This window comes from Malaclemys terrapin, chromosome 10 (genome assembly GCF_027887155.1).
Source record: "Malaclemys terrapin pileata isolate rMalTer1 chromosome 10, rMalTer1.hap1, whole genome shotgun sequence".
Taxonomy (NCBI): Eukaryota; Metazoa; Chordata; order Testudines; family Emydidae; genus Malaclemys; species Malaclemys terrapin.
The window spans coordinates 11,325,101-11,613,458 of NC_071514.1; the positions used below are offsets into that span (position 1 = coordinate 11,325,101).

The 288,358-nt window shown below is 42.6% G+C and overlaps 1 protein-coding gene across 4 annotated transcripts; it reads right to left on the reverse strand.

Moving 5' to 3' along the window:
* Positions 1-54,416: 54,416 nt before the first annotated feature.
* MCTP2 (multiple C2 and transmembrane domain containing 2) lies at positions 54,417-224,855 on the reverse strand. 4 transcript variants are annotated; one of them, XM_054042595.1, is made up of 23 exons: positions 224,643-224,727; positions 192,106-192,647; positions 176,275-176,337; positions 174,058-174,166; positions 158,151-158,293; positions 157,251-157,327; positions 156,360-156,471; positions 154,002-154,037; positions 147,566-147,730; positions 144,803-144,933; positions 135,555-135,741; positions 133,992-134,085; positions 129,166-129,268; positions 125,947-126,049; positions 113,334-113,435; positions 111,708-111,782; positions 110,780-110,899; positions 81,444-81,566; positions 78,541-78,582; positions 64,647-64,756; positions 62,407-62,516; positions 59,263-59,360; positions 54,417-57,002 (listed from the first exon to the last, which is right to left on the reverse strand). In XM_054042595.1, the coding sequence occupies exons 2-23, from the start codon at positions 192,574-192,576 to the stop codon at positions 56,934-56,936; spliced, it is 2,643 nt and encodes an 880-aa protein (XP_053898570.1). In that variant the 5' UTR covers positions 192,577-192,647; positions 224,643-224,727; the 3' UTR covers positions 54,417-56,933. The 4 variants fall into 4 exon arrangements, with proteins under 4 accessions (XP_053898570.1, XP_053898572.1, XP_053898573.1 ...); XM_054042597.1 differs by lacking the exon at positions 192,106-192,647 and having other exon boundaries at positions 224,643-224,855; XM_054042598.1 differs by lacking the exons at positions 192,106-192,647; positions 224,643-224,727 and adding an exon at positions 187,678-187,738.
* Between the last annotated feature and the right edge of the window lie 63,503 nt (positions 224,856-288,358).

The window sequence follows — 288,358 nt, forward strand, 5'->3', positions numbered from 1 at the left end:
AACAATTTTTCCCCCCAGAATCTTTCTTTGCAGAGAATTTAAAAACTCTCGGTCTTCAGCCCTATTTGGAATGAAGCCAAAATCAAAATCTTTCATGATACAGAAATTCCATCCTCTGCATTACTGTCGTATTTTTATGTTTAGCAAACGAGTTACTGATCCAAAGCTGGATCGTCCTTGTCCTGCGCTTTAAATCAGGGTAATGTGTGTGCGCGCACATCTCCACACATGCATGCGAACACCAAGTGAGCAGAGAGGGACTTACCTTTGGGGATAGAAAGTGGAAATATTTTCATGGTAAGGTATTTGGGGGTGGGTTGGGGTTTTTTTTTCTGTTCTTTAAAAAAAGATAATGGTCACCTGAAACTGTTCTAGGGCATGGAAAATTAGAATAAATCCCAACCAGGCAGGCAGGTGTTTCTCATAGGTATGGGACAAATTTATCCCATGCCTTCCCAATGTATAACACTGAGATCATCTCCATACAGAAGAGGGCATTTTGAACTGCACCTCATAACCTTTAGGATTTCAGTCATCTCCAAGGCTGCTCCCTGACTCTTTATTTTCTATTACATTTCTTCAGGGGAATGGGATTCATCAGCACACAAATAGCCTTTATTTCTAGCTGTTCAAAAACCTGATGATGAGCAAGATTTCCAAGGAAGAAATAGAAGTCAATTTCCTAACCATGTGCAGAGTTAATGTCTACGGTAATTGCGACTAAGTACAGTAGAGCAGAGATGCGTTGCCAGCTGGGGCCAGGGATTAAAAAGGAAACATCTGTGCTGAGATTATAGGAATAGAGGAAGTTTTAGGGAGGGAGGAAGCTAAAATGCCCATATAGGTCTGCCTGCCTCATCTGAGATTCTCTTCTTCACAGCACACTGGTTTCCTCTAGGTAATTCTATATATTAACCACTCTGTGGATAAAGAAATGCCTTCTAAATTCCCATACTACCTGGCCATTTGTCTTGCTTAACTTTGTGCCCACACTGTTTTCACCAAAGCAGCTGCTTAACTTTAAGCACATGAGTAAATCCATCCCTATTCAGCAAAGCATTGATTTCAATGGGACTTGGATTCCATGAGGTATGAGCACTGTCGTCAATGGGACTACTCACATACTTAAAGCTAAGCACATGCTTAAGTATTTTACTGGATCGGGGCCCTAATAAACAGCTGGAAGGCTTTCAGATACCATGGTGATGGGCACAGCCTAGGAACCCCAACAGAATATTATATAGCCTCATCTCTGAAAATCTATTCTTTATTCTCCATTGTGAGGGACAGACACAGAACATACTGCAGCCATGAATTGCTTTACGCTCTAATGAAAATTTTATTCATTAAAGAAACAGCAACTGAAAATATCCCCTCCCTATAGGCATTTATATGCTTTCTTTTCACTTGCACCCACTGAAATACTAGAATAAAGATACAAAAGAACTTAATAATAAAATCAAATCCTTGATGGTGAACTAATATATTGAGTGGGATGTAGCAGTGTGCGAAATTAAAGGCATCCTTTAAAGAAAAGTCTCCTTCAAAATAGTAAGCCAGCAAAAAAAATAAAATAAAATAACAAAAATAAAATATATTCAATTTTTTCTTTTTAGCTTAAATTCTCCCAAAACGTGTGTTGCTTTTATACTTCCCTCCCAGCTCTGAAGATTTATACATTTGTGTTAGATTTGCAGAAATCTCCAGTTGTACAGGACAGGTCAGGAAGAGATTAGAGAGCTCTTTGCATTTGCAATATTTCCAATTGTTTTTATTCCTGTTTCCCTTTGAATGCTTGTTCTCTGGCGGCTCCATGAAGTGAGAAAGCAAGGTTGGGCATGGGGTGGGGGGGTGGAGAGAAGGGGCAGAGGTGCACGAGAAGCTGGGAAGGGAATTACTTCCTTCAAAAATAAATAAATCAATAAAAAAGCACAAAGTATTACTTGGGGGGGAGGCATCCAGAGAGAGCGCACACACTCCATTCCTGCTAATCGGATTGTGATGTGTTTGACTTTAATATGTGCAGCCAGCCCCTATGCCCTGCCTTGTGCACATGTCATGTCCTTTTAACATCAGCAGCCATTGGCCTGATTCTTAGTCTTTGATAACATGTTCCCAAGTAGTATCGAGTAACTGGCAAGGAGAGGGGGGTGGAATCATAGTCTTCTGCTGGCAAAAGCCAAATGGTGGCTTTGCTGAAACATTACAGACAATTTGGATATTCTCTTCAGCCCTTCTCATTTGATTTCAATTCCTTGTTTGTTGTTGATACATCAGACAGAAGCTACATTGATCATAAAACAAAAGGATGGATTCAAACCAGGATTTGCCCTTAATCCTCTCTCCTCCACTCCCCCTTTCGACAGATTTTCAACATCATTAGTTTCCCTGAGTTGGTGCAGTTTCTTTCTCGTTTGGAAAGGGAAGAGCGGTCAGGCTCAGGCAACTGATGCTGTGAAAAACTTTAATGGGTTTCAGAATGGAGAGAGAATTCTGAAACATTTTAACGGACGAGATCAAATTATAATAAGGCACGCAGGAACCGACAAGCCAACAGTCAGCAACGAGAATGCACTGGCTTACTCAGTCCTCACTCAGACAAAGTTTGGCTTCAGGATTGGGCACTGTACTTTCAGTCAGAATCAGCCTTTATTTTGGAAATAGGTAATAACAAAACAAAAAAGAGAGACAATGAATTGTGAGAGAGCAAAGTGTGTTCAATTCTTTTCTAGGATCGGTCTGCATTGAACTGAACACAAAATGGCATCCTATCTCTGCCGACAGCAAAGTGCACTTTACAGCTGATCACTGTATAGACCCAGCAAAGAGAGAACTGAGGCATAACAATTGCATTGCAAAAGAGAGGCACAAGCTTCCTAAAAAGCAGAGAAACTTAACAGTTGAGCAGGTTCAGTGATATTCCTTCTGCATGGTGTCTTAGGCCTGGTCTACACTGGGGGGGTGTCATTCTAAGTTACGCAACTTCCGCTACGTGAATAACATAGCTGAAGTCGACGTACTCACCACAGTGTCTTCTGCTGGAGTACCAGAGTCGACGGGAGAGCAGTCAATTTATTGCATCTAGACTAGAAGCGATAAATCGACCCCCACTGAATCGATCACGGCCTGTCGATCCTGCGGGTAATGTAGACAAGCCCTCAGTTATATAGTACCCTTCATCTAAAGGCAGCCCAAAAGGCTTTATAGTGACTGTACCAACTCTGGCCCCCTTGCTCCCCTCCATATGTGGACACAGAAAGGAGCCTATACTTACCAAGGCCAGCTCAGGGGACATGGAATTACCCATTCTGTGACATGCCCCTTCACCTTCCTCAGGAGAACTCCATGGGCTCCAGGTGCATGGGCTTGGCGCATGAAGCACATGGAGTATGAAGAATTGAGGGTGGCAGGTCTCCACTAGACTATCCTCACAAAAACAAAACCAAACCACCACAGCCAGTTCAAGTGACTTCAATCTCCACAATGTGATATCTTGCAGAAGCCGTGTTCTCCAAAGGAATCAAGGAACTGGGGTGGGGCAAATTGAGTTAGAGGCAAGTGAATATGCCTCTAGAACAATGTTTCCCAAACTTGGACCGCCACTTGTGTAGGGAAAGCCCCTGGTGGGCCGGGTCGGTTTGTTTACCTGCCGCGTCCGCAGATCCGGCCGATTGCGGCTCCCACTGGCCAGAGTTCGCCGCTGCAGACCAATGGAAGCTGCTGGAAGCAGCGGCCAGTACGTCCCTCAGCCCACGTCGCTTCCAGCAGCTCCCATTGGCCTGTAGCGGCAAACCGCGGCCAATGGGAGCCGCGATCGGCCGGACCTGCGGACGCAGCAGGTAAACAAACCGACCCGGCCCGCCAGTGGTTTTCCCTACACAAGCAGCGTCCTGAGATTGGGAAACACTGCTCTAGAAGATGACAAGGGATCCATCCGTGGCTAAATCCCTGGGTGTTGAAACCTGCCACCTACTGCCCCAATGGAAGAATTGGAAGGAAATTTTATGAGCGGACAGTCACAGCATTTTCACTTCCTGACACGGATTATTCCCATAAAAGAAGGCAGGTGGGCTTATATACTTTGACCATCAGTGACAGGCAGCCACCGCTCGTGTGAAAAGGATTAGCTGCTTTAAACAGAACATTCTATTAAAATAATCATTGTTGTTTGTTGTTGCTTTTTTTAAACATAGCAAATGTGAAGATTTTGAAAATGACTAATTTATTACATCAGCAGCAATTAAACACACCTGAATATTTACCTAATTTATTTTAGATAGATGTCTCTCAGCATGCTAATTACAAAGGGGAAAATGTACAATGACTTACTGAGCCAAATATGGACAACAAGGAAATGAGTGGGGGACATTATTGAAGATTCTACAACACCTACTACCTGGGGGACATTTTTTAACTGCCAGGAAGCCTGTTTGGATATTTGCATTTGATTTGTATAAAGGGTGCAGCGAAGTGTGATCAGGACTCCCAACTCCATTCAGAATATCCATTAGGTTTGGATATTTAGGTTTGATTTGATAGCTTTGGAATCTCTGATTCTCCAGAGCTTATCAGAACAAAGTGAACCTCTTGAGTTTGCCAGATTGGACTAGAACCCTCATGCTAATCTGCTTTCTCACAAGATTTCTGGCCCTTCCCCCACTGTAAAAGTCCCCTGTAGTTCTGGAAGCAAAATAACTTTCAGTATCTAAAGATCTTAGAACCTCCAAAAAGGGCTTAGTTCAACTTTGGTATTAAAAATGAGCAAAGATTCACACTACATCTTGTATATCGGAACCCCCACCTATTCTGCAATGGCTTTACTCAGATATCAGAGCCTTAGCAGAGGGACAGTTTTCTTAGGGACCAATTTGGAACATGCTAATAAAGTCCAAGTGAAGGAACATTGCCCTATAGAGGAGGTCAAAGGGGAGACCAGATTCCTCACCCCTAAACTGGAAAATGGAGCCTGGAGACCCCATAAGAGAAGAGAAGAAGTTATATATATCTCCCACCCAGAATGTCTGTGGCCATGTCGATCCACTCTGTGAGACAGTCCACAGCGCATGGCCCTCCAAACACCCACATTAGCATCCCCCTATAGAGAGCCATCAAAGCAGTTTTCTCCAGCACCCTTGGGGAAGGGTGCCACTGATTGGGGTCATCACTGCTGTCTAGTCTCTTTCTCTAGTCACTCAGACACCAAAGAACCTAGATAGCTAGTTCAGGTAACAGGTAGACATGCAAATCTGTTTCTAGTGTCAGTAATCATGCTATTTATGAGAGTTCAGCCATTGACTTCAGTGAGGCCAGCAGTTCATCCCATATATCTTTTACCATGTTATGCTGCAGACCCCAAGGTTTTAAGCTGCTTTTGACACCTCCAAGGGCAGTGTAAGGTAGCTCAAGACTTGTAGCTAGATAACAGTTAAGACCTAGTATATGTTGTATGCTTACAATCTATTTTTTTTTAGATGCAAGACTATAAGTATCACCAGCAAAAAACAAAAATCAGAGCTCCTATATAAGATTTCCAAGCACCATATTTGCTTTCTACATAGAAGATAATAATAAAAATATCAAACCAGTAGAGCCAGTACAAAAACCTCTTTGAATCTTTAAAACAGTGGGGATTAAGTCCGAGAGTTCAATTAGCTCCATCCCCAACCTGGGTTTGACTGGCAGATGTGCACATCCTGAACTCTTAAACTTTGTCTTGTAATCATCATCGTGTGGCCCTCACTGATACATGTAAGTTCTGCTACAGTAGGTTTAAGGGGCGTCTTCACAAACCATTTCTAATCACTGTACAGGCAAGTTTAGCCTGCGTAGTGCTGAGTACTAGTCAGACGTGCAAGCTACCAGTGCGTAACTGCTAGCAAAGCCCTGTAGTGTAGCAAACTGGCAAGGGAATAGTTTCCCTTTTATCTCTGATTAAAGGGGATCAGGTGTTTGCCCATCAGAACTGTACTCTGAGCTATATGTATTTTTTTTCCTGAATATGCCCATAAACTAGAAATGTGTCTGTTTAAATAAGCATAAAATTATTAGTCTCCTGCAGCAAAATGAGACAGTGGAGTTCAGGAGTAATGTGGCTGGAAAAGCTCGTTCTTTTCCCTTTCGTGACTAAACGGGTGAACTTTGGGCCTAGCCATAATTTTCAAGGACACAGAAGAGCGGGGCCAGCGGTTGCCAGAGCTTTACTGGAGTCATTGTGTAGGATTTTCAGGTTGCATTTTGCTAAAAAGGTCCATAAAAAAGTGGAATTTATACAGAAACATGCATTATATTGATATATATATATATATATACACACACATAATATATTACACACACAAATATAATGAATGATTGCTGCTGGGTTGACATTACAGCAAAGTATCTGTGTCCAAACTTGTTTGTAACAATTTGTTCTGTACTTTTCCATACGAGAATAGTATTTTCATGTTCTCCAAGCGGATACTGGATGGTATTATTAGTTGCATTGGCCACAGGATTCTTCTGTTCTTGAATCTACTTATTTTAAAGTCTTTCATTTCCCTGGCAGCTGCAAGATGTCCCTTCAAGGATTTTTGCTTTTTTGATTTATACTTTTATATGCTCGAATCTCAATTGAGATATCCCAGCTTCATTCTGTTTATGACCTTACACTATCAAACTGGAGTGACCCTCTATCTTGTAGGACTGGGCTAGACTCCAATCCAGGTTATGCAAGTGCAAGGACAGAGTATCAAAGCAACCCATCAACTGAATCCCAAGGAAACACTTTATGTAAAGCCTTGGTGAAGGCCAGCCAATCACCAGACCTCATTTATAAGCCCATCTGAGTTACTCAACTCCCCGCCCTTCGAACTTCTGACAGGACTTGTGTGTGTGTGTGTGCGTGTGTACCCGTGCACGCGTGCAGGTCCTGTTTACACAAAACACAGAAACCCTACAGATGGCATGGAAGCAGCTTCATGGAGGTCTGCAATTTTTTTTTCCTGATGAGCCTGAACTGCAGTGGCAATGAGCCTGAGTTCCTGACATTACTCCCAGAATGCAATGCACCTGTTTCTGGTCATTGTTCTCACCATGACACTCCTGTCATCACAATAAGGATATCCAGGTATTCGATACCCCCAAAACCCAGCCAAATGGTGACAATCACCAGTGAGGCAACACCCAAGCGTGGACACCTTGTGCTAACTAATCTGGAAATGAAACATGCACAAATAAAATCATCGTTGTTACCATCATCCCGGCTGAGAAGGACACTTTACTCGGCATTGCCTTACTGTCTAATCGGACAGAAAAAAATGTAGCTGTTATGTAAACTTCCCAGCAAAAATCCTTTCATGGTCAGAAAACCCTTGTTCAAATGCACACACGCTACTATGCAGACCTTTTGAAGAGACCATCTTCGAAGTGATTGGAAATAAGATAACGGCGACCGCCATGGAGGGGGAGAGACTACAGCAATTTGAGACAATATAGGCTAGATTACCTGCAAGCTTTGAAGCAAGTTAAATAAACCCTAAACGATCCCTAGAAGTTGCTTAAATAAAAAAAATCCAGTTTTTTGAGACAGGTTCTGTCTAAAACTTCTATTCCTCTGCTATTCAAGTGCCATCCCTTAGCTGAAGCTGATGAGAGCAAAATTGGGAGCAAATAATGCTACCATCCTCTATCTTCAATAACACCTTTAAAACATATAAGTGCCCGCTGAATTAGCCTATTTATAAGGCCTCTTTTTGCCCCCTTACAGTAAACTCCTAATGACACTCCGCTACACAATGCAATTCAATATGACTCAAGCTTCCAGGGGTCTTGATCCCCTCTAGATAGTCCACCACAAGAGTGATTTATAAACTACAGCCCGAGACAGTCACAGAGACTGAAGTGATTTGAGAAAATAGTTCGGGCTTCTAAGTGAATTCAAGTGCTCTGAATTCCAATGACAGAATGACACCAAAAAAAAAAAAAAAAAAAATCCTAGCTTCATTTCCTACCACTGAAAAGAGGGGAAGGAGAAGATAGAAGCTTACTATCCATCGTTCAATTCTCCTATCAGTAATAATGCTGGCACCAAATTAGCTTCTTTTCAACATTAAGGACTTTAATAGGAGCCTGTTTGCATTCCTGACCATATTTGCAAAACTGAACAATTTTTATTTTAATAAGCTGTGTGTTTGGAAGAGGTTGGGGGGAAAAGGGTAGAGGGGATTGATCACCAAAAATGGAATGCAAATCCCACGGTACGTGTGGAGGAGAAAGATACAATTGTGTAACTTTTGGGGGGGTTCAATTTACAAGTGGTCAGTAAAGAAGAAATGTTATTAATGTGTCCCCCCTCTGCCCCTTTCAGAAAGGGCTCTACTTCTTGAAAGTTATTTCTGAGCCGAAAATAGTCAAGAGCAAAACAAGGACTGGAAATACATAATTACCCAAATTCCCTTTTTCAAAGATTTTCCCATGCAAATCTGAATATGGGGATGAAGGGTTTTTTTCCCCCCTCCAACCCCTATCTTTCACACTCAACTGTTCAGTCTAAAGACAGCCAGGGAGCTAAAAATATATTAATTAGAACTCTTGAGGCTGGCATGAATGAGATATAGTTAGCCCAAACTGATGCTATTACAGCTCTGATAGCTTCATTTAAATTCCTGAATAAAACATGAAATATCTTTAATGAGAAATGAATATAGTTGTCAGGAGGGAGTAGTTGTGATATTGTTACTAGTTGAGATATAGAAGATGAAGACATAATATGAATACCTTCGATTTTATATAAAAATGATGGCTGTTAGGAAAGAAAGATCCCTCTTCAGAGACTTCTTTTAGACTGAATATCAAAAATTATATAAAATAACAGCATAATCTCCTGCAAAGAAACACTTGTATTTGAAGGCTGGCTCATGCTACAGACTACATGCTGACTGTGTCTATTACAAAGTATAACTGTAGCATAAAAAAACACAATGAAGACAAAAGTAAACCAATCATGTTAAGTGCAGCACAAAATTGTAATTGTTTTGTTACTCAAAGGTTGGTCAGGGGTTTCAGCTCTGAAAGGTACCCGGCCAGCACACTCACCCACTCACCCTTTACAGACAAATGTCAACAAGCAAAACAAACTTGGTTCTTTCCTTTTGAAGGCAACAGTGAGACACAAGGCCATGCCAGAAACTAAATAGAAAAAACAACAATACTTTAAATCACGCTGTCAGGAAGATGGGAACGGCAGCACCCCTTCATTCTTCCACGGACCATTCATGGACCATGCTACCAACACTAAAAATTTACTCTTGATCTGGAGTGGAGGTCTCCTCACCTGTTCTTTTACCTGATTTAACCTGCTTGCCCTCTGTTCATATGGCTGTTCCTTATTTATTTTTCTCTCCATTCACAATGATCTCTTACATTTATTTAAGGCTTTTTATCCATCGGGATCCCAAAGCACTTCACAAACAACAGGCAACACTCATTCTACTGTCCTTCTACACCCAGAACTCCCATTGGATTCCATCTGTCTTTTGTGTACAAGAAGAGGGAAAGATAAGGCTCTGAAAATACCTTCCCCCCACTGAAACACAGCCAACTCGGATGTGGAGCTCAGCAGCTATTTAACAGTGTGCAGCATCACTTATACACCAGTTGAGGACAGGAAGTGAAGATAAATATCATACCAATTGAAACTGCAAGGGGAATATTAGAGAAGTAGAATGTAACTATCCAAACTGGAAATTGCCAAATTGGAAATCCCATTTTTGCTTAATCTTTAGCGGCCACAAAGCTCAAGACCTCAACTGCAAGTCATCAGAAGTTTATATCAAGTATTTTACATTACATCAATTTAAAACTAATATTCAGGACATAATCGTATGACACTCACGACGTAGCCACTTATTTTCTTTTACAATGTAGTGAAGAGCTGGTTTCTGTATACTCTCTATTTTAAGAGATAGACCATTATCTCAGGGATACAGTTCCATTTCTCTTCATCAACACCTCTTTGCTTCATTGAGTAGCGTATACTTAATCCATTCAGAGTGGGTTGTCAAGGAATATACATTGGGTAATCAATATTTTCCTGAAGATGTTTGTACATAAAAAAATATCAAGACGGAAAAGTTTCTAAATGTCTTTGATTGTATTTTCAAGTGACTTAGTTGGTCTGGCACAGAGCAAGCATGTTAATGGATTCCACTTCGATTCTTACCTTTCTGCTCCTCCTACAAAATCCCAGCTTCAAGACAAGGCTTAGAAGATGTACAATTCAGTTCTAAATAGGCCTCTTCACTTATAATGAGTGATTTTAATTTTTGTAGAGCATAAAACTCTTATGTGGTGCTATAGTTAGAGCAGGGGTCGGCAACCTCTGGCACACGGCTCACCAGGGTAAGCACCCTGGCGGGCCGGGCCAGTTTATTTACCTGCTAACATGGCAGGTTCGGCCAATCGCGGCTCCCACTGGCCGTGGTTCACCATCCCAGGCTAATAGGGGCGGCGGGAAGCCGCGGCCAGCACATCCTTCGCCCGCACTGCTTCCCTGGGACGGCGAACCACTAGACAAGAGACAACAGATGGATAAGGATACATGGAATGAGACAAAATGGTCGGCATGGTAGACTGTGACCTAACAGTCTGGCCTGCTTCACACTGTCTTGAGTGGTCCCTTCATATCAACCTAGGTATTTATGTGAACCTGAATAGTATCTGAATATCCGACAGCTGCTCCTGGGCTCAGCTGAACAGGGCTTGCAGACAACTCTGCAATCATAGCAATAATGTAAAAAGTGTTTCACTAAAAGGCAACTGTTATAAAACAAATGACAATTTGGGGGTCCCCTGGAGACACCCTAAGCTGCTGATACAAACAGATTCTCCTCTACAGCACAAGTCATCCCTATGCAACAAAATCAGAGACCTACAAACCTGACATTGTAAACATCAAGTGCAATTTACAGCCCTCATATCACTATAACTGGAACTACATTCAATTATAGTCATTTTATTTCTATAGTTTATTCCCCCCCCTCCTCCTCCAAACAAATTTAATGCTCCTAAAAATGTGCCAGATTAATAGCCCTGGAAACTGAAGACATCTATTTATCTCCACAAAAGGTACAGCATGAGCAGAAGCAGTGCACACTCTCTCATCAACCCTCCTATCGTAATGCTATAAGGTGGAAGATCTCCTCTGCTGAGACTGCCTAGGTCTGCGGTGTCAATTGTCTGGGGACCAACCAACTGTGGTGGTGGGCTTTCTGATGTGGACACACATCCACTAGGCAGAAGATGGAGACCACCAATTCATTTCATACAGACCGCAGAATAAATAGCCATTGCATGGTGTCCGTTGTTTGTCACGAACAAAATGGGCTCCAATTAAAAAACAAATAATAAACCGATAACCAAGAGATGAAAGTCTCCCTGTCCCTTTCCTTGGGTTAAAGTTTAGCACTGGTAAAGGTACCTTTAACTTCCAGGAGATTCCTCTCCCTTCACTAGGTTCAGTCCCATCTCCTTTCCCTTCTCCCAGCTCTTACCTGTTCCTGCATTTCCTCATAGCAGCCTGCTTCCATTCCACCCGGAACCCAGCAGGATTTATGCAGGTGCCAGTCCCTCACTGCAAGGACAGCAATGAACTCTGGGGCATATCTAGACCTGGAAATGTCAGGAAAGGGAGGGGCTATGGTGGCCAGAAGGAGAATATAGGTGGGGCAGGGCATTGTGGATAGGAAAGAAGTCATGGAAATATCATTAGATAAGGCATAATCTGGGAGTGCTATGCAGACCGTGACAGTCCTAAGAGTCTGCCTGAGTGTTTACCCACAGCCCTGATTGGGCTTGGTGAAAAGGCTGAGGAAATACATTTGCATAATTTGCATAACAACCAAAAGTGGATGCTCCACTTCACAAATGCTCCAAACCCATCAATCTACCCCCAGCTTCTCCCTTTTCCACCCATCCCCCAAATCCCTCCCCACCTGGCTCCAGTACCTCCTTTTCTCAACAAATTGCAGCTGCCACAACTCTATCAGTGGGTGAGTCTCAGGCTCAGCTTCCCTCTCCTGCTCCTTTTGTGACTCTCACTGAAGGAAGGATCATAGAATCATAGACTATCAGGGTTGGAAGGGACCTCAGGAGGTCATCTAGTCCAACCTCCTGCTCAAAGCAGGACCAATTCCCAACTAAATCATCCCAGCCAGGGCTTTGTCAAGCCTGACCCTTAAAAACCTCTAAGGAAGGAGATTCCACCACCTCCCTAGGGAACCCGTTCCTAGGAGGAGGAGCTTAGGGCAAAGGAGACATTCTGGTTGGCTGGCACGGGAGACAATCTTAGCCATCAACCCCATGCACCTTGCAGCCAGCCAAGTGCCAGAGATGCAGCTGGAGGCGAGAAAGACAGAGCTGGGGCCTGCAAGCCCAAGCCTGGAGCCAAAAGCTGTAGAGAAAGCCAGTCTGCCTAGCCATTATCCATCCCCTGAGCTACTTACAGCCTCCTGCCCCAGATGCTATGTAATTAATGTGCTTTAAGTTCACAGATGTTTACCTGTGCTGCATACAGCTAGGAAACTGGGGGACCTTTTATGTCCTGAGTACTACACATTGGCATTTTGAAGCCCTCTCCCAGCCTGCCCAGTTGAGCAACCATTTTGTTCCCAGAATTCAGTGCAAAATATAAGATGTATGTAACTTGCCATCTCTCACAAACACTTTGCTTTTCTTCCTTCTTCTTTCATGGTTAAAATAAAGGCCATTCTGACTGAAAGTATCTGTTTGCTCTTTGTGTCTGAAAATACCCGACAACAACAAAGATGGAGCCAACTGTCATCTCTTTTGGGGACAGGACCATGTTTTATGTTTATAAAGCACCACATTTGCAGCGCTATCTAAAAATGATTTCAATAATCAGTACCCTGCTTGTGTCTTTCAGCTGGGTGATTAGCCGTTACTTTAATAAATTAATGCTTAGCAGTTGAAAAGCAAATATTGTTATCCTTAATTAGTATTATTATTCAAAATGCTTCACAAATATTAAATAATTGAGCCTCACAAGTAACATCCCTGTGAGTCAGGTTAGAACAAATTATGATCCCAATTTTTACATGAGAAAATTGAGGCAGAGAGGCTAAGTGTCTTGCCAGACCAGGGGTGAGGATTAGAACCCAGGGGCTCCCGACTCCCAGTTTTATGCATGAGCGACACCTCTAATTATCTGGCTGCAGGCCACATCCCCTTCTATTGTCAGTTCAACTGCACTGAGACGACAAATTATTATTTTTTTTTAAAAAGCTGACAATCCCTAACACTGCTGGGACACTCTATTCTCCACAGTTTCACAATCTCCTCTGGCGGTTCCCTCTCCCAAATGGTGTCAATTCCTGAATTCCAAGCACTCACTTTTGGTGCGTGCATCATATACATCTGTATCTTTACAGGTGACAGCTTCTGTCTGTAAGAGCCATCTCCGAGGCCAGGAGAGAGGCATTAAAAATTAAAGAACTGCAGAGTAGATTGGTTCCCAGTCTAGGGTTTATAGACAGGAAAATGTTTGACAGGTGGTCTCTGCGAAAGAAGTGGCCTTGGAGACACATTCCTCTTGATTTTATTTTTAATTAACTTTTATTCTCACTATTTCATTCCTTTTTTTCCCTCTTCCTCCTCCCTACCTGCCCCATCCCCCCCCCCAATACTTTTAAAACAATGTCCGTCTGTCACCACTCCTCTTGCGCAAGTGAAGGTGGCCTTAGCACTGTCCTATGACAGAGAGTTTATAAAGAGCCATTGCTCTCTCTGCACTCCATTGCCACACAAACTGCATTTTCATAACAGGGCATCTGACTGTACCTGTCATCTCAAAGCTAACAAGAGTGGGTTCCTCATAGCTCAGTGCAGTGACATCTTTACAGGGCAGTCCATAACCCCTCAGAGATTCATCCTTCTAAATCAGCGCCTCTGCTGGTTTCTCCAAGGCACGTAGGTGAATCCAGTATATTTCAGTCAGTCTCTAGCTGACAAGCAGTAGCCCGTGGCTTGGGCTGAGTGTGTGTTTGTTAAGCCTTTCCACATGTGTCATTCAGGCCCTTCCTGTTTGGATTTCTTACACCAGTTTTACACCTCTTGCCTTACATAAAAACAAATGACCTTAGAGAGACCGGCTGGACTGTCTCAATTACAGTCTACAGGGAGAGACTTCATCTCCTGCCATAAAAGTGCTTCCTCGCCTTCCCTCCCCTTCGCCCTGTGCATTCCCGCTTTAATGTTAATTGCAATAACACGGCTTCATCCAAACAACAGAAAAAGATACAGCCCATCCCCCGCAATGCCTACCCTGCACAGACCTTGCTTCAGTGACTCCTCCAAAACCACCACAGTTAGAAGAGAGCACTTAACCTTCCTTGGGATATTTTTATGCTCCATTTTCCATTCCATTAGGAAGGAGATGAAAGAAAACGACGGATGCTTTCGTATGGGTTCTGGCATCACCAGCAAATGTGCTCCCTGCTCCCCCCTCCCACCCCGCTGCCCCCAAAAAGAGAGAGAACACAGAATTGAAGATGTGGGGAGGAGCAGGAACGGGAACTAATGCAAAAATAAAGGAAGATTGAACAACGGTGGGTGTGGGGTCCCACCAACCGAGTGCAATTTGTGTTTGTAGTGTCCACCAACTTGTGGCGCTTGTGTGGGCAGTGTACGCCAACCTGTTGCATATGTGTGCCAGTTAAGTCTGCCAACCCACGGCCAATCTATGTAATCTTCCGTTTGTTATATGGCATCTTACATGCTACTGCAAACAGGATTCAAACGGAGATTCACCCTACCAGCTAAGCCAAAAGGAAGCTTCCTAAGCTGGTTAAACTTCTACGTGGTACTGGTTTTCGATGCAATATATGGGCCAAATGTGTGTTTGCCATGCTACTAAGCAGGCTAAAGTCTCTGTATACCGAACCCCGGACATTGTTTAACAGTCAAACATGATTTCAACATAGAAAGAGATCACACTGATATACTTCAAGGCCTGTTTGGACTAATTTAGTCTCTCTGTCTGGTTCTCTTGCAACTGCTTATAACGTTCATTATTGAAAGCAACTTGACCTATTTTCCATCCACGCTTGTTGTTATAGGTCAGGGATCGGCAACCTTTGGCATGTGGCCCATCAGTGAAAGCCGCAGGTGGCCCGGGACAGTTTGTTTACCTGCAGCGTCCTCAGGTTCAGCCAATTGCGGCTCCCACTGGCCGCAGTTTGCCGTCCCAGGCCAATGGGGGCTGCAAGAAGAGGTGGCCCTTGGACACTTCACCTGCCCCCAGAATGCAGGCACCTCTGGAATGAAGCTGACAGCATTTTGCACCAGCAGCAATACACAGTAGTAACAGCAGGAGGAAATGAATAATTTCTCCAGATGAAACTACAGGAGGAACTTTAGGGAGGAAGAATGTAAGTATCCAATTTGAAATATGTCCAGTCACCCCCTTATTCTTGCTTCTAAATTGTGGAAGGATGTTAGCTCCGGACCTTAAACCCCTCCTTCTCCCAGATTCAATTTCCTGCTCTGACACAGACTTGAAATTTGACCTTGGGCAAGTCACTTAGGCCCGGGTTTTTAAAGGTATTTAGGCATTGCTGCACTCAGCATTACAATGCCTAAGGGATTTAGGACCATACATCTCATTGCCAAAAAGAGATTTAGGCACTTAGGAGCCAATTTCCCATTGACAATCAGTGGGATTTAGACTCAAGTATCTAAATCTCTTCTGAAAAGCAGATTTAGGCTCCTAAATCAGTTTGGCATTGCAGCACTGAGCACAACAATGCCTAAATACCTTTAAAAATCTTCGTCTGTCTGTGTCTCAGTTCCCCATCTATAAAACAGGGATAATAGCACTGCCCTACTTCACAGGCATTTTGTGTGGCTAAATATATTAAAGACTGTGCGGTGCTAAGATAGTAGGGAACCAGCTACGTACCTGATGTAGACAGAATCAAAGAGTGGCATCTCCAACAGTAGCAGAGTAAATTGTATCGGTTTAATATGGACTCAGAGGAAAGAGTCAATGTATTGCGTTGTAGTGGTTTACGGAATCCATTGAGCTAAAGTCGACCATGCACTCAGAAATATTTTTAATTGCCACCAAACCAAGGTGGGGGAGATGATGAAGATGGGTTTTACTAATATTAACCAGTAAGCCTTTAAAGTTCATTTTAAAAAAGCTTTAAAAAGTTAAAATGGACCATGGAATTACTGGAGGGGAGCATTTTTTATTCTTGGTTGTGTTCTGAAATAAAGTTACGCAAGCACAAGTCAGTAAGTGGCACTAATGCAGCCATAACCTATTCAAGTATATTTAAGGGGGACATTCCTTTTTAACCCTACAGCCAAATGCCTCTCTGCACCGTGTTAGCTGGGAATGCCAGGGAGGTCAGAGGGGGGCATTTCCGGTGACAAACTCAATGTGCAAACAAACTGCTTTGGTCTCTTGCCCAGATATAAACAACATAAACAACAACAATCAATCACTCTTCTATTTAGTGCCATCAGGATCAAATCAAAACTATCTGATCTGCATCTGTTTCTTCCTGTCCTTTCCCTTATTAGACCAGAAGCTCTAAGAGTCAGGCTTTGGCTTATCAGTCTCATTGTATTAGCTTGATAAACCACCAGTTTACCTATAATACAGCAGACTGAAAAAATCCTTAGGGCTACTGGATAATAAAGAACAAATAAATAATAATGTGCCTTAATATGTATCAGTAGAAAAACCCTGAGTGTGATGGTCCAAAGATAAACAGCATATTTACTTTCTCTGGAATGTAGGTGACTTAATCTCATTTCTTTGGCACATATGAATATACAGTCAATCAGGGACCCACAATGGGTAGTACATGAAATCTATTTCCCCCTCCCCATCTCTTCTAACAAAGAGGGGCATGAAAGGAAAGGACATTAAAACGTATTGTATCTTTGTCTCCCTCTGATAGATTTAATGCCTTGGCATGCTGACAGATAACTGGCAGCTTTCCATTCCTTGGAACTAGGTTACTGGACTGCACAGCCCAGACAGCAGTTTAACCTGAGGGTCAAAGGGCAGTCAGGCGTTATCTACCAACTGGGCACATTTCCTCTGCATCTGTGACTTCAATATCCACATTCAGACACTGACAGGAGGACAAGACCTAGTGGGATCTCCTCCGGTATTTAGAAATTTAAAGGGCCACATTCATTTTAATGGCTTACAAAATGCATTAACCAAAAAAAAAAACAGTTTGAATGAAATTAGCATTATTAAAGAAGAGTATCTATCTAAAGTAATCTCTATCTATCTGTCTATCTATATATCTATCTATCTCATTTTTCTGGGCTTGCTCATCTATTGACAGAAGGAGAAAATAGTTATGCACTTTATTAACCAAAAAATAATAACTACACCAGGGGTCGGCAACGTTCGGCACGCGGCTCGCCAGGGTAAGCACCCTGGCAGGCCGGGCCAGTTTTATTTACCTGCTGATGCGACAGGTTCGGCCGATCGCGGCCCCCACTGGCCGCGGTTCACCGTCCCGGCCAATCGGGGCGGTGAGAAGCCGTGGCCAGCACATCGCTCGCCCGCGCCGCTTCTCGCCGCCCCCATTGGCCCAGGACGGCGAACTGCGGCCAGTGGGGGCCGCGATCGGCTGAACCTGCCGCGTCAGCAGGTAAATAAAACTGGCCCGGTCCGCCAGGGTGCTTACCCTAGTGAGCTCCGTGCCGAACGTTGCCGACCCCTGAACTACACCCTCAAATGAGCTCACACAGGGGAAAAAAATGGACAAAAATGCCATATCACCCATGGCACAAACACTGTTCACAAAATGATCACTTCATATCTGACCTCTTAATCCTCATTCTCAAAGGAAATTTGCACAACACCTTCAAAAGATGACCCTGGAAGCTTAAATTCATAATTTTGGTAGACACTAAAAATCATGGATTCCATAAAGACATTGGATTTATGGCTCATTATAATCTGTAACCCATGGACCCTCCTTTGTCCTCTGGCTGTAGAGATGTTAACTGCCCACTTCACCTTGCAACATGTGTTAACTCCTTATGCTTAACAATCCACCTTGTATTTAGCTGTGACACTCTGAGTACCTTTCCCGGACCTGAAGAGCTCTGTGTAAGCTCAAAAGCTTGTCTCTTCTATCAACAGCAGTTGGTCCAATAAAAGACATTACCTCACCCACCTTTCTCTCTAAAATAAAATTTCCAATTTAACAACTTGACTGAAAATGGATGTCTAGAATTTTGTGTAATATATTTTAAGGCACAGTTACGTGATAGGACAACATAGAATTCCTATTTTATCAAGACCACCACTCCCATCACCTCATCCACACACAACCTAACAAAACATTATTCTGATAAGTGTAAGGTGTGAGTCCAGATCCTGGGTGGTGCTTTAGGACGGCTTGGTGCAGTTCAGAAGGTGGTGGTGTTGGGGGGCATGGGTCTGTAACCACATTTGTGCTCCCACAATCTTGGGACATCTGAGGGATCACTTCAGTTCCAGGTGTATCTTGGAGCAGCTAATCGCATTTATTTCAGCTGCCAAAAATTCCAGGGAGCTGTTCCAGGAGCTAGCAATCAGCCAGGCATAAGGGATCCCTGGTCATGCCATCTGTGCCAGCAGCCAGGAAGGAGGTGACAGCGCTTCTCTTCCCAGCGATTCCTTCTCACTGCAGGGAATCCTGAGCTGTCTAGATGCTGCAGGTTTAGCGCTGCTTGGCATCAGTGAAGATAGCAAAGCAGCCTGAATGTACCAGAGAATCAGGCCCCTGCTCTGTAACAACAGGTAGACTAAAACAATGTAACCTTATGTTATTACATGAGCTCCTTTTATTGGTGACTCTGCTACTCTAGTTGCTGAGTAACACACATGGCCAAATGAAGGGACGGGCCTAACAAAGTTGTGTCCTGAACATGGCACTCAAGTGTTTGAAATAGCTTTATAGGCCGAGTTTGTTTTCATTGCACCTTTCAAAGCTGGAAGACAGAAATCATTAGAGTACTGATCGACTCAGGATTAAGAAAGCATAGCGCTTTTCGCCTTGCATTAACTGGTTCAAAGCCGTCCCAGATCAAAAGGAGTGCCCAAAAGACAGAGCCAGCTGCTGCATGATTGCTGTCCGCTTCCTAGTCCACATCACAAAACCATAATCATGGTTAATATCTTTGCTGGCATTCACTGTAGAGGGAGTCACAGATATTGGCCTACCCTCTGAACCATACAGGTGACTCCTCCAACTCAGGATAGAAACACATTGATCTTTGCCACCTATCTCTAACAAACAATGTCATATTTTCCATCCCCCATCCCTGTCTCCAAACGCAGGGTTGGTCCTTAAGAGAATATCCTCCTGGGTTTTTGTCTAGACTACTCTATAATTGACTTTAGCAACAGGACTTCCGCCATTTCTCTTGGGAGATCATTCCACAGTCTAACAGACCTCACTATCAGGAAATGTTTCCTGATATTCCCCCTACATCATCCTTGCTCAATTTCACCCCAGGCACTGTGGTCAGACAGACAACTGGAGCTTGCAGGGCTGTGTATCTAGCCCCTCTTGCAAACACTGCATGCACAGAAGCCAGCCTTCTCCTGGTTTTGCTCATTTCCATTTGGCAAGCGGTGACCTTTTTTTTTCCTTCCTTTTCGAATGAAGCCTGAAGTTAACTATTATTTTCACTTATTTCCTGTCCATGCACAAGACTCCTCAGCTCACCGAAAAGCATTTTACAGCTGCAGGAGAAGGAGCACAAAATGTTGGAAGGCCTTGTAAAAAAAAATGAGTGACCTGTTTTCAATTTGGAAAGAGGCAATGGGAGAATTTTGGTTTGCCTTTTTTTTTAAATAGATCTGGAAATTCAGAATCTGGAACAATCTCTTCATCACATAATTATTTCAAATTAAATAAATTCAGACACACTCTATATTAAGAGTATGTGTATAAAGAGTTAATAATTAGTTAATTAAGGTTTTAATAAATGGCAAATCAAATGGTACTGTTAGAAAGTCCCACAGGTGGCTGATAGCCATCGACTAATGTGCATCTTATCATCTACAATCCATATTCTTCATGTCTGTAACATGCTGGTAACATCTATTCATAAGTTATTAACCTTTTATAAACTATTTATAAATGGACCCTTTTTATAAAATTGTGATCTGTGATTCAAACGTGGGTGATAGCTTCACCAGCAGAGAGTTTGATCCCAAGTTGATTTACAGCTGTTGAGGATCTGATCTATGGTTTCCACCCAACCCCACAGTTTTGTCTGAAACTTTGTTCAATCTTGTTCCAATGGTTTTGGGCATCTCAGTGACCCTTCCAGCAAACCTGCCACAAAAGCACCACACAGTTCTGTGGTAGAAAACTCCTAGGACTCTAGCAATGCTCCATGGTGGAAAGTCCCTTCCCATCTCCAAATATGGTGCCAGATTGTAACCATACTGTGGATACACAAGTGGGCGGATAAGGCACAAGCATCCTTTCCTTCCTCCTCCTCCACATTATGGCCCCAAGTCAGGGCAAGCTGCGGTTAGAGCCCTTGCACTGCCCTGAGCACAAGGGATGCTGGCGGCTCCTCTAAAAGGGCTGGAGATGCAAAGAAGAGGTGAAGCCCTAACCCTGCACCAAACAGCAGAGGAGAGTGCATTCTGGATCCTCCGTCACGGTGGTTCAGCAGCTTTGCAGGAGGCACAATGAATTCTGGAGGTTCCCTTGAGACAGCACAGCCCCACGCCAACCCATACACTACACTATGCCACATTGGCACAACTTGTCCTTGGAAATCAGTTCACCCTGTGCATGCAAGCAGGAATCAGTGTAGGGGTTCGCATAACATTCCATTTACATACCACAGCTATTCACATTAAATTGCCACTTAATGTAACCCTTCTGCCAGGCCAAGTTGATAACAGGAAGGGCCAGGTTCAGTTCATAGGGGTCCCCTCCCAACAGCATAACACAAAACCAGCTCGAGCCCCCACCCAGTGACCTGGGAAAATCTTACACACACCCCTGGGCGCCTCGAAGAGGCAATACTTCCCCTCTCGCAAGTACAGAGCCTCGGTGTAGCAGAAAATGTTTAATAACATGAGGTAAACGACATAGCATTAAATTGGGAAAACACCACAACTAGAGTTCATAGACCAAACCCCAGCAATTGGGCCGTGTCCTTTCCCGTTGGTTCTTGAACTTTTTGGGACTTTGGTGATTCTTGGATTGCTGGACCCAAGAGACTTTGGGGTTGTTGAAACCAGCAACCCAAGAATCACCAAAGTCCCAAAAGTCCAACAACCCCCCAAAGTCTCTGTCCCTGGTCAGTGCAGCCCCAGAGTTCAAAGGGGGGGCGTGCAGGATGTTAAGGGGCACCTTATGTGATCCGAGGCCGACCCGCCGCCTCTCCGTGGGGTTCCGCCGCAGCCTTCACCATGAGCCGCTCCACTCCGCCGCTGTCCTGTGAGCTGCTCCTGCCGTCCCATGAACTGCTCTGTTCTGCCAGCTGCTCCACTCTGCTCCACTCACCGACCTGTGAGCCACTCGGCTCCGCTCCACGCCAACCATCCCTTGGGCCGCTCCAACCGTCCCCTCAAGGCTCCGCTCTGCTAGCTGCTCCACCAGCCGTTCCCGCAAACTGCTCCGCCAGCCGCTTAGCAATATAGCTTCAGGCTCCCCCACTAGTTAACACAGCCTCATTAATCTCAACTCTTAGTAACTTTAGCTCTTTTGTGATTTCAGCTAGTAGTAGGGGAGCCCCAGTGCTAGTGCACTATTGGCCCAAAGTGAATTCAGCTCAGCAGCCTGTAACTAGACTCCTAATGAAATCAAAGTTAGCTCTGACATTCAACAGTGGAGAGAGGAGGAGTGCAATTGGTGTTTCAAGCGCACAAAAAAGGGCCCACACCACCCCATACAAATACCTGCCCCCAGCCTCTCTCAATTCACTAGGTTTTGTAACCCATACCCCTTTGTCAAGCAAGTGCTACTTAGGTAATGGTGAGTCCTTCTGTCATACAACAGTTCCACTAGCCTTGAGTCACAGAATCAGGGTAACAAAACTTTATTCTTCCTGCCCCAATAACAGAGAAACTGGGGATCCCACACCAGCCAAAGTAACTACTTTCAGTTGTTGTTGTCCCAGGCTAGGCAGGTGGGTGTGCCTATGCAAACAAGATCAGCCCCTGGAGTTCTTTTCCACACTCGCCATAATTCACCACCAGATGTCAGGGTAGAGCTCATCCTGACTCTGCTTACACTTAGCATGATAGATGCCGCTGCTGCTGACATCTCTGGGGCACACAGTGCCAGATCTGGAGGGTAAAGACTCTTGGTGTATTTAACTTAGGGCATGTCTACACTGGAGCCAGAAGATGTAATTTCCAGCTCAAGTAGACATACCCAAGCTAGCTCAGTGGTGCAAGCTTCACAAGGCTCTAGCCCCCAGAGTACAATCCCCTCGGTACGTACTCTGGTAGCTAGTCATTCCTACCGAGGCAACTACCCTTTCATTTTTCACATGCTATCTCAATCAGTATGGCTACTTCCCAGATCCAGTGAAGCCAGACCTTAGAAGCTAACTCCTCCTTATGTCCCATGGCTAAGTCACGTTTCGGTAATTGCTGCTTGGCTCAAATACATCCTTATCCAGTGAGCAATTCACATTGTAATCGTGCTCCCCTTCCCCATTAGCTGGGTTACAGGTGGTTATGGTTAGCAAGAGAGGCTGCGGGGAATGAAAACAAACAAAATGCTCTTTTAGGGTCAGGGCCACCCTCGTTACCAACTCCAGGGGAGGCAGGGGCTGCTGTATGGTGGCTACCTTAACATTTGTGAGATATTTCATTCAGTCAATGTGGGCTTGTTTCATTGGTTGGGACACCCTTGATGTTACAGCATACATTCAAAGTGGGTGATGAGGCAAAGAAGGGTGGAAAGGGGATTTATTTCTTTGGGGATTTGTACTGGCCTGGTTTAGATTCTGAACCACTAATCTATATGTCTGCTTCAGACTTGGTCCATCTTAGCTTGTCTTTGAATCATTGTGAGTATATTGTACTTTACCTGGAGAGGTATGAATTAAAGTTTGGGGTTACAATTACTCCCACTTAGGAAGAAAAATAACTGCAGAAAGGGTTAGCACAGATAAAGGATCTACTACGGTGCTGTAGATTGGGTGATTTATCCAGATCAGAAACAATGACAAATCATTGTATCCTATATCCCAAGGGTGAGGTTGAATATTGGGGGAAATTAGCAAAATTGGTTCGATAATGTTTTTCCATAAATCAGGTTAGCCCCATCATTAAATTATGCTTGGAAAATTTACCTTCTTGACTGAAAAGCACTTTATAACAATACTTATTAATTTAACCAGAGGAGTGGCCCAACTAACCAGCGTGTTCTCCAGTTCGGTCTGCCCACACACCACTCAGTCTTCCTCCCTGTTCACTTAGAAACGTCAGAGTTCTATTCCTTTCTTCTGTGCTATATATGGAGAGAGGAATTGACTTAAAGGGACACTGACAACTGGTTTTAAGCCTCAAGTTAATGTATTGCCATAGCTGGTTTTCAATATTAGTTGAGGGTTTCTTTGAAGTGTTGTCAGGATGAGGCATCTGTTAGGCAAAGGAGAATAATAATATTCTCATCCATTGTTGAGAATCCAAATATAACAGTGTTGTGCTAGTGCATGAGAATCAGATAATGAAACTGACTAGAACAGTGGTTCTCAAACTAGGGCCGCCGGTTGTTCAGGAAAAGCCCCTGGCGGGCCGGGCCGGTTTGTTTACCTGCCACATCCGCAGATTCAGCTGATCGCAGTCCCAGTGGCCGTGGTTCGCCACTCCAGGCCAATGGGAACTGCAGAAAGCGGCGCGGGCCGAGGGACATACTGGCCGCTACTTCCCACAGCCCCCATTGGCCTGGAGCAGTAAACCGCGGCCACTGGGAGCTGTGATCAGCCAAACCTGCAGGCACGGCAAGTAAACAAACCAGTCCGACCCGCCAGGGGCTTTCCCTGAACAACCGGCAGCCCTAGTTTGAGAACCACTGGACTAGAAGACAAAAGTGAAACTGACCAGTGTTGTTTAATTGCCCAGGCTCATGGATATGGAGCCAGAGATTTCTCAAAATCAGGCCTGCAGGATTTGCTTATTTAAATAGGATTAGGTATTAACCTGATCCCTTCTAGAAAGAGTTGCAAGACACCCTTCTGGCCCAAACTTTCACAACTGATTAAATTTGGTTTCGTGACTGGGGAAATGGAAGGGAATGATGGTCTTCAGTTTTACTGAGATCTGAATACCTCAACTTCAACCTTGTAAAGCAGCCATAATGATGGGTGAAAATTATATTAATATACTAAATATAATAAAATAATAAAACCAAATACAAAAACAATTAAAAACAAATAAATGTGGTTATTAAAACAAATTAATGTTATGCTGGAATCTGTAAAATAGCTGTCAGCAACCATGTCTTTACTCTATAGGAAATCACAGACCTCATTAAAGCTGGTGGGCATGCTAGCTACCCTTCATTCAGGCTAAATGGCAGAAGCAATAAAGCTCCTTTATGGTGTAAGATAGCTGAAATAATAGAAGCCATCACCCAAGGCTCTGGGGCAGTCACCTAAAAAAGTGGGAAAGGAGGCAGGAGAAATCAGCATTTTCCTCCAAAGAATTCATCTGAAAAATGGTAGGGGGCTGGGGAGGAGGGAAAATCCATACTATCCTCTTGTTTGCTTGGGGGGATAAAAAAGTGTTTGTGTGTGTGAATATAAAGTGAAATTTCACTCTAGGGATAAAGGAGAGGTACAGCTGCAGAATTTTGCTATTTTCACTGTTATGAGATGGAGTGGAAACAGCCCAATTTTGCACACTGGACATTTTCACACACTGTTTCTTTTCTCCCGCCCTCTGCTCATTTAAGATCTAATCCTGGCCCATTTAAGTTAATGGGAGCCTTGCCCTAGTATTGCTATCCTTTTCAGCCCATGACACTTGACTCTTGGTGCTAGAGCCTCCTTCTCTGCAGCTATTGCCATCAGCAACTGCCTTTTTGACACCTCTCCTACCTATGCCTTTCCCCTTCTGCTATTATACAGTTCCCCTTTTCAGGTAAAAATATTAGGAGTCAGTTTTTATGAAAGCAGCGGTACTAAATCAATTTGCATAAAAAGAAGGAAGCACTAAAAACAAGATAGGATTAGTGACGGAGGGGAGGGTGAGTCATGCTAACTATGTAGAAAAGTGCTGAGCGTTAGCTCTGGAATCTAAATAATTAGTAACACATTTCAAACTCTGTCTCACACCATCCCTAACACAGAGAGAACAGTACAGTGGAATGTAATTAACTCTGCTTCAGCTGTTCTCTGATGATGCTTGTATAGCTGCATTAAGGATCATCTGAAATTAATTTTATATTTAATCTATTAAGGTAGAAAAGATGAGAAATTAAAACCGCTCCTGGTATCTGTTTGCTTTCCCAAACATTTTCATTTAATCCTAGTGCCCTTGACCACTCAGCAGCAAACTCTGCTCATTGGGACATCATCTGGTTGATCACTGTGAAGTGCAAACAGGCCAGATGGGGAAGTGGATGAAAGCAGAAACGGACACCCTATATTGGTGCAAAAAGCATCCAGAAAACTGACTTAACCTGAGAAATCTCCCAGCACAGCAGCTTTTATGCCACCCCTTTCAGATGAGAAATGGCTGGAGAAAAAAGGCTGTATTCAAGGACCATCTGCGAGCAATCCCCACCTAGCAGAATGGTAGTCAGGGCAACAGAAATCTGGGGCTGCTCTAAATTGAGCCTTGGGACCACACCAGAATCTAGCCAGTCCCACAATAAGAGGACGTGAAGGCAGCTTAAAACTACCTTAGCACCCAATCCCTGAGCTGCATCAGGCACAGAGGGTGCCAGATGTAGGGAACTTGTATGATATTTAGTAACAAGTAATGAAGGATGAGAAACACAGATAAAATATTGTGCACAAGCCAAAATGGTTCACTATAGTTGGAATATTTTCAAACCCTTTTCCATGAGGCACCACCCAGCAGCTCTTTAAATATTGAAGAGCAAAAACTGCTGGCTGCTGCACCAGTATTACAACTGGGAGGGAGAGTGGCTTTCCAGTCTCTGCCATTCGGGCCCATAGTGGCAGTGTCATTTATCAGCAGAAATGTGGCTTCCAGTGAGAGGCTCACAGATGTGGATTTTAATTAAAAAAAATTAATTTTCAGCTACGCGTTCCACTCTCTGTACTTGATCATAATGGCTTCTGGTGCCCAACATGGGAACCTTCACAATGCTGCTCTGAGGAAAACTGGAGCAGCTTCTTCCCAATACAACAGCTCTGTTAAACGCCACTGCAGAGGTTTTGATTGTTGCTGTTGAACACAAAACAAAAGGAAGAAAAACATGTATTGCAGATAAGAATCTAGGCCAGCAGTTCTCAGCCACTCCCCCACTGGGACCCCATTACATTTTCCATACCAAGATCCCTCTTCCCATGGTGTCGGGACCTCCAACATTTGGCAATATGGGAAGGGATGGTGATTGCTGCCCCTATCCTCCAACAACAATCTCCCCTGGGGACTGCAAGTAGGAGATCACTATTAAAAGTTCAAAGTGTCAAATTTAGGCTGCTACATAAGAGATTAAAATCCCGAATCTCCAGGGTAGCATTCTCTGAAATGCTTCCAGTTACACAGGTGGGGCCAGTTAGACAGACAGAACCGCAGGGTCTCAATGTATGGATGAGACAATGTGTTCAGAAAAGGGATTTAGGTTTATTAGGAACTGGGGAACTGTTTGAGAAAGGGGGGGGAGAGATAGCTCAGTGGTTTGAGCATTGTCCTACTAAACCCAGGGTTGTGAGTTCAATCCTTCAGGGGGCCACTTAGGGATCTGGGGCAAAATCAGTACTTGGTCCTGCTAGTGAAGGCAGAGGGCTGGACTTGATGACCTTTCAAGGTCCCTTCCCCTTCCAGTTTTAGGAGATAGAACTCCTACATTACTTTTAAAAAAAGATGACCCTATACAGGAAGGATGAGCTCCATCTAAACCAAAATGAAACTGCTCTATGATCTTTTTAATTTTACATGCCAGCAATCCAGATTTTAAACTAAAGGCTGGGGAAAAGCCAACAGGTATGGAGGAGCACACATTTTGGACAGACACATCACTTAGGGGAGGATTTATTAAAGGAAATATTCTATAGCCTAGTAAAGAGGAGAGGATAGAAGTTGATAAAGTACAGATAGGAACTGAAGAGAAACCGTCAAACGAAAAACGAGTCCCATTCAATTACATCACATAAAGACATAAAATTTGTCAATATTTAGTTGTCTAAGTGCTTGTATACGCATGCAATAAGTCTAAATACTAAGATGGGTGAACCTGAGTGCCTGGTATTAATGAGAATATGGATATAATAGGCATCACAGAAACTTAATGGAATGATGATAATCAATGAGACACAGTAATACCAGGATACAAAATATGTAGGAATGATAGAGTAAGCATACTGGTGGGCGAGGGACAATATATGTGAAAGAAAGCAAATATAGTAAAAGTCTTAAATGAATCAAACTTCTCCATAGACTCTCTATGAATAGAAATGTTATTCTTGAATAATAAGAGTATAGCAGCAGGAATATATTACCAATCACCTGACCAGTATGGCAACTGTGATTGTGAAATGCTTGGGTAGATTAGAAAGACTACAAAAGCAGAAAATCCAACAATACAGGGGGGATTTCAACTATCCCTATATTCACAGGGTACATGTCCCCTCAGGATGGGATATAGAGATATAATTTCTAGCCTCCACTGATAACTGCTTCGTAGAGCAGCTAGTCCTGGAACCCACAAAGGGAGAGGCAATTCTTGATTTAGTCCTAAGTATAGTACAAGATCTGGTCCAAGAGGTGAATACAGCAGAACTGCTCAGTAATATCAGTCAATTATAATGTAATTAAATTTAAATAATCAAAGGTAATAATAATGATTAATAACAGTTAGCCCTTTGTAAAGGGGGAAACACTAAAGGAACCCATCACAACAACATATAACTTCAAAAAGTGAAAAATGAGGAAACTACTTAAGAGGAAATTAAGAGGAACGGTCACAAGAGTGAAATGCCTGCAAGGTGCATGGAAACAATTTTAAAACACCATAATAGAAGCTCAAATTAAATGTATGGCCCAAATTTAAAAACAAACAAACAAACAGTAAAAGGTCCAAAAGATGACACCATGGCTATGCCACTGAGTAGTAAGAGAGGTGGTTAGAGAGAAAAAGACATCTTTTAAAAATTGGAAATCAAATCATACTAAGGAAAAGAGAAAGGAGCATAACGCTGGCAAGTCGAGTGTAAAAATGTAATTAGGCAGACCAAAAAAAGAATTTGAAGAGCAACTAGTAAAAGACACAAAAATTAACAGCATTTTTTTGTTAAATACATAAGAAGCAGGAAGCCTGCCAAACAATCAGTGGGGGCACTGGACAATTGGGGAGGTAGAGGAGCACTCAGGGAAGACAAGGCCATTGATGAGAAGCTAAATGTGTTTTTTGCCTCAGTCTTCACCGCAGAGGATATGAGGGAGATTCCCACACCTCAGCCATCCCCTTTTAGGGGACGAATCCGAGGGACTGTTCCAGACTGAGGTGTCAGTAGAGAAGATTTTGGAACAATTTGATAGATTAAACAGTAATAAATCACCAGGACCAGATGGTATTCACCCAAGCGTAGTGAAAGAACTCAAATATAAAACTGCAGAACTATTAACTGTGGTATGTAATCTATTGCTTAAATCAGCCTCTGTACCTGATGACTGGAGGATAGCTAATGTAACACCCATTTTTAAAAACGGCTCCAGAGGTGATCCTGGCAAGTGCAGGTTGGTAAAGCTAACTTCAGTACCGGGCATATTGGCTGAAGAACAGAATTATCAGACACATAGAGGAGCACAATGTGTTAGATTGATGAGGCATGATTTCCCTTTGCAAAGCTGTGTTGACTCTTCCCCATTAGAATTCTTTGAAGCAGTCATGGTATAAGAGGGAAGCTCCTCTCCTGGATCAGTAACTGGTGAAAAGACAGGAAACAAAGGACAGGAATAAATGGTCAGTTTTCACCTTGGAGAGAGATAAATAGCAGGGTCCCTCAAAGATCTGTACTGTGACCAGTGCTATTCAACAGATTCATAAATGGTCTGGAAACGGGGGGAAACAGTGAGGTGGCAACGTTTGCAGATGACACAAAATTACTCAAGATAGTTAAGTCCAAAGCTGAGTGCGAAGAGTTACAAAAGGGATCTCATAAAGGATAAATATCCTAAGGGCTAACTGCTATTAATCATTATTATTACCTTTGATTATTGTTTACAATGGATTCTTAAATTATTCTTATTTATTATTTGTCTCATTGTAATGCTTAGGAGCCCAGTATCCCATGATGCTAAGTGCTTTATGAACACGTAACAAAAAGACAGTCCGTGCCCCCAAAGACCTTATAATCGTGGGGAAAAATGTAATCATTTGGCTCAGTTTTTAGGTCCAGAAACCAATGCTTTACAAAGATAGGTAAATATTATTAACCCATTTTACTGTCAAGGAAACTGAGGCACAGGGCGGTTCAGTGAATGACTCAATGTCACACAGTGGAGCCCAGACCTCCTGACTCCCAGCCTACTGCAAGATCAGAACTACTTAATCCACAGTCTTACCTGCCACTCCTTATATTCTTGTTTTCCACTCCTGGATAGAGTTATATTGACGTTCGGCGAAATAATACTGGGCAATTGCCTAGGCCCTCATGGGAGCAAGCTGTGTAGCTCTACTGGTGAGAAGAGCTTCTTAAAAATCAAATACAATTACATAACTAAATGTTGCATTCTATCGGAATTCCTCTGGAAAGGATCAGCAGGCATTACAGTGTGAAAACTAAATTACCATCCACATCACCTTACAGTACAGGAAATGCTCATCGTGAGGTGCACACCCTGCTCAATGCAAAAAGCATGCAAAGCCCATATTAACCACTGCATTGTTTTCTTTGATTCTGCCTTGGCAAGTCAGCTGTAAGTTCCTGAGACATTGAAGTTGGCTGCGTTGGATAGGCAAAGCTGATTAAGACACACTTTGCTAAACACTGGATAGCCTAATCATCCCAGCTTGGAAGAAATTCTAGGCCGTGCACGCATTCCTAGCAAAGGGTAAATTGCCTGAGTTGCTTATTTACAGGGCAGGCTTCAGCTAATCTAAACCTTGGTTGCGGGGAGAGAGCAGGACAGAATGGTGCCAGATGTCCACAGGCATATTGGAACTGGGAAGGTCCCACTCTCCCTCATATCTTTCTACTCCCACCACATCCGATTGTTTGAACATCTTTCCCTGAACACTGAGCAAAGGAGGGACTGGTGGGAAAAATACCCAGAACGGCTGGAAAAGAGCAGCTGTAAATCACTGTCAGAGTGAGACAGTTTCTCCAGCCCCAGTTAGAACTGACAGGACTTTAGTATGATAATAATTCGCATTAGCTAGTTCCCAAAACAAGGTCCAGTTTGTCACCCAACACAATCGGAAAAGACTCAAGCTTTTCTATTTGCCCCCTCGAATCACAATTCCTCCTTTCAAAAGGCAACAGCGTTGGAGTTGCAGTATGTTTTCCACAAAAATGGGGCCCCCAGATTCCAATACTCTCTCTCTCAGATGGGAACAAGCCCAGCTCTCTGGAGCTTCTGTCCATTCCCCTCCCCAACGCAGCTTCTGCCTTTTGTAACTAAAAACCCGCCGTCTTTTGGAAACTTCTCCGAATATTTTATGCCACTTTTTTTTTTTTCATTCATTCACACGAGGGAAACAACAAGAGGGTCCTCTGATGAATGTTGCGCATCGCCATGGTTACAGCTCAGAGATGCAGCAAAAAGCAATTATGGTGGGACACAGTGGAAAAAAAGACATGCACCTCTTTGTCAGAATTTCAGAACAGCTGTAATAACACGCCAGCATCCGAACCCGTGTAAAATAACTGAAATATTGTGGCATGTTAAATGCCAGCACATTAAAAAAGGGGGGGGGATTTCAATGTCATATAATTTAAAAGGACAGGAAGCATTAATTTCCAGCTGCACTTCCAGCTTGTTAAGGAATCGGGGGAAAATAAGGGAAGGCAAACAAGCAACAGTTCAGGGACTTAAATATGAGGTGTGAAATAAAGCAGTATTCAGAGGCACCGGCCTGCACTTCTCAAAGATTTAAGCTGACAGCAGCAATGGTTTCCTGTCTTTATGCCATGCATGGTTTAATTTGTTCCCTTCAGTGATGGAGGTCCAGCCAAGTGATAGCACTGACACTCTGACCCTCCCCACTCTGAGGATCTCCAAGTGCTTTACCAACCATCATTCGTTTTTCACCACCCCCAGAGGTAGGTTACATGCTATTGTCCACAGCGGACACGAAGAGCTATGGGGCTCACAAGAACCCAAATGAAGCTGAGAAGAGCAACGTCCAGGTAAATCTCGATACCCTGAGAGCCCCTGGTCTAGGATGCTCTCGACACCACCAACCTAGGCTATGTCTACACCGCAATTAAACACCTGCAGCTGGACTGCATTCAGTCTTGGGCTGGACTCTGAGCTCTGGGACTCCTCGAGGGGAGAGGGTCCCAGAAACCAGGCTCCTGCTTGAGCCTGAATGTATACACAGCAATTTTTAGCCCCACAGCCTGAGCCAGCTGACCTAGGCCAGCTGCAACTGTGCCACAGATCATTTATTCATGTGTAGACGTACCCTCAGACTCTGTGTCTTGGCTCCTCTGATGGGGCCTGGACAGCATCTGGGATGGACCTGAAATGGCAGCCTGGGATTGACCTGAGAGTCCCCTGTGTGCCTGTTCCAGCCCCAAATGCAGCCAGTCTCTCACTCCTAGCAGGGATGAGCAAGGTTTCTCCTGAAGTGACCTCTCCTGGCTATCCAGGACTGCTTGAGCCGACCAAGACAAAGACTGTTTCCTCTTCCTCTGCTCTTAGTGCTCCTTCCCCCAAAGATGCCCAGTGGGCCAGCCTGGAACTCCTGGGAAGGGAGGCACAAGGAAAGGAAGAAGCAGCCGACCAGTTGCCTCATTCCCTTTCCAGCAGGGAGGAGAAAGGGTCAGAATGAAGGGCAACAGGCTAATCAGGACAAGGTCCATGTTCCTCTTTGGGCCTCTGGTGGGACTCACATGTCTCTCTCTCCGGTTTCAGTCTTTCCACATCTGGATAAGTCCTTACTATAGAAATAAGCTCCTCCATTTTGCTGAGAGACGTCAGCATGTACGAGTCGCCTATTTCATTAATTGTGGATCTCCAAGAATCTCTAGTGTATGGAAAGCTGTGAACTTACTGCATTTGCTTTGAGAGAAGTAGGACCTGGTTTTGTAAAAAGTTTAAGAACAACTGTCATAATCTGTCTGGTGAACAGTTTGGGCTTTTGTGCGCTTGGGCACAATTTTTATTTTTTTTAAATTATGCCCAGATCATGCGAAAACACAGGCCATTTACCAGACAAGAATGGAGGCCAGAAGCACATATGCTTGGGTAGGGAAATCAGAAGATGGTTTCGGAGGGGTGTGCAATGCGGACAACTCTCATGACTTTATTGAGAGTCTCAATATTTTGAGCTTTTCCTAAAGCCCGAGCTGCTGGAAGCAAGAAACTGGCTTAGAATCTTTGTTTTTTTAAAGAAAGCTAAGTTTCTGTCCCTCATTGGTGCTGGAAAAGCTTGGAAATGTGAAGAAAAATGCCTCACAGAGGCTCAAAACCAGAAGGCAAATTAAAAAAAAATCAAAACACATTTAAAAAACCCTCCAACTCATGATTTTGGGAGGCCTGGCTGGCGATTTTTGTACATTTGGTGTTGGCAATACTGGGTATGCACTGGGGAAGGGACTAGATTTTGGTTTGTAGGAAACTCTATACCAGAGAGGAGGCATGTTCTCTGTGGGCTGAGATCATGATCTAGCATTCCCAAGCTGTTACCCAACTAGTACAAGACCTGACTCAATATAGGAAAGGGAACGCCCACATAAATCCAACAGGTTGGTCACCAAAGCAAGGTCAAGATGCATTGGCAGAGTGTGGTGTGTTGGAAACCTGCACTACCAATGCTGCTACTTCGCTTGATCTCCGGGTAAGTGGTATCCAGGTCCAGTAGTGTAAAGCTGATTGTATGTCTAATGAAGTCAAAGTATTTACTCCAGAATTTACACTGGTGTGAGATCAAAATCCGGCCCTCAGTCCTCAGAGATGATTCCATGGCACTTGACAACAGTATAGATATTTATTTTAGAAATAAAAAGACCCCCAAAATTGTAATTGGAGACTTGTTTTCCAATGTAATTTAAATTAATAACAAGAACAGCTTCTTTTCACTTCGCCTCCAAAGCCATGAGGTGTGGAGAATTTTTGAAGGGAAGTAGTCTCTGTTTGGCTTGCCTTCTATGTCAAGTGAAACTGTGGCAATACTGGTTCCCTTTCATTGTCTCCGCCGCTGACCAGTTCACAAAGCAATGGGATTCTGCTTACTCAGGCAGGGTTATTTTCTTCTCCAGCCTGGGGATTTGCCAAGAGACAGAAACTTGTATCACGTCAGCAAGCACTTGAACTGGAAGTTACTTAAAAGGTGCCAACTGAAGTAGATGGAGATGAAAGCGGCTTCACATCTACATGCAAAGCAGATTTGGTAAAAAGCAGAGGCTATTTATAGAATGTTCCTAAATGATCAGACATGTTTGGATGGAACGAACCTTAAAAGCTGTAAGAAAGATTTCAACCAGACTCACCTAAACAAAATAATAATAATTTGGAAATCTCTGCTCTACCTACCTAATATTTTTAACACAATTCAATGTCATGCAGGTTAGTCCAGTCCAAGTATACTGTGGATGACTCCAGAATGAAAATACCATTCATCTGAGTGAACATCGAGTTGACAACATACGGCCGAGTCCTTTAAGGAGCTGTGCAGATCCTGCTGGGTGCCGGAGTGCTCTCAAATCCCACTGAGGTCAATGGGATTTGACGACATTCAGCGCCTATCCAGATCAAGCCCACAGTGACTGAATGGGTCATTCCTTAGAGAAGGTTCTCCTCTTTCTCTGGCAGGATAGACTGGAGATGAGAAGCAATGTGAACTGAAACTGCCACAAGCTCCTGCAGCCAAGGATAGCATTGTCATGGGGTCCTTTGTGCTATAGGCACTTGGAGTTTAAATGAGGGAGAGATAAAAGAGGGGATTTTAAAACAAAAGTTTCATTGCAGATTACCGGTTTCTCATTGCTTTATTTTGTGCTGTATGCACATGTCAGATAAGTGGACTTGCAAATAACCTTAATTAGAAATGGGGATTACACTAGTCCAGAATACACTGGACACAGTTTCTCTCCAACAATCCTGTTGGGAACACACATGGCCAACTTGCGAAGGAACAGACTGACTTTCAAGTTAGCTTCATTCTCAGTCAGGCCCTGTGTCATACCCAGTTGGTAAAACCCATGTCTATGAATAATTCCTCTTCTTAATCAATTTAGTGGAGGAAATAACTGTATTTCCAGCAAAAAGACCAGCTATTACGGACATCACACTTTTGAATTTGGTCTTGTTAGATCCCCCCAGATAAAGAAGGGTCAGACATGGTCAGGCCGGATGGTACACCTACAAGACAAAGCCAGGATGGTGCGAGTGATTTCATGGGTGGCATTCTTACCTCGGAGTTTGGCATGGAACTCATGGTGAAAGAGGATGCTGTGGTGCACTGGTAGAAGGTGCGGTCTTTTGTAGGAAATGTAAATCTTAAGACCTGACAACATCTGTTCATTCGAAATTCTATAGTATTCCTTTGCAAGAATGAAGCTAAGTCTATGGAGGGGATGGTATGATGGGAAAGCCTAATTTTGACAATTAATTGATCTCTGACTATTAGCGGTAAATATGCCCAATGGTCTGTGATGGGATGCTAGATGGGGTGGGATCTGAGTTACTACAAAGAATTCTTTCCTGGGTGTCTGGCTGGTGAGTCTTGCCCACATGCTCAGGATTTAGCTGATCGCCATATTTGGGGTCGGGAAGGAATTTTCCTCCAGGGAAGATTGGCAGAGGCCCTGCGGTGGGGGGGGGGTCACTTTCCTCTGCAGCGTGGGGCACGGGTCACTTGCTGGAGGATTCTCTGCACCTTGAAGTCTTTAAACTATGATTTGAGGACTTCAATAGCTCAGACATAGATTAGGGCTTTGTTACAGGAGTGGGTGGGTGAGATTCTGTGGCCTGCGTTGTGCAGGAGGTCAGACTAGACAATCATAATGGTCCCTTCTGACATTAAAGTCTATGATTCTATGAAGCTATTGGCCCCAGCATCCCGTCTAAATTCTAGCTGTGTAATTACATTTGGCATGCTTAAACCTCCCTTTGTATTAGATTAGAACCCTTGCCTCCTGGAGCAAGGTTTGGGCCACTATGTGAGGCTGCTCCTTTGCAATCACTGTTAAGATTGTGAAGTTAGTGTAAAGGGGGCACAGTGGGAGGGGGAAAAACTGGAAGGAAATTATTCCCGAGACAAGATTTCTTGTTAATAAATAACTCCCTTTACTTAAACAAAACAATGTAGGATGTTCTGAACTTCATAATATAGGATCCTCCCTTGGCAGAAAAGTAAAAATGGCTCATCCAAACTTGTCACTGAATACCCACGTCAGTCAATTTCAACAGTGTTAACTGGCCAGGTTTTACAGTAAAAGGACGGGGTCAATGTAACACTACGCTACTTTAAAAACAAAGTGATGCTTGTTTTCTAACCTTTGTTACTCTGACATTAAAGATGGCTAAAAACGTACTTTGGGATCACCATTTATATGCTTTTGTTTACATAGCTGCCTTTCAACTCTGCTTATAAAATGGATCTAGACTAGTCAGTTGCACCGTTGATTCTAGTCGGCTTCACTTTTGCATTCTTGTGCACTACCATGGCATGGTTGCAATTTGGGTTCACCACACAACAGGGGAATATTTTGATCCCAGGCAATTCTGGCAGAAGCCTGAACAAAGAGGTTAAACCGGAGTTCTGTGTAAAGCATAAGGTATTTGGGAAGCCTGGTTGGGAATGTGCTTTTTTTCAAACTGTTTGCATATTGTTGTGGCATTGTGCTGTAGTGTCCACTTGTGGTAGCATGTTAATTCTTGATCTTCATGTTGTTAATGGTGCACATTTGTTTAAATGCAAAGGGAATTAATGGATCGGAGTTTTAAATGAAAAAAAATCAAAACAACTTGAAAACAAGTCTCAAGGATGGTCTTGCAGTTAAGGTACTGGGCTAATCTGAAGGGGAGCAGGATTAGTTCCTAGCTATGCCACAGACTTCCTGTGGGACTTTAGACAAGTCACTTAGTTTCTCTATGCTTCATGTCCCCATCTATAATATGGAAATGAAAACACACACTTCCTTTGTATGTCTTTAGCACTGGAATGGGTTACCTAGGGAGGTGGTGGAATCTCCTTCCTTAGAGGTTTTTAAGGTCAGGCTTGACAAAGCCCTGGCTGGGATGATTTAGTTGGGAATTGGTCCTGCTTTGAGCAGGAGGTTGGACTAGATGACCTCCTGAGGTCCCTTCCAACCCTGATAGTCTATGATTCTAAGACCATGTCTTGTCTATTTAGGTCATAAGCTCTTCATTACAGAGGCCATCTCTTGCTATGCGTCTGTACAACAGAGGCCCAGATAGTAATTTTGAGCTTCTAGGTGATACTGAAATTCAAATAATAATAAACATAATGGGCCAGATCCTGATCTAATTCAGCAGTATTAATATGGGGAAACTTCAAATCATAATCTAGGCTTTTAGCCAAAACCTAGTAACAACTTCCCTTTAACCATCTAGCATGGAACAGCAATTGCTGACTCAGCTGCCAGGTATGCAGTGGCGGAGAAGTATCTCATCACTTGGAAAATGTAAATAAACAAGAATCTATTCATGCTAGAAATCAAAGCGGCTTCACTAGTTGGTGCAGTGGTTCCAGAAAACAAGTCAAGATTACCCACTTGAGAAAGCTCAATGAGCCAAAACATTCCCTGCGCCACAATTTATATTTTCTTAAGTGTTTAAAGGAGATTTCTGACTTTATTTAGTTATTACATTCCCGGTCTAGGAAATACCTTTGAGATGCTACATATGGTTTCAAGGGGGTCTGAAAAGAAAACAAAACACTACAGGAGTGGAATGCAATGGGTGCTTGAAATTTGTAGAGACATTACTGAAATTCTGACCGTCAACCAAAAAAACCTCCTTACTTGCTCTTTGCGTTGTGGAAAGGGCATGACTGTTACATATTGGTCTGTGCAGTTGTATTCTCCAAACAATTTCACTGCAACGTCACAGTCTGTGCTAATTCTACCTGGGCATGAGGTTTTCATCCTGTTTCAAACAGTGGACCAGATCTCCAGCTAGTGTAAATCAGCAGAGCTCCTTTGATTTATATCCGCTGCACACTACCCCTCTCTCAGCTGCAACTCAAAGGATGAAATCCTGCCCCCATTGAGGTTAATGGCAAAAGTCCATTTGCTTTCAGTGGGATCAGGATTTCACCAAAATATTTTGTACTGAATCTTGTGCTTCGACGGAGTTTTCTTGGGTTAGAGGGTCAATTGGCGCAATGGTCTAATCGGCAATGCATGATGCTGGTTAATAGTATGAACTAGCCTGTTGTTACCGACCAGCTTTAAAGGTGTGCTAGTAAAACATAGCTGCACATTTACAGCAGATCGCTTCCAAATTATGTCAATTCCATTGCTGAAAATTTAAATAATATGTATGGAATGTGATTAGAACAAAGTTTACACTAATGGCTTGTCAATTTTCATTTTGCAAAAACAAAGTTCTCATTCTTTGACTGTAGACAAACAATTAATACTGGGTTGTGCATTGATTTGTTCCGCTTCAATAACTTAATAGACGTATCTGAACATTTGAAATTGAAAAAACAAAATCTTAGTCAACTGAGACTTCATAGAACAAGGATTAAGCTATTTGTCTGATGCAAATGTGGGCCCTATAGCTGCTATCTATTGGAACCTACACTGATAACTGCTTGTGGCATAAAACTGTAAACCACTGTAACATCCCTGGTTATTGGTTGCTCCTTAAATCAAAACACTGGGACTCAATGGTGAGATATCAGCTTTCTTGATCATGTGTATGCTGCATTAGAATTCACAGAACAGTGATTCTTAGAGCTGGGTTGCTATTTTGTGAATATTTGAATACAACTGAATGGCCTCACATATGGGGCAACTCCAGGCACCAGGGCACCAAGCCGTGGGGGAGACCTGCGGCTTTGTGAGGGCAGCAGTCAGGCTGCCTTCGGCGGCATGCCTGCGGGAGGTCCACCAGTCCCGTGGCTTCGGCGGAAATTCAGCGGCGGGTACGCCGAAGGCACGGGACCGATGGACCTCCCGCAGGCATGCCGCCAAATCCGCGTTACCAGCGGACTGCCCGCAGGCATTCCGCCGAAGGCTGCCTCACTGCCGTGCTTGGGGCAGCAAAATACATAGAGCTGCCCCTGGCTATGGTTCTTGTTTTATATGAGAATTTTAGGGAGATAATTTTCTGTGAGGAACCAAATTAAAGTGGCTTTTAGAGAATATATTGAGACAGCAGGTGCTGAACTCCGGAAGGTGATTATCAGCAACAGAAACCTGACTCCATAGTTGTACTCCACAAGTCAGGAAATAGAAATGTACCATGTGTCATAGTGGAATGGAAATGAACCGACACAGCTTGGATATTGGCTATCTATGTCAATGGAGCTATACCCATTGAGAATCTGGTCCCACAAACTCTCAACTAACGGCTTAGGAACAATCTAGAGATCCATAATTATTCATATAAAAGTTATCCATTGCATAAGGCTGAGAAAATACATTTGATAAAGTTGCAAACTGAACAGAAAATATGGGAACATTCAATAAATAAATCATGTGCTATGAATGACTTATCTCCACAGACTATTAAAGTCACGTCACTAGAACCACGCTTGCCCTAGACAAGCACCAAAGCATTCACCTCTTCCAGCACGCAACGAGCCTCATGCCCTTCCACTACGCATACCTACTCACAGCATGGCCAATCTTCTTCCCGGCCTGGAGCTGCTCAGGGCTCTCAGGTCCATCTCTACCAATGGCTTCCATCCCAGCACCTTCTCCAGGAATTCCCAGCCTGGGTGAGTAGTCAGGAACCTACAGGAACCCACTGTGCAGTAGAGAGAGCTTCTCAGTATAGGACAATGTTGGATTTTAATCTCAGCAGATGGTTCAACCTGGCCCCATCTAAGAGCCAGAAGCTATCCTAATTCCCTTGAATAGGAGCACCTGTTGGCTCCTGTAACTCTCTAAAAATTAGTAAATCCTCACATTCCATCCCTCTAGGGATTAACTAGTTTTCACAACATCTTGGCCACCCTGATCTTATTCCTTCCTTAACATTTAAGTTTCTTCTGGTCTGTTAGTTGGATCCTTAAGTATTTCTACCAGGAGCCTATAAAAAAGAGGAGTTTTTATCAAGCAACATGATTGCATTAACCACCTCAAGAAATGTTACTTTAAAGTGAGATAAAAACGGCTCAGCTGCAAACAGAAAAATGGACAAGCTTTTGTGGTTGCAAAAAGTGGGCCTTCGGTTTTATTCATAGTTTTCTCTTGCCAATTCCTATCTCTTTTCCTAGCCTCTTAACCCAAGATATACTGATGATGGAATTCCAGGGGATATTCAAGTTGTATTTCTGTATAGCTTGACTGATAAAGAAATACTCTAATATACACTACCCAGCAGATTTAAGTTTTCATTTTAATGTGTGAGTTTGGGGTTTAGCAGGCAAATTTGGCCTAGGTCACAGCAAGCTGTACTCACATAGTCAGGGTCATACAATGTTTATGATTGTACTTTCAGAAAGGCAGCCTCACTTCTGAGAGTGTTAGTTTAACCATATCTCTGTGCTTGCAGTGCTCTCGTGGATTTGCTCTAGTGGTTGTACTAAGAGAAACCATCCTTTAAACAACAGCAAACCCTCAAAGGCTTCAGTGGTCTGGTCCAGTTCAGTTGGAATAAGCACCCAAAAGTACAGAGTAGAACCAAAATGCAGGATCCAAATTCCAGACTTAGGTCTCCACTTTATAAAGGGCCAGATCCAAGACCCTGAACATTTAGGAAAGTCTGGATCTGGATCTAGTTTTTGGATCTGGAGTTTTGGGTTAGAGCCATTGAAGTTTGAATATCTTGCATTTGCAAAGTTAAGCTGGAAAAACAGGCTGAAAAAAAACATCTGATTGCTGCTGAAGCTATTTTATCAGCCCATTGGCTCCTCTAACTCCTAAGGACACTAGATTAACTTTCAGCAATGTCGGTCAAGAAGGAGTTTTGTCCCGGGAAGTCTGCCACTGGATTTCCAGACCACAGGCTCCTGTCAGGAGGTCAGTAGCTCATAGAGTTGGTATTTTACCTTGTGAGGGATGGAAAACACAGTATGCAGAGTTTATTTTGGCCCCACAATACAGGACCAGTTCTGCTCCACATTCACCAGAAGACTGTTGTTTCAACAATGGAAAATGAAAAGGGGGAGAAGAGAGGAATTCAGAACACGCAAGGCAGCAAAGCCAAAAAACACATTACAGACATATCTGGTACAGTGGGACACATGGGTTAAGCCAAGTCAGTGCTCTGCAGGTCAATACTCAATCTGGAAAGCACCAACCCACGATGGACTTGAAAGAACAAATGTATATTACTCTAGCAAAGCCAACAGTACAAGGGGAAGCTTTGGATTTTTTAACAGCTGATTCCAAGTAAGATTTTGTATATCACCTTTCCTACAAACTGTACATCCCAGCATGTTCGACAGCATTAAATAGGGTGGGAGAAAAAGGAAGAGACGCGGACAACGGGGAAGTAGAGATGAAATTTGAAATTATATGGAGGGATGTAAGAATGTGTTCCAGACAGCAGGCGATGCAGAGGAGAAGGCTCTCATAACAGGGCCAGGGGTGACATTATGAGAAAGGACAGAGAAGAGACTGGTTCTAGATAAACAGAGGGAAGTGAGTATAGAGAGATGGGGCAAGATTAGCAGCTGGCTTCGGCAGGCATTACTCCTCTGGCTTTGGTGAGGGTTAGGCCTGATTATGGTGCTGATGACTTTGACCCAAAGAGGTCTGGGGCATGTTCATCCTGAAGAAGGCAATTTTAAACTGTCCCATGAAATGTATGGGGAAGCCTCCTGCCTAGCGGAAGAGCCTGGATACAGTTAGGGGTCTGTTTTTTCACAGGGACCTCTCTGTGCCCCATACTCATCACCGTAGTATGCAAGTGCCAAGAGGCAGGGAATGGCTGAATGTCTTGCAGTACGAGGTGAGTTGACGCTCCTGCACTAGACAGGCCGTAACAAACAACAACAACACTTGGCATTTACACGGCGCTTTACCTTTTTAAGCGACGGACAAACAGTAACCAGTAGCTGGAGCTTGCGAGCTATTTTGTCCCCTGTAATTGAAACCCAAGTGGTTTAATTAAAAGCAAACAAACAGGGTTTTTAGTCAAGCCAGAGGGCAGCCTGTGCTAAGTATTAGGGATAGAAACCACCTACTTCTCAAACAGCTCAGCTGACATAGTATCTATGCCATGTGTAAGACAGTTTGGCTTCTGGATGTTAGCATCATTTCCCTCCCCTACTTCTCTGCTCTCTTTTCCCCTAGTGTCACCCTTGAGTTGTGTTTCCTTCTGCCTTCTCCCTATAGGGTGACCAGATGTCCCGATTTTATAGGGACAGTCCCGATTTTTGGGTCTTTTTCTTCTATAAGCTCCTATCTCCCTATTCCATTTTGCATCCCATGTTTTCCTTGGATTTGCTGTCTCCTCGCCAGCTCACCTTCGTCATCTGCTTCTTTTTCCATGCTCTCCAAAAGTGGGAGACAAACCCCATTAGCATTAGAATTTGCACCAAGGTTTGGAAGCCACCACTTTGGATTGGGTTCTAAATTAGGCAAATGGCGTTAGCCCATCGCTAGCGCATACAGCTTGTTCAAACATTCCCTAGGTATTTCCGTCCCTTTTCACGCAGGCCCGTCATCCCCAACTGCTCCCAGCCTCCCGAAAAGCATTTTGAAAAAAAAAAGATCATTTGAAATTATTGTAAAGGCAACACCGCATTATGTCTTTAAAAAATAATAGTCAGATGCTGGCGTCTCTCCAGAGAGGAAGGGAAAGTGTCAGATCTCAGCTGGTAAATAAGATGTTACTGTGAAGCTTGTAAAGCCAAGGTTCTTTCTCCTTTGTAAAGGCTCTACCTGCAAAACATGAAGGGGGCTCAGTGACAGACACATTAAAACACCATTAAACTGTGAAATAGAACACAGTGTGAAAATAGATTTAACCTTCACAGCATATCGATCTCTACCCCGCGCCGTGCCTAAGTTCTTGGACAACTGTTTTATAATAGGTTTTACTTATTTTCCTGTTGCTATTCTGACTTCCTCAGAGGAGGGTGTTATTTCTAAAAGCTCCTGACAGCTCAGGGAAAAGCAGGCTTGTTTCTTAGCCAGGGCTCAGCTCCGGAATGCTGTTGCTGCCAGTCGCTCCATAAACAGAAGTCAGTTTTCGGAGAGTGAAGGATGACTTTGGGCAGCAGAGATGATGGGAGGAGGAGGAAGGGGAACGGAGAGGAACTCTTTGCAAGGACCCTGCTGAACAGGACGCAGAGAAGCAGACCAAGCTGAAATGGCTTTGAAACAGACACTGCCAAGATTTACTTACACACATACAGAGATATATATGCATTTATAATTACATAACAATAATGCACACATACACAGCCACACACAGACAATTGCACATTCAGACGTGACATCCATGTAATACATTAATTTCTTGCATGCCTCTGCAATTCATCATGCTGCTTTCTCTTCTCTTCTGTTTAGGTTCTTAGAGCTTCACTGTGGGAGCTAAGCTCCTTTCAATGATGCAATAAGCAACATGACCTTTGACCCCCTCACCTGCCCTCTGATCATTCATCTATCTCCTCAGGCCTTATTCTAACGATCCAAAACCCTTCAAATAGCCAAGTTGGGTTTTTTTTTGTTCACTCTGCCACAAAAATGTTTTCTCCTTCTCCCCAAATGTGGATGTCCCCTCCTATCCCTTCCAAAGTAGCCTGACCCAATACCCAGGACAGGCAAGGGACAGCAATTGCTCGTAATGGGGAAATGGGTTTTAACAAGGTGACTATTTAGGTATAGTCAAGTTATTTTTGAGGTTTTTAGAGGTTTTTATGGCTCCCTCTCAGCTGTGGAGAAGCAGAATCATGCAGTCACATCCTGACCCCATTGACGTCAATGGGAATTTCCAATCGACTTCAGCGGAGCCAGGATTTTACCCACTGTACTTCAGGCAATTGGCCTTAGAGATGGCAGGATACGAAAAGAGCAGCCCAATTAAAACAAAATCTTTATATAATATTTCTATAACTTATGTGCACCACCACTCCTGCAGTGCAGAACCTCAAACCCATGCCAATAAACTCGTCATAGCACACCCACTTCGGTGCATTTTAGATTATGCCATGTTTTACAGAAGAAAAATAGTGGAGTATTTTAGTCTTTGAACATTGCACTCAAGAGGTTTAAACCATTTCTTTCCATTTCTTGTACCCTTATGGGTGCTCTAATTTGTGCCCCTAGCCAACCCAAGGACTGAAGGGGACAGAAAGCCTTTCCCCTCACTCCCCATCAGAAGATCCTGCCCATTGTGTGAGTTATCTGTAGCCCTTTGATTCATGATGCATCTAATCAACAGTTTCCTTTTAACTAAAGCCTTCTTCAAGTGGGACAGAACACCTCCGCCATCTGTGCTCCCTTTAGTAGCAGAGGTCCAGAGCAAACTATGGATTATCAGGGATTTGAGGGCATAAGGGGATGAAACCCCAACTGTCTTTCTCGGGATGAAGGGAGGTGAAATTCAGAGATTGGGGTAAGTCAGCAATGACTCTACTGAAATCAGTGGGGTTCTGCTGGCATGGTTGGAGAAGAGAACCGTTTGTTTCCAATAATAACATGCAACGGTGCAGTGAGAAAGATGCCACACTTTGGGGGATTAAGGGTACACGTACACAGCAAAACAAACAAACAAAAGCAACCTGTGGCAGCGTGTCTCAGAGCCTGGGTCAACCAGCCTGGGCTTGTGCTACATGGCTAAAACAGCAGTGTCGATGCTTGGGCTGGTGGCAGGGCTTTAAGACAGTCCCCACCTCACCGAGTTTCAGAGCCCGGGCTCCAGCCCAAGCCTGAACATCTACATTGTCATTTTTAGCCCCTCAGTATGAACCCCACGAGCCCATCAGTCAACCCAGTCTCTGAGACCCACTGCTGCAGGTCTTTTGTTTGCAGGGTAGACAAACCCTAATATGTGCTGAGGTTCACTCCCAGCTGATCATTTTAAAATCCATTTGGTGCATTCATGGGACAAGTACAGCAAGTGGAATGTTTGGCTGCTGCCAGCTCCCTCAGGCATTGTGTCACTACATGCAAATATAGGACAGGTAGCTTTTGGCTGGCTGACAGGCGTGTGAATTCCATCATTCTCTGGGGACAGTTGCCTTTTGCCAGCAACTGCACAAAAAATGCCTTCAGTCTATAGCCAGGAGTCCTTTGAGCTCTAAAAACCTACCCTCTCTGCCCCAACACAGAGATGAGCATGAGCTGGGTTTCTTGCTGTGCAAAGCGTATCATCCATAATCAAATTCTGTTCTACACACTTCCGACTAAAGCAAGAGTCAGTCTTTCAAAGCCTGTGGGGTTGACTGAGATTTTCATTCCAGAGCTTATTCAAAAGGACGCACACATATTGCTTCCCACCCCCTTGTTTGACTTGTTTATTGAGGAGGTGAGCCCTGGTGGGCAGGGTCTCTCTTTCACGATGGGTACGTCTTCACCGCAGGGTTAACTCCGGTGATCAGCACCCAGGTCAGCTTAGTCCGGGTATGAGCAGCCACAACTGCACCGCCCTGCTTGAGTTGCTGTGTCCTCCATTGTGCTGTGCTCCCGTGTGTCTCTCTGAGGACATATCGCATGGTGCTTTGTGCTGCAATAGCTAAGCCACTTTACCATTCCTTCCCAGTGAATTGTGGGAGAACTTGACTGTCCCAGGCACGGGGCGGGGGGAACTGTAGGAAGGCACTGGAAGACTGTCAAGCACTTGAGTGATTTAGCTAGTGACCTCACTGCAAACCAGCCTGAGTAAAAGCAGCTAATGACCTCTCACCATTCCTCAGCTGGGCCCACTAGCCCTGGGTTAAAGCACTACCAACCTTAGATGAGGAAGCTGTGGATGAGAGGAGGGTTAATAGCATCACCTGAGTAGAGTCCAGGTTAACTCTGCAATGAAGACCGATCCGGTATGTTTGGACAGTGCCTAGTATAATTCAGCTCCAATTCAGTGGGGCCTTTAGAGGTTACTATAATACAAATAAACAATAGTAAAAACCACATTAGGACAGACCAATGGCCCATACAATCTGATATTTTGACTGACACTGGCCAACCCCAAGTACTTCAGAGAAAGCTATTGTCACTCACTCCATCTAATACAGTTCATTATGCCACACTATAATATGAAGGAAAATTCCCTTGTCCGCAGCTGGATATTAGTTAATGCCCTGAAATGTCGTCCCAAATTCAGACTAAAGGGAGATGCTGGAGTTGGCACATACTAATACCTCAGGCCGATGCTATTCTCAGCCATATACATGTCCCATCACATTTTGCGGCTTACCAGTGTTGTTTCACTCAGTATTAACCTGGGGTAGTGAATGCCACCAGCTAGCTAGATATTGTGGGAAAGCATTTCTCATCTGTTCTAAGTTTATTGCCTCATAGTTTCAAGTGCCCCTTTACCCTTGTTTTACCAGAGGAGGCAAACAACGTACAGCTGGTCTTCTCTACGTCATTCACTGACCTACATTCAGGAGTAATACGGTCCCATAGCATGGACATGTAAGTCAACAGTGAATGTGGGTGAGTTTGTTCTCTGTATTATGGGCTATCCCTTTAATGCCCCTTTTTCCTCACTCAGCTCTTTAGCGCCCTTCACACACTGGGAACACCTCTCACTCAGCTGTCCACAGTAATGTCTAGCTCTCCTTCCTCACGCAACAGTGTGTGAGAGCAGATTAAAAGCATCCCCAATATGCATTTCCTCCACTGTCAAGTTGCTGAGGCCCCCAGTTTTGCTTGCCCTTGTGAAGAATCTCACAAGCCTTTTAGTTTAGACTCATCTAAATTATTTCTCAGTGACACCTTTGGCCAGTATTTATCTCCCTGGTAGGGGGTTAACAAATATAAGGCATGGTCCACAGCTCCAGTGGAATCTTTCGACTGACATCAATAGACTTTAGATTAGGCCCATAAAGAACAGAACCTGTCACCCAACTATTCACTTCCTTTGCATGCTGAGAACTGGCTGTTTATCCCCACAGTAACCCTTAACCTGTTCTAATGCTTCTTCCCCGCGGCTACCAAGGGAGGGACGCCCTCCCCTGCCCGAAATATCAATGGGAAAGGTATTTTTTTCATGCTGTTGGATGTTCAAAGGAAATAGCACTCAGCCCTTAGATCAGTGGACAACCAAGGTGAAGGTCTCTCCCTTGTTTCAAATTGAACTCCACTGTATATTACGCATACCTGAGACCTTCACGACAATGTCTTTCTGCTGCCTCTGTTGATGGAGCTGTAATGTTCATGGCTGAGATCACTGTGCTTATATTGGTTGTGAAGATCAGTACTGTATGGTTATTGCAATAGACTATTTATACATATGTACACACACACACCTGCAGTTTCAATCTCCACTGCTTATCCGATTTGGTCGTCTCTCTCAAATAATTCTAGCAGGCTTGCAATGCATAATTTGCCATTACATATTACACTCCAATTCTGCAGCCTTTACTTACAGTTATTCCCACAGATGTCAGTGGAACTCCAATGGGTGTCCATACAGCACCTACCACAAGGTGGCCCAGATCCTTGATTGATGACCTGGATTTTCCTACTGTAGAAACAACTCTGCATGCAGAAGGGGTGAGCACTAGTTGGTTCTGATGTCCAAGCGAGGTTGATAGAACAGTTTTGGTAGATAAGAGAGATACGAATGGGAAATTTTGAGACACTTCTGATATATAAAAACAAGAAAGTGAAAGGGACTATAAACAAAAGTAAAGCTGGGCATTTTATATTGTTGTCTAGGCTTATGTGAAATGCAAAAAGTTAAACAAGCATCAGTAGTGAAAAGTAAATTAGATTTTGAAACATTCCTTTAATTGACAAACCATACACAGGGAATAAGTTATAGGAGATACACAAAGGACATGCAGAATGCAGTTAAACAAATAGACTATACTCTTTCTCAAAGCTAAAGTTTATTTCAGACTTGGGAGCTTTTCCCCATTAGGAAGAGGGATTAAACAATAATATACAAATTCACAAAACTTCCTGATTCTAAACCAATCTTTTAGAAAATTGCATTCATCCCATTGAAGTCAATAGGCCTGATTCCGACCTCACGCCAATTTTACACGACTGCAATTCCATTGACTGCTCCTGATTTGCACTGTTGTAACTCAGATCAGACTCCTTTAATTGCTCTGTGCATGCACTGAAGACTGCACGACTGGTCCCTTTTTTTCTTTTACTATATCATTCAGAAGAGATGCATTAACCCTCAGCTGGAGAAAAAATCCTAAAGCTATTTTTCCAACAGAATAGGTTTCCACACTCACCTGTACCTAACGGTCTACATTTGTCTGACATATATTGAAAAATAGTGGATAATTTAGAAAAAAAAACACTATACATTGGGAGGTAGACTGCTCTAGTGGAATGGGCTCTGAACTGGGGGACAGGAGACCTGGGATCTGCTCCCTGCTCTGCCACGGACCTGCTGAGTGACTGTGGGCGAGTCACATCACTTCTCAGGGCCTCGGTTTCCCTCATCACCCTTTATCTTGCCTGTTTTAGAATGCAAGTTCTTCAGGGCAGCTGCTGACTCTGTTTCTCCAGGCTGGTCCCCAGGTTCATCCATGAAGAGCTCCTTGGAAAATGAGCACAGAATGTCTGCTACCCGCACCCCGCTGAGTGGGCTGATTCAAAGCCTTCCATGGTCCCATCTGATCTTGCCACCTGCCTCCCCTTCTTCCAGTCTCACAATAAGACCCGCTGGTGTCAGGAGTACATCATGGGAGATGATGGGCTCTATGCTGGAATGGTGCCAACCATCCTATCAGACTCTTTATAGCAGGGGTATGTGCCACACCTGCTGTTCGTGATGCTGGCCTTGTGGTACAGGCACTTCAGATGTTTTATCCATTCCCTGCACTACACCATTGTCTGATGGATGTTCTGCTCCACCAGCCTCCAGGGGATCTCATAAAGGTGAACATTCTGTGAGATTTTGCTGCAGTCATGGTTCTAGGTGTACTCACACGAGAGCCTCTCTGGCCAGCTTGCAGCACACCGGAGAGAGAACATTTTCAAATGGCAGGACAAGCTGAGCTGGAGTGAGTTGTGGAAGTGAAGCAGCCCATGTAGAAAGAGAAGAGATAAATGCTGAACAAAGGTATACAAAATAGCAGATAACTTGTCGTCTATAGAGACCAAGCGGGAGGGACCTGAGGAGGCCGAAAGACTAGAAGATATGGGACAGGGAATTGTGGGAATGATGATGGACTAGGTAGACTCGGGGGCAGTTCACCAAATCATTGTTATGTCCACACCACAAAGTGGGAGGGTAGAGAGGTGGGTCATGTGTCAATGCGTGCTCTCACCCTCCCCCCCACCGGTAGGTACGCAAATGGGATTTCTACACACCACTGGACATATATCTAAGGGCCTTGAGCGTGAATGATAGAGGGGTAGGGGAAAGAACCTGCAGCTTGACATGTGGAAAGCTGGAAGTGTAGACAGACCCTATATGTTTGTACACAATGGGGCCTGGAACATGGCTGGAGACTCAAGGCAAAACTGTAACACATATACGTCAGCATCACTATCTAAAATCCATCACACAGCCTGCAAAGTAAAGTGTTTTAGTCTTAAGAACATTTACTGCTCTTTTGAACCAATAGCTAGCCATGACTATGGAAGGGATGGCAAGAGTGGTGAGGTCGAAGAGGTATTGCCACAAGTGACATGAGGCTCAAAATCCTTGAACAGAAGCATCTGGGCATCAAGGCAGAGTTAAAAACAAGCCCATCGAAAATGAATTAACAATTAAAAATGTATTGAAAGTGGAAAGAAAAAGAGAAATCATTCCTAATTAATTCTGGTGCCCTGCACAACCCCAGACTATTTGTAATCCTACAGGGAACATCTTTATTGATCTGGGGGACGCTGCAGCAGACTTCTGATGCTTATCTCAGCATAAAAATAGGCTCTTGTGATGAGCAGTGATTTAATTACATGACAATCACCGTTAACAATGCATGGCGAATACCAAAAATATGCAGAGCAAGAGTGGCAGTGATAAATGCAAGTGGATGGCATTGACTTTCAGTAAAGTCGTCTATTGCCAGGGATGGAGGGAGACTACACATATATTTTTTCCCTTCTCTTAGGGCAGTGACTCTCTCAAGGGGTCTAAAGACACACACAAGATGGGGGGAGAAATAAAGGATCATGATCAAAGCAACATTTAGCACATAAAGCAGTGGAACTTACAATGCAATTGTTTTGCATGTGGGAAGATGCACTGTTTCCACTGTGCATCTCCACTAAGAAATGAAGGGGAGAAATATTTGCCTTACTTTGGGCATGGGTGATTGGGCAACTTCTTCTAAGGGCACAAATCTGTGTGTGTCACAACCACCCATTATTCTCCAATTTCCTATGTGGCACAGGGATAAGAAAGTTCAGCCCAATCCCATTGGCAACATACAGAAGGTGGACTTGACAGTGGCCACAAGATTGCTCCATGGGAATTTTTTTTAAGCCTGGGTTATTGAGTTCTCCTTGGTGTATATCTAAGCAATCCACTCAAAGGGCCAGATCTTGAGCTGGTGCAAGTGGGATGTGCCGTTGTAACTGAAAAACCCATTTCCATTTATACCAGCAGAGGATCTGGTCCAAAAGATTTAATAGCTACCTTGACCTGAATGTAGCATCATCTACTTCCCAATTGTCAGAAGAGGTTTGCAGTTCGGACCCTTTGCTATGAAATACCAAACCATTTACTCTGAGCTGCAGAAGAATCTAGATGGCTGCATATTTTGGAGCTGAGGGTCCCGAGTCTGGCGACTTGTATCACTTCTTTGAAACTCCACCACCTGGACGGTGACAGTCACCCACACCTGAACAGGTCTGAATTCTATTTGGTAGGAGGCCGTGGTGACACCTATGCAAGCAAGTATGTTACCAGAGGCTTGTCTCTCTTTCTACCCCGGCATTCACCCTAATGTGTGGAGGCGGACACTGGGAAATAGCTTTTCCAGTAGGTGAGAGAAGGAATCAGCAATATTTCGGATGGGGAAAGGAATCTCTATATTAGGGGTCCACAACGCAACACGGGCCACTTTTCTATTTCCATCAATCTCCATGTTATTTGAATGTATTCATCTATTATCTTTTCCCCCCACCCCTCTGTAGACTTGGGGCTGCTCTAACATATGGGAGCCATTCGAGCAGATGGTGATTGCAGTAGTGTAGGGTTAACTTGTACGTGCCTCCTGTTCCCTACTCACTGGATTCCCCAATGCACGGTTAGGGGCTAGTTAGGTGGCTTGAGGGCTGCTTTTCACTGACACAAGGAAGCTGAGGGTCAGAACCTCGGTTCCAATTAAGTCAGCAAATGTTCTACCTCTCTCCTCCCTTCCTCTAATTAAGGCAGGTATCATCTAGTTCAGTCCAACACACTGGGGCCAATTGGAAATATTTGTCTTAGGAGAAAAAGATCTCCAGCCCATTGGCCACTTGCACTCTCAGAATTTCAACTCATACCTTTAGTTTCTACTTCATAAATTATGCTGTGTTAAACATCATGACCAGCTACCACGGCTCCTTGTTGCCTTGGAATAGAAGTTTTAGGCTTAAATATATTAAAGAACCACAAATCAATTTTTCAAAGCTTTCTAAATCCTCCTTGAACACTGCATTCTTTTAAATCAAAACATGGGGGGGAAATAGCGGATTAAAAATTGGTGCAAGCCCATTATGGTGCAGCTGAAATGAATCATTATTCATTTTGTTTGGGTATGTATATGTTAAATAAAACATGTCTTTTTCTCACATTAGATTCCCTTGGTACTATAAGATTTTAGTTGTTGCAGGATTCCCTTCCCCACAATGAATCACCTGACAGAACCTCAACCCAGAAATGATGGAGTTTCAACTGGCTTTACTTTTCCCAATTTGAGAGCGATTAAAACACCCCATCTGCAACACGCCAGATTAACAATCGTTTGTAGTATCTCAGCCTCCCTCTGAGTTGCTAACTTTATGGATTTTAAAGAGCAGATATTCTTATCATGCCGCTGTGTGATTTGAAGGGGTGGATGCACCAGGGCACTGACACATGCAGCTTTACAGATAAAATGCAAGTACAATATTGAATCAGAAGAGGATTCACTTCTAACACGCACCATAGTCTCTAAAGCCAAAGCTAACATTTCTCAGTCTATCAACTTAGTTTAAAGGGCTGGGAATCTAAAGGTTGGAGTTTGGTTAAGAGGCATTTTGTGAATTTTATTTAAAAAAAAAAAAAAAACTTAACAAAAAAACCATCCCCACCCCCCAACTCATTCCTGGTGCATTTCTATTGATGTTAGGGGAAGTCAATGTCAGTTCTGCTTGTGAGGGTGCTTGAAGGATCAGGGTTTCAAAAAAAAAAAAAAAAAAAAAAGTGAATGGCGTAGAACACTGGCAATAGTAAATCTTTCTCCTCTAGACTGTTCAGGCTGGTAGCGACAGATTGGCTCAGGTTGGTAGTGGGCTGTTGCCATCTGTTGGTTAGTGGCCTATATAAAGTGAGTTAGTGGATTTCAGTCTAGGTGCCTATATTGTATGAATTCCCATCACAATTGTTACTCAACTCAATCCCAGTTGAAAAGGCCACTGATTAATGATCTAGATCAGGGGTTCTCAAACCTCATTACACCGCGACCCCCTTCTAACAAAAATTACTACATGACCCTAGGAGGGAGGACTGAAGCCTGAGCCTGCCTGAGCCCCACCGCCCTGGGAAGGGGGGCCAAAGCCAAAGGGCTTCGGCCCCAGGCAGTGGGGCTTGGGCTTCGGCCATTGGCGGCAGGGCTTGGGCTTCGGCCATTGGCCCCGGGCCCAGCAAGTCTAATGCCAGCCCTGGTGACCCACTTTGGGGTCCCAACCTCCCGTTTGAGAACTGCTGATCTAGGAAGCTGAACTGCTCACTGTTCTGTAAGGGTGGTCAGAGTTGAAGAACAATGAAGAAGTGGGGAGGAAACTTTAGTAACATTGAAGCTCTATATCCTAAAAACAGTCCCGTCAAGCACTATTCAAGTCCAGCACCATCAAGCAAGCATAAAAAACTCTTTCAAAGAAAATAAAAAATGGTATTAAGGGAAGGGCATGAAGAATCACAGGACAATTAGTTACTTTTCCTCTGAGCTACATTTGAGCTATCTCTGAGCTATTTTAACAGGAGGTAGAATACACACTGCCCAAGTGTTTTAAAAATGTGTCAAAGGCTAAAGATAAAATATTTCATACGCAGCAAGAAAATGGAAGTTACTAAACGTCTGCATTACCTGAATTACAAAACAGCAGCCATTTAAGGGGACACCATTAACTTGAAATCTAGCAATAAAATTTAAACTTATCGTTGCTATTGAGTAATAAAACTGAAAAGTTCCCATAATTTTACTTCCTATTTCTTGGTTTGTGAGTGCACCAATCCCCCAGTACAGTCAGTTAGGCACCGATCAACATGAATCCAGGTGTAGGATCAGTGCCTTAGCCATCTTCTTTTTGACTGAAAAGACTCTTATAAACATCCTCCTCCTCTTTTAAAGGACTAAACTCTCCCCCCCCCCCCCAAACAAACAAACCAGGACATACTATTTAAAGGATTTTCTATCAGAAAAATGCAATTTTTAAGTCAATCAGTTGAAAAAATAATGAACTGGACAGGGTCCCTTTAAAGCTGCAAAATATGATGGCTTGATTAAAAATACAGTTTCTAACAGAGATGATTTTGTATGTCCGGAGTTAAAAAAAAAAAAAAAAAAAAACAGAAAAAACTCTCCCCCCAAAACCAAACCAAAAAACCCAGCCACCCCTTACAATTCCCACTACTTCCACATTTTATTGATACAATTAAATAGTGGCACAGTGGTAGGAACTGACATCACTTAAGGTTAAAATTAAAGCAAATCCATTTTAAATGTCAAACAAATATTGACAGATTTCTTTTGGGGGGGTTGAGGGGCAGGTATTTGCCATACTTTTTTCAGGCTCAACAACCTCCGTTTGCCTGCTTTCCAGGATATGCATTTTAGTGGTAGAACTTAACTGATATGAATGTTAAAGGAAAAAATTTTACTTGCATGCATTCATGAAAACCAACTTTTCAGAAATGGCTTGTTTGGCCGAATGTATGCAGAAATACTTGATTTGTGGGTTCACCTCAGATCCGATATTTGCACAACTGTCCATGCAGTGTATATGTACATGGGTGCACAGCTAACTTATCTCTAGGCAGTATAAGGATACATAGTCAGGTGTGTGTTTCTGAATGCATGATGATAGTAAGAGAGTTTGGGATGTAAACACTATGATATGTGCATTGACGTTTCCATTATAACAATACCTTACATAATAGAACACCTGCACAAATGGTGACTTGAGTGTGGTTTTTAAAACAAAAACACACTCCGCCATCCTGGACCAAGTGAAGAGTGCTGTGAAGACAGAGATTGGTCATTTGAATGTGGAGCAATCAATCACCCAAGGCCAGGTCCTGTATGTGAGGACTGGAGAACTCCTTAAGTCAAGGAGGGAGTTGGGAACCCCTCCAAACCTGTGGATGGTCTGAGAGCCATAGATAAATCCTGTAGATAACAGGATACTTGTGTTTGGATTTGTGCAGATGGCCACTTCCTCCACGCCAGTACCTACACCACTCTTTGTTCCCCATAGCAGCATGGCTTCCATTCCAAATCCCAATTCTCTGCTGTTATTGTTATACTGCACTTCCTTCCTGACAAGACATGTACTTTAAATATAATGTGCTTACTTTGTATGGTCAGATGTTAAATACTGTACCACAGTAAATGTTCTAATAGCACAAAATCTTGAAATCAAATGTTTATTGCATTTCAAAATATTTATCATAACAAACAGCTCTTTGCAACATATATAGGTACCGGAACATAGCAAAACTCTTACGTTTGTGTGTCACCAGCATAATAATCTAATACAAAATAGTCTGAAATTTAGCATACCTACATTTAAAAAAATAGACATTACCCTGTCTCCTGAATAGAAATCAGTTCATGTGGAAAATTCTATAGAAAAAATACTATTAAAATATTGGTCCCACCTTCTAAACAAATAAGGTATTTTTGCTTCTTTTAAATGTTTTCATTCAAATGAATGAACAGATCTCACAAGTGTGTTTAAAAATGTCTCACTTTGGTCCTTACAAAATGACAGACTACAGTATGATAAACTAGATGATAGTTTAGAGTGAGACAATGAGGCATTGTTTACACAGAAGATTGAGTAACTGGTTTAACAAAAGGGGTCGGTGGATATCTACTGTTTGTACAAATAGGAGATTTACTGGAGCTTTTATAATTTCTACAAGGCTCTTTCCAACCAGCTTCATTAACTTGAAGTAAATCAAATCATGCAGAGATCTGACTCAGCCAGAAAGACATGCCGGGAAAGATACAAAATGAAAAAGAACAGACACAAGATGATAAGCTTTAGAATCTTTGGCAGTTTTCATACACATTTTCTTTGAAGATTTTTAACCTGCCATCTAAATGTGTGTGCACGTGTATATAAGGAGATACACATACACACACACACGACACATATACAGATATACACATAGTATACATATATAGTGTATATGTACATAACACACATTTCCTTTTTAAATGACGCCTAATTTATTTTCTACTCTTTCATATATACCTACAACATGAGATCCCAGTGAAACACCTTGTTTATAACATTAAATCTTGTATGAAAAAACTTCCTCTCCTTCAATGAAGGCATGTAAACGTTGTTAAAACTACTTTGAAAAATAAACTATTAGAAAATTACTGAATTGGAGTAATAATCCATTAGCTGTCACTATCACGGTCCCATTTCTTTTGCTGGTGGCAGTGCTGGATACCATGATATAACTCTGTTCAAGACAGGTCTGCCAATAAAGGTAGGCCTACATTTACAGCCATTGATTAATCAGATTATTTCTAAATAATGCATTTTCAAGTCATCTGTATTCTGTGGTTCTCTAGTTTCTTTATTCTGTGAAGCACTTTAGGGGAGGCCATTGGATGGGAGGCTGAAAGGTGTCACGAGACTTAGGTTCTAGTCAAGTCAACACTACCTCAAGTGATTGAGCAGCATAAGTTTCCTTGAAAATCAGCGGGATTTGTGCTGTCTTTTGCCCCCTGGAGCCTCAGTTTTCCCCATCTGTGAAATGAGTAACAATGGTTACCCAACTTTGTAATGCACTGAGTTCTGTGGACAAGAAATGTTATATAAGGACTTACATTATTGGGAGAATTGAAATTTTCTCAGGGACCCACATCTCCTACCAAAACACCAGTTCTTCATTGCTTGGATCTCATATCATTTCATTCTGCGAGCTACCAGGAAAGACTCCACAGAACATTGGTGGTCAATGAACCAAAGTTTGAGAGCTATTATAGCAAAGCAAAATATTTACAACCACCGCTTTGGGCACAGTGCTCTCTCCTCCTGCCCAAGCTTTTGCATCTTTAAGGCTATAAAGTATTTTTCTTCAAGAGCTGTAGTGTTGACATCTCTAGATTTAGACAAAAGCAACAGCTATGCCGAAAAATCTGATGAGATGGAATTATAAATAAGCAAGTCAAAAATATGGCCTTTTCAGGTCCGCAAATTCTCTTAACTCTTTCACAAAGGTGAATCCTGGTATGTCCATTGCCAGCAATGGACCTCATGCCAGGCAATTCTGGCATCAAGGAGTTAACAGCAGTTTTTAAAAGCACAAGTGCTGGATGAAATTGAGATACTGTGGGAGCTTCTAGCTATTTCTGGTAATTATGATAACAACTTTTTAAAATATACACTGCTTGAACAGAAGCAGGGTATCAAAGATTTGTTAATTCAGAGTTTAAACCCTTCTATGTGCTGTGATTTAACTGAGAAAAGAATAGCTCTTGTATCTTAATGTAAATCTGTTGGATATGTTAAAAACTAGTTCAGAGCATCTCCTCACATCAGCTTAGCTGATCTGCTATACTCGGCAGAATTATATCTTGCTACATACAAACAAGGAGAGCTGCGACATTCGGTTTTAGCCTAATAATCCAAGTTAAAAAAATGGAACATGCACTTGTGCTCTTCTCCACCCACTAATTCGTCCTTGCGTTCCACCCCACTCTGGTTGGGCTAGGCCTCTATGCCAAAAAGAAAGGCAGCCCAGGATAGGTGCACATCAGGAAATGTATGTCTTCCAGAGGAACCATCCTGGGCCCATGGCAGTTATTATAGTGTTCATCTGAACCAAAAAAAGGGTGTGGGGAGAAAAAAATATCTGTGTGTGTGTATATGGAGGGGGATATTGCATTCCAAAATCTGTCTGCATCCTACAGAGTACTCCATTTCTTCCTGAGGGGACTGGAGCTGCTGTATGGTTTCAATTCAGCACGCTGCACCTGTAAAAACAAATAGACATGACGTTTGCAGTTAGGTAACTCTAGCTCACTACAGTGTGTGTTAATGGCTCCCCAAGGACAAACCAAGGGAAACTAAGGAAGGTTCAAAAGTAATGAATCATTTTCTAAACACAGGAACATGGGGGATTAATTGCAGGAAGGATTTGAGAAGTCATGCATCATTTCTTGAAACCAAAATATTAAAAGCAGATTTTTCTAATGAGATGCACGGGGCACTACCTGATCTCAGCATGCCAGATAGACTGCCTCTTTTTTTTTTTTTTTTGCTTGCGTTAACCTACACGTTTAATAAGACTCTCTTGGGAATGCTAAAGCAAGTGGATCCCAATATTCAGTAAGGTCAGAGTGGTCTCAAAACTGTACACAGACATGCTTTATCACTTTAAAGAGGAAAAATATTTTCCCAAATAGAAAGATTTTCCCCTACTTCCTCACAGCAATTTCATTTGCGATATAATGGTTAAAACATCTGTGATAAATCCAAATGTGGTGTAATTCCCAATCGCAAACTGACTGCTGCATAACTGAAAAGTGTCCCCATTGAAATCATGAGACTCTTACACAGAGTAGGCCGCCTTTTCCGTGCTTCTGTCCAGGCCATGTGCTACTGGCATACAGTAACAGGCTACAATACTGGGGTATTTTCTAACTCATAATACTAGCAAAATGAAACAAAGGTACTTTAGCAACATGTTAAGTGGAGCAGGCAGAGGTGGCTTTGATACTGCCTGGGAATGGTTTTAATTAGATTCTTGTATCAGATGCCAAATGTATTCACTTTTTTTTTTTTTTTTTTTTTTTTAAAGCATTTATGGCAAAACTCCCCTAAGATGGTATATCCCTTCATATGTGTTTTACCAATGCTTCCTCATAGAAAATAGCATCCTCTTCCTTACAGAGCTCAGTCAAGCTCCCCAAGGATGACAGAAACCATTCAGGAAAATGTTACAAATGTAAATCTTAAATACAACACAAGTAGAAAAGCAGCTTATCTTTAAATATAAACATTAAAGGACAAGTGCAAACCATCTCTGCAAATCCAGTGCATTCTAGAATAGCAACAACAAAAATACAAATACACTTAAGCTTAATGTCTCTATGATTATTTCTGTTTAGCTTTTTTCCCTAATCTATAGAGATATTTTTCTCTAGCTATAGCACTGCCATCAACCAATCTGGTGATCTCTTGAAACAAATGTCGTTGGAAACCTTTTCCAACTGTGTCTCTACCAGCTGTATTGACACCGCGTGGAGACAATCATTTTCCAATCTCCAACAGAGTAAAATCACTATGGGCTAGATTGTGATCCCCTTATTTGCAGTGAGCAGCACTATACTCTGCAAGTACTACTGCTTGAGGAGTAAAAAGCTATTTCAGTGTGATTCGGGATGGCAGAATCAGGGCCCACAGTCATAAGATTCTGGATGATTATAAAGGATTGTTTCTTTTGTTTTATTTTGTGTGATTTGCCACCCAGTCAGACTATTTTCCTTCCACCGAGAGAAATAAATAGATCTCGACATTCTAAAAGACCCACTGTTCAGATAATTTGCAGCCAGCTGGACAAGATTATTGAATACAGTGCTTTAAAAAAATAGTCATGACTGAAGTGGGGGGAGGGCAATCCTGGCTAGACTGAAAGTTATAATTCCATGCTGGTAGAAGATCAATCTTCTTGATCACAGGTTATTTTATACAGAGCTCAAGTCTTTGCATCATAAAGGTGAGCGTAGCATTGTCCAAGGAACCCTGCGTTCAAGGTGGGTGGGGAAGAAGAAATTAGGATGGCAGCTGGCCCAAAGCAGATCACAGCAAGCACAAAGTCATGGAATAATCCCCCCACTCCTGCATGAGGGGATGGGGAATGCAGTAAAACCCTGTGGATGGTTCTCTCTGTCACTCAGAGAGATTGTATCCTCCCTCCTCTCCCCCCCCCACCCTCCATACAAGTATCAGAGCAAAAAGGTGAACAAACCAATAGTTCAGTAACCATGCTGTGCAAGTTCCAGATCATTTTTAAGTCACTCTCTTCAGGATAAATTTTTCTTCAATCATCTTATGCTTCCGACAAAGGTTTTCAGCTCCCCTCTCCCTCACATTCATTGCCCCCTTTATGGATTTTCCTGATGCCTTATCTCTGTTATTCAAAATGCTCCGGCATTGTATTCCCCAAGCATAGCGCTGCCTGCTCTTAGTGCTGCTTGATGCCCCTGTTGGTGGCAGCCATTCATTACTTACCTTTTGAACATCAGATGGTACCCTGGAGAGGAAATCTAGTAACTCATTACTGTCGATGGCATAGGGATTTCTAAGCTTCTTAGTAAATTTATTTATGCCTGAAAAACAAAAACAAAACAATACAAACCTGCTTTATTTATTTATAATTGCTCAGGCAAGCGGGGGGTGGGGTGGGACAGAAATTCACAAGTAAAAATTAGTGTGAAAACAATGACTAGACTTCAAGTCATGCACATGTTGCTGTCATGTGGAATCATTCACAAAAGCCTCTTGGAAGGAAGGAAGGAAAGGGAATTATTATATAAAGATTCTGCTTTACTTGGGTGGTGAAAATCCCATTACCACACCAGCAGAGAGGCAGTGGCTGAAAAAGCGTAAACTGTGGAACCCATCAGCTTTTTCTTTTCTTTTCTTTTTTTTTCGGGGGGGGGGGGGAGGGGGAGGTGGTAGTGGTGGGGAATACATGGATTAACAGCCCATTCTGCTCTGAAATATAGCATCCCAGCTGGGCACAGGCCTCCATTAGACCAAATGTGGTCCTCTCCTGAAGCTAGAGGGAAAATATAGGAGGTTGGAGGGTGAATAGAGAAATGGGACAAGGGAAGGTTTTTTGTTTTTTTCTTCTTCTTCTTCTGTTTAGTTTGAAAAAGAAAGCGACTGAAGAAATCTACCCCCCTGCCCCACACATGTTTCATAGCTTTTTATCCTCACTGCAGAGCCAGATTTGACACATTGATTGTACTTTGATGCTGTGGGAAACTATGAAAACTTATTAGGATTTTATTTTTTGGTCTAAGGTTGATAACTTGATTTATTAACCGCTGCAATGTCACTCCTAGTTTGCTCCGCAGAGCTAGCCAAACTGTGCTTAGCTGTAGCTGGTCCCAGCAATGGAATCAGGGCTCACCAGAAGCGCTGGGCAGATCACAGTTTTCTTATCCCATAAAAAATTTCAGATATCAAAAATTTTTCCTGGTCTGAATCAGGCCGAAAAGTTAAAACTCTCGACAATGCCTGTGAACCAAACATCTGAAATAAGTTTAATTTGGGTGGATCAAAGCATTTCATTTTGAGAATTCCAAAATGTTTTGCTTCAGTTTTGACCATTTTAATTTTCATATTTATTTTTCCTTAAATTACCTTACATTTCAAAACAAAAAGTTGTTTCTAATCAGAAAATCAGAACTTTGTGTTTCAAAAATGTAAAAAAATAATAACTGATTATAATAATTTGAGTTTAAAAATTACCAAAAAAGACCCTTTTCCATGAACAGTTTAAGTCTGGCAGAAATGGCATTTTCTGACCAGCTCTACTGATGTGGGTAGAAGTTGAAGGTGTGAAGACTCGTTTTACAATCCTAAATCAGAGGGGGAGTGCCATACAACCTTGATCCAGCCCATTCTCTGAGCAATGACATGAACAAGGTCCAGCACTGAGAGTCAGGAGATCTGGGCTCTCTTCCCAGCTCTGCCGTTCTCAATTTAGGTAAGCCACTCAACTTCTCTTTGCCTCAATTTCCTCATTTGGAAACAAGAATTGTAATATGGCTTATCCTCCTGTATAGTAAGGTTTTTAGATGGAAGGCTGAAATGTGCCATAGGAGGGTTAAGTATTATTAGGAAAAGGAGAGCAAATAATAATGCATCTTGAAAATTAAAATATTGGCAACTTATAAGCAAAGAAAGAGGTTATAAGCACCTACTCTAATCACAACCCAAGGTAAAATTTCACAGCAGTTTCTCTGCACATGGTTTCAAATCCAGTGACTTCCACTCTCTCCCTCCCTTGCTCTCTCTTTCAAATGTACCTGCTTCACATATGAATGCAGCTTTTAAGCTATATTCTTGTAGCAAAATGCCAACACAATTTTCTGTGTACCTGATTTTTAAAAACAGAAAATACCATAAGGTCTTTTGAGGCCTTGCCACAGGGTAGTTGTTTAACATGTATCATATTTGAAGGCCCTGTCAGTCTAGATGATGTTGACTGGATGTATAGCTTTGGTGTACTCTGGATGTCTTCCACATTGAGGCAGAAACATATTGTTACTGAACTTTTAGTTCACAGGAATCGCCTCTCTCTTTTCTTTTCGTTCGCTCTTTTGTTGAATTCAATAATTTATTTGTTGGTTTTTCTCCCAGCTCCAGCTGTTGATAGTATCATCGACTCGTTTTCCTCATTTCCATCCCCTAATGTTAGAGTGACATTAGCGGATGCTTCATCACTGTAAAACTAATCAGGACTGACCACTGTCCAGAAGCATACAGTAACATGATGGTGTGACATTGCAAAGTTGTTCAATGAGGCTACCCTGCCCTCTGGTTTTTGTTCTTTCACCCCAACCCAGATTTAGCATTGTAAATAACCAAAGAAACTGATGAAGGGTGACAAAAACATTCTGAGAAAAAAAAATCCAACTTTCTCTTATTACAGACATACATTAAGGGCCTCATTTTCAGACTCTGAGCTCCATTAGTACAGGCATAACTCTGCACACAATGTGGTTTTGCATACAAAAATTCTATTCCCTATTTTGTCTACACCAGGGGTCGGCAACCTCTGGCATGCGGCTCACCAGGGTAAGCACCCTGGCAGGCCAGGCCAGTTCATTTACCTGCTGACACGGCAGGTTCGGCAGATCGCGGCCCCCACTGGCCATGGTTCGCTGTCCCGGGCCAATGGGGGCTGTGGGAAGCGGCGTGGGCGAGGGATGTGCTGGCTGCGGCTTCCTGCCACCCCTATTGGCCCGGGACGGTGAACCACGGCCAGTGGGGGCCGCGATCGGTTGAACCTGCCGCGTCAGCAGGTAAATAAACTGGCCCGGCCCGCCAGGGTGCTTACTCTGGCGAGCAGCGTGCCAGAGGTTGCCGACCCCTGGTCTACACTAAGGCTCCCCTTACGGTAACCATGAGAACATTTTAAGAAAAAGCTCAGAATAGGTAAATCCTTAGTCTACCAGCAGAAAGTCTGATCTCCAGTACAAATGTTCATTTCCACCAAGGTTTATGGAGTGTTTATTATCCTCAGAGGGCTTACCCCAGATATTTGATGCCTGTAACAGCAAGTTTAAAGATTTATTATTCCCCACTTATAAATAAATATTGGATTCTTCCCATGCAAATGCAATATTATGGAGCACTTACCCCAGATTAAAACAATGTACCTCAATGGTATGAAATACAAAATGACTGTCGCTGCTGTCAGTACTAAGCAGGCCAGGACCGACAGGAAAGGCACTGTCCAGTTGAATGTGCTGTAAATAATAATAAGAAAGCCTCTTCAGTGTTACTGATCTTAAATGCTGTCTATAACTTACAGCCCATTAAGAACTCAATGACTCTTTCTGCAATATTCAGTGCATATAAATAAACCGTAAAGTAAAGCACAGAGCCTTTGGAAGACAGATACGTAGACTTCTGCACCTGGGTGCTACAAAGGGAATAGTCTCTGGATTCTACATATCTTGTTTCATGTCTATTATTATTCTTATTTAGGGAACTGTCACAAGTCAGCAGCAGTCCAAGCCTTTTCATGTCACCAATGTGCCTCCGACTTGTTCTAGAGAACCCCAAGCAAAGGTAAAGGAGAGATTCAGTCACCATACTCATTTAGTCTTTGATATCTTCTGAGAATGATAACATCTTAAGTCATGATACTCTCAGGTGAGGTGGACAATAATCCATTAGGAACAAGTCTGAGAAGCACAGTTCATTTCACTCAGGCCACCATATAGCCCAATTACTACTGATCTAGGCCTGTATGGCAGAGCTAGAGGTGAAATAACTGAAAGTTGCTATTAATTGCCTCTTCAGAGTTATCCTGTTGCCCTTGCACTTTGCCTCTCTGATCTCCATCTACTTTCTGGTTGCAGAGGCTAAGCACTGGGCAAACTGGAGTACAAGGCATTTGTTAATGCATGAGTGGATTTACAGATCAGGGTGTTCTTGCATTACATGGATCACCTGCTGGCATCCTCACATCACGATTAAGGTGAAGAGATAGTCAAAGTGGAACACTCAGAACAACATCAGGCTATAAAATAAGATGATTTTCATCTCACATACAAAATTTGTAGGAGGGGGAAAATATTTTTTACTTCCATGGAGGTATTAAAATATTAAGAAAGGATAGGCTGAAAGAACTGCCACAATTATTATACAACGGCATAGCTTAATTTAAAACCAAAAACCAAAACACAAAACAGCTCAATACAGTTAAGCTCTTAAAAATCCCTCGGACAGCATAATTGGAGTGACAGAGCTCTGGCACAAACCAGTCTGTCAGTTTAAAACAAAAACAAAAACAAAAAAACCCCCCCAAAAAACTTTGGTAGCAATTTTTTAATGGTACATCATTTTTGAATTACAATGGAATTCCTTGGAAATTACAAAGGGCACCCACATTAATACCAATGGGTTCTTTAAGATCATTGTTACCAAAATAAATACCAGAATTAATAGTGTTTAAGCACTCAGCCTTCCTGCCATGCAGCTGGACAGAACAGTACTCTGTTCATAGAGTGGAATACATCTCTTGGCCATTTCCACCACAGCTGGGATGGATGGAGTGGAACCACAACACATGGATTTGATATATTTTTAGCCCCGACCCAACTTCTTATTTAAGTGTAGCTCTGTCACAGACAATCACTTTGTGTTAAAAAGAGAAAAAACGTGAGGGTCAGTTACACTCCACTATGGGTGTAATTACAATACACAAATGTGTGTGTGTGGCGGGTGGGCGGGGAGGTTATTAAGAGACACACACACCCCAGGCTCCCATCTCCATGCTTCCTGGTGTGAGGCATAAGTCATGTGCCTTCTGTTGTGACAAATGATAAAGGACCTTCTCAGGTTCCTTCATGGCAGCAGGAAGCCTAAACTGATACATAGACAAGCACTTCACGGCACAGGATGGGGTGACAAGCAACAGATAACCCATATGTCCAGCCTTGGGGGGAATGATGGGAAGGAAACTTCAAGCATTAATCCCCACCTAGTTCAAAGACAGAGGATGAGCCAGAGGAATACCCTCAACTGCACCTCTGTGACTACCTGCTTCCAACAACAGAGTCCCTTGACCCACAGGTCAGAGTCCCCCATTCCCGACCCCCATCCATAGAGGTAGATCAGAAAGGGGGTTGAGGGCAGCACACCAGTGAGAGTTGGGAACAGGCAGGGCTGCTGATTACTTTTGTCCTCTCTACTTTGAGCTGTCATCTGTGATACCACTGCTGGGGAGAAGAAATGGCCAGGCTTGGCCAGGCTCTTACTCTACAATTCCCAGGCACTCTCTGAGGGACGAATTTATTCCCTTAATTACAGCTACGCCCCTTTGCGCTGTCCCAAACATTTCAGAGCCTGGCAACGAAACATTCACTTACTTTTTAATTCTCTCTCCAAACGATGCTATTTCTTCTAAGATGTTTTGAACCGTTATAACAATATCCTGGACCATGTGGATTCTTTTAATTAATCCCTTTTTCTCAGATTCCTGAAAAGTAAACCAAATCTTTTATTTATTTTGCATTCCCTAATGTATTCATAGACAAAATGGGTACATAATAGATTTTCATATCCACACGTGTGTATGTTCAGCTGGGAGCAGGAGAGAATACACACAGTAGTTTGGAAGGAGGAAAGCGTACACATAGTAGTTTAAAGTATATATAATATACTACATTACTTTGTGTATCTCCTCCCTCTACCCCCCACACTCCATCCCTTCAGGTGAGCACAGGTCCTTTTCCAATACCCCAGTTTTCAACAGTGATTATCTAGAATAGATCATCTACCCCACAGAGGCCTGACAATTAAATGCATCTCATCCCAGACCTGCAATTCTTGCTTGATGTTGACTTGCTCTAGACTTTGCATTGAGAGACTGATTAAGAGAGGTGTTGAGGATCTGCAGGTGCTCAGAATCTTTCAGGATCAAGCCCACTCAGAAGCAATTACTGCTAAATAATATACAAATTCTGCTAAATTGGGAAATGGTTTTCTGACAGCTCTTCATCTAATTCCCTGCTCAAGACAGGATTCATAAGCTTCATAGCCTTATCGACAGCCATTACATTACTCTATACCGGGGTCGGCAACGTTTGGCACGCGGCTCGCCAGGGTAAGCACCCTGGCGGGCCGGGCCAGTTTATTTACCTGCTGACGCGGCAGGTTCGGCCGATCGTGGCCCCCACTGGCCGCGGTTCGCCGTCCCGGGCCAATGGGGGCGGCGAGAAGTGGCGCGGGCGAGCGATGTGCTGGCCGCGGCTTCTCGCCGCCCCCATTGGCCCGGGACGGCGAACCGCGGCCAGTGGGGGCCACGATCGGCCGAACCTGCCGCGTCAGCAGGTAAATAAACTGGCCCGGCCCGCCAGGGTGCTTACCCTGGCGAGCCGCGTGCCAAATGTTGCCGACCCCTGCTCTATACACAAGTAAGTGTCAAGCGACCAAATGTAAAGTTAAATTATTTCCAATCTCTTGGGTTGGTCTCGCCCAGCACCCAATATGCCTCCACAATTCTCGCTTAGTAAGTGTTAATAACCCAGTCTTGCTACAAAACAGATACAATCTCAGACTTACAGGTCCATCTTTGAGCGTGTCATGTGTTAACCTAATCATTTCTGCTGAACTTTAGAACAAGGTAAGAGCTGTCCTAGAGATCTGATTTTGCTCTCTGATATTCTTTCGCCTTTTATCACGTAATGTCCAAATTTCTTTGTGATCATGTAAAAAGCGACAAAGAGTCCTGTGGCACCTTATAGACTAACAGACGTATTGGAGCATAAACTTTCGTGGGTGAATAACCACTTCGTCGGATGCATGTATTCACCCACAAAAGCTTATACTCCAATATGTCTGTTAGTCTATAACAGTGTTTCCCAAACTTGGGATGCTGCTTGTGTAGGGCCAGGCCAGTTTGTTTACCTGCTGCGTTTGCAGGTTCGGCCGATCGTGGCTCCCACTGGCCACGGTTCGCTGCTCCAGGCCAATGGGAGCTGCTAGAAGTGGCGGCCAGTACGTCCCTCGGCCTGTGTCGCTTCCAGCAGCTTCCATTGGCCTGGAGCAGCGAACCACGGCCAGTGGGAGCCACGATTGGCCGAACCTGCGGACGCGGCAGGTAAACAAATCGGCCTGGCCCGCCAGGGGCTTTCCCTATACACACGGCATCCCAAGATTGGGAAACACTGGTCTATAAGGTGCCACAGGACTCTTTGTCACTTTTTACAGATCCAGACTAACATGGCTACCCCTCTGATTTGTGATCATGGTATTGCTGGTCCAATCAAACACTCTAATATGCTCTATTTCCCACCATATCATCCCTACACACCTGTCCATTCAAGACATAGTTGAGTCTTCTTGTCCAATCTGTTTTCAGCAACACTTGTTATACATGCCCCGTATAGACTCTCATATAACCACTGTCTTTGCTTCACAAGTATTTCCATGCAAAGCCAAAAGCATAGAGTATTTCTCTGACTCAAATCACTAAACATTACAATTCCACCAGAAACCCTAAAGATTCCAACCCTCTGCAAATCTATGAACTTTGCCATTTTCACTGAAAATTCTTCAGGGTTTCGATTTTTGCTTCTGGTGGTGAAATAAGTATTCTGCTGCAGAAACCTTCCTTTTCTTTTGGTGAAAAGGTTAAAGGAAAAAATAATAAATTTCTTTTACAGAAGCTAACTTATCACATTTCTTACTGCTTATTTTAGGCCACAGGATTACAGGAAACCAATGTGCAGCAATAAAAAAAAAGCAAAGAATGCATTAAAATCAGCATGGTTTAAATCAGCTATGGAAATCAGGATACAATTACCAGTGTTAACATTACATTTCTTTGCATGCAAGTCACTATGGCTACAAACATTCTAGCTAGAAGTGTGCAAAACATTTATTCTGTACAAAATTCAAACCACTGGATATAGAGGTTTTTACATTGCATTTTGATTGTCCAAGAATAGTCCAATTTGAGGGGGTTGGTGGAAATGTGTTTTAATCAATTAAAGCCCAGACTGTGGGGAGCCTGTAGGAGTGGTGCTTAGCCCCTTGCATGTTCACGTATTTCCCCACTTACTAGGGCCAGATGAGGGTAATCTAGGGCCCCACACATGGAACTCCCCTGTATTTCTGCCTCTGCACATCATCCTGCCGCCCTCTGCCATGTCCTTACCCCCACTTAGAGTGGATTGGTAGGGTCTACAGCCATCAGCTGGAATGTTGGAAGGTTCATCACTACTTCCCTTTCGGCACTAGGTCATTTGGAGAGGAGTTTGTGGGTACGTGAGGCAGACGGCCTATCTTCAGCTCCTACTAGGGTGTTGTGATGCCAAATCAACAACCCCTGAGACAATAGCCACGTGTCTTCCTCCCTCCTCGACCCCCAAATATATTTTTAAACAACATAGTCCTTTTTGTCTCAAAGTAAATTTTAAACAAAAATTCATGATGTGATCAAAATTTAAATATCTGGATATTCCTTTTACATATAAGTCACTGTGCAGTGAAAAGAAGTGGAATTTTAAATATCAAATTTGAATATGAAAAAGAGAGTACTTTCACAGAATATTTAAAACAAAAAGTGAAATCTCTTGAATGTGAAATGACCCAGAACAAAATAACCGTTTAATAACAAAACAGAAAAAAACCCATTCATTTTCACACAGGTCCAGTTATAACCTTGTTAGGGTCAGAATTAAATGATGGCATGGTTGTTTTAAACTATTTGTATGATGCTGTTATGCACTTTACATACAAGTGGAACACAGAGCAAAAATTCATGGAGCGCCAACCCGGTAACTATCTAGTTCTGTCCAATTTGTAGTTGGAGGGAAGGCAAGAAATTTCCAAAAGTGATCTTCCAGGGCAAGCCTACTCTTGCTGCCCAGAGTTGTAAGCAGATAATCTGGCAGCACTATCTGCATCATGCTGACTTTATTTACACATCTCTGATTGAGCTCCGAAATGTGGTGATAACACAGTTTAACACACACAACATTACTTCTGCTGCAGCTACCAAGCTGCCTTGGAAAAACAAAACACTGATTCACTCTGAAGGATATAATAGCAATCATATGCGTTTCCTTACCCACCACACACACACACACACACACACACACACACACACAAAGTCACTGCTAGATAGTGGCATTTCCAATTTGTTATATAAAACACACACAGGACAGAAAAGTGTGTGTGTAGTCTACAGAAATAATTAACAAGTGCTGTCACTGAAATCAGATTCTGATTAGCGAGTAATCTGGGCTGTTCTTGTGATGTACTTACACAATGTAATGTTTTTGCAAGAATCATTTGAAAATTCCAGGAATTTTTTCTATGCTTCATTCGGTGTTACATACTCGAGGAGGGAGAGGGGGAGTGGGGATTAGTACCAGGACCCTAACTCCAGACTTACACAGCATAACTCATTAAGTGACACAAAAGGAGATAAACGATACACAATAAAGGCCTGATCTTCCACCGTTCTTTAGACCTCTTGTGAGGTTCTGAGCAGCCTCAGTCCCTATTGAAGTTTGCACCCTACAGTATATTGGGCCCAAGAAATGATGCAACAGAGAACTTTCTAAAGTCATGAAGACAGAGTCATTGCTCTTTGTTGGCTAATTTATATAGAAATAAACACAGGCAATCATCATGTAAAAAGTTTTGTTTGAGCCTCAATAAATAAGCTACATTTGAGTCCGATGCAGAATGAATTCAAAGGACGATTTCACATCCGTACTCTTTCCAAAGTACACAAGGCTGAAGATTCCACAGCATTATACTCCTTTTGATATTATTGTACCATGACTTTTTGTGGCCTGAGGTGTCTCAAGTCAATGTGTAATTGGCCCAGTAAAAAAGAAAAAAGTCTGGACACCCGTGGTTTAAAGCCTTAGCTCATAAGGTTTAAGTTTAAATGTAAAATAAAATACCCTGCCTTTTTTTTTTTTTTTTCCAAATGAATAGTGAAATCCCCGTTTCTTCAAGGCCTTTTTCTTTCCTATTTCTCAGCTGATTACAGCACTGTAGGTAGAATCAAACTAGTCTTCAGCCTCTGGGAAAGAATTAACACCATCAAAATAAATTTACAACTGCGAATTAATTATATAATCAGTATGTTACTTTAAATCTTCCATGCGTATCCTGATTTAAGAAAAAACCTTCATTTCTATATTAATTGCATGAACAAAACCACAAAGGGGTCTTACAAAAGATTAACCATGTCAGGAGAAAAAAAAAAAAAAAGTTCTGCGAATTAAGAAATTAAGTCTTTTGTATCCAACTAATGCACATCAGACTGAACTTAGAAAGCAAGATACAAAGCCTTTGCCCATGTAAGAAAAGGTGTTTCCACCTTTTACTCTTCATTAGAGTTATGGCAGCGAATAATTGGCCCATTCAAATTCATTTGAAGCGTTATGTACAATCTCTCAACTTCATCTCACTGAAATTCAATAATTTCCCAGAAAGTTAGGGCCAGTAACAAAGAAATTTCACTTCAGCTTCAAAACTGATGACAATGACTTCATTTTGAAATAGTGTGAAATATGAAGGGGGGGGGCAAATCTCTTTCAATAAACAGAAATCCATGACTGGTCAGATATGTTTACTAGACCCAGACTTCCCTGTTGAAATCATTAGGAACTATAAATGCATAGATTTTAAGTACAGAAGAGAGACTGTTAGATCATCTAGTCTGACCTCCTGTACAACACAGGCCATAACATTTCATCCAGTTATTCCTGTATTGAGTCCAGTGGCTTGTGTTTGGCTAGGTCTACACTACCCGCCTGAATCGGCGGGTAGAAATCGATCTCTCGGGGATCGAATTATCATGTCTCGCCGGGACGCGACAATCGATCCCCAAATCGACACTCTTACTCCACCAGCGGAGGTGGGAGTAAGCGCCGTCGACGGGGAGCTGCGGAGGTAGATTTTGCCGCCGTCCTCACAGCGGGGTAAGTCGGCTCCGATACGTCAAATTCAGCTACGCTATTCGCGTAGCTGAATTTGCGTATCTTAAATCGACCCACCCCGTAGTGAAGACCTGCCCTTTGACTAAGCACATCTTCCAGAAAGGCATCCAGGCTTAAGACATCCAGAGATGGAGAATGCACCACTTCTCTTGAAAGTTTGCTCCAATGTTTAGTCACCCTCACGGTTAAAATCATGCCCCTTATTGCCTGTCCTTTAAATTTCTTCCCAGGGAAACATCCAATATAGTGTGTGTTTGTTAATCTATTACATTACAAATCCAAGGACAGTTTCTAATGCTGTTCTCTAAGTGCACTTCTGACTCACATGGTAACGTATTGTATTCACATAACTGAGACTTCAAGCTTGAAATCACAAACAACTCCTAAACGTTTTATACTACTTGGATTTCAGTTTAGTTACATAAAACACTCACACAAAAAAGAAATGTTGCATGTAAGTTTCATACAACTGGTATTCATCGACAGATTTTTGGAATGCCATAGGAAACTCGTGTATTAACCCAAGGGATGTTTGGGGGGTGGAGAGGAGGGAAGGAGAAGTGGATACAAAGGAAAAAAATTAATAGGGGCAAATCACAAAAAGAATAATAAAGAGGTGAGACAGGCAAAAAAAAAAAATCATGAATGAAAAACCTGGAAATTTTCAGGAAAAAGAATCCTTTGTGAAAGTTTGACTAGCCCTTGGGCAGGTCTAACTATCATGATCAGCTTTTATGCAGAAGATAACCCAACCTGACATTGTCCTTGAAAGCATAACATGGGTAATGCTTTAATGGGATTTGTCCAATGTACTAGGTACAATTTCTCCAGTGTATTAAGAACAAACAGGATTGACTTTAAAAAAATCCAAAACACTCAGGCATGCATGACTTCTTGCTCTGTTGTTCTTTTGGGTTTTAAAAACATGTTGTGGTTATTTAAAGAAATGCAGACTTTACCAATGCTTGATTTTCCTTGTAATTGTCGTGCACTCTAGTAGTACAGTGTTTCACACCCATCTTTGCCAAAGAAAGATTCCCAAAGACCAATATCTTCACAGATGTGTATCCTTTGAAATCAAAAGGATTTCATGGATTATAAACCTCAGAGAATTGTCCCCAACTGTTATTGACTGTATAGGGGACAGAATGAATCTCCATATTCGGTCAGCTTAAGGTACTCTCAGTCACAACAGCTGCCCTAATATTTAAGGAAGTTGTTTGTATTAACATGGGTTGATTGTGAATCTATGATATATATTGACATCATCAGTTTAAGTATATGAGCATGTTCCTAGAGTAAGTTCATGTCATTTAATTAGAAGAATGCTTAGGCAAAGAGGTAGGTTTTGCATTTTACTCTGAACATGAGGTTCTTGGTCATTCTAATAGCAAGTTCCAGAGTCTTGGTTCAGTTCCTGTGGAGGTTTTGTTTCCTCTGATTATAAGTCTTCCCCTCTTGGTGGCTGACAGTTTCATTGTTCCAGTGTAATGAGGCTGTTGTAGGAAGTGGTGGTCATGGAGAGGGAGAATCTCTCTAGTAGCTAGGATGAATTTCATACAGTGCTTTGAAAATCAGCACAGCAATCTTGAACCGGACTCTGATGTGTGCTTCTCCGTTATGGCTGCCCTTTGAACAGACTGAAATGATCCCAGCAACCTGTGTGGCTGAGACACTCTCTTGCCCTTTATTACATCTATTGTCTGCTGCTGGAGGATTCTTGGTACTTAACAGAAGGAGGGGTAAATGTACACAATGCATGCCTAGATTTGTATATCTACTTCATACAATCCAAACTGATAGGCAGTTGTACATTTCAGGATTTCTATTTTTTAACACCATACTGAAAATATGCTTGCCTGCCAATGGAAATCTGAATGTATCTGAACGAGTTAATGACCAACAGAGAAAAGTATACATACTAGAGTGACATATAAGGTCCAAATTATGCTCTTAGTTACAATGATGTGAAATTCATAACAACCCCATTTCAGTGAATGGCATTATTTCAGAGTGACACAAATGAGAGCACCATTGGCCTGAAAGGGGCATATTTTCAAAGCTGGTGTACTGTAACCACTACTCATCATGCTGATCAGTACGGTTTTGTTGTGACCTTACAGTCCCCACCCCCCATCTGTTTGTTGTATACACCTGCTGTCTCTTATTTTTTCCACTGAGACCATAAGCGCTTTGGGGCCTAGGCTGTCTCTGAATTGTGTTTGTACAGTGCCTAGCACAACGGGACTAGGACCTCTAGGTGTTACCACAATATAAATAATAATAGTATAAATAATGATAAGAACCACGTCCCCACTTTATGGTGTAAGAGAGGTTCCCAGGAGGAAGGAGGCATGGCCAGAGAAATCGCTGCACTCCCAGTTTGTCAAAATGGCTATTTGGGTCCATAGGTAGCCAGGTGTAACTTAGAGTAGCTATAAGGCTGCCCTAAGTATTACCTGAAACCAGATTAGTCCCCAAATAGTTGCAAAACTGGGACAGCATTTATTTAGAGCTTCTTTATACTCCCTCTCTAAAGTCCTGCCCCGAGCATAGCTCACCCAGACTGGAGGAGCTGGCCCTTAAGTTTCTATCTTGTTCCTAGAAAATATTACTCCTATGTCTATATCCATGGGGTACCAGTGTTCCTATAAATAACTTCACTGAAAAGTAGTGACAGAAGAGCCATAAAAGGCCAAAATCAAGAGACACCAATGATCTAGGAGGGAGTATTCATGCTACTAAAGAAGCTATCATGCTCTTGCATTACATGGTCTGGTGAAACATCCTTGTCTATCAGATAGCTAGCATTAAAACAGCATTGTTAGCACAAGAATACTCTTTGTAGCTTATTGTACTTTCAAGCCTTTATAATCTTTAGTCTTCAGTGATATTAATGGGAGATGTGGAAATATTATATGTGATTGTTAAATTGAAGGGGTGAAAAAAAACCCTAATGCAATTGTTTTTACCTTAAGGAATGAAAACAATGAGATGATATTGTCTTGAGTGACCTTTCCTAAGTATAAAGAAGAACAGGAGTACTTGTGGCACCTTAGAGACTAACAAATTTATAGGAATATATCGTCTTACACAATAGACTCTTGGTTCATGTTTCAATTACTGACCTTTACTGTGGAGAAAATTAATGCAATTTTCATCATAATCCACCCGTACAAATAAGATCTGTATGGAAGGTTTCCACATGCTAAATCTAACACAAATGGAAAATGTCAGCTGTTTGCTACTGGATGAATCTGACTTTTATTTGTTTGGCTGGAGCCTTTCTGAACTATGCTTGTAAAACTTGGTGTATTTCTGGTACCGACAAGTATACCAGAAATTTTCTTATATCATAAAAAATGCCTTTTTTTCCTTTGGGGATTTCTTTTCCAAGCATAAGACACTTCATATTTTTTGGAAGCTGGCAAATAACCCTGCTTGCAGCCATAGGCTCATTTGATCTGATCCCATTGCATCTCACTAGCTAAGCAGAGCTATACTACTCACTATTTGGATGGGAGATCCCTGAAGTAAGGGGTGATGCTGCAGGAAGTGGAGTCGATTCAGTAGTGAGCAGTTTTCCTTATTTATCTATGGTAACTTATATGCCCCGGCTGTATCTGAGCACCTGCCAATTTTTAATGTATTTAACCTCACCGCACACCTGTGAGATAAGGCAGTGCTATTATCCCCATTTTATAGATGGGGAATGGAGACACAGAAGCTAAATGACTTGCCATGCAGGAAGTCTGTGGCAGAGCAAGGAACTGACCCTAGGCTAGTGTCCTAATCACTTGATCATCCTTCCTCCAAGTTTTTGCTGAACCAATTTCCAAACCCAGTATTGTCAGCAACTTTGTTTTGTCTCTTTTGGAGGAAAAGAAAAACTAAGATCCTGACAACCTGAGGTCATGAAAGATTCCATGCCACTTCCAAAAGAGTATTACAAAATCCTTATGAATTGTATGTAACTTTTCTATACCTTTGTATTGGGGGGAGTGCAATATGCCTCAGTGATGTAATTTTAAAACAATCCCTGCTCCAGACAGCTATAGCCTGACAGACCCCAGAGTTGACATGATGCAGTCTGAAATCTGCATCCAAGATGGCAAGAATCCGAGAAGGCATTCATCCACTGAGCAGATTGTGCCAAAGGGACGAAGCATTCTTATCTTTCACAGTCTTCTGTGTCGGCATTTGTGGGGAAAGGAGGAGCTAGCAATTAAGCCTTGTCATTTTCAAGACTGATCGTTTAGGTGGAAGGGAGTTAATCTGCTCTTCTGTTTTTGAACTAAGCGTCTGTGTGTTTATAATTTGTAAACAGTTCATCTCTCAGGGGTCGTGTTACAGTTCCCAGAAGCACGGTCTGTTATGTCTAACATGCAACAGAATCCAGAAGAGCTATGTGTGCGAGTATTTTGATACAACATATTAATGACAGGAAACAGAAACAGTGACCTTGTATACTATGACCCTACTAGCAGATTTCAACTTTAGGAGTTCCTGTAATAGGAAAAAAAAATGTATATTTTTCTTTTAAATGAAGACATTGCATTGAGATAATGTCATCAAACTCATTTTTCTTTAACCCACAAGGGTGTTCCGACCACCCCTAGCACCACCACATTTGAAAAAGTATGAAGATACTGAGGATAGCTAAATGTACTGTGACAAAGTTCCTCCTCTGCCTTGGTGGGTTCTGCGCTTTCTGACAGATTTGCTTGCCTCAGAGGTTTTCGGCAGTCCTCAGTTTGGCTCCTTTTGTTAGTGGCACAAACCTGCCGTTTCACGTGGCTAACTTCAGCACTGGCCAGCATGGGGAAAAGGAGGAGAACAATCCCTCGCAGTCTCTGCTGGCCCACCTAATGGGTCGGGGGACGGGCCAGAGACCTTCCCCTCTGGTGGGATCCACAGTCCAGATCAACTCCTCTTATATCAAATAGGGAATTGTGGGGGTGAGGGGAACCCGGACCCACCCTCTACTGCAGATTCCAGCCCAGGGCCCGGTAGATTGCAGCTGTCTTTAGTGTCTCCTGTATCAGCTGTGTGACAGCTACAACTCCCTGGGCTACTTCCCCATGGCTTCCTCCCAGCACCTTCTTTGTTCTCACCACTGGACCTTCCTCCTGACGTCTGATAATGCTTGTACTTCTCAGTCCTCCAGCAGTACGCCTACTCACTCTCAGCTTCTTGCGCGCCTCTTGCTCCCAGCTCCTCGCACACCCCCACTGACTGCAGTGAGGTCCTTTTTAAACCAGGTGCCCTGATTAGCCTGCCTGCCTTAATGGATTCTAGCAGCTTCTTAATTGGCTCCAGGTGTCCTAATTGGCCTGCCTGCCTTAATTAGTTCCAGCAAGTTCCTGATTGTTCTGGAACTGCCCCTGTTACCTTACCCAGGGAAAAGGGACCTGCTTAATTTGAGGCTAATATATCTGCCTTCTATCACTCTCCTGTAGCCATCTGGCCTGACCCTGTCACAGTCCTTAAGGATCTAGGCTCCCCTCAATGCACAAATGCCATTTCCCTTACTATTAAAAAGGGGGAGTACACTTGACAGGATGGTTATACAAGGGTCTAAGTTAATACTCTAATAGAGGTTACATGTTATAGTTATGGTGAGATTTAGCTATGAAGTATTATCGTGATGGGCACCTAATATTGTAATAACAGAGCTGGCACAGCAGCCACCTCTGATATGAATAACTCCACCCACTTTCATGAGTTGCCAGTTATCAGGAGTAATTAATGCATATAGCAGTGAGGTCTAGAAGCAACACTGACCACAGCATCATGGTCTTCCCAAATAACCAGCATTTTGAATACTGTCTCTCAGGAGCATTCCAAAAACAAAGTGGTAAAAGAAGAGTAAGGTCAAGTTTGGAGAAGTGCAAAATGCAGAGCAATTTCATATCTCAGTTATCCATTGCAAAAACAGAGTAACCCGATGGAAGTCGGTGTGGTTACATCAGTGTAAAACTGGACCTAAATATTTTGGCTTTGCAATAAATGAATATATTGCATTGTCCTCTGCCGATTTTGGACAAAACGCTTATTTAACAAATCTTCAAATGTCCTTTTTTTCTCTTTTTCATAAGGTGAAATGAACTGTGTGCTTCTAAATCATGGTCACAGGCACATGTTTTAGTCAAATTCGTGGTTTAACTGTTTAGAGCTTTAAGACAAGCTAGATAGTTTTCTCTGAATCAGCATGCACAAAATGAAGGAAAGTAGCGTGGCAAAATGAAAGTGAATAGGCCTGTCCAAGTGAGTAAACCCTGAAGAATGAGGCAGTACACCAGTAAAGATGAAGGCTCACATTTTCAAATCTGGTGCCTAAAGTTGGGAAACAGCTCTGATTTTCAGACATGCAGAACATCCACCACTCCATTGAAAATCATGCAACTCTTAGTTTGAACATTTTAGCCATGCTTTATTGTAAGTATAAAATAAGTGGGAGGGATGATACAATGTGCTAATGTGTGAATCAGACTGTATCATGATTACAGTTGGACAAATACTACAGAAAATGTAATGATAAAGATTTATTCAAATAAAAATGGTCAATTTATTTTTTATTAATTTTCTGCAAATTTCAGTGCACAGTGACTTTTGTTTGGAAGAATATTCACTCTGGGAACACTTACACAAATATATCTGAGCACAAATATTAGCACCGGACGTGTTCAGTGGCCATCAAGAAAGATTCTTGTTGGCTTTAGGATCATTCATTCAGGAGAAACAATAACATTTGATTTAGTAGACCAATCACACAATGCAAACAGTGAATTATAAATGAGAAGACTTGAACTGATAGTTGTGGTATATAGATTGTGAGAAATTCACAGTCTGAAATAAATTATTTGTTACAGAATTTTGAATAATAACTAGTAGCTGTATAAAACTCGGAGATTTCTGTTCAGTTTTTTTTAAATTTCTATCGAAACAATAAGCTAAATTTAAAGAAGTTGTTCCCAGCACATACCTTGTTTAGATCTAACCCTAATGTACACAAGTGGGTAATGTTAAGGTTTTGTATACTAACTATAACTTTGATTTACTACTGAACAGTTAACAATTTAATTTTAACAATCTATTAACCTATGGAATATTCAAGAAATGGCATGTCAAGTTATTTTGAAGTTTTGTAAGTTGCACATAACCTTGTGAATATTTATGCCCTAATATCTAAATTCCTTTTTCTAGCTGTTATTCATTAAATAATTCCTTACCTTTTAGTTCTCAAGTATTTATAGACTATCAGATTCCCCTTCACTTAGTTATGGTTTTTTTTTTTTGTAAGATGTATATATTAAGTTCTCGTAATCTTTCTTCATATGTCATGCCTTCTAATCCTTTTTATCATTTGTCATCTTGGTTTGATAAACTGGAAAGAATCCAATCTATTTTTCAGAGTGAAGAGGGAGGATGAACAAGTATATTCAGATAAACTAAGAGGCACCTCTCTTCAACCCCAAACCTTTGTACATTTCAGGAGCCAAACTAAAACCAACATTTTTGGAGGGTCTGAAAAATTGAGATAACTCTCCCCAACCCTCCATAAATCTCAGCATTTCTGGTCTCCAACTTGGACAAAAACTGGAAATACCTCAATAACACAAGAAATGTTATTCATGTAGAATTTCCATCTGAGATCAGAACTGGAATTGTTAAGAAATATTATACCCAAAAGAGTCTGTTTTCCCCATGATTTCTAGCACACTTTTAGGGACTCCAAAGGGACGCCAGTTTTTATATGCTTTAAATATGCATCCATACTTTGGAGTGCTTATCCCAGTGTTTTCGAAACTTGGGACGCCGCTTGTGTAGGAAAAGCCCCTGGTGGGCCGGGCTGGTTTGTTTACCTGCCGCGTCCGCAGCTCCGGCCGATCGCGGCTCCCACTGGCCACGGTTCGCTGCTCCAGGCCAATGGGAGCTGCAGGAAGTGGTGCAGGCCGAGGGACGTACTGGCTGCTGCTTCCAGCAGCTCCCATTGGCCTGGAGCAGCGAACCGTGGCCAGTGGGAGCCGCGATCGGCCGAACCTGCGGACACGGTAAACAAACCGGCCTGGCCTGCCAGGGGCTTTCCCTACACAAGCGGCGTCCCAAGTTTCGGAAACACTGGCTTATCCAAATGAAACCTGATATTCTCAGGTTTGCCCATCATTAATTGAAACCGCCTCTCCCCCTAATATCCCGCAGCCTGTGCAGAGTATAAACCGCAATCTCCTGGAATAAGGCTGCATTGTTTGCATTATTTCATTCTATCTGATGTACCTACATGTGACACACTTACCTTGTCATCTTCATCTTCATCCTCTTCTAGGTATGTGGTCTCCTGAAAAACATGTCCATATTAAAATTCCTCGTTGATATTCAGAGGTTCAAAACATTTACATAACTCTTATCACATTTCATTTCGTACATTTAGTTGTAAACCTTTTTTTTTAAGCTACCATTTTTATTGTATTACTCTATGTTCAAGGTCCTTTTTCCCAAGATCAGGAACAATAGCACGCAATAACCTATGCAAATTTTAAGTCTACATTGAGGTATTAGTGGCTGGGCCCAGTAGTTTGAAGACAACAGGCTTTTAAATTCATTGCCAAGTTCTACTGTCTGTAAACAGCTTTGTTCTTAGTCTGATAAATGAACTGGTTGGTATGTCAAGGCTGAAGCTTCTATACTCAGTTTGTTCTATCCTCACTGCTACAATGACTGCTCTCTCCCTTTAGGGCCATTACAGAAACATTAGACAGTAGAAAATACATTAGTATGAACATAATCAATCTCAAGAATCACATACAGATTTCTATACAGCATTATTCCTTCAGTTTGACTCCCACTCTGACAGGTAGGGAAGAAAACAAAAGACTTGGCTAGGGTGTGAACTTAGGGACCCCTGGCTTTCAATTCCGGTGTTTTTCTACCTGAGCCTTTAACAGGATCCTTCAAGTTAATTTAGGTCTTGCTTATTCAATAGGAAGATTTGAATTACCATATTAAAATGTTTAAACATAGCTGAAATGTGGGGATGTGAAGGATCACAATTAAAGGTTGCTTTATTTAGGGAGGTAGTGGTATCTATTCATCAGAGCAAGGGTCTGAGAGCTAGGATATGCGAGTCCTACCTCCAGATCTGCCAATGTCTTTGCTGAGATGCCTTGGGTAGCTAGGTTAATAATAATATTTTCCATCTCTATGGAAGCTCCCACCTGAGATTCTCAAAACATTGCAAATCCTGATGAATTTAGCCTCACAGCAACCTAGTAATGCACACTAGGTTAATATTATCCCCATTTTACAGCTCAGGAAACTGAAGCACAGAGTTTGGGTTCCACATTTCCAGCGAGTGCTGTGTGCATTCAGAATGGACAAAATGAAATTTGTTTTTGAAAATTTACATGGTTACGTAGGCATGAAGAAAACTAAGCTACTCCATGTGCAGCCAAGGTCTGGATAAGCAGTAAGAATAGGACTGTACCCAAACCACTGGTATTTTGAAAAAGGGACAGTTATGCTACCCACTCCTCCCACCCAGAGCATATGCAACTCAGAGCAGTACTACCTATTTTGAGCTACAGGAGGTATACAGAGTTGGAATTCAGAAAGCTCAGAATCTGGGTATCAGAAAAAGAATCCAGGGGCTATTAAAGATGCTTTGATTAGCTAGATGCTCAGTAAGGCTCCAATCCAGCAAAGCCCTTGGGCGCACATATGTAACTTTGTTCACTGGAGAGTGTCCTGTTGAGTTCAATGGCACTACTATATGCACCTATGGTGTGCATTACTCCCAGGTTACATATGTAGGGGAAGTGACCAACTTTTGATTAACCAAAGTCTTGTTGAAAATAGCTATTGTGTACTTTTCAGCTATATACGCATGGCACTTGGTGGTATCCATCACAAGCACAATAAAGATTTCAGTGAGATTCTGTTTGCTAGGGAACACAACACACTCATCACTGAATGAGTGATGGGTAGCAGCAGCCATTAACTCTACACTTTCCTGGCTTTATCTGGTTAGTCAGTCTCAACATTATTTTATAGATTATCTTTTATATTTAATAAACTATTTGTCCTGGATTCTCCCCAGTGGGAAATTCCTATTTTGGTGATGGAATAAAGGACTCAGAGAACACACACAATACGCTTATGAATACTTTGGACTTCACTGAAATTGGAGATTAGCAGATTCTCACCATTTATCCTCATGTCAAATCTGCATAGAGTGGCCTGCTAGTGGAAATATGATTTTCATCATTTTGTCACTACTTTTGACCTGGGAATGACTCAAAACTTCACTAGGAACAACTTGACTAGCTAATTTTTTTTTTGGGGGGGGGGGGAGAGGTACATTTGATCCTAGGATGCCATTGATTCCTTCATTTAAGATCTCCATGTGGTTGCACTATGTTAAGTTGCTTTTTGTGTGCACAAATGACAATGCTTTTCTATTAACATTTCAAAAAGGGAGTTTGCCTGGATGTCATTATCAGAATTATCATAAAGGTTTAAAACAGAATCTTCTAGGTGTTAATTTACTCTATTTCTTTCTAACTTCAACGTCCTGTGCTATGTATAACACGTCAGAAGAGTGCTAACATTAATATCACAGAAATGACATTTCATATCATAACAGAGTTCCATGCTGCAATTTACTTTGGCACAGAAAATACTTTTATTAAAAATCAGATCTAAAACTGAAATCTAGCTGGGATCTGAACATTTTGTTTTTCTTTTTAAAGTCACAGTAAAAATAAGATGAGGATGATATCGATCTCACAGAATAGATTTTTAAAAATTGGCCTCCCTTTTGGGGTTGTGTTGGCCTTCCTCAGCCTCATGAAGTCCTGAATCATTCCTGAAATATAAACTGCAGGGCTGGGTATGGATCATGGGTTCAAATCATGCCACCTTGAAATCTGAAAGATCCAAGGGCCAAGCTCTGTCCCATTCTTTGATTAAAACTATTTGAAACTTTGCAGCTGTTTAAGAGCAATAAGTTTTGTCCCACAATGGTTTATGACATGGAATGAACCACAAAACTCTAGAGACTATTATTTTGTTTTTAACAGGAACCTAGAAATAGAATACCATTTAGATACAGAACTAGCTGAAAACCAGTAAACTGTAGGATCATTTTTGCTCAAAGGCAGATTCCAACTGGCCCTGAAACATTAGTGTTACTTTACTTGCCTGGGTGTCCTGGGCACTGCTGACCTTCCCTGTTGTGATCAGAGAAAAGTTGTAAACAAAGAGCAGCAACAAAGCCAGAGGCACCATGTAAAGCTCTATGTGCCAAACAGTGACCACAAATACCTAAGAGAGACAAAGCAATAAGAGGGGATTTATACAAGTGTTTAAAGAGAAACATAATAAACCCTTTCAATCATTATCCCTACTAACATGCATCCTTGAATCTCTGTTAATCTCATTCCTCCCCCTCCTCCCCCTTCAATAAAGAAAATCTACCCAGATAGCTTATTCTCTTTCCATTCTGTTTGAGCCATTAGGCTGACGTCTGTTAGCTTCTCTGTTCCCATCTCCTCAGAAGAGTACAAGGCCACCAACTTAATGCTAGTGCATGGGAATTATTTCCTCTTTGCTGGAACCCTGCAAAGTCTGGATAGCCATTGTCCTCAATGCCAGCTCATAACAAATGCACTTGGCTACTTTTTAGGGGGTAAATCAACTCAGTTGCATCAAGCACTAATAGCCAGCAGGTTCGATGGGAGTGAGATGGAAACCTTCTGCCCCAAGTGCTGCTGTACATCCACTCCCACAAGATGATTAGACAGTGGATTTTTACACGGCTTTATTTATCTGCTGCTGCTTCTTCCCTGTGCCAAGGCTGATTCCTCATCGCCTGGGGTGGCAAAGCAGCGCTCATACTGAATGGTGTGGAGAAAGAGAATAAGGAATGGTTATTTACCCCTTCCCAAAATGCAAGAACCAGGGGTCACATGCTGAAATTAATAGGCAAAAGGTTTAAAACGAACAAAAGGAAGTATTTCTTCACACAATGCACACTCAACCTATGGTACTGGTTTCCAGGACATGCTGTGTAGGCCAAAAGTACAACTGGGTTCAAAAAAGAACTAGATAGATTCAAGGAGGATAGGTACATCAACGGCTATTAGCCAAGATCATCAGGGATGCAACCCCAGACTCTGGATGTCCCTAAGTCTCTGATTGCCAGATGCTGGGACTGGATGGCAGGGTATGGACCCCTCAATAATTGCCATTCCCTCTGAAGCATCTGGCATTGGCCACTGTCATGACAGTCTACTGGGCTAGATGGACTATTGTTCTGACCCACTATGACAGTTCTTATAGGACAGGGCTCTGTGGTGCAGGATGCACGGTCTCCCTGAGTGGGATCACAAAATCCTGTCTCCCAGCCACCTCTCAACACTGCCTAACCACATTATTTCAGTTCTGTTTGGAGCCCTCTGGGACTACAGTAAGAGTATGATTTTGCTCATGGGGAGTGATACCTGAACCAGTGATGCCAGAAACTAAAAGCAGAAGCCAAATTTCAAAGTATATTGATCTGCAAAATGGTTCAGAGAGGGATGGGGCCTCCCTGATGGAGATTTAGAACAAAAACGGCTGGATTTTTCAAAAGAATCAAAGCAAATCAAACAGTTTTTTGATCATCAATTCCTTCCTATATGCAGATAGCAGTAAATATTTTTGTGTACTGACATCATATGAACAGGGTTTGAGCTTGGAGTTGATGGTAACACAGAATAAGGTTATAAATTAGGTCCACAATTGCCACAGGATGCACGCTGTGATCACAACATTCTTTTTCCCAGCCATACAATGTGTTTCCAGGCCAGCCTAATGTTGTAAGTAGCTTTAAGCCCTAAACGGCTACTCTGGAAGACAAGACACATATACCCAAGTGCATTTTGATTTTTCTATCCAGAAATGCTGTTCTAGAATGAATGTTCAAGATCTAAAATCCCATCATTAGAATAACACAGCCAAGGTGGAAGTTACTTAACCCATCAGTTTATTTAAAGGGGGGGAAAGAGCTGTGACATGGCAGCTAATAATCCCTTGCTATGCCCTTTTTCTTTTACAGCTTTAAGTTGGTGAGAGGTGCTGGACTGACAGCATTGAAACTGAAACTACATGGTAGGTACAGCATGAACAACAGCAATGAAACCACCACCACATCCTCCTGCCAATGCATCCAAATACTGTGAGGGAGGAACTTTTGGGATGAGAGGATGGCATCTATTAATCCTCGGCCTCTCTGACACTGCTCACAAGAGTGCCAGTTAGTGCCATTTGTGGCAGTGATTTTGTGACAGGGACACGAACTGATAGCGCCAACTCCTAAGGTAAAATCCCAGCACCACCGAAATAAATGGGAGTTTTCCTTTTGACTTCATTGGGGCCAGGATTTCACCCCTGGGGAATGGGGATAGATACACTCTGTAAATGAAAAAAGCTCTTTTTGTATAGGACAAACTTTCCAGTCGTCATCCACCTGGGGCCAAACTCAGCCCGGAGACTAAGTGGGGAAAGACTCCACATCCTATCACCCATTCTAAGCCAGCCAATCCCTCAACAATGGTATTTTTCACAGACTATAGACACTATATGTGTCGCTATAGAAGGAATTAGAGCAGTGGTTCTCAAACTGGGGCCACTGCTTGTGTAGGGAAAGCCCCTGGCAGGCCAGCCCGGTTTGTTTACCTGCCCTATCTGCAGGTCCAGCCGATCGCGGCTCCCACTGGCCGCAGTTCGCTGCTGCAGGCCAATGGGAGCTGCTGGAAGTGGCGGTCAGTAAGTCCCTCGGCCCGCGCCACTTCCAGCAGCTCCCATTGGCCTGGAGCAATGAACCGTGGCCAGTGGGAGCTGCGATCGGCCGGACCTATGGATGGGGCAGGTAAACAAACTGGCCCGGCCCGCCAGGGGCTTTCCCTACACAAGCGGCGGCCCCAGTTTAAGAACCACTGATTTAGAGGCTGTTTTATTGGGTTCTGATTGCCGATAAAAAGATAGCCTAAGATATACGCTCTTACAAAATGTATTTAATTCCAGACAACACAGTCCCATATTATTGGTTCACAGCATTGGAAGTTAGAACATGACAAGGTAGATCACATTTTTCCACACTGTACATAATTCCACTCCACCAATGTATGCAAGCATGACCACAGCAGAAAGGCAGGAATTTGGACAAAACTGGGATAATATTTTGCTACTTGAAGGAATGCTGTGAGGCTTTAGTCAATATTCATTGCAAAGAGCTCTGAGATCCTACGAAGAAGGTGCTATATAGAAGGTGGCAAAGTTCTCAAAAAAGAGATTCCTCTGAACCGGTTTCAACCCCAACCCCTCTTCTCAGACCTCTGCTTATTTAACATGTCTGAGATACAGTAAGGGTGATTTCAGTTCTGGCCCTAATTCAAACACCACCCTGGACAAGAACGACCTCCACATATTTATCAAACCCAAGTTTTGATTTTGTGTGTGGAAACTCTTCAATGAGAGCATGTATTGTTACGAATTAAAAATCAGTGTAGCCTACTGAAGGAGGCTGTACATGCAACACCTATCTGGGATAATACTGAACTCAGTCCCATTGTGATACAGAAAGGGATGGCTGGATTTAAGGTCCCAAATCTTCAATCATCTTTTGGCGTGCCACTGAAGTCAAAGGGTGTCTGCAAGAACCTGCCTGCATGGATCCAATTGCAGAATCAGAGCCTCGTATACATTTTTAGTGCAGCTGTCACCATAGCATCTACACTAGATGACCCAACAGAAGTCCCCAATTGTAATTCTAATATGAACTTTCAAACCCTCTGTCCCTTAGATAGTATATAAAACCAAGATCCTGTTCGTTTGCGATCATTAATAATCCCATAGCACTTTTTGTAGAAGGAAGTTTGTTAGGTCTCCTGACTAAATTACATTTTGAGTAGTAAAATTAAGCTTATGTACAAAATAGTTTCATAGTTGCAACTGGACAAGGTTGTTGATCAATTTCTTTCCTAAAGTGACATTGTATTGCTACTGATGCACCAATAGTCAGCTGCCAAGTTCCAACCCACAGGTACCTGCACTTCACTAAGCCTGCTTTGAAAGCGATGGTTTGCTGCTATAGGTAGAGTACAGAGAGCTTTCATCTCTGTTGCACAGTATGGTATGGTGGCAAGGGCAAATTTATGTATATATTCAGAAATTAGAAATTATTCAGCCTCAGAGGTATGTGAGGTGATTACTTAGAAGAACACAGTACAGAATAGTTTATAAGCTACACCTCTACCCCGATAGAACGCTGTCCTCAGGAGCCAAAAAATCTTACCGTGTTATAGGTGAAACCGCGTTATATTGAACTTGCTTTGATCCGCCGGAGCGCGCAGCCCCGCCTCCCTGGAGCGCTGTTTTACCGCGTTATATCTGAATTTGTGTTATATCGGGCCACGTTATATCGGGGTAGAGTTGTATTTGTAAAGTGTATTAATATTTTTTCCATGGAATGTGCCTTATAAATAGTTCCATAGCATCATTTATCCAAAGACATAAAAGGAGTTCCGTACAAACACACTAAGTCAGATATTATCCTCCTCACATTATACTTGGGGAAACTGAGGCAGAACTAGGTTAAATTACTTATTCAAGATCCCAGTGATTCAATGGCAGAACAGGAAAGAGCACCCAGGAGTCCTTGCCCAAAGTATTCTAGTCTATATGAAGCACTATGAAAAAGTTAAGATAGAACAAACTCCTTCTATTAAATATTAACCATTAACACCATCACCACCTACATTGGTAAATTGCATATCCCAGATAGGAAAAGTTAGCAAGCAAGAGTAAAAGACAATTTCTGAAATATAAGTAGAAAAAGCCAAAGAATTTTTCTGAAAGGGCTGAACTGGGCAGTATAAGAACCAATAAAGAATAGAATTATAAGAATTATAAAACATAACAACCAAAGGTCAAAATAAAAATAGAAATGAGACAGACCTTTCTGGAGAAGAAAGAACTCTTGGAGTTAAGATTTAGAGTGGAGTCCTGTTTAGAACAGAACACCAACATCATAGCTTTGGAGACGAGTCCACTTGATTTCCACTGATTAATGTGTTGCTGTTTCAAAGGGTCTAATAACTACAAGTTAAAGCTCTGGAGGTTTGGAAGCCATTTCATCTGAAAAATCACTGAAGAGGAATCCAACTGTTCCTGTCAAGAAGCATGGAGCTTGAACAACCATGAGAGTGGCCCTTTTGACAGCGGTGTAAAATATGAGAGAAGGCAATCTGAGCTGAAACCCTTAGAAACATATTTTGAATCTGGCTTTTCTGTCCCTCTGGTTCCAATTTAGAATCTGACTATTAAAAACAGATTTTAGATGGGTGTCTCCTGAACGATACCCATAAAACGTTTATCACCAGCAACCCCACAAACATGGGGTAGAATATTTTTTTGGAGATTTAGAATCCTAATTTTTTTTTTTTTGGGGGGGGGGGGGGAGGGATGGGAGGGAGGTGATGCCAGTGTCAGTGTAGTATCTCTGTATGGTAATTATGAATATTTATCTCTAATAAAAAAATTTTCCTGTTGGCCCATTAAGCCTTTTTGGCAAAGTGAAGATTAACATCACCACCCCTCATCCCATGCGCTGTGTGACAGAGTAATTCTTGGGACATGACAGTGATGGGAAAAGAACAAAGAAATAATTTTCAACAGATGGAAAAAAATAAAAAAGGGAAAGGACCTGAAACATGAGCAAAGAACCTTTACTGAAACTGCAATTTGTCAGGCTGACCATTCTAAGTTCCAGTCCTAAGCAAATACCTCACCAGTGGAGCTGTGAAAAATGTTTTCAAAATACACCCACAAAAAACAAAACTAAAACCCCAAACCCTTACACACACCTCACAAGATGTCACTGATCTCAAATCTAAAACCAGTTTTGTCAAAAGGTTTGCTTAGATTTTCACGAAATATGGGCCCGGTTGGGGGGAAACATGAGCTAATCTGCAGTTGTGCCTCCAAGGTATCTGGTTTGGGGCCAAACCAGAACTCTGATTTTGACCTGAGACACAAATATGGTCCAATGCATTGAGCATGGTCCTGGGGAAGAAGAGCTCCCCAATTTTAATCTACCTAAAGGCTAGCTAATGTATTCAAGTCCTTACATACATAATAGTGACTATCAAATGGGAGTCGCTGTCATAGCTGAATGCTCAATGATGGACAAAATTACAAGATACATCTCGTCAGAGAATACTTTTAATCCTTCCCTGTCCCAAACAAACTAAGGGATTTTAGCCATATCAATACGGTATTGCCCTAAAAAAAAAAAAAGTAAAGATGAATCTCTAGGAAAAAATAGGCCTACTGACAACTATTATTTCTGGCAGAGACTTATTTCTATGATTCAAAAGGAAAATACACGAAGTGGCAACACCAAAGAGCAAGCAGCTTTAGCAGCAAGATCTTGCAAAATGTGAAAATGTCACATTATCGAGAAATACTCTGCTACTACACACATCTGACTGCGACAGACTCTCACATTGATAATTGTGGCCACACCCCTCGCAGTGCACCCCCTTATGGTCTGAAAGGTGCAGCAGTGGCACTGTCTCTGTTTCCTACGGGGCCTTCAGCTGTTCCACCCAACCTCCAATACCTGGCTAGCTCTCTGGCTAGGCCACCTAAAAGTTCCACTCTTTCTGGGGTACCTCCAAAGTACAAAACAAACAAAGAAATGGGATCTCTTCCCTTTCCTCAGCGAAGCCCTGAGGCATCAGTCTTCCCCAGGTCCTGGCCCCAGCCAGCCTTCTCTCCCACAGTGAGAGCGCACGGTCTGCTCTCTCCCAGTCAGCCAGCAGCTGAGATGGGCTCTCTTTTTTGCTCCTCCCTCAAAGACTGACACCTGTTTCAGATATCACAGGGTGGGGGCACTGACAGCCCACTGACCCTTTCCTGACTCATGTGGGGTTTATATAATCCATCCCAAGAACCAAGTCCAAATCCTGGCCCCCAGCATGAAGTCTGGTAGGTCGGACTATGTACTGGGAAATGCCTCCAGAGCTACAGCAACTTCTTTGTCCTATGGATGAGAAGCAAAGGCTGATGCATCCACATAGCATGGTCTCCACCAGTCCTACTGTGCAGTAGTGCGTCATGAACCTATTGCACTCGTTCTCCAAATCCTCCCCTGACCACCCCAGCACACTCAGTGGAAGTGTACCAAATATGGTGCCTGATGGAAATGGAATTAAAATTCAAGAAACGGTTGATCAGCGAGACTATATTAGAATTCCCCTTTCATTGTAATGCAATAACAGGAGACATAAAACATGTGGCAAAAAGAGAAATAATGTTTAAATAAACAGTTGCTGACAGAAGAAACCTATTTGCTTTAGATCTAATTTGCTTTTCCGCAGCAAAAGAATGTGGGGAATCTCAATAGTGTTATGAAGTGTATGTTCTACTGAGCTTGGATCACTAACATAAAAAATGACCTGAAGGAAAGGAGATCTTTAAATATTTATACCACGTTACCTGCTATCACTACATTGCTCTGTGCATCTCATCAGTGTAACAAGTCCCTGATTTTAAGGGTGTACCTCTGGCAAAGAAATGTTAGCAGCCTTCTGCAAACTCTCCGTTACAAACAGGACAAGCTTCTAAGCAAAAGAAATTATGCCCAGAAAGAACACAGTCTCTGTGCATTAGATGCATGTCACTGCACAGAACTAGGGATTAGAAACTAACATATGTTCAGAAAAAGGACTCTTAACAACAACAAAAAACAACCTCAAAAGGTATTGGTTACACAAGACTGAGGAGCAAAAAGAAAAAGGCCCGGATAGTCGTTACAAACGGATTAGATCGTTGCAGCCCTTACTCGGCCATGTGATGGAGTAAAAGGGTTAAAGCCCTGCCCCTCCCTCTCATGCTTTGCCCTATGTAGGGTATGTCTACACTGCGAGCGGGAGTTGTAATTTTCAGCTTGAAGAGACACACCGGCAGCTGATTGATCTAAAACTAAAAGTGAAGCCACAGCAGCGTGATCAGCAGGAAGGGCTAGCCGACTGGGTACATGCTTACTGTCTTAAACAAGTACATACTCAGCCAGTTGTCCACTGCGCAGTGGCAACCCTTCTATTTTTAGTGCGCTAGCTCAATCATAGCTAGCACAGATCTGTCCCCTCGAGGTGGAAATCACCACCTCACTTCCAGTGTGCTTATTCCAGATGCAGTGGGGTGAGGAGGGGCTATTCACCCAACACTCCTGTCCCCCGCTGAGAGAAAGAGATGGGGAACAGGAGCAGCCCTGGCTTCACCCACTCTATTCAGCAACCAGAGTAGCTAGCCTTGTGCACTGAGGCACGGGGAACAGATTGCTTAGTGAAAAGGGGTGAAGGAACCTACTTCCTCCCTAGAGCACCAAGAGAGGAATTGGGCTTCTATGAGTTACAATTAAGTGTTGCCAACTCCAAGCATTACAAGACATAAGCCACGCCCCCCTTCTGTCTCCCCCTCCCCCCCAAAATCATAGATTATTTGAAAATTCTCCTGCTGTTTAAACCAATGAATGCTGGGTCCTATTTACATGCCTTCTGGTTTTTGAACCTTTGGCGGGGGAGGACACATTTTCAAGCTTTTCTCTGCTGCTGTGAGGAGCTTAAATGAAAGTTGCGGCTCTCATTTAATCACAGGCCTCCCAGAACTGGGGCTTTAAGAAAAATAACAGATACAGTGAGGATCCCAATACAATCACAAGAGTTGGCAGGCTTCAGTTTCTTCTCTATTTTTCTCATGGGACACCACAGTTATTCACCACCCTGTATCCTGGACAGATGGTACAGATACATTCAAAACGATTTGTGATCCCTTGCAGAATGTCCAGATTCTGATCTCAAACTGTTTGTACAGTATTGCCATCAACTAGAACCCTGCGTGGGACTATTTTTTTAATCCTGCTTCTGTTTTGCTCCGCAAATACCTATCCCACCCACTCCTGCATTGTTTCTTGCATTTTTATCCCGCTCCCACCCGCAAAAACCTTTGATCCCACAAATCCTGCAAGAAAGAGAGATTCCCCCATGCTACTAACCGCCACCCCGAAAACAAAAAAGTCTGGTTTATATATTATATTTAAAAACAGAATTCAGACACAGTTTTTACCACTAAAAGAATAAAACAAATCTTGCTTAAACCATGTTAAAAATACTTTAACCCCTTTTATAATAAACATCAAATCTCTTTCTGCCCTTCGCTTAAATTTAAGTATTAAAAGTTTTAGAGTATTTCCCCACAAATTACTGCAGTCTTTTTTTATTTGCTCACCCAATACTGCCCGCAAAATAGTACATTTTACCTGCTCCTGCTCTTAGGGCAGCGGGTCCTGCGGGATACCAGTCCTGCTGCAGGGCACTGGCATCGATTTCAGTGGATTTACACCAGCACGTGAGATCAGAATTAGACATCAAAGAATAATCAAACAATGAATTACTGTTTTATTTTGCTGCTTGGTATTTCCAAAATACTCAATTGACCTGGGCTTGCAGTGCTTGGGCTGCGCGGCTAAAATAACCCCAGTATGGACATTTCTGCTCAAATAGGAGCCCAGGCTTTGAATCCAGCGGGTCCCAAGTGGAATGTCTACATTTCTATTTTTAGAAATAGCTCAATTCAATAGACCTAGGCTCTGAGATTCGGTACCATGTTTTTTTCTGGGCTCTGTAGGCATACCCAAGGCGGCATGTCAGAATTCACACTACTGAGATAGCAGCCCAGTAGAGAGAAAACAAGATCCCTGAAAGATTCCCATTCTACTAGGTCTTAGAGTAGAGCCCCCACTTGGCAATGATTTTTGCCCAATGCTTTGTACTGCATTGCACACATCTTTGGATGATGCAGTTGGGTGTTGGTGCTGATGCTGTATTTCAACTGGAAAAAAAAGCTAGGTTTTATTTTAACATATGTACATTTAATCCCCAAAGCATAATAGCCTACCACAACTCTGGTTTGATGCTTTTATATAGTTTTCTTGTGGCTACCACTTCCTCCCTCCTCCGGCCCCAGGGAGGGTAAAGTAAGAAGGGTCCTTGGGACCTATCTTTATGCATGTACAGTAGTTTTAGAGTGAGAAGCTTTCAGATCTTTTTCTGTAGTGAACACTGTAGAAACAGCCATTTGTTAGAATGCTGACGGTTCTAATTTTTCCCTTGTGTTTTTATCTACCATATTTTACATTTCCTGAGCCAAGGAAAATACAGCTAAGATCCTCATGCAGTAAACCTTAATAAAGTGAGGGGGTGGGGGAATTATTTACAACAGTTTGATACTTTTGGGGGGGAGGGGAGAATCAAACTGTTGCCTACAATGGGGTTAAAACAAGCTGTCCCAGGAAAAGGTACCTTAAATCAGATTTTAAAAAAGGCTTCATTACTTTATCTTGGCTAACCTAATGATAGATGACATTTTTGGATCCTACTGATTCATTTTCTGTAGCAGAAGTAGGGTCACAGTTTCATGGCTAGGATCAGACAAAGTTTCTCATTATAGGTTTTCGAAGACGCCAGTAATTGTGCAAGTTGAAAGTCGGATTTTTCAGTAAATACTTCTTTCAAAAAGCATCAGCAAAACCTCTGTGCTGATTAAAAGGAAGCAAAAGAAAAAAAATACTTAACATTTTATTTGTTCCTGGTAAAGCTGAGCAACTTAAAAAGGTCAAGAAAAAAAATCACCATTATCTGCACCAATAACTGTCTGCTCACTTTGGAGACATATTGGATAACATTATAGGAAACATTAGTGGTAAGAGTCAGATGGTGTTTTAATTGTACAGTAAGTGGGAAAAGTATTCAGTGCAAGTGTACTTTGCCTTTGGTAAAATCAACATCAAGTTACAACTGTTACTCAAAAGGAGGCTTAAACTATATACTTAAAAGGCTTTCTGCCTCATGTTCATAGTGCAGATTAGATCGAATGAATAAAGAAAAAAGGGCCTCTCTGTAATAAACGAAGTGTATTTAATTAGAATTAGTTCAGTGTACAGTGGCAGGAGTATCGCAGTTCAGTGCATAAGGTTACTTCGCTGGCAGCCTTCATCTCTGGCATGAAAAGAATTTGGGTTGCAATAAACCCACAAAAGTGTGAAATAGCTGCATGTACATTGTAGTGCTTAAGTCTGAACTGGTATCCTTCTTTATGAAGTCTCCCATTTTAGAAAATGGTTTGCCAGGCTGAATACTCTCTGGAATTTGGGACCAAGGATGGATCCGTGGTCAGTTTGATAGAATTAGTATATGGATTTCTTTGTTTTTAACATGGGATCAAAAATAAAATAAAACAAATAAGCATGCAACGATCACAATACAAGCTTGTCCTGTGAAAAAATAGTAAATATAAAGCATACTCTCAGACAAAGAATTTCATATTATTCTCCTCCCAGCTGTGTGTACATTAATAGTTTCCTAGTGCCAGATTATAGCACTGCTCAGGAATCCAGAAGTCCTCTTTGTCAATCTGACTACAAGATTCTGTAGTCAAGAAAAGAGCAAAAGCAGTAACTACCCCCCTCCCTCCACCTCCAAGAAGTATGTTAGATCTCCAGAAAAAATCTATGGTGATTAAAACACACACAAAATTATCATGTTCATAAACTACATAGTTCCAAAATTGCTACAGTGCGTAATGAATGCACTAAAACGACGGGAACAGTCATTGTAATTACAGTCCTAAATATGATAACTTTCTTCATCTCAGTCTTGCATATTTTAGACTAGCAATAGCAGCAGCAACAAAAACCTAATATTGACAGCAGGACTATGCAATGAAGGTTCTTCAGTGAAGGCCTATAGCATCTTGCTTTACAAAGCACAGAATGGTTTAAAAAAAATTGCAAGACCCTTTCGCAATGTAAGGCAGCTGTTCAGGTAAAACCAAAGCCAGAAGATTGTTTATTTTAATAAAGCTATTATATGCACAGCTCCAAATTAGGAATAGCAGGAGACATGGGGGTGCCTAAACCACCACCACCTGTTTGCCCTGAAAATCAATTAAAGTCACACTATCCCAGCAATCCTTTCTTAGCTAATAAAAGTTATACAGCTTTAACGTGCAACTTTCGGGGCTTTTTGGGAATGTGCCTGAAACCTAAAGCCTGAGTCTCGCATTACTTTGATACTCACATGGATATGAGCTAAAGACTGCAAAACCAGCCTTCGGGGGTAGGGTAGGGAGCTAGTAAGGAAAAAGGGACGTTGTAGCTGCTGTTTTCATGAAGTGGATTGGACCAATATTCAATAAATTCTAACTATATATATTTTAAATAGGAGAAAATCAAAGCCCTTTATGACACACGCCTGTTCGACATATTCTGTGCTGCAGAACAGATCCAACTTTGCAAGTTGAAAGCAAGGGCAGTAGAGACATCCCAAGTGTTTCAGTAATTAAACGAATATGCATAATGAACCATATGCCCAAAGGGCCTGTTCTTCATGTGGGCCAGATTTTTGTTTGAATTTTTAATTTTTATATACAGATGAAACATTTCATGTAATATTGCAACAGTGTGAGATAACATGCTATGTGAGGAAGTGAGAAGCAACTGCCCATGTGAGAATGATCAGAATATACTTGATGAATTCTCCTCTTAAGAGTTCCTATTCAGATTCAAGAGTTAAGAGACATGCATGTTAACCATTATGAAAAAAAAGTTACTGCGTGAGAACTGCCACAGATTTTGAGTGGAGCTTTATATACATTTGGGTCCTGCCAGAAGACTCCAGGAGGATGAAGAAAGGTCAGCTCATGATCAGGGTTTTGTCAAAATAATCAGACTTTTGGATGAACACTGAATACTCTGGGCCCATTGCAGAAGTTCAGGATCTGGATCTATGCAAGTAGGTTAGCTACATAACCAGCATTACAGTGACTACTAAAACTACAGAAAGAAGAACAGGAGTACTTGTGGCACCTTAGAGACTAACAAATTTATTAGAGCATCAGCTTTCGTGGACTACAGCCCACTTCTTCGGATGCATATATATATATTATCTATATGAAGAAGTGGGCTGTAGTCCACGAAAGCTGATGCTCTAATAAATTTGTTAGTCTCTAAGGTGCCACAAGTACTCCTGTTCTTCTTTTTGCGGATACAGACTAACACGGCTGCTACTCTGAAACCTAAAACTACAGAGGTTAAAATAATTAAGCTTTTGTAAATATATTAACTTAGTTACTGTAAATTTACGCTGGGTATAGAATTATCAACCCCAAAAGCCTTATGTCAAGGAACAAAAACAAAATCTGACCTGCTTCAGGAGTAAACAGTGACTTCTAAGGAAAGTTAAACTTTTCATAGGGTTCTTCTGCTATCAACTCAAAATTTAAACAATACAAATGGAATGTAAAACAGACCCCCTCCTCCTCTTTAGAGGATTTAAAAGGTGAAATAAATGAGCTGTAAATAATGTCACTCATTGCTTTCAGTCCTAATTCAGGGTTTATGCTTTTGACACTGCCTGGTTTACTTGATCTAGTGGTCTCCGTGGAAAGACAGATAAACTTCAACGGCTGTCAGAAGACAAAAATTGACAAGGAGCGTCACCTTTCCTGACTGCTTAAATCCTTTAAGGAAGTGTTGGAGCAATTAGAGAAGGAGTCTAATCTTTGCAGAGTGCATTAACACTCTCCGACCTCCCAGACAATAGATCAGAACTCAGACATATAATGCTTCCCTAAGGCTTTTTAGCCAGAGCATTTGATCTCATAGTCACTCTGTATGTGTTACTATAGGTATCAGTGCATAAGACATTATTCATTGTGCATTACAGGTCCACTATCTCTGTTAGTATCCTTTTAAAACTGAGAGCAGGGAAGCCATTGCAATCTATGGGACTGTAGAGTTATTACTTCTCAAAAAACCAGGCAGCAGCGCTACAGAATATCAACACTAATAATAATTTTAGGTTATTTCACTGCTTATTTCTCTGCTTGGGGTCATAAATCTATTTTTAAAAGGCATAACTTAATATTTTAGTCATAAAAATAATCATTACAAACGAATGTAATGCTTAACTCCTATGAAGAGACTTAGAAGAGAGGGAATTACAGAGACCAATCTAGTTGATCAAGAAAAGCAAAATGGATAGTTGTAAATAATCCTCCAAAATTTGTATAAGAAAGCAAAACTTCCACAATGTACTAACTGGTAGATCAAGGCATAATTTAATTCCTGATGGACACATGCCATTGAAATGCTGATCTCGCTGTATAAATTATGCTTTTCCCATTTAATATTCTACACATTTTTAGAAAATTTGCTTAGCACATTTTTAAAATGGGATTAGACCTTCCATGTTGTCATTTTCTGACAGAGGCCAGCTTTGAACATTCTTTATATGGACATTGCAAAATGGGTTTTTACAGAGTAGCTAACTAGATTCCCACCCACCTTTTGAATAATGGGAGCTGCAATCAGACTAGCGAGTATTTTTTCTATGCTTAAATCCATTTGATGTACACTGCCAGCCAATAATAGGGGTCAGATACCTAGGTACAGTTTGCAAGATTCTGTTTGCTTTTCCACAGATCTACATGCAGCTGCTTTTGTGAAGTACCTACGTTACAAACACATTCAGTTTATACAAAAGAATATTTTTCAACTGTGCATCTCAACTTTAAAAACATGAAAAACAACAAAAAAGGTTGCAACTACTAGTATGTGTATCTATACACAAACTCCTTCTATATCAAAGTATAATACTGCCGTTTTAAAACCGAACAGCAACAGAATATAACTACTGAAAATTAGTGATTGGCTTTGAGACAAAGCTGTATAGTTACTATTTGACATTAAAAGATAAAAGCTGAGGAAAAAGGCAGTAACATACAATGGAAAGCAATTTATAGAGTTCTGAATCTAAACTAGTGGGGGAAACTAAGTTTGCTTGTTGTTTGGGGTTTTTTTGAAGTGTAGGTTCCTATAAATATACTGTGCTCCTCTCAGAGAATCCTCTAAGAAAACCTAATATGAGAGTCTGAAATAAATCAGAAAAATAAAGACTGGGGAAAACAACAGTACTGTAATATCTATACATTTACATAAAATATATAAAGTCACTGCATTGTGTTTAAAATAAAGAGCACCCTAAACAATTCTAACTTTGGCTAAAATGCACCAGGAAAAAATACAGATTAATCCATTTGCTTTTGGTGAAGTGGGGGAGAAGGTGTCAAAAATCAGGGTTATACTGGGAAGCTAATTTCAACCTTTGCATCTCACCATAATCAACAATTTTATTTTTTTCATAGTTTGCTAGGACTTTGCGGATGCACTCAGATAAAAATACATTTCCCCCGTCTCCCAAAGGGCTAAAAAGGAAGAGAATAGGCTAAACATCCAATTGGACTTGATGTTATGATTTGATTTTAGGGTATTTATGTATTTATTATTACTATTATTATTATCCTTAAGCAATCTTGTATCCAACAATTCCGGACTTCCTGGTAGCTGAATCTAACCTCTGCCATGTGCATCATATTTTAGCTGCAGGTAAAGAAAAGCAAAACAGGCTTTTTAAATGCAATAGGAGTTCTACACCAAGTTCTGCACCAAGCCTCTTTCATTTCAGATCTTGTAAAGAATGAAAAAAATAAAGTGGTCTTCCCTTGCAGACCCCTTCCTTCCCACACCCTCTCATGGTGCATCACCATAGCTATCATCATCACTACAAAAAAACAAAATGTTATATTGCCTTCAAAATACAATATTTCTTCCAGATTTCTGCAAGTAGTGTTAGATTAGTACTGAATGGGTGTATGAAATTAAAAATAAAATAGTTCAAGAAAAAAAAAAAAAAAAGAAGAAACTGCCAGAAAAATCTGACAAAAAAACATTAAAACAGGAGTTTAATCATTCATGAGAGTCTATCGCCACCTACAGGATTTTCCCCCAGTTTTGAAAACCAGTTAAAAATCCTAGATGAAGAGTTTGCTCTAAAATGGAGAGCCAGATCCTCAGTTGGTGTAATTCAGCATAGGACCACTGACGCCAATGAAATTATGCTGATTTCCACCACTTGAGAATCTGGCTCTATTTTTTCTATCAGTCCAAAAGAGTGAAAAGACCAATTTTTAGAGACCTTTTTTCCTTTTAGGTTATACTCATGTTAAAACTAAAGAATGTGTTTGTTTTTTAAATGAAGACACAAAAATAAAACTAACAGTTACAGGATGCCTAGACTAATGGAAGAATCAATTAAGGTCAGTGTGAGTCCATACTCTTCATGTACAACAAAAACACCTACTGGTGCTCTGAGATGTTTTCTGATAGATGACAGGGTTAAAATAACATAGTAAAAATTCCAACAGATCCTGGAAAAAGAAAAGTACCTCTGGGGTTTGCAAAACATGGCACATTTTTAATTGAATGTTCAATTTTTTACTGTATATGTACTTACTGAGGGTGCTAAAAAGGTTTTATTTTCTTAAAACTTAAAAGATGAACTTCTATTCATTCAATACTGTTAACTCTCTGTGATGCAGTCCACAAGTAAAAATAAAGAGAGAGTCTGTAAATGTTATAAACCTTGAAATTGCAAAGAGAGAGAGAGAGAGAGATTTTCCGGTAGAATCAGATGAGCTGATTTGATTGGTCACAAGTACATTTTTGTTATCTGTCTGCAGATTAGTCAGATGACAGAGATTATAATTATTGCTGTCTCATAAATTCAAAATATACTCTAGAAACACTTTGTTTGAAGCCTCTCTAGCAAATCCAGAACTGCACTTTCATGACAAAAGAATTGCACATTACACTGTATTTGTCCCTATATTTCTGTAGGAAATTCCTAGTGACATCAGTGGAATTTTGTACAAAGAATGAGGGGAGTGTATGATCCATTGAATCAAGGATGACCTGTACAATGACAGTAAGAACAATGAGCTAAATCTATTTCTGGCATGAGTAGCTTCTGCATCTCCATTGACAGCAATGGAACTGATCTTGCATAGGAAAAGGAAGGATAGCTCAGTGGTTTGAGCATTGGCCTGCTAAACACAAGGTTGTGAGTTCAATCCTTCAGGGGGCCACTTAGGGAGCTGGGGCAAAATCAGTACTTGGTACTGCTAGTGAAGGCAAGGGTCTGGACTCGATAACCTTCCCACTCTATGAGATAGGTATATCTCCATATATTTATTTATACATGAATAGTGAATTTGGACCCTTGGCCTTGACAACTAGTTGAATCCCAAGAAAGATGCTTCATTGTGCTGATTTGTGATTAGAACAACTAAAAGGACGGAATGTATCTGCTAAAACTCTAGGAAGTACTAAGAATCCAGTGGTGTTGAACATACAAGTAAAACCCAGCAACAGACTGGATCACGATTTTATCTTGTTGAACATATAGTGTATGTTAAATAAATAGAAATTGGGTGGGATGGTACAAAACCAACAATAATCTCCTGTAAAATTAGATTCATAACTTCAAAAGACTAACACGTACGATTAAAAAAAAAAGACTTCATAAATCAAACAGCTAAAGTACAATACACTATAGCAAACTCTAACCAGACCACAAAGAGAGTTCTCTCTTCATAAACATCAGATCAGGAAGCTAAAATTATTACCAAAGCTCTCTTGTAACTGTCACCTGTGGTGGGTATAATTACAGGCTACTGCTACAAGCACGCCCACGTCATATGGCAATAAAAGGACCTACAGCTTGCCAAGACCAGCCAGACAATGGAGAACACACACCACCTGACGAGAGCCCAAAAAGATCAGCCAGAGAGACTAATAAAATGACAGCTTAGAAACAAATGACAAAGCTTGAACCACAAAAAAGGCAATATCAAATTAGTTGGAAATGCAAGCACTGAGCAGAGTGCTCCAACAGGTCACAATTCAAGCAGAAAGCCAGTTAGAACTGTTGTCACACACGTTTGGTTCAAGTTTAAGCGCTAAAGAACCCTTTTCATTAGACAAAATGTTTGCACATTTGGGGCTGACTTTATGTGTCGTTATTAGACAGCCAAACCGATGAAAAATACACATTATTAATTCAACTCAGTAAGTGGGGGGGGAGGGGAGAATCTATTTTAAGGGGTTATCTATCCTTGTACCACAACAGTGAATTCATCTCTGTCTTTGGAAGCCTGCATGCGTGGCTCCCGATGACCCGCAGTCAATGGGAGCTGTGCACACATTTATCCTATGTCAGAATTGGGCTTTTTGGCTCTGGCTGCAACTTTTGGATTACAAATATAAAAAAGCCTCGAGCTTAATTTAAAATCAGTTTAATGTAAGTATAAGAAAAATGGGAGGCAAGGGCTGAGGATTTCCCAAGCCACCAGGGCTGAGGGATTAATTTCTACATGATGCACGCAAGTTTAGAAAGCCCTGCCCAGAAAGCGCTGCTATTATTCACATACATGAGTCTAGGTTAGAATCATGTTAAGGATTTGAGCCACCAAAGGCACGGAAATTCACAGCTAAGGGTGAAGTGTCCAATTCACAGTGCAATACAGTTAGGCAGACAGAAGAGTAGAGAATTAACCCTTAATTGTCCTCCCAAACAATATTTGATAGATCTATTTCGTAAGGGTGCTTTGCTTTATACTGTCCTTCTTCAAGGCACTTTAAGAATCTGCCAGTCCTAAATTAATTCTATTGTGGAGCCCATTTTAATGATATTTTGATTTCTTAAATCTTTGCTTGCATAAATCTGAAGTTTCCTTTATTGTTAGCTGAAGTAGTAGTGGTGGCAGTAATAGTTGAAAAGCCACTGAGGATTGAAATTCGGCCAATTAAAACATCAGAAATAGATCTATAGAAATAGTAAAGAATCACCAAAAGGCTCGCTTTCTTCAAACACTGAACAGGGAACTTTATTAGAAAAAGGAAAACAGTGTTACTACCAAAGAGACAGTCTTCCCCTTCCCCTCCATTTCATTTCAGAGTTTCTGCCTAGGGCTTTCCTCAATCCCTGTGCTGCTTGGGTTTCCTGATAGTTTTAGAGAAACAACAGTTATATCCTCAAAAAGATTGGCTTGGGCTGCAAAGTTCAGATCCAAACTTCCCTGCAGTCTGAGGTGAGGTTGGATCAGATAGGCTTGTTTAAGCCCTTCTTTATTTAAAACTATTATACTCTCATGAAACTGTTCTCTCCATTATAAAAGCCAGGTTTTCATCCTGCTCCCTCTAGACTATGCTCCCGCGGCTGCATATGAAAATCTACATTTGTGCATGCAGCTCTGTTACATGCATGTGACCGGAGACATGCAGGCAAACGTTCTGATGAAGCTCATATACAACAAAAGAAACTCAGTGAGAATACACCTTATTGTAGAGACTTCAAGCTATGAATTTTTGGGGGGAGGGTGGAGGTGGGATGGAGGGCTACTGTTTAAAGCTTGAGAAACCTCTCTGAGTTCTGCTGCTGCGGTTAATATTCACACAGCAGTGACAATCATAGTGATGACGATGAGACACACGCACACGCGGAACGTAAACAAATGTTATTTCCAGCTCTTGCAAAAACACATGGACAAAGTTAATAGGGAAATAGCCACTTGGAAGTGTCACAACATTATAAACAATAGTTAAAAGACAATGTTTAACATTTAAAGTTTGGGTGAGGCTAAATTGAGCAGTGATTTACGTAAATTAGCCTCTCAGCTCTAAAGAGGAAGGATAATCATATGGTTCTAGCAGAGGCTTGTGAGTCAGGGGTTCTGGGCTTTATTCCTCACTCTGCCGATGACGCAGTGTGTGACCTTGTACAAGTCACAAAAACCCTTTGGCTGGAGGTTTAGGGTCTCTCTTTAACTGTTGCTCAGGCAGGAAGGTGAAAGTGACTTAGACAGACAGCAAGGACACTTTCTGTACTCCAGCTAGCAGCAAGATCTGGACACACACTGTCCCTGGTGGTTTAAGAACTGGGACTCTCTCTTCCCATCTGTATGGTCACAATGGTAGGCAGACATTCTCCATTGCCGGGTGCCATCCGACCTGGCTGGTGTCACACATCTCGCATAACACACACACACTCCTGCACAACCAATAAAATATCACATCTTGATGGGGGGGACTCTTCTACTCACTGTTCTTAATACCTATGCAGACTTCACAACTGTTATTTAACCAAGCCCTCCTAATACTTTGGAGGAGGCACCTATCATTCACCTACACTACAGAGAAGATAACTAAAAAGTTACACATGGTCACTGCAGGCAGAGCTGGGAACAGAACCAGGTCTCTAACATGATACTTTCCTATACTGCCTTTCAGACTAAATGGACCACATTATATGCTTGTCCAACCCTTGCTAACACAACATGGATCTTTGTTCCTCTCTAGTGGCTACATCCCATATTGAGCAATACGACTCTGCTGCTGCCTCCATGGCAATGTGAATTTTCCTTTAGTTCAAGCAGTAGAAGCTCATGTTTTTAAAACGAAAAGATCCCAGATTCAACCCCTTCAAATGACCAAAATAGGAGCCTGTTTTTTCTATTCTGTCTAACCACTACACACTGCTTCTAGACCCAGGAACTAAACCCAGGAGTCCTGATACCTAACTTTCTAGCACTTGTCCACAGAGAGTTGTGTTACCCAACAATAAGATACAATTTTCCTCTTTTCTACAGACTGTTTCTCATAAAAGATAATAGCATCCCCCCACCAGTTACTCCTGAGGCTGATGTGGCAGAGATCTGTGCTGGGTCTGAGACGGTTGTGGGTTAAAACCTAGTTGCTGACTCATGTAAATTAGGGTGGGGAGCCTGGAATAATTGCTGTGATGTTCATATTCATAACAACATCCAAATTCACCTCCCAGTGTAAACAGAGCCAGCTAGCTGGCCCAGGGTTTTGCTGCCCAAGGCAGAAAACTCTCTGCCACATCCCAGGCTGACCCTGTGCGTTAATGTGTTTCACTGCTTTATATCTAGTGTTTGTATTTTGCTTATTGAGAACTGGCCCTTTAAAAACAGGGTGGGACACGTATGATGGGCTTTGTTTGAAGAAGGCTGAGAACCATGTGGGGGAGATATTGCTAGTGGGTTCAGAAAAGACCCTCCCTGCATAAAGTCCAGAAAGCTGAGTACTTGGTTTAATTAATGTATCTTTCCAGAAAACGAGCTTCCATTTATGATGTACTGCTGGTGCTAATTCGGGGATGTTGCTAATGAATACCAGAGCCTTTTGCCGTTAGGTCACCAGTACAAATCTACCCAACTCATCAGGGATTAAAAATTATTCACATCTAATGGGATGTTGGTGGAAACTCTATGAAATGAGTTTGGTGGGACTCTCTTCTAGCTCCCAGTTCACAAACTCACCATCATGCGTTGCACTAACTGGGGCCGACTCCGCAGAGAGGCCAAGAACCTCATGGACCATGCAAACTGAACTACTATTACTCTACAGCAGTGTTTCCCAAATCTGGGACGCCGCTTGTGTAGGAAAAGCCCCTGGCGGGCCAGGCCGGTTTGTTTATCTGACGCATCCGCAGGTCCGGCCGATCGCGGCTCCCACTGGCGTGGTTCGCCGCTCCAGGCCAATGGGAACTGCTGGAAGCGGCGGCCAGTACGTCCCTCAGCCCGCGCTGCTTCCAGCAGCTCCCATTGGCGTGGAGCAGCAAACTTCGGCCAGTGGGAGCCGCAATTGGCCAGACCTATGGACGCGACAGGTAAACAAACCGCCCTGGCCTGCCAGGGGCTTTCCCTACACAAGCGGCGTCCCAAATTTGGGAAACACTGCTCTAGAGGAAGTCCCTTCAGATTAGGATTGATACATGCCAGCAGGGCAATGTGTGTGGAAAACATGTTCTGCTGCTGCCCTGAAGATAGATAGAGGTTTATTCATCAGGGCTGCATCAGCACTAAATCCATAATTATTTTAAAGCTGCCATTTACAGCAATATGTAAAAGAGTTGTGAATATGTAAACTAATTTATTAAATAATCTGCATAAAATGTCACACATGGAGCTGTGCAAAATTTAGCAGCTACATATCGCCACCACACACACTTCCTATACTGCACTTCAGCCAAAAATTACGAACAACCAGCACGGCTCTGCCTATGCCTAGCACCATTTGCTGGCCAACTGGCCTAAACCACCAGCTATGCATGGCCTTGGAAAACAGCTTCTACCTGTCCCTATCCCTAACAGCAGCCCTGGTTAGCAGAAGTCCGAGACTGAAATAGTAGGGCATGCCTAAAATAAGTCTGAGGTGTACTGGCAGAGCTCAGTATGGGGGGTGGGGAAGAGAGGGGAGGAGCTGAAGGAGATCAGCAGTGAGGTCAGAAGTTACCTAAGATACTATGGAGTTTGGTTTGCACCTTACGCCCTAGTCAAATGTCTCTTTGACTTCCATGAAAAATTTAAAAAGGAATACAATAGTAAAAGGCAGGCAATAGGTTCTTTTAATTTGTACCAGATTATAGTTTTCTTAATGCAATTACTGTAATTTCTTTAGATGACATAATTACTATTAATGCACGGAAAACTGTCAATAGAAGGTGTAATTATGTTGCATAAAATCATAATCACAAAGTGCAATGATGCATATTTATTTATAAAAATCATTCTGTGATTAAAATTAACTTTTAAAATATTTTTAAAATGTATATAATATATAGCAATAGCAATTAACTTCATAATTAATTTATGGGCTTAACTTACACAACCATATTTGTGGGCTTTTTTAATATGAACTGAACAAGATGAAAAACAGCATCTAAAAAATTAAGCCATATATAGGCCTAATGCTGGAAAAACTAGCAAGTTGGGAGCATGTGTGTATATCAATTTGCTCATAAGCAGAAAACACCTATGGAAAATTCCAGGCTGAAGATAGAAATGAATAAATGATTTCTGAAAAATAGTAGAAATGGAAATGATGTTTAAATGGATGACGGCATAACAAGAACCAATTGCTAGAAGCTGAATATTGACACATTCAAATTAGAAATTTTAGGCACAAATTTTTTAAAAGTGAGAAAAATCAACCATTGGAACTAATTACCAAGGGAAGTTTTGATGTCTTTCACATGAAGACTGGATGCCTTTCTGCGAGACAGGCTTTAGCCAAATACAAGTTAATAGGCTCAATACAGAGGTAGTTGAATGAAATGTAATGGCTGATGTGTACAGTAGGTCAGACTGGATCAGGGGTCGGCAACCTTTGGCACGCAGCTCGCCAGGGTAAGCACCCTGGCGGGCCGGGCTGGTTTGTGTACCTACCGCGTCCGCAGGTTCGGACGATTGCAGCTCCCACTGGCTGCGGTTCGCCGCTCCAGGCCAATGGGGGCGGCGGGAAGTGGCGCGGGCCCAGGGATGTGCTGGCCGCCGCTTCCCACCGCCCCCATTGGCCTGGAGCGGTGAACCGCGGCCAGTGGGAGCCGCGATAGGCCAAACCTGCGGACGCGGCAGGTAAATAAACTGGCCCGGCCAGCTAGGGTACTTACCCTGGCGAGCTGCATGCCAAAGGTTGCCAACCCCTGGACTAGATGATCTAATAGTCCCTTCTGGCCTTAAACTCTACAGATATGTTCACACTGCAGCTGGGAGCGAGTCTCCCAGTGCAAGTAGACTTGCATAGTGGAGTTTGAGCTAGCACCTTACACATAGCAACATTAGGACATTCCAGCTCAGGTGGAAGTTTGGGCTCAAGCGCACCCAACCCCCTAAGTTTCAAATGTGTGGAACTGCTGGCTCTGGTACGTAGAAAGACACAGTAGGAACATCTATGCAGAACTTCAAGTCAAATAGCCCCTAACACTCACTATGAGCAACTTGTCAAAATATATGGATATTCCTACGGTAGTTATGTGCCAATATATCAGTGTCTTTTCTGGGTCTGCAGTGATTGTGATATTCACTATGTAGACAACCAAAGGTTTATAGACTAGTTATGTTCCACTAACACCCTGTTTTGTGCGTTTAAGTGGTATACAGACCTTGTACTGGCCCTATGCACAAGGTTGAATTTCACCAAGTTAAATTCATTTGGTCATTGAAACGTCACCTTTCCCCTCATCTTCCACACTCCAAAATTCAACTGACTAAATTCTGATTTCACGTAACACCTATGTAATCCCAAACAGTACTCATCCTAGTGTCTGTGCAAATGACTGTAGAGATAGTGTGATGGGCTATATTCCCCACACTAGCCACTGAGAGGGTAAATTAGGCCAGGCAAGCCTAATTGACCAATTAAGCAGCCAGTAGGGGGGGAGATATAGGCTAGAAGAAGACCACTAATTGGAGGCAGGCGCAGCTGGGCTGGAATAGAAGGGGCCTGTATAAAGCCCAGGAGCTGCAAGTAGCAAGGAAGACTGCAGGAAAGGCAGGGTGCAGTTACTTCCTGAGAGGAAGGAGTTGGAAGGCTGGTGTACACAGAGAGGGTGGGAGACAGTAATGTAGCAAGAAGCCCAGGGAAACAGCAGCAAAGGCTAAGACAGTTGGCTGCCTGTTATAGGGTCCCTGGCCTGGAACCCAGTATAGAGGGCAGGCCTGGGTTCCCCTAACAGCCACTGGGTAGTTACACAGGGTATTGGAGATTTCAGCCAAACAGTTGGTCCAGAAGGACTGGGATTTCCCTGGAAGGGGAGGAACTTAAGTGACCTGGCTGAGGGCCAAGTCACTACGGAAGCCGCCACTCTGAGAGGGAGGGAGAGGCTATAGAAGAGAAGAAGATGGGTAGAGAGACTTCTGAGGAGGGTGAAGCACCTGGCAGAACTGATCCCCAGGATGGCCAGGACTAGGTACTGTGAGCAGTGAGGGAATCTGATCACAGTCAGTCACAAGTCATCAGTTTAAACCATTAATGGAATGATGCTGGACTGGAGAGAGTCTCAAGTGGAGTTCCACAGAAATCTGTTCTGGATCTGCTGTTGTTTAACATCTTATTAATGACTTGGATGTACATACAGAGAGCATAATGATCAAGTTTGCAGATGACACAAAGCTAGAGGGGGCTGCCAATACTTTGGAGGATAGAGCTAAAATTTAGAGGGATTTTGATAAATTGGAGAACTGGGCTATAGACAATAAAATGAAATTCAACAAAGAGAAATGTAAGGTGCTACACTTAGGGAAGAAAACCAAATGCACAAATACAGATTAGGGGGAAACTGCTAAGAAGGATCTGGGAGTTGTGGATCACGACGTCAACATGAGTCAGCAATGCAATGCTGTTGCAAAAAAAAAAAAAAAAGCAAATGCAATTGTACGTTGCATTAACAGAGGCATAACATGCAAGTCATGGGAGGTGACAGTTAGGGTTACCATATTTCAGCAAGAAAAAAGAGGACGGGAGGAGCCCCGCCCCTGCCCCTCCCACTTCCCGCCCCCCCAGAACCTCCAACCCTCCCCCCGTTCCTTGTCCCCTGACTGCCCCCTCCTGGGACCCCTGCTCCTAACTGCCCTCCAGAACCCCACCCCCTACCTAAGATTCCCTGTTCCTTGTCCCCTAACTGCCCCCTCCTAAGACACCCCCCCAACTGCCCCCCAGGACCCTACCCCCTACCTGTATCCTGACTGCCCAAAACTTTCTCCATTCCCCCCAAAAAGCCCCCCCCTGAACTCCCGACCCCCCCCCCCCGTTTCTTGACTGCCCCCTCCAGAACCTCCCTGCCCCTTCTCCTGCCCCCTGGCCCCCTTACCCTGCTGCTCAGAACAGGGTGTTGGGCTCTGTGCGAGCTGGACACGTGGCTGCGCTCCCCAGCACAACACACAACCTGGTCTCTGGCCCTGCACAGTGCTGCCGGAGCCGGGCGCTGGGCTGCAGGGGAGGAGGAGCTGCCGGCTCAGAATGCAGGGAGGGAGGAAGGGGGGAAGGAGGAGGAGCTCCTCTACAGCTGCTCCGGAGTCCAGCCCGTGACTTTCCTGCAGCCCTCCCAGCCGCTCGCTCTGCTCTGCTCTGCCTGGGGGGGGAATCCCGGACATTTTGAGTGATTTACAAATTCCCCCCGGACGCTATTTTTAGCACAAAAAAGGAGGACATGTCCGGGTAAATCCGGACGAATGGTAACTCTAGTGACAGTACTGCTGTACTTGGCACTGGTTAGGCCTCAGCTGGTCTCCAGAGATGAGTGACAAAGATGATCAGAGGGAGGGAATGCAAGCCATATAAACAAAGGCTGAAAGAACTGGGTATGTTTAGTTTGGAAAAGAGGAGTTTAAGGGGGGATATGATAGCGGTCTTCAGATACATGAAAGGCGGCCATAAAAAAGATGGAGAAAAATTGTTCTCTTTTGCCACAGAGGGCAGGACAAGAGGCAATGGGTTCAAACTACAGCACAGCAGATTTAGATTTCCTAACTGTAAGAACAGTAGGACAATGGAGCAGACTGCCTAGGGAGGTTGTGGACGCTTCTTCACTGGAGGTTTTCAAAAGGAGGTTGGAGCCATCTGTCTTAGATGGTTTAGACACAACAAATCCTGCATCTTGGCAGGAGGCTAGACTAGATGACCATTGCAGTCTCTTCTAACCCTATGATTCTATTACTCTAAACAGATTGAGTGTTGATGAGGAATTTGCTTTCACTTGTATGCATGTGAAATCTACCCACATGTTATTTATATTCCACCATGAGGGAGAGGAGACAAACACTGAGATTTAACTTGGGAGGATTTTACCCTATAGATCGATGCAAAAGGAGACAGCACTCTTACAGTCTCCTGTGGTCCCACGTGACCTCCTCTCTCTCTCTGTAGTTCTGTCCATCTCTCTTTCTCTAATTTGCCTCCAGCAGAAGTAGTAAATACTCTTGTCAAACTCACAACCCTGTCAACATTGATGGGAAAACATTCCCGGTACACAGTAATGGAGGTGTGAGAGCAGCACACAGCCCAGGGCCGGAAGGCGTGGAGGTTTCCTGTGTTTCTGGCCATATTCTAAGCCCTGACAATCATGCACAAACAGTTTTTAAAAAATACATGCCATTCACAACACCAACCCACAGCAACTGTGGTCGAATGACGTTAATTAACTCCTGTACTTCCAATTATGCATAGAACCCAGAAGAAAGGTGCAAGAGATGTCTTGGGGATACAGACCCCTCTCCTGCGTTTAATGTCAGAGTGGCCACATAGTAAAAAACCTGTGGAACACGCTGAGCTAAAACTGGGCTGCTTTTGGGAGGATAGTGGTTTTTATTAACCTTTCATTTAGTCAATGAGTAGGTAAGAACACCCAATGGGTACTCCTAAACTCTGTTTTCCCTGGCTTTTCCATTGGCTTGGGGAAAGAGTGGTTGAAAAGTTGGAGGGAAGAGCAGAAGTTTCTAGGCAGGATGGGAGTATTGTTTGTAGTCGTCTTTGACCAGCTGCGTGTGAACTGTAGATACAGTTTTTATTTTGCACCGAGACCACAGTAAAGGCACTTTAAAAACCAGGAACAGAGACACTAGAAATATTCATAGTGAAGGGGGCAGAATTAACACTAATGCTGAATCAGTTAGGTTTAAAATTTGTTTTCAGAGGAAAATTACTCGCTATTATCTTAACATTGTACAGTAATTTCCCAACCACCCCCACCCTCAAAATGACATATAATCTATGACACACAGTAAAAAGAGGAATTTGGAAAATTGTCCTTTTCACTGTCTGACCCCATTTTCCCCTCTCTAGATGCATCCTGGATCATCACCTACAGCTCCTTGGTCCTAGACACACTTTCCAATTTTTTCCTTATATTTCAGTTGCCCTCACTTGCTAACATTGTTACATTTCTCCACAGCCTAGAAACAGACACATCTCCAAGTTTGTTTTTGGCCAGATTCACTGAGCTACTTAACCATATGCCTAACTTTAAGCATGTGCTTAAGTAACTTGCTGAATCAGGGCACTTGGCACCCTGCATGTTCACCTTCTTTTCCATTTCCAGTATGTACAAACATGCAATTCCACTAGTGCACTCACACACACCTGCTTCAACTAAGAGTCCCATTTTACCTTCACATTCAGAATACACACAGACATGGGTCTCAGAACCACAGCTATTGCACATGCAACTCAAGCATAAGAGTGGCAGATTGTCCAAGGAACCCAGAATTTCATGTTCTAGAGGAAAGAACTAAAATTAACAGCCTTCTTCCCCTTGGGTTTCAGTATATCTGTTTACATCACAGGGAAAGGTAAATTAGTATCTCAATTGGAGAATGGACTGGAAAACACTAATCCTCACCCTTTCAAGCTCTTAGAGTCAACTGTGTACATTATCAACACAAGTAAAAAAACAAAAAACAAAAAAAAAATCCTCTCTTCCTCCTCAACCGTGCCTGCCAGATCCCTCTCAACCTGCAGGGTGAAAGACAGCTTCTCTGTCTTTACTCTGTGCGTCTTTCAAGTAGCGACAGCTCACTTTACTCATCTGTACAAATACACTGTGAAGTGTTTTCATCAAAAGAACCCTAAAGCAACTTATAATTCACAGACAAAAAGGGAGGCAAACACTTGGAGATGTGGCTGTTATTTGGTTTAATAAACACTTAACTCAAAAACTTTTTTTTCCCCTCTGGACCACCACAAAACGATTTTGCAACCTTTAATGGCATGCCAGACATTTCAAGCATGAAGAAAATGCCACACTGCTGAATAAAAAGGAGGAGAAACCCTTTCTGCTTGAGTGGATGAGAAAGCTGAAAACAGGGTGTTTACTACAAAGAGGGAAAAAAGAATACAGCTGAAAAGTGGGCCAGATAGGTGGAGAACTTGGCTGTTAATTCTCAGACCACACCGGGACTTGCTGACCAAATTTTTTTTTATAGTTATTACAGTCAGGTGGTCAGACTTGCAAGAGACAATTAATGTCAGCACAGAACTGCTTGTGTGCAGTCGGACAAGCGGCACACCCTCAACTAACAGGGCACAGCAAGCATTGCTGAACTACAGTAAAATGCAGTTCATTGAAATTAAAGTTGGAACGGAAAAGACCTATTAGTTCATCTTGTCCCATCAATAAAGGATTGTTCCCTATAGTCTCATTCTTCCAGTGCTTTATCAGCAGCACAACAAGCCAGAGGTAGGTCATAGGGCTGCAGCCATTCCATTATTGCAACTCCAGCTGACACGACCTTCTATAACCCCTTTGTGGGGATTCTAGATCGCTAGGTCCTTGGTTGTCACACTCTTCTCTGTGTAAACCTATTGAGAGCCAGTGCAGCCCATCCAACCTTTATGTTCAGAGCCTTTGGAGGCCCCCAGTGCTGCCTTTGGGCCCACATAGCTCCTCCGCACAAGGTCCCAGAAGGGGCGCGGTTGTGCAGAAGGCCTCTGCAACAGGTGAAAATATGGGAGAGATTGCTCTAGAAGGACCACCATTGTGTTCGTCTAGCATTTGGCACAAGGAGACCCTGATCAAGCTTGGGACTTGTGGGCACTACAGTGATTTAAATAATAAAACTGAAGGACAATAATAGTTACACCACCAACAAGAGAGTTTAAGCTGAGGGAGGGGGACAGTACTGTAAGACTCAATGCCTCATATCAGTTAGTCTGATGGAATATGAAGAAATCCACTTACCACAAATGCTACCACACTCCTTAGTGTAGATTCCCAGAGAAAGCAGCTCCTTAGGAATTGTATTGTATTCCATATCGCCATGGTGATTTTTTTCACACGATCAACATTTCTCGATAAGATCTGGTAAATGTCGGACGGGAGGGGAGAGAAAGGAATTGAATTAAAAGCTCCAATTTCCTACTTCACTTCAAGAACAGTGACAATTTTAAGCTACAATTGCTTTGTGCTTGTGTGTATGCTACAGCTTCTATTTCAGAGACACACTCCAGCTACCGTGTGTTTTTGTATGGCACCCAAATATGTCAGCACTTTCCTCCACCCCCAAAATCTGCAAGTCTGAAGGAAAAAGAATTGAAGCTTTTTCCCCCTCCACAAAACCCCCCCTTTATTGCAAAATCCTATAGAATTTCACAGAAAATAAGACCCTTTCCATAGGGGTTTGGGCTATCTCCATATAGAATTGAATAAAAAATGATATTCTTGCTATAGATGGTTAAAATAGTAAGAATATTAGTCTCAATTAAATACTATAGACTTTTATAGTAATTGATTTAGAACCTTATTAAATTTCTATAGTATCTTACTGTTTTTGTTTTTTCTTTGAGGATGAAACCAAAGTATAGGTTTTTGTTTCAAATTCCATAAACTGTGCAACATGCATATATGTTAAAGTTCTTTATTAAGCCATTCTTTTCCCTCCAGAAATTGGGGAGATGTAGGACCACAGAGTTAGATCAGGAAGCAACTGTGTGTGAATGCAAATCAGCATTTATACACATGCAGAAATCTACACAGAATTGACATCTGTGTTCAGTGAGTCAATGCATAACTAGAGTTTCCACCATAGGTTCTATTATCCGGGTGTACTAGGGAAGCTACTGAAAAGCCATCCCAAACAGAAGTGATAGCTCGGCCAGAGTCAACCTACCTTCTTTGAAAACTTGCGGTTGTCTCCAATGAAGCGCTTTTCTCGTGGCTTGAAGGTTCTGATACTTGCTTTTACCTGAGGAAGGAATAATTTATTTAGGATGTTACCATTCAAGCTTGGTATAATCATATTGATTTGGAGCTCTGGTGTCCTTTACTTATTTATTTGTTTCAGTCTCTAAATGGTTTATGACAAGGTGTTAGGTGTACATATCAGTTATTCTGCACAATCCTGGCACTCATCCAGGTTACTCCAATAGATCTAACTGCCTGCAGAGTGGCAGACTGCAGGGGGTGAGCAGCTCCATGCTTACGCTCAGCACACAGCTCTGCAAACTCCCTTCTGTTCCTCTGTTAGATCAACCCCATACAGAAAAGTTCTAAAAAAAGAAACGGGAACAGAAGATCACATCCCCAAATGTCCTATTCATGCTGCATATTTAATACTAAGGTATTAGAAGGGACATCCAAGAACAGCCGAAAGTATTTTACACTCCTGTAACACCCTTAGCCACTTAAGCCAGATTGTGATTTACTTATTCATGCTGAATACTCCCTTACTCTAATAATAAGTCCACTGAAGTCAGTGGAATGACTCATAGAGTAAAGTGCTACCCAAATCTGAGTAATGGTATCATAATTTAGACCACAAAAAGTAGCATCTTAGCCATAGGTAGGGGAATGGTCAAGTGGACATGGCACTGGCTCTGTCACAAACTTTTGTGTGACCTTGGTCTAGCCTACTCTGGCCTTAATATCCCATCTATAAATTGGAAACAGTACCTTTCTATCTTACTGTGGTGTTGTGTAAATACAATAAACTAAAGATTATAAAGAGGTTCCCAGACACTACAGTGATGGCTAATAGATACTTAAATAGGTAGATTCCAGTCTATCTGAAAAAAGGAATGGCCTGGGAACATCTTTGAAAGCCTCCGGAAAAGGGGAGCCATAATATATTTGAGCTTGTTCTTTGGCAAAGAGTGTTGATCATTGTTCCCTAAAGCAACATCCCAAACCTAAACTCCATTCAAGGCAAAAGAGTACCTATCAGCCATTTAAATAAATAAAACTTTGCTTCCTACATCACTGTAATAAGTAGCTAATAAGAGCTGAGTTACATTCCATCCAGCAAAAGCAAATGTAAAACAGAATTTAATTCAGTAAGAGATGACGGGACAAGCAAGCTGAGACCATCAGATCCATGTCTGAGTTTTTGTTCCTGTTAACACCCTCTGAATAGAATATTGTGGGTCAACTTTCTGGGAAGAATTAGTAGTTAAAATTCCTGCACAGTAATGTAAATATTAACTCCCTTTTTTGTTGCTGCAAATTAAGCCCTTGCGTGCAATAACCCACACCTCTTCCCAAAACATCTGTGGTCATCCCCAGCCCAAAGTTGCCATTTCATTGTCACATCAACTTGGATGGAATGTTGCAGCATTGTGATCTGCCAGTATTTCTTTATAAAAAGAATAAAGCCCAACCTTCCCTCCAGATGCAACCAGGTCAGGACCTTCTCTGTTCAGTTCCTGTGTTTAAAAAACCAAACCCCTTGGCACTGGCAAGTTTAGGCGTTCCAGTTTCTTATACAGAGGATGAGTTAAGTGAAAACATTTAAACTTACTGGATTAAATAGGACATCCAACTCCAAGCAAACTACTCCTTTTGAAGCAAGTTCCAGGTCTTTATTCTTCAACGTATAACAACACTGCTGTCCATTTCTAATCTAGAATTATAATAAATAAATAAATAATAAAGTGTATCAATAAATATTAACTCTCTGCTGTGTCTAAAATAGCTTTCCAACCACTGCCCTCCTCCAGAAAAGATGGCAATATAGTAAAAGCCTGAAATGCAACATGATCACTGGATTAGAGGACTATAAAATTGCAGATTAAAACTATTACAGTCCAATTTTAATTTACAGACCCTGTACTTTTATAGCAGAGCAGTGCAAACAATAACCAGCCTGAAAATTCTGTCCTGGAAGCCAGTGAGTTGATGGGAAGTAATCAGCCTGTGTTATTACAGATTTAAAATGGAAGTTTTCTTCCAAAGATCAGAAAAGGAAACACAACAACAACAAAATCAAAATACCAAATCTCCACATTCTCAGTTTATTGAAAGGTTGTCAAATTATTAGCCATAGATCAAAGAGAGTCCAAATCAATCAATCATTACAATTGGAACGAATGTTAATGTAACAAATGTTCAAAATAAACAAATTCCTGTAAGAGACTTTCCCCTTAGAATTTCAGATGCTGTTTCTATGCTCTAATCTGCCTGTTGGCCCTGTCATGTTAAATAGCTATGAAAAAACCCATCTCCTTTACCATTTTGCAAACTATTTGGCTCAAATCAATGGCATCCTCTCTTCAAAAGTGATGGCAGAAATGTATTTATTATACACAGTAGGATATGTATTGATTAAACATTTGGCTTTTTAGGAAGCGGACCAGCTAATTCTAAACAGCACCGACATAAAAACTGCAGCTCACCGAAAAATCTCCATTTGGGGACTGTAATGATCAAAGATTAAAGATAACAGAGGAAATTTGGGGGCATGAAATTGCAACCATATTTAAAATAGCTATTGCTGTCATGGCATTAATTTAGTACAAGTGCTCATACAAGCCACGGTGGAAATGGATAAGGAATAAAAGGCACAAACGGGAATGCAGTGTTTTCACAGGACAAGGGAAAGGTCACTTTCTTTCCCAATGCTGCTCCACCTCCTCTGTACTGAATAGTTTTTCAACAGATTGATCCCTTTCCTGGCTAAGAGTTAAAGGAAAGAGGACCCCCATAAAGAAAATGTTTGCATCCTCAGTGGGATCCAAACAGGAATTCCAGCTTCCACTAATGCAGTCATCCAAAGCTTCATCTGATAGGATGTTTTGGGGTTGGTATTGTGTGTTTCATTTAAAAAAAAAAAAACGGGCACAGTGTCTGATTTTAGATTGATTCTGCTTTCATTAAATGAGCATTTCAAACCACATGTATGTGGAACCTACATGGGATACAACACAAAAGGGGTACCCTCCATGAAAGCAGCTCCTTCTAAGTTGACAACAAATATGATGCCACTTCACAGCCCAATGGTTTCAGACAGTGCTGCCAAGTCTGGACCTGTAGGTCGTCCCTCAGTACAACAGAGCTACTAGTGCTAAGGTGATGTTTATTCCTCATTTTCCAAGAATATATGGCTGGAATGTAAACTGCTTTGTGCTGATTAACAGCTAAAGCTGATCAAATAGTGGAATTTCTCATCTATTAAAAATATGGATATTTTGAGGTTTGGTGTTTTGTCCCAATTCAGGACAAAGTCAAAATATCACTTTTTTTTTTTTTTTTTGCAGAATGAAAAGTTCTGAAAAAATTTGATTTGGAAATGTCAAACCAAACATTTCAACATTCCCAAACTAAAATATTTGTAGATCAGAAATGAAACAATTTGTTTCAATTTTTCCAACTGGAAATTCCACCAAACTCAGTCTTTTTTCTCAGAAAATTTTGATTGCAACCAAATACCTCTTAAAAAACAAAAAACAAAACAGGACAATGTTTTGTTTAAAATTTTTCAACCAGACCTACAAAACAGACATATGATAAGACTTAAAGCACTGTGGGAAGTCAGAATATCTTCTCTTTTGACAGAGTTTGTGATGATGCACATCACAGTTTTCACTCACCTCTGCTTCTTAACAGGAAACTTTCATGTATTACATCTGTCATTCCCTCCATAAACCCACCCACATCAATTCTGGACATGATACCAATTCTATACTCACTCCCCATACCCAGCTGATACAAGAATCTGGGGCAGATTAATAGCACAAGGATATTACACATGGAATCTTAGGCATTCTAGCTAGGGAGACAGCACAAATAAATGGCTTCCCAAGAGATTCTAAATCTGCTTGAACAAGGCCTGCAACCAATGGCAACCTCAAATCTGTAGATACAGTCTTCCAAGCAGCCTATCTATTCTAGTCCACCAACCAATGATTGTGTTATATTTCCTATTCTGAAAAAGAAACAAACTTCCATAAAGCTCAGAGAATTGATCATCTTCACTTTGTTCTTCCTTTATAATATTATAAATCAATCAAAATCCACAAAGTAGTCCAGATGGATTGGGTTCCTGGCAAATAACTCTTGCAGCCTGTTAGCCTGGAGAACACTCTGGTTAATATTTCTGCCACCGGTAGAAGGAATGCTGCTGAAAACAACTTCTCAGAGATGCACATGTGCACACACATTCACAACAGGTAACTCAAAGCACAATTCAGACTTTAATGTACATCTGTTAATTTTGTGCTTATTTCACATCAAGAGCTAAAATGAATTGGGTAGTTAAATCATATATGTTTTAGTGATTTTCTGCATCTTTCAGATACACACTCCATAGCTCTTCCTCTGTTCCTAGTGGGGGAAAACATCCTCGACAATAACCTGGTGAAGAGTACTCTTTATCGGTCATTGGTATATATTAGTTAATTATCCATTTCAAAAATCTAGATGGGGAAAGCATCAAACGTAGTACCACATGTGGCTAAGTAGAAACATGCAGTACTATGACAGTAGCTTTAGCTAGATCTACTGGGTTTGCTTCTGGCATCACGCCATTTTACACCAGAACAAATTACATTGATTTCACTCCAGATTTGTACAGTGAGAGCAGAATCAAATGCAGTGGGTGTGGCTCCATGTGTGTTAGTACAGCAAGTTTGGAACCAACAATGAACTGATGCCCATTGCAATGAACTATGGTATCTGAGAGAATGTTTTGGCTTGGAAGACCTTTTTAAAAGCTACAAATATGTTTTTAAAGGTGAGCACCATTACTCTTATACTTTACTTAAAATTGTATTGGGAAAAACAACAGTTTTGTTGGAAGTGTTAACAGTCAGTTTTATTTCTTATTCTTAATTCTGTTCGGTTTATATAGGCGTTGATGTGAAATTATAGTTCAGTCCAACACTAAACATTCATATTGATTTCCTAGTTCCCTGACCTTCTTAAGAAAAAACAGAGGGGGCGGGAAATTGGAAATAAAGTGGCATTTCTCCACCTTACGTCTTTTATTGAATACAGAGTAAAAAAACCTGTTTAATGCACCAGTAGCACACTAACCCAGTTTGCTTCAACAAATGCAATGGGGAAGTTCAGTACATTTGATCATATAGAAATAAAAAGGTAGCATCCCTCAGAAGTACACAGAAAAAAGCCCAGGTTAGCTTTCGCTACAGTACATTTCCATTGCATTAATTTCTTGAGTCATACTTTTTCTCCCTACATTTGTTTCTGTTTCAATACAGCACATTCTCACCAAATATCTAAAGATGGCCAATTCTTTTGCATTTCATTTGGGGTCCACTTTTTCCTCATACCTCTGCTGTTCATGGCCATTGGCAAACATTCCCTTTAGCTACAGAAAATTTGAATGGATGTTACGCCAGAGTCAGACAGAAAGTATCTCAAAGACTGATTAAATCTGATCTACCATTGTGTCACCACAACTACAATCACTTTTGCTTTGTGCCTGGTATCCCAGGGATTTCATTCAATAATGAGTTCAACGAATGGTCTCTGTAACATGACTTGTCTCTAGCAAGGCTATCAATGAATACTGAATATTACAGCTAGGTGAAAAGGAAGGGAATACTTTTTACACAGACACACTTCTGATCTAAATTTGAACAGGGCTGAGGGTAGGACCTTTGAAGAGACGTGGTTAAGGCTACTCCTTAGTGACACTATGCTTTATACCTTGATCAGATCCCACGATGGAATGCCCACATTGTTTGGGAGAGCTGATCGTGTGCAAGATTGCCTGTAACAGATTGATTTAACACCGAGGGCAGGAAAGTCTGACTTATTGATTTGCTCCTTTTTGTAAGGTCTGAGGCCAGATAGGATGGTTTTTCCTAGCACTGTTTGGTTTCAGGTAGATGGATGTGCTATAAGAAAAAGAATCCAACATCTTCTCAGCTAGCTCTATGTAAAGACACAAACTAATGACTAAGAAAAGCTATAAACAGAAAATGTGAAGAATTCTCAGAACCAAAAGATTTCTTCAATATGACGTACCTCCTCACCCTACTGTTTATATCTCTTATTAGGAGATTTTTTTTTTCTTTATTCCTACAAAATTAATTCAGTGGTACAGCTCAGAATACCTGCTGTTTGCTTTGCCCAAAAGTTCCTGAATGCTTTTTTTGTAAGCTGTTCCATCGAAAAACAAAAAAAAACCCAGGCGCGGACACACAAAGAACAACCCACAAAAAAATCTTCTTTCATATCCATAAAGCCTCTCCCCATATCCTCATCCAAATGCATCTGACATCCTTGTCATGATGCAAACAGAAGAGTCATCAGATAATGATAAGGCGGGGGCAAGTTGTCATTTCTACAATTACTGATACTGATGCTAGAACTTCCTCCTCCCCCGGCCCACACCACTTGGTTGCTTCACTTGCAGGTAACAGCTTACCTTTTAGTTTGTTAGCTTTATGAGGCAGGGACTGTCTCTTACTCTAGATTTGTACAGCACCTAGCACACAGGGCCCTAACATGACGGATGCTGCTTGATACTACCGCAATAATAAATTATAAGAAGTCATATCAATAATTCTTCTCAAATTCCATATTCCCCTTCCAGCCTCACAAGCAAAAGGTAGCTCTGACTTTCCATTGTCACTTCAAGAGCCGAGGCAAGGCCTATGACTAGAGCTGATTGAAAATCAAAATTTCTATCCTGTAGGAAAATTCCAATTATTTCAAAATATGTTTATGTTCTAAATATTGAAGTTTTTCATAGAATGGAAATGTCTGTAAATATTGTGTTGGAAATATTTAAATGTTTCATTTCCAGTTGGTTTAAAATTAATCTGTGTCCTCCTGAGCTGCCTCAAGACTTCATGGGACTTGTATTTTGAATGCCTCAAGTCCCCATTCTCCTGGCAGCCAAGCTCCCCAGCCAGCCTACACCATGTGATTCCCATAAGGCACTGCTACAGTTCAACCAGAGAGGACACCATGGTGCATCATGGGAGACGTAGTCCATGCGGAGAGCGAGGCACCTGAACTACAACTCTCCTCAGGCACTGCAGTAGCTCAGGAGAACACAGATTAATGTCAAACTGCCCTCAGACAGAACATTTCAAGTTGATTCTACAAACTGAAATGTTTGGTCTGGGTCGACCTGACCAGAAACTAAATATTTGTTTAGATTTTCCTAATGGAAAATCAGGAATTTTTCCATGGGAAAATGTTGACTTTCCCATCACAGCATTTTCCACCCAAAGAAGGATGATTACATCAAGTATGCTAATAGGTTTAGATAACTTAATAAAAACATTAAAATGGTCACCCATATTTGCCTATACTTGTTGCTTCCTTGTCACACCAATAGAAACTTCTTACTGGTTGAGTTCACTGGCAAAAAAGAACAGGATCATCTTTGTCTTCAGCCTTCATTTTTTTGGGAGAAGGCAGCTGTGGTATGAATTTAGTCCTTGGACTGATCTTAAGACATCCCTGCTCTAAGCTAAGTACTATTGGGAAGATTCTGGCACCTGCTATGGCCCCTTCTTTGCTGCTCCAACAATATACAGAGGGCAGAATAGCCATCCGAGAAATTTCCCCACCACAAAGGGCTGGCATAGATAATCCTACACTGCTACCTCCGCCCACCCGCCAATGTAGGGGCCTGTGGAGGAAGTATGTCAGGGGGGGGGGGTGTCTGGTGTGCTTTGTAATCCAAATACTTTGGGTTACACAGCAGCCCACTGGTGGTTGAGGGGAAGCTGACACAAATTAAGGCAGCCTCTGGGTTGCTCTAACTTACATTATGGCCCATGCCTGAAATAGCCCAGATTTCCAGAAGTACAAAGGTGCACCTTTGCAGCCCCACCCCATGCTGTGCTGTGCCTCCAAATAATCTGGTCCTATATCTTGGTGTGGGGGAGACATCCAATCTTAATGAGAACTATGGTGTGGATCCACTGTAAAGTCCTCCCCCAGCTTTCTATCCCTTCCAGGCCAATATTGTGTTGCATTTTTCTCAAATTCATGAATATATCTGCTGAACTGTTCTTACAAACGCCCCCTTAAAACAAATGTGACTGAATACGGTATGGATGTAGCTAGCCAATGCTAAATCTATTCAGCAAACACCTTACTGACCACTTGTGAATTTTAATGAAATAGTAAAACCTGAGATTAATACAACATAAGACATTGAGAAGACAGGAACCTTACACAGCAAAGGTTTTTTCATTGCTTTTATCTCAAAGAAATGTGGTTTAGTGAGGTTTTTTGCACTGAAATAGGAAAATCTCACCATGTATCCACCTTTGATGTGAATCTGATGTCATATCTTCATGATATGACTCAACACAGCTGGGTAAAACCCTTATACATCACCACCCTTGATATAAGCAATGGACAATGGCTATTCCCCCTGGGTAACATGTCTAAAGCATTTGGGACTCTGAAATTCTTTCTGGATCTCATCACTAATGCGCAGTGTCATACAGTTGCACTGAGTAACAAAGAGTGCCTAGTAGAAGAGACACATGGAATTATTCAAAGGCAACTTTCCCTAGGAAAAGGAGACAGCAAGCCACCTATTCAACCCATTCAGTGCCAGATAATACAACTATAGTGTTTCCACAACTGTCACATCTAGGGCCTGATCCTGTAGCACTAAGCTCTACTGGTCAGATGCTAAGTCCCCTCTACTCCCAAGGGAGATGAGATGCTCAGTATCTTTCAGGCTCAGGTCCCTGTATTCTCAATCTGAGACATCCCTTAAAACATGAAACCTCTGTGACATTTATGTTAGTTATCGTCACTGTACTATTGGATACTGAAACCATTTGTTTATTTGATGAGGATATTTTACAGACCTTTTCCTGTTAATTAAAAAAGAGTACAGCTGGAGTCAACGTGGAGCTGATAATGCTACAGATAAGAACATTCCATCCTGTGACATAGTACTTCATCTGACCGCCCCTCCAATGTGGGGATATTTGATATAAGACCACTATACTTTGCTTTCAACTTCATTGAAGGGCATTACATACTTCCATCTTCCAAATAACTTGCATCTTTGTATAATATAGGAGTCCCTTGAAGCAAAAATGAAAAGACCATAAGGTCGTTTTAATAAGAAGCAGGGGCAAAAGGCAAGAGAGATGGGAGAAAAATTCATGGGCTGATTAACATGGAAAAAAATTCTCTCAGCCAAACTCTCCTGAGGTTAGGATATATAAAGTACATGCATGTATTTGGTACGCAGCTGGCTGGAACATACCATATTGCTGAGTTGGGTGTTACAAAATTCTGCATCTTTCATTAGTACCAAATCTATTTTTTAACCTCAGAAATGCTTTAAGCAAAGATGAAGTCTGGTCTTGATTTCAGTGGTTGATGCCAGAACCTTCCAAGTGCTGATCCAGACTCACACTGAGACAGTGTGTGGCCTTTGGGGAGTCAAAACTTCCCTGCCTCAATTTCCCTACCTGTAAAATGGAGATAAAACCTAGTGCAGTGGGACATTATAAAAATCAGTTAATGTTTCTATGGTTCTTTGAAAATTTAAGTACTAAATGTTATTGTTAGAGCTGTATAAAAATTCACAAATAATTTGGTCAGCAAATTTTGCTTTATTCTGTTCACCAACCGAATATGAATTTCTCAAATTCATTCACTATTTGAAATTATTGGCAAATTCTTTTTTGAACTCTTCCCCCATCCCATATGTTATTGTTTCTGTTCCTTAATTGGATGATGTATAGAACAGACTAATTCAGGATGAAGTGCAAATATCAAATATCACAATGGAGTCTGGGAATCCAACTGGTTTTTTTGGTTATTATTTGTGCCTTTAAGCTTAACATTCATTGGTGATGAGCATTCACAAGCTTGAACCCTTGATTTTGTGCAAAGCATCAACCTAAGAAAATCCTGACCACATCTGAATCAAAATATACTCTCAAATTTGAATAGTTGGGGAACACCCCCTATCACCACCACCATATGTACACACACTGAAGTCTATTCTTTATTAAGATGAGAATCTCCGTCACCCATAAGTGAATCTACAAGTAAATGCATCTCACCTGCAAACATATCACAAGTAAAACTCATGCATTTTTAACCAAAGAGATAGAAAATATTGTGAAATGCTTTTTGGTTTTCGGCGATGGATTTAATGCCAGGCAAAGGTTAAGCCCAATCACCTATGAATTAGACTGTTTGTGTGGCTACCGGCCACCATCCATGGGATTCCAACTACAGCTCTCTTGTAATATATTTCTCAAAAGAATTCAGAGGGTACACTCAAATGTACGGACAAAGTGCTAACACTATTGGGTTTAAAAAAAAAAAGACTCCGATTTCAAAGAAGAGAGTTTCAGAACACTGCGATTCTCTGACTGATCAGACTAACTTAATAGGTGCTAAATGATTTTTAATCCTAGGCAGAGAACAGTATATTTACACTACATTTGCATGAAATAGGAGGCAGAGAAGTTTGGAAGGGAAGGAAGAAAAATCAGTTGGCTTGAGAAAGCATAAACAATTTTTTTTGCCTCAAATCTTGGACAAAGAACCCAGACTGAATGGAGTTTGGACTCTACCACACACATACACAATCCCCTCCTCTGCCTTGTTACAGGCTTCCTAAGGGATACTTAACAAATGCCTATAAAATCAACAGAGGATCCAAATCTAACATCTCCTCACTGTGAGCCCACACAGCCTGCTGCCGATCATGCAGACGATTTGGCAAGCACAGGTTCTGCAGGAGAGCAGCTGCTCGAGCCACTCTCTTCCAGTAACATCAGGGATACGAGGACTTGGGGAAAAATTAACCAAGCGATCAAAAATGGAATAAAAGATGTTCAGAGTTGTTCCTCCCTGTAAATATCAAATGGTTCTTCACATGAAGCTGACTTTAATATTGTTCTAAAATTGCAGATGTCAATGACTCATGCCACTAAAATGGACAAACAGAAAACGAATGTCTTAAGGAACTCATGGAGTCACAGTAGCGGAGTATTAAGAGGGTTGCAAAACACCCTGGAATTCTAATCTGAGAAGGAATGTACATGTATTATTTGAAGCACTTTTACATATTATGAGACTATGTTCGTATCAAATCTAATCCAAAGCACATTGAAATCTATGGAAATGCTCCCTTGGGCAACAGTGGACTTTGGATCAGGCTGTCAAATAGTAACATTTACAAAAGTCATGCATTTAAACTCCACCCATACCATTCTGTATTCACCCCATCCTTCATTCCCACAAAGAGAAAAAATAAAGAAGGGGGGGGGGAGGGAATTAAAGAGGAAAGAAAAAAGGCCCATTTTAGTCCATCCATTTTTCTGTTTCCAGTTCATTTACTTAAAACCAAATTTTTCAAACTAAAATTATGCACCAAAACTTTATTTAGGTGCATAAATAAATGGGACCTGATTTCTAGAACTACTGAGTCCCACCTCTGCCTAAAATGATACTATTTAGACTTTATTTCTGGTGATGATCAACAAGAAAGAACTCAGTGTGACTTTTATATCCCTGGTTGAGTTATGCTGACAATTAGAAAAAACAAATCTCTTTTAACTTGTAAAGCAAGAGACTGTGAACTGAGATCATAGAGGAAGAACACACTGGAACCCATGAGCACTGTTCTTACAGAATCACTTTTCAGAGTATAACTGCACTTTATTTTGTGGTATTGGATTATCAATATTAGCTTTATGCAGATAATTCATACAAAAGGTAGCCATTTATCATCACATGGATCCACAGAGCTTGCCTTCTGTATTCAACCCCTTTCATAAACATCTACACTGAAATCAAAGTTGATATGTTTGCTTGGTAGCCACTTGACTACTGAATGCTTCTTAGTACTTTTCCAATGCCTCATATATACAGGTTCTGATAAAGTAAATATGAAATGCAAATACCTACATTAATGCAGTTAAAATTGCACACAAGGCAGAGATTGCAAAAGGTAAGGTTCTCACAGAAGTGTTCACTCTGCTGTACATGACATCCTATATGTTGGAATGATAAATATTTTAAAATATAAAACAGTGATATAGTAAGCCACGTAACTGACACCTCCACCACCAACCAAACACACATGCAGAGAATAGAAAATGCTCCCCACTATATATGTACTGTGGCTATGTTAACATTGCTGCTGGAAACAATGTTAGTCAATTAATGTAGTTTTTTAAAACTTAACTTCCTTTTTTAAAATAATTAAATTTTCTGTGATTCATAATGTCACAAATAGGCTCTGAAATTATCTAGCAAAGCACTTAAGCACATGCTTAATTTTAAGCACATAGGTTGTCTCACTGAAGTCAATGAGATTACTCCCAGCATGAAAATTAAGCATGTGCTTTCATGCTTGCTGGATTGGGGCCTGAGTTTCTCACTTTGCTGGTCCTCTTTGGCTGCCAACAATTTTCTGCAGGACTGGTTTAATAGGGAAGCAGATATTTTCAGACATAAAAAATAATTCTTTATGCAAAATGAAAAGGTAGAATATATAAAATACTGCAGATTGCAGTAAAAATTGCAGACACACTAAAATGTTACATCTCCTAATCCTGAGAGTGCCCCACTGCCCAATCTTGGATGTTAAAGCACTCGTTTTGGAGGATGGGGCAAACAGTGGTGTTGTTCCCCACCCCACAATCTCCCTCATGTAAATTGTTCAACAGCTCCTGTTATCCCTTAATTTTTCAAGCAGAGAGAATGGGAAGTGACATGGGAAGGGAACAGGCATTCATTGAGTTCTGGTAAGATTCTGGTACTGTTGAGCACACTCCAAAGTCATTGACATGCAATTTTAGAACAATATTAAAGTCAGCTTCATGTGAAGAACCATTTGATATTTACAGGGAGGAACAACTCTGAACATCTTTTATTCCATTTTTGATTGCTTGCTTAATTATTTTAATTGTAATTTCCCCCACCTCACCTCCCCCCCACACACACACACCAAACCAAGCTAAGGCAACTAGTCCTCAGTGAAGACTATGTCCCAGCCAGCTTTAAAACTCCAGCCATTTGTTGTTGTTGTTGTTGTAGTTCTGTTTTTAAAATGAGTGAATACAACTTCTTTACAATGAGAAAGGTGTTTGCTTCTTGCTTTCCTAAACTTCCAAAAAGCAGCTGAAAAGATTTTGATCTACTTTCTTCCCACACCATCACCCTCTGCTCTTTTATTTATTTATTTTTGAAGAGACCAGCATGGAAAGTTTCAGCCCCAAATGTGAACTTATTTCATACAAGCCATTAGCACATGAAAACAGGGATTTGTCATGCAAGCTAATTTTCAACCTTTACTACCGGGGGTGTTATCAATACTCACTGTAATACTGTTCACACTGCCTGTCATGCTGTGTGTTGTCTCATTGTTTCCTTGCATTTCCCCCCATCTATGTCTGTATCCATCTGTTGTCCTCTGTCTTTTACTTGTATAATAAAATCTTTGGGGCAAGGACTGACTGACTGTCTTTTTGTTCTGTGTTTGTAGAGCGCTTAGAGCTATGGGGTCCTGAACCAGGACCGGAGTTCCTAGGAGATACCAGAATGCAGTTCTGTTTCTATTCTCCCATGATCGCCCTCTCTTCACATTTGCTTACAGAACAAAAACTGCAGGACTATGTAGTAAAACACACCCTTTTATGTAATTTTGCTCAGCTGTGCCAACAACAACTATTTGGTCAATCCTATTGTGATGTGCAATTACTTTCTTGGGAGTATCGAGAAGCAACAATGAACAAAGACATATCTGAATTGTTACTACTGAAAGGTGAGGTGACAAACATACAGAAAAACAGTGCAATTATATTTTCAGACCAAAATGGCATATTGCACTGATTAACTACAGATATTTCAGTAGTTTTCTTTCCAAATCAACCATATTTGGACTGAAGGGGATTGGCAACCTTTGTGACAGTAAGGAGGACTGTAAACACTGACCAACCAAGACATACATATATACACTTACACACACTTGTATGTATATGTGTGTGTATACATACACACACAACCCCCCCTACACCCTCACCCCCAAAAAGAGGTTGTTTATATCTAGATCTGAGTTGCTTCAGAGAGACAGAAAGAAGAGGGAAAGAAATGCAACTTGCTCCCAGTGAAACCATCAATGTTCGAATGATACACGTGCCAAGGTAACTTACAGACAGCAAAGGGATAGCAACTTTTCCAAGAAAATCAGGGGGTTTATCGCCATCTTCATCAAACACTGTCACTTCAAGAACATCATGGATATCTTTAATAGGGCTGGAATGAGAAGCACAAAAAATGGTCTGTACACATGCAATCTGCTCCAGGAAGATCAGAGAATAGTGTTGCACTAATTAAGTCTGTATTACCTTGGAGTATAAAACTAGCATTTAATTAAATTCCAAAAATTAAATCAAACCAAGGCTATTCCCCAAGCTTTTCCCTCATGCAGGATTCACGTATCCATGTGAAAGACAACAATTATTGCTAGACAGTGAGATTTCTTTGTGTGTGGATGTTGACACTGATGGCACATAGGAGGGCGAGGAAGGTGGACAAGAGAAGAAGTTTGAGTCAGACTTTAGGAAGGTGTGTATATGTGGCAAAAAGGTATGTAAAGAGGAAAATTTTTCTCATTTTTTTCTGACTTAAGCAATTCTCCCCATTTCTAAATTACTAAAAAACAAGCCAAATTGTTTAAAAACTTCTAAAAACCCTCGAACAAAATAGATAATATTATTATTTCCATCTAATCCATATGCTTTACTGGGGATGACACCTGCCTGCTAATCTCAACTGGTCATCAGGATCATTAGTAAATAAGAGATTCATCCAGGAAAACGTATTGGTGTCTGTGTGAGCTTGGGTAACTGTAGATGACTGGAGGGAGGGAGGGAAGGAGGAAGAAAGCAAGCAAGCAAGTTATTGTTTATCCAAGTGCAACTGACACAACCAAACACTGAGGCTTCATCTGGCTTTGGTCTCATAGAACAGTGGTTCTCTACCGGGGCACATGTACTTCTGAGGTATGCAGAGGTCTTCCAGGGGATACATCAACTCATCTAGATATTTGCTTAGTTTTACATCAGACTACATAAAAAGTACTAGCAAAGTCAGTACAAACTGAAATTTCATTCAGACAATGACTTGTTTATACTGCTCTATATACTAATCACTGAAATATAAGTACACTATTTATATTCCAATTGATTTATTTTATAATTATATGGTAAAAATGAGAAAGTCAGCAATTTTTCAGTAATAGTGTGGTGGGACACTTTTGTATTTTTATGTCTGATTTTGTAAGCAAGTAGTGAGGGAAACCTGGGAAAGCAGTACAGTAGTCTGGAAAGGTTGAGAGCCACTGTTGTAGAAGATAAGCCTCACAGAGCTGCTACTCTAGCTAGAAGACAACTAATTCCAGGAACATTCCAGCAACAGGGCCACAACTTAGGATGAATGTCCACCAAGGACTGAGCTTGGAACCTATTGCACTAAAAGCATTAACTAAAATACTAATTCCCCTAGCAGGCTGCTATAGAAAACTCATTAATCTCTTAGGTTGAGAGAGTAGAGGGAGATAGCCAGTAAAGGGAGACAAATACCTACACCAGCGTAATGTGAGTTACATAAACAGCAATTAAATATATACCCATAAAATTTTGAGAGCCCAGAAAAAGTAAATGGCTACCAGAACTTGCCAGTTTATCAGGCTTTACCTCCACATTTGTTCAAAGATAAACTGAAAACCACCATCAAAATAGTTGTACACGGGCTATTAGCGATATAAAATGTCAAAAGTGCTCAGACTACACTAATGGGCACTATCCAAGAACCTAAACAGAACAGAAAGTCATATAGAATGTATATGAACAGATTTACTAAAACATTCCAATCTGGACCAAGGGTAAACTATGTTAGCTCAAGATAAACAGTGATGCATGCAGAGCTTCTTGAAAATAGACAAATAGGGTAAGAAGGAGAGTTACAAAAGAGACACACAGTAGGGGCCAGAGGACAAAAGAGGTCTAGATGTTCCACAATTTCATTTTCTGGCACCAGTGAACTCAGTGGAAATACCTGGTAGAGTTTTTTCCATTGACCCCACAGCAATAAGATATGACACCTTTCATCTTGTTTAAATCCAGCCCAGCCACTCTGTGTGCTAGCTTGTATGATCTGAATCAATAATACTAAGACTAGTTTCCTAGTGGACTAGCATCCACATCATAAAGATAAAACTGCCACCCTTTATCAATAGCCTCAACAGCAGTGGACAAGGAATGAATAGTTTAAGGAATGCATAATGACAGGTTTCAGAGTAGCAGCCGTGTTAGTCTGTATCCGCAAAAAGAACAGGAGTACTTGTGGCACCAGCCATGTGCCAGCAATGCCCCTCTGCCATGTACATTGGCCAAACCGGACAGTCTCTCCGCAAAAGAATTAATGGACACAAATCTGACATCAGGAATCATAATACTCAAAAACCAGTGGGAGAACACTTTAACCTGGCTGGTCATTCAATGACAGACCTGCGGGTGGCTATATTACAACAGAAAAACTTCAAAAACAGACTCCAACGAGAGTGCTGAGCTGGAATTGATATGCAAACTAGACACAATCAACTCAGGATTGAATAAGGACTGGGAATGGCTGAGCCACTACAAACATTGAATCTATCTCCCCTTGTAAATATTCTCACACTTCTTATCAAACTGTCTGTACTGGGCTATCTTGATTATCACTTCAAAAGTTTTTTTCCTCTTACTTAATTGGCCTCTCAGAGTTGGTAAGACAACTCCCACCTGTTTATGCTCTCTGTATGTGTGTATATATATCTCCTCAATATTTATTCCACTCTGTATGCATCCAAAGAAGTGGGCTGTAGTCCACGAAAGCTTATGCTCTAATAAATTTGTTAGTCTCTAAGGTGCCACAAGTACTCCTGTTCTTTTTAAGGAATGCAGACTCTTTTCTCAGCTCCAATAAGTGGTTATTATTCCACTTTAGCCCTAAAAAAAAAAAACTTTGGTGGGTCACTACTGGAGAAATTTTCACTATAAAAACCCATGTGATGACCTTGCTTTGCATCTATTCTATTTCAGGTCTGCTATATAACTTCTTGGAGTCTATTATATATAGTCATGAATCTTCCTATAAATATCCCGGTTTCTTCTTGTTATGACTTCTATTAATAAACTCCATGCCAGGATTGAAAAAGGCAAAATGCTTTAATGGAGAAATATCAGATACAACTCAGTCAACCTCTTCTTCCTATGGAGAAAGTGACATATCCCAAACTTTACCTCATGTTTCCTAAAATAAATATCTGTTATATTGGTGCTGCTCACTGTTTCGCATTTACAGCATGTTTTCAAGTGCAATTCACTTACAAGGTGAAAACTTTGTTCCACTCTGGGTTGAGGTTTTTGTAAATTGTGTGGGTCTGAAGTCTGTCGTTGCCCAACTCTAACACACAGAAAGGGTCGCTTTTACCTGTGTAAAGAACAGGTGAAAAAAATAAAATAAAACAAAGAAGGGTTAGATAATGTGACAGTAGTTAGTTCACTCTTTTTGCAGCAGGGTTGGGAGGAGGAGATCGGTAGGTCAAATAAGAATAAACTGCACTAAGGTGACTGGAAATTGCCTTCCTCTCTCTGAATTACTAAATTAACAACACAACAATATGTATTCACTGTTTTCCTCTCTGAAACTTTATCAAAGCACTTTCTATTCTAATCCATGTAGGCAATTTGTTCTAGTAACAGAGAAATGAAAGCTTATCAAGAATAATCTTTACATCTTTGGTAACTAGGAAGATCAGCCAATGTTGACTATCAAGAAAAATGACATTCAATAAGAGAGGTAGTGCCATTCTGAACAAGTGTCCGTTTTTATATTCTCCTCCACAGATGATCAAGGGTTATGAACCATGAAGACTTTTAGCCTGGGTTATAGAAATGTCAGGGCTTCAGTTAGTTCAATTTGCTTTATCATCTGCCGAGAGCTTTTGCTTGTGTCAGTTGATTACATAATCATCTAAGTACATGCAGCCTCATAAGATAAGCAAAGTATTGTGCCCACTTCAGCACCAATCCTGCAATGAGATTTGCATGAGTAGATCTCTGAATCCATACAGACACCCAGTGACTTCAGTGAGAGTCAGGTCAGACTAATGGACCCAATTGCTGAATCAGGGCACAGAGTGAGAAACTTATTAAAGGAAACATCCTGTCAAAAGAGGGTATCAGAGTGGAAGCGTTTTATGGGGAAGGTATATTTCCTAGTGACTTTTCTCAATAAGCAGAGGATTGCAATACCTGCATTTGGCACAGCATGGACTCTTAAAACAATCTGGAGCTTTCAGACAAACTTCACTATAAACAGAGTTCCTGTGATATATATCTGATTTAAGTTCATTATCTTAGGTATTCATATTTACATTTAGCTCAACTACAGGCACTCTAGTCTTACTTTTATTTAGGTTATTATGTATCTCAGCCATGGAGACATTTATATAAAAGAAAACAGACATTTAAACAGACTTCTGTTGATTTTTTAAATTGCTGTTATTAATATAGTACCCAAACTGTGCTAGGCACTTTACAAACAAATAAGGAGACCCGGTCTCTGTCCTGAGGAGTTCATCGCCTAAGTAAAAATGTTTTCCGGTAGCTAAACAGTGAATATTTACCAGTCACTTTTGGAAAGTTTTAATAATCTCACATTTTAGTGGAGTCTATTCATCTCCTACCCAGCTATACGCTGGAACCAGGTACAAGTGGCAAATGTACTTAATGATGTAGAGAAACTGTTTGAAATGCAAAATGGTATATGCCAAAAGACAATCCTACTCTATAATTTTGTGTTCTGAATACCATTTTTTGGTCAGTGAGCAAATGCCGTCTTTGAACAGAATGCTCATGTGCACACAAAAACATCCAATGAAGCAGAAAAAGTCATTTCACATTGACAAAACTATTATCTAGGAATATATATATATATAAAAAAAGGGGAGGCTCAAGTTTGAACTAGTTGGGGTTGACGAGGTTCCTTCTGTAGTCCCTAGACATATTTAGATCTACATTTTCAATATGGGACATGGTAACTGGTCTAAACCTGAGTCAAATAGTACCTGTGAGTTTTCAGAAAGCTCTTTAAAAGCCAGAATTGCATGCAATCATGTAATGTCCTGATTCTCATTATTACTGTAGGTTAAAAACTCAAATTTGGTAAACTGTACAGTACCAACATGCAGCAACCTATAACAGAAATACCAACCATACTGAAATCTGATCTTCATTACTGTAGTAAGTAACAAGGTATAAAATGGCATTACATTTAGAACTGGATAATTGGTCTGCAGACGTATTCCCGTCATTGAATCATCATTGCGCTACTGAGAAAATATGACACATGCTTAGACTGCTCTTCTATTAACCCTTTGAAGTCTTTGTATTTTTTATTGTCTCCTTGATTGTCTCTTTATCAGATTTTTAGCTGGACCTTAAGTTACTTTTTATCAAAAATAATACATCTGAACAGTCTCCCAGGCAGTGGAGGAAATACAGCACTGCTTTGGGAGGGTTCTACTATGGAAGCACATAATTGCTGCACTAATCATTTATGAATGGCTCAGAACAGATAATTAATCTTTATATCTCTCATTTCATGATCAGAAATTTATGCTATTTTTACATAAAATGGCTGCATCCTTTTGCAATTTGGCAGGTCTATTACCACATAATACTAGGATATTTTCAGCACTGCCATTGCAAAACAATTTGTCATTTGCCTCATGAATCAGGCTCAGGCTCAAAGCCTGGGTTATTTTGAATATAATGACAGACTAAGTAACCTTGCACTTAAACAGGATTTCATTCTGTGCTGTGCACAAGGAATGTGTGTTTCAGACCCTTTATGAAAAGTCTTTCAATTGCAAAATCAAGATCCCCAGAATCTCTTTCAGTGTTCATTATCCCACAAATGCATACACTCCTGTTTAAGCATTTAGGGAAATGGGGCCAAATCCATTGCTTCTATAACTCCATTGGCCCTCAGCGGAGTTACACAAAGGATGAACACAGCCAAGATCCAAATCTGTCCTTGGACAAAACTCCCTGTAATATGCTGTGTGTTTGTAGGTAGAATTAGTCCCATAGGTTATAAAGGCTTTTTTTTTTTTTTTTTTTACTACAGTACATTTAGCCTTATTAAGTTTGCTAATGAAGAGCAGCTAAAGTAACTAATAAACCAATAAAAGCTTACATACTGTAGCAGCCCTTTATCAGTCAGGTGAAAGGCCAGCTGAGAAAACTCAAGATCAAAGGCAAAACTTCTGACCCACATAGCTCTATCCTGGTCATTATTGCACATGGACATTTTTATATTTTTTTAATGAAGATCTGCACATTAATCCTTTCAGTTCTTCAGTGCATTGCTAGTATATAAAAAAAGTCCCTTACCTGTTCCCCGGGGGAGGGAGAGAAGGGGCAGGGGGGGCTACACTTATAAGTAATATTATTTATTGGCTGAACTTTTGAAAATGTGGGCTAGTGTCTTTTATAGTCCTTACTTTGGAGAAATGCTGCTGATGTTACAATCAGAGATTGGCCTGAATAAGGGCCCCAGGTTGGGTTGACAGTGCTTTCTCTTTAGCTCTCTGCCTCTCTGATGAGTCAAAAAGAACCAGAAGATAAAGTATATTTTCATTGCAATCAGACCTGTATCTGAAGTATGCACCATTAAAGATACTGGATGTAGCAGATTTCATGTGTACCATGGATTTTTTTTTTTTAAATGTCAACATTTGCCATTATTTCATCAGTTACCACTCAGTGGTATCAGCTTCTAAGAAGTGCCCTGCAAAAATAACATAATGCCCAACACATCTGATCTCCTCAAAAGAGGGGAGAAGTTATTTTTCCTATTAAGAGAGAAACTATGATATGAAGTATATTTTGGATCAGATTCACTATTTAGCTGCAATAGGAACCACTGTTCACAATTTTCCAGCATTGATAAACCTCCACTAAAAAAGGGAGCATTGGCCCATATGTTCAGGCAGCCTAAACAAGTGCTTAACAGGGTACTAGGTAAATGTGGAACATTAAAGAATTTGAGGATTTCTATAATTCTATTATTTAGTTCATGAGCTCACAAGAAGTTGCTGAGAAGCTCCAGCAAACAGCAGCTGAATCATGGTCACTTTGTAGATACTTTTCTAAGACTTATTTTCCGGATTCATATTGAAAGAAGCAAGAGCAAAATAGTGCCCCAGCATTCTAAATCCTTCTGAATTAAAGATCACTGGCACAAATCACAATTTACAGCAATAATAGTGGATCACTTCACTTGTGCTGAAACTAGTCTATATTAGAGCCATGAATGTAGGGGCTGGAGGGTGAAGTGGTGGGACAGAGAACTGCAAGAGAAAAGTAATGACATCTCATATCATGTTCTGCAGAACTTGGGGACGCAGAATGGTTAGATGTAAACTGCTCACAGGCTACAAAGAGGCATACCATGTGACGATGGAAAAGTAATTTTCCTAGATATTCAGATGTGACCTAGGAAGACCTTGATGCCACAACAATTTGGCCACTTGAGTGCCTCTACTTCAGACAGCAATCTCAGGTAGTTTTCCATCTATGGTTGACAGCAAGTCTAAACTGCACTTAATGAGATGGTGTGCTCTGGTGGCCTGAGCACAGGACTAGGAATTCGATCCAGCAAACCCTTATCTTTGTGGGTAAGGTTTTGCAGGATAATAGTTACAGTTCCAGTATTAGAAACAGGTACCAGGGCCAGTATTGCACACAAACATCCCACAGTTCAACTCACAAGAACCCTAATTTATTTAAGTTATTAGGAAAAAGACAAAAATTACTGGACATGCCACTCATAAATATGAAGGGAAAAGCTGTCCCCAGTGCGGTGGGCCCACAAAATCTGTTTACCACTACAGTACCACATAAGCCCTACATTGGGGACTTAAGTGATGCATAGGGCTTGTGGGACCCCAGTTCCCAGGCATGTATTTTATCTTTAAAGCTTTAACAAGTGGGTGATACACAAGTTTTACTTTGCCTTGCTAGACTCATGACACTGCCTTCTGAGTGATGGATTCACTAACATACACTACCCCTCAAAAACATGTAACATGGCATCAAAACACATCAGAAAAGACCAAAATAAAAAGAAGGAAGACACTTAATACCTGAAAAATCTGCTGCCAACAGGTCGACTGCCTTTAAAACTTTGACCTGTAAGAAGCCTATGTCCTTCATGTCCTGAAGGGAGTTCTTTATACACTGGAAAAAAATAGTGAAGAGACTTTTTTAAATATAATAATTCAGTGAGACAGATTTTGAAGGACTACTAGAAAACCATAAGTCTTAGGGCATGTCTATACTTATGGCTAAATCAGCACTGCTTCGATCGATGCAGCGGTGTTGATTTAGTGGGTCTAGGGAAGACCTGCTAAGTCAATGGCAGAGTGCTAGCTCATCAAATTCTATACTCCAGCTCCCCGAGAAGCGTAAGGTAAGTAGACGGGAGAGTGTCTCCCATTGACACAGAGGTGGGAACACCGCTGTAAATCGATCCAAGTTACGTCAACTTCAGTTACATAATTTACATAACTGAAGTAGTGTCATTTAGGTCGACTTACAGCTTTAGTGTAGACTAGCCCTTAATTTTGGTCCCTGTCCCCACTGCTCAATGTTTCACTATCAGATACTCACTCAGACAACTCTACCAACCCTCATCCCATTGCAACACACTTACACTGTTCATGCCAGAATGTAAACTGACTGTTTATCATTTATTTTTATTCATATGTAATCTTCAGTGTACAAGAGTTGAATGATTAATTTAGGCAAGGAGATTCAAAGGAAACAAGCACATATCTGAATACTAAAATAGCATTATTCCAAAACTAAGTATAAGATATATTTATAGAGGCACCATGAGCCTATGGCTAGAGTACTGAAGTCAGAGTCAAGGATCTGGGCACCATTCACAGCTCTACCATTGACTCTAATCACTTAAACCAGGGGTCAGCAACGTTCAGCACGTGGCTCGCCAGGGTAAGCACCCTGGCGGGCCGGGCCAGTTTTATTTACCTGCTGACGTGGCAGGTTCGGCCGATCGCAACCCCCACTGGCCCGGGACGGCGAACCGCGGCTAGTGGGGGCCGCGATCGGCCGAACCTGCCACGTCAGCAGGTAAATAAAACTGGCCCGGCCCACCAGGGTGCTTACCCTGGCGAGCCGTGTGCCGAATGTTGCCGACCCCTGACTTAAACCCTCTATGCCTCAGTTTCCCTGTCTATAAAATGGGGGTGATAATGTTTATCTATCCTGTGTAGCACATTAAGATCTCTGGTTTAGTACAGAAAGTACTAAATATTATCATCAGGCTTTATCTTCACAAAGTGAACAGATCAGAGCACAATCCCACAATGAAAAAAAGAATTCTAAATAATACTCTCTCTCTCTCATCATGAGATTTTAACATTCACGGTCTCTCATTTCCTAAGATAATGTCTTAATGTAATTCAAGTTTTCAAAAGGGAACTGTTAGTTTAAAAACTGCCACATGCAAACAGCCAAATTGCTAGAGGCTAACTGCTCTGTCTATTCACTTGTCACACTAAACATAATTATGGTGTGTGATACCTTTTTCCATTAGAAGCTGTGTTATTATGACTGGGACAGATCTTCTTTTGATGCAATTTTCAGTATTTTTTTAATAAAGTAGAAACAAAACAAAAACTTACATAGCGCTGGGAAATCTGTTTCCTTTCACTGGGGTCTCCCAAGGGGCAGACACACAGATCAGAGATAGAAACTCCTGAACAGGGGGTAACAGCAATTAGCATTAGCAGAAACCCCAGATGCTTCTCCACTGGCAGTTCTAAAACATTGGTCTGCTTGCTACGTAGCGCAGTAATATCCACTTTACACCTAGAATAACATTGTCATGGATTAATAATAAAGAGGATTACTTTAACAGGACAAATAAAACCCAACATATACATTTTAAAAAAATTAGCCTTTTTTTTAACCCATCAATGAGGATCAAAATATGCAAATGAACTAAGTTTAGAAATCTAATTTACTTTTCACCATTTGGGCTGTTTGGTCAACCTGGGGGAAATGGGTGGGGGGCGGGTTGGAGTGGAAAAGGAATGAGAAAAGCTAGTTAGTTTCACTTTGTTTCTTGTCAATTTCATTTCTGGTTTCCCTGCACTAGCACAGGGATTGAATGTTAGGACTGCAGCCTCTGTAGTGGTGAGGTTTTAAATCCAACTCTGCTGTCCTCCCCCACAAAACCCCAATGTCTTCTGATTTCTAAAAAGGTAAAATTATTATAATTTGCGTGGAAATACAAAGTCAAAATGTTGTGTCTAAAATACCAGTTTCATTTAAGGCATAGACTTCATTTTATGCTACATTGTACTGTATGCCCTGATCTCCTTTACAAACCTTACTAGATCTAGGCTTCCAGTGTATTGTTATATTTCCCAGAGGGGCAGTGTGGCTTGCAGGTAACCTGCCAGCTCATAATGCACATTGTTATAGTCTCTGACACTTTTTGAAGGGGAAAAAAAAAAAAAGAAAAGCACACATTAATGAGAGACAACAAAACAAGAGACCAGGTTGGGGTAAGAAGAGAGAGTTTGCTGGAGAGCCTGAAAGCAAATGGTCAAATGTGACAAAGTCTATACACCGAGCACAGCTAACTGCCTTCTATGTGGAAGTCCAGTAAATGGAGTGGAACTTTCAGGAAGCGCTATTGATTTTGGCATTTAAAAATAAGCTGAACAAAAGTTTGCAGTTTAAAAAAAAAAAAAAAACAGCAAGGAAGGCGAAGCTTTATTTCCATGGTATATGGGGAGTCACATTTCTCCAGCGGATGTGAGATGGATGATAGAGAGAGTTCTCACTCCACTTAATGCTTGCCGACAAGTTTTTATTTAAACAAAACTTGTTAAGGTGTTGTCTTAATAGGCAAAAATTCCACAGGGGTCCCCTAGGTGGGTTTCTTCTGGGTAAATGGTGCATGCACTGCTCCTGATTGATCCCATTCCAGTTGTAGAGCTGGAGCGGTTTGTACCCATCTGCTATAAATTGCATGCTTTCTGCTTTTTAAGAGCCTATTTTCTGTAAATGTTTGGAAAAACCTCTCAAAAAACATTTAAATTAACACACACAAAAAATCTAACCTAAGAAGTAAAAGTCACTGGTGTGATGAGAGTGTAAGCCGCTCACTTGCTCTGCATTAGGAAGTGTTTATTTGTATAAGATTCTAACTACTGGAATCAATGGACATGCCTCTCACTCTCTGTGAACACGATGTAGTGCACAGCGTTAAACACACAACTAGTTGTAAGTTTATTCTTATTGATTGCACCCAAGTGCCATGGAAGAGGAAACAAGGTAACCAAGAAAAGAGCACCAAAGTTCCATGTAATACACAAAGACCAATTTCAACCCATTTTCCCAGTGCGAGAGATTGCATTTAATGCTCCTTGCTACATCTTCAGTCCTGGAAGGCGAGGAGGTGGGGGAAGAGAAATTCAAAGACATTTTCCTCAAACTCTTATCACTTTAATCCAGGAGATCAATATCACCTTTGCCATGTTTTCTGGTTGCTTCTCGCAGTCTATCAACCTAACTCTCCTAAATAAGTTCAGCTTCAGCTTTCATTCAATACTGGTAACTCTATGCAGAATGTTGCAAAATACACAAAGCAAAACTGAGGAAAACTCAGAAAATATTGCTTTTTCTCCAATCTCTTTTAGAGATCACAACTTTAGGTGTTATGTATAATAAGAATAGGTGGGGGTGGGGGGGGAAGGGAATAAGGCAATTATGTGAGAGAAAGGAGTACCTCCTACACAGACATAACTTCATCAGAAATCTGTGTCATAAAAGTAGAGTTATATTTAACTCCAGTTTGTTTTGGTTAAGGCTTACTGTTTTCACCCATTCAAAAAATTAATATCAACAAAAGGTCAAAGAGAAGATTGAGTGTAAGGGTGTGGGGAGGGATGCAGATGTTGAGGGGAAACCAGCAGGCGAAGGAGTGTAAGCATTGTTTCCTCAACTCGTTTTTGATTTCCATGGAAAGTAACTGACTCAAAACATCTGTGTTCACTCAAGTTGCTGGTATGCCTTGTAGATATGTGGTACAGTTTTTCCTTAGAAAATTGCAAACAGGCTCCACATCTGCACTGGCAAAAGGCAAAACTCTTAGAGAATTAGTACACTTAATCTGACTCATTTGAGTCATTTAATTTAATTGATAAGATTGCACAAATTGTCGTGAAAAATTAATCAAGAATTGAGTTTAACAGATGAATGTAGTAATTTCTACACCAGCAATCAGCTCTCGACTACTGCTACTATGGTCCAGTTATTTTCACAGCACTTCCTATACACTCTGGAAACCATTTTTTTCCTCTTTTACTGTTACACACGTGAGTGGAACTTCGCTATTACTATTGATTTTATGTGGCAGGAGTTCAGATACTACCGTGATGGGCAGCAGTTTACAAGCCTACGACGAATCACTTGTTCAAAGTCAGCTCAAATGGAGAGTAAATGACTAAACCCACACATTTATTTATGCTTTTAGGAGACCAAAATACCCCTTTGAGCTAAATTCCTAATATAACATTTCTGTGTAGTGGCAATCTCAGTTTTCTGCTCACCTCCTTCCCCCAAATTTACATTTCCCCAGTTCTTAGTTCAGTACTTGGCTCTAATCACCTCTCTAAAACCTACTGTCTAATCCTTTCCCTCCTATATTAGTACACCTGTACATGTTAGGTAGAGATACAGATGTAACCTACTGATCAGCATGTGTTATGCATCCCCCCCTCTGTTCCCTACCCACACAGAATCAGAGTTTCTTACGGACTCCAGCTTCAATTCCAGCTGTAGAAATTCATGTGTTTAGCTCTGGAGGTCACTGGTTCAATCCCTGGTATGTTGGCCAAGGTGGCCAAACACACACCCAACATTGCACATTATATACATGCATCCCATTTTTCTAGACTCTTTTTCCCACCTCCAGGTCACTCATGAAGGTTTTCTAGTTGTAATATATTTTAACGTGTATTAAAGATTGCCCTGTTGGCCCATTTGGAGTCTGCATACTTAGGTATCATTCAGTTCCTTGCCCCTTTTTTGTTTCCAATAATTTTGCAGTTTTATCATTTGAGTTCAGTGCTAATCTTTAGGAGAGGGGTTGTTTGTTGGTTTTTACTCTGTTAGATTTTACTCACTGCAATTGATCTTAACCTCTTACTGATTACTACAATTTATATTCATATTTTATACTGCAGGCAACTCAGCACTTGACTAGATTATAGTCAATAAAAGAAAATATGATTAAAAAGAGGAGTCTTAATATTTGGATAGGGATTTCAAACTCCACAAAGGCCAGGAGTGTTTGGATATAGGGTTTTGGTGTCACCCGCTCTAAAGTTAGGTATTTTGACTCCTAACTCTTCTTATAGCTTGGTGGAGCTCAAAACCAGGGGTTTGGTCCAGCTCTCTCAGCCTTACTACTCAGTACCTACTGCATTGCTGTATAATTGGATTGTTTCTTGGTGCAGAGATACTACTGGTACTTGCCAGAGGCATCCCTCATAAAGATGTCACACTCACTCTCTTATTTAATGGCTTATAATGATCTTTCCTTAAGTCTAGCAATTTTCCTAAAATCTATTTCTAGAACTAAATTTGTGTAAAATCAACATTTTACAGTGTCTCTCTCTCAAAGCGTATTCCTTAATGCGGAAACATTCTCTTTGAATTTCACATAAACAATTCCATTCAGTCTAGACAGATTCTGCAAACTTTAACATCTTCATTTATTAACCCATCAACATCGTCTTCTGCTTAAAGTTTGCCTTTTATCCTGATGGGTACAAAAACACTGAACAAATGTTACTAACAGTTCTATGCAGACTAAATAGAAGGATCATTTCACCTGCACTGACATCAGCCACCTCGGTGTTGTGCTGTGGCAGCTGAACTACACAATACTTCAGATACAGTTTTCTTCCTCATTTTATATACTGATTGGAAATGCAGGGGAATTAGGCAGGCAGAATCTAATAACCCAACATGTAATTTGACCAAGACCCTGAGATTATCTTACTACATATAGCAAGGGGGGAAAAAATTACCAAAGGGCTATTTTCTTGACAGAGTGACTGGTATGAGATTGCTCTGATAGCTTGTTGGCCAGCTCAGAAGTGGACAAAAGTCCTAAGCCCTAACAATAACATGACCTTTATACGGAAGGTATGGTATACGACTTATCGCACACGCTCCAATATCTACAGTTCAGGACACAGAACAGCTCTGTACTGGCTCCATACTCAATGTTTGTATCTCATGAAAGGAAGATAAGAACTCCTCAGGGAAGACAGGAGAAGAAAATTAGAAGCCCAGCTATGCCCTACCCTTTGATGTTATGGTAAGGCTACCATCTTACTGACTCCAATGGAGCCACAGCACCTGCAGTCAAGAGTAGCAGTCTGCCTGAAAATCCAGTTTCGTCTAGAAGAGGGGCCATGTAAAAATGACACTAAGTGAAAGGAACCGCTCCCCGAGTTAAATCCTGGCTCTGTGGAAATCAATGGAAATTTTAGCATTGAATTCAGTGGGTTCAGGATTTCACCACATGTGTCTAGTCAGATCTGGCTGCTTCCATGTTAAAGCACATTTTACTTTAATATTTTAGCACCTACAAGCACAGCACAGCCAATATGGATCTGGGAGAGCAAAGGGGATTCTATTCTAGCTTGCTGAGTAGCAAAAGAGTTGTTAACTAAGTTCCATTTGCAAAGCCAGATTCTGCCCTGGCTCACAACTGTGCAGTTTCACTGAAAATATTTGGGTTGCACTGTGGAGAGAACAGAATTTGGAGACAGGGGAGGTTGCACAGGTACAACCCAGGGTACAATTGTCTCCATAGAATCTTTTCTTTATTATGGGTGATGACACAAGTGCCAGGAAGAACACAGAATGGCATGTGAATCATTGAGACAAAACAACAGTGCTATGTTTTGCAGAACTGCTTTTCAGATTAGAGCTACACATGAACTGTTCACAAAAAAAAATATTTACTGAGTGTCAGGTGTTTCTACACTGTGAGAACAAGGCTTGTATTATACATCCAGAAACAGTGTTCCCCTACATTTGGAACACCCTTTCTAGACTCTTTATTGTAAATGCTGTCTCTACATTTCCTGTACATTGTGTTGCTATGGAGAGTATTTCCCTGCACTTGGGAAGACACAAGATTTTTTTTCTGTAAATAGTAAAAAAAAAAAATAACCTAAAAAAACCTTCTAGACCACACAGACACCTTTTTTTTAAATGCCAAAATCTTTTATAATGCTATTGTTTTGCAAAAATAACCAATTAACTGATGAATTCTTGCCACAACAAATGGTGAACTCCAGCTGCTGAAAAATTACTTAAGTCTTTTTTCCCTCCATGCTAAAAGAAAACCAAGAGGAATCCTTTCAACATTAAGGGAACTGAGGCCAGATAGGAAATGTCCTAGCATTTGTGGCCTAACTAGGAACAGAAAATATCAAAAGTAATGAGCACGTATTCCTTGAAAGAAAGAGAGAAACAGATTCTTCTGCAAACATTTGTCCATGTGATAAGCAAAAGTATTCAGCAGAAAACATTTCCTGTTCTGGGAAACCACAAATATTTGTATGGCCGGAGGGCATCATTGCATGTAGTGAAAAGTTGCAAATTATTTGAATGCATGAAGCAGTAGACTATTCCTACTAGTTATTATCCAATGAATGCCCTCAAAGCATGCTAAATTTAACACAATTAAAGCCAAGGTCCCTGCCCCAAATAATGAAGTGTGCAGCAACTCTCCCAAAAGGGCCACATTTTTGGAGTTTAATGTACCCACTCTACACACACTCACATCAGATATAATTTTAAAGGTTATTTTATGTGTGTATGATGTGGAGCTGTCAGGTAGTGCCTTAAGCCTGCAGGTGAGATGATAGAATGGTACCCAAAATGAGAAAATCTTTTGCACAGTTCCAGAAACACTGCAACAGAACTATGACTAGAATTTCTACCATTTAAGGTAATTTCAATGTCTTAATGTGGTGTTTATAGGTCAAAGCTACCAAAGGACAATGTATTACAATTTTTTTATTGGTTTCAAATGGGCAAGTTTCCCTCCCCCCAGAAATGATGAAGCCATTTAGCATGTGGCAAAAATGGCAAATAACATTTTGTAATACACTGACTTGTGAGAGGTGCACTTGATTCTGATGGGACACGTAGCTTCCTCAACCCAATCAAGAAATCTGACATCAAAACATTTACTGACATGCCCAAGAAGACCAAATTTACGTCTGGCAAGGGAGGGACAATCACAGCACCTATCAGTCCAGAAACTGTTTTCCATGGACACCTGTCTTTAGCAAGATGCAGAGATGGTGTTTCAATGGCAACTGTTCTTAGTCATCCAATAGGACCTGTGCCTATGTCCATCTTCCACGCCGATGGAACAATGAGAAGAATAGAGAGGACATCAGCTGGAAGTTCAATGTGAAAGAATCCATAAGCTAATAGCATTCAACAAAGAAACCATCATGTACATTAGAGATGTCCTGGCTGTCATACAAATGATGGCTGCAGATAAATTCCACATGTACTATAAATTGGCTGCTGAGTATTTGAGGCAGGTCCTTAATGGATTTAACAAAGCTATTTCTGTAACTGAAGTCTTTGACAGATATGACAATAGTAACTCTGTGAAACTGTAGAAAGACAGTGCCAGTCAGGATCTAAGGTTGGATGCAAGAAATGCCAGGTGATTGGTGGATGCTCAGTGCCTCCATGGAAAAAGTTTCTGAACATGTCATCCAGCAAGCAGCCGCTTGTCAAATTTCACTGTGAGGAGATGGTTCAAAATGCACCTGAGAGTGTAGAAGCCCACTCTACACAAACGTCCTTCTTGGTGGAGGTTTTTCCAATGAAGAAGTAGCAAAGTCCATCACCAGCAGAGGTGTTATAGAAGCCCAAGACTTGTACAGAACTCAAGAGGAGGTGGACACAAGGATGCTTCTGCATGCTGTATGCACCAATACGGCTCTTGGGGTTCTTGGGGGGGAAGGAGGGGGTCAAAGGAAAAAGGAACCTTAGTAATTAGATCAACTGATATAGATGTTTATAGATGATATAGAGGTCCTTGCTGTTCACTACTTTGGAGAAATGGAACACATAGATAAGGGTGTCTATTTCAATCCACATGTTATCAGCACAACTGATAAGTGTCACTTCATACCTGTACATACAATTTTTGATAGATTCATTCCTGACTCTGCAACATATTTCCTGCTGGTCACGAATTAAAAGGTTGTGACTTTGTGTCATTCCTATTTGGTATTGGGAAATGCCGCAACAAATAGAGCTTATCGTTTCAGAGATCTTGCCAAATGAGAGAGTGATAGGCAAGCTACAATTTCTGGTAGCAATTAAGGTGGTAGCAGTGCTGAATGACCAGTGCAAGAAAAAAAACAGAAACCTAAACTGCTTGTGCCTCAATCTAACCATCAAAAAAGGACAAGTCGCTGGCCAAACTCTCACCATGCGAGGATAGTTTTGACAAGCATGTCAAAAAAGCATCTTGATAAACAAAGATTTGGATGTCTTTGCACATGGGTAAATGAGATATTGGTTAACCTTTACACGGATGGAAAAATGTGGATAATGAAGTATTTTCCATATTCTTCAAGGGCCCAGTGGCATTGGGGCTTCTACAAGACCTTATTTGTGACTGTACCAGAAGAAGTCACTGCACAATGAACTGTGTCTGTTTTCAGAACAATCTTCCTTGCACAGAATGCAATGAAGATAGTGGTAACCCACACACTGTTGACAGTTGACAGAGATCATAGTGATGAACCATATGACGATCATGATGTTGACTAGACATGTCACCAGAGCTATTACATTTCAATGATACCTGTACACATTTATTATTAGATTTTGTTTTAACCCTTAGATGATTGTTGTGATGCTTTGTGGTCATTAAACTAACAAACGATTACAAATATTTCAAAGTGGTCATTTTAACATGTTGATGGTGTCATTGTTTATCCCTGTTCCTATGGTAATGACACCACTTGATACCTCCACATCGTACCTCATCTTAAAGTAGACATAATAAACTTTCAAATGATGTAATATGTGTGTGTGTTTAGAGAGGGTACATTAAGTCGACCAAATCAGCAATGTCTGCCACTCACCTAAACTTATCCGCTAAGACACCGATCCTGAAATTGGATATGCACAGGTAGACGCATGGGGGGCTCCACACAGCTACAAGTGTCTGTTTGTGTAGATCCAATTTCAGGATGAGGGACTGAGTAGTGACACAGCAAGGTCAAACAAAGGAGAAGACAATGAGGAGGAATGTATGACAAGGGTTACAAAAGATAATGAGACCTCTAGTCTAATACAAACAGGATGGGACTTGATGGGAGGGGAAGGAGAGGACAAAGAGATAGGATATACACTTCCCTATTATGAAAATATAAAAAGCTCAAATATTAATTCTTAAAAGAAAAAATCTCATCAGCAAAGGTGATGCAAACCATCACTTGTGAAATTTAAAGCATAACGGGAAATCTTAGAGAATATTCAGTAGGGAAAAAATCCTGTATTGGCCACAGGCCAGACTCGATTACCCAACAGGCCAGACCACAATGAATTTGTGAAACAGAATGAAATTGTGTAGGTATGTGAGTCACAAGCTCTGCTCAAGTAACCAGCATATTATGTTAGAACACAACACATGTAGGTATTTATATAGCTCCCCTCACAGCAGCATCTGAGTGCTGTCAGAATAATGTAAAGCAAAGTATAATGCTACTCTGGACAGTACAGAACAGGTTACATTGTTAACATTTAATTTTAAAAATACCATCACATCATCATCCACACTTTAAAAACTTACATTCCCAAAAGCTCCTCATGCTTTTTGTTATCCTCTCCCCAGACCTCAATGTCCAACATATCCTTCCTGTCAGAGAAGTAGTGAAAATCAAACTGTTCCCTCCACTGAGGATTTGCACTCTTACACAGTGTCTAGAAAACATGCAGTTATAATATTTACTTTTCTTAAATGGCACTTATTTCCACAGTTATGTATACATCAATTTCATCTACAAGAGCAAGGCCAGATGTTTGAGCATCAAGTACCAAGAGGAGCATCCCCAGCGAGGTTCTGCAGCCTATCATGCAGATCCACATTTCTCTTAAAAGTGTTTTCTTCCCCATAATGATAAATAGAAAAGCATAATGTGACTGTGTGGTGGGAGAAATGCTCATATAGGAAAGTGGAACCAACATCTCCAGTTTAAATAGACCACAGGCCTGGATCAATGTCACTTAACTTGGCATAAATCAGGGGCAAGCCCTTGGAAGTCAGTGAGGTTGAACAGGTTTGAATGAGATCAGAATCAGGTCCCAGGTTTTCATTCTTTTATGTTAAAATAAACCTTAGCAGAGGCGGGAATGAGCAGTTAAGACCTCATCTTGCAAATATTTATACACACAAGTAACTTTATGCATGCAAATAGTTCCATTAAGTTCAGTGAGACTATTCATGTGCATAAATTTACTCAGGAACATGAGCGTATGCGGGATGAGGACCTTAATATCTCTTGCAATACACAATATATTAGATTAGGTTCACCACTCCAGGCCAATGGGGGCTGCTGGAAGCGGCACGGGCTGAGGGATGTGCTGGCCACAGCTTTCCGCAGCCCCCATTGGCCTGGGATGCTGAACCGCAGCCAGTGGGAGCCACAATCAGCCGAACCTGCGGACGCGGCCGGTAAACAAACCGGACCGGCGTGCCAGGGGGCTTACTCTGGTGGGCTGCGTGCCAAAGGTTGCTGATCCCTGTATTAGATTATATTGGAAGTACACCAGCTGTTCTTCTATATGTCATTGACCATTATAAAAGACAGGATATTGGATTACCTGCACCACTGCTATGGTCTCCCTCCTCTTGTCTGCTTTTGTGTGAGGTGTGATTGACTAAGGGTAAATTAAATAATCCCCATAAAAGGATGTGAAACATTTTCAATTTTAATATTTATTATTGCATTAAAGGTAAACAGAAAAGTGCATCTTTGATGGAGATACAGCATCTTAACTATAAGGATTAACTAATCTGTTTATTACTTTTTTAAAACTACTTTTCTAATGAAATAGTGTCATGTTCTGTTCCTCTTTGGTTAGAATTATTTATATATTTTTTAAAAACAACCACAGGATGATCACATTTTGTGGAATCTCTGTAGTCAGATCATCAGGGCTTGTTTCTAGAATTATCCGGACCTGTAACCCAGTCTAGAATATCTAGCTCATTTGTTTGCATTAAGAGGGTTTTGTTGTTTTGTCTTTAATTGACTCATAGACTTTAAGGTCAGAAGGGACCATTATGATCATCTAGTCTGACCCCCTGCATGCTGCAGGCCATAAAACCGTCCCTACCCCTTCCCTGGACTCTGCTGTTGAAGTCCCCAATCCTGTTTTAGGTGACTTCAATCGGCAGAGACCCTTCTGCTAGAGATCCCTGCCCCATGCTGCGGAGGAAGGCGAAAAACCTCCAGAGGCTCGGCCAATCTGCCCTGGAGGAAAATTCCTTCCCGACCCCAAAAATGGCGATCAGTCAGACCCCGAGCATATAGGCAAGAGTCACCAGCCTGACCCCTGTCAGCCATTATACGATTTACCTACCATTGTTTGGTTTTCCTTGACTACTATGTTTTACCATTAAACCATTCCCTCCATAAATTTATCTAACTTAATCTTAAAACCAGACAGGTCCGTCGCCCCCACCGTTTCCCTCGGAAGGCCGTTCCAATATTTCACCCCTCTGACGGTCAAAAACCTTCGTCTAATTTCAAGCCTGAACTTCCCCACGGCCAGTTTATATCCATTCGTTCTCGTATCCACATTAGTACTAAGGTGGAATAATTCTTCTCCCTCCCTTGTATTAATCCCTCTAATATATTTAAAGATAGCAATCATATCCCCCCTCAGCCTTCGCACTTCCCCCTCCTCGCCACTCCCCGTCTTTAGAATGAAAGGGTGAAATGCCCACCCACTGGAACTCCATTCAATCTATGGATTCCAGGGAAGCTGCACAGGGTGCAAGTAAACATGAACTCTAGCCCAGCTCTATGAAGAACAGAATGAAGAACTAGCTCTGGGCAGCAACACTGGAAATTTCAAAGGTTTTTTTTTTTTTTTAATACTAAATATGTATATTCTTTAAAAGTCAATGAATGTTTTTAAAATGTCAATGCACAGTTTTTAGGGTCTGCCCTATACAGCACACTTAACATTACAAAATGACTTCTGTATTGGCAGAGAACAAAACCATGTGTTATGCATGAATCCTGTTTCATTTTATATTAGTGTTGCGCATCCATCACTGTGAAGTGTATATTTTATATATAAACACACACACACACACACACACACCATATTCTCTATTTCCTATTCTGCAATTAAATGTACATATGAGGAAAAGGGACATAAAAAAATCTAAACTCCTTGAACCTGATTTTGCGCTCACTTACACTGCTATAAATCAGGAACAACTCCACTGAAGAAAGAGTTCCAATGGTGTAAAGAAAAAAGAAAAAAAGCAGACCCCTTATTTGCCCTACCTTACACACTTATAGAAGTTGTTAATACTTACCTTACTCTTATATTTTTGATCTCCCAGTTTTAACAGGACAAAAATCTGTGTCATGCCCCCTCCTGGGATATTCTTCCCTTCCAATAAAGTGATAGTCACAATTCCATTCCATATTTCATTCTTTCGCATGGATTCAGAGAGTCGTACATTTCGTTTGAAACTTGACTGAAAAACAAGTTGACTTCATAAAGACACTATTGGATACATCTCTTAAGTACCACAACCTCTACTGCATCTTCACATCACCTCTGGAGATGCAGAAATACTATTATACCCCTTTTTATAGGTGGTGAGCGGAGACACAGACATACTAAGTGATTTGCCCAAGGTAACACAGGAAGTCTGGCAGGGATGGGAACTGACCATGAATTTCCTGATTCCCAGGCTGGTGCTCAAACCACCAGACCATGCTTCTTTCCCATTACGCACCTATAGCTCTTTGTTTGCTAGTCTTTAGTGTTTATGTTACCAGAATTTGAGCTTGTGAATCAAAAATACTGAGGCCCATTGAAACATGATGACTTTTATCTGGTGGTTATATGGCAATTACAACATATTTATTAACTTTATGATTTCATCATGTAGCGGCACATACCACTATAGTACTGGCAATATTTTATGGGCAGTGGAAATGACTAAATGGACCTTTTTGTGGGGGGGGAGTAGCAGAGAGATCTGGAAACTTAAGGCTACACCTTTCTTCTCACTTTAAGTCATGCCATATTTTATTGCCATGCAACAATTTTAAACATGCCATGCTTCTGTGCTTCAATCATGACAGACTGGTGGGTCCAAAAGGGAGGAGGAGATTTCACTAGTCACCTGAAAACAGGACGTGTTAGCTTTAAAAACAAGAAAGATATGGTGTTACTAAATAAAAAAAAGATTTCAAGAGCATTTCAGGCCTGGGAATAACATTTTAAGGAAGAATTACCCAGTAACAAAATTCTTAAATCATGGGAGGCACATACACAATTTTAACTTGCTTTTTACCGGTTAAAATACCCAAATGTTTGAATCCCACATGCATATTAATATACTTCTATTTAAACACACTGTTTGGCTTTCCTGGCACACTGGATGAAAATTCCTACCTTTAAAAAGAAAATGAGATTTTGATTCATAAATCCAGCTGCAGTGCAAATTTTTTTTTAAGTTCATCTTGTAGGCCAAAAAGCTAAAGCATGACTGTTCCCATGGACATACTTCAAAGTCCCGGCAGATATATTCCTCCCTAAACACTGCAACTATTTCAAAATCCTTTTTATAAAAAAGGGAGTAATGTCCACAAGGGATCAAAGGGCATCCTACAGTCTGGCAATTGCCTAAGAAAAATGGCAGTGCTTCCATGAAATATGCCCTAAAATAATTTTGTGGCTTGGTATGTCCTAATTTTGAATTGGATGTTTATCTTGGAAAGGCTTCTATCTAACTTGTCCATAAAACAGCTCCACTTAGCTCTACGAGCCCTGTGAAAATGGAATCCAAAGCTGGCTATTAAAGGGGCCTAGAGATTGCTTCCATATGGCAAAACAGCATGGGAGTGGAGGGCTAAGGCCTACAGCAGGCACTGCTTGGCTTGAGCTCCCGATCTATCCATGGACACTCGTTGCATTACACTATAACATCTGGATTATTGCTTGTAATGTCCCTGGGAAATATCCACTTCCCATCAAAGCCTTTATCTATCTCAGTCGTACTTTGAACATTTTAGTATTTAACACAGTCATGTTTGATGTGATGTACTTGCTGCTTTAGGTCCAAGGATTTTCCCTCCCTTCCTTGGAGGAGGAATATGTTTTTGAAGCTAGTTCACAAAAAACAGACAGAGTAACTTTATTATCCACAGTACATTTTTTTTTTAAACTGAAATCTCCACTTAGCGAGAGTCTCCAGGCTCAGCAACAAAGAAAGTTATCATCATGTAATTTTAAAATCAAATTTGGTGAGCCCTCTCATAGGGATCCTTTCTGGTTTTGATCAGTCTAGTGTTTTATGGTAGCAATCCAGGTCTACAGTCCTCCTAACCAGTAGGTAAGTCCTCAGGGCAACATTCAATACAGTGCAAAGGGCTACATAAGGCCACCTGCATGACTCCGTAAGGACTAAATTTTGGCTTTGCCAACAGCCCTGAGTAAGAGTAGGAGGCTTGAACAGTCAAAATCTGCTTCTTGGCTTGTTCCAGCTCTGCTCAATCCCTGTCCATCTGCGGGGGAGAGGAGGGGAGAGAGGGAGCAACAGCTCTCAGGAGCCTGCTCTACCCACCACAATGCAGGTGGCTGGCACATGGGGCCTACTCCTCTGTGGGAATGTTTGGACCAGACCATGGGTCATTTCCATGGGTTTAAAGTGTTGGAGAGGACAGTTTGCACTGAGGCAAATGTCACCCAAGGTAAGAAAGGGCAGATATTTTATTATTCATTTTTAAATCAAAATTATTTCATTATAATTCTTCTCTCATGCTTGTCGCCTATGCGATTTACACAGTGTTAATTAATTAAGCCTCGCATCACCCCCATGAGGTCGGCAAATATTAGCTCCACTTTATAGATGGGTAAAGAGAAATTAAGTGACATGCTCACGATCTCAAAGCCAGTCAGTGGCAGAGCTGGTAAGGAACACAACTCAGGCGCCCTCACTTCTAGACGCGCCTCCAATCACTACTAGGTTACACTGCCTCCCCGGAGAGGGCACAGTGCTTGTGGGGAAGGGTCAAAGCCTTTCTGTATGCTGGTGAGCAATAAAAAAGAAACCATCATACATTTATTTAAATTATACAGTGAGGTGGACAAGCGTAAAATGAACCCGTCTTTCGCCTCCTGTACTTAAAAGGATGAGACAGGACAACAGAAAGTGTTCGAATTCCTGTGAATAGGTCAAAGTAGAAATTGGAACCACTGTAATTTGCAAAATAAACAAACAAGTTTCCGGACCTCTACTCATTAGGCAGGGAAACCGCTATGCAGAGGCGGTTTCCCTCTGGGAAAGAGGAGCGGAGGATTAGAAAGGCAATTGAACTGACGGGAGATTGCTGTGATGGCACGTGACCCTTTGGCAACTGAGTTCTATGGCTCTGTGAAACGTTCGAAGATCACAGAGGCACCACTGCCCACAGGGTATTGCTATAGAGAGCCAAATGCAATGAGGCAGGCAAACCCACACATGAAAAGGAGGGTGAAGGATTATCCCCTGTGATAAGAGGAGTGGGAGCACTTCAGTCCAGAGTCATCCTTTTCAGCCAATTTATTCAATCAGCTTTAGATATCAAGGTGGCAATTCAATCACTTGTTTTAGGAATAAACTGCTGCAGGTCAATCCCCTCCACCACCCCCCAAGCAAACCCATTTGTTTGCTTCCTAGATGTTCAACACTTAAAGGTTATTCATCCGTACAAAGGATGGAAATTACATGCAGGGCACCCTCGGTGCAAGAGTCTAGCCACCTGGGACAAACAAGGCTACTAAGCATCAGACGTAGTGTTCCCCTATGCCCCAAAATATCTCTATAGGCTAAACAGCCTGGAAAAAGAGGAAGGGAAGGGGGCACTTCATCTTGTTTTTCTTACAGATGGACAGAGTATGGTGAATACTTCCTAAAAACAAAGGGGCCATGCTTCCTTCTGCAGCGCCATTTACCATTTGATGAGCAAAAAAGCAAATTACACTCTGGAGTTAGCTATATCAAAAAACAATGCTATCCCACACTCCCATCCTAAGCAAGGGGCTCCAAATGCGGTGCACATATCTTGCTACCTTTGGGTATGTAATCATGCCCAAAAAACTTGCTTTATGTGACACACACCCCCTCTAAGAGCAGTGATAAATATATGCTGACAAATATACAAGCCACCCAGTTCGATACCTCTTGCACCATACTAATTTCATATGCAATATTCAGTATCTGAAATCATTTCTGCATCCTACCCATAGCCAATGCTTGCATGATTTTTATTGTCTTCTATTTTCTGTATTAAAAAAGTTCTATCTGCTTTTTCTTAAAGAAGATAGGGAGTTGGAAGGACAGTAAATAAAAAGTATTCAACAACAGGTTTAACTTATATTTTTTCCACTCTGCACATGGGACTGCAACAGTTATTGGTACCAGTGTGGAGGCATTGCTCCATTGGGGATATTACTGAGTCCCTGCAAGGTAGACTGGTGACTAAAGTAATAAGAAGATTCATTTGTGGCATTGGTATCTGCTATCCAGTCTAAGATAAAACTTAGGGGATCAGATCCAGTTATAAGCCATAATTGTCTCGGATATATAGAGAGTTGAGAAATCAAAGGCTGAAAAATGTAACTTGTTTTTTTTCTTTTTAAGTCCTTCTATCCACATATGAAAATACTGCATAACAACAGGATCTGAAAATTACAATAAAATCCCACTTTAATTCATCTTGAGAAGAAGTTAAGCTACCCCAAATATAAAACATTTCCTTTCCTGATCATGTTAGAGATGTAGATTTCTGAGACACATTTAATTTAATCAGTGCGATGCAGATTTATCAGGAACCAAGTTGCACAAATGGATTGTATATGGAGTTTTTCTTCCATGAACAGCAACCAAAGTGTAATAGCCAAAACAACAGTGCTAAGTTTGTGTATCCATTATATAATGTTCCCCCCCATATTTCTGGTATCTTTATCCGGTCCGTCTGCATTTCTTCTACCTCATCACACTCCTCTGGCCATTTTTCCATAACCTCTCATGCCTTCCCTAGACATCTATATTCCCTGTGCTCACAATTTTTCTCTCTAGCCTTTATGTTCTGCCACAAACTGCCAGTACAGTTTCCACAGACCAGAGTTTCCTAACTAAAGATGGTTATTGATGGACAGTACTAGTGTTTTAATGCAGTAGCAGAATCAATAAACTAGGAAATATTGCTTTGTCAGATTTTTTCCAGCACATTCTGGGAAATTCTTTACTGCCTTGGATGGCCACAGAAGCTTTTCTTAAGAGATCACACTAGAGCATGAACTATGTCTCCTCTGTGAAGAACTGAAGCTCTCTTACCCTCTAGTGGCTATAACTGAATAGAGCAAAGGGTTGCAGCTATTTTTTCTTTCAACAATAATCTTGCATCCACTAATCCAATATCATGCTTTGGCATCTCTTAATTTTATTTAAAACGATGTTAAGATGTTAGCTGGAGCCTGGGGAACTGAATGACCTGCCAGCATGAATTAAAGCTTTATCTCTGTTATTTCAAATCAAGTGTTTAAAATACAGAGCGAGAATGTACAACAAAGAAAAAGGGCAAGACGGAACTTTGGCTGTTTTGGACTGAAAGGAATAGAGTTGGAATATCTGGCTCCCTGTCCTGGGACTCCAAGCCAGCGAGATTCGAGTGACAGCTGTGTGTACGCGCACATGGCAGAAAGAGAGATCAAGCCACATTTGATCAAGTGTGGGCACTAGTAATTTCAGGGGCTTTAGTTAAAAACTAAACTGCTGAGCTCTTCAATTATTCCATCACTCTGTGTCATATTCCATTTAGCAATTTCTTGCTGTATCTCTGCAGTATGAATATAGCTGTAGAAGGCCAGCATTATCCCTGGAACTGTTTGGTTAAGCCAAAATAGCTGCAGACCTGTGCCCAGAATGTATATTACATGTCCTCTTTACAGAAGTATTTTTGGTGGCATTTTACAGAACAAATATAAAGCCAGTCTCTTTCCTGAATAGCTTACAAATCCAATATAAGCATGATGCAATAAGTGGGTGCAAAAGAAAAATGGCCCAAAGGGAAGACATTCATGTGGATAGCCAGTAATGGTACATGCAGATCTTGATGGCACCATTCTATTTCTAGCAGCCAAAATACCTGTTCATTCCACCAGGGGAAACTCTCAACAGAAGGATCTGAGGAAATCTCTGCTCAAGAACAGAGACAGCATTGTACAATGTATAGGACACTGGACAGAGTCAGGAGACCTGGGTTATATTCCCAGCTATGCCACTGTTCTGCTGTGTGACCTTGGGCAAGTCCCTTCATCTCTGTCTCCTCCTCCTTGTCAATTTACCCTGTAAGCTCTTCTGGTTAGGGACTGTTCCTTACAATGTGTGTGTACAATGGGCACCCAAGCATGCTGGGAGTCTCCAGTTGCCGCTACAATACAAACAACAATAAGAGCTCACTCAACCGTCAGACTGAGAAAGGAATGAGAATCATGGTCCAGAGGGCCTGACAGTCTGCATCTGTGCTAAGAGTTTTCAAACTAGTTACAGAAAACCACCTCGGATAGATGGTGTGGAATCCTGGGTTGTTCAAGGACTATTCATCCACAAAGAGAATACCGGAGGAGCGTACAAAATGCGCTAGCATGGTTGCGAACCTCCAGTAATGGAGATGCTACGTAAGAAAAAAAAAAGAAATTTCTTGTGGGAGAAAGGGAACAAGAGATTTACGGAGAAAAGGGATATGGGTTACCTTGGATGAAGTTTGTTTCTTCTGATTTGACCATCTCTATTCATGCGTTTCCACCATTGCAACAGAGAGAATCCAAAAGCAAAGGGAGGAAAACAGGTAAAGTGGTTAGTCAAATAATCTGAACACTGGTTTATAAACTGTGCTAGGGAAGGCACATTACTAGCACAGAGTTGGCTCTACCACTGCATTCAACTAAACTACCTCCCTCGCAGACAACAAACAACAAAACAGAACACCTGCATTGCACCAGAAATAAAAGGAAACAAAGCATCAAGAATAAAAAGTGGAAGAGACCCTGAGCCATTGGTAAGAGGCATGGCTCAAACTTTTGGTGCCATCTGGTCCTACTAAGCTAAATTTAAAAAGGGGGGGGGATGGAATCAGCTTGCTGTTAAGTGCATAGCATGGACAAGACCATTTTGCTCTTCTGAGTCTATTGAAAATGGCTGAGCTATTTTCATTTGAAACACAAGTGCCTAAAATATGGTCAGTGAAATTTTCACAGCATGCACCCCCCTCTTTAGGCATCTGCACTCTGAATATTAACCACACACCCAGGCATTCCCAAGGCTGCTGCCCAGAACTAATGCTGCCCCCTCTCTTATCCCAGAATCCCCAGGGCCACTCTGACCCACATTTCCTTAATGCTGCCAGAGGAACTGTTCCCCAAGTCAGAAGAAATGCCTCCAGCAGCTCTCACATGGACTGTGCACCTGTCCCGCCCCTTACTACACACAGTGACCTGGATGCCATCCCTGGCCTTGCATATTAAGTTAATGAGGGAGTTGACATCCCAGCCAAACGGGCTTGCACTAGTAAGCACAGCCAAAATTTCAAGGGAAGTTTATTAGAGGACTTTGACATAGAGAGAGTGTCTCATTAATGACTAAGGAAAGGTCAGACCATTAACGGCCATGCTCGCAACATTTCTTGCTTTCTTACCTTTAAGATCAGGCAAGTCATTCCCTCCCTATTTGTATAGGAAAAGCTACCTTCTTACAGCATATATAATGCTAGGTGAGATAAGCACAACCCAAATAAGTGTTCTGGAATTTTTATTATCATTATTTGGTTGCTGCTGAAATTTTTAAATAATCATATGCGGAGGGAGAAATATGAAAAACTTTCAAACAATGCACTATTAAATTACCTAATACATTAACAACTCTTAAAAACAGGCAGCTACTAGGAAGAAACAATAATGAAAGGCACACCTTTCTTGTGAAGTCTATTTCCTATATTCTCCACCCCAACCCGTCTTTTGGTAACATTCTCACTTTCATAAATATCCCATACCTACTATGAATTCCCACATGTCTAGTTTAACAGTCTCAGTAGGCTGCAGTGTTCACATTGGATTCTGAAAAATTGAAGCTGTTATATTTAATATTCACAGAAACACTTCCCATTTTTTTACTGGCAAAACTTATTAGTTACATATTTAAAATTGGACTTGCTTGAAAATTGGATCTATTCAAATGATATACTTTGGGTTTTTTCTCACTGTCAACCTGTTCTCTAAATGACTGCAAGATGAAGTTACAGATTTAGGCCTGGGCCATGTTTTGTGTGAAACACAAATGGTGATATTTAAAAAAAAATAGTCACACAAACCCTGATCCTGAAAGCCCTTATTCCCTTTAATCACACTCTCTGCAGCCTCTGCCCAACTCCTTCTGGGTTTCTATCACCCCTTTCAACACTGGAGTCCCACGGCACTTCTGCAACAGAAGCCTGATCCAAAGCTCACTGAAGAATCTGGTGAGGTTTAAGACTGTGCCTGGCCTGTTCTCAGTTTTGCAAGAACATAGCTCCTTCAGTCATTTCCCTCCTCTCAGCAATATGCACCAACGAAGGGCAGGCACAACCTAGTCTTAATAGTAAATCCTTGCTTTTACATTTCACACTGATATATATATTTTTAACTGATATGGGAAAAAAAATCACATCTAATTGGAGGTTTAACACCTTTTTAAAAATTCATAAAATCTAAACTCCTTGCTTATAGTGAGAAAACGGCATGTCCTGAAAGAGCAGTCCTGCAAAAGGGCATACACTTTTAGAGATATCTCACACACATACGCACAGACCTATCACTCGTTGAAATATATGGAGACTTGCTATTCGTGGGCTCACTGTTTAAAGCCACAGAATGGAAGCACTTGGTGATAGAAGCATAAGCAACTTTTATCCAGTCCAGTGTGGTTGATTTTTAAATCAGGAACTACCAAGTTTTCAATGTTGAGTCTCAGAGGATGAAAATAAAGGTGGCATTTCCCAGTATAGAGTAAATCAGATTAGGGAAGCTTTCTTTTTTTGCGCATTCCAGCTATAAATTTGATTTCCTAAGCCACTTACAGTTCTCTTGAAGTCTCCTTGCTTGACTGTTAGACTCAAGTTTAACACAATCTCTCCCATGTCATCTTCTAAACTGTTTGGATCTTCCAATTTTAAAATCTGTTCAGTAGTTCTGTAAGCAGAAAAGAAATGCATCTGTAGGCTCCATTTTAGCTTCTGGTTCCTTATTAAAGGTCAACTGAATTGTGCAAATTCTGTTTTTTTATGACTGATATTTAGCACATTTTAAAGTTTTCAAAATTGAGTCTAAATATTAAAATGTGCAATCTGGCGTATTTCTTTGTGGCATATATTCCCCCTCACAGCTCCCACAAAACATACAACTTTCAGCAGAGCAACTTTAAATAATACTTTGTATTTCCATAGCAATTAATTAATACTGATAACCCACCACCTGCAGACAGGCAGAAAAACTGATCAATGTTATCCCCATTTTACAGGAAAGGAAACTGACAATGACTTATCTAGCTGAATTGTCTGACAGTTAAAGACTGGACATTGACTTGTGAGATCTGTGTTCAGTTCCTAGATCTGATGCAGACTTCCTGCATCACCTTGGACAAATCATTTAACCTCTCTCTGCCTTAGTTCCCCCTCTGAAAATTGAGATGATACTATTTCCCTACCTCACAGAGGTGTTGTGCAAATAAATTCATTAATGTTTGTAAGCCACTCAGATAGTACAGCCATGGGGCCCATAATGCAAGAAAATGCACTTTCCCAAGATATCAGGAAGTAAGTATAAGAGCCAGGAATAAAACATGAATTCCTGTCTCCCAGCTCCACATTCAGACCGACAACCCACAGATAAAAGATTAAGCTGCTGCAAAAGTGTTGTGATCATTTCTAAACTAAACTGCAAGAACATATTTTAATAAATTCATATAGTACCTGTTGAGCTCAAGGTTGCTCAGCCCCACAAATGCAGATCCCATGAAGTCAGAGGAGGCTAAGTCTCGATCATATACCTGGTAGCAAAATAAATGCATATTATTTTCACAGCCTAAGCCAGTTTTGCCACATCAGAAAAAAGAACTGACATTTTGAGTTTCATTCCATATTTTGGGAATCAAAGCCTATATGTTGTTCAGGGATAATTCTCCATTTCCGTTCTTTAATGTAGATTTTAATTGAATATTTTAACAGCATTTTGAAATGCCTTCTTGACATATGGTGAACAGAGTCATGTATGCAACAATGGATTGGGACCATTCCTACATATCTGGTAGTACAGTACAATTGAATATTGTACACAACCAGGCAGTTTTTTAGCTACAGATGTTTTAGCAATTAGTGCTTACAACTGGTAGCTTGCAGCTCTGTTAACTATAAAGTTACCTCATAATGAGAAAGAGCTTTGCTGCTTGTCACCACTACCTCACAGGTAATAATTTTACTCAACTCAGTTCACCAAATTACACTCTTAAATTATTTCAGGTAAACCCCATTGATTTCACTGAGGTTGCACAGATGTAATTGAGGGCAGAGTTTGGCACAGTAGGTTTAAACGCCTCCAGTCAAACAGATTATTTTGATTTGGGGCATTCACACACTGAAAACACAACATCCAAGTAAAATCTGGCAAAGAGGCATGTGCATTTGAATATAAAGCTTAGAAAACTTTGGATCCTAATTGTGTTTTGAATACACGTTCTCTGTGTCAAACCATCAAATTGAACACACACACACACACACACACACACACACACACACACACACACACACACACAGAAAACAATTGGTTCAGAGGAGCTTTTTCCACTGTTTCAGAACCCCAAACCAAAAATGTACCTTGACCCGGAGCTTCTGATCAAGAGTCTGTATTGGCAACACAACAGTTTCATCCCAAACTGGATTTAGGTTTTTGTAGATGACCTTACTTTTGTATAGAGTTTTTCCATTCAATTTAAATTTCACATATGGATCACTTGTACCTATTATAAACAATAACAATACAAATGGGATTAGTCTGGAAAACCCTCCAACACTACCAACCACAAAAAATAAACAAATAATTGAGAATGAAAAGCTCAGAGATTCTGCTGAACATGGCTAGAAAGTGATTCGATGTGGAGAAGAAAAAAAAGAATTCTACATTGTGCTTGTGCTCTCTGCCATGTCGTCTTGGAAGAGCCTTGGTTATTCTTATCTCTTCTCCCCCCCCCCTTTTTTTTTTTTGCGAGAAGTAACAAACAAAAGCAAGGATGAATCTATATAAAATACAGACAAACAATAAAGACACAGAATTACAAATAAAATGGGATACACAAAAAGGCCTGTAGATTTGATCAATATCACTTATAGAAAATCTTACTGGATTCAATATGAATATAATTATGTTTGGCAGGTTTTTGAAACTAACCAACACAATGTAATAGAGAATTGTATCGCTGCGAAAAAAATTCTATAGACTCATTCAAAAGAACTATAGGAGGGCTCTTATTCATTACTAATTTCTATAGGATTTTAGAGTAATTTTTATAGAACCCTATTCAGTTCTGTAGGTCTTCTTCATAAGGGATGGCTTGATAAGTAGTATGAAAACATTTTGATGAAAGACAAAATATCCCCCAATTAATCTATTTTCAAATACAACCTACAGAAAGCTCTTTTCTTACACAATGATAGCAGATTTTTTTGTCTTCTTTTTTGGCAGTGAGAGGGAGGGACAGACCATGTTGCACAGGGGCTAAAAGGAAATTTGTTTTCCTGCTCCTCCAAGAAACCCACAGTTAGGCCGGCCTCAAAACCCCCTGAAGTCAATGAGAGTTTTTCCATTGCCTACAGTGGGTTTAGATCATGCCCTTGGTTATAATTAGAAATATTATGTATATTTACTTCCTAAGTACACAGGTAGAAAAGAAATATTGCACAAAAGCATGCACTTTGCACGGACAGGACTACACAGATAATACCCAGCATAAAATATGTCCAACAACCTTCAGAGGATGCATTAGTTAGGAAATTAGATAAATTAACAAAAGGCTACACCAAATAGTCCTATCTATCTTGAATATTCCAATTCCCCTCTCCTGGAAGGAAAAAAAAAAGAAGAGAGACTGCCTTTATCTATTGGATAAGCAGAAGCACCCTGCATTATAAGAAAGAAAGAAAGAAAGAAAGAAAGAAAGACCCCAACTATTCACTACACCAACGAGTTAGTATCAAGACTAGACAAGGGAAGGAACTGATGGAATGAAAACATGAATAGAGCAATGGAAGCAGGTGGTCTACAGCTATAACTCATCTGTTTCTTAAATAGAAAAGAAACTTTGAGTGAAGGGAACCTTTCAAAAATAAAATGAAATAAGCAAACAACCAAATATCTAGTTTCTGCAAGAATAAAAAACAAAACATAACCAGCCTCTTTTTGGGGGGAAAACAAGCTCCATAGCTAAGCAAGTGTTCTGTTTGCATTATTACACAGAAATGTTTCAAGGCTGTTGAATGACCTTACTTTGAATGACCAGTTCTTCCCCACACACCCCTTTTTACTGTACAATAGCACTGTTCAAGTGAGTCAGGCTTTAACAATCATTCTGATACCCACACACACACATATATATATATATATATATATATATATATATATATATATATATATATATATATATATATATATATATATATATAAACAGTGGGGAAAAAACTATAATAAAAAGAGGCCTTTAATTAAATAAGATTGCCACTCTGGGATCAAGCCTTCATGCTTGTCAGCTTACTCTCAAAATAAACATCTCAAAAGCAGGCCCAGTGGTGTCACTTACTAAGGCAAGGCATACTGGGTAATCCCTAGGTATCTTGACAGCTACATAATGTTCAAACTCTTTCATGGGTGAATGGCAGCACTTGCGTGAAAGAAAATATTAATGTCTGGAATTAATAAAAAAAAGGGATGATGGTTTACAAAGCCAAACAAGAAAAGAGTGTCAAGTTAGTAGAGTGTTAATTGTTACGGAAAATAATTGAGGGAGAGCATGGAAGAGAAACATGCTGCGATTTGCTAGCTGAGCACAACTGTCTTACTGTCAGGAACGTAACATCTCAACTAGGTAAGCAGGAAAAAAAGGGGTCGGCTGCTCAAGAATGCAACTCTGAGATTGACAAATGATGAGATGACGTCTCACTGTCAGCCATCAGATGGACTTTAACCTTTGCATCGGGAGCTTCACAAACAATGCAGCTCTATGGTATTTATTCTGAAGGAACCAAACAGCAGGAACATAAAACCTTTTCTGGCAATGGCACCGGATTAGAAATGGAGCAGAACAAAACACTAAACCACAACCCTTTTTCAGTAAGGGGTGGTGGGGAGGAATACACAACTAATTTGTTTAGCTCTAATGAAGCTTCGGGGTCTCCTTTTCAGTGTCTTGTTCTCTTTTTCTTAGGATTTGTCTCCATGGGGACACAGGAAAATTAATCTGAATTAACTAAAGGTGTGCATTTAAATTGGATTAGTTAAACCGCATTAAATCCCTGTGTAGACACACTCATTCAGAATTCAAGTGGATTTAATTCAGTTCCAAACTGGGTAAAAGCATGGCTTCAGATTTTGAAATTTATTTTCAATAAGTTGGAAAATGACAGAAAAATGCTCAATGACCTAGAACAGGGGTTGGCAACCTTTGGCACGCGGCTCGCCAGGGTAAGCACCCTGGCGGGCCAGGCCGGTTTGTTTACCTGCGGCATCCGCAGGTTCGGCCAATCGTGGCTCCCACTAGCCGCGGTTCACCACTCCAGGCCAATGGGGGAGTCAGGAAGTGGCGTGGGCCGAGGGATGTGCTGGCCGCCGCTTCCCGCCACCCCCATTGACCTGGGACAACGAACCGCGGCCAGTGGGAGCTGCGATCGGCTGAACCTGCGGACGCAGCAGGTAAACAAACCGGCCCGGCCCACCAGGGTGCTTACCCTGGCGAGTCACGTGCCAAAGGTTGCTGACTCCTGACCTAGAAATAAAGCAAGCATGAACATGTGCAGATTCACTTCTTGAAGTCTTAAGCAAAAGCCCCCCAAAAATAGAGACAAAAAGTGTGGCCTCTGAAAAACTATTCCGTTGTGACTAAGATTTTGGGGTGCTTTTTTATTAAATAAAGGAAGGATACTTATTTTAATGTTGTTATTTAAAATAATTTTCATCATACCAATTTTTCCTTTTTTAAACTCTGATCCTTTCATGGATTATACAACCCGTTAAGCAGCTGGCTTGCATTTAAAGTAATTAGTCAGACTGTGCGTGCTAGTCAGCATTGGCCAGGATGAAAGCACACTATATAACCCTTTCTTCCTTCTCCTGGGGGTTTATAATGCCCCATGGATTGTTAAATATACTTAACTTTCATATTAAAGAGTCATTCATTATCTTCTGAAGTTGTGAGCATGTGAATGTGGGCATGTGTATATATATGGAAGATAAACTCCCCCTGCACTTGGAAGCAATCTTCTAAACTGAACAGACAATAGAGTTCAGGCACAAAGCACTATGGACCTGCACCATTAAAGTCAAAAAGGAGCTTTGCCTTTGACTTCAACAGGAGTAAGGTTTGGGGCTATATGAAAGACCTTCTTTTTACCCTTTATCATGCTTTTAGTGATTATTTTTTAGAAGTATTTTTTCCTAGAAAAGCGGCTTATCCTGTAACACTGAAGGCCATTCACTCAGTATAGGTGGACTAAGTTCACTGGAACTTGAAGTTGCCTAAACAAACAGAAGTATTCTGCACACAGTAACTAGATAGGGTTTCGTTTCCTCAGAAAGAGTTCATAGTGTTTTTAAATGGTTACTGCTGCCCTCTAGCAGCTATTATGAGATTTGCCACATCAACTTTATTTACTAACCCTACACGCTTGTTTCACACTTTGAAAAAGGAATAGCAGACAGGGTGTTATTTCACACAATGTATTCATCCTCTAGAGATCAGTTTGCTGGGTATGCAAGCATATTAACAATATCTGTACTTAGAAATACAAGTATCTATCAGTGCCACAATCCTAAGAACTCAAACAAAGAAAACCATACAGCATATATCCGAGATCATTTTAATTGTTGTTTTAGGATATTAAATTCCAAATATTAAAATGGAAAAGAACATGAATGTGTTTCTAATAATATTTTGCAGACTTATTTTATAGCCATATAAAACCAAGTGTAATTTTTCAGTAAACCCATAGAAATAATATTACTACAGTTGTTTACAATAATGACCAAAAGCCATTATAAGATGGATCATTGGTATTTTGTTTTAAATGAAAAAAATCAACACTCTTATACAGAAATAACAAAAATGGAATAAAATATCTGCTGGGGGAAGCAGGAAAAAAATGAAAAAGCCTATGTACTTGAAAAGCTGTGTGTGTGAATGGTTTAGAAGCAAATGCCTCTGGTAAACTATGAAGGAAAATAAACCAGAACACTTTGCCAGTGAAGATGTGTGTGGAACATATATAAGCCTAGAAACGAGCCACTGCTTTTAGAAGGAGAATGTGAGTTAACGCCTGATAAAAACAAGGAGGCAGACAAGGGATGTTTTGTAAAATGCACCTTGTAAGCAGCACGCTAGGCATCCTGCAGAAGGTCAGAGCCACCCATGATGCAATAATTAATGAATATCTGTCTTTTTCTGGAGCAAAAAAGCATCAAGTGGCATTAAAAAGAACATGGTAGCCAAGGCACATGTTCGTTAGTGAGGTGGGTAGGGAAAACCATAACTGAGGACCAAGAGAATAGATGGTAGGAGCTCACACAGGAAGTGATGAAGAACATGGTGCAATATTTACCACAAGGGTAAAGCTTGTGTGTGCAGGAAACTGAACTTTTTCTTGGGCCAATCCAAGGCTGTGGAATGAACACTCACAGGAACGAAGGACCATCCTAACCACCTTCCTTCCACGTCAAGTGCAAACCATACTTCTTTAAACTTGCTTTTTGTAACACATTCAGACTGTACATAACATATACACACAAGCTGCTGGGCAAGGTGCGCACACACAAACCCCACAAATTTACCAAAACAAAACACTACACAATTCTCCCCTGGGGGAAAAGATGAGAGAAAGAACAAACCACATATGACAAGTTACTTACGTTGCTTGATGTGCTACTGGAAACTGCTCATATACTACAGTGATGAGGCTGGTATAAGAAGCTATATGGAAGAGAATCTATCTTAGGGTTTTACACTCTGCCCATCACCACAATCTCTGAGCACCTTCTCTACAGCAGTAACTAAGTTACTTGTGGAATTAACAGAGTCTTTGGTGCTTCTTTTTGGGGTAAAAGCCCTGTGTGGGGTAGGAATTTTGGTTAATTAAACTTTATTAATGTACTTTTTGTTTTTTAAGTGGATTTGTTTCGAAGTTTTTTGGGGTAGACTCAGTTGTCAATGTTGTGAGTGTCATTCTTACGGTGAACACACAACACGCTGGTGTGAGCACAGTTAACGCCCTGGCTACATAGCAAGTTATTGCACGGCAAGCTGGGGTGTGTAGCCACACTCTGGGACCGTCACAGTGCTGTAGCTCTGTCCTCATGGAACATTACTGCACCACAAACTGTAGATTCACACCCTGACGCACAGTAACTTGCCATGTACATAAGCCCTAAGTCTTCCTGCCCACACAATCATTTGCCTTGCTGTAAAGACGTTAACAAAGGTCCCAGACGGAGCTATTTACAGTGGCAAATTTTGTGATATGGACATCTGTCCACTGGGAACAACCAACCACAAAGTTATAGCAACTCACCTCTCTGAAACTATGACTACTTTGATAAATGCAAAGGGCATCTGGGAGAAAAGAAATGTATGTTCTCAAAAGGAATCGCTCAGCTTCTGAGGCGCGTACACCTACACATGCTCGTGTAGACACCCTGTGATCTATTCTAGTGCAGGCTGGTTTCTTTTTAGAAACATCTGTAACTGCAGCATAAAATGTATTGCACTGAGCAGATCTCTGAGAAAGTCTATGGAATGTGAGGGCCTCCAAATCAACTTACGTGACAAGCTTTTTCTTTTTTTAAAGCAAACACCATATAACAACTTTTAAATGGCCTTCCCAGGAGGATTCCACAACCGTATTTTTCATTTGTTTTGTGTATGCCAATTTTCCATGGAGTATGTATTAAAAATGTGGAAGATGTCATGTGAAAAACTTTAAAAAGTGGAAGTAATATTCAGCTGGTGAAAGATGAAGAGTTGAGGGCCCTAGAGACTGAAGTTCTCGAATTATACACAAAATAGGCACAATGGAAGCACAAGATTCCCCACTCCACTTAGGTAATGGGACTCTCATCTTTCATTGAAGGGACCACCACTAGGGGTGTGAGGGGAATTCAGTCACCAGGTCCATTCAGCACTTGGCCTCTCTGGAGAGACTGCCAAAAAGCCAGCTAATTAATGTCAAGCGTGATGGTGTCTAGTGTGGTTTGGACTCTTGCCCACCTGGAACTCGACTGACACCAACTCAATCCACATAGGGCAGCACAGTCACCTGATCTCATTAGGGTAATGCCTCCCTAACCACATCAATATCACACAAGGAAGGGAGGATGGACTCTAATGATGATAAACTCGTTCCATAACATCCAGATTGTGTTACTTTATACATTTTTGACAGCACCTTCCATTTAGAGTATTAATCATTTGGGGTACCTTGCAATCCAAATAGGAAGCTATATTTTCTACAGTAAAGTGAAACCTGTCTTATGCAGCCACCCCAAGGCCAAGGAAATATCAGTTACGACACAGGGTTTTTTTTTTTTTTTATATATATATATATATATATATATATATATATATATATATATATATATATATATATATATATATATATATATATATATTTTAGAGGGATAAAAAAGTTGTATTGAAAAAAATCAAGTCTGACCTCCTGTATAATGCAGGAATTACCTAAGAATGCTTTCAGGTGGTTGCCTAAGATAAAGGATTGATTGTTAGAGGTGGTACTCAGCATAGGTTTGAGATTTTACATTTTAATTCCCAGAGCTGGGTGGACACTGCTTAACATTTTCTATTCACAGTTCTCGTTTTTAGATTAAACCACTCTGGTCATGTTCTTTCCCCTTGCATGTCCGTTTCTCACGATCATGCAGGTGATTGTGTTTACTGGAATCAGTGTATGTAGGAGGCAAAGTTTCAGAGTTACATGCACAAGCACTTACAGAAACCGAATCTGCAGCTGGCACATCCCAGTACTCGTAGCAGAAGTTGTTGCATGTTCCATCACTCAGGGAAGAGAGACAACACAAGGTGATTTACCTGGCAACTTGTAACTACCCAACATGGCTCAAATTCCAGGTATTTGCAGACTTTTCACAATTAAGCCTTAAAGCAAAATCATTGGGGCAGAAAGTTGCCTAGTAAATCTGAATCATAGATCTGAGGAACTAATGATCTGATTGCAGATACCATAAAAGCAGAGAAAGTCTAAATTTATCAGATACCTTACTTGCTGTGAACTATTCAGTCTAACTGTTATAACACTTGCATTCTAAACAATAGTCTTATTTACATGTATGCTGACAAAGTGCTCAATGCCATATAAAGCACAGCCCCTTCCACTCTAGTCTGGCAATCTGTAATCACATTAATAGCTTGGCACTGGATATCCCAGCATTGTGAAGGTATCACAGTATTTTTTAGTTATGACCCAGTTTAAATAGAAATGCTTTATGTATTCATTTTTTAAATGTACTTTGTATCGAATGGTGCACCTCAATGGATCTAGTCAAGTGAACCCCAATCAATCCAGAAAGTCACGAGATGGGCATGCAAGAATATAGAAATAAGCACCTCATGCAGGGGTGAATACTCTCCTGCTCTGCCTAGATTTGGGCAAAAGAGGGGAAACACATGAGGAAATCAAACAAATAGATCTGCACACACAATATCTATCTCTAAAGAGGTGGAAGAAGACTGATCAAACCACAAAACAACAACAGGAAGTTATTAGGGAACCCACAGAGAGAAAGGAAGAGCCCCAAAGCAATGTACAGCATGTTAAAACTGTCACAGAAGTGTAGGGAAATCATGACTATGTTCACAGGAGAAAGGTGTGGAAGAGATAGAAAGATGGATTTTGTTAGAACATGTGGCCAGAAAAAAAACTAAGCCACTCAGTGTACATCATTTCACAGAAATAAGTTGCAATGATACACAGCATAATCACACAGAGTTTCAGGGCAAAAAATACCTTACGTCTCAAAGCCAGCTACTGGCCTCACCCTTACCACAAATACAGAAACTGAACTTCAGCAAGAAGACCTGAGTTTCTGTTTCTTGTTATAGTAGCATATTTGAATGTTTAATGCTTTGCCAATTGAATCCTCAAATAACAGGAGAGAAAGAGACCACTTCATTACAAAAAGGCACATGTGTGACATCACAGTACTGCTAAGTGACACAATTGCACAGTTGCCCAAAATGACTCAGAAGGGCAGTAGTATGCACAGTCACAACATATCAGCACTATGAAGGAGCAGAGCATTTCAGGTCTCATTAGAATGGCTCAATTTAATAACACACAGCACTTCGAAAAAGGACTGTAAGAGTAAAACAAATCAAAAAGGGATTAACTCACTTCTAATTCCAAGAATATCAGAGCTGGAAGTCTGAGGCCTCATATGAAAGGATCAGAGAGGCCACCAAAAAAAGGAGTCCACTGTAGAAATCTGAGGGTCAGGCAGCAGTTACAAGGCCAGAGAGAAAAGACATTAAGCTTTTCTGAAACCCGGGAAATTGTAACAGAATGATCTTAACACCCTGGCATGCTGAACAGTTTTCAGCAGCACCCACACTATTTGTAAGTTGGTGTATTTCATTAATAACATGCACTTATGATGATTTCTTACAATTTATCATACCAAAGTTAAACATACACAAACATCCATCTACCCCACAATTTAACACATCAACTACTGATAATAAAAACTCCCCAAGACACAAAATTAACCAAACCCTTTGCCACAAAAGCACTTCTACTGGTTAAATTGATAGGACTTGAAACATACCCAGAAAGTCAAAGGGAATCATCAATGCGTGAAAAAATAAACCTATGTTTAACAAATACTTTCAGCAGTATAAATGTACAGTTTGGCTCACTCCAGTACATAGACTTCTGCAGATGCACACACTCCAATGTGCAGTTCTTTCATTATGAGAACTACAAACTTATGGATATAAAGCTACCGTAGGGAGGAGAGACTCAGCCTGCATGTGTCATAGGAAGGTGAAGTAAGCTGATTTGGCCTGCTCCCAAACTGCCTTGTGGTGAGAGTCTATGTCAGGGGTCGGCAACGTTCGGCACGCGGCTCGCCAGGATAAGCACCCTGGCGGGCCGGGCCAGTTTTATTTACCTGCTGACGCGGCAGGTTCAGCTGATCGCGGCCCCCACTGGCCGCGGTTCACCGTCCCGGGCCAATGGGGGCAGCGAGAAGCAGCGCGGGCGAGCGATGTGCTGGCCGTGGGTTCTCGCCGCCCCCATTGGCCCGGGACGGTGAACCGCGGCCAGTGGGGGCCGCGTCAGCAGGTAAATAAAACTGGCCCGGCCCGCCAGGGTGCTTACCCTGGCGAGCCGCGTGCCGAACGTTGCCGACCACTGGTCTATGTCATTCCCATAGCCTAGATAAAGTGCAGTAAGGTCAGTACTTGGTCGATAGACTTCTAGGCCTTAACACAGGCCAGGTTACAGATCTGGCCAAAAGCACTCCAAAAATCTTAATCCTTGTGTCTGTGAATAGCAAGGGGATTTGTGCAGAATCTAGCTCCATTCTTAAATTGGCTACAACTAAACTACCACTTGTCCGCAACAGGAACCCTTAAGAGACAGGTGAGTATTAATCAATTAAACAACAGATTGGGCCCTTTCTCTCCTCGCTATTAGCAGGGAGTGATGCTGAGCAGAACTCCACAGGCAGAGTAACTGGTGGATGGAAATTTCCCTCCTTCTCCAGGGAACCATCCTCACCTCCCCTGCAGTTGAGCAAAGAGAAGAAGAACACACACACCCCATCCCTATTTTATTTCCCCACTGCTTAACCAGTTTGTAGAAAGCAGCAGAGTACTACAGAGCTGGGTGAGATTTCAGCTGATTGGAGAAACTGTACCCCCCTGCACCCAAACACAACAAGTATAAGGGAGGGGAAGGAGGAAGGCAGAGAAAAAAGGTAAGATTGCCAGGAATGGAACAGTGAGAGAATAGGTGGGAGAGAAAGCTAAAGGGAGAATGAAGAAGTAAAGAAAGTAAGTGGGGAGGAGCAGAGGATTAAGGGAATGGGGAATAAGAATGAAGATGAAAAGGGGGAGCGAAAGAAAACCTGAGGGAATGAGGAAGAAACAAACCAGAGCAAAAAGGAGAACAGACCCTGGAATTAGCGCTATGAAGAGAAGGGCGAGAAGGAAATGGAGAACAATGAAAAATAGACTGAGGGAGCAATCTAGAAGGAAAGAAGAGGAGAAAAATGAAGAAAACAGGTGAAAGATAATGAAGAAAATCAAATTTGCCACTGATGTAACTGTGGATTTCACAGGTTGTGGATGGCAGTGAAGTTACACTAGAGGTGAATTTAGCTAAGTTTCATTAATTAGTACTTAATAGATGTTAAGAATATAGTTGGTGAGTTCTGAGGAAGTGCACTGGCTGGCGAGGAGCAGTGAATCTGTTAAATGCATCTGAAGCTCCCAGCACAGCCACTTCCACTGCCAGCAGGTGGGAAGAAGCTCAGCCTGTCTGGGAAGAGCCATGTGAAGAAAAAGGTCTATACTCGGTGGGCAGTAGTGGCAATTCTGTGATTGTGGGTGGGGCAATGACAGACTTGCATTCTCATTTTAATCTCTGTTACAACAGCTAGGTCAGAAGTGTTGTCAATTCAGTAGGCGGGATGCTTTCCTCTGATACTGTTGGACAAAAACCACAGCATAGTGTTAGGAAGGCCTGGATGCTGGAGGTGATGTCCTTCTGAGGAGATGGGGGGAAAAAACAGCAGATTTATCAACTCTGGTATCTTGGCTACACACCAACACCAGTAATCTTAAATACCGCACGCAGATGGGGTCGCCCCATCTCAAAAAAAGATATATCGGAATTGGAAAAAGTTCAGAAATGTGCAACAAAAATGATTAGGGGTATGGAACAGCTTCCGTATGAGGAGCGATTAATAAGACTGGGGACTTTTCAGCTTGGAAAAGAAATGACTAAGGGGGAATATGATAGAGGTCTATAAAATCATGACTGGTGTGGAGAAAATAAATAACGAAGTGTTATTTACTCCTTCTCATAACACAAGAACTAGGGCTCACCAACTGAAATTAATAGGTCCAGGTTTAAAACAAACAAAAGGAAGTATTTTTTTCCACACAACACACAGTCGACCTGTGGAACTCCTTGCCGGAGAATGTTGTGAAGGCCGAGACTATAACAGGGTTCAAAAAAGAACTAGGTAAGTTCATGGAGGATAGGTCCATCGATGGCTATTAGTCAGGATGGGCAGGGATAGTGTCACTAGACTCTTTTGCCAGAAGCTGGGAATGAGCGACAGGGAATAGATCACTTCATGATTACCTGTTCTGTTCATTCCCTCTGGGGCACGTGGCATTAGCCACTGTCAGAAGACAGGATACTGGGCTCGATGGACCTTTGGTCTGACCCAGTATGGCCGTTCTTATCCTTATCTGTCCCCTGGAATATCAGCCAATTAACCTGTTCTTCTTCATTTCTTGCCCTAACTTTTTCTGCAGCACTCGTGTACACTGTTAACTGCACCACTTCTGGAGTGGAATGCAGATGCTCTTTAAGTAGTAGAATGCAGTTGGAGGGACTGAGCAGGTTAATTAGTTAATATTTCTAAAGTGCTTGGATTTCCACCATGGAAGAGTTCTAGGGAAGAGCCAAACACTGTACTATAATTTCATTCTTCCTGAAGTGTATTGCAGCATTTAAAATGACCACAAGAGGGCACCACTAACACAGTTTTTCATGTCTAGATATAACATATTCTATCACAGTCCATGACATATTTATCCATTTAAAGAGCTTGTGGATGATCAGTCTGTAAATAAAGATCATAGGGTTTTTTCCCCATATAAGTGGCAATTTTTGTACAGAGTTGTACTGTGCATCTTGAATCATGTTTCCTCAATATAACCAAAAATTAACAAATTAAAGTGGTGATCAGTCAAAGAATACTGTTACCAAAATAGACCTAGGTTGACAAATAACTTTTTAAAGGTGTGTGAGCTTCTTAAATAATATTCTCTAGGATTTAGGACAAGAATACTATAAAACGTGTTAAACTAAAATTGATTGAAATTAGGTCACACCAACTCTTTCAAGCCTTACTGATTTAATATTAACAGCTTTATATATCTTGGGTATTCCACATATGACATACACAGGGATGGTCAAATGAGAGAGAATAGTAACAGACAAGAAATCTTAGACTGAAGCTCATCTTGTGTGACTGGAAAGGAATTTTCCCCTAGATCTGCAATAGGTTCTCAAATATGAGCAGACCCCTTAGTGCAGTGGTTCTCAAACTGGGGCTGCCGCTTGTTCAGGGAAAGCCCCTGGCGGGCCGGGCCGGTTTGTTTACCTGCCACGTCTGCAGGTTCGGCCGATCGCGGCTCCCACTGGCCGCGGTTCACCGCTCCAGGCCAATGGGGGCTGCGGGAAGCAGCGCAGGACAAGGGATTTGCTGGGCGCTGCTTCCCGCTGCCCCCATTGACCTGGAGCGGTGAACCGCGGCCAGTGGGAGCCGCAATCGGCCGAACCTGCGGACCCGGCAGGTAAACAAACTGGCCCAGCCCGCCAGGGGCTTTCCTGAACAAGCGGCGGCTCCAGTTTGAGAACCACTGCCTCAGTGGTACATTGATACTGGGTATTCTTAACATATGAATGCCTCTGACATACTCTCCACCGTGACTGCTATACAGCACAACATTGCTGCAGTTTGCTAGATGATGCTGATCTGCACTTTTTTAGTAAGTTAAGAGCATTTTCAGGCCAACAAACAATGTAAAATCCCAATGAAATGCACCAACCCTGCTAACTAGAGTCCCAGAAGACCTAGAGAACCAAAATACTAATTTGCTTATAGCAAATATGCCACCACATGAGTAAAGCAATTAGGGTTTTAAACCCATCTGATACCTGTGTTTAACAGCACTGCTTGGTTAGCTGGGTAGGTCTCTTGTTCGCAAACTTTTCAGGAGCATCAATTGGCACTCGGGGGGAGGAGGGAGGAAAAATAATAAATACATCTGAAAGCTTCACATTTTCAGGAGGTCTCTTAGAAGGGAAACCTCCAGTGATCGATGTGCAGATACGAACCCCTACCTACACACATGCAAATACGCTTTTCAACATGCACAGGGAGGTAACTTGAAATCTTTGCCAGAACAATCAGAAAAGCCTGAGGAGAAATAAATACACTGAAATCTTTTTGAAGCTCCCCCCATCCATCCCAATATAACCAAACTGGCTGAAGTTTATTACATTGGTTTTTTAGACATTTAATGATTTCACATTCAGACTGATCCATTTCCTAAGTGGACATTTTCAGGTGCCCAGTAACTTACATTGTATTCTTTGCCAATAAAAGCGGAATGACCCTGAATATTTACTCTGTCTAATTTAATAGGTTGTCTTCTTTTACCTAGACAGAAGCATGTACGTACAGCATGGGGCAGCGCAACCCATCTTCTAGGTAAAAAAAGGCCAGTGGGAGCACATCATAAAATACACCATGCCATACATTGGCTCCTTATCAATTACTAGAGCTCCTTCAGGATCTTAAGAGTAGGTCATAGCTATTTCAGGGACTGCCTCTTTGCAACTCCGATGACACAGCGTCCTACCAAGACTTTTTGGGCTGACAGATCCCCAGTCAGACTCTCAGTGGCAGGGCACTCTTGGCGTCTGTTAAATTCCCCTATTGCTGGAGGGTAGGATGAGGCCAGGACTTTCCACCTTTAAGAATACATTGCAAAACCTCTCTCTTACCCCAACACTGATGGCTGCAGATTAGTCCAGCTAAGTTTCTCACGAAGAAAAATCCATGAGTCAAAAAGCATCATAATGGGAAAAGTCTGGGCATAACTGTGCTTTTAAAGTCGAGGGTTTGTGTATAGATATTATAGCAATGGGAGAACAGATGGCCAGATTGGCAGACACCCAAGTTTTGTACTTCTCTGTATGCAAATACAGGAGGAATTTTAGTGGATTGCACATCTCCCCAGGCACGCCCTCTCTAAACAAGTTGAGGATTTGGTATACAACATGACAGCAAACCAACAAAAATCCATCCTGCCCTGGATTGTCTTTGTGTTGTCACGTTACACTGAGCTGAGTTGTGCGATGCCTCGCTAAGACACAGAAAACACAATGTGAGATAGAGTGCCTTCTTTCTTCTCGGGAAACATTCCTCTGCCCAAGTTGCTCGTTTGTAGCAAGTAGAATCCTTTCCACAGAACCATCCAGCAGCAAGACTTGTTCTAACACATATGGTTTCTAGTGAACCTGGTGACATGCTGCACTGTCAGAAAACACTTCAACAAAGAGCAGTTCTGTTTAAAAAGTAAAGGATTTAGACTACATAACATCTATTTATTAGTGTTTTCAGAATGTCAGGAGCTGGCCAGAGAAAGATAATAGTCCCTGGCAAGGAGCTTACCCTCTGGCTAGGACAGTAAAATATAGTGTAGAAAAAATAATGTATCTAGTAATCAGAAAGGAGCCCAATAACAACCCAGGGCCCATTATAAGAAAGTGAATAAATCTGTAAAACAGGTCCATGCTTATCCTGTTACTCATGTATACTCGGTGTCTTATTGCTCAGTTTCAAGAGAGAAAGTGCTTATATGTTTGCAATGTAAAAGTATTCAGAGTTTTCTCCATGGACAGAGTGTTATAATTAACACTAATAATTATATTTCTGGACAAGCAAAGAGACCCACGTCTAAGTTCTTAAAGGAAATGTTCCTGCACACAGTCAATGACTATGTGCTACTCTCTCAAGCCAGCAGAGACCCAAATGCCAAACACGTTCCATAATATTTGAATAATGTCCCACTGATTAACTCATTTCCTCAATGTCTTTCTGACCTTCCTTTCACTAAGCCATAAAACATACACCCCAGGCCTTATTAGGAGAAACTACATAATCCCTATCCTCAGAAGGGAACCTTCTCTACAGTGCAGCCCTCAAGTTCTGAGATCTTTACTAACTTCCTCCCTATAAAACACACATTTCAGACACTGTCCTTGAAGTCACAAAGCTGTTTGTCTTCCCCTTCACTACCACCCACTGGATTTCAAAACATCCTTTGGTTTCCTTTAAGTCAACTAGAATTGAACTGGGTCTTTTCCCAGAAGTAGGAGGAAAGCATGGGCTTTACAAAGTCACATTGCAAAGTGTGTAATTCTCAAACCTGGGAAAAGCAGCAATATATCTACCCATCCCCTCCCTTGTGTACCTAGGATGATTATATGACAGGAAATGTAACATTCTGACTGGCAGGCTGGCAGACAGAAGTAGTTCCTGATTCTCCTATGATTGACACCAGAGTAAGTGAGAAACCAATTAAGTTAGACTGGTGTGAAAAGAAAGTGAAGGGAGAATCAGGCCCATAACTCGTTTTTTAAAAAAAAAACAAGTTATCTGCTGTACATCAAAAGGAAGACTCACCGCAGCGATCCCTAATGACCAGGTTCCGGCCTTCTTTCAGGTGTATTGTCAGTAGGTAAGCAAAGGAGCTGGGCAAGCTGCTCAAACAGTCATTTCCTTCCTCAAGAGCCTGTGGCAAGGCAAAGAAGTCAGTCATCAGTTTCAACATCTATACAGCTCAGCTCACACACAAAAACATGCTTTCTGTTTCTGGAGTGACTTGAAATTCACAGGCCTCATTTCCTCTCCATATGCAAGGGGGAATCCGGGTTACGCAGGTCTTGGCACGTGCACACGCAGACACACACACGCACACACAAGCCGACTTTCAAAGGCTTTGTTTTAAAGTTTGTGTCAGAATTACCTATTTTCTTCATTTCAGTCGTAAATAGAGTTGGTCGGGAATTTCCAACCAAACAGAGCTTTATTGGAAAACGCTGACATTATCTTCCGACACATCTTGAGTTTGATGAACTTTTATGAAATCACAGGCAGAGTTCCAAAAGAAATCTGTCTGGTTTCCCGGCAGCCTGCTGAGGACCTTGGGGCTTCTAGTGTCCACAGCTCCAAAGCAGCCCTGCCATGCAGGCTGCCTCAGCAGAGCAATTATTTCTTGTCAATTTCAGATAGTCGCTGCCTTGGTCTGGGAGCATAATTAATTTTGAAACAACACGTTTCTGAGCTTCCGAACTCAAATTCTTTTGGAATTTCTGGTCTGCAGGAAATTTCGAAATACTGAAAATGCCTATGAACTAGAAATCCTGAATTTCAGCCAGCTTTAGTAGTAGTCATAACAAACACATAATACAAATAATGGTAATCAGAACAACATCACACACATTCACAAGAGATAGAAAAGGGGTAATATAAGGGATGGGCCATAAGTGAGAATGACAAATAATACTGTAGATATGCATTGTACGCTGGTTATTTCTATTAAGATTTCCAAACCAGAGTAACATAAAATTATGTTCTTTTCCTGCTACTTTCTTGTACTTTTTACATTCATCTCCACTCAGATATGTTCATTTCCAATGTATAACATTTCTCTGGACAATTTTCATAAAGGTATCTAATATTTTACAGTCCTTCCCTATGTGTTTGTGCAGCATTTATCACAATTTATCACAATCTTGGTTGGGAACTCTAGCTGTTGCCATAATATAAACCATGATCATCATCCCGGCTGCATCTTCAGTTAAAACATCTGATTTACATCACTATTATGGAGGAAGATAATGGAGTTCAGGATGTTAATGATAAAAGTCCCAAAGTTGGATCCAAATTTTGCAAATACACGTTAACAATGTACATTAACAATGCCTTTTTAACATGGCCAGCATGTGTCATAACCCAGTCTGATTTAGACCAGTGGTTCTCAAAGCCGGTCCGCCGCTTGTTCAGGGAAAGCCGCTGGCGGGCCAGACCAGTTTGTTTACCTACCCCATCCGCAAGTTCGGCCGATCGCAGCTACCAGTGGCTGCGGTTCGCCGCTTCAGGCCAATGGGGGCTGCGGGAAGCAGCGCAGGCCGAGGGACGTACTGGCCGCCCTTCCCACAGCCCCCGTTGTCCTGGAGCGGTGAACCGTGGCCAGTGGGAGCCGCGATCGGCCGAACCTGCAGACACGGCAGGTAAACAAACCGGCCCGCCAGGGGCTTGAAACCTGAACAAGTGGCGGACCGGCTTTGAGAACACTGATTTAGACTACCTGGAGGATGATGAAAGGTAATAAAAGCTCGAGCCCATATAAACATTGGAATGGCTCTACCCCCACACTCAAATAATATCCCTCAGTCCCAAAATCCACTCCAAGTTTTCCTGTATCTTCCAAATAGTTGAATACATACCCTGGTGCTTTTTGCAGCACATTTCTCCAAATGAAGCAATTTGTTAGGATCAGATTTTTCTCTAAGCAATACAGTTGGAAGGCTCTTTTTTATCCAACCCTTTCTTTTGAAAGGAATTTGAAAAATGTGGCAGCTTGTATGTGAAATCTCATTTGAAAATGATGTTGTTTTCTAGAGTACCATAGTTCTTTTGATATGTGATTGTCTCACACCACTTCCCCTCACCCACACACCAAAAAAACAAACACCACAAAATATTTTAAGGAAGTTGAAGATTCAGGTGTACAGTATTCCCTGTATCTGTAAGGAGCTGAACCCAAATCTAAATTTAACCCCCATTTTCCCAGATAGTCTGCTTGGGATTCAAAACATTTCAAACACATAAACTTACAATTTGTTCATCAAAAAGTTGAGAGGACATTGAAGATTCCAGATCTATCCCTTCACATGGATGCTGTTAAAAATAAATTTTAAAAGATCATCAAATAAGCAAAAGAAATATTGGGATTCCCCTCACCTACCACAACAAATATTCTCAGATCTTAATACGCCATGCAATATGTATCAAAACATATAGATGCCCTTAAAACTAAACAGCTCTCTGCCTTTTCAGGAGTGGAAGGGGGCAGGCAGTAAACCAAAAATCTAAACAACTATGCATGCTTAAATGTAGTATTAAAAACAGGTTGACAAATCAGTGCTTCTGCGAAAGTGTCTATAAAATAAATCTTCATTGGCATGGAGGTAGGGTTTGGAAAGGTGAACCAATTTCAAGTGTGAGGTTCATAGTACAGATAGTACAGTTCAGAGCCCAAAGCATTAATTTGGGCCCTGAACATGGGAAGGGCTGAATTTCTCGTAACTTCCTATCGGTGCCAGTAGGAGATGAAGGCACTCAGACACTTGAAAGACCCTCACTGTGTACTGCTCTCTCATTTTACCACAAACTCTGCTTATAAGGCCTCATCTACACATAAAAGTTGTACCACTTTAGCTACACTGGCATAGTTAAAGTGGTACAACCCTTCTAATATGAACCCAGTTATACAGGTATAAATGTATTTATACCAGCATAGTTTATTCCCAAGTAGGAAGAGGTATAAGCTACGCTAATACAAGACACCCTTAGACTGATATAACTGCAGCCACACTAGTGGCTGTATCAGAATAACTATAATTGACAGACTTGCATTGGCACTAGCTATGTGTGGATCAGGCCTAACACAACCATAACGCAAACATGTTACATGGTATATTGCTCTCTTTACTTTCTGGTGGCTGGTCCACACAGAAAAGAAGAGCCTTCTGTTCTTCCAACTATTGGAATTAGCCCTTTTGCTCAAATGCTAGACGCCCATGCTTTCAGGGATGAATATTCCTGGTTAAAACTTTGCTGATGACCTTGGGTGTGGGCGGAGGATGGATAGAGACTGAGGAATTGTTACACTTCCACAAATGTAGTGAATTACCACTCTGCATTCCAACACTGTGCTAGCGATGCTATACTTATTGATGATAAGACTTTTTTTTGTCACAGTCCCAATTCCAGATGCTTAAAAAAAAGCGCAGGAACAACAGCATACTAGAGATAACGGGTAGGGAAATGACACTTCAGGTTGAAATTTCTAATTCACCTTCTCAATCCAAAGGCATAGTTATTTTTATGGGGAAATCTTTGTAATATCTCATTGTGTATTTTAGTTTGGAGATCTCTAAACCTGGGGAGAGGAAAAGAAGAAATCAAATTAAAATCTTAGAAATTCAAATAACTCCGCCATTTATATTTTAAAACTTCAAACTTGGCATGTGATGTACATCAGTGGTTCTCAAACTAGGGCCGCCGCTCATTCAGGGAAAGCCCCTGGCGGGCCGGGCCGGTTTGTTTACCTGCCGCATCCACGCGGCAGGTAAACAAACCGGCCCGGCCCACCAGGGGCTTTCCCTGAACAAGCAGCGGCCCTAGTTTGAGAACCACTGATGTACATAACGCTTCACAAGGGAAACATGTTTTACCAAGTTAAAAAAGATTGACTGAGACAAAGTTTGTCAAGGAGATGGGGGAAAAAAAGAAAACACGTTCTGTGCCATTTTCTATAATAATTGAATAAAATGCTGCCTGGCCCTTCTGTGCATATGGGAAAAGAGGTGGCACGGGGGGGAGGTCAGGGTGCAACTTCTGCAGCCAAAGCTTGACTCCTCCAATCCCTATAGTTTGCAACAACAGGTGTTTAATGGGCAAGTCGACACTGCACAAATCTTACAACCGTGTGTAGAGCACTTACCTGTGCTTGGGGGTGTGCAATGTATAAATAGCACCCTAGAGTATGTACCTTACACAGCTCTCTATGCACCCAAGCAGTACCTCCCCCGCGTCTACACTGCTGTTTTTAGCAGTGTACATCTCGCTGCCTGTCTGCTGGCAGAACCTTTTCCGGGCTCCGGCAGCGGGGAAAGTCTCTGGCAGGGGGTAGGCAAAGGGGAAAGGCTCCAGCAGCTCCCCTGCAGTGGGAAAAGGCTCCATGGGTGGTCTCAGCCTTTCTCCACCACAAGGAAAGACTCCCACAGCTGGGAAAGACTCTAGCAGAGGGAAGGCAATGGGAAAAGGTGCTGGCAGCTCCCTGCTTATGGAGTCTTTCCCGGCTGCCTCCTCCCTGCCAGAGACTTTCCCAGCGGCCACACGTAGCTACACGTTGCAATGTGGACACAGCCTGCTTTCACTGAGGCAGGTAGCTACATGTACCTTACATGCCGTTGCCAGTGGTGTGCAGTGTAGACATACCTTATGAGTACTCCATGCACGGGCACTGGAACGGGGGGAGGGTGAGGGGGGCAGGGGTCCATGGCCCCTTCACTTTTTACCAGCCATAAGGGCGAGTGCTGGGGGGAGTGGGGCCTTGGGGAGATAGGCAATGCAGGGGCAGGAGCTTGGGAAGAAGGGCCTCAGGGGAAAGGGCGGTGTAGGGGCAGGGCCTTGGGGGGAAGGGGCAGCGCGGGGGAGGGACCATAGTTCAGGCACCGGTGAGGCCCCCCGCACACACTTTTAGGGGGCTTCTGCTGTTTCTGACTTCATGCAGTGAGCCAAGGATGGGCTATCTGTAGGGGTAAAACTGGACATCTGGGTCAGGACACCCCTGATAATACTATGGCCACTGGTACAGATCCCTGCTCAGATTTCTTCTGCTCTTAGGAGGCATAACATGAGAGGGCAGCTGTACTGGTTTCACACAGGATGATCACATTGGTCAGAATTTCAGCATAGAATAATGCCAAGAAGGATGATATCCCTCTCCCAAACACACACTGACACACACGGCCCAGAATTCACTCTCTCATACACACACACAGAGCCCAGAAATCAGTCCTCAAGTGCTGTCATCATTATTTATTATTTGCATGTTGATGGAGCATAGAGGCACAATCAGGGCCCTGTTGTGTTAAGCACTGTACAAACATAACAAAAAGGCTAGCTCCTGCCACAGGCACCTTTCAGTCATACAGACATTGATACACTGAATAAATGCAAATGTATTTATACTTCAAAACTTAATCACTCTGTTTTTCCTTTTTAATTTTCAAAAAATAAATTGCATTTAAAACTACATTAATGCCACATTACAACTGACATTTTATCTGTATAATAGGCAGGAAATGTAAAGTTATGGTTCCCACAGTAACCATAACTTGGCCACATTGCAAACACATATTAAACTCAGCAAAATTATCATCAGATAATGCAACAGAAGAGACTCCCTGCACGAAAGGGCTGAGTTACAGTTGCTTGGGGACCTTTAACTTTGAATTTCCTGACTAGCGTGCATAAAATCTCAATTGTGTTGCCTTAAACTAGTGGTTCTCAAACTGGGGCCCCTGGCAGGCTGGGCCGGTTTGTTTACCTGTCGCGTCAGCAGGTTCGGCTGATCGCGGCTCCCACTGGCTGTGGTTCGCTGCTCCAGGCCAATGGGGGCTGTGGGAAGTGGCGGCGGACAAGGGATTTGCTGGCTGCTGCTTCCCGCAGCCCCCATTGGCCTGGAGCAGCGAACTGCGGCCAGTGGGAGCCATGATCGGCCAAACCTGTGGACCCGGCAGGTAAACAAACCAGCCCAGCCCGCCAGGGGCTTTCCCTACATAAGTGGCGTCCCAAGTTTGAGAACCACTGCCTTAAACAGAGTATTTCTAGCAGTCTGAGGCTTTAAAGGAATTTCCATTGGGTACCATCAGCTGTACTGATAATAGTCTGGCTCTACATCTTTGTTTTAAACTGCATAAATGGAAGATCAAAGAACATTGCAGAAAAGTGAAATGAAAAATATGTGTCTCTTTGCTACCTGCATACCATTTATGATAAACCACCTACCCCAAAATTATTAGTTCAACCGTTATTTTTTCCTCATACATTTTGCATCCTATCTTTGGAACATAGTTTTCAGATAATGAAACTAGTGATAATTGGATTTCCATACATTTCTATTATTCTAGTAAATCTAATTTCACTGAGATTCTTGAATATACATGCCTAAAAACATGGCATTGACTCCTTGGTGTTATACAACAACAATGCAGCTAAATTAGTTTTTGCAAATAAATTTGAGCAATATTAAATATTTAATCTTTTTTTTCAAAATGGATTTTTTTTATTATATATAAAGATGTTAACAGAAATGGGGGGGAAATCATGAAAATTTTCATATTTTGTTTACATTTTTGGTCCAAATTTCATTTGGTCAGAATGTCCCACAATAGTAGATATGCAAAGCCTGATTCTGATCTGATCAATAGTCAAGTCAGGAGCAATTTCTTTGAAGTCAATGGAGTTATACTGGAGTAAGAGAGACTCAGGTTCACAGTATTAAGAATCCAGTTGTTTCTTTTTGTTTTTTTTTTGTTTTTTTTTTTAAGATTTAGACTGAAAGTGCAAAATGAGAAGAAATACATAGGGAGCCAAATCCAGATCAGGGAAAACTTTTGTTAAATCAGGTGCTCAGGCTCAGGAAACAAGGGGAATTTTGCCCCAATAAGGTTTTCAGAATTTGACCTCCAGGCCCACCAACGGGGGCAAAGGGCGCAATTACCCAGAGACCTGGGTGATTTAAAAGGGCCCAGGGGGTCCCGCCCTTTTAAATCGCCCGGGCGGGCCACAGGGCTCCTAGGTGCGTGCGGGGTGGTACTGGCAGCAGCCCGGCGGGCATGTGGAAGCCCTGGCTGTGCCGGAAGAGCACACCCAGCAGCGCAGCCGGCAGCAGCTCAAGCCCATTGACTGTTCTGCCCTGGAGCCTGGAATTGCTGTCAGCGGGCTTGTGAGCTCCTATACTTGAACTGTAAAATCAGTATCATTCGTATAGCTAATATTTCTTGGTTAATCACCTTGTAAACCAGAACATAATGCACTGTCCAATTCCTGCTCAAAAGGTAAGAAGAGATTTTCTCTCCATCATTGTTATTTGTATTCTGATAGTATCCAAAGGCCCTAATCAGGATTGAAGTCCTATTGTGCTTGTTGCTGTACAGACATACAGCAAGACAGTCCCTATCCCCAAAAAGCTTACAATCTCCATCTTCTCTAACCTTATCTGGAGGGACAGTTGAGATACAAGAAGGCAATGGGATAGGACCCAGGTCATTAGTGACCTACTGTACAGTTGTGACTAGTTATGACTTCGTGGTCTTAATCCATTTTACCATGGACAAGTATCTATGTCCCAAAAGAAACCCCAACAACTGGCATTAATTGGCACCCTTGTGGGTATCTCAGCAGAGAGGCCAGGGACTAAATGGGTTATTAAACTCAAGCTACTCTTTCATCTTTAGAGGTTGTCCCTCCAAATCAAAGTTGAGGCACACTGGTTTGTGCAGGAAGGTTATATGGCTGCTGCCTGTGATGTACCTGTTCTGTGGATAAACCAGACTTCCATCTTTAAGGTTGTCAAACTGCCACCTTTCTCAAGTATATAATGGGTATAACCACATTTCGGTGGGCACCTAATAAATGTGATCACTCATCAAAGCCTACCTTTCTTGCACTAGGCCAAATTCTACTGTCATTTAAACTGGTGTAAATCCAGAGTGACTCCACTGCAGTCCCTGAAATTACTACAATTTGCAATGGCGTGAATGACAGCAGGATGGAGCCTAGTATTTTGTTTCATTTACCATTTTAAATAAGCTAACAAAATAAGATATACAGAGGAAACACTTCTGTGATCCATTCACTGGTAAATCTTGGGTGCGCAAAATGCAAGGATAAAAATATTCATTATATATTATGGAAAACTTGAAAAGGCACTTTAGCCCGGCTGTAGGCTCTACTGACATCTGTTTAAAAGGGTAAGACAGAACACAGAGAACCACCACCAGATAGTGACAATAGATGGCTAGCCCCCAAGCAAAAGAAAATTCACACTGAAGAATCATCCATTCTCCCCCAAATATCATCTCTCTGGCAACATTTCAGTTTTCAAAAGCCCCAGAGAAAAGAGGAGCCTTGTAAGGTCTTCTGAAGGTCACTAAGATAGGGGAGCACATTCCAAAGCAGAGGGGTACTCAGAGAGTGCTTTCCTAGCAGCTCCCTTTCTCTTTGACGACAGTAAAAGATACATAATGTTGTAGACTGGGTGCCTTTTTTTTTTTTTAAGCTACTCTGAAATGCCTGAATGATTAAAGAGTGATACCAAAGAAAGGTTAACAAGGAGTCCGGTGGCACCTTAAAGACTAAGCTTAGTTAAGGTTAAGTTTTTTCTGCAGCTGATTCGAATATAAATATTATTGGAGATTGTGTGTTCTGAATACCCAGCACAGTAGTTTAAAGCAGTGGCTAATCTTTAACATGGTGTAAAACCACGATCACACATTCAAATTCTACACCACACAGAACTCGGGATGTAGCAGGACATGTGCTGACTGAAGTAAAATAAGGAAATGGGTAGATGATACACAACACAGCCAAGCACTTTAGAAAAGAATTGCTGGCTGGTTCAGAAGGTCTGACTTCCTTCCGAATCCTCTAGTTCTGTGATCAGTGAAATGAAGTTCTGTGGTTACAAAAGAATGTTGAAAACTTTTAGAGCAGGGGTGGGGAGCCTATGGCCCGCATGCCCGATCCAGCTCTTTGCTTAATTTCATTTGGCCCACGGAGTGGGGTTGGGGACTCGCCCCGCTCCGCCTTCCCAGCACGAGCCGGGGAGTAGGATCAGGGGCTCACCCTGCTCCGCCAGGCGCTCCAGCCGGGGAGCAGGGTCGAGGCAACTGGCAAGCCCCCATGCGCCGATCCCGCTCCCCAGCAAAAGCACCGGGCAGGGGGAGAGGGGTCGGCGCAGTTGGGGGTATCCATTATCCCAGGGGCCCTCAATTGGCTGGGGCTCGTAAGCATGCTCCCTTGACCCAGTGACTAATCTGTCACTGGGAGGGGGGTAGGCGAGCGAGTGGGCGGCCCAGCAGCAACAGAGGAATGCTCAAAAAAGGGAGGCCTGCCGCTTGGGGAGCCAGGCCCAGTGGGGGCGGTGGGACGGGAGCCATTGCCACTGAAGAGCGGCGTCTCCTCTCGGAGCTGGGTGAGCGCCTGGGGCCCCGGGAGCCACTGCCCAGAGTGTCCATCGCCCCCCACAAGGTCAGCTGAAGGGGGTGGGTGGGAGGTGGCCCCAAACCCTCCTCCCCACCCCCCGTCATTTCCCACCCATCCGAAGTCGGGGCCCCACCCAAGTGTCCTGTCCAGGGAGAGGACATCCCCTCTCCGTCCAGTTCTGGGGAGGAACCCTTCCCCACGCTCTCAGGGATCCTGCACTCGGTTCTGCCCCCCCCCGCCCCCCCCGAAATATACTGACAAACCTATTGGCCCAGGACAGCAAACCGCGGCCAGTGGGGGCCGCCATCGGCCGAACCTGCTGCATCAGCAGGTAAATAAACTGCCAAACGTTGCCGACCCCTGCTCTACACCCTATCCCTACCCTCCAGTGTATCTTTCTCTTTTATTAAGAAGGGGAATTTATTTTTCTAATCATTTTGGCATTTATGTTTACTGATCACAATCATGTATGTGACTAATATTTGACTCCGTAATTGCTATTGGTATCATAGGTGGAACAGCATTTATTTTCATGCAAATTTTAAGTTATTTTACAGATATAACTAAAAATACATTTGAAAATAAGTGACTTTCATCTGCCCAGTGTCTAAAGTTATGCGTTTAGCTAATGCTTTTTTAACCTGGCACTGCTAAAGTTAGTACAAACTAAAGATACGTTCTAGGAGGATACTATTATTTGATTGTATTACTTTAAATAATGAATGACAAAGCACAATATGATAATAAAAGCAATAATGATAATTACTCCAGCCAGGACAGCTTAGACATTTTAGAACTCAGTATTCAGTAATAACAGTAACTAAATCCCTCATGTATATCAGCTTAAGTCATTACAACTTTACAGTGCAATTATAAAATGTCTCAGTTATACCATTTCCCCAACTTTTCTAATGTAAACCAACCCTAAATTGTGATATCTACATCAGGGAAAATCAGGGATTTTGTCACTCTTCAGGATTGTGGGACTGGATGTTTCTGCTAGCATGAACAGAAGTGAAACAGTTAACAATATAGTTATTTACAGTAAATGGGGTAGTTCTCACCTCTCCAAGCTATTATTTAACAGACAGATTTCAGGAACACAACACTGCATTGGTTTAGTACTTGTCTTACACTTGGAAACTTATCTCTGCAACCATAAGGAACAGATTTATTTTTTTGTTTGTTTTCAATTGAAAGGTTAAGTTCTGGAGAACATTTCTGTGGCCTGGGTTGGATTCTGTGGCTGCAGAACATTTAGCGCCCTGGCAATGGACTGGGAACAGCTCTAAGGAACTGCCACAATGTCAGCTACAATGATTTTTAGCTGCAAGCTTGGCAAGCATTTGGATGGGGGCTAAACCACATTCTAGACTAAACTCGGTCACTACCAAGGCTAGAGCAGTAGACCAGATTCATTCCAGGGTACAATAGGATGGCAGCAAAGCCCCAAGAGTGGGAAACACCAGAAAGGGGCAAGTGGGATGGCAGGAGGAACAGTTTTTTCTGTAGACGAATACAGGAGACTTGAGGGTGGGGGTTCATAGAGGTGTGTTTTACACTTTCTGCACCAGCTTGTGTGACTATGGCCCTCAGTTCTGAAACATGAGCCACTATAATAGCTTGCTCGAATGAGATTGGAGGCACCCGTTTAGCAAGACACAGGTATGCCCCTGGTTTCTTCGCTCTATTTGAAGCTCACTGTGGACATCAAATATCACTTTGGCTCAAAAGAAAGCAGAGCGTAAATGGTGCAGGGGGACAACAATGGAATAGGCAGTAAGTAGTACTAATGACACATTTTGTAAAGAGACACACATGGCTATAAAACGCTTCTCTGGTGTCTATACAGTGACTAACCCAATTAATGGATTTAGACGTGAACAAGAAAATGGGACTATTCAGTACCTCATCCATAAAGCGGTGGTCAAGAGCAGCAAGGTCTTGTGAAGAGGGGAGGAGTTTCCAGCCCTGCTACCAAAAAAGGGCAGGCTATACAGCAATGACAGCATGGACAGGTACTGCATCAAAGCACTAGGGTGTGATGGAGAGCATCAGAACTGTTTGAGGTCATCCTTACCAGAAACAGCAGTTTAGGTATCACAGTTAAGTGATGGTGCAGATGATGAAACCAGGTTAGAGACTTCTAGGCCCCAGTTCTTGGGTCCAGGGAAATGGTGTCTGGAGCAGGACTGGGAAGTGGGAGGAAGGTGGCTGTATGTTATCTTCGGACCCATTGAGACTTAGGGCTGCTGCAAAGGAGTGAGTTTGGCCCCCAGCATAAGTGTGGGCTGCTCTAAGTTAGACTGGCAGGTATTGTCCAAGGCAGGGATCAGCAACCTTTGGCACACAGCCTGCCAGGGTAAGCCCCCTGGCGGGCCGTGCCGTTTTGTTTACCTGCCGCGTCCGCAGGTTTGGCCGATCGCGGCTCCCACTGGCCCTGGTTCGCCGCTCCAGGCCAAAGGGGGCTGCAGGAAGCAGCGCGGGCCGAGGGGTGTGCTGGCCGTCGCTTCCTACAGCCCCAATTGGCCTGGAGCGGCGAACCGGGGCCAGTGGGAGCCGCGATCGGCCAAACCTGCGGACACGGCAGGTAAACAAACCAGCCCGGCCCGCCAGGGTGCTTACCCTGGAGGGTTGCGTGACAAAGGTTGCCAATCCCTGGTCCAAGGAATCACTACACCAGCCAAGGATCAGTCAGAAGGCAGCTATTCTCCTCAGACGTGCCCTTGATGCTGGATGCTGAGAGATGATATTGCAGAGACCAGAGCTGCAAGAGTCCTCAGCAGCCTAGTTAGGTCAGCTTTACAACCACTTTGTACTGCCGGGGTGGTACGAGGGAACCCCAGTGGGGACCAAGCTCTGGACCAACACGTACAACACCTGAAATGAAGATGTAACAAGGACACTTTGGAGTTAGAAAAGGGGCGCTGAGAATTATTTCACGCAATGGCATGTAGGGAGTCAGAAAAGGTATCCTGGGGTCAGTGTGATGTGGTCCAAGGAAGAGTACTTCCTGATCAAGATGGATGGATGGATAGATGGATAGACAGACAGACTGTACAAATAAAATGAGTTGCAGTAAGAAACCAGAACAGGTGAGGATTCAAAGAGGAGAAAGGGAAAAGGCATGTTTTATTTTGTGACTACTCCCCGTTGCAACAATTCCCCCTTTATAACATAACCCAGTGGTTCTCAAACTGGGGCTGCAGCTTCTGTAGGGAAAGCCCCTGGCGGGCCGGGCCGGTTTGTTTACCTGCCGGGTTTGCAGGTTCAGCCGATCGCGGCTCCCACTGGCCGCGGTTCACCGCTCCAGGCCAATGGGGGCTGCGGGAAGCAGCGCAGGACAAGGGATTTGCTGGGAAGCAGCGGCCAGTAAATCTCTTGACCTGCGCTGCTTCCCGCAGCCCCCATTGGCCTGGAGCGGTGAACCGTGGCCAGTGGGAGCCGTGATCGGCCGAACCTGTGGATCAGCAGGTAAGCAAACCGGCCCGGATCGCCAGGGGCTTTCCCTACACAAGCGGTGGCCCCATAAGAACATAAGAAAGGCCGTACCAGGTCAGACCAAAGGTCCATCTAGCCCAGTATCCGGTCTACCGACAGTGGCCAATGCCAGGTGCCCCAGAGGGAGTGAACCTAACAGGTAATGATCAAGTGATCTCTCTCCTGCCATCCATCTCCACCCTCTGACAGACAGAGGCTAGGGACACCATTCCTTACCCGTCCTGGCTAATAGCCATTAATGGACTTAACCACCATGAATTTATCCAGTTCTCTTTTAAACTCTGTTATAGTCCTAGCCTTCACAACCTCCTCAGGTAAGGAGTTCCACAAGTTGACTGTGCGCTGCGTGAAGACCTTCCTTTTATTTGTTTTAAACCTGCTGCCTATTAATTTCATTTGATGACCCCTAGTTCTTGTATTATGGGAATAAGTAAATAACTTTTCCTTATCCCCTTGTCCACATGTTTGTTGACCCCTTCAAATAATTCTAATAGATTAGTAAGACACGATTTCCCTTTACAGAAACCATGTTGACTATTGCTCAACAGTTTATGTTTTTCTATGTTGGACAATTTTATTCTTAACTATTGTTTCAACTAATTTGCCCAGTACAGACGTTAGACTTACCGGTCTGTAATTGCCGGGATCACCTCCAGAGCCCTTTTTAAATATTGGTGTTACATTAGCTAACTTCCAGTCATTGGGTACAGAAGCCGATTTAAAGGACAGGTTACAAACCTTAGTTAACAGTTCTGCAACTTCACATTTGAGTTCTTTCAGAACTCTTGGGTGAATGCCATCTGGTCCCAGTGACTTGTTAATGTTAAGTTTATCAATTAATTCCAAAACCTCCTCTCGTGACACTTCAATCCGTGACAGTTCCTCAGCTCAGGTTTGGGAATCTCCCTAACATCCTCAGCCGTGAAGAGTGAAGCAAAGAATCCATTTAGTTTCTCCGCAATGACTTTATCGTCTTTAAGCGCTCCTTTTGTATCTCGATCATCAAGGGGCCCCACTGGTTGTTTAGCAGGCTTCCTGCTTCTGATGTACTTAAACATTTTGTTATTACCTTTGGAGTTTTTGGCTAGCCGTTCTTCAAACTCTTCTTTGGCTTTTCTTATTACATTCTTGTACTTAATTTGGCAGCGTTTGAGAACCACTGACATAACCTAAAGGAATGCTGCAGTGTTGGGGGAGGCTTAGGAATTTAGTTAAGAAATTGTACCCTAAAGCACTTGATTACAACTATGTAACTCCCTATTCTCACCTGAAGAGACACAATTGCACCTCCACCTTTACTAATACCACAATGTCAGCAATTAAATTCTCAGTATGAAATAAAAAAAAATGTTTGACCTGCTCAGATACAATATTTGTTGTTTTTTTATAGAACCACTTCCATCTATTGTGTTTGTTTTTAAAAACTTGTGTTAACAGTTGCTGCTCCTACCTACCTTCTCAAAATTAAATTTTAAAATAAAAGTCAACTGTACTTTTTAAAAATTATTATTCCATCGCTACCATACTTGGACTACAGTTTGGAAACCATGCAAAACCCTTGTCGTCTTTTCTCCCGGATACCGCAGTGGAGGCTAAGTTCTGCTCTCAAAGTTGTAGGCGTTCATCAGAGGGCTGCTTTTGGAATCAGGTATACAACTATGCCCAAGCTACAATTGTGGAGTTATGGGTCAGAGCTCCATAGTAAAGTTCCATTACCATTAATGTTGTGTATGGTTAAACAAGCATCTTAACCTACATTTTTTAAATATTTAAAAAAAATCCCTCTCTGCATTGGGAATAAAAAGAGGCCCAAATTCAGGAGTGCAGTACATAGTTTAAACCAGGGGTCGGCAACGTTCGGCACGCGGCTCGCCAGGGTAAGCACAAGAGAAGCGGCGCAGGCGAGCGATGTGCTGGCTGTGGCTTCTCGCCGCCCCCACTGGCCCGGGACGGCGAACTGCGGCCAGTGGGGGCCGCGATCGGTCGAACCTGCCGCGTCAGCAGGTAAATAAAACTGGCCCGGCCCGCCAGGGTGCTTACCCTGGCGAGCCGCATGCCGAACGTTGCCGGCCCCTGGCTTAAACATTGAACTGAGCAGTGCTCCCAGTGTCAGGGGCAGGGAGGAATCCTCCCTCCATGACACACAGAGATCATGGAGCTACTTCATGGCCAGCACTCAGCAGTATGTTGTGCAAGGCTGCAACAGCCTCTGTGGACCCAGCTCCTTCCTTCCGTAAGTGGGAGATGGAGGGGATCTGCATAGCAGCAAATCTTCTAACCCGACCTCCAGCTTTCTGGCACACAGTGACTGTGTGTTCCACACAGGGAGCAAGCTTGAAAATCTACCCAAGAGTCCTCCCACACAGAGCCAGCTGCATTTAGTCAGTTGCCACAGAAGCCACAGCTACCACAGAAATGAGGGGCAGAATTTGCCTTACAAATCAATTTTTAAAAAACCTCTTTTTAGACAACATGCAAAATTGTCATTTCATGCCCAATTCTCCACTTGTCTGGTTTCCTACAAGTTCCCAAGTAACATTTGCTTCCATCACTCATCTACATGCAAAAAGTGGCAACTAGATGATGGCATATTTTAGGGTTCCTCTATGTTCTTGTGTTTAGAACAGGAAATATTTTTGTTTCTACACAATTTGCCTTAAGCACACAGTCTGCCCTGTCTTCCTCTCTACTCTAATCTCCTGTGCTAATTTTCTTTAACTGAGTCCCTTTGTCTTATCTCACCTTCACAGATTTGAGCTCACACCCGGTTTCAGACACAGGTGAGTAGGGTCACTTTTCAGTACAGTCCCTCATGGATAGAGCTGACCGGAGGATAACAATTCTGTTTTGCAGCAACTTTTGAGGTTTCAAAATAACATCTCATTCTGTTGGAACTAAAATAAACCTTTTGAATGTTTTCATGAAAATGGAATTGTGTTGATCTATTTTTGGATCACAAGTTGAGCTTTTCAATTCTGGAAAAGGGTTCTGGGGAGAAGGCTCTGCTTGGGGATGTGAAAGACCCAGGTTCAAGTCCCTGTTCTGGCTGATTGAGAGCCAAGTTCTTCAACCCACTCAGCAAAAAGCAAAGCAAGGACTTGAACCTGCATCTCCCCCATACCAGTCCAGTATTCCAACCACCAGGCTCCAGGGTTGGTTGGTTGCAACACACACACAAAATCCTTACTGACAAAAACGTTGTTGAAACTATGAAGTCTCTGTGCAAGTGGAGAGGATTCAGAGAAGAGCCATGCGAATGATGACAGAATTAGAAACATGCCTTAGTGATAGACTCAAAGAGATCAATTTATTTACCTTAACAAGGAGACGGTTAAGGGCTGACTTGGGCTATGTCTACACTACAGATCTTACAGCAGCACAGCTGTACCGCTGCAGCTGCGCCGCTGTAAGATCTCCCATGTAACCGCACTATGCCAATGGGAGAGAGCTCTCCCACTGGCATAATTAAACCACCCCCAACGAGTGGCAGTAGCTATGTCAGCGGGAAAGCATGTCCCGCTGACATAGCGCTGTCCACACCTGTGCTTTTGTCAGTGAAACTTAATGTCGGTCAGGGGGTGTTTGTCTCACATCCCTGACTAAAAAAAGATTTACAGACAAAAGTGCTAGCGTAGACAAAGCCTTGATTACGGTCTACATAGGGAACAAATATTTAATAATAGGCTCTTCAGTCTAGCAGAGAAAGATATAACATGATCCAATGGCTGGAAATTGAAGCTAGACAAATTCAGACTGGAAATGAGGCATAAATTTTTAACAGTGAGAGTAATGAACCATTGGAACAATTTACCAAGGATCGTGGTGAGTTCTCCATCACTTACATCTTTTAAATCAAGATTGGATGTTTTACTAAAAGATCTACTCTAGGAATTTATTTGGGGAAGTTCTATGGCCTGTGCTATATAGGAGGTCAAACTAAATCAGGGGTGGGCAACATTCGGCACGCGGTTCGCCAGAGTAAGTACCCTGGTGGGCCAGGCCAGTTTATTTACCTGCTGACGCAGCAGGTTCGGCCGATCGCGGTCCCCACTGGCCGCGGTTCACCGTCCCGGGCCAATGGGGGCGGTGAGAAGCCGTGGCCAGCACATCCCTCGCCCGCGCCGCTTCTCGCCGCCCCCATTGGCCCGGGACGGCGAACCGCGGCCAGTGGGGGCCGCGATCGGCCGAACCTGCCATGTCAGCAGGTAAATAAAACTGGCCCGGCCCGCCAGGGTGCTTACCCTGGCGAGCCGCGTGCCGAACGTTGCCGACCCCTGAACTAAATGATCAAAATTGTCCCTTCTGGCCTTTCAATCTATGAATCTGTCAATATTTGAGCTTCAACTAAATGAAATTTTATAATATTTTTGACAACCAACTCTACTCACGGATTGCTGTCCATATTACAAATCTGCCATGCAATTCCACTGTCTTGCCCCTCTCAGGATAGGCAGGCGGTGAGGCAAGTCAGGACTGAATAACCCAAGCAGAGCTACATTGACAAAGTTCACATGCCTCCTGCCAGTACTGTGCCTGACTGCAGTCAGTGGTAGTCTCTCATTTCCATGAGTATTAAATGGGAGTGTCAGAAAACTCTTTTGTCTGTGCTTTTAACCAGATTGATCATCCTGTAATGAAAACCTGAATGAAATTCCTGAGCAGGATCTAACAAGTTCACTGTACTCCATCAAGTTATTTCAATTAACTGATATTTCAGGCAGAGCTTACCCCGCTCTCCCTTCCACTCTACTATTCAATCTGGTTTGGGTGGATCTTTGCTATCTGATTAAACCAGTATATTATGATAACAAAGAAAGTATTACACCAAAAGTTTCAGAGAGCAACATATTTTGAAGGTCAGAAGCCTTCAAATGCTTTTGAATCAAGGGATCATTCTTTTGAGAACCTTCAAAAATTTGCCTTTAAAAGTATTGTGCACTTGCCAAAGCCAGATAACAGAACAATGTTCCAATGTGGCATTTAGAGCTTTCCAGTATATGAAAGGGAAATTGTGTAATAGGATTTATTCACAAGTTACATAAGATAATTTTTTACTGACCTAAAAATTTTTTAACCTTTCTCCTTCCTTCATAACCAAGTCAGATAAAGGACAGAATCCAAACTCTGACATGATTACTTACCCTTGCTTATCCAAAAGCCCCTTACCTCAGTCATTTCTTCTGTCAGATCACCACTCAGGCGTGCTCTCTGCAGCAATGCAAAGAGGTCAATGTTGGATTTCCGTCTGGGTTCTGATCCACACATGACTTCCGTTTCTGTTTCAATAATGTTGATTTCCGTGTGCACAGCCTCCTGCTGTCTCCATTGCAGGTCCTCTCCTGCCCTTTTCAAAGAAGTGCTGCTGCTCTTGAGAGACATGACCGAGCTGGAAAGAGTGCTGGGGATATAGGTGGACAAGGCCTGCAAACCTGAATAAGTAGTTTCTTCGTCTGTGAAAGACTCACTCTCCAGTATGTCAGGCACAGATACGCTGAGGCGTCGGTCCAAGGAATGCCTTTGCCTTCTATCCACCATTTTTCTAGAGCTTTTCTTTATCCTCTTTATGTTGAAGTTTTGTAACAAAGGCCTGGTCTTCTGTTTCAGGGATCCCCAGACAGAGGATCTATCCAAATCCATATCTGCAACGGGGATGTCACAAGCTCCTTGGCATTGTTGGTTTTAAATGACTTCAGTAATTCATAGGGTGACTAAAAAGAATGTGAGAAGAATGAAAGCTAAATCATTAAAGTGAACAGCAGTTGTGGATTATGACACATGATGTCTCAACCACACACCTTCAGTCCATTTCTAACAAGAGGAAAGCACGCTGCATTATTAGGGAGGGAATTAGCAGTAGAAAGTGTGCCCTACACTAAGGAATGATAGTAAAGATTATGTGAGGCCCATTTCCTTTAGGATCACCAGAAGTGGGCGATTTCCACTCTTTCCCCAACTGAAACCAGATATTGTGGATTATCAAACTTTATGAATTAAAATATTCAACTTGACAACTACTAGAGTTACTGTAATCTGGAAGAGTGATTGGCTTAGTATACATTGTAAACAAAGATTTGACTCATGGTAATGTTTTCATGAGAAAAAAATTACAATGCTAGTATACCTTCTTTGCACACTTTCCTGCCTGAAAGAACATAAGAAATGCCATACTGGGTCAAACCAATGGTCTGTCTAGCCCAGTATCCTGTCTCTGACAATGGCCAGTACCAAAGCTTCATGGGTAGTGTACAGAACAGGGCAGTTGGAATGATCCATCCCTGTCTTCTCCTCCTGGCTTCACCATTTGTTTCCTATCTTTTAACTAGTTAATGATCCATGAGAGGATCTTCCCTCTTATCCCATGACTACTTAGTTTCCTTAAGAGCCTTTGGTGAAGGAGCTTGTCAAAGGCTTTCTGGAAAGCCAAGTACCCTATGTTGACTGGATCACCCTTATCCACATGCTTGTTGACACCCTCAAAGAATTCTCAGATTGGTAAAGCATGATTTTCCTTTACAAAAGCCATGTTGACTCTTCCCCAATAAATCATGGATATCTACGTATCTGGTAATTCTGTTCTTTACTATTGTTTCTACCAATTTTCCCAGTACTGAAGTTGGGTTTACCGGCCTGTAATTGCCAGGATCACCTCTAGAGCCCTTTTTAAAATTGGTATTACATTAGCTAGTTTCCAGTCATCTGGTACAGAGGTTTGTTTGTACAACAGATTACATACTACACGTAGTAGCTCTGCAATGTCATATTTAAGTTCCTTCAGAACTTTTGGGTGAATACTATCTGGTCTATGACTTATTCCTGTTTAATGTATCAATTTGTTCTAAAATCTCTTCTACTGACACTTCAGCGTGGAACAGTACTTCAGATATGTTGACCACAAAGAATAGCTCTGGCGAGAGTATCTCCTGCACATCCTATCTAAAACTTTCAGCAAATTCTTGGGCATCCCAGTATACCAACTCATAAACAGAACACTGAGGACTGCCACTCAGTCAAGGTGGAGTGAACAGTGATGGCTCAAGGCAACAGCTAAGAGTCTAGTAATCCAGGCTTCAATTGATGCACAGCTAATAACATGCTCTGCACACATTATTGTCCCTGAATTCTCTGCACTCATTATTGTCCCTGGAAGTCCCTCCCTCCCCACAGAAACACACCACTACAAGACAGAATTATTCTTTGGAGGAGACCACTTTGAAGGTTTTGCCCAGCAAGAGCTATAAATGCAAGGTGCTTGAAGGCAAGGAAAGCATGAATTTGTAAAATACTATCTGAATTCGATTAAAGAGACATACTTTAATCTACACACACATACACAAAGTAAAACTTGTTCAAACACGTATCCCCCCAGCCATAGATCCTGTAGACCCTTCTTCATGCAAGTAGTACATATTCCTCCATCACGATGGAGAGGTGAACACTATGGGCCGAACACTTTGAAGCAATTCTCAATCGCCCCTCAGTCATCAATGATGAGGCCATTGACAAGCTGCCCCAGGTTGCAGTCAATGACTCCATGGATGCTTCACCAGAAGAGGACGAAGTGAAGAAAGCTATCAATCAGCTGTCAAGTGGCAAAGCTCCAGGGTCAGATGCCATACCAGCAGAGGTGTACAAAGTCGGTGGAACCTTGCTGCTACGGAAACTCACTGAGCTGTTTCAGTCCTTCTGGAAGCAGGGAACCATCCACAAGAATTTAGAGACGCGTCCATCTTGCACCTCTATAAGAGGAAGGGCAATCACCAGGTATGCAACAATCACCGTGGAATCTCGCTGCTTTCTGCAGTGGGGAAAGTTCTTGCACAGGTTCTGTTGAACCGATTGATCACTCACCTGGAGAAGGACTTACTGCCAGAATCACAGGCCTGGTCCCCACTAAGCCCCCACTTCGGACTAAGGTACGCAAATTCAGCTACATTAATAACGTAGCTGAATTCGAAGTACCTTAGTCTGAACTTACCGCGGGTCCAGACGCGGCAGGGAGGCTCCCCCGTCGATGCCGCGTACTCCTCTCGCCAAGCTGGAGTACCGGCGTCGACGGCGAGCACTTCCGGGATCGATCCGGGATCGATTTATCACGTCTTAACCACACGCGATAAATCGATCCCAGAACATCGATTGCCTGCCGCCAGACCCTCCGGTAAGTGAAGACGTACCCACAGTGTGGCTTCCGCAGAGGACGTGGGACTATTGACATGATCTTCGCTGTGCGTCAGCTACAGGAGAAATGTCAAGAGCAGAATCGTGAACTCTACACTTTTGTGGACCTCATGAAAGCATTTGACTCTGTCAGTCACCAGGGCCTGTGGAGGATCATGTCGAAATTTGGCTGTCCAGACAGATTTATACGAATGGTACATCAATTTCATCACGGTATGATGGCTCGTGTCCTGGATGACGGTGAAACATCTGAGGCCTTCCCAGTCACCAACGGCGTCAAGCAAGGGTGTGTTTTAGCACCCACTTTGTTCAGCATGATATTCTCTGCCACTCTGACTGATGCCTTTCAACACTGCACTGAAGGAGTAGGCCTGAAGTATAGAACTGACGGGAAAATATTCAATCTGAGGCGACTGCGTACCATCACCAAGGTGAAGGAAACTGTACTTCGAGACTTTCTCTTTGCCGATGATTGTGCTCTGAATGCTAGTACACAGCCAGAAATGCAAGCCAATATGGACAAGTTTTCAACTGCATGCAACAACTTCGGTCTCACCATTAACATCAAGAAGACTGAGGTTATGCACCAGCCAGCTCCCCACGCTCCGTACTCAGAACCATCCATCACTGTAAATGGACAGAGACTTCAGACAGTGGACCACTTCACGTACCTGGGCAGTACCCTTTCCCGAGCAGTGTCAATCGATGATGAAGTAAGCTGCAGAATTGCTAAAGCCAGCTCTGCATTTGGCTGATTGCGCTCCAATGTTTGGGAACGTCGAGGGATCAGCCTACCAACGAAGCTGAAGGTTTACTGAGCAGTGGTGCTTCCAACTCTGCTGTACGCCTGCGAGACGTGGACTGTCTATCGGAGTCATGCACGAAGGCTCAATCACTTCCACATTTCCTGTCTGTGAAAGCTTCTAAAAATCAGATGGCAGGACAAAGTGCCTAGAGCCAGTCTGCCGTCAGTTCACACATTGCTGATGAGAGCCCAGACCAGATGGGCCGGACATGTCGCGAGAATGTCAGACGAACGCATTCCTAAACAGCTCTTCTATGGAGAACTCACTCAGGGAAAGCGCTCCCATGGAGGACAAAAGAAGCGGTTCAAGGACATGCTGAAGACCTCTTTGAAGTCCTTCGAGATCAACACCGCCACATGGGAAACCTTCGCACTGAACCGTCCAGCATGACGCAGCCTCATTCACACAGGCAGTAATACCTCTGAGGCGAGGTGTATTGCTAAGGCTGAAAAAAAGTGTGCGCTGCGCAAGTCCAGAGCTGTTCGTACATCATCGACAGTGCCATTACATGTCTGCCCGACATGTGGCAGGACGTTCCACGCCCGAATCGGACTGATCAGTCATCTTCGAACGCGCAGAGCCCGGTCATCGAAAGAATGAGTTGTTGAGGTCTTCATCGATAACGATGGATGAACATCAGTACATATTCCTCCATCACGATGGAGAGGTGGTGAGGCCAAATCTGAGTGATTGGCATTTGTGACCCCGTGCACCATATCACTAGGCTCAGATCGAGGAGTCAGGCCCAGCTCTGTAGGACAGGAGCCACTGTTGCAGGGTGAGTGTGTGGTGGGCTCGCTCTCCATCACCACTTCCTGGTATAGTGCATCCACTGAATCAGAAGGCCCCCAGAATAGACCCACTGATATCAGAGAGACTAGTGACATCAGAAATACTTTTTAATTTCATTTAGAATGGCCAAAACCAGACCCTCTGAGAGGACTAAGGGAGAAAAATGTTTTAATGGACTTCAGAACAGTTGTGAGGTGGAACACAACTAGTTTGGCCACAGAGCGTTTAATAACTGAGGCCAACATACTTAGGGAACCCATCTCTGCGTACACTTCTTTACAAACTAAGCTATGGCTTTCAACATGAGATAAATATACTTAATTTAACCAGCCAGCTGCTGGTTAACAAGCCACCAATCCACATTTTAAACTCTGCCCCTCCCTACATATCCACTCCTTGTCTCCCGCAGGCTGGTGCAAAGTTGCCTGAAGTTAGTTGGACTCTTTCTGTGGACTTCAATAGGCTTTGGATATGGCCCTTATTGCATCGCCTTGCCCCTCACCCTGTTTCCTCTTCTCCGCCAATGACGCCAGCCTCAGTCGCTTACTTGTCAGCTCCTCCCACAAACACCTTTGAACATTCTTCGATCCCACCCCTCATGCATGCAGTGCTCACTGAGGCATAAGGCTACTATTCTCCCCTCCAGACCCATTTCTGCTGTGGTGCCGACACGCAGTCGGACAACGTTGATGCAGTAAGGCCAAAGGACAATTGAGGCATGATGATATTTTTGAGGAAATAATAAAACTTTAAAAAGTTAGAAAATGTATATAAAAATCCAGGCTAGATGTCTTTCTAGAATCCATCGCTCAATTAGAAGTTATGGGCTTGATGCAGAAATTATTGGGTGGGGTTCTTTAGCCTGTGTTATACAGGAGGTCAGACTAGGTGACCATATGGGTCCCTGCTGACCTCATAATATACTTATACAATCTTTCTCATCGATAGATTTTAAGGTTGTCACTCTCCCTCCATATCGTTGTTCTTTTTAGACAGGGACTGTGTTTTCCTCGCTGTAGTGATTAGCACAACTGGACCATGATCCCAAATTGGCCCTCTGGGTATTAATGTAATATAAACAATAATAAAAATGAGCTAAATCAATACAAATCTTATTGACTACAGCATTAATAGCATGCAATCTCAGAAATAGATATCCAAACAACCTGACTCAAAAAGAAAAAAGAATCCCCAAACACACTTTCCTGGGCAGACTTTAAAAATTGCACTGAATGCTCCATCAGTTCCAAAGCTGATTTACACACAAAGGGAACAAAGAAGCTACCTTCAAGTACATGTAATTCTCTTAGGGTCTCATCCGTTGCCTGCTGAAGTCTTTGGAAAGATTTCCACTGATTCCAGTGAGCTTTGGATTAGGCACTTAATGGCTGAGACACTTACTGGTATCAAATGCTTCACAATTATTCTTGTAGTGCAACTCCTTTGGGAGGATTTGCTTTCGCTATATAAGTGATATTCCAAGTAATCGAGCAGGAAAGTGGTTTCCTTTCGGAGCAGGTCATTGTGGAAACAAACAACTTATGTGTGTGCAAGCATTGTTTGCCCATGAGTCGGGGGGGGGGGGGAGGTGGGGGCGAGAAAGGCGTTTACCACATCCTGAGAAAACAGCGACCAAATATACTGGACATTTGTAAGGCCCCTATATGTGAAAGGAGCTTAATAAATTGCACAGGGAGGATTCGATTTTTGTAAAAATGTCAGGCAGGACAAATATCAGACCTGGTTGGAACACAGGAAAACACTTTTGAAACCACATTTGTACAATTTTACTGTACATTTTCAAAACTCTACCACCAGCTAAAATAAAACAAATTATCAGTCAGAAGGAATATAAAAAGAATCCTGTTTTGTTCTGGTTTTTTAAAATCTCATGATTTTTAACCTAATCCTTTGATTTTGGGGGGGACCCTAATTTGTGTTTTGTGAGCATTTTGGGAGTGGCAATACTGCTTTTGTGTTAAATCAGTGTAAAGGTACTTATACCAGTATAGCTATTCCCATACAGGAAAGAGAATAAACTACACTGGTGTATGGCACTTTTGTACTGGTATAAAACTGTTTCCACTAATGGCTGTGCCATTATTTCGGTAAAAAAAAAAAAAAGTCACACCCTTAACCCAGATAGCTATACAGGTACAAAAACAGTGTTTAGATCAAGCCTAAATGAATATATCTTCCATGGCACCTCTGTGAGGTAGGAAGAATTATCCACATCTCAACAGTGGGGAACTGAGGCACAGAGAGGCCAGGGATCCTGTTTTCTAGCAAGGTAAGTGCCCACAACTCCAGCTGAAATCAAGGGGAGAAGCAAGCATGCTGCACTTGTGGGGAGGAGCAATATAAATAAATCTGGCCCTAAATTACTTGCCAAAGGACACAGGGAAGTCCATGGCAAATCCAGCAACTGAGACCAGATTTCAAATCCCAGTGCAATGCTTTAACCATAGGAGGCCATACTGAGCTTGCTTTTGTTGACAGTTCTCATTTAGAAACCTTCCCCCTTCAAACACGGTTGGACATTCACAGTCATAGGGCCTCCACTTCCAACATTACATCATTTAGAATTACCAGGCCAAACATGTTTGTAGGCAATGCCATAAAATAACACTATTGAAATTCAAATTCATCTTTATCCAGCATCTTCTGCTTTGCTGACTCTCGCTTGCTCTCTCGCACACAAACCTGTCACATTCAAAATGTTGTTGTTAAAGACAGTACCAGTTCATAACATCTGCTTCCCTAGATGAACAAGGCTCTTCAAAGAGCTGTGTTTCCTATTCCCGTTCCATTATTCCCCCCCACACGCACACACTTTCCTGACTATTTACCGCGGCTTATTGTCTTCGTTTCGTTATCTAACATACAGCCTAATCCTGCAAACATTACCAGGCATAGTTCTCCATGAAAGGATTCATGATAGTAAGCATTTCACTCAGTAAACAATAGTTGTAGAACAGGCCCCTCTGAATGATAGCTGCTATGGTGCAGACCCTTATAAATGTATAATGCACTCTACAAATAACACTATGAATAAAAAGTGTTTCTCCAATAACTTATACAATATCAGTATATGCATCCGAAGAAGTGGGCTGTAGTCCACGAAAGCTTATGCTCTAATAAATTTGTTAGTCTCTAAGGTGCCACAAGTACTCCTGTTCTTTTTGCGGATACAGACTAACACGGCTGCTACTCTGAAACTTATACAATATCATCATCATCACCATAAAAACAAAATACTTCATGACCAAAAGGATCTGTGTGTCTCAAAATCTGTCCCACCAATCTAAGGAATATCATTTTTTTCCTAACGACAATATAATCCAAGAAATGTTTGAAAAAACTTGGCCCAACCCACACCATATTAAGGAACACAATACAGTACTCTGACATTACAAGCACTTGTCAGACTGACCCAAGTACCACAATGTTGGACATCAAAAGTATTAGCCACTGATAGCATTAAACCCCCATAGTTTTACAATTTCTTACTTCCCCAAGGCACAAAACTGTTTATAGACTACCAAATGTTAAGACCGATGATGAGATAGGGCAGGAAGAGGTTAGGTGGGGAGTGAGTAAGTGAGTGGCACAGAGGCCCATTGGTGGTTCAACTGATGCGTGCCAGCAACTCTTAGTAAGCCTGACAAACTCACTGCACCTCATACACTGCTGTCATGATATTTACCTGCGTCGGAAGAAGTGGTTTTTTACCCATGAAAGCTTATGCCCAAATAAATCTACTAGTCTTTAAGGTGCCACTGGACTCCTCGTTTTTATCTAAAAATAATGTTGTGTAAGACAGTGGTTCTCAAAGCCGGTCCACCGCTTGTTCAGGGAAAGCCGCTGGAGGGCTGGACCAGTTTGTTTACCTGCCACGTCCACAGATTTGGCCGATCGCAGCTCCCAGTGGCCGCGGTTCACCGCTCCAGGCCAATGGGGGCTTCTGGAAGCGGCGCGGGTCGAGGGACGTACTTGCCGCCGCTTCCAGCAGCTCCCATTGGCCTGCAGCAGCGAACCGCGGTCAGTGGGAGCAGTGATCAGCTGGACCTGTGGACGTGGCAGGTAAACAAACCGGCCCGGCCCGCCAGGGGCTTTCCCTACACAAGCAGCGTCCCAAGTTTGGGAAACACTGGTCTAAGCAATCACACTTATCCAAAGAAAAACTGTCCTGGGCCAGAGCCTGAGCCCCAACACAGCCCCCTTTGTTCGTCTCTGGCATTAATTGTAGCAAGGAGTTTCACAGGCTTATTATGCATAAAAAGCATTTCTTGTGGTCAATTTAATTTTTTTTTTTTTTCTCCTTTCAATTTCATTGAATGTCCTCTTGGGCTTTTATTTGTATTAGAAGGAAGAATAAATAGGAGTGTCTTATTTCCCATCTCTATACTATTTATGTTTATACACACTCATAGCCTCGCTAAATTGTTCCAACCTTTTCTCACTCCCCTCATACAGAAGTCTTTAGATGTCTCTAATCATTTCTGTCACCTGACTTTGAACCCTCTCTATTTCTGCTTTTTTGTTTTGTTTTGAGACAATGTGACCAGAATTCAACATAGTATTTAAGGTCAGAGCACGCCATTATATGACTAAACATTTTTAGCATTTTCTCTTCTGTTCTTTAGGTATGCTAGCACTATGTTTGATTTTTGGCTATCTCAACACATTAATTAGTTTTCTTTGAGGTCTCCACTTTTTCCTGGATAGTTACAGTATATTTTGAATATGTACAAGTAGTTGAAAATTATTCCTTCTACTTTACATTATTTTGATTTTGTCACCATTGAATTTCATGTGTGATCATGTGGTCATTTGGTTAGGTCCCTCTGAGCTTCCTCAGAGTCTTCTCTAGTCTTGATTGACCTAAATAATTATGTCATGTAAAATATTGCCACTTCTTTTCATTTCCATTCCCAGACCATAAATAATTATACTGAACAACACTGGTCCTAGTATGAAAATGTGGAGCACTCCATAGTTAACCTTAGGCCAAGACAAATATTGATCATGTTTTCCCACTTTATTTTCTCTCTCTTTACCTGTTTCTGATTACTGGAACTGAATATTACTTTGGTTATTAAGTTTCCTTAAAACACTCTTGTGAGGGGTTTTGTCAAAAGGCTCATTTGAGAGTTTAGATAAATTATGTAAACTAATTCATCTTTATTCACTATTTTGCTGGGGTGTCATGACGTTAAATTCACTAGCATATAGTGCTTTGAGATCTTCAGATGGAAGACCACCTACAAGTGCAAATTGTTAGTAAATAGGTGCAGAGTGCCATGCTGAGTTACAATATGATGCACCATCGTTGCGGAATGTGTTGCTGTAATTCATTCTGAATACTCACCCCACTACTGCCACAAGCCCCCATGGAACAACATGATAAACTGAACCTGTAGGCTTACACTGAAACATTACCCAGCAAACTTTTTAAGTACCACCCTCAAAAGCAGTAAAAATCAAGTATATGCAAGTGAGCACATGAGCACTGCTGTTATGCCTTTCATAAATATTCTAATTGTTGTATTCAATTTCTTATACGATGAAAGTGAAAATTAAGGATCGGTTTGCATACCAACAAGCTTTGTGACCGTATGCTTAAATTAGGATGCTTTCAGCTATGACTAACCACTACTCAACATTTAGAACAATTCTTATAATTAGTAGCTGAAAAGACCAACAAGTGACAGATAGAGGCTATTAGGAAGATGTTCTTTATTCATGTGTCTTAACACTGGTTTCAATTCAAAGGAAACTTTACTGAAGCTAACCTCGTGCAACTTTACACATTCCAGCTCCCTCACCGTGAAAGCTGAAATAATGTAGCCCTTGTCTACACAAGGAATTTTCCCCTGATTTCTGCCATTGATGGTAGGCATTGGCATAGCTGCACCAGTGTAAAGCCCTAGGAGACAGAGGGGTCAGTGCATTAGGTCCACCTAAACTGGTTCCAAGCAAAGATAAGTTACACTTGTACAAACAGCGGCTTTGCCTGCCAACAATAGTTATTTGTATTGATGTAGATCATTGGTCGGCAACCTCTGACACGCGGCTCGCCGGGTAAGCACCCTGGTCGCAGTTCACCGTCCCAGGCCAATAGGGGCGGCGGGAAGCGGCGCAGGCGAGGGATGTGCTGGCCGTGGCTTTCTACCGCCCCTATTGGCCTGGGACGGCGAACCACGGCCATTGGGGGCCGCGATCAGCCGAACCTGCTGCGTCAGCAGGTAAATAAACTGGCCCGGCCCACCAGGGTGCTTACCCTGGTGAGCCACATGCCAAAGGTTGCCATCCCCTGATGTAGATACATGGGTGTCTGGCCACCAAATGGCTATAATCCCCCTTAGGTTTAAATATAATCTCTGAATTTGATTCAATGAATGGTTGTGACACAAACAACATGGTGCCAGCAGAGAGGGGTGTAGCAGAAAAAGCAACCAACAGGAGGCTATGGGTGTATCCTTCTTACACCCTCCTGTTAGTTCCTTTCTCTGCCATAACCCATCTCTTCTGGTCCTCTGCATACAGGTTATACCAACTGGAGTATAAACTCCTCTCTCGAAGGGAAAGGAAAAAAGAAGGGCAAATAAGTCATGTTTGTCTATCAATTGGCTGCAATAATTAAAGAGAACAATGGGTATGTTAAAGTGTGTTAGATATGAAACAGGTCACGTTAGATATACCAGACTTTTCCTATCACTGCTTACAGACCCTCACCCAAGTATAAATCATTACCATTATATGGAAGTAGTTTTAGAGACAGAAAGCTTTGCATACTTACATTTTAATGGTTTGCTTTTAGTTACTTATCTGGAAACATAGCCTCCTTCTGATAAGCAATCCTAATCACAAGGATTATGAAAATACTTTTGCAAAGTAGTCCTTTGTTTGCATTCAAGTTTATCAGTTTATCCTTGAGCTTTCAAATTCAATTCCTCTTACATGTGCTGACTTTATTTTAAATGTTTAGAGGGAAATCTGAGCCCCATTCACTTCAACAGGGTCACGATTTTATCCCTAGAATGTTGGCTGCTTAAATCATTTAATTTTTCTTGCAGAACAGGTTGATGCCAAAATGAAGCACTGATGTGGATAGACTTATAGCCATACCTCCCGGCACTGTGATCTCTTATCTCATAAGCTAAACAGGGCCAAAATGTGGATAGGAAACCTACAACCTCAATGATGCAGCTATGACGCAGACTATTCTTCCCCCTGTGTCAGTACTAACAAGTGTCCCACACTGGTGTTACTGTGCTACTGCAGGTGCAAATGTGTAGATAAAGTCCTAATCACATATGGTCATTAAAGACTTCATGGGACTTTTTGCAACTGTAGGGGTTTAAGTGTTTTAGCCAAATTCAAACTCTAGCAATTACATTTTGTCTTCCTAAATTTTTCCTGCAGTTTCAATTGGAAGTGATCTCTCTCTGTTATTATATAACTCTTTGAAAAGCACTTTGGGATCCTTTGGCTAGAAAAGGTGTAAAACAGTGAGATATTGAAATCATGTATACTACAGTCTTTTTGTTTGGTCCATTCCTCTCTTACCATCACTTTACACTAAATTAGGCAGTACATTAAATGCTAACTGTTTCACAAAAGACAACTCTTGCATGCTGCAATGCTTGAATAAAAACAGATGAACAGAAACAGACTTCCTTTTATTCATGTTATCTGAAGGAAATCTAGGTCTCTGCAGATGAATGTCATAATATAAAACTCTAGGGGCAAACACTGAACTTAACAACAACATATTTATTTTGCAAAGGTTGTTGTAAGATTTGTTTTTGTGTTTTTTCTTGTACACCGAGATCCTTGGGTATTTTAAGCCATGGGCTCTTGCTTTTTAAGATAATCGGTCGCATATACAATGAGTTGCAAATCATGTACTCATTAGTCTGCAGTCCTGACTGGAGAGAGGAAGGAAGAAGCCCTATCTACTTGGAGACTCCTTACACAATCTGAAGAGCTTGTTTTTCTTTTCACATAGAAGCAAACTAACTCTGGGCAGTAACTGAACCGTCAAATGTTACAGGCATCTTAAAATAGTACCTGGTAGTGAAAGTTAGTGGAAAAAAAATATGCACCTGCCTCCAACTTGTGGAGCTATTACTTTCACTTCTTACATTATCTTTTAAAACAGAAGAAATGCTATATATAAAATTTCTCACCAATACTTTCCACTCTTTCTACCACGCAAAGCAAGGCACAAGACAACATGCCTCATAGCTGTCCATGGGAGGCAGAAAGTCTTATTTATTTCATGTTGTTTTTCTAACATCAGGCTCACAGCAAGCTGCACATTTAGACAGTACCCTCACTACACAAATACCATACAGAGAGAGCCACCAAAGTCGCTGGAGCACCTGCCGAGTAAGAGTAGGCAGCCTCGGTGCCTCCTCTTTTGCCTACTCTCTACTCCTACCTCCCAGTTCCTATTTGCATGGAGCTCAACAGAGGACGTGTCTGGTAAGACTGCACCACAGAGGGGAGAGAACAGACTAATGGGAGGTACCAAGGGGAAGAAGGAGCTGCTCGGAGGACTCGGGGACTATTGGCCAAGCTAAGAGTGAGTGGGACAGGAGCTACTGGAGGGAGCTATGGAAAGGTTAGGAGTTAATAGGGAAACAGAATGTGAGTGGGGATGATGGGGGATTTTAATGGGTTGAATGAGGCTCAGGAGCCAATGGAAAGACAGGGTGGGAACTGGAACTGATGCATAGAAGGGGCTAATGGGGCTAACTCCTCCAGGTTCACTCCAATAACTCCCTCCAGCTCCTTCCTGCACAGCAACTGCACCTCCTTTAGACCTATATTTACCTGCCACTATGCCAACCCCTCCCTTTAATTCTGAGGGGTGCCAGGAATAAGGACCTGCCTTCTCACAATTGCTCAGCGGAACCAATCCTGTGAGGGAAATCAGTTATTTGTTTCCACTGGAAGTCAAATAAGTTGTTACCTTTCATCAGCTCTAACTGCACAAAGCTTAAAAAAGTAGAAATTTGTGCCTAAATGCAAATTGTTTTGGAATATGCAAATTAACTAATTAAATAACGTGCATAAGATGTCACATGGAACTCCTTGAAACTTGGCAGCTGTGCACTCTAGCAAGGGAAATCTGTAACAACATCTCTAACAATTATTATTAGAGGATGCACAAATGGTACAAGGAAGATGGAAATATGTTCAAAATATAAAGTAGGGAGATGAAACAGTCTAAAAAGGAAAAAAAAAAAAAAAAAAAAAGGAAAAAGGGCTTATGTAGGCATCACATGTTTTAGCCATACAATAGCCTCGGCGTCAACAGTGTGACCTTGTAGTGTGTTTTTTTTGTTAAGAAAGATTCTCAACAGCAAATATTAACAGGACCTCTATGATGAGTATCATACAGCAGGAATGGCATTATACAACTGCCAGTTACAATTTAACCTTGCCTTGAACAGGTCAAAAAACTGCACTAAGCAACTGTTCTGCTGCCCAGTTTTCCTTATCCCAAAGTGCTCCATTTCCCAGCATCCAGGCAGCAAAGTTTAGGGAAAGAGTGCATTATAAAGATCAAGGAACTATTGAATCCCATACCTCCACTCAGACTTGTAAGATTAAAGATCTCTTCACATCTAAGACCTGAACTTCTGTTTCTTAACATTATTTTCTGTTAGTCAGAGAGTGAGGCTGTAATTTTAAATCACACAGAAAGTAAACTGCACTTTCCCTTCACCCACATGAGGATGACAAAGGAAGGATGGAGGAAGAAAAACAAAAGCTAAATTTTGCAGGATATCAGACCCAAACTGTTTATGAAATCTCATCTTTTAACGGTTCTTATTTTTTTAAGAGAGCCCTGGCTTTTCTAAGCAGCAAACAATTTATTTGTGCTGCATATTGTAATTTGTAAAACAGGGATGTTAATTCCAAATGGATATAAAATTCACACAGAATTAAAAGATTGCATTGAAAAATAAGACAGTTTAGAGAATTCTGAATCCCTCGCAACACTATGGCTTGGAAATCTGTCGGTACACCTGAATGTTTTGGGGCCTGAGTGCCATTTGTTGCACTGTCACTTTAAAGGAGGCTCAGAGAGCATGAGGATTAGTTAACACATCATTCAATGTACAACTAGTTCACAGATGGATAACCTAGTAGTAGAACACAAGCAGAAGTTCAAATGGTGAGTTTGTGAGACTCTTCAGAAAAATCGCTGAGGCAAAGGAAGGGGTGGCCTCTTCCAAGGGAGTTAAAATGAGGCAATGCCTGGATTCTAATCCAGAGAGGGTCTATTCCAGGGGTCGGCAACCTTTGGCACATGGCTCGCCAGGGTAAGCACCCTGGCGGGGCGGGCCGGTTTGTTTACCTGCCGCATCCGCAGGTTCGGCCAATCGCGGCTTCCACTGGCCGCAGTTCACCGTCCCAGGCCAATGGGGGCGGTGGGAAGCGGCGGCAGAAAGCGGCGGCAGAAAGCGGTGGCCAGTACATCCCTCAGCCCGCACCGCTTCCCGCAGCCCCCATTGGCCTGGAATGGTGAACCGCAGCCAGTGGGAGCTGTGATCGGCCGAACCTGTAGACGCGGCAGGTAAGCAAACTGGCCCGGCCCACCAGGGTGCTTACCCTGGCGAGCCGTGTGCCAAAGGTTTCCGATCCCTGGTCCATTCACAGCCACTATAAATATTTCTGACCTCAAGGTCATAACTTATATATGCAGTATTGTATTTGAGAAAATACTTCCTGGCCACTATGTGTTCCTCAATTTCAATATTACTTAAAGACATATGCAACATTTCTTAAATCCCCAGGAGATCAATAGTGGTTTTGCATGTCATACTGTACACAGGTGCAGTAGCAAAGCACTGATCTTATTTTGAATTCTCTCTTGAGGATTATGGGTCTTCAACAACTCCAAAAATAAGGAACTATGTTTATCAAGCTGGGTAACCAAAAAGAGGCACGCAGAATTAGGAAACACTTCTGGAAATATTAATCTTGTATAACAAAAGCAAAAATGACTCAAGATGTCAAGGAGGATGCGGTACACCCACCATAACTTCCCCTAAGATTCCCCTATTTTGTTTTGTAATAGGTAGCAATGAGCTACTGAAGAAAACAGTAGTTTGGATAATAAGGAACAGAGACACCATAAAGTTTAACAAGACACTGAGTAAAACACACGAAGAAGAGAGATACATTCAAGACCTTGGGCCTGACTACTGATATTAAGAGGATGCAACTCCACTAACTTGGCCCAGTTGCTTACGCTAGCTAGACACCAGAATATGAAGGCGTATCAATTGGTGGGATTCTGCTGTATTTTACTTAGGGATCTTGCACACTGATGATACCCTACCCCATGTTCAGAAATCATCTAAACGAAAGGGTTTATAATCACGCTTGTTCATAGTGGATTTACTCAGTGCTTAATTTGTGCCAGGGCTGAACCCCAACACCACTAGGCTTGGAAGTTCACAGCCCCGGCACCTCTGGGCATGCTGCATCAGTTAAGAACGTAAAAGAATTGCTTGAGCCAGGGCACCTCTTTCATTACAAATTAAGTATTGGATTTACTGCATTCATAGTAACCATTTTGATGCATACGAGCTACTGCTTCAAGCAGAACAAAGCAGATTCATGCCGATAAAGGATTGCACATTTGTTAGGAAAGTTGCATTGTTCCCGTGGAAGTGGGACAGTAAAATGTTTGATACACAAAGGGCAGGATAAATCCATATGTCCCTACAAAAATACTTTTCAAGCAGAGACCATTTTTGTTTGCATGGGTCTCTCTTTTTTGATGTTGCTTCTGTCCCAGAGATCAGAACAAGCTTTTAGCAATCTACAGTGAGTTGATTCTCCTAAAGCTGTTTGTTTATGTTTTAGTCCCTGGCATGTTACCAGAAATGTTCTTATCTTGCCCTTATTTCAAAAAGCAAATATGTACAAGAGAATGCAGCAAATTCTGTTTCACAATTTCCCATTTAAATGAATTTGAAAAGGTTGGTTTAATTAAATCACTATGTACTTGCAACTTGTGCACTCTTGTTTTGAGTCCCAACACTTACAGATAAAACTGGAGCTGGGCTTCAAAGAAGTCCCTCACTTCCAACCCCACCTCAAGCTACGTTCTATTACGCCTAATGCAGTAGGATTTTTTTAATATGTCAAAATGCACAATATTGGAGCTCACCTTATCCACATTGGAAATTAATTTAAAGTTATCTGCTTAGCATTTTTTGCAATTTCTCCAAAAGCCCAATTCAACAGTATGGATCTATGTCACCAAGGCATCGTAGCTACTAATAATCTAGCCACACAGCTCCCAAAGGCAGGGACACTTGATTTTTTAAATTTGGATGATGCCACTTTTATTTCCATTAGTGTTTGGAATAGAGTCCTTGATGATTCAGAGTCCGAATTTCACTTTCGGATCTTTTAAGGCATCTGTTCTCATCTCAGTCTGAGGAATAACAGTGTATTTCCTACTAACAAAAATTTACTAGGATAGTGTAAACCACAGCATTATTCCATCTAAATCCCAAGGAAACAGATCAATCTCCTCTCCCATTAAGGATGGTCTCTCCAGACAAGTTCTGAGGGACATTTGTAGAACGTTGTGTAGTGAGCTCAGAGCTACCAGTGTCCACACTGTACTTATTGTGTGGAGTTATTCATGGGTTTTTAGGTCAGAAGGGATCATTCCAATCATCTGGCCTGACCTCCTACTTAACATATGACAAACACAGAATTTTACCCAGTGATTCATGCTTCCAGCCCAATAACATATGGTTGAAATATAGTCTATTGTAATTTAAAAACTCCAAGTGATGGATAATTCACCACATCACTTGGTAAACTCTTCCAATTTTTCATTACCCTCACTGTTAAAATTTTGTATCTGATTTCCAGTTTGAACTTTGCTAGCTTCAACTTCCACCCATTGGATCTTGTTATGGCTTTGTATGCTAGATTAAAGAGCCCGCTAACATTAGATCTCTTCTTCCTGCACTGGTACCTCTAGATCATAATTAAATCATCTCAAACTTCTTTTTAATAAACTAAATAGTTTAAATGACTTCCTTTAATCTTTCACTGTAAGATTCAGAGATTCCATGGCCAGAAGGGTTGTCTAGTCTGACCTCCTGTATAACAGGGGTCGGCAACGTTCGGCACGCAGCTCGCCAGGGTAAGCACCCTGGCGGGCCGGGCAAGCACCCTGGCGGGCCGGGCCAGTTTTATTTACCTGCTGACGCGGCAGGTTCGGCCGATCGCGGCCCCATGGGGGCGGCGAGAAGCGGCGCGGGTGAGCCATGTGCTGGCCGCGGCTTCTCGCCGCTCCCATTGGCCCGGGACGGCAAACCGCGGCCAGTGGGGGCCGCGATCGGCCGAACCTGCTGCGTCAGCAGGTAAATAAAACTGGCCCGGCCCGCCAGGGTAAGCCGCGTGCCAAACGTTGCCGACCCCTGCCGTAGAACTTCCCCAACAAAATTCCTAGGGTCTCGCTTTTAGAAAAACATCTAATCTTGATTTTAAAATTCCCAGTAATGGAGAATCTACCATGATCTTTGGTAAATTGTTCTAATGGTTAATTACTGCCACTGCTAGAAATTTTCCCCTCATTTCCAGTCTGAAATTGTTTAGCTTCAGCTTTCTCTACTAGATTGAAGAGCCAATTTTTAAATATTTGTTCTCCATGTAGACATTCATAGACTGTAATCAAGTCACCCCTTAACCTTCTATTTATTGAGATAAATAAACTGAGCTCTTTGAGTCTATAACTATAAAGCATGTTTGCTAATCCTTTATAATCATTCTTGTGGCTCTTCTCTGACCCCACTTCAATTTATCAACATCCTTCTTGAATTCTGGTCACCAGAATTGAACACAGTATTCGCGCAGCGGTCACACCAATGCTAAATACAGAGGTAAAATAACCCAGAATCATAGAAATATAGGGCTGGAAGGGACCTTGAGAAGTCATTTAGTCCAGCCTTCTGCACGGAGGCAGAACCAAGTAAACCTCTCTACTTCTACTCAAAATTCCCATATTTATGCATCCAAGGATGACATTAGTCTTTTTGGCCACAGCATCACTCTGGAAGCTCATGTTCAGCTAATCATCCACCACCAGCCCCAAATCTTTTTGAGAGTCACTGCTTTCCATCCTGTAAATACGGCCTACATTTTTTGATGATAAAAGTATACATTTACCCTGCTTTATTAAAATGCATATTGTTTGCAAGGCATGTTATTCAGATCATAAATCATTATTGTAGTAATGTCTCCTTCTAGATTTCAGCTGTTGGACAATAAGAATAGAACCCCAAGAATAACAAGTAATTATGGAGGCCAGCTCTAACTAGTGATTTGTCAGGAAGGATGGTCTTGCCACTGGACTGGAAATCAGGAGACATGGCTTGTGGGGCAAAATACAGCACATAAATCCATGCTTAAGTCAATTCTCACTTCAACTGTGTAGCCCAACTTTAAGGCTGGGATATCAATCAAAAACAAGCAGCAACCCTACTCGGCAACAAACTACCCTGCTGTCTCAAAGCCAATCAGAAGCGACCCCTTCCAGCTCCACACCAGTATAACGCAACCAGGAAGTGATTTCAAGCAAACTTTATGCAAATCAAGCATCGTAGGGGTGAAACGAGCAGTCAATTGAAAAGCGCCGTAAGTGGCATCCAACATAAGTCGGGCATCATAAGTCTGAGGACTCCCTGTATATAACTAACATCCCACATGAGAAAGGGGAGTCTTTCCAAGAGTCATAGAAGGCCAAGGCAAATGTCCAGGGTGCAGCAAGAAGGCCACAGTAGCTTGGAAGTGGGGTAGTCTCTGATGACTCAAGAGAGATCCTGGAGCCATGTCAGAGCTCTTGACAGGGGAGGTGCAGAAAGGCAAAAATGAAGGTGGAAATTGAGCAAATATTCTACTGTTGGCATGTGTTGCAGAGTGCAGGGATGGAGAGAGGGCAATATGGGAGATGAAGAGAGCTCCAAAACTGCCTACTAAGCATTTCATAGCCTCATTCAGAGGTATAACTGAGGTGATCAAAGTGCATGCAAGAGGCCAAATAAGTCTTATGACTATCCTCTCCCTGTAATTACAAAGTAAAAACAGAGCTTAACTGGGGAGGGGGGTATATTAATCTACCATTCAATCGCACTACTTCCTTGTGCTTGTATTTATTTATTATTTAGTTCTCAATGTCAAAGCTTGAGTATTGGAAGTTTAAACCTAAACCTTTAATGGATTTAGTTACCATTCTGACCGCTCATGTTTTGCTTATGCATATAAGAACTATCCTCACTCCAGCTGTCCATATCTACACTTCTAGATATAGACAAGAGCCAACAAGTTTTTATATGTATTTTTCTTAATTTATTGAAGTGTTTTGGATATAGATCAACTTTCCTTGCTCAATGTTTATTCAAATGTGACCAGTCTTGAAATAGGAATTGCATGAAATTTAATAAACAGATTAGAAAGTAGACTGGTTTCACTGCAGATTGTGTAACTAGCAGAAAATGTTTACTCCTTCCCAAATTTGGTCTGATTAATGTCACAGGATGGATTAACTTTCAAATAACATTATTGCAAGATGTGCAGGGTTGCATGGATCATATCAGGCACTAGGAACATTTAAACACTAGAACAGGGGTCGGCAACCTTTGGCACACAACTCTCCAGGGTAAGCACCCTGGTGAGCCGGGCTGGTTTGTTTACCTGCCGCGTCCACAGGTTTGGCCGATCGCGGCTCCCACTGGCTGCGGTTCGCCACTCCGGGCCAATGGGGGCTATGCAAAGCCGCAGCCAGCACATCCTCCGGCCCACACTGCTTCCCACCGCCCCCATTGGCCTGGAGAGGTGAACCGCGACCACTGGGAGCCGCGATCGGCTGAACCTGCGGACGCGGCAGGTAAACAAACCGGCCTGGCCCGGCCCACCAGGGGGCTTACCCTGGCAGGCCGCAGGTTGCCAATCCCTGCCATAGTGGCAGGCTCAGAAAGGTTCGCTCTATGGAGCAGGAAGTTATTAGCTGAACGAAGACACAACTGGTATTTCCTCACTCATCTTCCTAACAGTCCCATAAACATGTTGAACTGGAGGGATGGCAGGATAGTACTATGTGGAACGCCAGCAGCGAGACATTGGAACAAATGAGCAATTGCAAAATATTAGCTTCTGATATCATCAGAGAGAAAAGGACTGAGTCATTTAAGAGCAGCTCTGTCTACCGCTGCTGGTGACCACAGATATGTATCTACACCAGTGTTTCCCAAACTTGGGACGCCGCTTGTGTAGGGAAAGCCACTGGCAGGCCAGGCCAGTTTGTTTACCTGCCGCGTTCACAGGTTCGGCCCATCGCGGCTCCCACTGGCCGCGGTTCACTGCTCCAGGCCAATGGGAGCTGCTGGAAGCGGCAGCCAATACGTCCCTCGGCCCATGCGCTGCCAGCAGCTCCCATTGGCCTAGAGCAGCGAACCGCGGCCAGTGGGAGCCGTGATGGGCCGAACCTGCGGACACGGCAGGTAAACAAACCGGCCCGGCCCGCCAGGGGCTTTCCCTACACAAGCGGCGTCCCAAGTTTGGGAAACACTGATCTACACCATCTGATGATCAGTACTGGAGGCAGCTGACTGATCTAATAAATCAGCATGAACACCTGATTTTCATCTATCACCAATAGGAGATCAAACAACAGAGTCTGCTTATAATATCCAGGCCTAAAACTGAACTGACTGGTGATAACTTCCACACTAGGTATTGTGACACTACACCCCATATTCTTCATAGAAATATTGTTATAATATGATTATAGCATAACTCTGATTTCTTTTGTGCAAGATAAGGCATGTGAGATATCATTGGAAAGGTTATGATTTGCTGAATATGATTATCCTATTTGTATGCATGTATCATTTTTGTATCTAAAGTTAGGAATATTGACTATACATCTGTACTACAAAAGTGTTTGCACCTTGGGAACGCCCACCAGACAGAATGCAATCAGTCTGGCCAGCTAGCTGGGGACAAGTCAATAGACCAGTAGAGAGAACAATAGCATCTTTGAAGATGCTACTCTCCCACCTTCCTGGGATGCTACAAACAACCTTTGATTCATGGCTGCTTTGACACTGGGTACTGGACTCCATGATAGAATACCAGTATTTTTCCACTGAGAGTGGGGAGGGAGAGGGGGGGGGGGGGGGGGGGAGACCAAGGATTCCCTGGAAAACACTGGAAAACAAAGGACTCCCACCATACGTAAAACCTATTTAAGGCAGGGGAGGGACATAATCAGGGGTTTGTTCTTCATTGATCCCACCCCCAGGATGACTGCTGTGAACATCTCAGAAACAAAGACAAAGGGGGGGGGGGAAGAGAGAGACTGAATCCACGCTGGAAGAGGTGTCTGGTCTGTGAAAGAAATACCTGGAGTTTAAAGCTGCAAACAAGAGCAGTTTGCCTTCAAGAACATCTGCCTAAAACAACATTTAGGGTGAGAAATTACTACTTTTCTTTAGTATGAGAGGGGTAGTCTGGATCTGTAAAAAGCAACAGAGAGTCCTGTGGCACCTTTAAGACTAACAGGTGTATTGGAGCATAAGCTTTCGTGGGTGAATGCCCACTTCATATCCGACGAAAGCTTATGCTCCAATACATCTGTTAGTCTTAAAGGTGCCACTGGACTCTCTGTTGCTTTTTACTTTTCTTTAGTATCTTAAGCTTAATTTGCGTATTTGTTTCATTTGATAGGTAATCTGCTTTGATCTGTTTGTTAATCCTTATAATCACTTTAAATCTATCTTTTGTAGTTAATAAACTTGATTTTGTTTTCTCTTAAACCAGTTTGTGGAATTCATAACTGGGGGGGGGGAGGGGCGCGAAAAGCTGTGCATATCTTCCTCCACATTGAGGGAGGGAGCGAATTTTATGAGCTTATGCTATACGGTTCTCTGTGCCGCGCAAAGTGATACAATTTGGGCTTTACACTCCAGAGGGGTGTGCACTTGAGTGCTGGGCGGTTCCTTAGCTGAGCTTTCCCATGCAAAACTGATCTCAGCATGTGTGTGAAATTGCAGCTGGGTGTGTCCCTACCTGTGTGTGGGCTGGAAGGGGGCTTGAGAGCCTGTCACAGCAGCACAGTGTAAAGAGAATGGAGGAATAAATAAGAGCAGCTGCTTCTAAGCCCAAGAAAGGGCACAGTGCTGTGGCTGGATCCTATTCCACAATGTAATAACAGCAGGAAATTATTTTTTCCTCTGGCTGAGAGCTTAGTGTAGAAGAGGCTTCTTATTTCCAAAAAATTACCACCAGGATAACCAAGCATGTGTAGAATTAAATTGTCCAGTAAATGAAATATTTACCTTCCAAATTACATTTTCCCCATTCATTTCATTGTAAGGGGCAACATGGAGCTAAGTGTCAGCATTTCAAAACTCAGATAGATTGTCAGGGGTGGGAAATATTATTGCCCAGCAAGAATATGAATAAGATATTCCTTCTTCCCCTTGGCCAAAATATGAGTCCACACACAACACACATAAAACAGAACGCAAACCCTATATATTAATATTTAAAAAAAAACATTTTTTGTAATGTATATGGATCCCAAATCCAAACTGAAAGCAACAATTCATTCTTTCTGTGGCTGTAGAAAGGAATCTGGCCAGGGAGCCCACATAACAGAAGATGAAGAAGGAGCTCATCACTGAATTCAACAAAAACCAATCTGTACATTATTTAGATCAAATCATCAATGCACCCTCGCCTAGATACAAGAAGAAAGCATTATAAATAGATAATTTTAAAATAAGGGGCACTAGCAAAACTCCAAGGCTTAAATATTACCATCAGCAGGGCCGGCTCTAGGCACCAGAAAAGCAAGCAGTTGCTTGGGGCGGCAAATTTGCAGGGGCGCAAGAATCCAGCATGGGAGCTGAGAACCAACAGGGGGCCCTGGGAGCTGTAGTTCCTTGGTTAGCTCCCTGCCTATAGAGCCAGCCCTGGAGCAGGGAAAGAACTACATTTCCCAGCATTCCCTTGGCCGCAATTAACAGGAAAGGGAGGGGGAAGGAGTGGAACTGAAACCTCATGCTGCAGCTTGCTGTGAATGGTAGGGACAGGTTTTTTGCCGCCCCCCACCCCAGCCCTGGACTATCCGCCGCCCACACCCCCTGCTGCCCCAGCTCTGGCCCCCACCTGCACCCCCCTGCTGCCCCAGCCTTGGGCTCTCCCCCCACCCGCATCTCCTGCCACCCCAGCCCTGTGCTATTCTCCCGCCCTCACACCCGCACCTCCTGCCGCCCCAGCCCTGGGCTCTCCCCCAAAGAAAGAATTGGGTGGACTAAATGGACCGTGCACCCTCTATCTGAAGCCTAGCAAGGGAGATCCCACTAGAATTTAAAATGAAAAGTAAGGGAGGGGAGGCTCTACTAGGATCTGGGCAGCTTTAGTTAGATACAGTACCAGGCACGTAGGAGGATTTCCACTTCTGAGCCATGGAAGCAGAAATTGACTTTTCCTTTCCAGATTTAGCTAATATTCAGAAAGGGAATCCAGCACCTGCCTTCCAGATTTGAACACCCTCAAAATTCAGGAGTGCTCAAGCTCAATTTGGGCAGCTGTTACTTCATTTCTCCCAAATCAAATATACTGATCCACTGTAACTTGCTGTAGAAAAAGTAGAATACATTGAGCAAGAAATGCTTCCCAGTGATTATTAGGACTGGAATTGCTATTTTCAACAGCCATTTTTTTTTTTTTTTTTTTTTTAGTTTTAGTTGTTTAAAAGGAAGACAGTAATATTGCATTGGCAAATTCCCCATAGAAACAAAGAATGGAACAAAAGAATAATAAAGGCACCTCAACTTTTCCTCATTTATGTAGGACAGTCTTATAATATGCATCCAAATATCCTTCAATCACACAAGCTGAAAATTGTTCCACTTTACTGCAGTTCTGTAACCATATGGGACCAATCCTGTCTGTGTTCTGTGCACATCCAAAATTCCTGCTGAATGACCCGCCCTGGGAGCGAGTTACCAGTGACCCAGGGCTGGGGCAGCAGGAGGGTGCAATGGGGGGGCAGGGGGAAGCAGCCAAAAATTTTTTGCTTGGAGCAGCAAAAAACCTAGAGCCGTCCCTGACCATCAGCCTATGTTATGGCTCAAAAGTGAGCGCACAGCACATCCTACCTACTTATGTAGGGTGTCTGCTTGCTTCTTCTCCGTTGGAAGGGATATCTGGATATTTACAAGTCCAAACTGACAATGTAGCAGTACAGATTAAATGCAGTAAAGAGGATTTTATATCCTTGAAGAGTCCATGCTTAAGGGCCTGTTTTTCAGAGGAACAGAGCAAATGAAGTCGATGAGAGATGCTTGTGCTCAACACCTCTGAAAAATCAGCCTTAATGAAGCACATAAGGAGAGCAAGTATAAACTAGAAGGACAAGAGGCACCCTTTATTTAGAGCAGGGATTGGCAACCTTTGGCACGCGGCCCGTCAGGGTAAGCCCCTGGCGGGCCAGGACAGTTTGTTTACCTGCAGCATCTGCAGATTTGGCCGATCGCAGCTCCCACTAGCCACGGGTCACTGTCCCAGGCCAATGGGGGCTGCAGGAAGTGGCGCGGGCCAAGGGATGGAGAACCACGGCCAGTGGGAGCTGTGATCAGCCGAACCTGCAGACGCTGCAGGTAAATAAATCGTCCCGGCCCGCCAGGGACTTTCCCTGGCAAGCCGCAGGCCAAAGGTTGCCAATCCCTGATTTAGAGAATGACAATATTGCTGATGTGAAGGTAACCCTAAAACAATCTTTCTTCTCCTATAATATCTATAGATATTTTTTAAAAATTAAAATAAAAAGCAAAATCACAAGATGTATTTTTGCACCCTGATCACTTAATAACTGTTATTTAACTATAGTGACAAAATAATGGATTATTTCACAATTTAAGGACACACACACACCTTAATTGTTTTAAGTTTCGCTATTCCTCAGAAGCGTTAAAAAAATTAAATCTGTGGATATTTAACACTGTAAACCAGAGGTCGTCAACCTTTCAGAAGTGGTGTGCCGAGTCTTCATTTATTCACTCTAATTTAAGGTTTCGCGTGCCAGTAATACATTTTAACATTTTTAGAAGGTCTCTTTCTATAAGTCTATAATATATAACTAAACTATTGTTGTATGTAAAGTAAATAAGGTTTTTAAAATGTTTAAGAAGCTTCATTTAAAATTAAATTAAAATGCAGCACCCCCTGGACCGGTGGCCAGGACCTGAGCAGTGTGAGTGCCACTGAAAATCAGCTCGCGTGCCGCCTTTGTCATGCGTGCCATAGGTTGCCTACCCCTGCTGTAAACTCAACTGCCTAGATTAGTTATGGACAAAGATGCACTGTAACCTCAACTGTCTAGATTTGTTATGGACAAATCAAAACCTGTTAACTTCACATCAAGATACATAATTACCCTCAAGTGATCAGTCTACTGTAGCTGGCATTAACAGACATACAAAGCAATATCCTTTTTTAAGACATCTCTGTGGTACACCACAGCACACAGGCATAAATCTCCTCAAACATTTCAAGAATGTTTCAAATATGTTCATTGTCATTTTCATTTTACATGATGTATCAATCCTCAGTTGTGTCACTTTCAGAATTAAAAAAAAAAAAAAAAAAAAGGTAAAAATTCCCAGAATTTGAAATATGGGTTTTAAAAATTGACTTAAACTGGTAAATTTTTAAAGATAGCTTTGTTTGATGGATATAAACTTTTTTTTGAGAGAGAGAATTAATAATTCTAGGAAATAAGCAAAGTAATAGTAAAGACTTGCTTTATATCAGTGCAGCGTGTACACATGAAGGGTTATCCCTTGCATATACATATACATTGCATATGTCTTTAAGTAATATTGAAATTGAGGAACACATATCAGTGGCCAGGAAGAATTTTCTCAAATACAATACTTGCTTATATAAGTTATGACCTCGAGGTTAGAAATATTTATTGTGGCTGTGAATAGACCTGGGACGCCAAACCGCGGCCAGTGGGAGATATGATAAAGATCTATAAAATCATGACTGGTATGGAGAAAGTAAACAAGGAAGTGTTATTTACTCCTTCTCATAACACAAGGATTAGGGGTCACCAAATGAAATTAATAAGCAGCAGGTTTAAAACAAACAAAAGGAAGTATTTCTTTTCACAATGCACAGTCAACCTGTGGAACTCTTTGCCAGAGGATGTCTTGAAGGCCAAGACTATGGCAGGGTTAAAAAAAAACTAGATAAATTCAGGAGGATAGATCCATCAATGGCTATTTGTCAGGATGGGCAGAGATGGTGCCCCCAGCCTCTCTTTGCCAGAAGCTGTGAATGGGAGACAGGGGATGGATCACTTGATGATTACCTGTTCAGTTCATTCCCTCTGGGGAAGCTGGCATTGGCCACTGTCGGAAGACAGGTTACTGGGCTAAATGGACCTTTAGTCTGACCCAGTAAAGCCATTCTTATGTAAAACACTCCTTTAGTCTTTGTTTTGTTTAGACAATTTTAATCAGTTTCTCTTTCTGTTCATGTACTAAGGCCCAATCCTGCAGAGACTGATGCCTAGTCTGTACTTATAAGTTTTGCTGCCATAGCTATGTCGGTTACAGGTGTGAGTATTTTCCAGCACAGCTATCCCAGCAAAAGCCCTAGCTGTCATCTCAGCAAAAAAGTGCTTCTACTGATGTAGCTTATTTTGCTTTGGCAACTTTTGACAGTAGAAGCTGCATCTAACTAGGATGATTTGCCAGTACAGCTATGGACATGGCCTTATGCACATGCCTAGCTTCACCCAGGTGAGAAGTTCTACAGATCTGGGTTCTCAACAATGCAGGGGGTTATTTAAATCCCCAGCTCCTGAAGAAGAAAATCAGAAGGGTTTTATTTTTTAGTGAAATGTTAATTTCACAGAAAAATAGTTTCTCTTTGACTATTATACAGCAGTGAAGAATAGAAGAAAATGAGAACATGGAGAGGTGGCAGCATACCTCCTGGAGGTCTGAGGAAAACAGGAGCAACTTCCACTTAAAGGCAAAAAAAGGAATAGTGGAAATTAAGAGCATTGTAGCATGTTTCATCCTCCTTCGGTAAACCATGCCTCCCTTTGATCTACAAAAGCAGAGTAGACGAAGCTGCTACCAAGAAAGAGGCTCTGTGACTGCATGTGGTGCTGAAGAACAAGAATCGGGAGTCTGCTCCTAAACTTTTAGCTTGCCACACAAGAGTGAGAAGCTGAGACTGATAAAGCCTGACATCCTAGTAACAGACCAATAATTCAACAGATTGCACTGAAGTTGTTATGACATACATAAGGCCTGAAGGGATGGCACCAGCCTGCCAACACTTACTGCATAGTCATTGCTGCAAAACTTCAGATGCTTCTAAGAAGCTACTTTTAAGGGGAAGAGGGAAATAAATCAGCTAGGGGTAGACTAAAACTACAGCATTATACAAAAGTAGCACTGTTGGAAAAATTCTGGAAAAATGGAATACTTACCAGCAACAAGCTTTCCTCCATCATCACCCTTTACACCTAGTCTACATTATAACCCTGATCTTATTTACATTGAAGACAAGGACATATTCCCATTGACTTTAGTGTTCAAATCCTAAAGCAGTAATCTCACGAGGAGCATTACTTGCCTGAGCAAGTTGACTGGGTAATTATCTTATCTGGGCAGCATTCAAGTAAGGGAAATTTCATTAGTTAGTTGGAAACTGGTTGCTTGCATACCTAAATGCAAAAGATGCTGGGAAAAAAACCTAGCACTGAATCTGATCCAGGTATAGTAATAATTAACTTGACTGACGTGAGAGGTAATACAACTAATCCTTTATTAGTTTACTGTTCACTGGACAAAGAGGGGACAACTTTCAAATGCATAAATGCCAGTGCCTAACACCTATTGACTTTCAATGGGAGGAGGTAGAGACTGTTATCTGTGCCTGTAAAAATCTCCTCAGACTGTTTAATCAACAGTGTCTTAATTTTAAAGAACGAAAAAAACCCTACCGCTTCTCTCAGACCATAAGAGTGTTTTAACACTCCAAGAAATTTAAATTTCCACCAAAGCAATATGGCCACTGAAAAATTATCTTATATTCCAATACTTTTTTCTTTTCACAGTCCTTGCAAATCAACATTATGGCTGCTGAATTTGTTTTCAGGTGACAATTTACAAGTGATTATCTTATCATATATATGATAAGCTATTTTATAATATTTTTCCTATAACTACAAACGATAATGGCAATGAAACCCTAAGATTTTCCCATCTATTCATTCTGACATTTGAGCTACCCCATCATAGTCATACTGGATGCTGAGTGAGAAAATAATAAATCATTAAGAAGTATCTGAGGTAGGAGTCCCACAATTTAATACACTGCAATATGCCAATCATAAAGGTGATCATTTCTAGTTCTGAGTGCATTGGAAGTTGCTTTACTATGCAGGGTGATACAAGTGACTGACATGCATTAAAATAAGGGAACTAGTAGATGCCCTTGACTTCAGTGGACATTGTAGGTAGTAGCACTTCTGAAAAATTAGGCCCTTTCTATTTAGGAGACTGTAAAGGGGCTTGGGAGGGCTAAGGCCTTCTCTTCACAAAAAAACTGCACAGGTTTTAACCAAAGCCAGTTTTGTTACGCTAGTGCAGGGGTTGGCAACGTTCGGCACGCGACTCGCCAGGGTAAGCACCCTGGCGGGCCGGGCCAGTTTTATTTACCTGCTGACACGGCAGGTTCGGCCGATCGTGGCCCCCACTGGCCGCGGTTCGCCGTCCCGAGCCAATGGGGGCGGCGAGAAGCGGCGCGGGCGGGCGAGCGATGTGCTGGCCGCGGCTTCTCGCCGCTCCCATTCGCCCAGGACGGCGAACCGCGGCCAGTGGGGGCCGGGATCGGCCGAACCTGTCGCGTCAGCAGGTAAATAAAACTGGCCCGGCCAGCCAGGGTGCTTGCCCTGGCGAGCCGGGTGCCAAACGTTGCTGACCCCTGCACTAGTGTACACCTGTGTGAGTGCTCTTTTTCTAGTTTAAACAAAGCTTAGTTTGGTTTATCTAAAGTTGATTAGGAATCGGTTTAAGTTAAACCAAAATAAAGCCACTTCTAACCTAAATAAGAGTCCACATAGGGGTTTGCACTTGTTTAGCTAAATCCATTTAAAAACTGATTTCTGTTAAATTGGTTCTAACTTTCTCACGTAGATAAGGTTTAACTTTAGTCACCCAAGCCTGAAAATTTTAGCCTAAGGGTACGTCTTCACTACCCACCATATCGGCGGGTAGCAATCGATTTATCCGGGATCGATATATCGCGTCTTGTTAAGACGCGATAAATCGATCCCCGAACGTGCTCACCGTCGACTCTGGAACTCCACCAGAGCGAGCGGCGGTAGCACAGTCGACGGGGGAGCCGCGGTCGTCGATCCCGCGCCGTGTGGACCCCAGGTAATTCGATCCAAGATACTTCGACTTCAGCTACGCTATTCGCGTAGCTGAAGTTGCATATCTTGGATCGATCCCCCTCCCAGTGTAGACCAGCCCTAAGTGACTTATCAAAGTCCCACAAGAGGACCCAGTCCCATGCCTTCAGCCACAAGATCATGCTTCATCTCTAAGATCTATTGATGAAACCTGCTATGAAGGGGTCAAGTATTATTATTACCTGGCCAAAAGTCAAGATATATGATTGGCAAAGTTCAGCAAGTACCCAGAAAATTGTACTGTACCACAACTAAATACAAATTCCCTTTAAAACCCATCCTACAATTATTTTAAAGAGCATTCATTTTGTAGTTAACCTAAAACAAGGTAGCATTCACACTAACAAAACAGATGCTGATCAACAATATAAAATGCATTAAAAACCCATCAGGGAGAGGGCTGGATGTGGGGAAGAGAAATGCTTATGGTGGAGTGCCCAAGAAATGAAGTAAAATTTGTTTGTCCTGCGGTATATTACAACAGGAGATTTGATAGCACCAGATTACCAATTAGTTTGTGGGTGGGAAGGGAGATGCCATGTTTGCCAACTGCTGTGTGTCCAATGCTCACAACTGCATGATTTGCTTAAACAAATATAATCTGATTATTACATTTGTCAGTTTATTTACACTTCAACCCAGTCATCATCACTTGGCTTTCAAATGTTGCTCCAGCCACATAGATTTCCCAGCAGTCACAGTGAAGCCTATAACACGAGTATTAGCCATTGGTTTTCCGCTTACGTGTTCCTAAGCAAATCAATCACCAAACCTGTTGTTTGAAAAGGATCTGACAGGGTTTGATACTGGAGGGACAAGAGGAAGCCAGTGTCCTGGTTTAATAACCAAGTACTAGTGAGTAGCTTTGCTGGTGCACTGCGCATATGAGAGTCCCGAGGGAAATCAAGCAAAGGGAAATCCCATCCATTACAGAAGAGGACCTGAGGTTTCCCCCCTTCACTACAACTCCCATTGTCACATCCCTCCACCTTCCCTCAGTGCACCCCATGCCACTACTCCCTCATCTCTTTAAGTGTCCCCTCCCCCACCTTCCCCAATGCACACAGTGCCCAGCCCCACAATGCACCCAGTGCCCACCCTCCCCACCTTCCCTCAAAGCACCCAGTGCCCACCCTCCCCACCTTCCCCTCAGTCAGTGTACCGTGTCCACCCTCCCCCACCTTCCCTCAAAGCACCCAGTGCCCACCCTCCCCCACCACCCCTCAACGCACCCAGTGCCCACCCTCCCCCCCCACCGCCCCTCAACGCACCCAGTGCCCATCCTCTCCCACCCCCACCTTCCCTCAACGCACCCAGTGCCCATCCTCTCCCACCCCCACCTTCCCTCAATGCACCCAGTGCCCACCCTCTCCCACCCCCACCTTCCCTCAATGCACCCAGTGCCCATCCTCTCCCACCCCCACCTTCCCTCAACGCACCCAGTGCCCACCCTCCCCCCCCACACCGCCCCTCAACGCACCCAGTGCCCCCCCTCCCCCCCACACCGCCCCTCAACGCACCCAGTGCCCCCCCTCCCCCCCACACCACCCCTCAACGCACCCAGTGCCCCCCCACACCGCCCCTCAACGCACCCAGTGCCCCCCCCCACACCGCCCCTCAACGCACCCAGTGCCCCCCCCACACCGCCCCTCAACGCACCCAGTGCCCATCCTCTCCCACCCCCACCTTCCCTCAATGCACCCAGTGCCCACCCTCTCCCACCCCCACCTTCCCTCAACGCACCCAGTGCCCCCCTCCCCCCCACACCGCCCCTCAACGCACCCAGTGCCCCCCCTCCCCCCCACACCGCCCCTCAACGCACCCAGTGCCCCCCCACACCGCCCCTCAACGCACCCAGTGCCCCCCCCCACACCGCCCCTCAACGCACCCAGTGCCCATCCTCTCCCACCCCCACCTTCCCTCAACGCACCCAGTGCCCACCCTCCCCCCCACACCGCCCCTCAACGCACCCAGTGCCCCCCTCCCCCCCACACCGCCCCTCAACGCACCCAGTGGCCCCCTCCCCCCCACACCACCCCTCAACGCACCCAGTGCCCCCCTCCCCCCCACACCACCCCTCAACGCACCCAGTGCCCACCCTCTCCCACCCCCACCTTCCCTCAACGCACCCAGTGCCCACCCTCTCCCACCCCCACCTTCCCTCAACGCACCCAGTGCCCACCCTCCCCCGCCCACTCCCCTCCCCACGTTTACCCCGTCGGCCAGTGCACCCCACAGTCCCTCCTCCTCCCCCCGGGTCTGGCCTTCAGCTTCACGGGGCAGGAGCAGGGCCCGCTCCCCTGGCCCCTCGTGTGTCCGTACCGCCCCTCGCTGCCTGCCCGCGCCCGAGGCAGCTGCTCTCTTACCTGCTGCGGTGTCCCGGGCTCCGCTCCCCGCCTCCTCCCCAGCGGCTCCGGCAGCAGCTTCCTCGCAGACACTGGCAGCCGCCGCCGCCACTCGCAGGGGAGGAGCCCAGCCAGCGCCGGGGCTTCCAGGAGCCCCCGCCGTGAGTGAGGGGGAAGTGGAGCCGCCGGAGTGTCCCGAAGAGCAGGGAAATCCCAGTGCACCGGCAGGGAAATCCCACTCTGGGCTAGCCGCTTCCCAGTTTACCTTCGGGGCGGGGACAGCCTGGCGTGTCGGGAAAGTTTGATACCAATAAAAGGAGATCAATCCGATTCCGAAGCCGTCCGCGCGTCAGTTAGCAATGGACAGTCAGTGACTGCAGGCTGGAAAAGTTGGTGCCAAGCAGCCTGCTGGTTATAATTAGGCTTGGCGGAATTCAGGCTTTATTTTTATATCCTTTCAAAGGCTAATATCGATGTTTATGTTTAAGCATTGTTTACTGCTTTGTGTCCATTTAAAATGTTGCACTTGCAGGAAATGGGCGGGGGGCGGGAGGTCAGACAATCATTATTTAATGACAGGCGTTGAGATTCGTGAAGATGAAGCTTTATAACATCAAGTGTCAAAATATACAGTGAAGATCCTAAAATCAAATTATTAGACCTTCTCAAGCAGCATTTTCCCTCCTTTGCCAGCAAATCTGTACATTTCTGTTATCAATGGAAATTTTTTGTTGTTGTTGTTGTTGGTTTGCGTGCGTATGGCGAGATCTACTTTTATAGACATTTACCAATAAAAGTCTAATCCTTCCAAGTAATGCTGGTAAAAGAAAATAATGTAGTAATATGATTATAAAGATCACTAACGAAAAACATTAACAAACACTAATGTGACCTCAATACATATCAAAGTTAATAATGTTTTTGTTTGTAAAAAAGCCACCTTTGTTTCTAATAGTTGTAGTAAAAATAGACAAGTGTAACCATGCATAGCATTTCTGTAGTATTCTTCGGGCCTCAGGGTATGTCTACACTATGGCCCCACTACAGCTCTCGCTGTAGTACCATTGTGTAGACACTTCCTAAATCAATGGAAGGGGTTTTTCCATCAAGGTAATGAATCCATTTCTCTGAGAGGCAGTAGTTAGGTGGACTAAAGAATTCTTCAGTAGACCTAGCCACGCCTACAGCAATGGTTAGGTCAACCTTACTACTTTGAAATTTTTCAGTCCTTCTGAGCAGCATAGGTAGGTCGATCCAATTTTTAAGGGTAGACTAGGCCTCTTTCTCACTTTCCCTACCCCTTGGGTAGATTTTCATCAGGGAAAAATGGATGTAATGTACTATCATTCTAATCTGATAACACTTAACAGTTGCTTTGCTCTAGTGTAAGTCACTATGCAAGGTACAGGGCAAGGGGGAATCAGGCACTGTATCTTCGGTGGAAATACAGATGCTAACTAAGGGCTTGTCTAAAGTAGGGAAATTTGCGCTGGTGTAACTTGGTGCAAATGACTAATGTAAACACACTACCCCAGTGCTAAGCAGGGCTTGTGTAATGAATCTACGGTGGAGGTTTTGCAACATAGCTACATCAGTGCAAAAAACCCTCTTGTAACAACAGTGCCCAAGCCCCCAATCCTGTAAACAGAGATGGGAGTAGTGCCACTGAACTCTGTGGCCCAGCCAGATCTGGATAGGCAGACCCTTGGTGCATGCACTGGGTTCCATGTGAATCCAACTGCAGGATCGGGGCAATGAGATTACTCCCATGAGTATGGTTACTCATCACATGTCTAAGCATGTTTGATCAAGGCCAAACTTAACTTGGGCCCTGATCGTGCAAGATACAGTTGCATAGGCAGACCTACCCACCATGCATAGCCCCACTGAAGTATCAGGGCCGCAATGCAAGTTTGGGGGGCATGGATCAGTGTTCATGTCACACTCCTTGTCAGTACCCAGCCTAGGCCAGGGGAGTTAATGAGCCAACCAGCAAACCAAATTTGGTGACGAATCCTGGTCACATGCCACCTGAAGCACATTGCGCATATGCTAAGAAGAATGCAAGTTCAAGGTGTATATCGCTGAGCTCTGGTATTCATTTAAGTCATTAATGGCTCAAAGGGAAGAGTGTCATGCCACTTCAATAGGTGTCTCCCAATCAAGTGCTAACCTGGCCAACCTTGCTAAGCTTATGCAAGCAGAAGGGAATGGCTCCAAAGGAAGTTACCTCAGCATCAAAAATTAACTGTGTATCCTTGCCAAAAATGAAGAAACAATTTTTTGCCATTTTCACTATAGGTGTGATATTTTTCATCACTCTCTTTCTAACTTATCAAAATTTAAAAACCAAAAAAATCCCATATTTGTTTCAGGTATTCAATAGCTTCTGGAACAAAAGCCATGTGCCCTTGATAAACCTGTTCTGTTGGTTCTGAACACACCCCAAATATATTATATCTAGGCTTCATTAGATTTTTACTGATAAATGTGGGAAACATCAATTTCACTGTACACACACACAAAGCTGATGAAAAAGTATTTTCATTGATAATCAAACTGTACAGATAGACAAAGGGAGAAAAATGCTGCTTCAGAACTTATTACAATCAAAATCACAGTGATTTAGACTTTCGGATTAGACTTGTTACAAATGGACTAGTGAAGGAATAGTAAAAATGGGTATGATTTGTTGATTTTATATTTATTTTGTACATTTTAACATAAGATGTTAACAATTTGAGTTTTTAATAGTTTATAAAGCTTTAACTTTGACTTGCAACATCTACTGTCATTGAATAATTGTCTGACACCCCTCCATAATTTCCCACAGCTGTGAAAATTTAAATTGATAAAAATAAAAAAATGCTTAAAAATGTACATCGACATTATCCATCAGAATGATAAAAAATAAAAATTGAGTTCTGCCAAGTCTAATTCTATTTGTTGTGTATACATTTGTATAGTATTATATTACAGCCAAGACAGCCAAACTACAAATGTGTTGCAAGGCCACTAATGGAGAGGTGATCTTTCTGTTAACCAGCAAACTAGTTGACCTATCAAATTTCCATGACAGGACTCAACAGGATTCCAGAGATGTGACAAGAGAAAGTTATAAAACAAGAAATAAAGCACTTGTGCAAACTGGCCATTAAAGCAAAGAGGGTTTTGCCTTTTGGTGAAAAATGGGAACAAAAAGAAACTAGTACTGGAAATTATTATAGACCCAAGTAGAGCAAGCAGGTAAACCACGAGCTGTATATGCAAGGAGGCCTAGACTGAGGCTAAAACACTAATTATAGGATATTTTCAATAGAGATAAACAATGATCAGAATAAGAAATGTGGAATTTCTAAAGAAGGTGAATATTACTGGAGATTGCATGGCATTATTTTGTGCTGGTTGCTGCACCTGCTTCTGTGTGACTAATTCTCAAAGTTATATCCATTGTATATTATACCATCAGCACAGTTCATAGGTGTATGCCATTCTATAATTAATTATTTGTCCTCTACAAATGTGCAGTGTGTATGTTTGCTATAAGAACAGTAGTAAAGGTGCATTATGTGCCTCAGTGGAAATATGATAAAATGATAACAGAATACCTGAATGACAAATAAAGGATTATCACACACCAGCTGACATGGAGCTGGAACGAAAGCCTCATCTCCACAGCAATGTTTTTTGTTCCCTCCTGCATCATTTGCTGAAGCTTTCCCAAAGCAAAGAGGTATTTGGGGAGGTAAGTGATGTCTGCTCTTCAGTTCCAGACAAGTTCTGTGGCTCTAGTGACTCATCCATCACCAGAATCTACTTTCCAAAGAACCTTTCCTGTATTTGCTCTATTTGTGGTTTTCTGAACCCTAGTTTCTAGGCCATTTATTTATAAGAATAAGCAAGAAACAGGAAATATTGAGAACTTGTCCTGATCTTATCCTGTGCTGAAAATAGATATTTACTGAGATTAAAATGAATCACCCATGTTCTTTTACAGTCACTGAAGCTTTTATTGTAAATTGCTGGAAACAATATCATCTATTTTAACACACTTTCTGGGCATAGTTAGCTAAATGTAAGGTAGATAAACTATACTATCCATAAGAGAGGTATGTAGTATGCACAGATTTGGGAGCTTTATAGGGGTATTTATTTGACATGCCGACATCTCTCCCAAGATGCCATCTTGTGCTCTCAAATTTATGCTTTCATTTTGGGCACATCTTCACTGGCAACATTAAAGCACTGCCGCTCTCCCAGCACTCTTAAAAAATCTCCACGAGGGGTACCTTCACCTCCACGAGGGGCGTAGCTACCAACGCTGGGAGCACTATCTATACTGGCATGTTACAGTGCTGAAACTTGCAGCACTCAGGGGGGTATTTTTTCACACCCCTGAGCAAGAAAGTTGCAGCGCTGTAAAGTGAAAAAATAAGGGCCTGAATATTCTCTTACTTACAGTGGTTATACACTTGCTTAACTCCGTTGACCTCAAGGCTCAGTGAAGGCTCACCTTTTTATGGGGGCTAAGAAAACTTTCAGAATGTGAGCCAAGTGTAACTGATGCGGAGGTGTCTGCCTGAGTTTGGAGAAAACTCAAAACAATAGCTGTGGTGGGTGGTGTGAACTGCCCCTTGTCCATGTCAGCAAGGTATTAACCCAGATGCTTAAGCAAGATACTCTAAATGTCAAGGTTCTTAACTGTTTCATAACTGATCAAACATATGAGAAAGGAGAGGGAGGGCATTATTGTGCAGGTCTGCTTGGCCTGCTGTGAGTGACATTACCTTTCAGTGACAGAGGGGTAGCCGTGTTAGTCTGAATCTGTAAAAAGCAACAGAGGGTCCTTGTGGCACCTTTAAGACTAACAGAAGTTAGTCTTAAAGGTGCCACAAGGACCCTCTGTTGCTCCTCTCAGTGCCTTACAGGCACCTCCATCCAAATCAAAAAGCAGGCAAGACCAAGGAACCTATCAGATCTTAGGGGGGTATCTGAAGCCCAACAGAGGGGAAGCAGCCAACATAAAGCTCAGGAGACCCCATGAGTGTATTTAAACCTGGTGAGTAAGAGCGGAGCCCAAAAGAGCACGTATTATGAATACCTACACTATATATTTTGAGTGACATCTCTTGTGTTCAGTAGGTGGTGTCCTGGCCGAAAAAGGGATAAGATGTTAATGAAACCTGTGTTCACTGTTACAACATTAAACAGTTAAGCGTGGTCCGGGGTTTTCTGTCAAATCTTCGCTGGCAATTCCCACTGTAACAGCCACCATTAATGATCTTTTAAATCTTTTATTAAAGATATAGAAAAAGGAAAAACGATTATAGCATTTAAAATGTAAAGTATTAAAGAGGGCTTCCATTTTAACAATAGCCCTTCTTCCCTTTTGCTTTACCTATAGAGAGCTCTCATACAGAAACCCTTAGTGCTTGGCAGTGTTTTAGATGGTATTAAAGATCGCATTAACTGCCCTTTTGCGGGAAAAAGAGAAAAAGTTAGCTGAGATGGTCAGGAGCAGTTGATGAAGTCTGATCCTGTTTTCTTTAAGACAAAGAAAGAGAAATTTATGCAAAAGGGAGAGGAGAGAATGGCAAAGAGAGAAAAATGTAGCTTCTGTCTCTGACACTAGCTTTCACTTGCAGCCTGGCTGGTGGAGAAACACAAGCACGGCAAGTGCCACTCAAGATCTGGCCACTTTTATTAATCTCAGGCAGTTTAAGACATTGCTTTTAGCAGCTTTTCTGGTCACAGGCTTACCACAGTGTTGAAAAGGAGAAGAGTTGTTTTCTCTGGCTAAGCCAGACTCTGGTTAGACAGAAGGACAAAGGAGAGCAATAGAAAAGAGGAGAAATAAGGTAGGGAGGGGAAATGACATATGAGAGTGAATGTCAGAGCAGGAACCTAAATCTCACATCTCAGCTGCCGTTCAGGGTTTACGCAAAGTTGGTGGATGTGGCAATGTCAAATTGTCCCTTCTTTCTGTGGCCTGACCTGAACAGGATGCCATTCAGGATCAGGATGACAGAGGCCCAGTGGGGTCATGATGGATACCAGAGTCCCAGAAGATGATGAAGGTGGGAGCCATAATGGTGAAGTTCAGTCTTTCCAGTCCACACGTCCCACTTATGTAGTGGCCCCCAAATAAACAATGTCCAATAAGGGGTGGCAACCTCATCCCATTAACAATTACTTGTCCAAACACATTTTGGTGATTTCAACTATAAACATTTCCTCCCATTTCTAGAAACCTGTCACCTAATTGTCATGCCACCCTGTGACTCTACCAGGTGCCCTGAAGACTCCTGATCCCAGTTCTTTTAACCTACACAAGTCACTTTCTACCACTCTATTTGTCTCCATTTTTTGTTGATTTTTATAAACAATTTTATATAACAGGTAGTGTTGGACATTTGTTACCTTGGACAAGTTAAGAGCATAGGCCTCTGAACAACACATTTCATTTAGGACAGAGCTTGACTTAGAAACAGAATTTGGAATAGTACCACTATTTCCCCCTTCCCCCAGTCTAAGCTATGCAGGTCCGTATGCATTAAGTGATTGCCAGAAATCACTTTGTTTACAGACATGCAATATCAGATTCTCTTTGTTTGATGCAAAATTTCATATAAGAAACAACTACTAGGTCTAGGTTACTTCATGCAGCTAAATGGGTAAAAGCATCTATGATCGTAGCCCCTCCTCCCACCCCAAGAAAATGTCACCAAGAATGATCTGTTTATTAAGGGAATGATGAACATTAGTAATGATAATTTGTCTGTTCACTGAGTGACCACTGACTGCATACAAATTACCCTACAAAATTTGCATTTCTTTGCACTAAATAGCTGCATTATTTGGAAACTTTGCCTATTGATTAAGAAGAAGCCTACATATTTTAGATCCAGATTTCACCCTTTTCTTGGTGTCCATTCCTGTGAATTAAATGCTGGAAATGCTGCATCTTCAACCCAGAGTTTAGATCTCACAAAGAAATGAAAGCTAAACATCCTCAAGTTTTCTTCTCATCTGTGGTTTGCTGTGTGCCTCCTCACAGTATGACTCAAAAGCCTGGGTTGCACATTCAGAGCTCTGTGGGTTGAGAGGACAGTCACGAGACCGACGTTCCCACTAAGTTTCTTTATACTTAGCGGGCTACAAACTCCACTGAGCAGTACAAGGACCCTGATGGAATCTGCCTCTTTAATCTCATGGATTTTTTTTAAACATATGACAATAGGAAATGACTAACGAAGAGCTGGAAATTATTAACTAATGTTAATGAGCCTTTAAAAAGGACTCTCAAAGGAGACTTATTTGTATAGCAGTATTGATGTAATATGCTCTCTTTCCTCCATGCAGTGTCCTTGTGACTGGCCTTCTACAGAAGGGTTGTTTGAGAGGTGAGGAAGAAAAGGATTATAAAAATGAAGAATGCCAAATAGTAAATGAGGCACCGATAACTCTTTGTACACCTCCCCAGGAGCGTCAGCCTTACTTGGGAACAGAGACAGGGGGAAGGCAGTTGGCCCAGACACTCCAAAGTATTTAGGCACCTAACTCCTAGGGAACTAGGCGCCTAAATGCCTCCCCTGTTCAAAGCCAGGCCAGTCCCTGGTGCCTCTTATGGCCTACAGGCCTTTGCAGTCACTAAATAGCCAGTATATAGATCTGCATTGGCTTCTCCCTTCTCCATCTTGCCAACGCCCCCTATCCCCATGGCTCCTGCAGAAGTGGTACAGAAGCCCCAAGGTTGCTCTAACTCATGGCATTGCTGGTCCATAGACTCAGGAAGCCATAACCAACTCGTAGACTTTAAGATCAGTAGGGACCATCGTGATCATCTAATCCTAGGGTGACCAGATAGCAACTGTGAAAAATCAGGACAGAGGGTGGGGGGTAAGAGGCGCCTATATAAGACAAAGACATGAATATTGGGACCATGCCTATAAAATCGGGACATCTGGTGGTCCTATCTAGTGCTGACCTCCTGCACATTGCAGGCCACAGAACCTCCCCCCCCCACACTCCAGAAATAGGCCCCTAACCTCTGGCTAAGTTATTGAAGTTCTCAAATCATGGTTTAAAGACCTCAAGTTACAGAGAATCCATCATTTACACTAGTTTAAATTTGCAAGTGACCCATGCCCCATGCTGCAGAGGAAGGTGAACCACTCCCCCCCCCACACACACACACAGAGGGTCTCTGCCAGTCTAACCTGGGGGGAAATTCTTTCCTGACCCCAAATATGGCGATCAGTTAGATCCTGAACATGTGGGCAAGACCCACCAGGCAGATACCTGGGAAAGAATTCTCTGTAGTAAGTCAGATCCTTCCCCATCTAGTGTCCCATCTCCAGCAGTTGGGGATTTTTGCTACTGGCAGTTGCCAGTGGGCCACATGCCATTGTAGGCCATCCCCTCATACCATCCCCATCAGTCCCTCATCCCCACTCTATTGAGCTGAGCATCTGTTGGCAAAGGAGGGAATCTGGCCCTGTATATCTAATTCTATAGGAGTAGCAATAAAATAGAGACCGTTTGACATAGAAATAAAATAAAGCTAATTAACACAGTGCATTTGCTAAATGTTTATGTGACACAAACAGGAAAACCAAGATAAAAAACAGGCATCACTTGGTAATTGATGTCCAACACATCTGCCTTGGCTGTGATCAAAGGCTTTTAATGCTGGGCCCAGACTTCCAACTCAGTCCCCACTAATTGCTCTTTAATGCAGTTATTTCACTGTACGGGGTGCTTTATGCCAGAGTTCAACACTCTTCAAAAACAGGTCTGTCACCTACACAAGCCTCAGAAAAATCTGAGTGAGGAGACGGGGGAGCAGGAAATTCTGTTTCAATATAAGGAAATGGTAAGAATAACCAGTTATTTTTACAGATAGAGATTTGCCATACCGGATCAGTCCACTGAGCCATCATGGCTCACGTCCTGCCTGTAGCAGTGACCAATACCTGCTGCTGCAAAGGAAAGTGGAACCCCCTCTAATGTACCTAGCTGATTGTGTAATGTTGTACATTCAGGAAAATTACTCCTTAGTTACTCGTGCAGCTTACATCTCAAAGCATAAGATTTAGGGACAACTATTTTAACTTGCGTTTTGCAGCATTCCCCGCCCCCGCTCTCTGTGCGCTTAACTGTAATTCTGTATAACTGTTTATATTCCTAACTGGTTTATGCCTCTGTTTTCCTGATAAAAACACTGGACTTCATCCTCAGCCCCTTTCCTGACTGCCCTAGTGGGACAGCTGAGGATTCCTCCAGCAAACAGGAATCCTCAGATGGTGCAATGCTGGCACAGTCAGCTCTACAACACCCATCTCCTCAGAAGAAAGAGGTGGAGTACACAGCACTCTACCAGAGCCTCAGTCAGTGTGATTTAGAGCAGTCCTTGAGGCTGCTTTAGGTTACTTGGGAAGCTGTTTGCCAGCCAGCTGCTGGCCACCCCAAGAATGGAGATGGAGATGGGTGGCTTAGATCTACATCTACACCTCCACCCCTCCCACCTATTCAGCTGCAAGGAGTTGGAGCCCATTCCATTTAAAAGAAAAATCAAAGGAGGTACTTAAAGCTCTGTTAAAAAAAAAAAAGTCATTATAGACCTTAGCTGAATGAAATGCTTGGCATCCTCTGTGTTCAATATTTTGCCAGTTCTGCATCTGAAATATTCTAGATGCTATTGCACAGACAATTAAGATTAGCGATGAGGCAGAACCAGACGATCAGTTCCATCCGTTCCAGATGGTTCCAATGGGGACATCAAATCTGAACATATTCGTGCCCACCCCTACTTTCCCTAAACTTTGGGAATATTCAAATACGATCCAATTCTGGATCCCAACTTTATTCCTCAGGCCTGCCTCCTTGTACTGATACAACATTGGCTGAATTTTTCACATGCAAGGATGAGAGGTAACATTTAGCCTTATGAAACATAATGTAAAATACATCCTGTGTGTGTCTAAATTCTCTTTCTAGGATCCCCACAGGCTCCCTGCTACCAAAACACCAGACTGCAGATTTCTTTAATCACAACCTTAAAAAATGCCTAGCCTTTGCCTCGAGGGCTTAAGAATGATATAAAAGATGCTTTGCATTTCTTCTGATAAACCAGACAGGTTGGCATTAAAGCCTTTGATCCAAATGGATTATCTCAAAGACAAGGAAAATAAACATCAATAAAGTTGAGAATTACGTTTCCATGTAACAACCGGATGTGGCGGCTGAGGTTTTTCATATCTGACCTCAGCAGTTGTCTGATAATAGAGTCATGTGCATGCAGTTGTCATCCCAGAAGATCTTTATGAAACCTGGAAGTGAAATGGTGTGTTCCTTTGTAGAGGAGCAGCTGTGAAAGGGCTGTAATGAAGAGGCCACAAACAAGGTTTTCATGAGTATGAACATATTATACTGGATAGGTAAAGTGAATTTTTAAAAGAGACAAAAGGGATAAAAAAAGTTGAGGGTGGAGAAGAAAAAGGTTGAACATGGGTGTTTGAAAAGGCTTTCTACCATTTCATACATAGCATCACTATAAACGGCATAACAAAATGCTCCATGGAATTAGGTACAAGAGAGTATAATATGTAAGTGTTTTTGCTGTTCATATTCCTAAATAATAATTAATTCATGTACTTAATGTAATTAGTGCCTTTGAGATGGAGCAACAAAGGGCTAGATTTAAATAGGCACCTAAACACACAGATAGGTGCATAGTGGTATTTTCAAAAGTGCAAAGGCACTTAACTCCCCAATGAATCTTTAGGAAACCAAATACCTTTTAAAATCTGGTCCAAAGTGCTTTACCAACTAGTTATATGCAGGAATATTTCTTTCATGCAGTCTCCTCCAGGGTGGATCACAGCAGCTATTAATTCCCCACTCACTGTACAGCCATTTAGGACATGAAGAGAAAGAGTTACAGTACACTGTCGGGTAGGGTCTGATATCTTTTTGTTTGTTCACTTGATGACATAAAATGGGGGAAAGCTCTGATGCAGTTGGTCAGATTCCTGCAGCAATCACATCTAACGTCTCTAAGACATCATCACTGATACCCTCCTATGATCATTTTATCTAGACCCCTGAGCATCTGCAGGTGGATTCTCAGAGCACTGTTTAGCCTAACCACCAGAAACACACTATTCTGACCGGGAAGTGATTTAAAGAGAGAGCGATCAGCATTGCTACCCTGTCTTCCAGATATTGCTGCCTCCTTCTGCCATTGCACCACCCTGATATGCAATATTCTCTCATGGGTTAGCTAACAATTATGGTATTTAGATAAATTTACTTCTGATGCTCTTGGAATATGTTTCTGCAGCATGTTATTGCATCATTTTACTCCTGCACATGCGACCAGCTGGTTAAAAGTGAAGTCTCTTACTTGCCAGCTTCTTTGGGCCCTAAGGAAAACAGAAGTCACTGCTTTCAAGAATTCTTCACTGATCCCATGGATAATCCAGTTTAGCCCCTTCTAGCCTGAGCACTGCAGATGGCTTCTGAAGGCACTAATTCTCCTAACTCTCCAGGCATGAGTGAAGGAGAGAGTGAGAAATTTACTGGTTTGTCATATCTTTCCTCAGCACTTCTTGGAAATACTCTCGCCTCACTTTGGAGTGTAAAGGTTCATGTTCTCAGCACAGCCCATATTTAAATGTGGCAAAGCACCTAATCTGATGGAGCAACTCCAGAAGGAAATTGTGAAACAAGGCTCATAGTTTAGAAAACACTTACTTTCCTTTTAACCCTTAGATTACTAATTCCTCTTGGTGCGGGAGGGGTCAGTGATATGAGAGAGGTTTCTAGCAGGCGGAGACAAAAGAGGTTGGGTTTTATCTGGAGCAAGTCCTGGAAACACACCATAGTCATTGGCATATGCTCCCCTTTTGTGACTTGCTTTCCCATTCCAGATTTCCTAACCCAGCTGTCTCTTGAATACATCAGAATAGGGGTAGGTCAGCCAAGAGGGCACATCTGTAGGGTTTAGGGACAGAGCCAGCAAGAAGATAGAGTGACCCAGATTGGCACCTCTGGGTGGGGAGTTGGAAAGGAGTCAGGAGTATTGTGGGGATTAAGGTTGGATCAAATAGCTGAGATGTGGGAGGTCAGACACCTTTTGCCATAGATGTGCAGCTGTTTTGCATAAATATATGCGTCTGAGTGTAGTGCTCTGAAGGGTTAAGTAATGCCTTTCAGAGAGTCTGTAAATGCCTGTCATAACACCCTGTTATGTTTAACAAACAGCTGATAACCCATTGGACACCAACTGTTAGGTGCTTTATTTACTCTCCTAGGCGCATTGGAATGTTTTCCAAGGGATGTGGCACCCCAATTCAGCTGAAGGCTGAGTGTGAAATTATAACTCCAACGGTGTCTAAAGGAGACATTCTGGGAATCCTTCCAGCTCTGAGCCTCATCTCAAGAAAACATTGAGCTAACCCGGAAATGTCCTTGTGAAAATCAGGTAATGGGCATAAATGGGTGTGGACTAGGGATAGAGGGTTGGAATTTCAGGTTTTGGGGGGTGTTTCTGAAGTAATTGAGGAAAGGTGGTGGATTTCTTAGCAAACCAAGTGTAAAGCATAAGTTCCTGGACCCTTGTCAGCAGTTTTGTTTTTCTCAGGAGTCCCAACTTGTGCACTCCTACCATTAGCCTAACAGAACATGATGGTTGATGATGTGGCTGCTTCTTCTGACAAGAGTGCAAAGGTACTGTGAATACTGGGAGGGTCGTTCCCATCTGTGCCACTGCCCTTCACTCCCAAGGCCCTTCACAACTGATTCCCACTCACCTTATCTGTCATTCAGTATCAAAACTCCTGCCGCCGCTCAGCCCAGGATGCCAGTCTCCATCGCCCACTTGCTAAATTTTCAAACAAGCACCTTTGTGCTTTCTCCCATGCTGCCCCTCATGCCTGGGAAGAAGCTCCCTAAAAACATCTGCAAAACTAACTCATTATCCACCTTCAAAACCCTCCTTCAACATGAGGCCTACACAAAAATGGACAACAGTTAGGCTTCCGGCATATTGAGACCACTGCTGATCATCCTGACCAACATTGTCTCATTGTTTCCTTGTACTCCCCCATCTGTGCATCTGTATCCAGATGTTGTCTCTTGTCTTATACTTCAGTTGTAAGCTTTTGGGGGCAGGGACTGTCTTTTTGTTTGGCGTTTGTACAGCGCCTAGCACAATGGGGGCTTGGTAGATGACAGGGCACCTAGGTGCTAGGGTAATGCAAATGGATATGAATAAATAATAGTGCAGGGACTGTAAAAGCCTATTATCTGGCTGGGAAGAAGTCTCCCAGCACAGATACCACACTGACCCTTCACAGGAAGCCCAGTGCTGGCCTCCTCATGAAGCGTGGTGTTGGGGGCATTCCAGGGTGAGGCAGTACAGGATAAGGTCATAGCTGTGGCCACTCTGGGCAACTCTTGAGGAGCTGTCTCTAACTTAGAGCTCTTTGGGGTTTTGTTTGGTCTCTGGTCAGCCCAGAAAGCAGAAGGATGAAAGCCAACATCACACCTCCCTGTACCTGCTTGTGTAACACACAGAATTTCATTCAGTGAGGTAAACTAGAACTACGCAAAACACGGTGCTTTGGTTGCCCAGGAAATCATGCAGAATGTTTCACCTGAAGCCTAAAAACTCTTCGCAACCAATGAGTTGCTCTTGGAGTTTTCAGAGTTGAATAACCCCACAAAACTCATAGTGAAGCCAATGAAACTGTCCCATTTTGAATCACTTGAACTCTGAACCAGTTTTATCAACATGAATGAATATTTTAGCAAACCTGGCCTGGGGTTTGGGTAACAGGTTTGCAAAGAAACTGAATGTGTGTTGTATGTTGTTATGAAACAGAGGGAATGTTGTCATTCTGTTACTGGCGTATGACACTTTCAGATGAGGAGGAGTCTCCGTGACTGTTGCAGGGACAGCTGCCATTTCATATTCCAGTTCAGATGTACAATGTTACAGGGCAAGTTACCTTTCCAGAGACTGTCTATTTGTTTGTACTGTACTTGCTTAGTTGTTTTTTCTCAGTATGGGAATACAAGTAGTCTGAGGTGACAATATATGTTTTAATTCATGTGCATGAGAAAACGGAATAGAAACCTGTACCACTGCTTCACACTGTTTATGAACATTTCACACTGTTCTATTTTAAACCCCATACTTAAAGTTGTGCAGATGCCTGGGGCGGCGGGGGGAGGGGGGGGGGGCTGGATGTGACAAGCTGGATGCAGCTTGTCCTTCTCCTAATACATACTGCTTGTGACTCCAATTGAGAACTCTATGCAAATAAATAGCAAGTGTGATTTGTGGCAGAGTGTCTTCCTGGGAAAGTTGGCTTAGATGGATTCTGACAAATTTGGCACATGTACATTTTATAAAGGAAGAAACCTAAGACCAACAGGAAGGTTTCCACATTTTTAAAGATCCTAATAAAGACAATTGTTTTCAAACAAATAACCATCCCCTCCCAAAGTCTGAAACCCAAACAGCCAGCAAGAAGAACCTGAATGAGATACGGACAGCAAGCAAAAATGAAATTGACTTCGTTGATTTTTGTTGTCCAATCTGAGAGCAAATAGAGAATGAAGAAGGTCAAGTAAGATGGATTTTCAAATTTCTTTCATTTTTAATAAGGGTATTAGTGATGTAGTTGGGGCCATTTTTTTGTTTACGACATCATCTGTTGTTAAGTAGACAATGTCCTTTAGAATGTGCCAGAATTTGATTCTGTGACTAAAATTATCACAGTTAGGAAGAGCCCTTGTAATTTAATTGTGACTGGAAAAGTTATTTTTAAACTATTGAGAGAAATGATAAACATCCTGGACTTCCAATAATGTTGGTTTCCTACAACAAGAGTCATAAGTTTTTTTTGGGGGGGAAACATCAAGGGTAATCCTTAAGAGAAGGGAAAATAGCTTTAGAAAGAATATTGTGGCCAAACAGACACAAGGACCCTCCGTGCTTGGAGTAAGACAGATCACTATCGGGGTAATTTTTCCCCTTTGCTGCTATTCTTTACTCAGAGTTTGATGCTCCCATATGATTTATTAAAGTACATAAAGGAAAGTGTATGAAATATTGCCCCCAAAGCTTCCAAAGAATGGCAGGATTTGATAGAGGGCCCCTCTCACCTCCAACCCTCTAGTCCTCCATCCGAAATGAGCATTAAACACCCCCATCTCTAACTGCCAGAGAAGTGCCAAATCATATTCCTGTTATGAAGAATATTAATTCCTTCTGATTATGAAGTGCCATAGATTATATTGCGTGCCCTAGAAATGGCAGATGGATGTGTCATGTAATTTCATTGCTTCTAATTTGGCTTTCGATTGATGTGGATATAGCACTGCATAGAAACATTTGAGGCTACCAAGATGGGTTGGGGGGGAAGTTGTGAGCTCAGTTACACTAGATTAGAGCTGCTCTGTTTTTACACCTGTGAACGTGAGCAGAATCTGTCCCTTCCCCCTCCCCCCCCCAAATCATTGTGAAGAGGTTGGTCAGACCAGGTTAGTTAACTCTGTACAAGGATTGCTTTAATTAAGAGCGGTATTCATTATTTCACTAAGAGGTGAACAGTCACACTCACTTCTGCCATGTGAGTAAGGCATGCAAGATTTGGCTGAAGGCTTGGACTTTGAACTGGCATAAGGAACTACACATTGATATGCTTATTAGAAGTATGCAAAATATTTGTGACTCAATGCAGAGCTACTCAGAAATTGTCCATATTTGCTGTGGCCTCTAGAACACACCCTTTCATTCTGGAAACCTCGCTGGGAAAATTACTTTGCATCAAGAACAGCTGGAAATTCACATGGATTCTGAGAACAGCCACAGTTATATTATATCATATGATAACTGCACCTCTGACTCCTCTTGGTCTCTTTGAGTGCATCCCCTTTCATATCTCAGGCCTAAAACAGTCATCCCTCTTGAGATGCAATCACAAGATTCTCCCACTCTCAGACCAGGCCTGGAGGCCCAAGCCTCCACAGAGATGAGGCAGGATCCATGTGTAGTTAGCCCAGTTACTATGACATATATGATGGTAGCGTGATGGGGTAGTGACAATGGGGAATTTCAAGTAAGTGCCAACAGTGCTAAAAGCAAGCATGGTAGTAGGAAAAAGCAAAGAGGAAAAAAAAAGTGTCCTGTAGTCTTTGGGGGAAAGATACAGGTAAGGTGAATTATAAGCAACTCAAGAAAAGTCAGCTCAAGCAGAGATACACAGATAAACTCTCAAGAGCTGATAAAGGCCCAACTGGTGAACTGCTATTCTCTGCGGATCAGAAAAGAAGTGTGTTCCAGAACCGGGAGGGGGCTCAAGAGAAGCGCCTAGATCAACAGCAGGGATACCAGATCTTGAACACAGAGCCCAGAATGGACCAGCAAGAGTGAGATCCCAGGGATGACCTACTAGCAGAGAGTGGGGAAAAGAATGACAGAAGGAGCAACCATGTTCCACCCAGACAGAGTTCACCGTTTCAGTCGCGGGTGGTATTGAAGAAGCTGAAGATTAATGGGAAAATGAAAAACTGCACTTGGAAGCCAACCAACTTGCAGACTAGAAGCAAGAAAGACCAGGCAGAGAGAAACAGTGACAGCACAAGCAAAAGGAAAGAGAGAAGTGGCAACAACATGGACCTGAAAAGGAGTAAGTGAGTTGGAAGCACTCTGATCCTGGTGTTTGTCCCATACAACTCAGAAAGAGAGAGAAAATTCTTCTGATGCAACCAGATGGCGTTCAAAAGAGACAGGTTTCCAAACGAGCACACATGCCCTAAATTTTGCATGCACATGCCATATTACTCTTCATGTAGTTGTGTCTAACTGGCTACACGTGCCTATAAATATTCAATTTTCATGCAGAACTGTGTACACACAAACCAGGTGAGTGTAACTGTCCTTACCCAGTCTTTGAAAATCTGATCTTTAAACCCTTCATGAAGGGTTTATCAAAATACCTAAACCTCAGGTATCCTCTTCATGTTACTGATGATTGGCCTGTCTTTGACCCTTTAAAAAAGTTGTGTGAACACGCAGACCCACAGCTCATGTTATAACACATTATTTGCAAGGTCTGGCTGGAAATTCATCTGCTGGCAGAACGGGAAAGTTATTTGTGAGACTTTGCAGAGAGTTCTGTCAGCATTTGGTCTTGTGCTCAGCCTCAGATGAAGAAAAGTATTAATCTTGATAGAAGACTCCTTGCAACAGGGCCTATTCTTCTAGAGAATAAGAGAAACACAACTAAGATTTATAGCGCATGAGGTAAAAAAAATCCATTTTGGCTTGCACTATTTTTTTTTATAATAAATGACTGGGGGTGGGGAGCTTAACATCGGTGTCAACCTCTTTATTCCATCCAGTTGTTGATAAGATAAATAAGTCCGATCTATAATACATCATTCCTGACAAACTTGAAAAGACAAAGAGAACAAAGGTACTAAAGAGTCACGCAGCTGTAAAGGGAAACTGCTGCCAACACCAAACTACAGGCTTCATCAAACAGCTATAACTTTGAAACTAAGATAATAAAGCCATAGATAAACACCCTTTTATCATATTTAAGGGGAAACAATGGGCTGAATGGCAGATATTTTTCATTTGTTGGGATATTTAACAAGCAAAAAGTGCAATTTCCTATTTAAGGTAAGTAAATAACAAACTTATGACTAAATTCTTGAATTATGCCATTGATTGAAAATGGCCACAATCTGAATATACCCCTGTGTTTTTATCAGTGTCTCCTTAGTCCATGTACAAGTCACGCTTCTGCCGCAACTTAACTTTCATGCCTCTACTGAATTCTGCTTCTGCCTACCTGCATGACCACATTCCTTCTTAGACTTTGTCTGGCTTTTTTGTTTAAGCCTCTATCTTTGCCGCTCCCTTTGGCTGTGTGCCATATTTGATGATTATTTAACAAGCACAGCTCCTCCCCTAAATACACTCACCCAAGCCCATTGTGGTTGAACATAGGCTGGCATTGGCAAAAATACCTTTCCCTACTACCTGGGTCAAGTACAGTTCAGGTACAGGGCCATCATCTCTACTCAACTGCCCTTCAGTTTTAGTTCTTTGAGGGCATCAGGGAACAAGTGGGCCTTGGAAAGGATGGACAGTCTTGTGATTTAGGTTCTGGGGGTGTGGGTTCAATTTCTGACTCTGCTGCAGATTTCATGTGTGGTCCCTAAAATCCCTAAAGGGTTTTTTGAAAATTGTATCCTAAGTGACTTAGGAGCCTAAAGCCCTATTGAAAGTCAATCAGATTTAGGCTCCTTTGTTGCCCCCACTTAGGTGTTCTTGCAAGTTTCACCCTTAATCTCTCTGTGCCTCAATTTCCCCAGCTGTGAAATAAGACTAAAAGTTTCCTTTCTCCCACCCAGTTTCCATCTTCTTTATTTAAACCGTAAGCTCTTCTGGGCAAGGACTGTCTCTTACTATGTGTTTGTATAGAGCCTGGCACATAGGGCCGTGGTCTCTGGGCTTCTAAGCATGATTGGAATACAAATAATGAAGTATAATAATAATTGAGGAGGATTTGATAGAGACTAGGGTAAAAGGCCTTATGGATCAGCTTGATTTTTTGGTCATGCTTTTAACTTTAATTCTTATTTCTTATTTCCTTTAAACACTTTCCCCAGCATCTCTTTATGATCAGGTTGTCATAAAATAAATAAAAGAACCAATGTAAATCTCTCTCAGGACTCGGACTCAAACCAAAAATGTTTTGAGGGTCAAAAATAATATTGGTTTGCACTTAGAAAAGATCATTTGAATTTTGGCATGCCAGATTGGGGCAGGAAATACTACCACTCTCCCTCCCTCCCAAAAAAACAAAACAAAACAAAAAAACATTCTGGTAACATTTCCAGCCTAATTTGAAATCCAAAAAAAGTTGAGAAGCTTCTGAACCTCTGGGCGAGTCTCTGGACTTTGCGTGGTTTGAGGTGCCTGTGCTTTCTCTTTATTTAAAATGACTATTTTTACTGCATTCCTGCTATGCCTCTGATTTTCTCTCTTTTCTACTTCAGCAGTTGTGTCTGCCTTTCCTTGGATTCTAATTCTTTCCCCCTCCAGGAGTTCCCCCAGCTAAACCCCCATTACAAGATCTCACTACTTTATAGTGAAACCTAGAAACTCGAACACTATGATGTTTTCAGTTCATGTTGTGTCCCTCTGGTTATCTTGTGACTTCATCAACAGGACTGCACAGAATTAATCTGGGTGTTCTCGACTGGAGCTGAGACTTTAACAAAGGACAATAATACAGCTAATTATTCCAGACACATCAGCATTTCCCTACCACAGCAGCCATGTCAAAGAGGTGCTACACCCACACACTGGAGACTAATATTTGCCTGGGACATTCTTTATGCTCCTATGACCATGATTTGTTTTTTAAGTGTACATTTCAACAGCCCACAGTTTGGACTCTGTTCACCTAGGACCGTATTAATCCCTATCACTCAGCTGTGGTGCTAACAGGAAAAACCACAAGCTGTTTGCTGCCACACAGTGGCCATAGCTAACTCAGGAGACAGTTGATTCTGTTGGCTGTTTAGTGGCCAGAATAAAAAGCAACAGTTAAACACCGAGTAGTTGTACTTGAACCAGGATGATTGCTTCCATTTCCCAGGAGTCAATTGGCTAATCTTGAGATAGAAAGGCCAAGAAACATTGGCGCACAGGCCAATGGGGGCTGCAGGAAGCAGCGCAGACTGAGGGATGTGCTGGCCGCCGCTTCCCACAGCCCCCATTGGCCTGGAGCGGGGAACCGTGGCCAGTGGGAGCCGCGATCCTCCAAACCTGCGGAAGTGGCAGGTAAACAAACTGGCCTGGCCCGCCAGGATGCTTACACTGGCGGACCGCGTGCCAAAGGTTGCCGATCCCTGGGTTAAGCCATGAAGGAACCTAGATGGAGTTAATCAAATCTGCATCACAACGTGTTACAAAAGTTGGTCTCTGAGGACATCATTGGAGAAGGAGGCCCCAAACTGTAGGTGCACTCTTGATTCTCAACTGCTAAGGCGCACCAAGAAGATGGAAATGAGCTATCATTGTCTTTGTTTATTTTTGCCCTTGTTACAAAATGTGCCTAATTTCTAATTGAGCTACATGAAATGACCATGAGTATTCTCTCTTGGAACCCAAGATTTCTCAGGCTTGATCCAGAATGAAACTTCTGACAAATGCATCTTCTTGATGCAATTTTTCCCGGGGGGTGAAATATCCCCTTCTCACAATATGTTCACTGAGCAAAAATATGGCTTATGCTGCTGGTTGTTTTCTGCTGTTTTCACACAATTCCTCTCCCTGGACCCATTCAGGAAACATTGGCACACACAGCTCTGTGCTCCATGGAGACAAGAAGAATTTGCACATAAGGAGTCTTACTTAATAGGAATTGACCAGAAAAACATTTATATTTGCAGATAATTTCTTCTACAGCATTCTCCAGATGCTGGCTAAAACCTCTGTTGGAGACAAGGCAGAGGAGATAAATGTTGGATACAGAAACAGTATGAGTAGAGGCTTACCCCAAAAAAGCTAAGGAATATGTCCAGCTATTGCCAGGTCTCGTGTATGATTTCATACAGCAATTATACTGCAGTACCATTGCACAATGTGGGTAGCACAATAAGGTCCTAGTCTATGACTAAACTCTCCACATCCTTTCGTGTATGTGACATTATCTTAATATTGTTTAGAGTCGTTTCATCTATTTACATACAGGAAAATCAAATTCTCCTGCTCTCTGGACTTGCAATAGTATCCTTCCAGACCCGACAGTCTTGATACATTATTTTTGGAATCATTACAGCTCCAGAGATAGGCCTGCAAAAGTGAGAGCCAGGTGAAGAACTTAGAGAATTCAAGAACGTTTGGAGCTGGGATTTCTGTTCTGCCTGCTATAAAGAGAAAGACCAGACATGGACCTGTTTGGATTCAGGGGTGTTCAGATCCAGTATTTTGGGTGGGGCCCCATCTCCTTAGAAGTCTCGAACTACATACATACAATAAAGCAAAATATGCATCATCCTGGGACTGAAGAAGGGTAGATACTGAAATGCTTGAGCTACCCAGGTGTCAAAACCCAGTAGGCAATCAGTAAGAATGGACAAGGCCAAAGTCATGACTCCATGCATGTTTCCTTGATTCATGCACTTGTTTTTCTCCAGGATGAGAGGTGCTTAGATACTAAGGTAATGGGAGCCATATAAAATATAATCAGGTACAGAAGAACAAAAAGAAGGATAATTGTGACAGTTGTTTTTGTGGTGTGGACACCTATCTGTTAGGAACAGGACAGAGACACCAGCTTATTTTACAGAGACCATAAAGCAACAGTCAGATGGTAAAAGATTTCAATCAGTGCCAGCTTGGTCTGCATTCAAACCAGTGTCCAAGTGGTTAAAGGTTACAAAGCCTAGGTCAAGCCCCTGAGTTATACAACCTTCTAAATGAGGGCTATGGGAGACCTGGACATTACAGATGGTTTTCATTTAATGTTAAAACTTTTGTGTACTCTGTCCAGCAGATGGCACCATTACTCCACATGTTTATTCTTCAGACCAGTCATGGATACATCCAAAAGAGGACAGATTTGCTTCCAGTCTGGTCAGTGGTGCCTGCATAGTTTTTGAACAAAGGTTAAGATACAAGCCCCAGAAGCATGAACGGATTCTTAAACATGGTTCAACAAATGTCACCACTCATATTATAAAGCTTGATATTCCCATTAGTTTCCTTAAATTGAAAACACCAGAGTTGTAGCTATAACTGTCTTCTTTTATCTAGTGCCATAAAACACACAACAGAGGCTTAGGAAACAAGAGCAATCATAAAGATGATTCCAGAAGCGAGGTACCTAGTTATTACATGCTCATTAATATGCACTTGATGCCTTTCATCCAAGGATTTAAAGGATTCATAATATCAGTTAATTACAGCTTCACTCATCCCTGTGAGCTTGGTAAATATTGACAGAACCACTGATAGATGGGGAAACCAAGGCACAAAGTGGCTGAGTGACTTACCCAAGGACATAGAAAGAAAGCGTGTGCAGGACAAAAAATAGAAACCAGGAATTCTGATACTTATTCCTCTATCCTGAGGAAAGGGAAGCCAACAAAGGAGCTCTCTGTCTCAAGCTATGTTCATCCCGATAGGACGGTAAATTTGAGAATTTATTGATCAGTTATTTGTTTTGATTTTAACTCAAACCTTTTCATATTCTGGGCTACAACTTGGAGAGATTGTTTTGAGGGCAAAGCAGGGTGAAATCCTCGACCAAAGCTTTCTGGTGAACAATGCCGATTCAGCAACATAAAAATGTTTCAAAAATTCATGTTCATTTTGTCGAACTGTTCCAGTTAAATCAAAACATTTCACTTCACCATTTTCAAAATGAAAAATGTTGATTTTTCAGTTCAAACAATGTTTCATTTTGACATTTCCTTTAAAAAATTTAAAAACTATGAAGAAAAGAATGCTCAACATCGAAAGGATGTGCTTTGTTTGACACCCTCAATTTTTTTTATATTTTATACACTTTTCAATTCACCATTTAAAAAAAATTGTTTTTGGGTTGACCTGAAACCATTTTTTAAATATTTTCCAGAATTGGCAACTAACTTAAAGCTTATTTGCACAGCAGCTCTACTTGAGATCTCCTCTCCCATTCCTGACTGCATGGAGCGCCTCTGGTCTGAATAACCACCCTGCAGCCTGCCTCCCTTCACGTCCCTGATCATATCACACTCCTGGGGCAACTTCAGCAGTCACTTACTAGTCACATTAGGAAAGCTGGTGGTATAGTTTTTGCTGCACAGTAACAGCTGGAAACAAGAAGGAAAAGCCAGCACAATTTGTCTGGCTAGCTCCCCACAAACCACCAGCAATTGCTCCACACACCACAGTTTGGAAACCACTGCTTCAGACCCAGCAAGTGAAAAGGCAGCCGGGCGTTTTTTAGCACATGCTTGGGAACAGAACACGGAAATTGGGGGGGGGGGGGGTGGCAACCTGCTGGGCTTTGGTCAAAACCATGGGATAAGGAAAATAAATATATTTAAAAACCTTGGTCTTCACTTCACTAAACCTTCACTAAATTATATATTCCAGGCAGTGTCCTTAGTTTTATCTCTCTGTCTTATTACAAACTCTTTTTCCCTGCACTTCCACCACCAGCTCTTTCTATAGGTTCATTGGAAGGTTTCCAGTTTTAAGGACAGCAGAGCCAGCAATATTTACATTCTCTACTGCCTACCTCTTTACAGATCCACGTCTTGGAGCTCTTAAGAGTATGCCTGAGCAAACATGACCCTTTATATAGACTTCAAGAAGAGGTAACTAGAGTAAACACTGTGTGACTTAAAGCCTTGAAAGCTAATATTTAGCAAGCTCTTGTGTTCACAACTTTGGAAATGTTTGCCCCTGGAAATCAAATGAGAATGACTTTGTCAAGGAGAAGCTATAGTGGAAGAGCCCACACCCAGCACTGACACTTACATTCCTGACTTCGCACGTTATCCTGCACTGGGAACAGCCATGCCAAAATGCTAGCTTTATAGAGCCAGGCTTTATGGATTTGGCTCCTAGGGACAAGATTTGCCAGGGTAGCCTTTGTAATTGCCAGAACTGCCGGGGCAACATTCCCCATCGCTTGGGTAAATATGGAGTCTGGGCGCCGGGAAGGGTGTAGTGGAACTTTGTGGAGATCGTGTGTGGAAAGATGGCCCTGAATATTTCCACAGACAGGCAGCTTTCACGCTGATTTCACAGCTCTTCATTTGACAAACAAATGTTGTTGTCACAAAATTACAGAATCCACAGGTTTCTGAATGGGAGGTGCCAATACAACAGGGTCAGAGTAAATATGAACCACCCCCACCAACAACTAAAATTAAGCCTGAATACTTCCTAATTCATCAGTAGAGCTCAAAATGCTTTCCAAAGGAGTATTATCCCAGAAAGAGGCAAAGTGACTTGCGCAAGATCACCCAGCAAGCCAGTTGTGGAGCCAGGAATAAAAACCAGCTCTCCTATTCCCGTGTGCTATCCACTAGGCCACATTTAACCTTTCTGGAGGATTAATCAAAGTTCGGTTATCTTTTCTTCCCCATTTTCATGCTGCCTCTTCACTTCTGAGTTCATGCTGGGACTGAGTGCAGAAATGAAATACAGAAAGGCTGATTTCCAAGTGTTTTGAGCCCAATTGGAAGGACATACTAGAAATTGCACAGTAAGCCCTATTCTTCTGAAGTTTCTGGCTCAGTTTTACAGACCTAAGGGGCCATTATTTCCAGTGTAACTCCATTGACTTCAGAGGAGTTCTCCCAGAAATCAATCGGATTCAAGAAGCTGGAAAAAAATTCAGAGAAGTATCTAAACCAAACATGCATCTGACGAAGTGGATATTCACCCACGAAAGCTTATGCTCCAATACATCTGCTAGTCTTAAAGGTGCCACAGAACTCTCTGAGCTTTTATGTTCACCCTTGACTATTTTCCAATGTCATTCTCTGAAGATAGTAGGTAACTTTACCTAATAATTATTACCATTTATAAATGACTTTAAAGTCTTCACCAACTTAGCATAGTATAGGGGTCGGCAACGTTTGGCACGCGGCTCGCCAGGGTAAGCATCCTGGCGGGCCGGGCCAGTTTTATTTACCTGCTGACGCGGCAGGTTCGGCCGATCCCGGGCGAATGGGGGCGGCGAGAAGCCGCGGCCAGCACATCGCTCGTCCGCACCGCTTCTCGCCGCCCCCATTGGCCTGGGATGGCGAACCGCGGCCAGTGGGGGCCGCGATCGGCCGAACCTGCCGCGTCAGCAGGTAAATAAATCTGGCCCGGCCCGCCAGGGTGCTTACCCTGGCGAGCCGCATGCCGAACGTTGCCGACCCCAGTATAGTATTTTTAACACCTATTACAATGCTTTAAATTTTTCAAATGACTGTACAAATGTTAACTAAGTAAGCCTCACACATATCCAGAATTATAGATAAGGAAAAATGACTAGACACTTTATTTTAAAAACAGATGGGGAAACTGAGGCAAAATGTGTAAGTGATTTGCTCAAAGTCATCAAGTCAGTGCCAGAGCTGAATTTAGAACTCAGAAGTAAAATCCAGGCCGTGGTGAAGTCTATGCTTATCCAATATGGTCTCCTGACGGTTGCCTGATGGTGGTGAATTTTAGATAATATTAGAACATAAGAATGGCCATGCTGGGTCAGACCTTCTAGCCCAGTATCCTGTCTTCAGACAGTGGCCAGTGCCAGGTGCTTCAAAGGGAATTAACAGAACAGGGCAATCGACAAATGATCCACCCCTGTTGTCCAGTCCCAGCAGAAGCTTAGAGACACCCAGATCATGGGGTTCAGAACACAATAACACAATATCCATTTGGGAAATTCAAAGATGCAGAAGGAACCTAGATGGTTCTGCTCTGTTATGGTTTGAGCTGACCTGCCTGAATCTGAATATTTTTAATTTTAGAAATACCCTAGGCATTAAAAAAAGAAAAAGAAGAAGATAGACATAGGTAGAAATTTGACAATCTAAAAAGGACCCAGTTGGGATACTTGGTATGATCTGAAAAGTAAGATTGTGATATGATTTTATTTCTAATGCCTCTTTGGAGGCAAATCACTTCTCTTTGGTTTATCAGACACTCAGTTAACTTCCTGATGGACACATATACAAGCACTGTTATTGAGGAGTAACTCATGCTGCGCAGAGATTTGTTATTATAAGGTCTTCTGAGAGCTAAGACTGCTGGTGTGAACACAGCTCTCCACTGACTTCAAATGGACATTGGATCAGACCCATACATTGCTCCAGCGTCCACTTAAAGATAAATGTCTATCAGGGATGGTCTAGACAGTATTTGGTCCTGCCATGCGGGCAGGGGACTGGACTCGATGACCTCTCGAGGTCCCTTCCAGTCCTATAATCTATGAATCTATGAATAAAGCTGATTGTCTTTGAATTACCAGCCATAGCAATGCCATTACACAACAACATCTGGAGTGAATGTGGTCACTCTCCCATAGGAACGTTGGTTATGGGTTACCACAGCCACAAGAGTTGGGCATGCTATTGAGGTGGATGATAATATGGCCACACAGTAACTACTCTGGCTTCATATCTGTATTTGGCAGGTTCTCAAGGGAATTCAGTGCAGATGCTTTGGAAAGCTATTTTACAAACAAAAGCTTCATTAAGAGGAGTCAGCAGGGATTCTCTCCTCATGCTCTCATCTTGTCCCTCACAAAAAAAAAGCCCTCTAGCATTACAGAAATGACAGTTGTTCATGTCGTTTGACTGCCCATCCCCCACCCCCGATGGCAATGGATGGAATGGGGGAGAAATTCACTGTTGATCATTCTGAGAGGGTGGCAAAAGAAATGAGATCTGTGCATTGCTTCACGCTCAGCTCATTTGCATTCTAATATTAGCTGCCACTGTTGCTGCTGTATGTTTCTCCCAGATGTATGTAGAATAAAGGAGAGCAAAACAGGCACTCACTTGGTGATGGTTTAAGAAGAAACTCTGGAAAATTTGCACCATAGCAAACTGACTCCAAAACTCTCCCATCTTTCATACTAGGGAGGGTAAAAGGCTGAATTTTGTCAATGACACTCTAAAACTAGTTTTATTGTTTAGAGCAGTGGTTCCCAAACTTGTTCCACCGCTGGCGGGCCGGGCTGGTTTGTTTACCTGCCGCGTCCGCAGGTTCGGCCGATCGCGGCTCCCACCGGCCGCGGTTCGCTGCTCCATGCCAATGGGAGCTGCAGGAAGCAGCATGGGCTGAGGGACGTACTGGCTGCCGCTTCCCGCAGCTCCCATTGGCCTGGAGCAGCGAACCGCGGCCAGTGGGAGCCGCGATCGGCCAAACCTGCAGACGTGGCAGGTAAACAAACCGGCCCGGCCCACCAGGGGCTTTCCCTGCACAAGCGATGGAACAAGTTTGGGAACCACTGGTTTAGAGGAAATGACTATATTTAGCCTTCCTCACATTTTTAAAAGTTTGTGAATGCAGGGGAATCCGTCTGAAATGACCATCAGCAGAAATCTGGCCCCTAGCAGAGGTGGGCTCTTGTTTGGCCTTGAGTGGAATTGCAATGGAAACCTTTGGTCTCCTTTAACTGTTTGCCCTAAGATGACTGTGGATATTGGTGGTGTGGTCCTCAGGACAGGTTTTGCTATAATAGTGAATATCATCTTTCACATGTGAATACATAACATGTAAACTTTGGTAGCAAGGATGAAAAGAAAATCTCAGAGTGTTCACAGGTTTGGTTTGGATAAACGTATTAAAAGCCAGGTATTTATCCAATCAAGATTATTCCCTCCTTTGATCCTGGATTCTGTCTACCCTATGGAGTGGACCACTGATTGGACTGTCAGCAGAAACTTAATTTGAGGCCCCTATGTCTAAAGCAGTGGTCTCTACCTCCTGAACTAAAGGACTAAACCAGTTAGATAGAAATAGTGGTAGGCTGATATCCCCCCTACGTGGTCCAGTCACTAGAGTGAAACAAAGACAAGCTTAGCCAGTATGTTACAGTTGCAAATGGAGATTGGAAAGGCTCCTGATTCTGGTCCCATCTGGAACCTGAAAGCATAGACAACTCTGAAAGTGGTTTAGTAATACCTAAGTCTTATATAGCACTTTTCGTCGGTAGATCTCCAAGCAGTTTACAAAAGAGTTCTTAGTATCATTATCCCCATTTTACAGATGTGGAAACCAAGTCATAGAAATGCAAAATGACTTGTCCAAGATCACCCAACAGGCCAGCAGCTGAGCTGGGAAGAGAACCCAAGTCTCTGGAGTCCCCATCCAGTGTTCTATCTACTGGGCAACTTTTTTTCAAATCTTAAGGAATTCAATTTCTGATCCAGTTTTGGATGAAGATTTAGGTGGGTTCCTATTTCATGTGAATGGGTTTGTCTATCCTAAAAAAAACCCCAAAAAAACAGTCAGTAGAAATTTGCTGAGGAAATTTCTGGCTCATTCCATCCCGATTGCCCTTACCTGTATCAACTGAAGATAATTTTTTTGGCATCTATTCCTTCCCAAACTCCCTTCTCCTTCAGAGGCTATGCTGCTCATTCCCCCACACGGTGGTTCTTTGATGGCCCGGCAGATTTTCCTGAGTAAACTCCCTCCGGTGTTGAGCATGAGCAGTTCATTTGTTTCCGTATTCTCTCTTGTGCTGTAAATCCCTGTGAACTTCATTTGCCTTTTATCCTCCTTGAGTCTGTGATTGCTATTCATAGCAGCAACACAGTATCTTCCCTTGATGTCCTTCTCATTAAGGCAATACCATTTGTTGTTGCTACCCAGAGATGCCTCATCCACACAGTTGCATCCAAGACACAAAAGAAAACTTTCCACCCTACTCTGCCCCCACCCCAACTCCCATCCGTCAGAGATGCGCTGACTCCAAGGCATTGGCTGCTTGACAGTAATCACACGTAAGGATGAACAGAATGAAAAGAGAAGAGTCCTTGAGTTTGTTACAAGGTCTCTTCTAGGAATAATGCTGGATGACTGGGCTGAGCATCCTAGATCTCGTCTTTGATATTCAAGTATTATTGTTCCCAAGGGACATTCAGCAGCCCAATCTAATAAACACTTAAGCTCTAGGTGCAGTAGCTGTTGTCAAAAGTGGTGATTATTTAGACTCCAAAAGCACAGACAAGGGTGAAAAATGACTGCAAATCAGCACTTAACTTCTTGATATCTTATTGCCATTGAGTTCCAATGTTCATTGTGACCTATCAAGGCCATTCATTCTCTCCCAACCTTTGCTATGTGGAGACTTGGGCCGGATTCTCCTCTTGCCCTGGTGGAAATAAAGAGCAACTCCACCGATTGCAGTGGGAGGAGAATCAGGTTATGAATCTTGGTGATCGGAGAGCGGGCAATTGCCTCCTTCAGTGTTGCACATGGGTGAGAAGGAGATAGTTAGAGGCAGCTGATCTTGTTGCCACTAATAAAGTTAAATGGCTGCATACATTTCAGAAAGCTTCTTCCCAACTCCTAGAGAAATCTGTGTCTTATTGCTCTAAAACCTGAGCCCGCCCCAGGCTGTGGTGATCACGCTACCCAGTTCCACTTTCTTCAGTGGGGAGATCATCTCTTACTGAAATCTCAACATGGAGCTACTTCATTCTAACACTGTCTGGTCACCTTAGGTATTTCTATAACCCTGTGCCACCACTGTATATAAGAGCTTATCACATTGTTTTAATGGCCTCATCATTTCCCCAAGCTCCCCACACCTGTTTGTTGTATCCACTTGTTGTCTCTAGAGCATAAGCTCGTCAGGGCAGCACCATCTCTTTGTTATTAGTTCGTACAGTGCCTAGCACAAGAAGGTTGGGGTCTGTAGTTGTTACCACAATGCAAATTAACAGATTATTTAATAGAGGTGTTGGGTCTTGGAATGTTGTGATAGGTTTGCTCCAGCAGGGGGCTCTCTCGTTTTAGAGCCTAAGGCAGGATGTTGTCATGGAGAAGATATTCTCTCACAACTTTATATTGGATACAGCAACATGCAGCCACAGCAGGAAGTGAGTGAAGTGGCTCCAGATGGTGCCTCTTTCGGTAAACTGTTCACAAGTAGCCCTCTGCAACTTACACATATTGATGGTGCATTCTTACATTACCATATCATTTGATTTTATTCCGCACACACTTCTTAGTCAATGCCAGAGGAATCCATAACCACTGCAAATATTATTCTTTGTCTTAGCATCCATTGGGTCAGATTATTAAACAGTGGCCACAATTATTTTTGCTAACAAATTCACTTCATGTAGACAGCTAAGTGCCTGGTTGCACCTGCAAATCAGGCACTTAATTATCCAGATGACCTACATTTTGTGAGACATCCCTCAAAGAGCTCGGCAGACACCACCAAAGCCTTCCTGCAAACATTCATTAGACTTGCTAAATGAATTGGCTTAGCTACACCCATGCCCCTTTTTTGTTCATGCCCTGCAAACTCACGTGCAGTAGAGCTGCCCACACGGAAGGCAAATGGTAAGCTAACAAACGAGGGCTTTCCTCCTGGCTGATAAAAATAAAAATCAACACCCCAACACCCCAACACTTAATTTGGCCTCCTCCCACCAGTCTTCCTGCAGCGCAGGCTTGGGACTGGCTTCCTCCCTGAGCTGCAGTAGCCTGCACAGCCTACGGCGTTTCCAACCCACTAGCCTCTGCTTTCCTTTCCACGTGAAACCCTCCCAGACACTCCCATTTCCCATAATCCCCCACCCCAAGGTTACGTCCCTCACCCCAGATTCTTCTCGCCCCAAATCCCAGTCCCTAATCCCCAACCCCTCAGTCGCTCCTCTTCCAAACTTGCCTCATTCTCTCCTGCTCACTCCAAGCCCCTCACCCCTTCTCCAAACAGCCCCTCGCCCAGTCTCTTTCCTCTCTCCAAACTCCTGCCATCTTCTTTTCCCTCTCCACAAATCCCCCTCATAGCTGCCCCCCATGCCTAGGTCATACTTAACATCCGTACCCCCATAGTTGCACCCTTGCTCCCATGTCTCCCACTTTCTGCCTGCCCCCCCACCACAGCTGCTTCTTTATGCCTATCCCCCTTACACTGTGTCCTTCAATCTCACCCCCATTCCTACTGCTTCTTTGTACCATCCACCTCCATATTGGTACATCCCCACCCACACGTGTGTTACAACCCAATGGCCCCTGATCCTGCAGCCTCAGCCTGATCACCTGACACCTCAGGCAGATTGGTAACATAAATCTGTCACACTTGTGTCTATCCCCTAAGGCGAGACGGGGATGGAGGGGAGGAGAAGCTGCTCTCCCAGCCAGGTCCCCCCAGCCTAAGACGCTCAGAGCCAGCAGAGGAGGGAACCAGGCAAGCCAGATCTAAGCAGGCTGCTGATAGCCACATCTGCAGCTGCCTGTCTGCCCAGCACGGGGGGCATAGAGGCCCCGGCTGTCCCGAAGTCGCAATCACAGCTGTCTTGGGCCGGCCTGAGCCTATTAACTTAGCAGGTGAAGCAGGGAGGTGGTGAGGAGGAATCCATTAAGTGCTGCTGCACAAAGCAGGCTCAGATTCTCCTCTCTGTGCCCTCCCTCCCATTCACAGCCACCCTAAAGTTGGGGACTAAAGGCATCACTGTCCCCCAGGATGAAAGTTGGTGGCAAGATGTTCCTCTTTCACCCCATGGCACTCCTCCAGTCAGAGAACAGAAACAATGCAATATGATTTACCTTTCACATCATACCCCTGGCCAGGTTTTGAGGCAGCAGGTGTTGAGCCAAGAACCTCGGGATCTACAGCCATTAGCTCTGTTGCATGAGTGTTCATTCTCACCCAGTGACAGACTCATAAATCTCCAGGTGTGGCACAGACACTAGAAGACAAGAGGTATGCTGAGGAACGTGGGTTATGTAACCAACGGCAGCTAAGTAACCCAGCTCTAATGGCAGGTTTCTAGTTGTGAGAAACATCCCACCGAGCTATCACACTTCATGAAAAATTCAATCCAGTGATTTCCATGTACAAATACGAGAAAACTGCAGTGCTCAGAGAACAAAAAGGAAGGGAAATTTGTCAGATTAGCTATTCATTACAAAGAATGCACTCCACACGTTTCACACAAATCTGTTATTATTTCACTTTTATTGTCACAAATTGTTTACACCAGCAATGCCCGGATGTGAAATGGAGGCTGCAGGCAATATAAATTATAGTGGAGACAGGAATGGGCCACAAAAATGGCACTGGACTTGAAACAGACTCTGAACTTCACCCAAATGTGGTGGATTTTAAATTCCAGGTTCTGAGCTAGGCCCATGTAGATTCAGGCCTAAGATTCAGAAGTGCATATCAGGAGCTGAATTCCGATTTTCCTCTACATTTACTAACTTCAGGGTCCAGTTTGAGCCCAACTTCAATTTATACAAAATGAATCCCACTTTCTTTTAAGATATTTGCAATATTCTGACCTGGATGTCCCAAATTGAGTCCTACATTTTGGACATTGTCAGGAATGTATTGGTGTGTAATGTGCTCCCTTATAATATCAGAGTAAATACATGGCAAACCAGCACTCTTTCCTATTTTTAAGGCCCTTATCTATAGCCAAATATGAAAACCGGCTTCAGTGCAGCCCCCAAATCTCAGGATTGGCAACACTTTATTGTTAGGATTGAGCACTTGGAGAGTACTACAGGATTTCAGTTTTCAGGAAACCATGATAGACTGGCTACGTACCCTTTGGAGAATGCAGCCGCCGAAGTGAATGACAAAGGCAAATGGAAAGTCTTCCAAGAGAAGTGATGGTAGCAGATTAACGTGACTGTTTCTGTACGGTAAGAGCAGTAGCATACAACACTGCACGTTGCTCTCTTTCCCACACACAGCTCTGCCGACATACCTCAGCCCAGTCCAATTCCCAGCAGACAAGTGTCAATAACAGAGAAATCACTACCACCACTGGCATTTAACTGGCAGCCTTCTTGGCACTCTCAGCCAGGAGGGGGGATAGCAAACCATGCAGACTAAACTGTTCTCTTGCCCTGAGAGATGATTTCTCCATATAAGGGGAGAAGAACTTGGGCTCCAATCCCACTGGCAGAAAACCCTGAACTGCCATTGTCCATGGTTTGCCTTTTCTGTGAATAAGCAGAAGACTTCACTCTCCTGCACTGTCAATCTAACTTTTCAGCAGCCCTAAATCCACAAACAAAAGCATAACTCAGGCCTCACTTTACCCCAGCTCCTTTCATACATCTTGTGCCTCTCACACACCAGTTAGGTTGAGTTGCTCCAAATGGTAGAGTCATGATTGTCCATTTTTCCCCCTCTTCTTTAAATCTTGGTGGTTTCAGGTTATTTGCTTGTTTGTTTCTTCCCTATAATGATACAACAAAATACAAAGGCAGAGAAAGAGTAGATAGGACAGGATCAGTCACTCTTGACAGTTCTTGCTATGTTATCATCGGTCTCATGATATTTGATGTTCTCCTCAAAGCCCCATCTCCTGGAGTCACGTGATTATGGAAGAATCTCAGCTTTCATTTACAAAACAAAGGTTAGCTTTGAAACTGCTTAAAACACAAGAAGGCAAAAATTTCCTCTCCCTCCCACCCAAAAAAATATTTTTTTTTTGCTTAAAATCATGATTTTAAAAAAAATGTCATGATTTTGGGGGGGACCTGACTCATGATTTGAATATCTGGGTTGGTGATACTGGAGTCTATACAGGCAAGTCGCCAGACAACAACAGATGGGAAACTTTGAATGTTTCCCTTTTGAAGTTTCAGTCTGTTCAAAGGTGTTTGTCACTGTTTGAGGCGAGGGAGCTAAAGAAAGTAAGAGTCTGATTGTAGGAGAGAAACTGAAAAGGGAGGAAAATAAGAAATAAGGATGAGGAAGATGTTAATGGAGACATGGAAGAGGAAGCAAATGAGATGAGAGACAGGCTGGGATACAAAGTGGGTATCTCAAGAGGATACATGCCTATTAGCTTGTGATGTGAGGATCTACACTAAAGTGTGATAATAAAGGGCCTTTTATAGTATGACAATATCTTGCAACAGCTCCTGTAAGAACAGGTCCAAGCTATCTCTTCTATGGGGGCAATTTCTTTCCATTATGAGGGTAGCCACTAAATCCAATTTCCAATCTGAGCTAGGGGGAGATATGGATCTTTTCAGTGTCTACATACAAATCTGTAGTGTAAGGTAGGAACTGAGACTGCATTCTTAAAGGAAAGGTGGTTTTGAACTAGGAGTACCAAGACCAAGGAAGCAGTGTGTAACAGACAGGGGAGTGGGGTAATTTAGGGCTTCTGAGATGTGAGTGCACACATTGGCCAGAGCAGGCATTCATGTGGCAGGACACCAAAGGATCCATGATAGTGTGGTGTTTGAGTGGCTACATCTCCAGCAGGTGGCAGACTGTAGAAAGTTCCCAGTAGGGTGACCAGATAGCAAGCGTGAAAAATCGGGATGGGGTGGAGGGTAATACGCGCCTATATAAGACAAAGCCCCAAATATCAGGACTGCCCCTATAAAATCGGGACGTCTGGTCACCCTAGTTCCCAGCTTGCAATCTGATTGGCAACCAGGCAGCATCTGCTTACTGTTTTGGGTTTGGTGAACGTGAAATGCATTTTGCATAGTGTCAGATCAGTTTATCCAAGAAAGGATGGTCTTATGCTTTAAGGCATTAGACTGGGGTATAAGAGATCTGGTTTCAGCTCTTGAATCTGCCACAAACTTCCTGTGTGCCTTGGGCAAGTCATGTAGCCTATCTGTGCCTGAGCTCCCCAGCCATAAAATGGAGATAATATTTGCTTCTTCCACCCTTTGCCTGTCCTTTCTATTTAGACCAGTGGTTCCCAAACTTTAACAACCTGTGAACCCCTTTCACTGAAATGTCAAGTCTCGCGAACCCCCTCCTAAAAATGAATGTTTCCAGGGATTTTCTCCTTTACCTGAGTATAAATTATAAAAGCTGTCATCTTGGAAATATAAAATTTGTTTTTATGACATGCTTATTACACACTATTTATTAATTATTATTATTTATCATGACAGTATTTTTATTACATTATGAAAACAGCAACACTCTTCCAAAATTTCACTTTTGTACTTTGTATCACTTTGAATAAGCCTGTTATAAGACAAGGCTCCTATGTTTCATCAAGGAGCATCAGATGTGAAACAGCGGGAAGGTATTTAAGAAGCCAGCGCAAATCATTCCTACTACAGAAGCATTCAGGTCTTGAGCAGTCCAGGCAAACAACGCACGTTACAACAAAGCCTAAACTTGTTCTTTATAATAATTTTAAAAACAATACTAGCTGCCTATTTAATTTTAAAAACAGCAAAAAATATCTCCATGAAATATCTCTAAAAAACAGCTCCATTTCCATTTCTTATAAGGAGTCCTGACGTTTAAATCTCCTCAATGTGATAGATATGCTTGCTTTGATCTGCTTAGCTCTTGGAAGTCCAGGGGCTGCTGGCCCCCTGTTGTCCGAGGTCCCTAGGGACAGCTCTGTCCGCCATTAGGGATTTTTTTCCAGAGAACCCCCTGTAACATTTCACGAACCCCCAGGGGTTCACGAACCCCAGTTTGGGAACCACTGATTTAGACTAAGCTCTTCAGGGCAGGGACTGTCTTGCAATGTGCACATACAGTGCCTTGCACAGTGGGGCCATGACTTGAGTTGGGGTCTTCGTAGTTAATGTAATACAAATAATAATTCCGCTTTGCACATTCCCGGCTCTACATTCCACTTTGTTACCAGTGGCTAAACGCTATCTACTACTTTCTCATCCTCGCCCTCACTCATGGTACACTGAGGGCGTCCATTTGCTTTGGAGATATATTTCTCCAGTGGAGAGGCAAAGGGTTTAGGGATGTGTGGTTTTAGCAGAAATGATGGATTCCCTTTTCAAGTTAGGGTTGAAGTATGCCCAATGCTCAGTGACTCCCCGAGGATGCTAACACCTCTTCTTCTTCCACTCTCAGGTGTCGCTTGTTCCACAAAGGGAATGTGGGGTTAGATATTTCCCCTGGGGATCAGGATGAGATGGCACATGACTAGAGACAGAATATTAACTCAAGGGGAGGAGAGGAGAAAGGCCAACATTGTCTCCCACAGATTCCCCAGGGCATATTTTCATTCAAGAATTGTTGATGTATCTTAGAACCTTGCCAGATGAGCCATATTCCTTCATGTTATTAGCTGACTTTTCACTTAAATAATATTTAAAATCTCTACAAAATAACGAGGCTGATTTTTTCCCCTTAACTCAGAACCCCAATATCCATGCCCTGGCTATGTAATGTATTTGTTATAACTTCACTACATAACCCTATGGTGACCACAGTAAGGTAAATGACCTTGTTATTTCTGTCTTCTAAACTGCTGCTATCTAACCACAGAAGGTTACTATGCTTGTTCATTTATGCCAGAAACATTCAAGTAGTTCAGAAATTAGACACCTGTTACACTGAAATGGATTTTTCCAAGCAAAGGGATGCTGTACTTATCAGGGCTGTGACCGGGTTTGCTCCTGCAACACCCCTTCATGGCCCACCAGGGAACAGCTCACTCAATCATGGAGTCTCCACTCATTGGCTGCTCTTTCTTCCAGGGTCCAATATAGCAGCGTTTTAGCCTTCCAGCCAAGGAATAGTTGAGTCCCACCCCTTCTGTGACATTAAAGTCTCAACAAACAGGACAAACGAAACCACAATGCAAAACAGGATCATCTGGCAACCTTCAGCAGGACCCCACTGTAGCGGTGCGAAGATTCACTGGTGCGGCACCTCCTGCTGGTGGGTCTGGGAATTAGCTCTTTTCCAGCATACGGAGCGCCCTCTGCAGGCCGGTGTCTCGCCTGCCACTGGCCCCGTGTCCCTCCTGGACTCCGGTGCCTCTTCATCTCGGGGTTCTGCCCCCAGCAGTACCCCCCTTACTCTGGGTTTCCCCTCCCAGGGGAACCCCAAAACCTCTAAACCCACCTTGCCTCAGTGGCTACTGCCAGTCATCATCTAGCCCCCCTCCCTGAGGCTGACTGCAGTCTGTAAACCACTCATCACGGGCAAGGGGGTTAGGACCTGCTGCCTTTGTCTATTCCCGGGCTGCCCCTCTGCAGCCCCAGTACCTTTTGGCCTTCAACAAGGCCTGCAGCCTGGGGGTTTACCAGGCTGGAGCTCCCCAGCTCCCTTTGCCTTTCCCCAGCACTATGCCACTTCAGGTACCTTGTTCCCAGGCAGCCAGGCCCTTCCCACTCCAGGGCTAGAGTGAGACTCCTTCACTCCTGGCCCTCCAGCCCTCTTATCAGGGCCAGCTGGGCCTTGATTGGGCTGGCCACAGTTGTGGCTGCCTCCCCAATCAGCCTACCGTGGCTGCTTTTAACATCTGTTCTCCAGGAGTGGGGCAGCCACCCCACTACACCCCCTTATATTCAAGGCCAATTTTCAAATAACCAGGGCTTTGGTCGGTGTCCCAGGGTCTGGTCAGCCCTTCCACCAGAAGGCTCACCTGACCAGCTAGCTAACTCCGTCTCTCGGCTGCTCTCCTTCCTGGTCAGCCCTGAACTGGGCTAGGTCTCCTTCTTATAACTCTCCTCTCCATGCTTGACATTTGCTGCAGGGGTCAACTGGATCCACAGGTTCTCATTAACCCTCTTCTAGCCATACCATGAGGACACTTAGGAGCTTAAATGCCTTTGTTGATCTGAGCCTAACTTCCACTGAATGGAAGCCTAAAGATGTGGGCCTTAATTCTTATGTATGCAATGCCATGCAGTCTGATTGGCTGAGCGGTTCTGATTTGAGATTCCACAGTTATGCAAGAAAACAACCGCCCAAGGAGAAGGTGTCTCGAGATGAGGTTATTTGAAACAAGGGTCTAATACCACAACCCTTACTTACATGAGTAATCTTTATTCATGTGAGTAGCCCTATTAACGTCAGAGATCCCATTTACTTTAATGAACCTACTTAGTTGAGTTAGGAGTACTCTCGTGTCAGTAAAGGTTGCAGAATAAGACCCCAAAAGAGAACATAAGAATGGCCATACTGGGTCAGACCAAAGGTCCATCTGGCCCAGTATCCTGTCTTCCGACAGTGGCCAATGCCAGGTGCCCCAGAGGGAATGAACAGAACAGGTAATCATCAAGTGATCCATCCCCTGTCACCCATTGCCAGTTTCTGGCAAACAGAGGAATGAATAGTATGGGGATAGATCATCACTGTACCTCTTCTGCCTGGATTTCTTGTGGCATTTATTTGCGATTAATGTGGAATGCTGTGATTTCCAGAAATGCACACTGGATAGATTGACAGCTGATAAAAATGCCTTTTCTCCAAGCATATATTAATAGCGGTAGCTTTGCATGGAAGCCAGTTGGCTAGATGTTTAGGGCCCAATCCTGTTCCTGCCAAACTGGGCAAAAAGTTGGGGTTTGTCACTGAATTAAATGGGTCTGCATATCCTCAGGTGTAACTTCATTGGGACTGATTCTGCAGCCACGTTTGTCTCCAAAAAGCAATGAGTGCACATTCACCCAAGCGAAAGAGAGACATTTGAAAATGCAGATGACTAAATGCAGCGTGTAGTTCAATTTACCTCTGTGGGCTCTGCTAAGTACCATAAATCCTGGTTTCACTCTGAGACAAATTGTCACATTATAGCCTTGCTACACAGGCAGACACAAATTTCTTGTTCCAAACAAAAAAAAAAAAAAAGAGAGAGAGAGAGAGAGAGAAAGAACTGCCTGCTAGAACAGGACATATGGAATCTCTGGTTATGGCTAAATCATTTTTAAAACCTCTCTCTCCGCGAGTCACATGTGAATTGCGGAAAGAGTTCTGTCAACAATAGTTTATTTACATACAGAAATAATTAGCATTATTATGGCAGACTAAAGTGGGAGGATTACGGCTAGCAGTGTGTCATAAAACTCACCATGTAATGTTAGGGAGGTTAGGAACCAGTAGTTTGTAGATTTGTGTACCAGAACAACAGAAACTGTCAGTGCTCTAAAGGAATAATGTGAAGATGAAAATCATAGATTTCACCTTCTTTGTTTGTGTTACCTGTAAAGCTTCAGATTATTAAAATTGAAAGAAGTGGACTGAATCTAATTTATGTTGCATTTTTAGGATTTTTTTGTTTGTTTGTTTTTGTGCTTCACCCAGAATGGACAGTGAAACTACATTGGTCAATTTCTCTTTTTTTATTGTCAGTTTCTCTTTCTGATACTCATAATAACATGCTGCTGAGTTTGGATTCTCAAAACAAAAAAAAAATCATAAAAATAAATAATTGGATATATGTTTTTAATTTAGGAGAACATTTCTATTCATAGGAGATTTTTGTAAACCTTGTTTTATTATTAATTATTATTATTGTCATTATTATTATTTAAACATCACCTACATTTGGGACTAAATCAAATTTACATTGTCACTTTAAATTACCCATCACGTCTCATGAAAATACTCTGGGAATTACATCATTAATAAATGGAACTAAAGAATTACATGCTTCAGTGGTTTCTAGGGTCCAGAAGTTATCAGCAAGTTACCTGCTTTCTGGTTTAAGAAGAAAGAATCATCTCCACAATTGGAGTTGAAAGCATATTGCAAAGAAATTCCCAAGAAAATTCATTCACATTTTGAAATCCATTTGTTTGATGGGAATCAGGGCACTTTGTTTTTGCTGTCTTAAAATGTTCTTGCAAATGAGTTTATTGGTAGGAATGTTCATCTAGGGTTGCCAACAGTCCCTTATTACAAGGAACGTCCCTTTTTTTTTCACCTCCGTACAACAAGATCGGCAGTTGATGAGTGCTACAAGAAGCAGCAAGAAATACCCCTGGCGAATGTAGGTGAATACTGTGTATTATTATTATTAATAATGCTAATAATATTGGAAGGAGAGGTGGGCAGAGGTGCTAAGAAAACAGTCCCTTATTTTTGAAATACAATGTTGGCAACCGTATAATCGTGTCAGGCTTATTTTGCTTGTATCTCAGGCACATGCAAAGTCAAGAGTGCACATCTTTAAAAGAGTAGGCCAAGAAAGAGTGCTCTGAGTAGTAATTAATGGACTTTTCTATGGGCCTTTCCAGGAAGACCTTAAAACCAAGATCTCATCATGTAGCACAGACATAAAGATCGGATGGCTTTTTTTGTGTGTGTGAATAAATTTTCATCAGGTGCCATTGGACAAACTCTCCTCTGTTGTTATTGATCATTTGTATTGCAGTCATGCCTTGTAACTGCAGTCATGGAGCAGGACACGTGCTAGATGCTGTACAAATGCAGAACTAAAATACCCATACATGCTGTTGTGAAGCATGTTTAACGTTGCGGCTGGCCCCAGAGGAAGCTGCATTTCTGGAGAGACGTCTATAAAACACTGATGGGTTTGGATCTTGTCAGATGTTGCCTGAATTTGCATCATCGGATAGTCCTGAATATTTGTTATTTGTGCCAGGAGATAACTGGCAGAAAAGTCCGCGGCCTGGAGCTGGCAGTGGACGCCAGGTGAAGAAGAGACAGTGATCCTTAATAGGAAGTTTTGCTATTAGTGTTTGAATAGCTAGTTTGAAACCAGAAATTTTTGAGTTTAGATTTTCTCCTTTCTGCAGAACTCCCTATCTTGGGGTCTTGAACAGGTATTACAAGAGCAGTTTCTAATGCATTATTAACCAGGGCTGGTGGTCAATGCTGCCACGGGAGCCCCAGCGTCAGCACAGCCCCGCCCCACCAGGGACAGGTTGAAATGCTAGTGTGATGTTTACTACTCATGATATCGCGGTACCTGATTTTTGTGCCCAAGCTACTTCATGGTGACTGGGACCCCAGCAGTGAGCATCTGAACCCCTTAGGAATTAGAATGTCTTAATTATTATTATGTATTTGTGTTGTGGTAGCACCTCAGACCCCCAGTTGTGGACCAGAACCCCACTGTGCTAGGTGCTGTACAAACACAGAACATACACATGATCCGCGCCCCAAAGAGCTCACAATCTAAGTATAAGACAAGAGATGACAGATGGCTACAGGCAGAAGGGTGGAGCACAAGGAAACGATACTGATCAGCATGCAAGGCAGTGGTTTTAGCACACCTGACTCCCCCTTTACTACAGCCCTGGCTGTGTACAATGGAGGTTTCCCCTTATATTCTCCTACTGAACTGTCTTCCTCCACAAACACCTCCCCTGCATTTCTGGACACATTACCTATTGGACATAGCCAGTGCACTCAATCCCTCAGCTGGTATGACAGAGCAGTTGAGGGGCATAGAGGACTTAGACAGTCTCACATAGACAAGTGGGTCTTACAGTGAATGAATGTTTTTTAAGGGTGTCCCAGATTTGGCTGAACTAACTTTCTGTTATTTACTTCCAATAACCTCATAAGCTACAGAGGACAAATTTTGTTTGCAGAATTTGGCTGTTGACCCTTCTCAGCTTATGTTCAATTCAACGCATCTCCTTTAGAGGGCACTGTGACACCTAGCATTGGATACCTGACCAATACAACAGAGACCAAAAATACTTCATACCTTGCATGATTCATACATAGAAAGGTGCAGTCTGAACATGTGCTGAGGCCAAACAAGGTTTGCTATTCACTTGACATGGAAACAAATCTTTGGTCCATATGGTCTACAGGGCCTCTCTGCATGGTACCAAATCTAGCATTAGAAACATTCTACCTACTAGACTGAGCATGTTGCAGGAAAGTACAGAGATACTGTAGTTGGAATGTATAGCAGACCTTCCAAACACATGCACTACAACAGGCATAACATGCTAGTTATGCTCTTATCCATTAATCAATATAGACTGAATTTTAAATGCCTCTGATGTCACTTTTGCATGTATGACTAAATGTACCCGCAAACAGGCCACAAGCATGCACCATGCATTCACAACTGTGTGGGCAAATCAGTACTGTCTAATTGGTGTACAAACCCAGTTGTTTACATGCACAAAACATGGGTGCAGGCATTTTTGTAAGTGGAAAACAAAAACCTGAGCTCAAACTGTTGCCCTGCCTGCCCAGAAATGGCCTAGAGAGGGCACTATATAAGTGCAATGTATTCTTGCGGTCTGACAATCTCTCTGTTCCTGATCCAACGTGGTGGCATTCACACAGACCAGGCTCTTTCCCTGCCAGGCCCCCTCCAATAGTAAAAGAGAAAGAAACACACACAAGATTGATCAGAAGCTTTAAATGCACACTTTGCTTCACTGCCATATGTGTGTGGTTGCAACGTGGGCTAACGTGTCAGATTAAAGGACTTTCCACTTCCTAAGACAACAACATGGCACCTTGTTTGATTTATACCAGACGATAATGATAAATCTGGTAAGCATGCGGAAGCAATCCCCTTTATTAAACATATACTATACTAACCCACTAAGGGACACAGTCATTAGCTGTTGTAGAGATAGTCCTGAACAAGTTTCTCAGCTTGGAAAGCTGTTAGCTCAAGACCCCTCATTTGCATGTACCCCTATCTTCACAATAGCCTGAACTAGCCCCTCTAATTCAAACCCCCTTGAACATCAGGGTGTTTACAGTCTTCCCTTTTACCTAGAATTTTGCATCTTGAGCCCAGTTGTAACAGCCAGCGGTGGCTGAGCAATCAAAAATGCCTAAGGACCGGCGAGCTAGTCATGCGAATGGTTTAAAAGAACTAAGGACGAGATTCTGCCCCCACTGCTAGGAGTTGAACTTGGCAGGAGAGGGGACAGAGAGCAGTGAAGACCCTGCTTTACCATCACAAGAACCATCCTACTAGCACAGTAGGGCACACTCTGCTCCTTCCTTTGGAACGGAGCAGCAAGGCATGACCCCCAGCTAGTGTGGGCTGCAGATGGCAGCATGCGAGCTAGCTGGCTGGGGCCCTGGCTGCGCTGGCAGACCATAGACCTTTGGAGCCATGGTTCACCAACTATTGCATCCGATCCCTCTCCCTTAGGGTGACCAGATATCCCGATTTTATAGGGACAGTCCCGATATTTGGGGCTTTGTCTTATATAGGCGCCTATTACCCCCTACCCCTGTCCCGATTTTTCACACTTGCTGTCTGGTCACCCTACTCTCCCTAGCTCTTTCTTGAGTGCTAGGGAGGGATTCTGCCATGCAGAGGGCGCAGGTGGGGAGAAAAACTCCCTATGCCCCACTAGTGCACCCAAGCAACAAAGGACAGGGCTTGGCTTCAAAGCTACATGATGAATGAAGTGGGGAATACGAAATCATGACATTTCAAAAGGAGGCAAGAAATACTGTCATGAGAAAGCTTCCTCTTAAGATTCCCACTCCAGGTTTGGCAGCCTCAGGAGGTTCAGATAAGCATCCTCACTCATCCAAACTGAAACCAAACCTAGAACATCTTGAGGTTCTCCCTCCCCTGCTCCATGCACGTTAGGGTTACCATATTTCAGCGAGCAAAAAAGAGGACGGGAGGAGCCCCGCCCTAGCCCCGCCCCTGCCCCTCCCACTTCCCGCCCCCCCTGACCTCCCAACCCTCCCCCCGTTCCTTGTCCCCTGACTACCCCCTCCTGGGACCCCTGCCCCTAACTGCCCCCCAGGACTATCTAAGCCTCCCTGCCTCTTGTCCCCTGACTGCCCCAACCTTTATCCACACCCCCACCCCCAGACAGACCCCTGGGACTCCCACGCCCCATCCAACCACTCCCCACCCCCTGACAGCCCCCCCCAGAACTCCCAACCCATCTAAACCCCTCTGCTCCCTGTCCCCTGACTGCTCCGATCCCTCTCCGCACTCCTGCCCCCTGACAGCCCCCCCCAGAACTCCCAACCCATCTAAACCCCTCTGCTCCCTGTCCCCTGACTGCTCCGATCCCTCTCCCCACTCCTGCCCCCTGACAGCTCCCCCCCAGAACTCCCAGCCCCCTACCCCCCCTGCTCCTTGTCCCCTGACTGCCCCCTCCTGGGACCCCTGCTCCTAACTGCCCTCCAGAACCCCACCCCCTACCTAAGACTCCCTGTTCCTTGTCCCCTAACTGCCCCCTCCTAAGACCCCCCCCCAACTGCCCACCAGGACCCTACCCCCTACCTGTACCCTGACTGCCCAAAACTTTCTCCACTCCCCCCCAAAAGCCCCCCCCCCCGTTTCTTGACTGCCCCCTCCAGAACCTCCCTGCCCCTTCTCCTGCCCCCCTTACCCTGCTGCTCAGAACAGGGTGTTGGGCTCTGTGCGAGCCGGACACGTGGCTGAGCTCCCCAGCACAACAAAACCCGGTCCCTGGCCCTGCACAACAAAACCCGGTCCGAGGTCCGGACTGGGTTGCAGGGGAGAGCTGCCCTTGTATCAGGACAAAGTGCTCTCGCTCCCGTTTTGCTACGCTGCATGGCAGAAACCGCTCCCAGTTGCAAAAGGGGAGGGCTGCACTTTGTGCTGAGACACTTGCTCAGAATGCAGGGCGGAGCTCCTCTCCAGCTGCTCCGGAGTCCAGCCCGGGACTTTCCTGCAGCCCTCCCAGCCGCTCCGGGGGAGGGGGGAAATCCCGGACATTGTGAGTGCTTTACAAATTCCCCCCGGACGCTATTTTTAGCACAAAAAGGAGGACATGTCCGGGTAAATCCGGACGAATGGTAACCCTAATTCACGTGGAATCATTTGGACTGGTGAGGTCCCACCATGGGTCTTCCAGATTCACCCTTCTGAGTCTCTGCAAGATGAGTTTAAACAGGCCCAGTTCTGATGTCACACCCGTTTTATGTTGGTATAACTCCACTGACAGCACTGAAGTAACTCCTGATCCACCCTGCAGTCAGAGGAGAACCAGGCCTATTATTGCTATTAACAGTCTGCTGTTTATTAGTCGCAGCCTTGACTGAGCGTGTGTTTGACTTCCCTTCAGAATGCTGCTTTAGGTGATGTTTGGAACTCTGACATGAACCTCTTTCATTCATTATGTACATTTCTCTGTACAGAGATAGCGCTCATTTCCTTTTGGTGTTTCAATCTTTAAAGATGGGACCAAGTAGCAATTTTATTTTTTATTGAGGTGGGAGGATGCACCTCAATAAAATGCATGCACTTACAAGTGTCTCAAACTGAGCCAGATTTCACTCCCTGCATCAGTTCACAGACAGGAAGAAAAAAGGGGGAGGGCTAGCTCAGTGGTTTGAGCATTGGCCTGTTAAACCCAGGGTTGTGAGTTCAATCCTTGAGGGGGCCACTTAGGGATCTGGGGCAAAAATCAGTACTTGGTCCTGCTAGTGAAGGCAGGGGGCTGGACTCAATGACCTTTCAAGCTGAAAGAAACTTTATTTTTTTGCTGAGCTGGCATTTATTAGTTCACTTTTTCAGCCATTTGAAATTTGAGGCTAATATAAACTTGAAGTCATAGTTTTTTACCCAGAAGGCTGAGCTCTCTGCTGTTTGCATGTGGTCACCCAAATGCCACACTGAATGGCTGCGACTTTATTTATTGTTCATGCTGTATGCTTGGCCAGTTTGGTGCAGGTTGCCGTATCCTTGAGCCTGGGCAGGTTAAATCAAAGCCATTCATTCATTGCCTGCTTCTCTCTCTCTCTCTCTCTCTCTCTCGTGCACAGGGGTTTATAGTTCTGAATCATTACAAAAAATTCCCAGTAACAAGTGCAAACTAAATATGAAACATTTTTAAAGTGAAGCATAGCCCATGTCTTCCCCGTCCTCAGCTCCCTGCAAGCCAGACTCTGAGAAACCAAAGGAGGAATGGAAGGGAGCTATTAAATCAGTTCCCTGGAGCTTTAACACTTTCTGCAATTTGTAGTGGAATTACTAGCTGAGCTCAGTTTGCAGCCTGCCTCTAGTCCGCCGTGTAGGGTGTGGTGCTGGAGTCGAGCAATTTGCTGTCTGCAAATGCCTTGACTTTGATTAGCGTTTGCAATAGCCAGTCCATGTGAAGCTTAAACAGACAGGAGTGTGTTCCTTGGATAACATTCCAGTTTTAAGGAGCGATGGGGAAGGCCAAGTTTGGTCTATTCTCCCTTTGTGAAGTGCATTGTTGTTAATGTTAGCTAATCTACAAGATATGCCAACTGTCGGGCAAGCAAGACTCCAGGCAGCCCTGTTTGTTTAGGATAGGATTGGGCTTTGCAAATCCAATTTAGACATGTTTTTTTTTTAAAAAATCTACCTCAGCCATGAATGTTTAAAGATGCACTGTGCTTCGTAAGGCAAAGAAAAAGCAGCATTTGCAGCAGGCTGTCTTGGGGGTTTTCATCTTAAAGAGATCCTGTCTCGGTATTTTTTAAAAAAATTAATAATAATACACCTCTACCCCAATATAACGCCACCCGATATAACACGAATTTGGATATAACGCGGTAAAGCAATGCTTCGGGGGGGGGGGGGGGCGCTGCGCACTACGGTGGATCAAAAGCAAATTCAATATAACGCAGTTTCACCTATAACGTGGTAAGATTTTTTGGCTCCCGAGGACAGCGTTATATCGGGGAGGTGTACTAATAGCAATAGTTTCCTTGCCTGTTAGAAAGTCTTTGGGAAGCCTGAAACTGAAATCTGTTTCCCCACTAAACTCTCCTTTCTCCATGGCACAAATGCACTGATAGGTTATTGTAGGGCTGCTCGTGAACAGTAGACGATGCATACTGGTTTGTTATTCTCAGGCTTTTGGTTTGCAGAGAATTTTACATGCCAGTTTGTTACTGTAGGTTCCTCATGAGTGGTGGACCTCATATCTGTTTTTGTAGGGTTGCTCATGAGCACAGGGATGCTCGGAAGTTAAAAAGAAAAAAAGAGACGTTTCCAGTAATGAAACAATACCCTCCACCCTCCCACCCCCCAAAGGGCAACTGGGTCCTCAAGCCACAGCAACAAATCTTTGAGGAAAGATGGGCCAGGCCCTGACTTTCAACAGACTTTGCCTCTGTCTAACTCTGTGGGCGCACCAACAAGGCTAACTTATTCCACAGCCAAAGGCCCTTCCACTGAGAACACTCCACGCCCATATCCTCCAGACATTCATGTTCAGTCGCTGTTCTCTTGACCATCCCAGCAGTTCAATGTCTGCTAATAGGAAGCCAGTGCATTCGTCAAGGAGCTGGTGTAAGAGCTGCCTGCCCCCAGTACCGTCAAGAAGTGGACAGATACATTGGGAACAGCTGAAGCTTTGGTAGCTCTATGCAGCAAGCATCCAGTCTGGAGGAAACAAAGGCCCACCTGGCTGTGACAAGGCCCATATCTGAGTGAAACAGCTGCAGTCACCTTACTAGAGATGTTAAAAAAGGTACTTTTGGTCATTAACTCTACCTGGAAATTCAGTCGCGGTCAGAGGTAGGTCTACACTGCAATGTAAACACAGAGTGTGTAGAACTCAAGTTAGCAGACTTGTTAACCTAGGGCGTGAGCATCTACACTCATTTTTAACCACGTTAGGAACTGGTGAACTCTACGTCCCAAACTGGGGCTCTGGCGTCTGTACTACATTATGCAGGCCCAAGTCCAACCACTCATATCCCAGGGTTCCTAGTGCCATCCCAAAATGTGGCTGCTCTAGGCCTTTGTTCATGGTGCTGTGTGGGAAAAACTTGACTGTCCACCAAACTTGACTATCCAGAGCACAAAGAAAGTTGGCCTGTGGGAAACTTTTAGGGGACTCCCAGAGCACAAGGGCTTGGACCCTGGGTGCCAACTTGACTTAGGCTCGGATCCTCCACCCCATAGGGTCTTGGATTCTGGTCTAAGCCCTGGGTTAGCACAATTTGTGTGTAGATGGAAGGGGTTAGGCTTGAGCCTGAGTTTGAACGCTGTGCTTACATTGCAGTGTAGACACACACAGAGGTCCCAAAGGACCCAGAGCTGTAAACCAGTTTGGTAAAGGGTGGACAAATCCCACCCATCAATAGCATGGACAGAAATCATTCCCAACATACCATCAGGACCCTTCCTTCAGTCTACCTATGCCACTTCTGTCTTGTCTGGTTTGAACCCCGGCCAACGTGCTCTCATCCAGTTCCCTGTCTTGGCCAGACACTGAGGCAGCACAGACGCAGCATTATGAGCCAAAGTCCATTGAAGTTAATGGGAGTCTTTCCACTGACTTCAAGGAAGTTTAGATCAGGCCCAATGAAAATGTGACACAGATGTGTGTGAACCACATGCTGATGGAATCACAATGCAAACCATCTTACAATCACCCCTACCAGCCTCGCCTATGAATCGTGAAGAGGCAGAACAGAACCCTACATGACCTTCACATGAAGGAGCATTTGCAGCAGATGAATAATTACCTGGAAATTACCTTCTGGGATCTGCACAAGAAGACAGAGTGGAGCCCTTGAGCAGCATAAGCTGTCCATTTGTTTGTAAATATAAAAAGAAAAAAATAGGTCAATTTATTTTTTATTCTCCTTTTAATGTTCAGATCCTGGAGACTGTTATTCATCTACTGCCTAAGGTATATGGGTGAAGAGGGCAGCACTGGAAAGGATTCCCTTTGCAAACAGGTGATTTGGTTTTTGATAGACCTTCCAGTTCTATTGGCCCCAACTTTTGATCTCATGTTTAGTATTGAAAAAATAGTTTCCAATATCTGGCATTTTATCTCTAGAAATGTGATTTTGCTTAAAGGACTCCATTACATAGCTCCTGCAGAGATGACAACAACATGCAGATAAGTCTGGCCAAATGGCTAGTGAAAAATCCCATCCAATATACAGAGACAAGGTGTGTGAGGTAATATATTTTACTGGACCAACTTGATCCGACATTACCTCACCCACTTTGTCTCTAATATCCTGGGACCGACATGGCTACAACACTGCATACATCGAATAAACAGTCACCCACTTCACAAATGCAATCTGTGTACATATGCTGGGGGAGGGAACAGAGCAATGGTCCTTGCTATAGTTAACCCTTATCTGTCATTGAGTGCATCATGTGTCCAGCCATTCATCAGAGCTCTGATAGTGCCACCCATAAGAGTAGTACCTGAACACCTCACAAAGAGTAAATAACAGAACTGGATAGAAAACGGGATTTTAGTCTATGGGAAATTGACCCTTTTTTTTTTCATTTTTATCAACATTTCCTGTGGAAAATGTTGACTTTTCAGCAAAATGTCAAAAATAAAAATAATTTGGCCAACAGCTTTTTGGGTTTGAGGTATTTGGGCTTTTTTTTTTTATTGTTTTGTTTTTAAATGAAATCTCAAACTTTTGCATGGAAAGCAGACATGTTTTGCAAAATATGTTTAGTCAATAATCCAATTTTTCTGTTGAAAAACAGTTTTAATGGAACACTTTCATCTATCTCCAGTAAATAACCACAAATAATAGGCTAATGGTCTAATTTTCTCCTTACTTCCACTGAAACAAACAGGGTATATATCTATATATCTTCCAGTTCACTTCCTCCTCTCTCTCTCTTTCCTCCTCCTGCTGTTCCTTTTCACTCTCCCTTGTTGCCTGTTATTTGTGCTTATAATTAATTGTTCCTATAATAGACTTTGTGTGTGTGTGTGGGGGGGGGGGGAATAGAGCCTGGGACAACATCCTTAATATTACCCCACTAACAGCTCCCTCTTATGAGATACTGGATGTTTAAAGCACTGAGGAGTCCACTTTAGAACCCTTTATTTAAATGTACTGTGGCTTATTTATCCCTATTCTATGTGTAGGTTTCCTGTTGAGCTCTGTGAGAGTTCTGCAAAGAGATAACAGGGCTTATTGCCTGGATGGAATCCTACTTTGGGATAACATTAGCTACAGTTACCTTCCCCTGTTCTTTATTACGCTGGCCCCAAACAGCATCTTTGTTTCTCAAGGGTTCTTCTGCACATGTTACTTATTCCCAATCCTCAGTTCTCACAGTTGGTTGTTAGGGAGATGTATAGTTATGTCACAAACAGAAAACGATGAGTCTGATTCTTATCTCACACCAGTTTTACTTCATTATTTTTTAAAATTTGTCTCAATTTTTCATGTTTTTCCTCAGTTATTTAACCCTTCCCCTTCTCCCAAAGTTGCTGAAAAGAGAAATTTCTGTTGTGTCAAAAAGGCATTTTTTCATCCGAAAATATTATTGGTGATAGCTTTTTGACTAGCCCTGAAGACTATTATAACTGATGCCAAACAGACGCTGCATTGGCAGGTGTGTTACTGTGGCTAGGGAGGGGGGACTTAAGAGGAAAGAACTAACCCAAGATAAATGGATTCCTTTGTGTACAAAAGCACTTCCTAATTGCTTTCTGTGATACCAGGGTGATAGATACATTAGCAAAGTCTAGACTGGATAAAGTTGGAACCTTCAGAAAGGAGATTGGAAACTGAGATATTACTAGGACCCCAAAGGAACACACTGTTACAGAAGGAAATTCAGCAATCAGAACTCTGCCAAGACCAAAATTCGTGGGTATCTTATATTACCTGAACCTGTTTTCCAGCTTTACTTGACTTCACCTTTCCCTCAGCTGAATTAAAATTTTGCATCTGAACTTGCAGATTTCTCCTCACACGTTGTCCTGAAATTTTAATCTAGAAGCACTGGATTATAGGCCTCCTCATTCAACAGGAGGTTTGTTATAGCTGAATTCATTTAACCTCAGTCACTTTTGAATCAGGGTTGGTAATTTCCAGGGAACATAAGAACGGCCATACTGGGTCAGACCAATGGTCCATCTAGCCCAGTATCCCTGTCTTCTGACTGGCTCATGCCAGGTGCCCCAGAGGGAATGAACAGAACAGGCAATCATGGTTCCTATCATTCTGTTAGCTTTTTTGACTGTGTCTGCACATTGAGCAGATGTTTTCAGAGAACTAGCCACAATGACTCCAAGATCTCTTTCTTGAGTGGTAACAAATAATGTAGACCCCACCATTTTGTATGTATATTTGGGAGTATGTTTTCCAATATGCATTACTTTGCATTTATCAACATTGAATTTCACCTGTCATTTTGTTGCCCAGTCACCAAGTTTCATGAGATCCCTTCACAGTCAGCTTTGGACTTAACTAGCTTGAGTAATTTTGTATTGTCTGCCAACTTTCCCGTCTCACAGTTTACCTCTTTTTCCAGATAATTTATTAATATGTTGAACAGCACTGATCTCAGTACAGATTCTTGGGGGACTCCACTATTAACCTCTCTCTACTGTGAAAACTGACTATTTATTCCTACCTTTTGTGTCCTAGCTTTTAACCAGTTATAATATAGGGAAAAGCTAGTTTAGGACAGGGCTCTAGTAAATACAGTCTTAAACCCGTTTAAACCAGGAAACTGGGAAAAATAATTGCATCAGTGTCCAGCAAGTTCAGCAAGCATAGAACAAATTTTTTCAAACTTTGGATGCATCCAGACCAAAATGTATACAGACGATGTGCAGTACTATAATGACATATATTAGTATTATACCGACTGGTTTTGCTTTTCATTTGTACAACCTTAAATTGATTTACGAATCTACTCATAGATGCTGATTCTGTGGGTGCTCTGGGGCTGGAGCACCCACAGGGAAAAAATGATGAGTGCTGAGCACCCACCAGCAACCCCCCATCTGTCCCCCCTTCCTTCCCCAGCGCCTCCTGCCCACCAGTGGGCCCCACCGATCAGTGCCTCCCCCTCCCTCCCCATGCTTCCTGCCCACCGCGATCAGCTGTTTCACGGCATGCAGGAAGCTCTGGGAGGGAGAAGCGAGGACACGGCGTGCTTGGGGGAGGGGGCGGAATGGGGCAGGAAGAGGCGGGGCAGGGGTGGGGTGGAGGCGGGAAGAGGCGGGGTGGGGATGGGGACTTTGGGGAAGGGATGGAGTGGGGGCGGGTCCTGGGGCAGAGCTGGGGTTTGATCCCCCCCTGGCACATTGGAAAGTCGGCGCCTAAGAATCTACTGTCATATGTAACCACAATTTGAATATATAACTAACATGAAGTGTAATGTGTTGTGCATTAATGAAACCGTTTTTAAAATAGAAAATGTCTTAAACTGGAACTAAATAATTTTGCCAGTGGTGGTAAGAACCATGATTTTACCTGATTAAAAACCACCTCTGGTAAATACCATGCCATCCCTGATTTGATTTCATGTCAGCAAAAAGGCTCACCAGGTCTCACTGAATCAGGTTTCTTTCCCCTCCTCTCCTTCTCTTCCTTCAAAGGCCCCTCTGATAATAGCAAGAGCCCCTGGGTAATATTACCCATTTATTTCACTGTCTGAAGCTAATTTAAGCAGATGCACTGAGAATGACAAAGCTAAACAGCTTGAAAAATAGGTTTCCAGCCCTTGAGGCAAAAGTTGAAATATTTTTTTCCCAAACATCCTGAATAAAACTGCTGCTGAGCTGACAGCTAATTTTGAAATGACTGCATCCCCTTGTTTTAATGTCTAACCAGGTTTAAAGTGAAGGCCTCGTGTTTCAGATGCAACAAAACAACTTGGACAAGAGGTAATTGTACAGGAATTGCTCATCCATGTCAAGTTCCACCAGCCCAGGAAGATGAAACCACCTAGTAAAATTCTCCCATTGTTCACAGCGAATTCATTTTTAAGGGTCATTTTATTCTTGCATTCGGACTGTCCTGCAAAATGCTTTAGCTAGCTCAGGGAATTAGAATGCAATGGAAGTCTTGACCCGTGGTGATCTCATGGTACTGTCATTGACTCCAGCATCTTGGCAAAATTCTAATTTTCCATCTAATCCTCCTTCCCCTTTGGTTTGAGTTCTTAACTTCCTTCTCTAAACTGTGACATCATTTTACTCTCTGCACTGGGACTAAAGATCTGTGTTTCAGTTAGGAATGAAGTTATTTCTGCATACAGTTTCCATGGCAGTTTATACAGCTCTGTGACTTCTCAAAATGGGAAGCATTGTTGAGTGTCCGATTTTTTGTAACAATGGGTCACAGGAAACAAGAAATGACCTGAATCTTCACCCAAAATTTGACTTAAACTTTTCTTGAGGGGTTGAAAAAGCCTTTTGTTTTGTTTTATTAAATTAGCATTGGGCTATTCTGTCTCCACACTTCTTGGTTCCTGTGACTACTCAGGGAAATTTGCACTGGAATGGATACGGGGTCATGTGGAAATCTGATTTCTATCCTCCAGCTAACAAAAATTTCAGTCATCCAAATAGGAGCATAAGGAATACCATGTGACTTAGGAGACCAATTACACACCACAAAAGGGCAAATAGCCTAAGGAACAGTTAAAGAAATAGTTCACAAACAACCCATGTGCTGAAACATGTTTGTGCAAAATGTCTGAAAGAATTTCAAAGAACAAACACACTTGTAAAAAAAATCAAAGCCTGTTTGCAGAAAATTAACCAGCGTTAGCAAGGGTTTACTTAATCAAATTTTCACGATGAATAATTCACCCAGTTTTACTTCTCAATGCCATTCTCCGAATATCTGATGATGCCAGCTGCCTCTCTGGCTGTTTATTGTTATTTGTTTTTAATTAAAAGATGCTTTAAAATGTTCAGGTGTTTACTGTTCTTCATAATACAATCAGAGAGCAAATCGCAGCGAGAAAGCTATCTCAATCTATGGAGATAAAGGAAACTATTTAAAAACTATTCTGAAAAAGCATTTATTAACATATTTGTGTTATATTGATTTGTATAAAACACATGTGTATGTATAGAGATGTACACACACATATGAGTAGACGCGATATGTAATTTTCTTGCATACCTATCTAAAGTAATCATTAAATCATCACAGATTTATGTGAAATTAATCTACAGCAGAGAAGTGGCAGGTGAAATTGGCTGGCTTCCATTTCTGCTAATACCAGGGCAATGTCTTTCCCCTCCCCCCGGGGGGCCCTCTGTCTAGAGGAATTCAGGATTATACGCTTCATGGTAATTTATGTCAGTCTTTCTGAATATTTGGCCAATAAAGTCCATAACATGTGGATGGCTTCAGGTGTGAGTGACTGGCAGCTCACCCAGAACTGAGCTGGAACCATGGCAGTCATTTCTCTATAGGCCTTTTCCGGCCTTTCATTCTAACAGAGTTTGTTCAGTTTAGTTGCAGTTTAAAACTGCCCCAATGCAAAGTGAGGGGAGGCCCCTCACTGAGTGGATTGTGTTAGACTGTTGCAGCAACAGGGTTGATTAAAACTAACAGGCGATTCGGTATAGGCAGATGGTAATTGTTAGAGACCGGCCTGAGCCTTCAAACTGGGGAGCTGCTTGAATCAGAACCAGGACCCAAATCTGGCAAATGCTCCCTTATGTTTTATTGATCAGAAGCATAAAAGAAAAAAGAAAACCCCCACTTCGGGCGGGATCTGGATTCAGATTCTAATATAGTGGCTTGGCATCTTCTCTTGTTAGCAATGAGATTTGAAGGGTTGTTGTTTTGTTTTCATTCCATTCCAGAAAATGCAGGTCATGCCCAACTTCACACCTGAGCCCCTTTGGCCCCCATTTATATTACCCTTTATTTATTGAAGGTCACCACATAAAGGTCATGTTATATCCCTCCTGCAGGGCCAAGTTTCTTAAAGTGAAGGAGTGAGAGGGAAAAACACTGCAATCTTCATATATCCAGATGGCTGACAAGGACAACATCAGATGAGAAAGATGTCCAGGGATCTGAGCTGCAGGTAATTTATGTTGCTTTCCCAAGAAGCCACTAGCTGCAGGCTGCTAGAAACAAACTTTGGGAATTTAAACAAACAAAAATATCCCAAAGCACTATTTCATCTGCAAATGTGTCACTCATCCCAGATCTGAACACCTTTCAGTATCACAAGGCCCAGCAAACTGGAATACCTCACACTACAATAGGAAATCAATGTCTGGTTTTATTATTCAGCTTCCAAACAAGACCCCCGCCCCCTTGTCCTTCAGGCAGCTGCCTTTTGCTTCATCAGAGGAGTTCAAGAGAGGGCTGGAGTGAAGGGAAAAAAATAATAATCGATGCTCATTTCACAGTGGGCAAATGTAGGTTAATGAGAGATTTATGACAGCACTCACGTCGGTTCCCTCCTGCACTTTAACTCACAGCACATGAAGGAGATGCTGTTAATGGCCCTCACAGGTCAGATCTGCAATGTAAAATTCTTTATGATGCTCTTTTCAAAAACTTCAGTTCAATCTCTGTGCCAGATGAGAAGAAAGCAGGAAATCAAATGTTAAAAGGCTGTAAGGCTCATGACAGCAATGTCTGGGCCAAAGAAATCTGGCATGTCTGGACTCCCCATCTTGAGAAGGTTTTTCCCCCCCCCCCCTTTCTTTCTTTTCTTTTCCTCAACATCCCACCACTTCCTGGATGGTTGAGTCATTGTGGGCTGTACTTTTATCAACAATGAAACACAGAGGCACCTTTGACAGCTGCAGAACTGAATATTTGCTCGGAATTGGTTTCTGTGGGGGCTGGTTGTTTTTTTTCAAACAGCTCTCACATGTACACACACAAAGGAACCTTGGCTTGCTCACTGCAGTAAGGAAGTGACACAGGTACGTGCTTGTTGGGGATGTCATCATGGGAGACAGTTGCTTTGTCACACCTTAAATCAATGAGATGATACTGTATGGGATGGCTAGGGTTACCATATTTCAGCAAGAAAAAAAGAGGACGGGAGGAGCCCCGCCCTAGCCCCGCCCCTGCCCCTCCCACTTCCCGCCCCCCCAGAACCCTCAACCCTCCCCCCGTTCCTTGTCCCCTGACTGCCCCCTCCTGGGACCCCTGCCCCTAACTGCCCCCCAGGACTCCACTCCCTATCTAAGCCTCCCTGCCTCTTGTCCCCTGACTGCCCCAACCCTTATCCACACCCCCACCCCCAGACAGACCCCTGGGACTCCCACGCCCCATCCAACCACTCCCCACCCCCTGACAGCCCCCCCCCAGAACTCCCAACCCATCTAAACCCCTCTGCTCCCTGTCCCCTGACTGCTCCGATCCATCTCCCCACCCCTGCCACCTGACAGCCCCCCCCAGAACTCCCAAACACTCCCCCCCTGCTCCTTGTCCCCTGACTGCCCCCTCCTGGGACCCCTGCTCCTAACTGCCCTCCAGAACCCCACCCCCTACCTAAGACTCCCTGTTCCTTGTCCCCTAACTGCCCCCTCCTAAGACCCCCCCCAACTGCCCCCCAGGACCCTACCCCCTACCTGTACCCTGACTGCCCAAAACTTTCTCCACTCCCCCCAAAAAGCCCCCCCCCCGTTTCTTGACTGCCACCTCCAGAACCTTCCTGCCCCCTGACCTCCTTACCCTGCTGCTCAGAACAGAGTGTTGGGCTCTGTGCAGCCGAGCCGGACACGTGGCTGAGCTCCCCAGCACAACAAAACCCGGTCCCTGGCCCTGCACAACAAAACCCGGTCTGGCCCTGCACAGTGCTGCCGGACTGGGCTGCAAGGGAGCTGCCGGCTCAGAATGCAGGGCGGATCCGGCTCCTCTACAGCTGCTCCTGAGTCCAGCCCGGGACTTTCCTGCAGCCCTCCCAGCCGCTCGCTCTGCTCTGCGGGGGGGAAATCCCGGACATTGTGAGTGCTTTACAAATTCCCCCCGGACGCTATTTTTAGCACAAAAAGGAGGACATGTCCGGGTAAATCCGGACGAATGGTAACCCTAGGGATGGCTGAATGCCTACAGCTTTATGTTCCTTTCTGGAGTCCTGATGGGCCACTCATGAGTGCCAAAGAGTCTGCAAAACAAGAGCAGCATCAAGAATAGCAATTGTGCTTTGGGATCCTTGGATGGAAGTCCACAGATGGGACAAGTGAGGCACAGCGGGGTGAAATGACCTAGGCCAAAGTCACACAGCCAACGCCAGGCACAGAATCCAGCTCCCACTGACTGACACTCCAATGCTATCGCAATGACCCATCCTTTGGGAAACTGCTTGATTGATAGGGTGAAATATGAGGCCCCAGTTCTGACCAAGTAGATTCAGGAGCTGGCAGCATTACATTGTTCTGTCAAGTGACGCATAAACCAGTCTGCATAAAATGAGGATTGAACCGAGGTTTCATCTGCCATGATATATTTTGAATCTGGACAGAACCATTTGGATGGCTTGAGGAAGTCTGGTTAACTTTCCTTATCACCCCTCACCTCCACTGTTTTTCATTTTATGCTGCCTCTGCACTTCCTCGTTCTAGCTAATCTTGAAAATAATGAACTAGAGCAAGAAAGCCTTTTCTTCTGGTATTTCCTGCCTGTCAAGAAGCAGGAAGCACCAGAAATCTTGTGAGAAAACCATTTCTCATGAGACTTCTAGGTTCATTTTCTAGGCTCTAGCCCAGATGGCTTGGATCATTTGGACAGAGTTCAGGTAAATATCTGAATTCAGGGAATTTAGCTGAACTTACAAACCTTTTGAGGTTTGGACATCACTCCTGGGCTTTCCCCACAGTTTATTAGATTTTCTTTCATTGTATCTCTCATGCATTCTTCAGCTCAATCAGTTTCAGGACTATGGACCAGTTTGTGCCCTCTGATAGATGCAATCTACCCCCCAATGAGGGTGGTGCATGGTATCTAGAAATGGTTAGGTAGCAAAGGAAATATATTTGTAAATGAAATAACTTAGTTTGGGTTGCTATGACTAATAGGGGTTATGCTATTTGAGAGTAGAGCTGGTTGGAACATTTTATTGAAACAGTTTTCTATTGAAAAAAGTTGTTTATATGAAACTGAATATTTTTGCAAAATCGTATAAATTTTGATGAAACTTCATTTAGAAAAAATTGGAAAAAAGTTTTGAAAATGTCAAAACATCTTGTTCAACATTTTTGGCACAAGATGTTTAGATTTTTAGTTGTGAAATGACCTTTTGTTTTGAAGTGTAGTTTATTTTATATGGTTAAAATTTTTCAAAAAATTAAAAAGGGTTGCAATTAAAACAAAACATTTCAAATATATCAAAAGAAAACATTTTTATTGACCCAGAACAGTTACTTGTCCAGAATTTCATTTCACAAGAAAGAAAGAAAGAAAGAATTGGGACCAAAAAAACACTTATTTTTTTGTGGGATGGAAAATTTATCTTCCAAACAGCTCTGCTTCAGCATATTCTGACAACTGCTAGATGTCTATGAATATGTTCATGACTTCCCAAAGTATCACTGGCTTTAATGTGAATGATTATTCGCTGGAAAACTTGCGCTAGAAAATGTGCTATTCTTCTGTTCCACGTATATTAGTCATCTGATTGGGGAGCAGAAATTATACTATGTCATTTAGGTGACGAATCACAAAACACGAATAGCAGATAGTAGAACTGAACCGTTTGCAAATAACCCATCATCTGAACTATTTTGCAAATATTTGTAAACAACAAATGCATTTGAAGGAAACTAGGTTTAGGTCTCAAATGATACACTACCCAAAAAAAAGATACTAAGGTCCCAGTCAAACAAAGCACTTAAGCCCATTTTTAAGTCCCTCTCTGTTCACTAAGGCATTTAAGCATGTATTTAAATCCAATTAACTTTAATGTGAGTCAAGCATGTGCTTAGTGCTCTGTTAAATCAAGGCCTAAATTTATAACTAGTTCTTTGTCCAGCTCTATGAATATCCAGCGTTGGCATATGATTAATATTTACAGTGCTTCTAGGGGATTTAAATACACATTCAAATTAAAATTGATGAGAGCCACGTATCTAACCCCCCTGGTCAGCTTTGAAAAATCTCAGTCATTATGTTTTGCACTGAGTTGGTTGAAATGTATTTCACTTCTCTCTCTCTCAGGCCTGGTCTACACTGGGGGTGGGGGGTGGAAGGATCAATCTAAGTTACGCAACTTCAGCTACATGAATAACGTAGCTGAAGTCGATGTACTTATATCTACCCACCGTGGTGTCTTCACTGCGGTAAATCGACGGCTGATGCTCTCCCGTCAACTCCACCTACGCCTCTCGCCCTGGTGGAGTACCGGAGTCGATGGGAGAGCGCTCGGCGGTCGATTGATCGTGACTAGACTAGACGCAATAAATCAACACCCGCTGGATCGATCACTGCCCGTCAATCCAGCAGGTAATGTAGACAAGCGCTCAGACAGTGTGCATTTCAAAAACAAAGAAAGACAGAGGCCCTGATCTACACTACTGCATTAGGTCAACGCAAGGCAGTCTACACTTAAATTTTTCTCCAGCCAATGTAACTGCCCTGCTATGCTCACTTAATAACTCCACCTCCATGAGTGGCGTAGAGTCCAGATCGATGTAGTTTGGTCAACGCAGTGTCAGTGGAGACACTGAGTTGCTTATGTTGACTGTTACTGGCTTTCAGGAGCCATCTCTCAATGCCTCACACTGACAGTACAATCGACACAAACGCCACTGGTGAGGACGCGCACCAACAACTCAAGGAGCAAGGTGAAAACACGCACAAGTGATGTAATTACTGTGGCAGCTGTATGCCAGTTAAGTTAGGTTAACTCATGGCCTCAATTTTTGTTGCAGGGGTCAATAAAAATAAAACAGAAGTAAATTGCCAGTATACTTCCTGAAATAAAAACTAAGCTCTAGATAAAAGAAAACAACAACCCCCCTCATCCATTGCTCAAGGTTCCAACTCCTTGATTAGAACACACTTTTAAGACACAAGTCAGGTGTATCCTGCAATATCCTCTCTGCCGCTCTCATTAAAAGTCGTTCTCCTCCCTTGTCTGTTTCACTTGAAACAAACCATACACTAGTCAGGTGTTCATTATCCTGATGATGTTCAAATGACAACTAGTTTATTCTCCTGCCTGCACCTCCAGGAACTGCATTAATAATGATGCTTGTCTGCTGCAGAGATGCTTTATAGAAACTGAACGTCTGTCATGTGGGCACTTAATTACATCTTCTTAAAAGGAGATAATTAGGATCGCATGTAAAAGATTGCTCCAGGGTTAAAAATGTATTTCAAAATTAGTTTTCCAGTTGGGTAAGACTTTTAATTTTAGTTTCAGTAACCAAATTGGAGGAAACTGTATTGATCTGACAGACCTGATAAGACAGATGTTTAAAAGGAGGGATACTGTCTATTTGAACGGTCTCTTAAGCACTAGCCAGCATGATATGCAGTGGTAAAAAAGAAAAACATAACCTGGATGATGATGATATGCACAGCAATGAGGGAACCTATTGCTCTGTGTGTCTGTGTGCACATATATATATATATATGTATGTGTGCGCGCATATCAGGATTGTCAGTTAATCACATATATGCTGCATGGAAAACAAAACTCTTGACCTTTGGCTCCAAAAACAATTCTGATCATTTACCCACTAGACACTAATATATGGCTACATTGTAAAGCAGGATTGTGAAGAAATGCACACACCAACACACACAACTATATGTGCATACGATCCTCAGCTTGCATATGCATGCAGTGAGATATCTGTGTATCTGATAAAAGGGTGAGCATACTATTGCATGCACACATTTTTGGAGATTTGGCCTGTAGACAGGTGACTGCCCCCTCATGACCAGGAGTGGCTCTGTGGTGCCCTGCCTCAGTTTCCCCTCCTGCTCACGGCCCATTAAGAACTCAACACAGTCCAAAAGGTAACTAAAAATACTTCTTCTGGTTTCCAATATATGTATTCCTTCCATACATCGGCCTTCCAGGCCCCAACCCCAGTTCAGTGTCACTCTTCCTGAATCAGGAGCACCCAGCCCGCCTTCCCAGAACTGGGAGCAGCTCCCTACAGTCTCGCTCTTTGGGAATCAGGAGTCCTCAGCCCTCTTTCCTGGAGCCGGGTCACCTCTCATTAACCTCCATCTGCTTCCTCAAGTCTGCTATAGCTTCCCAGACTTCTGTCCTGTCTGGCACTCGCAGGCCTTGTAGATGGAATATTAAGCTCCCACTTGAGCTCTCTTCCCCAGGGACTCCCTCAAGAGTCTGTTCTTTCCTCTCCTATTTTCCCCAGGCCTGAATTAATCACATGACCTTCCCATCACATGATCAAAATCGTGTTCCCACCTGGGGAAGTGAGTTGATCTTCTCACAGGTGGAGCTCATGCCCCTATTCCCTGTAAAGGGTCCAGCCACCCAGCCTTTAAAGATAACAGATTAGGAATATTCTGTCCAGCAGAGGCACAGACTGTTCTAGGGTGATCATATAGCAAATGTGAAAAATTGCTTAATAGGCAGCAGGTTTAAAACAAATAAAAGGAAGTTCTTCTTCACACAGCGCACAGTCAACCTGTGGAACTCCTTGCCTGAGGAAGTTGTGAAGGCTAGAACTATAACGGGGTTTAAAAGAGAACTGGATAAATTCATGGAGGTTAAGTCCATTAATGGTTATTAGCCAGGATGGGTAAGGAATGGTGTCCCTAGCCTCTGTTTGTCAGAGGGTGGTGATGGATGGCAGGAGAGAGATCACTTGATCATTACCTGTTAGGTTCATTCCCTCTGGGGCACCTGGCACTAGCCACTGTCAGTAGACAGGATACTGGGCTGGATGGACCTTTGGTTTGACCCAGTATGGACATTCTTATGTTCTTATTGGGACAGGGGGTAGGGGATAATAGGCGCCTATATAAGAAAAAGCCCCAAATATTGGGACTGTCCCTATAAAATCAGGACATCTGGTCACCCTAACAGGGCTGGTGCAAGGAAGTTTTGCGCCCTAGGCAAAACTTCCACCTTGCACCCCTCCCAACCCCGCGGCAGCTCCCCAACCCCCCTCCACCCTGAGGCGCCCCCCCCCCGGCAGCTCCCCACCCCAGCTCACCTCTGCTCTGCCTCCTCCCCGAGCATGCCGCCCCCCTCTAATTCTCCTCCCCTCCCAGGCTTGTGGCACCAAACAGTTGATTGGCGCTGCAAGCCTGGGAGGCAGAAGAAGTGGAGTGGCAACCCCGCGCTCGGGGAGGGGACATAGGAACGCTGTAAAAAAAATTGGGAGCACCGCTTTTTGGCGCCCCCAAATCTTGGCATCCTAGGCAACCGCCTAGTTTGCTTAAATGGTAGCACCGGCCCTGCACCCTAGACCAGTGTTTCCCAAACTTGAGATGCCGCTTGTGTAGGGAAAGCCCCTGGTGGGTCGGACCGGTTTGTTTACCTGCCCCGTCCTCAGGTCCGGCCGATTGCGACTCCCACTGGCCGTGGTTCGCTGCTCTAGGCCTGGAGCAGCAAACCGCAGCCAGTGGCAGCTGCAATCGGTCGGACCTGTAGACACGACAGGTAAACAAACTGGCCCGGCCCGCCAGGGGCTTTCCCTCCCAAACCCCAACCCAAATCCCTCCAAATTTTGAGGGAGATCTAGATCCAGAATTTATGGCTTATCCACATCTGGAGAAAGGGCTAAATATAAAATCTGAATTAAAACACTCCTGAACTTTGGCAAAGTTTGGATCCAAGTCTAGATCTAAAACTTTGTGGCTCAGGCTAACCTCCAGTTTTCTCCTGTCTCTCCATTTCTGTTTCTTGGCAGGATCAAAAGTGAGAGTGCCAGCATTATGAGAGTTAAAGGTTGTTTTCGGAGCTTTGCTAATTTAGGTGAAATTGGGAGGAATGAGAAATCTCAGCCTGAAGCCTATTTTCATGAAATTTCCATCCCAGCTTTGCGGCTTTGGAAGAGGTTCAGATAATTACTCCAGTTTTCAGGTGCTTAGCAAACGGAACTATCATCAGAGGTTTAGTTCTAACTTCCACCAGCCCAAGACCTTGTCTTACTCTGTGCAAACTCATCCAAACCTCACTGAAATCAGTGGAAGTTTTGCCAGAGCAAAAACTGAGTAAGTACCTGAGAATTTGGTTCACACTTATTAGATTTGGTACACCACTGTGCCAGGCCTGATTTTACACCTTTTGCATGTTCATATTGACCACGATCCAAAGCCCACTGAATGGAAAGACTCTCTAACAGTGGTTCTCAGCCAGGGACCCAGGGCCTTCTAAAAGGGCCACGAGCAGTTTCGGGGGGCCGCCAAAATAAACCAGAGATCAGGCTGGCGTTAGACTCCCTGGGGCTCAGGGCAGAAAACCCAAGCCCAAGTTGTGTGGGGCTGAAGCCAAAGCCCAAGCAACTTAGCTTTGCAGGGCTCCCCTGAGGTAGCCCTGCTTGCTACCCCCTAATGCCAGCCCTGGTTTTAAACTACAGCTGGCCGTAGAGGTTTTTATAGCATATTGGGGGAGTTTCAGAAAGAAAAAGTTTGAGAACCCCTGTTCTAACTAATGGGCTCTGGCTCAGGCCTATTCTATCCAGGGTGGGGAAAGAATCTGTCTCAGGGAAGTCTAATATTGCAAGAATTAAAGTGTGCGTGTGTTTGGGAGAGAGATTTTTAATTTTTTTCCTGTCTTATTATTCATTTCAAACATTAACTAAAGAATTCACTAGCTGATTATAAGCAAACTTTCCACAAGACTTTTATATGCATGAACCAAAATATTGTATCTAGTCAGATTCCTGCCACATTATTAATATGTATTCTGTTTACAACCCCTCAATTTGATGGAAGACATTGCTTGCTGTGTCAGTAATATACAAGAGCTGGCCAGCACCCATGAAATAAATGCAGGTTAATGTAAATTTCTTCAGAGCTGTGCCTACAAAGTGTTTATTCAAGCACTCAAGATAGTGTGTATGGACGCAGAGCAGGTCATGAACATGTCACTTACCGCGCTTCTTAGCAGAAGTTCCAGTTAAATCATTTTAATGATAACATAAGCTGTGGTGTAGTAGAACCCATTGTAGAAAATGTAGAGCATACCTTACCCTTATGCTTAATGTACCATTTCCTAACCATAAAGCTTGATTTGGCATTTATTTGTCCTTAGGATGAGGTGATAAACTGAGGACCATTCTGTCCATCTCTGCTGGCTACCCCCAGCTGAAAGTTAAAGATCCCATGGCATGTTTTGATTAGACAGAATCTTTGGTGCCCTGGTCTCTCTTAGTTTATACACAGCCTCAGATTTTAGAATCTTTTAAAACATTATAGGGCCTATGATGACTGCCATATTTGCCTGCACTACCAGTTTATCTAAGCCAGTGTTTCCCAAACTTGGGACACCGCTTGTGTAGGGAAAGCCCCTGGCAGGCCGGGCCAGTTTGTTTACCTGCTGCATCCGCAGGTCCGGCCGATCGTGGCTCCCACTGGCCGTGGTTCGCTGCTCCAGGCCAATGGGAGCTGCTGGAAGCGGCACGGGCTGAGGAACGTACTGGCCGCCGCTTCCAGCAGCTCCCATTGCCCAGTGGG

Bases quoted from the DNA above. Each gene is read 5' to 3' on its own strand.
- MCTP2 (XM_054042595.1), bottom strand. From the start codon at position 192,576: ATGGATTTGGATAGATCCTCTGTCTGGGGATCCCTGAAACAGAAGACC. The intron at 174,167-176,274 runs GTAAGTTTATGT...GCCTTGCCACAG, and splicing joins AACTTTTTGATGAACAAATT to GCTCTTGAGGAAGGAAATGA. The intron at 154,038-156,359 runs GTAAGTGGCTTA...ACGCATGAATAG, and splicing joins AAGGAGACTTCAAGAGAACT to AGATGGTCAAATCAGAAGAA.